The sequence below is a fragment of the Schistocerca serialis genome, chromosome 2 (assembly GCF_023864345.2).
Source record: "Schistocerca serialis cubense isolate TAMUIC-IGC-003099 chromosome 2, iqSchSeri2.2, whole genome shotgun sequence".
Lineage (NCBI taxonomy): Eukaryota > Metazoa > Arthropoda > Insecta > Orthoptera > Acrididae > Schistocerca > Schistocerca serialis.
In genome coordinates, this window is record NC_064639.1 from 858,861,801 (window position 1) to 859,150,158 (window position 288,358).

A 288,358-nucleotide genomic window follows, 5' to 3' on the forward strand; every position below is an offset into this window, starting at 1 on the left:
GAATACTCAGGGTGATGATGTCATTGCAGAAAACAAATATGGCTCTATGGGTCAGAGCGTCGATTGGTAGATCGCTCAGCTGGGTAGTTACGTTATAGAATTCAAAAAGAGAAACTGATACGTTTGAATCAGATATAGTGGGAAACAGTGATGCGCGGTGGCAGGAATAACAGGACTTCTGTCCAGATCTTAAATAGAGGCAATACAGGAATAGGTCTGACATGAATAAGAAAAATTAATTCAGGTAATCTGATGCAAACAGTATAGTGAACACATTATCGTAGCCAACATCTACTACAGTAGTGAACATTAATATGACTACCAACTTACATTTATATGACAACTAACTTCACAGATGATGAAGAGAGCCGGCCGGGGTGGCCGAGCGGTTCTAGGCGCTAGAGTCTGGAACCGCTCGACCTCTCTCTAAATTCTAGGGGACTAATGGTTCAAATGGTTCAAATGGCTCTGAGCACTATGGGACTTAACATCTGTGGTCATCAGTCCCCTAGAACTTAGAACTACTTAAACCTAACTAACCTAAGGACATCACACACATCCATGCCCGAGGCAGGACTCGAACCTGCGACCGTAGCAGTCGCGCGGCTCCGGATTGAGCGCCTAGAACTGCTAGACCACCGCGGTGGGGACTAATGACGTCAGATGTTAAGTCCCATAGTGCTCAGAGCTATTTGAGCCAGAGCTCTACAAGGCCATCCATATAAACCTGAACTACTTGAGTGGCTCATAATTCCCTTCCGAAAGATGATTTCAGTAGCTCTGAGAGACTCAAAAGTACTGCCCGTTGTTGGAAAGTTGACTGTTGTCTTGGCGCATGAGATCCTCATGTTCATTCGTAATCTCGTCGGTCGCGGTTTGTGAAGTCTGCGAGTGTGTAGTTCGGGCTGCTTGGCTGTAAACAGCAAATTAGTGCTTCGTTCGAATTCGTTAGCTGGCAGAGACATCCTGTACACACTTCGAAAGCGGATGTTTATTGTGAAAACATACTAGAAGGCAGACTCATTGATTACAACACAACGGGCATTTCGGAGAGAATTTAATGTGCGCGATTTTCCAACAAAGGCAACAATTTTATCGATTGAAAGGAAACTGAAGATAACTAGTGTACTAAACAGTGGCAGTGGTAAACATAGACCATCATTGAGTGAAGTGGTTATTTGATTATAATCGAAGATGCTTGAAGAACTCTTCAAGGAAATCGTTGCGTCGATTGAACCAGGAGACAGGCATTTCATATGCCACATGTCAGAGACTTGCGAAGAAATCGGCATTGCAATCGTACAGAGAGCACATTATGCAGGCGTTGTAAGAAACAGATTACAAGGAACGAACGTATTACTGTCGGTGGTTTCCTGTTCAACGTCCAGACATTCTGTACATAACATTGTTTACAAATGACTCGTGGATATATCTTCCATGTTACATCAATACGCGTAACAGCAGATACTGGGCTGATGTAAACCCCTGTAACATGCACGAACCACCACTGCACGATGAAAAGTTTGAAGTGCGGCGCGCCATGTCAGCTTCCAGGATTGTTGCCCCTATTTTCTTTAATATGACCGTAGGCACCATCGTTTATACAGGCATCTTCATTATATTTGTGGAGTAGCTGGATGACGTCGAACTAACAGAAAATTATTTCCAACGAGTTGAAGTGACGTATCACATGTCTACGCTTGCAAAAAACTTGGATCCAGTTTCCCTGGTACCAAATAGTCTCAAGAAAATGTCCCCCTCCCCCCATCGCCTGGCATAACTTTCTGACTGGATTTTTCTTGTGGGGGTATCTTAAAAGCCGAATGTACAAGAGTAGACCACCAACAGCTGCAGAGCTCCAAGTGATCAATTTTTGTCCAAAGCGCTGGGCGAGTCCAGAAGGGGAAGCCGACAGTGTTTGCCACCTTTCAGCCAGTCGGCGATGACAGAGTCGAGGGACAAGCCCTGCAATCTTTCTCAAACGGTTTTGCGGAAATTATTTGGTAAAAATGTCATTTTTGCGTTACTTATAGCTTCATGTGTCAGGTTCATGATGATGTTTCGTTGGTTATTGTGATATTTATATGGAAGTAAGACACTGCGAGAAATTCGAAAAACTTGACAATGAAAAATACGTACCACTACGATTTTCCGTTTGGTGCATATTACATAATATGATGCTGCATATGAAATTTAGCTAACATATCGAATTTTCCCTTATATTTGGGTTGAAGTCTCAACCTGCCATCAATCTCTAGAAAATTGATCTGACATAGCACACTCATATGGGATTGCGCCGCACCAGCTATAAAACCAGAGTGAAATATTCGTAACATTCCTCATACTTCATAAACGATTTGCGATATGGAAAAGAGATTTTTGGAAAATAATACCACGCAAAGAGGAGAGTATTTTGCCATATGTTTATTATGCAAAACTTCATTATTTACTGTGTTATTCCACTCATTACAGACTTTTTTGATGAAAGAATTTAATTTTTAAGGGCCGTCGATAGCTGGTGAAACGAGAAATGCTACGGGTTTGGGAACAGCACAATTGAAGACATTACACCTTTATTTTGTACTGAGAATGTGCTTTTACATAAGCTAATGACCATACTTTTCCTCAGTTCCCTACTTAATAAACCACTGTTTCAGAATTCTCTCACAATTGTGTCTGTGCAACTTGTTAGTGAGGTGACATTTTATAAACTCCATTGAGTTTTGGCAAAAGAAGCAAATTTTAACATAGCAACAAGAGATATATGTAGGTTTTACTCAGTGTTCGCGACTCATGATGTTTCTCTGAAAGTTACAAATGGTTAACAAACCAAGCGAAAATAAATCGCTGCATTTTCAGTAGAGTTCTTTTTAGATACTAACCAAGGCAGAAGTGACCGATATTTTTGAATGGTCACCATGCAAATGTGGGTGTCTAGAGGTTCCACTTAATATTTAAAAAAAAAAAAAAAAAAAAAAAAAACTGTAGGCTTCAGTGTAGATTGCCACTTCCCCTCCAGTGCTCGGCATTTCTCCTACAGCACCTGCCCTTAACAATCACCACTACCGCCCTCCCCACTCCTGCCCTACTGACTGCACATCTACCGTCCACAGTATTTTGCTCTATGGTCGTGCATTGATGCTGATGGAGAGCATTTCCAGCATTTGCCATGAGAACTTTGTATGTATGTCATCTCTCAACTGCGTATTATCATCTCCAGAAATTGCAAATGTATCCTATGATTGTTTCAAATGTTATGGCTCATTAAAGCAGTTCAGGTTTATTTGGATCACAATCTATATTTTCCAAAGCATTACATGTCCAGATATGAATGATGGACGAATAGAACCTCAAACTCACCGAGTTTGCATTGTGCCCACCGGTTGGTGTTACAAAGCAAGAAAAGAGTCTTTGAGTGCTGGAATATGAAAGATGTTTATGTCTTACAATAATGCAGTGTACATTCAAGAGAAATTATGGAAAAGAACCGCTGTGTAAACAGAGCACTGTCTGTTGCTATCGACAGTTTACGGAAACTGGTTGTCTCTGTAAATAAAAAATACTGGTCGACCAACTGTGCAGCGTCACAGAGGTGAAGCTGTATGGCCCGGTTTCATGACAGCTGATTCCCCCCTCTCCCACTAGAGCATCAGTGTTCATAGCTACTTAAACGGCAAACTTCCGCATAGCTGGATTGGGCTTAGTTAAATAGATGGCATTTTAATGATTTTGAATTTCCTTAAAAGGTCTCTTTTTACGAATATTTCTTCCGTTTATAATTTCTGTGAGGGAGGGGAGGACAGAACAACTTTTGGTACAATTACTCACTCAGATGAAATATCAACTGACAACACTTGGATAAAAAAACCACGAAAGAGTGTATGCACCAGAAGATTAAAGGCATTATACTGTGGTAAGACATATTTTAAAATGAAGATCATTTCCAGGGACAGATCTGAACTCTGGCCATAATTTATTGGCTGTGAACTCCCAATTAAAACTAAAGAAATTGGAGAAAAGTGCAAAATTGAGATGGGATCTAGATAGATTGCCAGAACCAGAAGTCATTGAGAGTTTGGAAGGGAACGTTAGGAAACAATTGGCTGAAATAGAGAAATTCCCATCCTCACCTTATCCTATCCTATTTTGTTAATATTTTGTATGGATATATTATTTCTGTATGTTTATGACATGTCTCATAATATTGTACTAAATGCTCCATGGATGGATGAATGAATAAATAAATATATAATTAAATAATACAAAGTGAATGAATAGGTTTGACAGATGAAAAACAAAAGGCAACAGAGGAACAACTACACAAGGACAAGGCCCAGAAGAAATCCCTGAACACCACACAAAATACTGGATTTATTTGTACAAAGGAAAATTATAAAAATGCAGTAAATGAAGCAGCAGTAGGGAATACAGATGACTGAACAATAATATTGACAGAAGGTGCAAAATGGTGAAGCAGAAATGGGTGCAGGAGAAATGTAAAGCTGTAGAAGCATCCATGGCTATGGAAAAAACATAATTATGCTCCCTACATCAAATTTAAAGACACCTCTGGAGAAAAGAGAAGCAACTGTATGAAAATTAAGAGCTCATATGACAGGTCAATACAAAGTAAAGATAGGAAGGCTGTAAGGTAGGAGCAATATATAGCATGAAACATGAAGCTAATATTATATTAAGGAGAGAGAAACTGAATGAAGATGAGGTGGATGCAGCAGAAATACAAAGCTGTAGAACCACCCATGGCTATTGGAAAAATACACTGGAGCACCAAAGAAATTGGTATAGGCATGCATATTCAAATACAGAGATATTTAAACAGGCAGAACACGGCACTGCAGTTGGCAACACCTATATAAAATGACAAGTGTCTGGTGCAGTTATTAGATCAGTTACTGCTGCTACAATGTCTCCTTTTCAAGATTTAAGTGAGTTTGAATGTGGTGTTATAGTTGGTGCATGAGTGATGGGATACATCTCTGAGCTAGTGATGAAGTTGGGTTTTCCCGTATGACCATTTCACGAGTGTACCATGAATACCAGGAATCCGGTAAAACATCAAATCTTATACAGCACTGCAGCCGGGAAAAGATCCTGCAAGTACAGGACCAACAATGACTGAAGAGAATCATTCATTGTGACAGAAGTGCAACCCTTCCACAAATTGCTGCAGATTTCAATGCTGGGTAATCAACATGTGTCAACGTGCAAACCATTCAATGAATTATCATGAAAATGGGCTTTTGGAGCTAAAGGCCCACTCATGTACCCTGCACAACACAAAGCTCTATGCCTCACCTGGGCCCATCAACACTGACATTGGACTACCAATGACTGGAAACGTGTTGCCTGGTTGGATGAGTCTCATTTCAAATTGTATCGAGTGGACGGATGTGTACAGATATGAAGACAACCTCATGAATCTGTGGACCCTGCATGTCCACAGGAGACTGTTCAAGCTGGTGGAGGCTCTTTAATGGTGTGGGGCTTGTGCAGTTGGAGTGATATAGGACCCCTGATCCATCTAGACATGGCTCTGACAGGTGATATGTATATTGTGGCCTATTTCTAATAAATGATCTGGTTGATGGCATTGACAGTGGCATTAGACTGTTTGCCAGTGATGCTGTAGTCTACAGGAAAGTAGTATCACACCAAAGTTGTGAACAAATCTATAAGGATTTGCAGAAAATAAATGTATGGTGTAATGACTGGCAGTTATCTCTCAATATTAGTTAGTGTAGCCTACTGCATATAACAAGGCGAAAATCCCCATTAATGTACCAGTACAAAATAAATGCCCAGTCTTTGGAAGCAGTAACATCCATCAAGTATCTGGGTGTGACTATTTGATATGATCTCATATGGAATGATAAGATTACACGTGTAACAGATAAGTCTGCAGTTCATTGGTATAATCCTGAAGCAATGTAGTCCTTCAACAAAGGAAATACCTTACAATATGTTAGTTCACCCAGTCTTAGAGTATTGTTCATCTGTATGGGACCCTACCAGTTGGGTGTGATTCAAGAGATTGAGAAGGTCCAAAGAAGAGCGGCAATATTCGTGACTGGTACATTTAGCCATCATGAGAGCATTACAAATCTCATAGAAAGTTTGAAGTGGGACACACATGCAGATAGACAGCGCGCTAAACGGAAGGAGCTAAATTCCAAAACTCGATCTTCACCGAGGATGTAGAGCATATATTATTACCACCGACTTTCAAGTCGTGCAGTGATCACCATTCAAAGATAAGGGAAATTAAAGCTCGTACTGAGGCATTCAGACAGTCGTTTTTCCCTCACACGATCCGCAAGTGGAACAGAGGGGGGGAAATATGACTTGGTGCCAATTGTACTCTCCGCCACATATCTCTTGGTGGCTAGCAGAGTATATATGTAGATGTAGATGTAATGTTATGCAATATGTACACTGTACAAACTTTAAGAGAAACCAGGTAGACATTAGGAAAGTGAAATAAGGCTCCAAGAGAAGAATTAACGATAGCAAAGGACTTCAGAAGACCAGTTGAATGAAACTGATAGTATGTTGAAATGGACTACAAGATGAATCTCAACAAAAGTAACTCAAGGGCAATGGAATATAATAAAATGAAATCAGATGACAATGGAGGCATTAGAATACATAATGAGACACTAAAACTAGTAGAGATATTTGGCATAAAAGTAACTGATGATTACAGAAAGAAAGTGGATACAAAATGAAGGAAGGCAACAGCAAGAAATGTAATTCTGAAAGAGAGAAATTTTTTAAAATTGAATAAAAATTTCAGTGTTAGGGAGTATTTTCTGAGGGTATTTATCTGAAAATTAGCCTTGTATGGAAGTTAAACATGGACAATAAATAGCTTAATGAGGAGCAGAATAGAAACTTTTGAAATGTAGTGCTACAGAAGAATGCTGAAAATCAGATGGGCATATCACAGGACTGAGAAGTAGGTACTCAACTGAAGTTGTGAGTCAAGAAATTTGTGTCACCACCTACCTACAAAATGGGATCAGGTGTTAGGTCACAATCTGAGGCATCAACAATCATCACTCTGGAGTTGTGTGCATATGTGTGACATGGAAGTGGGGAGGGGGGGGGGCAGGATGGGGAAGGTGCCTGAGTATAAAAATGTGGAGGGAGACCAAAGCTGGACTGTAATAAGCAGTTTCAAACAAAATAATGTTACAATAGTTCTGTAGAGATGAAGAAGCTCGCACAGGTTATAGTACCTTGGAGAGCTGCACCAAAGCAGTCTTTACACTGATGATTACAACATCATGAACTGACATAGTAATTAATGCACCATGAAATATACAGAGATATAGACTATATACAATAATATGTATGAGCTGTATGACGATTTTACAAGTGTGCTCACTTGGTTGCTGTCAGTATGAATGTTGATTACATCTTCTTACATGTAAATGATAGAAAATACTTTTGTACAATCAGTTGTTGGAGCTATTATGTAAAAGACTGCACTTGTATTTCACCTCGAGTCATGAGATACGTCTTTCATTTAAATCAACACTACAAGAATTCTATCGTGGTTACAACTAACAAAGAAGTCCTCTCCCAACCATTCCTCTTCATGAGTATTAAAAAAAGATAAACAATTGTATAACAGTTAAATAAATTTTGGCAAACACATATTCTTAAGACTCTCTGAGCCAATATCTATGTCTACATGACTGCTCTACAGTTCACAATTAAATGTCTGATAGAGCATCCATCAAACCACTTTCACACTATTTCAATACCGCTTCTCTCTCAAACAGTTTGCAAGAAAAACAAATACTTAAATCTTTTTACATGAGCTCTGATTTCTCTTATTTTATCGTTTCTCACTATGTACTTGGGTGTCAACAAAATATTCTCACATTCGCAGTAGGAAGTTGTAGATTGAAAATTCGTGAAAAGATCTCACTGCAATGAAAAACATATTTGTTTTAATGATTGCTAGATTGCTATCATAACTCACATGGCATGACAACACAAAATGAACAACCCTTCCTTGAACTTTTTCAAAGTCCTCCATCAATCCTATCTGGTAAGGATCCCATACTGCATAACAATACTTTAGCAGAGGATGGACAAGTGTAAGGTGGACACTCTTTAGTGGATGTGTTGCTTCTTTCAAGTGTTTTGGTTTACATTTCCCACATCATCATCTGTGTGACTTTTACAGTCTAACTTGATCGTAATAGTTGTCCTTAGGTACTTAGTTGAATTGGCACCCTTTTGTTTGACTTATCATGTAACTGAAATTTAATGGATTCCTTCTAGTACTCATGTAGATGACCTCAGACTTATCATTGTTTAGAATCAGTTGTCACTTTTTGGGTTACACAGATATTCTGTAAATCATTTTGCAATTGGTTTTGATATTCTGATGGCTTCATGAGACAGTACATGAGAGCATAATGTGCAAACAATTTAAGACGGCTGCTCAGATTATCTTGTAAATAGTTGATATAGATTAAGAATGGCAGAGGGCCTGTAACACTTCCCCAGGGAATGTCAGATATCACTTCTGTTTTACTCAAGACTTTGCATTAATTACTATGACCTGTGACTGACAGGAAAAAATGAATCCACTCACAAAACTGAGACAGCAGTCCATAGGCATGCAATTCAATTAAGCTGCTTGTGAGGAATGGTATCCAAAGCCTTCAGGAAATCTGGATATATAGAATCAATTTGAGATTCCCAATAAGTAGCACTCATTACTTCATGACAATAAAGAGCTGTGTTGCACAAGAAAGTTGTTTTCTGAGTTCATGCTGACTCTGCATCAGTAGATCATATTCTTAAAAGTAATTCATAATGTTTGAATGCAGTATATAGTCAAAAATTCTTCTGCAAATTGATGTCAGTGATATGGGTCTGAAATTCAGTAGATAACTCCTATTGCCTTTCTCAAGGATTAGTGTGACCTGCACATCTTTCTGATCTTTAGGTGCTGATCTTTAGTGAAGCAAGTGGTTTTATGGCACTGCTAACTATGGAGCTATTGTGTCAGAATACTCTGAAAGGAATGTAATTGGTATATAATTTCAACTGGAAGACTTCCATTTATTAAGCAATTGAGTTGTTTCACTACATCAAGGGTACCTACTTCTAAGTTACTCTTGTTGACAGCAGATGAAACTTATCAAATGTAATCACAATTTCTCTATTTGCTACTATTATTCTGCCTTGTTTTTTTCTCTAAGTCTTCCTTTCCCTCTGTCTTTTTCTCTTACACACATTTGGTAACTGGAACTAAGGTATTGTTAGCAAAACATGGAAACAAAAGATGAGTTGTATCAGTTTTATGTTTATTAAATATAAAACAGAATAAGTAAAGTTCAGTAAACTCTGGTGCACTTTTCAACACAAACTGACTGCAGTATCATATACTAATATTTAAAATACTGGAAACAACATATCACAGACAATTTGTACCTTGATTGAAATCACTATAAAATATATTTGCAAATATATAATAATATCATATTTTTATAAACTGCAGTTAGATTTTACATCTATTTTTAAAAGAAGTGGTTGAATGAATTTAAAAACAAGAAAAAATAATAAATTTATCTTCCTAATAATCATTATGCAACTTAAACATAAATAGCTGAAATCTGTACATCTGACAACTGCTGTATACTACTGGATGGAAGGCAGGTAAAGGAACATAAAATTTCAAAAACACAAATAACATGGCAGCTGCAACACCTTTAACATTGATTCAGAAACTTAAAAAGATAAATATCTTGTCTACTTAGTTTTACATGTGAATGATGTGTGGCTATTTGCCTACTCCTCTTGAAAATTCTTTTTTCTGGCTGTGTTCTTTGTTTTTATTTTGTACTGGACTCAGCTTTCAGCTGAGTCTGTTGGGTGAACAATATAGTTTTAAGCAAAGCAAGTCAATTGCAGATAAAATCCACATAGAAAAGTGACTTTGTAGCAATTAGGAACATTATTATTTGAAAAAATTGTAAAAGGATGACAAATACTTGTAAAAAAAACAGCAGCAGAGTGAAAATCTAGGTCTGGTAAAAACATATTGGTTATGCACAATGTTAAGAAAGGGAGAAATCAGGAAATCAGGTATCTTCCTACATAATGTTGGAAACTTATTCAGCAAATGAGGGAACTGGTAGGCTAAACCACAGTTGTAGAATCTTTACTCATCATAAATGTAACATGATCCATAAAAACATTAGTAAAATGCTAAGTTCTCATTGTATCTTTGACACTGCTGTGCAAGATTTGGATAATGGTAAAAATGAGAACAGAATGGAGCAGGTGAAATATAGAAATAGTATTAACAGTATACCTATAAAGAACTGTATATGACAAGAGTTTTCCTATGTGATTGAAATGACTGGGTTAAATTTGTTGTTGTGAAGATTAAGTAGGAAGTATATAATTAATGCTGATGATTACTGTTATGGATTTGGAAGTTCAATAGTCTGAATATAAGTGTCATTATTGAAACACACCTAAAGGAACTGTCAAGAAATATTTTCAATGTTTAACTTGCTAATGGAACTGTAGAAGGTTTGTAAAAATTAAGACATGAACATGTGGTGCAACCAACACTGAATTTTGGAGAAAGAAAGAATAGTTATAATACATATAACTACTGTGAGAGCCTATCACATATCTAGGACTGACACTGATTATGTAGTTGTGAACATGTGCTTCATGCTTCTTTCAAATATTGATACCAGGTGTACCAAAAATCCAAACTCCTGGTTTATCATTTTACTCATACTTTTGTATTAATACCTTCTGAAAGATAAATGTTAGAATCCATAGTGTAAAATATCTCAAATTGTCTATTAAATCAGAATGAATCCCCACTAGTTTTGGGCGTAGATCATCTGTACAAAAGTGGTGACAACTCGAGACCTGTGAAACATGCAAGTCACACTTAGAACATTTTTGTGATTAGGCAAGACTGTGGATCTTCAACCATCGAGCAACAACAACAACTACTACTACTACTACTGCAAACCATGTGGAGTTATCAAGAGCTAACAGCAGCAGTGCTAGCCATACTGAATGCAAAAGACAATTCTTCTGTGCTACCTGTGTTTACAGTTTTTCCAACCTTTAATGCATAAGGTGAAGAGTGGGACACTTACTACTGATGATTAATTTCAATTTTTGGGTTTGCCAAATTTTCAGCGTGGAAAGACAAAAGACCATATTCTTGTCAAGAAACACCAAGTTCTATCACCAAATGCCACTATCAAAGCTGCTGGAACTTGAGCTGCCTAGAATATTTTTGTTGTTACAAGAACATGCCTTGATGAAGAAATATATTATTGCAGCAAACTTAAAATTTTGGCATCTGCTGACCCACAAAGATCAAGTAGGAATTGCAATTTTGAATGTTTTCATGGACAAATCTATAATGGCTCTTTAATCAGGTACATTATAGTGTGTCTTAACCCCTACTTGGAAGTGAGGAACCATACAATAAGGAACCAAAATCCTTCTCTGATGGAAGTAATGTAAATAGCTCAAGCCTTTGAAACTGTCCATGCAGCCCAGAGCTTGTTTATGATGGAATAAGATGAAGTGGCAGTCAGCTCACCAGAACAGGTCATGTGGACATCATGCCACCAGGGCCCGTGCCTTCTCCATGGTCTGGATGACTGCATAAACAACATCACCAATGGAGATGGGGTATGTCACTTACAGCACTGTTGCTCATCTGTAAACACTGTTCTCTTCACCATGCATGCAGTGCAAGCACCATTGATGTGCAATATGTCACAGGTTTTGCAAAAATGGACACTTGCAAGAGATATGCTTTAGCAGTTGTGCCACAAATACATCTTGACCTGTGGAAGTGAACCAAGTGAACAATAAACCTACAGAAGTTTAGACTTCTCAGATTTCAGCTCGGGAACTGTACTTATATGAATTCATAAACAAACATCAGTGGAGTTACTTCTTGATACTGGTGCTTCTGTGTCATTGATAAGTCAAACCACTTACTTAAGTTTAGTATCACTGTCTTTGTAGGCTGGCAAGACAAACCTTTGAGCCTAGCAAGCCTTCTTGTTAGGACAACTTTAGCTTACTTAGAATCAAATCACTCATCCAGTAAATGTTCTTGTGGTAGTGGACTCCAAAGTGGACAATGTTTTAAGGGGAGACTCTTCCCATGCTTTTGGGTTTACGGTTCATGAAACAGTACATTCCACACAATCCAAAAGACCTTGCACCATCCTAAAGACTTTCTGTGATACATTCAAACGTCACTCTTAAGACGGTGGCTACTCTGTACTTGAATAAAGCTCACATAGTGACTCTTGCTCTAGAGGACACCCTCAAACAGAACTGGACAGATTCACTTGTGAATAAGTGTTAATGCACATATTCCATAGTTAATGGATCACTCCACTGGTAACAATATCTGCCAATGTTCTGCCTGGCAGGCCCATCAAGCTACTCCTCCTTTGCAGTTCTCTTCCTGTCCCAGTTCTGAGGAGCTGTGGGAGAGTACCTGCCTAGATTCTGCCAGCCCATTTTTGAGTTCCACATGGTTGGTTATGACTGATTCCTTGTTCCATTCCATTTTATCATCCACACATCCCAGGTCACTTCAGCCACTACTACCACGGCCTTGGAAAAAATTGTTGCCCTTAAAGGCACCTATGTACTTCATGATTTCATATAATAGGACAGTATTCTCCTTCCATGCCTTCAAATAGTTTTGTACCCATGCAAGGATTCACCACATTCATACAGAACTTTTTCATTCAACCTCCAACAGTCATGTGGAAACTATATCCACACTTTCAGGACCCTACTCCAGGTGGAAATGAAGCCCAACAATGCACCTAATGCCCTCTGTATTTTTCTGGCACCTTACAGGTCCCCCCCCCCCAATTTGAAAGCCACATTATGCCAGAGTGACTTCATGGCTGCCCTCACTGTGCCCTCTCAGACTGCTCTCACCTCTGCCAGTAAATGTCTTTTCTGAGGCTTCACTGTCCTAGTTGGGGATTTTGGTGATGTCCACAAGTTTTGATGGTGCCCATCTTCAGTCTGTGAGATGAGTTCTGCCCACCATGGGTTCTTGCAACACCATCAAAATCAGCTTCATCCCTACCTTCACGATCAGCCACCTCCTGCATCTCTGCCCCCCTCCTCCACGTCCCTGGTGGACCATTTGATGCTGAGGCAGTTCATGCAACTTCTGTCAAGCCTTCTTCTGTTCTAGCATTCTGCAGTGATGCCCATAATCTGTAATCTTTCCTGGTGGCAGCTCTACTGGGCCGCATGCCACATGCTTCTTCTCCCCAATAGTTGCTGCTGGGGGAGGGGCGTAGGAAGGGACGTATATTGGCACCACCTGATGTCACTGTAAAACGTGATTAGCTGACACAGCATTAGTGTTGATGGCTATGGTGCCACTACACTGGTGGCACTTGTCACCAGGAGCATCCTCTGACATCTCCTGTACGTAAGCCAGCCAAGGACCAGTCTGAGCCAGTTATGATTCTACTAGACATGTGTTGATAGAGTGGAAGTGCACACTGGACTTGGTTTATGAATGCTTATCTTTTAGACTCTATTATTAACAGATGGGACTCTGACACTGCACAAACTGGACTTTGGTTGGACTGTTTACTGAAAGACAACTTGTACTGTGCCTGGGAATGATTTGTAACATATCTTGAGTTGTCAAATAAACCAGACTGAGTTTCTGTTAGTTTTGAGTGCATAAAATGGATAGTAAATGACAAACATGAAATATGTAATACAAAACAAAAAATCTCATTGTTCAAATAAGATACCTAACAATACTTTTCCAGTTCCAAAATAAACTTGGATCTAAGCATTATATCCATCTGGAAGAATTTACATAAAAATATAGGATTGTGACTACAGAAGATTGATTAAAATGCTATTACATTCAGTGCCATGGCAGACCACAATGACTGGATGAATTTATGTAAAAATATAGACTTGTCACTATTGAAATCTGATTATAATGCTATTGCATTAGGTGCCATGGCAGATCGCAATAAAATAAAATGAGAAACAATATTGCAAGAGATTTTCTCAAGACGTTAAAATTACAGTTGTTATTTCATTTCATCTAAGTGTATGACATAACATTGTTCTTGAATGAATTTTAAACAAGTGATGCATAAATTATTTGCTCGCAACAGGATACTTATAATAGTTTCTTGTCTGAGAATTTGTCTGATCCTGTATTCAATAAAATGCTGCAACTGCCAGTTATAATACTGTTTATGTATAAAACTGTATACAGTGCATAATTATACTGAACTATTTAGAATAACTTATGACTTTTTAAAACAAAAGTCAAATATTAAAGACCATACCAGTGTATGGTAACACAACTAAACATGAAAAATTTCGACCAAGAACAAGTTAAAATCAGTTGCTTAATTGTTCACAATAAGTGCAACAGGTAAGGAAGAATGCAAATACAGAATATACTTGCAACGACAATCAAAAGTTGAAATGTTGCATCATTAATTTACTCTGTATGTTATAGTTAAACAGAGAGAATTTTTTTGAGTGTATGAACAAACATTTTACCAGATTCAAATGTTTTGTATTCATAACTTTTCCTGCATCTAATAAACATGGCTTGGTATGAAACTGAAGTAATCATCTCCATGGCCATGCCCTAGGAAAAAAAAGATCTTTACAAATTGAACTCATATTCTGCCCTGTCACATAGATGTATCTATAAATTTAATGTCAATTGAAAAACAAGGTCATATAATGGATACTGACTAGTAGAAAATTGTACCCAGAATCATTGTTGTGAAATATTGAAATGGTTTGGTCATTCACTACAAAACTAGTGTGAGTTAATATGAGTAGACCTGCTTCACTCCCTTTCAACTCTTCCTAACTCTCAGAGACTGTGCAAACACTTGGTCATCTCCTTGTCTGGCACACACTAAAGAAGCAAACTGTTGTAAGCTATAAAAATAATGTGTCTGATAAATTCTAGTGTGGTTTGCTAGAAGTTCTTGGCAGAGACATTGAATCTGTGTACTTTGGCCACATGCAGTCCAGTTGTAGTAGTTGGAAATATCTTCTTGTGGTTTCACTGAAATATATTGGTAGATGAAGTGACCATCAGAACAGTGGGGACCCAATTGAGAGATACATCCTCACAACATTCTCGTGCACATTTCAGGTTTCTCTGTGTGGCTTTACAGCTTCTGAAAGAGAAAAAAAAAATCTAGGAGATATAGGGTAAATGGGAGGATCAAGAAAGAAGCAATGACATGAAATTATATCAGTGCAAACCACTGAGAGATGCTAACCTGCCATTTAATGAGCAAGTAGGGACAATAAAAAAACAGAAGAAAATGTAATTTTCCAAAACAAATTTTGATTTAAAAAAAAATCATGAATGAACAACCTACAGATAAACTTAGTCAAACTGAAAATTTCCATTAATGTAAAGCAACCATATTTTTTTTGGTTCAGCAGCAAGTCAAAATTGTAAATGAAGCTAATTTTTTTTTTCAGAGTTGAAAACTCTAATATGAATCACATAGTAGAGAATATAGAAGTTATATCAGTATTATTAGAGTTATGTAATACAGTATTTTGAGAAATTATGACCATCAGTCACAGTATTTATTTATTTATTTTTATTTTGTCCTGTGACATCTTGTGTAGATATAGGTCAAGGCAAAATATAATGCAGAGATAAAAACTACAAATTTTACACATAAGAACAACACAGAAATTAACCATGATTTCGCATTCAGTTTAAGTAACATTTACTATATGTATAATTGAAACCCCATAAATGATTCCTACAGACAATACTGTTATACAATATATACATATGAACACATTTAAACATAAAGACAATACAGAAATTAATCCTGATTACACATTAAGTCTTAGTAACATTTACTACCTATGTAGTTGATATGCCACAAATGATTACTATAGACATGGTTAGACAATACGTATGTATGGGCACTATATATGAACATTATGTATGGCACTTTTCTGGTAGGCAGATTTTCTGAAGTGAGATATACGAATTTTTCCTGTTTCAAGATTATGTACAGAGCTGTTTTGTTTATAAGCATTGGAAATTGTTAAATATTCTCATATGAAGAATATTGCTTCATGTCTATACAAGCACAGAAGTTTGAGAATATTTGGCGTTTGGAGAAGAGAATGACATGAATCTTGTTTCTTTTTGTTGCAGACGTTTCTAACAGCTAGTTTTTGTGTTTTGAATATAGTTTGGCTACATAGTGAATTTCCCCAGAATATGATTCCATATCTGATTGCAGACTGGAAATGTGCACTGTATGCCTGCAGTACTGCTTCTCTCTTACAGCTTGAGCTTCAGTATCCCTAGCACAGGGCAAATAGATGACAGTTTATGTGTTAGATACTGAATATTTGTGTTCCATCTGAGATCATCCTGAAGATGTAGTACCAAAAATTTCAGTCGGTCAGTTTTAAGCTTTTGTTGTTTATTTTAAACTGGAGTTCATTCTGCTGCTTTTTGTGGTATACGTAAAAGTCTATGGCTATAATTTTTTCAGTGTTTATAACGAACTTATTTCTTTCAAACCTGTCTGAAAGTTACATCAGTGTCCTAACTGCGGATGACTGAAGGTCAGCCCTTCCCACTGGAGGTTCGAGTCCTCCCTCGGGCATGGGTGTGTGTGTTGTTCTTAGCATAAGTTAGTTTAAGGTAGTTTAAGTAGTGCCTAAGTCTAGGTACCAATGACTTCAGCAGTTTGGTCCCTTAGGAATACACACATATTTAAACATTTGAACTGAAGATCTTTTTTATCTGATCCTGTTATCAAAATGATCATGTCATCTGCAAACAGAATTTTCTTTTTGTCATGAACTCAGGTCATTTACAAACAGGAGGAAGAGAATTGGGCCTAATATGGACACTTTTAGCACACCATATTTGAGGAAAGTTTTCCCTGACAAGTGTGTTGTTGTTCTTATGATGTTTCCAGTTTGTGTGTCGTGTTTAAGAATAACTTTTTGTTGCCATTTTTTAAGATATGATTTGATCCATTCATTTGGAATACCTCTAATACCCTTATTTTCTATTTTGTGTAGTTGGGTAGCATGATCTATAACATCAAACACTTTAGATACGTCCAGAAATATTCCAGTAGCCATTTCCATTTGGTCCATGGCTTTCAGGATTGCATTTACATACTCACAGAAATCTGTGCCTATGGATCTGGAATCCCAGATTCCATGCTGACAGTTTCATAGTAATGAGTATTAGTTTGTAAATTCTTGTAGCCTATTGGAAAATAGCTTCTCAAAGATCTTTGAGAAGACACTAAGCTGTCCTACATGCCTATAATTGTTAATATTGCCTGTGACTACCTTTCTTCACAATGGTGTGACCTTAACAACCTTTAGAAGGTCAGAAAATCTACCAATTGAAAAGGAATGATTAATAATAAATTTCAGAGGATCAACAATATACTTCCCTATTTGTTTTACAATGCATTCTGGAACATCATCATTCCCAGATGAAAGTGTCATGAGTGACCTCATTGCCAGTATGAGTTCATCTTGTGTGACCTGTTTAAGAAACATGGATATTTTGGGAGGTCTTCCATTGTGAGAGCAATGTGTATTTATACTTCCAAAGTTTTTGTTGTATAAGGTCATTTTCTATATTCCTAAAATAGTCATTAAATTCATTAGCCACTGAGTTGGAATCAGATACTTTTCTACTTTCTATCTATAGGTTAATGCTTTTTGCAACTGGGTTTGTGCTTGTTTCAGCTGTGATAATGCGTATGTAATTAACTATAAATTACTCTCATATTTCTTGTTAATAAAACATTCTGTCAGCTTTAGAAGCCTGTATCATTCACTATCCGAACCAGACATTAAATGTACATTATTACTATGTGTGCATTTTAACTTAGACAGTCATGAAAGGGGATACGAGTAGCAGAGTAAGAAAGTTCCACCTCATACAAAGACTCCCATATAGAGAGGAAAAGTAAGGATGGATCAAACCTCACCTCTCTGACATAATGCAAGCATCACACCTGTGTTTTGTGCTTGATCAGGCAGAAGTCATGTCTGGAAGTTTATAAATGCTTAAATGTTTCATGTAAATGGATTAGTGATTGTAGAAACCACTTAAGCCTGAAATTTTTCATAAATGGACTTATCTGGGGTCAGGATATAGTGCAGAAATGAAGCTAATCTTTTGCCTTGTCTCAAAGATACAGACCCATAGAAAACTGTGATAACTGCTGTAACAACCTAAGTCAGTGACTCGACTGATTTCTACTCCATGCAGTATATGGCATAAAATGTGCAGCCATGGTTGCTATTAACAAAGAATGAGATTACAACAATGTGTTAACATTATTGTCAACTGTGAAAGACTGTGCTGTTTATTAGTAGTGTATAGAGATACTTCAAAATGAATTCTGGTAAAAACACAGTTGCTGGTGCATCAAATAAAATGAAACAAAACAGTGAAAAGCAGAGACAAAATTTTATTGGATCATCAAAAATGAAAGATCAAGTGTATGAAAACTGACACTTCCATCACGAGCACCAGATCTGTCTTTAAGCGTAGCATGTAATTATTTCTCCAAATTAATGGCTGATGAAAAGTAACACTTGATCACCATAATTAATTTGTGGTATGGAACTGAGTCTTGATCTGACATATGATCAACTAATTTGGAGGTTTTGTTACAGGGAATATCTTGCTCTAGAGTGAAAGCTTCATTCTGAAAACAAGTTGTCAATGACATTTAAGCTTTGACTTTCTATGCTTGTTGATATGTTATTCTAGGGTTTTATCTGAAGCCACACAACAGTAACTCTAAATTTATGTGGCCTGTTGGTCCAAAACTGGACAAAAGTGGATCTACATTAACGTTATCTGCACTGCTCTGTACACAAGTTAAGTTCAAGAAGTTCAGTAAATTCATGATATAGCCTGTTAAAAATGCATGCTTATGCTTGTTCCTCGAAGACTTGAAAAAAGGTTTATGCGTATCCATGGAGAAAGATGTTGAGAAGTGATACTTGGTGTTGAAAACAATCTCAGCTGATTTATTGGCTATGGATAGTGAAATCTAACTAACATGAAGACTCACATCACAATGCAGTGCAGTAAAAAAAAAAAAAAAAAAAAAAAAAAAAAAAAAAAAAAAAAAAAAAAAAATCAATATTTCTTATGAACTGTGATATAACAGTGATGGAGATTTGTATAATTTCTGTTTAAATGTGCAGAAGAGAAAAAATAATTAAATATGTGCTTAGTACTGATCCAATTTGTTCTGATATAGAAACTGCTGATGGTGCTCACATTCAGAAATATAACAACATACGATACAGAATGAGTGAGACAAATACTGGCATATAATTGTTGCATCCTCTGAAAGAATCAGAACTAACACAGAACAGTGTTAACACAATATATCAGAAAGGTTAGGCAAGCACTAGATCTGTTCATGACTTGTATTGCAGAAACAGACAAGAATATTCAAACTGAAACTGCTTAAGGTTCCATTGACACACATGACTGAAATAGCTTTTTCTGTAAACCATTGCTTATTGGATGAGATGTGGTACTGTTAGTTCTACCTACAGGCAACAGCTGATTTTAGACTATACAGCAATCTACTACATGTTTCACTGGACATTAGATTATACAGCAGTTTGCTACATTTTTGTTGGACATCTACAGAAATGTAACATTAATACTCCGATTGATTACAAAATATGCCTTCAATATTAATTTCCATCCTTCTTATAAATATTTTCATAAATATGTGGTGCCTTGTATACCTTATTTTAAAAGTGAATGATGTTTTCTTGATTTCATAACACCATTCACTGAACTTTTCAAAGTACTTCATGGAACATGTATTGTTTTCTCCATTTGAGGACTCAACAATCATTTCTCAAAAGTGTTATTAACATTGTCTTTTGACAGCACAAGAAAGCTAAAAAATTCCCCTCTGTAGATTTGCAAAAAGTCTGTGAATATGTGTTAAAAGTCTATTTAAGTTGTTACAGTAACAGTGAAAGTAGTTGAGAGGTAGTTATGAAATTTGCTAAAGGATTGTGAACAATGGTTCATTTGAAATTGCAGTGTCAGGCCTTGAGTGTATTTGTTTCAATTGTGTGGAAGTATACTGCTGCTCTATTTTCTGGAAACAATTACTTGGAAAAGAGCTTTGGTCAGTGTCATTTTCAGCAAGGGGAATAGGGCAACTGATCAACCTCCCTCCAACCCCCTCCCCCTCCCCCAACCCTGCCACCCACATCACAAAAAAATTTGATCTCTGTAAACCAGGCCCAGGGATGAATTTCTTAGCAGAACTCGTTTATGTGTTCATATTACTAACAATGTCAAATAATCTAACTAAGACATCAAGTCTGACTTCTGCACATATTCAGTGCAGTTATTAGATCAATATACATGAGGTCATTCTGATAGTAATGCCTCCTATTTTTTTTGTGGTAAGTTTGGATATCCACGCCAGATGTCATTGGTGCAGTGCTAATGTGTCAACCTTGCTCTTTCATTTGCAGGTGGTTCCGTTGTCCTGTGGCAGTTGGTCCCAGCACAGGAGTGTTCCAAAACTGAGTCTGATATGAACACACTTACAAAAAAGCAGTGTGTGACTGAATTCCTCACTGCTGAAGAAATTGCATTGATTGAAATCTACTGATGCTTTCTAAAGGTGTATGGAGACGAAACAATAGATGTGAGCAATGCAGGGTGATGGGTACAACATTTTCGAGGTGGTGAAAAGGGTGTGCGTAACAAGCCATGGCCTGGTTGACTCTGCACAGCTGTCATCCCTCACAATGAAGAGCATCTTGATCAACTAATCCATACTGATTGGCAGATAATAACCAGAGAATTGTGTGTAAAGCTGAATGTTGGCTGTAATGCCTTGGAAACAATGTTGGAAGTTCTTGGTTATCACAAAGAGATGGGTCCTACAGAAGCATACAGAAGAATGAAAAACTCATTTATTGGACCTGTTGGACCAATATGAAGCTGAAGGTGACAGTTTTCTGAATAGCATCATCACTGGAGGTGAGATGTGTCACCACTATGAGCTGAAATCCAAAAGGTAGTCCCTGGAATGGGAACACGCAAATTCTCTGTCAAAGAAGATATTGAAGACACAGCCATCTGCTGGTAAAGTAATGTGCACATAATGTGCACACTCTCCTGGTATAGTCAGGTTGTGATTCTTTTGGAGTCTGAAGAAATTGTCAGTTCCACGTGCCACAAGATGACACTGACTAAGCTGAAAGCCAGAACTGCCAGGGCAAGGCCAGAGAAGAAGACCAACTTTCACCTGTAACATGATAACACCAGGCCCTACACCAGTTCTATGACCACACAACTCACCGCAAAATTCGGCAGGACTGTCTTACCACATCCATCATACAGTCCCAATTTAGCGCCTTCAGACTCCCATCACCTTGGGCCTCAGAAAGATGGACTATGTGGTGAACATTTTCAAGACTCAGATGCTGTTGTCAAGGCTGCAAGAAAGTGATTAGCTTCAGCTGGTTCTGATTTTTACAAGCTTGGCATGGAGGCTCTGGTTCATTGTTCACAAAAGTACATAACAAATGGTTATGATTATGTGGAAAAAAGACAATCTGTAGCTGAAATATTGCTCTATTTAGTAGTTTCCATGAATAAAAAAAGGAGCCATTACTTTCAGAATGACCATCTTAAGTGCTGTAAAATGATTATTCCCTTTAATGATGTGTTGCCACAGTAGCTTAAGCATTGTCATATGCCTCTCAGTGTACTGCACATTTACATGATTTGTGACAAGTTATTACCTTTTAAATAAAAAATAAATTTAAGATTTTTTGACTTATTTCACATCCTTGGTGACCATTTCCTTTGAGACTCGTGGAAGATACATTGGCATATCTTCATTCTTTGTAAATATGTACTGCGTGCTGTTGTTTTGCGACATGTTCTACATCCTTGAGATCTCCTCACTGTGTATCAATTGGAAGAAAAAGTACATTTAATCTAATCTAGTCTAATTTGCACTTGCGCCATCACACAGACATGTATCAGTTCAATACCAGTTTGAAGAAAGCTAAAGCATGTTGTGGGTATTTGTTATGTTGGTAATCTGGCTACTCATTTCACCTTTGCTGTAACCATCTGTGAATGATAGACTATCTTTGTGTTGTTGTGACTTTTGTCATCTGTGTACACAGTGTAATTCTAATGTATAAATACAGTTATAATGAGTGATATAAGTACATCATGCTAGCAGTGGTTCATCAATTTCATCAGCATTTGGAATCTTTTTTCTGAACAGATCAATTATATGACTTAGTGCCTGGGTATTCATATTTCCAAAAATATCTTCAAATTTAAGGTTGATGAAACCATTATTCCAGTGGTAGACAAACTAAATGACAAGAATAGAGTGACTAGACACATGGAAGCTTGGGATGAAATTAATGCTAATGTGTGAAGATTATGGGATTGTGCCAGGGGTGCAAGTGTTGATGTGAATGCATAGAAAGATACAGATGTATGAATACTTTCCTTTTGCACATGGGTAAGTCTCTGTACAGTGCAAAACAAGACAAAGGCAAAGGAAGCTTGGGACACCCTGGAAAACCTGCTTGCTAGTTAGAATAAAACTGGGTGGCTGAAAAACAGGGATGCTCTGTTGGACACTACATTATCCAAATTTTAAAATGTTCAGAACTACATAACTCATATTCTGGATTTAGCTGAACAATTCCAGAGCAATGGAAAACCAGTTAATGGTGGATAAATTTCACTCATTATGCTGAAAGGTTTTCCAAAAGTTTGTCTGCCTTACCAGATGGGTAATGGATGAAAATTTTGCATCTGAAAAAATTAAAGCATACATGCCAAATACAAGTGTGGAGGAATACCTCAACTTGGAAAAAGATGGTGGTAATAATACTTTATTCACTAAGCAGTTCAATAAATCATAGGTGTGTTTTTTCCAAAGACAAGCAAGATAAAATAAAATGTTTCAGTTTCCAGAAGTATGGTCACTCCAAGTCTAAATGTCCCCAGAGGCAAGAACCATCAAAAAAGGGTTTCAAGGGAGCAGACATGTCACTGTATTGTTCACATGGTGTGTTGGATTTCAACCAAAATAAATAAATCATTTACTCCAGATTATAATCACACATGACTTTAAGATAGGGATGGCTTCAAGATTTTGTACCAGAATTGCAGACACAAATTTGTGAAGTGTGCTGATAGTGTTGAGTTCGTAAGTGAAGGAAAGAGAATTTTATTGTCAGTTGACCTGGTACATCTTCAATCAGAAATGTTATTGTTGTTCAAGGCTTGACCACTAATCTGTTAATTGTTTCTGCTTTGGCTAAGAGAGGTATGAATGTTGTTTAACAAAGACAAATGTAAGATGTTAGAAAATGGTGAGCTACTTTGTTCTGTATTTGAATCAAATGCTGCACCTTTGTTGATTGAGCATTCTCTAGCTGTTAGTAAAATTTAGAATGTAGAATGCATAGAGTTGGTTGTGTAAAGCTGACATTGGACTTAAATCATGTTTACAGAGTGGAGGTATGAAGTTAGAGTGTTGTGATTTTCAACCTGTTGATAAGTGTAAAGCATTTGAGCTTGATAATACGTCTAAATTTCTATTTCCTAAGGGTGGAGGACAATGTGCATCTGAGGTACTTGACTTGGGGTGCATGTGGATTTATTTGGTTCCATGGAGCAAATATCATGCAGTATGATTAAGTACTCATATTTACTAGTGGATGATTATTACAGAAGGACATTCTGGTATTTTATCAAGGGTAAAGATGAAGATTTTAATTTTTGTGTGAGTTTAAAACTTGGGTAGAAAATGGGGTTGACACAAACACCAAAGCTATTAGATAAGACAATGACACTGAATCTGTAAACTCTTAAGTTTTATTAATTTCTCAGGGAGAAAGATTGAGTATCAGATAATGAATGTGTAATGTCTCTTGCAGCGGTCTCTATGCGATATTTTCAGAAATTTTATAAATTATATAACTCAGTACATATCTCGAAATATCTCTTCTTATCTTACCGATTATCAATGCAAACTAGTTTCAATCCCAATTATTCCTTGGAGCGTCCATTTACTCCATGGAATAGCTTCTCTGCTATCTATGTTTTCTCTTATGAAAAGAATGAAAGAGATCTTGCCGATTAGTCGTGAAAGAAGGAGGATGTGTATGAATGTATTGTTGAGCTAGTTGCCATCTTGATGAGATTCTGTATGAGAAGGAATTTAATACATGAACTAAACTAAAGTAAGTGTGTTCGCGTATTATTTAATTGATTATTATTGACAGTGTCTGCTTACTACGCTGTGTTGCACGGGATCAGTGGGGAACGTCTGATTTACACTGGATGAACCTGCCGTTTTGTATGCTCAAGATATCCAGTTACTTCAAATAAATAAGCTAACACAGTCTTACCAGCGGATCTTCGGTCTTCCCCATGTGATCACCAAAAGTTAATAATTATTACAAATGTTTCCAGGAGATCGACTGACAATTTTCGTCGCACCGAGACTTCGAAATTGCTTCACTGCCTTATGGAATTTAAGTTAACATCAATTTAATCAGGATAGAACAGTATTGAACTGTGTGAATGTGATAAGCCTGCTTTGTGAATGAAAATTCCCTTAACATATGAATGTTTTTACTATCCTGATCAGTGAAGCTAATTCAGGCCAGTGTGAGAGAGGTTTTTAAAAATTTAGATTCCACAAAAAAAAAAAAAAAAAAAAAAAAAAAAAAAAAAAAAAAAAAAAATGGTCTTTTGAGAGGACTAAAAGATCAATTGTTGAGATGACATAATGCATGTTATTTGATTCTGGTGTAACCAAGTAGCATCAGGCAAAGTCAAGCAATACAGCTGTTTACATAAAGAACCTCATCACTTAATTAAAAGACTCCACAGGAAGTATGGAAAGGTGAACTATCTTCTTCAAATCATTTAAAAATGTGTACTTATTGATCCATTCTCCATATACCAGATCAAAATAGAGTGAAGTTGGGTGTCACTTCTACATCTACAGTACATCATCTACATTTATACGCTGCAAACTACAGTGAAGAACATGGCAAAGGGTAAGTTCTATTGTACAGTTATTTGGGATGTGGAAAGAATAATTTTTTGAATGCTTCTGTGTGTGATCTGTATTTGAATCAAATGTCGTACCTTTGTCAATTGAGCATTCTCTAGCTGTTAGTAAAATAGTGGATAGTGTCGGATAGTAGATAGTGTCGGATAGTAGATAGTGTCGGAAGTTCCATGCAGCTTTTCGCGGATGATGCTGTAGTATACAGAGAAGTTGCAGCATTAGAAAATTGCAGCAAAATGCAGGAAGATGTGCAGCAGATAGGCACTTGGTGCAGGGATTGGCAACTGACCCTTAACATAGACAAATGTAATGTATTGCAAATACATAGAAAGAAGGATCCTTTATTGTATGATTATATGATAGCGGAACAAACACTGGTAGCAGTTACTTCTGTAAAATATCTGGGAGTATGCGTGCGGAACGATTTGAAGTGGAATGATCATATAAAATTAATTGTTGGTAAGGTGGGTGCCAGGTTGAGATTCATTGGGAGAATCCTTAGAAAATATAGTCCATTAACAACACTTGAGTATTGCTCATCAGTGTGGGATCCGTACCTGGTCAGGTTGACAGAGGAGATAGAGAAGATCCAAAGAAGAGCAGCACGTTTCGTCACAGGGTTATTTGGTAAGTGTGATAGCGTTACGGAGATGTTTAGCAAACTCAAGTGGCAGACTCTGCAAGAGAGGGACTCTACATCGAGGTGTAGCTTGCTGTCCAGGTTTCAAGAGGGTGCGTTTCTGGATGAGGTATCAAATATATTGCTTCCCACTACTAATAGCTCCCGAGGAGATCACGAATGTAAAGTTAGAGAGATTCAAGCTCACACAGAGGCTTTCTGACAGTCATTCTTCCCGCGAACTATATGCGACTGGAACAGGAAAGGGAGGTAATGACAGTGGCATGTAAAGTGCCCTCCACCACACACCGTTGGGTGGCTTGCAGAGTATAAATGTTGATGTGGATGCAGATGTAGAATTATTCTAATCTTTTCCTCAAAATCTCTATGTGAGTGATACATGGGTAGTAGTATACTCCTAGAGTCATCATTTACAACCAGTTCTTGAAATTTAGTTAGTAGATTTTCCCATATTAGTTTATGCCTATCTTCAAGAGTTTGTCAGTTCCGTTTCTTCAGCATCTTGATAACACTCTTCCATGGGCCATACAAACTTGTGACCATTCATTCTGCCCTTCTCTGTTCAAAATGTGTGTGAATTCCTAAGGGACCAAACTGCTTGGGTCATCAGTCCCTAGACTTACACACTACTTAAAGTAACTTATGCTAAGAACAACACACACACATCCATGCCCAAGGGAGGACATGAACGTCTGGCGGGAGGGCCGCGCAGTCCGTGACATGGTGCCTCAAACTGCATGGCCACAGCTCGCGGCCCCTTCTCTGTAGTTGTTCAATATACCCTGTTAGACATGTCTGGTATAGGTCCCAAAGAGTTGAGCAGTATTCTAGAATGTATTGCACACTTGATTTGTAAGTGATTTCCTTTGTAGAATGATTGCAGTTGCCTAGTATTCTACCACTAAACCAAAGTCTACCACCTGTTCTCCCAGCAACTGAGCCTATGTGGTCATTCCATTCCATATCCCTACAAAGTGTTGCACCACAGTATTTCTACGAAATAGTTGATTCCAACTGTGACTCATTGACTATTGTCATATGATACAAAATCTTATCAACATATGACTGAAAATATTTTAGCTCACTTTGGACTGTACTTCATTGTAAGTTTCAGTGAAATGACAAAAGGTTTCAGACTAATTTATCCACAGAAACATGAGAAAATTATGAAAGACAAGACTAATGTTTTTCTGGAGAATCAGTGCAGAACTGACAATACCAAGGCACCAGCTGTAAGCTCAGATTATTGTGTGTTTTAGACAAGTAAACAGCATGATGAATAGGAAAAGGCAGAGGAAGTAGTGGAAACCAGCAGTGCTGGAGTGGCAGTGCTGGTACCAATCAAGATCATGACTACATCCCAGATGCTCAGTCGGTGGTACAGGTAGAGGAGACTGAGATACTCTGATGAACCATGGTGCTCCTGAAGGTTACCAGTCAGTCAGAAGACCGGCCTGTGTACCCAAACCTAAGGAGTAACCAGATTTTGTCACCTATTTGGTAAGTGACTTTTCCACTTTGGGAAAAGGTCCTGTGAACCTGGATGAGGCCATGTCAGTGAATGATCAAGAAGACTGGGCAAGGGCCATAAAAGAGTAGATAAGGTGTTTCAGGAATGCTAGGGTTTGGGAATTTGGTGGATCCATCAAAGAGTAAAAGTATGATACATAACAAGTGGATATTTAAATTGAAAAGGAATTGTTGCTAGGGGGATTTACTCAAAAGTTGGAAGAAATTATGATGAAACCTTTTCACCAGATATAAGACATAGAGTTCTTAGAACTCTAATTAGCTGTAAATCTTGATCTTAAGGTTAATAAGGGTTATATTAAAACTTATTTTCTCTAAGAGGACATTCTCATGAAGCAGCCAGAAGGTTTTATATCAAAAGTTAGTGAAGGTAGTGTCTATAAACTATGTAAGACCGTTTATAATTTAAAACAGTCAGCTATACATCGAAATAAAAGAGCAAAATGTGTACTTTTAGATCTGGGTTACGTTTCAAATGCTGATAAAGATTGCTCTTCATTAAATGTTAAGGTAAATGTCTTGGAATTGTTGTTTTTTATGTTGATGGTTTCAATGTCTTTTATAATAACAGTGTGGTGGAGGAGGAGGAGTCATATCAGGGATTATTTGAACATTTTGAAGTTATTGACTGAGGAGAAGTCAAGTCCCACCTAGGCATATGTACAACTAGCAGCTGGGAGGAAGGTAATGTGAAACCTGATGAAAGCGGTTGTATTACAGATGTGATGAAGTGCTTTGATCTGTTTGATATTACTTTGGTAGGAACACCAATGGAGGCTGGATTAAAGCTTTGGGTGTGCAGGGTGATAACGTTCAAGTGCTATATCAGGAACTTGGGGAACATTTGCTGTATATCAATACTAATAAGAGACCTGACATATCTTATACAGCAAGTTTTTTAAGCCAACACAATTGTTAGTTTGCTAGTGTGCATTGGAGAGCTGCAGAACAATCCTTTACTATCTCAAGGGTTCTGTGAGCTTTGGGGCTATGTTTAAAAAAAGGGGATTTTAAAGAGCTCCATATAACTGGTTTTGTTGATTAAAATTTTGTAAATGAGTTAAGTACTGGATTGTAACAATATGAGAGTGTTTTTCTGTTGGAGAAAAATATAATTCATTGGGAAAGAAGAAACTGAAGGATGTTGCCCTATCACTATTGAAGCTGGATATGCAGATTTAAATCCTGCAGAAAAAAGATGCAGTGTATTTTAGAGGACTGACAGGAGAATTGTTAAGTAATAATCATTAACATCTGTCATCATGTTCAAGGCAGCCACAGTTCTATTAGAACATCATAGAATCCTGTGCTGCATTCTAGACTGAAACATATTTGTGCTAGAAGACATTTTATTAGACAATGTGTGAAAAGAAGTGAGATTGTTGTAAATACTTAGAGTCAAAGAAAATGCCTGCTAATTTATTAACTACATCACTTGCTAAGGAACAACACATTAACTTATTCATAAGTTGAAATTGTCACTAGTTAGTGGTAGTGTTGTTATGTTGGTAATCTGACACTTCATTTTTGCTGCAATTGACTACAAAGTGGTGGACTATCTTCATGTAGTTGCTAGTATCATTGTGTGTGTGTATACAATACAATGCTGATGTGTGAATAGAAGTTTTATGAATGATGTAACTGTTATTTAATGCTGATTCCACAATTGTTGTTCAATAAATGAAAAGCCACTCCAGTTGCTTTTTTAGAACTTTATTCGGTTCATTTAACTGGATTCAGCCTTTACATTAGACCATTATCAACTGTATCTGAAACTGTCAAATGATATGATGGATATACAGATATTTTTTATGTAACAGAAAATGAGAGGCAAGCTTATGTATGTACAGTACAAGTACAGAAATATACAACTTCTACATCTACATCTGTGTGATTACTTTGCTATTCACAATCAAGTGCCTGGCAGAGCATTCAATGAACCACCTTCAAGCTGTCTCTCTACTGTTCCACTCTTGAATGGCATATAAGAAAAACAAGCACTTAAATTTTTCTGTGCACGCCCTGATTTCTCTTACTTTATTGTGATGATCATTTCTCCCTACGTAGATGGGTGCCAACAGAATGTTTTTGCAATCGAAGGAGAAAACTGGTAATTGAAATTTCATGAGAAGATCCCGTTGCAACAAAAAATTCCTTTGTTTTAATGATTGCCACTTCAATTCATTTATCATATCTGTGGCACTATCTCTCCTATTTTGCGATAATACAAAACTTTTTTGATGTCATCCATCAGTTCCACCTGACGTGGATCCCACGCTGCACAGCAATACTCCAGAATATGGTGGACAAGTGTGGTGTAAGCAGTCTCTTTAGTAGATCTGTTGCACCTTCTAAGTTTTCTGCCAATGAATTGCAGTCTTTGATTTGCTCTACTCACAATGTTATCTATGTGATCATTCTAATTTAGGTTATTTGTAATTGTAATCCCTAAGTATTGAGCCTTCAGATTTGTGTGACTTAACCCGTAATCAAAATTTAGCGGATTTCTTTTAGTACTCATGTGAATAACTTCACAATTTTCTTTATTCAGGGTCAATTGCCATTTTTAGCGCCATACAGATGTCTTATCTAAATCATTTTGCAATTCGTTTTGGTCATCTGATGACTTTACAAGATGGTAAATGACAGCATCATCTGCAAATAATCTAAGAGGGCTACTCAGATTGTCTCCTATGTCATTAATATTGATCAGGAACAATAGAGGGCCTATAACACTTCTTTGGGGAACGTCAGATATTACTTCTGTTGTACTTGATGACTTTCCATCTATTACTATGAATTGTGACCTTTATGACAGGAAATCACAAATCCAGTTGCCCAACTAAGGCATATTCTATAGGCATGCACTTTTCTTAGAAGACTCTTGTGAGGAATGGGGTCAAAAGCCTTCAGGAAATCTAAAAATATGGAATCAGTTTGACATCCCCCGTTGATAGCACTCATTACTTCATGAGTATAAAGAGCTAGCTGTGTTTCATATCTTAAGTTATGCGTTAGAGCAGCAAGGTCAAATGATAATAACAGTAGGATTCAAGTGCATATAAAAAAAGTTTTGTGACCAATAATGACATAAGAAAAATGGGCATGTTGTAATTATCAAAACTGTAAATGAGGAGTTTGATGAACTATGGGTGTAAGTCCAAAAAGTGCATTTCCGGTTAAAGTTAGTTGAAGATTTGCATGTTTATATCTTATTGAAAAACAGTTATATTTCAATGATGTAATAATTCTGTCTTAGACCATACTTTTAACATACAGAATCATTCCTTACAACTGAAGATATTTCTTCCATTTATGATACATTATCCAAAATATGGTGAATGGTTTACGCCCTTTTTCTGTCAAAACATGATACCTCTACAAAAATCATGAAAATTGAGTTGAAAATTGCTTTTATTATTTTATTATCCAGTTAAACTGTATGTTAACAAAAAATATATGTTCGTGGCCACTATAGTTCATGTTCCTGTTCAAGATCAGTAGCTTATTCACTGTTTACTCTGTCTAGAAATTCTTTATACCAGCCTTTTACTGTATCAAGAAGGTAGCGCAACAGGTCTTGAATGTCCTTCAGTTTTGCTGCTGCTACAGTTGGTCTCTCTATTACTGACAAAAATTAAATATCTTCAGGGAATCTTGTTGCTTTCTTAATGAACTTAAAGGATATAAAGACCTTCCAATATGATTCTGAAGTGCCGATTGTGCCATCACTGCCAAAGTGCATTCTCACATATGACTGCAACTGGAAAGGAAATTTCCCCTGTGGCTTTGATGAGAAGAAGCCCATTAAACTTTTCTTCCAATCTTTAATAAGCTCACTTCCGTCAATGACTTAAAATGGCTCTGGTTTCTCTCTGCATTCTTTAAGGATTATGACACACTCTTCTTTTGAATGTAGAGTTTCCCTTTTCTTTAACTTTCTTCCATAAATGCCAAAATTCCAGTCACAATGACTATACGAATGGCCACGTACTGGGAAAATATGTGATATTCGTATTCTAAGTGTTTTTGCTAACCATGTGCAAAACATAATCGTAACAAAATTTTTGTTTTGCCCTCCTGCAGCATCAGAAAAAAATGTATTTTCCTAATATTCTTGAAGTTTTCAAGCTTCTTGAATATGAAGTCATGAAGGGATGAGCAAACAGAATTTGGATTCTTCTTACCTTTGAACTCCATAAAATAGTAAGATGCACTTGAACCATCATTATGGCAGTGTACATTAAAAATGTACATCCAGAGGAGTCGTTTATAAAACTATGCATTCACCACCAGTTTCGGCAATGGAAGCTTCTGTGCATAATCAAACTCTAAGCATACTGTCATCCAATTACAACATGCAATAAGCTGCCTTTTTTCTGCATAATAGGCCTCAACAGATCTTTTGTGCAACTCTAATTTATGTTCAAGCTCCTTGTTTTCTTCACATTTAAGCTTTGTAGTAGTTCCAGAACAAAAGTCACAAATGTCTGACCTTGGTTATCTGAATGTGAAGTTCAATGTTTTGAAGAACTTATAATATGCGTTATGCTTCATATGAGGGTGAGTCAAATGAAAACCTCAAATATTTTTTAAATATTATGTATTGTGAGGAAATGGTACAAAGCTGTATCACTTTTCAACATAACCTCCCCCACACTCAATGCAAATCCTCCAGCTCTTACAAAGTGCATAAATTCCTTTAGAAAATACTCTTTTGGTAGTCCGTGCGACCACTCATGCACTGCGTGGCATACCTCTTCATCAGAATGGAACTTCTTTTCTCCCATTGTGTCATTAAGTGGTCCAAACATATGGAAATCACTTGGTGCAAGTCTGGTGAGTATGGTGGATGAGGAAGACACTCAAAATGCAGGTCTGTGATTGTTGCAACTGTTGTACGGGCAGTGTGGGGCCTTGCATTGTCATGTTGCAAAAGGACACATTCTGACAGCAATCCACGTCACTTTTATCTGATTGCAGGACGTATATGATTTTTTAGGAGATCTGTGTATGACGCACTGGTGACAGTGGTCCCTCTAGGCATGTTCAAATGGTTCAAATGGCTCTGAGCACTATGGGACTTATCTTCTGAGGTCATTAGTCCCCTAGAACTTAGAACTAGTTAAACCTAACTAACCTAAGGACATCACACACATCCATGCCCGAGGCAGGATTCGAACCGGCGACCATAGCAGTCACGCAGTTCCAGACTGCAGCGCCTAGAAAAACTCGGCCACTCCGGCCGGCTAGGCATGTAATGGTCCAAAAAGATGCCTTTTTCATCCCAAAAGAGAGTCAGCATAACCTTCCCTGCTGATGGTTCTGTTCGAAACTTCTTTGGTTTTCTTGCTCACTCTCTTCATTTCCAGTTGGTGGAAGTGAACCCAGGTTTTGTCCCCAGTAACGATTCTTGCAAGGAAGCCATCACCATCTCATTCAAGTGCTAAAGAAGTTCTTCACAAGCATCAACATGTCATTCTCTCATTTCAGGAGTCAGCTGCTGTGGCACCCATCTTGCAGACACTTTTTTGAAACCGGAGCACATCATGCACAATGTGGTGTACTGACCCATGACCAATCTGTAAACATACTGCAATGTCATTCATTGTCACTTGGTGGTTTTCTTCCACTATGGCTTCAACAGCTGCAATGTTCTGTGGAGTCACAACTCGTTGTGCCTGACCTGGACAAGGAGCATCTTCCACTGAAGTCGCACCATTTGCAAACTTCCGACTCCATTCATAGACTGGCTGCTGTGACAAACATGCATCATCGTACTGAACCTTCATTTGTCGATGAATTTCAATGGGTTACACACCTTCACTATGCAAAAACCAAATAACAGAAAGCTGTTCTTCCCTGGTGCAAGTCGCAAGTGGGGCGGCCATCTTTATACTGATACTGCGATGGAATGTGTGCATCTGCACTATGCTGCCACCTACAGGCCATTCTGCATGCTGTTTGTAGCACGCTTACCAACTTACAGGATATCAGCATGAAATTTCGATTTGTTATTACAAATTTTAGGTTTTCATTTGACTCACCCTCATATTAACTTGACTGCCATATTTTGCCTGGTAGTACTCTTTAAAGAAGGTGAATAATATCCTGATATTCAAATTTGGGTTCTTAAAATACGAATTTCTTTATTTTTATACTGCATAATGTGAATTTGCATAAGGAATTGTTACAAAATGGTCCTTAATACACTCCCAAATCACCACCTATTTTATGGGGTCTGCTTTCGTGCTTACCTCTTCTGTCTTCAAAGCTATCACCTTGCAAAACCTTCTTCCATACAGTTCTTAAAGGCTTCTCACAAATGTTCAGCACATGAAGGAGCAAATTTCTGCAGAACGGGCAGTTTACAACCTTGGTCAGAAAATGAATACAGCCAAACAATTTCTCTGTTCTTAGTTTTGGGCATCTTCTTCATTTCTTTAACACCCTTTCTCTCCACACATCCTGAGAGGATTGCATCCTGTTGAGATTTATCTCCACAATGATAAAAGAGATTGATTCTTGGATCTCGTCTGTCACTATTGCACTACACTTTTTTGGACAACATTGATCTACAGGTTAAATTTTTTTGCACCTGTGACCATTCCTTTCTTGTTTCTATAACTTTCCCCACTGTTTCTTTTCTTATTTTTGTCTGTAAAGACATTTTCTAACTCATTACCACTCACTTCACTCATTATATTGCATAAGTTTAAGTGCAACATAGTTACGAATCAATACAATAACCTATACGCAGTAAACAAGGTGACAACTGCCTGTCATCCACTGCCTTCTTAAGATGATTGCTTAGCCTACACCAAAGATATCGAGCAGAAATTTTCATGGTGGGTAATTCAGAGATCGAGGTATTGATTTAGCACTTTAACGGAAAAAGGGCGTAACTCCAGTTATGCCCATAGTCCATCACACTCCAACTGTACAATCTGATACTTTAAAACTGTTGACATGGTTTATGGTATAGCTTAAAAAGAGTTATCTGATGTGTTTCAAAATTACATTAGACATAAAGAAAAAATCAACATGAAATGTAATTTTGAAATACAGCAGGTAACTCTTTTTAAGCTAAACTATGTTAACAATTTTAAAGTATTGGACTGTACCATTTTTATAATTATGACATGCCCATTTTTCTTATGGCTTCGTTGGGCATGAAACTTTTTAAAATCCGTTTTACTTATTCTATTCATATCATCTGATGCTGCTTCTCTACAGCATAATGTAAGTTGTATATTATTTCTGTACTTCACTATGCAGTGTATAAGCATTGTCTCTCATGTCCTGATACAAGAAAAAAATATCTGTGCGCCCATTATATGATGTATGACCATTTGGTAGTTTCAGATACACTAATATAAAGGCCTAATATAAAGGCTGAAACTGATCACTTGAAATTAATAAAGTTCTAAAAAAGCAATTGAGCCACATTTCATTAATTGTTATTTATCCATGCCATCTTATACACCAGCAATTTAATAATATTGATTTGAAGCAAGTGTTCTTAACACCATTTGTCATGGAACCTCAAAAGTATTTTGCAGTTCACTGCTCTTCTCCTTCTGACTGAAAATGCAAGACATCTCTCACTTGTAAAAACTTTCAGAAGTGTTATAGCTTCAATATTGATGTTTTCTCTTGTGTTACTATACAAAGTGAAAATTTAGTAAAATACAAATATTGGAAGTATTCACATCTATTGGAATGTCACTTGCCTGACAGCCAATTAACATGTACAAATCGTAAACTATTATTTTCTCCTTTACATACTTTGCCTTCAGGGACTCAGACCTAGTAAGTACGTGTCTGGCGACCACGGGGTCCCGAGCTGAGTCCTGGCATTGCTTCCACTTACTTATGCAAGGCTCCTCACTTTTATCTTTCCTATTTGGCCACCCTCGGCCAACTCTTGTTCTTTTCCGACCCTGATGCTATTAGGTTTTGAGGGCTATGGGTCTTCCATTTCCAACCTATACTTCTAATGAGCCGAATATCTCCCGGGATAAGGAGGTTACCTTCTATCAATTGCCAACAGCCTTCTAGGACGGCGGATGAGCGGCTAGAAGGAAGGGCACTCTCTTGCCCTTGGGGTGGGAAACTGCTCCTAAAGGCGGAGGAGCCACAAGGTGGCCAATGGCATAGAATGGAGAAGGCAACGGGAAACCACTCCATTAAAGACCCAGGCGGGTATCCCAAGTATCAACAGCTTATGATGGAAAGCTCTTTGGTTAAATCCTCCGGAGGTAAAATAGTCCCCCATTCGGATCTCCGGGCGGGGACAACTAAAGAGATACCAAAATCCAAAAGCTTTAATGTAAGAAGGATAGCAACATGGAACATCAACTCACTTCTTAAATGTGGTAAACTGGAAAACTTGAAAATGGAAATGAAATGAATGGATATTGATGTACTGGGAGTCTCAGAAATGAGATGGCCAAATGCTGGCGACTTTTGGTCAGGGGATTACAGAATCATACACACTGGAACAGCACAAGACAATCCCGGGATTGCAGGAGTGGGAATTATCCTCAATAAAGAGATGGGGTTAAGAGTAAAAGGATTTGTTCAACATAGTGAGAGGATAATTTATGTCCGATTGGAAACTAAACCAAGAGACACAATCATAATCCAAGTATACATGCCAACTACGAGGCACGAGGATGATGAAATTGACATGATGTATGACCACCTTGAAGAAGTAATTGGCAGAATTAAAGGAGCTGAAAACCTTGTCATCGTGGGAGATGTGAATGCCGTTGTTGGGGAAGGTAAAGAAGAGGATGTGGCAGGGAATTTTGGATTAGGATTAAGAAATGAAAGAGGGGATAAACTTGTAGAATTCTGCCACAGAAATAAACTTTGCATTACAAATACCTTCTTTAATCATCAACCAAGAAGAAGATAGACTTGGAAAATGCCTGGTGACATTAACAGATATCAAATTGACTTCATATTAGTGAAGAAAAGATTTAAAAACCAAGTTAAGGACAGCAGATCATATCCAGGCTGTGATGTGGAAAGTGACCACATACTCATTATGATGACAACTGAACTAAAATTCAAGAACATTAAAAAAAGAAGTACATGTAAATGGGATTTGACAAACCTGAAAAACGAAAATACACTGAAGCACTATCAACTAGAAACAGACAAGAAAACAAATACACAGGGCTGCAATGACATCCAAAGCAGCTGGGAAAAAAATAAAAACTGGTATTTTAGAAGCAGCAGAAGAAGTAATAGGAAAAGAAAGGACAGGGAAAAGGAAGGAATGGATCACTAATGACCTACTAAATATGATGGAAGAAAGAAGGAAATTAAAAAATTCTGTGAAGAAGGAAGACCAAGAGAAATACAAGAGTCTGAAAAACAGAATCAACAGAGAGGCAAAACAAGCAAGAGAAAAATACCTTGATGATCTCTGTATTTCAGTTGAGGACAACATGAGCAAGGGAAATATCGACAAGGCCTATAAATGTGTGAGACATTGCTTTGGAGACAGAAGAAACAAGTGTAGGGCTGTGATGGATGAAAATGGCAATATGTTGGATGACGATGATAAAGTTGCAAGAAGATGGAAACAATATATCGGTAAACTGTACAGCGGACCAGACCTGTCTGAAAACATCATGGGAGAAGAAACAGAAGTAGATGCACACAACATAGGTGAACCTATATTAAAGGAAGAGTTAGAACTAGCTCTGAAAAAATTGAAAAACAAAAAATCGCCTGGTACAGACAATATCCCAGCCGAACTTCTGAAATCTGGAGGGGCAAAACTGAATCAGGAGTTGTATAATCTTGTTTTCAATATGTACAAGCAGGGTAAAATTCCTACAGACTTTGAGAAAAACATTATGATCCCCATTCCAAATACGGCAAATGCTACAAGATGTGAAAATTATAGGACGCTCAGCCTAGTTACTCACACCTCTAAAATATTAACCTCAATTATCCTAAAATGCATAGAACAAAAAGTCAAAGCTACACTCTCCGAAGACCAGTTTGGATTCCGGAAAGATAGAGGAACCAGAGAAGCAATATTTGCTCTAAAATTAATAATAGAGGAACGACTAGATAAGAACCTGAAAATATACATAGCTTTCGTAGATGTAGAGAAAGCCTTTGATAATGTTAAATGGGATAAGATGTTTGAGGTACTCAAAAAAGTAGGAATAGACCATAAAGATAGAAAAATGATATGGAACCTGTACAAAAAAGAGACAGTAGTTATCCGTGGACAGACAAAACAAGAAGAGGTGCAGATACGGAAAGGTGTCCGACAAGGTTGCGCACTATCCCCTGTTATCTTTAACATATACATTGAAGAGGTGCTGAAAAAAGTAAGGGAAAATTCACAGACAGGTGATATAGCAATCCTGGCTGAAAGTGAAGAAGATCTTGTACTCCTACTGAATAGAATGGATAAAGTTATGGGTGAAGAATATAATATGAGAATTAATAAAGCAAAAACAAAAGTAATGGCATGTGACAAAGAAGATCAAGTGAAAGTCCAAGTTCAAGTAGGCAATGAACTACTTGAACAAGTTGATAAATTTACTTACCTGGGCAGTAATATTACCAGGGATGGAAGGAGCAAGGCAGAAGTGAGAAGTAGAATAGCTCAAGCAAAGGCTGCTTTTAACAAGAAGAAAAACATATTAACATCTAAGAGCATCAGCCTTGAAATCAGGAAAAGATTTTTGAAATCATATGTGTGGAGTGTGGCATGCTATGGGTGTGAAACATGGACTCTCAGGACAGAGGAAGACCAGAAGCTAAATTCTTTTGAAATGTGGTGCTATAGACGCATGCTCAAAATAAAATGGATCGACAAGGTCACAAACAAAGTGGTTCTGGAAAGAGCAGGTGAGAAGAGAAGCTTCTGGAGTTTCATTGTTAAAAGAAGAGTGCAATTTACAGGCCATCTATTAAGACATAAAGGACTCCTGAACACAATCATAGAGGGATATGTCAAGGGAAAAAGACCAAGAGGAAGACCACGACTGAGGTACATTGATCAAATCATGAAAGATGTGGGATGTAACACCAATAAAGAAATGAAGAGAAAAGCTGAAAGACGCACAGAATGGAGACAAGCTGCCATTGCAGCTGTTGCAAACCACTACAGAAGAAGAAGAAGATACTTAGTTTGTAATCAATGCCTTTTATAATGAGAGGGCATTAGTATATTTGGCAATTAATGCTTTCCGGTATTCCATAGCCTTGAGCTCCATTTTTTACAAAATTATGCTTTGTTTCCTCCACTCTTCCCTCCTTAATGAAATTAGTTGCTCCCTTATTCCCCTCCAGCTTGCAGACCTAAGCAGACTTGTGGACCTAATGAAATCAGAGAAAATCTCTGGGATTGAATTCACAATCCTGTGCATACAGTAAATGGTTTTACCAATTAGCTGTTTAATTACTTAAGCATATAGCTGGAGCCTTTTCTGAGTGGAATGTGAGAAAATGAGGTGTGATTAATAAGTTACACATCTTAAGGTTGTGTCGCCGTGCCCATTAACTCTCTAAGGTCTAAATTTACAGATCCAATAAAATTTGTAATCCAAGACCTTCCATAACATTTAAAAAGTTATGTAATCTTCATATTGATAGGCCTAACATAAATCATTTTTACTACAGCTGCAGTTGCCAATATTAACCAGTATGCCCACAATGAATAAATTTGTCAACACTAGTACCATTACCACTACTAATATAATTGCCACTGTAGACTATTTTCAGTACAATCTCAGTGTGGCATGACACATTTTGTAACTCTTACCTTTAATAACATCCTCAGGTGTTTCAGAGTAGAAAAAGAAAGATCTGAGGCCTTCATCCATAGCTATTAGAGTGTCTTTTGTTTGCTTATTCCACCTCCAGAGCAGAAATTTACTTCCAGTACTAGTCACATCTTTCATTAGTAGTTTCACCACCTATGTAACAAAGGTAATTAAAAGACATGTATATCAATGCTATTTTTTAAAGTAATAAGTGACTGGGTGTTGTGTGATGTCCTTAGGTTAGTTAGGTTTAAGTAGTTCTAAGTTCTAGGGGACTGATGGCTATAGCTGTTAAGTCCCATAGTGCTCAGAGCCAAAGTAATAAGTCTGATACTTAAGTCACAATACACTCTATGAAGGTTATGTGATACACATATCAGTTAGTGAGATTAACACTGAATTGTTGAAATTCTACAAAATTTAAAATAATTTGGTTTGAAATACTGTGTTAATATTTAGTTTATTTCAATTATATTAGTTAACAATTTTTCATCTAGCAATGATTTTATGACTATGTAAAATTCCTACCTGGCATTTGTAGCTGCCATTTTTCCATGTGACATGCTAAAATACAAGGATAAGTCAAAAGGTAAGGGCAACAAAATTTATTATGCTGACAACATTTTAAGTAACGTCATTTCTCTACAAAATCTCCCTCAACCTCTATGCACTTGGTGTCTCCCTTGACAAATTTCCTAATTCCATCCTGCAAGAAGCTGTTTGGCATCATGCATGTCCATTCTTGCACCGACATAATGGCTTTGTCATCTGAAAAAAACCTTGAATCCACAAAAGTGCTCCTTCATTAGACGAAAAAGATGAAAATTTCATTGAGCTACGTGAGACCTGTAGAAGGGATAAACTAGTAGCTCAAAACCAAGATTTTGAATCCACTGCATTATTTTCTCTCCTGTACAAGGGTGAGCATAATCCTGAAGGAAAATCACATCTTTTGAAAGCTTCCCTCTCCTCTCTATTTTTATTTGAGTTTCAGATCTTGCACTAGCAGACAGTAGATGACACTATTTCCAGTTAGACATTTTGGTGTGTGGGTGAATCACTGGTGGACCTTCCAATCTTAAAACACTGCCATCATCAACTTTTCTGTAGAAGCTTGATTTTTGAAAGTCGTAGCTCTAGATGAAGATAGATTTGCACATTGTGTTCATTCACATACTGTGTGGTTGATGGTGTTGGACCAACATCTCACCAACAGTTACTATGTGACTGAGAAAGTTTTTTGCTTCCTTTTCAAAAGATTTTAAATGTGATTTAAACATTTTCCAGATGTTCTTGTTTGTGTTTGCCTATCAGTTGATACAGTACCCAAGAAGTACAAACTTTGTGATAATATAGAGCTTCATGGATAATTACAAATGCTGAACCATCTCAAATGTTCATTTTATGCAGAATATCATCAACATAAATGATTTGCTCAGGTGTCTCAATGTTCCATTGGATTTTTGAAGTGGGTGGCCAATCTGAATGCTCTTCTTTTCAGACAGTAATATGTATAATTATAAAGTAATTTATGCACTTGTAAATTTTTCATTCACTATAACATCTCGCACCATATTGCAACTGCTTTCTGTGAACGATCTCCACAAATTTATTCTCTTGAGAGCACATACAATGATACTTTGTCCTCATTTTTCCCTTGGGACCCATGACAATGTGACATTTGTAATAACATACTCCAAAAATAGCTACTTTCTGAACCAACACAGCTAACACACAAGTACAACACTATGGTTAGGGTTGCCATTTTTGTGTCAGGCTTTCAACCTATGGAACAGAAAAATTGCTTTTACTTGTTGACATGCCCTCACGTATAAATTGCATTTTAAATAAGCTTCACTCATAACATATTATGTAATATATCTCTTAATAAAGCATTTTTTGCATAACCATTTGTTTTTTAAGAATGGATATAAGTAAATGTCCTTTTTGAAAAATTAAAAGTTGCATATATAATAAACTGATTTTTGTGATCCACCAAAAATTTGACTTAGGAATAAAGTGGTGAGAGAGAAGCTGTACTAAAAACACAACTTTCATAATTATACAGGTACATGTAATAATATACAGCATGAAGAAAAATTTGTGCACTCGGACTTTGTAGTGCGATTCCTCACGTACTGGCTATACAAAAATGTCTCTCACAAAATTTCATTTTGCTATATTTCATGCAGTAAATGGACATTAAAGATCAGCAATCTGGCAACACTGTAATCACATATACAGTAACTACCTCTGTCAAGATAAAGCAGTAGTGTTGTGCAGTTGGTGCAGTGGACAGTGTTTTGGGTTAGCATGCAGGAGGTTGAGGGTTTGATTCCTGGTCATGGATTATTTGTTTTATCTACTAAAAGTAGTTTGCATGGTATAGTATCTGGCATCTTAATCTTCACACAATGATTACAGTGGGTCTTCTACAAAACATTTGCAGTTATGTGTTATGAATGCAGAAATGGATATACAATCATTTTCATTAGTCAGCTTTTAAAGAAACGTTTTGCATGCCATGGATGTGAATTGTTTCGCACCATTGTGTCTGCTAGATTCCAGACTTTTCTTCTGTGTACTTTCCCCCAATGGTTCCATTGGTTAATATCAACTATTATTCTTGCCACGTTCAGGTCCATTACTGTCTGTTAGGGTCTTATGTCACCAGTAGGGTTAGCAATGTGCTTTGCAAAGTAATTTCATTGGGACCATTGTGGGAGGGTACACAGAAAACAGGTTTGGACTCTAGCAGTTGCAGTCATGTGAAACCGTTTGTGTCCATGACATGCAAGAGACTTCTTTAAAAGCTGACCAATGAAAATGATTGTACTTCCATTTCTATGTTCGTAGTATGTAACTGCAAATGTTTTGTAGAAGACCCACTGCAATCACTGTGTGATGATTAAACTGCCAGATACCATGCCACACAGGCAACTTTTAGCAAATAAAAACAAATATGCCTCGACCCAGAATTGAATGCTCGACTTCCTGCATGCCAACCCAAAACACTATCTACTGCACCAACTGCACAGCAATGCTCTATTTGCTGATTTGCTGAGAAAGGTAGCTTCCATACAGATGTTTACAGTGTTGCCAGATTGTCAATCTTCAACGTCCATTTACTGCCTGAAATATGTGCAAGACAAAATTTTGTTACAGACATTTTTGAATTACCAGTGTGTGAGGAATTGCACTGCGAAGTCTGAGTGTGCAAATTTTTCTTCACCCTATATTATTAATCACTTTTTACACAGAGGAATGGACTGCTGTTTAAGTAACTATAGAACAATTGTCTGTATGATCTTCATCCACAGCAGTGAGCTCTATGAAACAACTTGAATAGAGGAGCACATTAAGTGCTTATTTATAGACAAAGGAGACAGAAAGAGGGACACCCTAAATCAAATTCACAAATGTACTATCAGTAGTGTTACTCATCTGTGGATATAATGATATTTCAGAACTGAAGTAAAGAATTTGATAAATGATACACTTCATTATTTCATATAATAAGATTTCCTCCCACTCTACATGCAAATTACACATGAGAACAAGGACTGTTTACATTCTGCTCTGTAACTTGTCACTAATGTAATCTTGTTTATGTTATACCTTCATTACTGTCATTTTAAGAATATTTTTTGCTTTGATACATCATTAAAACATAATTCTTGAAATGTTGCCAACAGATTTCAGTTAGCTGGCATCTTTGAACGTCAGCCACATTATATTTTTTAGTATGCCCAGACTGTTAATACAGAGTGTTACAGAAATAAAGAGAGCAAGGTTATATAGAGGACATGCAAAAGACTATCCCTTTTGTTTTTCTTTTATTGATTTTGGGCCATGGGAGACTATACTAACAAATGTTTATAAATTAGAGGAGCCCTTCTTCAGAGTTCCAGTACTAAATTATATATTATACCTTAGCAACTGTGGCATCTATCCATTTCACTTTTGCACCATCAATTATGACAACAGCAGGTTGGGATTCTGAACACATCTGCACTACCTCCTCACGTATATACTCTGCACCCGGGAACATAAGATTCTGCTGTGGTGCCACTAGAAGTACATTCATGTCAAATACCTGTAAACAGTGGAAATTCTCTTCATCATATTACCAAAACTTTTCTATCACAACTTATAATCTGTATCTTACTCAGAAACTTAGCTCAGCATGTTTCGCCTTAAGAATAATATCCAAGGTATGTAGCAAAGAATGTATTAGAGTGGTGTACTTTAGTTATTTCCAATCAGTTGCAAGCTATGGCATAAGTTTTTGGGGAAAAACCAGGTCAAGACTAAATGACATTTTTATTATGCAAAAATGAGCTATTCGTATCATGTCACACAGCCCACCACAAACTCACTGTAGACCCTTATTCAAACAACTAAAGATACTTACAATACCATCAATATATATTTTTAAATGCCTGGAAATGATCAGTAAAAGTAACTGCGATCTCCAAACCAATTCAAGCTACCATGATCACAATACAAGGCATTGTAAAGACTTCCACTTTCCCTATGTAGCAAAAACTAGAAGTCAGAAACATGTTAGCCATTTAGGAATAAAGCTTTTAAATGCACTTCCATCTTAAGTTAAAGAATTGAAAGGCAAAAATAATTTCAAGCGTGAAGTAAAAATGCTACTACAGTGTAAATGAATACCTGTCTCAGAGTGTGGATTGAAACCTATACTTACTTTTTAAAAAAATTCAAACTAATTTAATTAAGTTTTCAACTTCATAATTATGGTACTTATGAAAAATCTGTTAAATATCTGTAATACGTTTTGTGTATAAGACGTAGTTCATGATCTATAATTGTTCATCATGAGCACGTACTTTTATTTTTGAGTAATAAGTTCTTGTACACTACTTAAGTACTATGTGCATGTTATTTGTTTGTATATGTTTGTCAATTTATTATGTGTATGTGTTATTATGTGTTACGTGTAATCAAATGACAAATCCTACATCACATGTGTGATCTATTGGATGCTAAATAAATAAATATGTTCAATACTTTTATGCAAAATCTTTAATTTTCATCATTAATTCATGATTTATTAAGAAGTAAATTCAGCACTAACAATAACAACAAAAAATACGAAAATAAAGACATAAATTTTACAAATAACAGAATACCTTCACTCTACAAATTAAATCTACATTTATTAGCAGGACAGAGCAAATGAAACTATTCTAATAATGTTTACATGAAAGGAAAATTCAGTTGTGAGAACTAATAAGTTATGAGACAGAATTTTGGACAGTTTCTAAATCAGGAGTACTGTCAATAGAGACATATGAAAATAAAAGGGTGCACTCTTTAACTTCAGACAGTGTCCTCACTACAGGTGGGCCTCTCCCATCCTGGAGTCTGAATGACCTGCCCATCCTTTTTAACCTTCCACAATATGTTCCTCTCCTCTCCCCAATGAAGGAAGTATTTGTCCCCTTTTACTTTTATATGTGTGTATCTTAGGTACTATACATGATGCCTCTTGAAATTAAGCACTGGCCAATAATTATGAGTCATAATTTAGTTAATAATGTTTAAACCAATTAATTTCTTATATCAAGCAAATGAGGTGGTTAGAGTTGGATTACTTGGTTTTACTGTAAAATCTGACACACTGATTTCAATCTGTGGAAAAGAAAAGGAAGAAGCCTAAGAATTTAGTCACATGGTCAAGAGAACAAAGGGGGAGGGTGAATAAACTGAAACAGTTATAGTACTAACAAAAGAAAGTTACAGATTAAAGTCATTAATATTAATTTGGTCCCTTATGAAAAATAAACTTTAACTTTGTGTATAGAACAAAATGATAATTGACATGTTGAGTAATTTTTAAGTTAATTAAGCTAAAAATGACAAATTCATAAAGGATTGAGGCAAATGATTGACAGGTTATGTGATATTCATGTGAGGCTGTATTAATGAGATATTTCCACAAAAGCAGCACAGAGAGATTAGTCAGTGGAAAACCACACAACTTGGTAAAGGATCTGCAAAAACATATTTCCTCACAACTCTTCCTCAGGTCACTACAACATGACCATAACCTGTCCTCTTCAGAACTCCAGGCTCTATATTCCCTAAAAGCTGATGATTCCATCATTATTCTCCCAGCAGACAAAGGATCTACCACTGTAGTACTTGACCAAAAGGAGTATGTTAGTGAAGGCCTATGTCAGCTGTCTGACAACACCTCTACATACAGCGTGTGACATCAAGATCCCATCCCTGTGATTCAAACTGACCTACAGTCCCTCCTTAAAACCTCAGGCCCCTCATGAGGACTAACACCTCAATTCATAGAACTTCTCACCCCACCCAAACCACGCACCCTCACCATTTACCTTCTTCCTAAGATTCACAAACCTAATCATCCTGGCCTTCCTATAGATGCTGGCTTCAAAGCACCCACTGAACATATATCTGCCTAAGTTGATCAACATCTGAAACCCTCAGTACAAAAACTCTCCTCCTACATCAAAGATACCTACCATTTCCTAGGTCGTCTGAAATCTGTGCCCATCCCACTCCCACCACACACCTTGCTTGTCACCATTGATGCTACCTCCCTATATACCAACATCCCCCAAGTTCATGGTCTGTCTGCTGCTGCATATTTCCTCAGTCAGTACCCACCTGTTTCAAAACCTATGACATCCTTCCCATTCCCATTAACCAACTTCATACTTACCAACAACTACTTCACCTTCGAGGGGCAGACAAACAAACAGATCAGGGGCATGACCATGGGAACCAGGATGGCTCCTTCCTATGCCAACATTATCATGGGTTGCTTGGAAGGAGCTTTCCTGGGATTCATAAGTCTTCAGCCCCTGGTTTAGTTTAGATACAATGATGACATCTTTACCATATGGACTCACGGTGAGGCTGACCTGCTAAAATTACTGGAATCTCTGAGTACCTTCTCCCAATTAAATTTTACATGGTCCTATTCTGAGTCCCATGCCACTTTCCTTGATGTTGATATTGTTCTCACTGAAGGTCAGCTACACGCTTCTGTCCACATTAAACCTACCAACAAACAACAGTACTTACATTTTGACAGTTGCTATCCTTTCCACGTCAAACATTCCCTCCCATACAGCCTTGATACATGAGGCAAATTTATATTACCCCACCAGCCTAGTTAAAAAGCAGATTTTCCAGGCCATCACATCCAATCCTGGTCAGCATTTGTCAGGAACCACCTGAAGATGGCAGCATGTATGTCTGCCGAAATATTGTGGTGAAATTATGATGCTACCCAGCCAGATACCATAGAACTGTTCAAATCCTGGTACTGCTGATCCCTCCACAAAGCAGCTTTGGAGCACACCATTGGTGACTCAGTATTATCCTGGTCAGGAATGTGTTAATCAGCTACTTCAACAGGGCCATGACTTCCTAAAATCATGCCCTGAAATGAGATCCATTCTGTCTGAAATTTTGAACACCACACCTAGAATAGCTTCCCCTTGCCATCCCAATCTCTGCAATGTTCTTTTCAGACCCTATGCTCCTTCTGCACCCATCTCCCTACTCTGTGGATCCTGCCCCTAGGTGTAACCCAGCTGCAAGACTTGCCCTAAACACTCTTCTACCACCACCTATAATAGCCCTGTAACTGGCAAAACATATTCTATCAAAGGGAGAGCCACATGCCAAACAACACATGTCATATATCAGCTATTATGTAAACACTGTTCAGCCTTCTACATTGGCATGACTGCCACAGAATTATCAATTAGGATGAAAGGGCATAGACAGAGGGTATATACTGGCAACACACAATATCCTGTTGCAGTGCATGCTCTACAACATGACATTCATGACCTTGGCACCTGTTTCACCACACGTGCCATTTGGATTCTTCCCCTGGACACCAGTTTCTCAGAACTCCGCAGGTGGGAACTAGTACTACAACATTTTCTTGGTTCTCATCACCCACCTGGCCTTAATTTACATTAAATTCGTCCAGCTCAGATTTGGTCTTTGCTTCATTCTCTTTTAGTTTTCTACATCTTTCATTGTCTTTCCCATCTATTTTTCACTGCCCCCCACCCACCCCCCACCCCCACCTCTGTTACACACAATGCACTTAGCTTCTTGCTCTTATTAACTCATGCATGATGTTTTAGTAGTAATCTCTGTCTTGCATATTATTCTGTCCTTCACCTTTAAGCTCTCAGGTTTTCAAATCTCATCCAATGCAGTCCACAACAATCAGTCTTTCCTTCTCATCCCGTAGAGTTAGTCTCCCCTGACCCACGGTTCTGGGTGACTTTCCCAAAATATACCCCTTTTCTTAGACCTCTCCAGTCCTTTTCCTTCACCCTTCTTCCTTCCTCTTCAACCCTTCTGCCTGAAGAAGGCGCCACTGGTTCTGAAAGCTTGCCAATCACAACAGTCTTTTACGTGTGTTTCTGCCACCACTTGATGAGTACATTTTTTTCCCTATCCAATTAAATAAAACATATGGTGTGTTACATTCAGTGTGTCCAACATTAAGTCATTGACTCTTCTCTGTTATAAAAGATTTTTCTGGATGATTAATGATTGTAAGAGAGATTTTGTTAGTAATGATAAATGGTTGCTAAATTTCATCACTGTGAAGTGTTGCATTATAGAACTTGAAGTAATGCATGTAGCAAAATCCAAGTATTATATTCTGCATGTGGGATTATACTAGAAGTATGGTACACTGGAGAGTAGTGTTAAGATGTAGGGAAGGTAAGTGGTGTAGTTAGTACATATTATCTTTGATTGTGATAAAGCCAGAAAAAGAAGAAGATACAAAACAGAACAAAATATAACAATTAATATAAATAAAGAGATGACATTAGAGAAAAAACCAGTAAAATGTGCAAATAAGAACATTAGCAAGTGACAGAGAAACATGGATGCAATAGTGAACTTTACGTACAGATAAAGGTTACAGATAATCTAATAGTACCACCTGACTGTCACTACATAAATTTACGGGCAAATTTAAGTATCCAACAATATAAAGGCACAATGATAGCATGTCTGAATGTCTGGAGATTATCTTATGTTGTTTGTAATAAGAGGGTGTACTACACAGATAATTACACAATACATCAGTGTCAAGGACAAACTTGCATACCAGCTCGATTTCTAAGTTTTTACCAAAGAACAGCCTTTGAACTTCTTTGGATTGATCAGCAATACAAAAAGGATTTAAGAATAGAAGTGCAGAAATTGTGAATGGAGTTCCAGTGTGATCATCCATGGTGAACAGCAATAATATTTGACCCATTTTGCTGTTATTCTGTGATCATATTAATGGTTTGTCTACAGTGTGTGTCTTACTCAACTTTTCTCCTTGTTAAATATCAGTATTCTCATGATAGTATTAAGCTAGCAAAAGGAGATAAACAGTACCTGTTTAACATAAATGAGGAGTCAATAGCTTTTATTCATTAAAATAACAGCTTTCCTGTCAATTTAATACGTTACATTTAGCAATGAGTTACCTGTTCTGCTGTGAGTTCTTAATGAGCTACTGGCATACTTATGAAGTAACAAAATGGAAATCTGTACAACTTTTAAAGAAAATTAAAACATTTCTTCTAACCTATTGCTCCTAGAAAAAATCTAATTATATAGATTCAAGAACTGAAAACCCCTGTTAGCAAGATAGCAATTAACAGTGTTACTTATAAATATACAATTTTCGTTAGAACAAAATCAAACAATGGAAAACCCAGGGTGGACAATATTACAAAAGGATAGATTGTTACTCACAATACAGAGAAGATATGAGTCACAGACTGTCACAACAAGAAGACTACTAAACATGTGAGTTTTTAGCCAAAAGGCCTTCTTCTAAAGTGAACAACAGGCACATACAGCCACAACTCACACATACATGATCACTGTCTCTGGCCACTGATGCCAGCCTCTGTGGCCAGAGAGTGGTCATGTGCATGTGAGCTGTGCTGTGTGTGTGTTTTGTGTACTTTAGAAGAAGGCCTTTGGGCTGAAAGCTCATTTGTTTAGCAGTCTTTTTTTGTGCCTTTCTGTGACTCAACACCTCCTCTGTATAGTAAGTAGCAATATATCCTTTTTATAACACCGCTGCTTTCCCTTAAGACTCAATTATAAATTTTATCCTTAGACACTTATCACTGTTTTCATGAAAATGTGACAAATGCAATTATAGTTAGACACCAGGTACTTAGCGTATCTCAGGGAGCAGCAATGGTTTGTAAGTATTGGTTTACATATTAATGCCACAATGAAACTGAAATTAGCAATAAGAAGACACTGCTTCATCAAATGGCTGTTCTAGGTTTATGCATGATGAACTGAACAAAAGTACAAAAGTAGAAGTGTTGAAGAGTGGTAGTGGCTTTGAGACACTGCTGAGAGATGCAGTCCTTATATTTAAGATTGACTTGTTGCAACTCTACTGAGTCTATTGCATCTATTTCTATTACTTTATTTTTGCACCCTACCCTCCCCCTCCCTTGCCTGCATGAGGCTACCTCCTCCTCCCCTCCCCCCTCCCCCCAAAATGCACAAGCTGAACATATACTTACAGGACGTTCCTTAATGATAATTTTTGGTCTGGCTGCATCATATAGAATGAAAATGAGATTCACACCAACTCCAATGACCATACCCAGCTCAAGACCAATGAAGAGGCAAGCCAAGACTGTGATGAAGTAAGGAATCAAGTCAATTCCTGTAACCAAAACAATTAACATTATCTTAAAGATTTTAAATCAATCCATTATAGTTTATGCTTAATAAAAGTAATGGTATCTGTTATTCAACACTTGCCAGAAAGGGTCTGTAAATTAACATTATGAGTGCATAAAAAATGAAGACATAGTCTTAAAAAGGGAAAAAGGATTAGTTGGATGAGGATGGTGAGAAATATTGGTCAGTGCCTCTTCAACGAAACATTCCTCCCATTCATTTAAAATAACTTATGAAACCCACAGAAACCTTGACCGGGATCGTAAGACAGGGATTCAAACTTCACCTTCCTTAAATCTTATGTATTCACCATAGTGCCTGTGATTTAGGTAGCAAAGATTTCATTTTGCAGTCTGAAATTCTGCACTAGGAGGAAGAAATGTAGTAAATGAAGGGCTGGAACTGCGGTCATGGCTGTGCTGCTGTCTGTTCAGTCAGCTGATGCATTTTGTATGACCATACAACAAGATAAATGTTGTAAGGAGCATGTCAACAGGTATCCAAAAAGTGTTCGTGAGATTTGTTGACAGACAGAATATTGTGTTATGTGGAGTGAGGAGAGACTTGGATTTAAATAGTGATTATGACAAGATATTATTGTTGTATCTTTTAATTTTATAGTTTATGAGTATCTAAAGATTGTACCAGGATAGTTATTAGTGTTTTTGTTAATTAATCTCTTCCTTAGAACACAGATTTGCATAGATTACCATTTTGATGTTCAGCAATAGGTGAAATGTAAAATGTGTGTGCGGCTAGGGCCTCCCTTCAGGTAGGCTGGTTACCTGGAGCAATTCTTTTCAGTTAATGTCAGACCAGCATGTCAACTTCAGTGAAGATGAAATGATCATGAAGATAACACAACACCCAGTCCCCAAGTGGAGAAAATCTCCAACATGGCCTCGAATCAAACCCAGGCCTCATGCATGGCATTCTACCACACTGACCACTCAGGTATGGAAACTGACTGGTAATGGGTTAAACACATAGAAAAGTTTGCCTACAGTGAAAAACCTTTATACATAGAGACTAATTTCAGTTTATGACTAGTTAAGGAACATGAGCTAAGGAGCCAAATTATGTTTATGTTCATAACAGAGTTATCCATGAGACCAAACAACAAATATACCATTGCAAAAATTTGGTAACCTGATACACAAGTAAGTTAATTCACATTGTTTATTGGAACATTAGCACTTGTTGGAATGCTCTTCATTTCTTTGACTGGCACTTGTACTATTTGCAAGTCTGTAAAGCTATTATAGGTTATTATGAAATGAAATTTAACTTTATAAACAATGCAGGTATGGTAAAGTGAAGTATGCAACAATGGACTGGAATTTTATGAGACTGGTATTGACACAGAAATAAATGTGCACTATAATTACAAGTATAATATGCCACATAGAGGGATAATTAGAGATTTCAAATAAAACTTTAGTGTCATTAAACCTAAATCTTCTTTCTCTCTATGTTTGTGTTAAAGTTATGATTGAACTTTGTAAGCCAAAGGCTACAGACCTGAGGAAAGCAAGAGTAGAATTCACACAGCAGGGGTTTTCAAGCAACTGCTCATCTCAATGAAAAACTTCATACATGCTTTGAAGTAGACAGAAGATAGACTTTTCATATTTTAGCAGTTGTATTCAGTCTAGAGAGAGCTTTTGCAGGGCACAAGTCTTTTGAAATGTACTATACATCATCTGGAACTGTATGCTGTCTTTCAATAGCAGGCACCATAAAGCAAAGGTGCATAAGAGAATTGGTCAGTTTATTCTCACCTTGATTATGAAAGTCAAGAAAAAATTGAAGAAAACTTGTCTGCTATGAAAATGAGTATGTTAGTAGGCCTGTATGACTTCTATCATAGCAAGCTGGAACAGCCTCACCTGTAATGATTGTGCCCCTGATGATTAATAATTTTCCTTTGCAGTAATTATATTAATCATCATACTGTTAGGTGCACTGTACATATGTGACATATACGTAAATACTTGAAAAACTGAAATGCTCTTTGCTACACCTAAATTCCTTAGTCAGTAATTTACTTTTGTTGCATTGAGTCCAACAGTATAATTAGTTTTCACGCATGGCATGTTAATCATAAAATTATGGTAACTGAACTTCTTACTATCATACAACTTTGACAACATCATTTGAGCTAATATGTACCTCTTAAAGTGATCAAACCATTCATTATAAAACCTGGTATCCTATTTTCATGGTAACATATTTTATTTCACATGAAACTAATTATCTAAGAGAAGTAATTAGCACTGAAAATTCCAGACAGTCATAACTGCTATTGCTGATTTTATCTTTGGGCTTGTTAGGTTCTCAACTTCAACACTTACTTATGTTGCTCCTTTTTTGTGGGTCATATGACACACCTTACTAATTGAGTGACAAATTAAGATTTTGAATAATTTATCATCATACAAAATATTTTTTTAAATATTGCATGGGTACCCTTGATCTGTGTATTCTTAGTGAATAGGTATAAAGTGATTCCAAAAACTTTTCTAAAATCCTAGATCACTGTATTTTTGTAAACTAAAACTTTGTAAGTACTTATAGTCCATCCCGAATAGCAATATTTTATCTAGTCATTCATTAAATAAATGTATTATTTCTGAAATAACAATTTGTTCATGCCCATTTTATAATTAGTTGGACGTCACTCAAAGCAACTCAAACTGTATCCAGTCTCAGTTGAGTTAACAAACACATAACACGTACACTCCCAGTCTTGCTCATGCTTCAGCTATGTGCAGGAATGATGTGCATTCATGCTGCAAAAGATCACTAACATCGATGTCTAGTATTTTCAAATGACCTCTGTAACTCAGATTAATTGATATTTTGACTGTACTGTGCACAATTGGTAGGAGGTGTAAACTATCGTTGTCATGATGTAATGAAACTGGTCAATACAACTCTTTTTTAATCAATAATTGGAGAACCCGGTACACTACAATTTACAACATGATCCAAAGTGATCAAAATTGCAGATTGTATATATTCTAGAATTTTGATGTAAATGTATATTGATGAAACATAATGCTGACATTAAATTAATTATGTTATGAGAAACATAATAATCTTCATATTTCTAACGCACTTCACAGTTTTGTTTATTTGTGCTTTTGACAATATTTAGACTTTCTATTACAATCATACTTACTGTTTTCCATAATTGTTCAAAAAGATAAAATCAATAGAAAATTGTATTTCTTTTTGCTTTTATGAGATATTAGTCAAATTGTAGTTCTTTGGTCAAGGATATTGATTATACTGATCACATAAACACACCCTTGTACTGAAAATATAATATAATTAAATAAATAAAAAGTCTACTCACCAAGTGGCAGCACGAGAACACACATATGAAGGTATTAAAGTTTGTAAGCTTTGAAAGGCAGTGACTCCTTCTTCTGACAGAAGTGTTGAAGGAGAAGGAAGAGGGATGAAGGAAAAGGACTGGTAAGGTTTAGGAAAAGGGGTAGAGCTCTGAAAGGTCTCCCAGAACACTAGGTCAGGGGAGACTTACTGGACAGGATGAGGAGGAAAGTCTTTCCTTCTCATCTCGCCCTGTAAGTGTCCCCTGACTCACAGTTCTAGGTGACTTTTCCAAACTCTACCCCTTTTCCTAAACGTGACCATTCCTTTTTCTTCACCCCTCATCCTTCTCCTTCTGCCAGAAGGAGCCACTGGCTCCAAAAGCTTGCAAACTTTAATACCTTTATATGTGTCTTCTCCTGCTGCTGCTTGGTGAGTAGATTTTTTTTATCTATCCAATTACATTATATTATCATAAGTGGATTATTTACATTGGTATATCATTGTTATGAAATGGATATATCTGCGTTCTTGATTTATTGGAGTAATTCCAAAAAGTCTCATAAATTCATAGGGGAGAGGGAGACAGTTCTGATGTAGTTGTGAAAGCAGTTCTTGTTGTGAGATGTAACAGTTGGAAGTTAGAAATTCTTGTCAATGAACATAGTAATTTGTGGAAATTTCAAAATATGGAGTAAAATCATTTTGGAAAAAAAAAAGAAAAGAAAAATATGTTCCTCCTTCATGGTATTATTGATTCGATGTATGGATAAACAGAACCCAGACACTTCTCTGCAGTTTTAGCATGACTATATCATTAACCTATGATGACTGTGCCAAGAGAAAGAAGAGCTTACAACCAGCATGAGAAATAAGTTTAGAGCAAAATATTTTTTAGTGATTCTCGCACTTAATACTATATGCTATTAACAGCTAAAGTCTTATAATCTCCAATACACACTAAGTTTTTGTGTAAAAATTGGTTTAATTAACAACATTTTAACTAAATTTTTGTAGTTTTTGTGATTCTAAGGAGATGTCAGAATGCAAATGAGATATTGTTGAAAATTGTGACCCTTAATTGATGAGTGAACTAAGTGAGCAACTGAACTGTACTTTCATCCAATAGATTCCTACAAGACAGTACTAGCTGTGGACAATGACTTTTGAATAATATGGTCATTATTTTGTGTCACACATAATTACTTTGTTCAGTGACTTGTTAGGACTACAATTATTGGACAGCATTTCCTTACTGTGTGTTTTAATAGCTTTGCAATTCATATGAATATTTCTGACACTGTAGCTTTTAGTTTATTTGTGAGTGCTGACCGGATAGTAAATGCTGGTAATTTCATGAAGAATAAAAACTAGTCATCACCCACACAATATAATTTTGACGCTAATGAAATGTGTCAAAAAGTGCAACCTAAATTGTGGTGTTGGTTATCTTTTGCTGGGACAAACATCGTCAAATATTCAATAGACTTTCAACTTCAAGACAACAAATGAGCGTGTTACTGAGCAAGTGATGGAGGCTACACAAAATCAGGTTGGAGCTTTACAGACTCAACGAAGGTTAATTTGTGTGTTCCAGAGAGAATCAAGAAATAAAATTATTGATTAGTGAAATAAAGAAGGAATAAGAAAGACAACAATGATAATTAGACTAAAACTATGGAAAAGTTGCAAGTCAGTGGCAGATCTGATGGATGGAAGAATCCATGTCTTTCATTTTCTTCTTTGTAAAGTTATGTTAAGAAATTAATTGTTGATATATAGACAAATAAAAAGAAAAGTATTTTTATTTTTAATTGTGTTTACTGTTAAATACTTTTTCATTATTTCCTGAGCAAAAATTAATATAAAGAGAATCTGAAGTTGAGACATAGCAAGTTGAAATCCAGTCCGTCTACTATGTTGCTCTCGAAGATAACTTTTATCTTTTTTATTTTTATTTTTATTTTTATGAAGTGAGACAGGAATATGTGTACAGGAATATGTAAAATTGTTGTTTATGCAAAATCTCATTTAAATGTATAGCCCTGTTGTTTGCATTTATATTTCTTACAATGATGCACTTGGTCTTACTGGAAATCTGAGTAATTACAAGTGAAAACTAATTAAAACTACAACAACATCATGTACTGGAGAAAACATTCTGAGCAAATAAGGTGTAGAGGAGATATTGTTACCAACTGTTCAAAAACAGGCAATCCCAACTTTCCGAGAATATTTTTAGAATTATCTGAAATTAAGTAACTCAAGAGATAAATGACACCAAAAGTCTGGACGCCCAAATTTCAATCACTTATTTTGCTTTAATGACTGCAAGATCCTGAACTTTCACAGTTTAATTTTATTGCTTCACTTTTTTCTAGATCAGACAGCAGCACTCACTACTTAATTCAGTCAATACTTCAAATTTCAAATAATTAAGCATAATAAAGTATTTATTTTGAGAATGATGCCATACTCATAAATTATGGATGTCAAAAACTGTGTAATAATAATGTTTCATGTACTATAGTGAATTACAAACCTGGAACATTTTACATAAATCAAACAGAAGTAAAATCTTAGAGTCTATGACAAATAGCAGAATCTAAAGTAAGAGAATTTCAAAGCATTATGTAGTTCCAGAATTAACATCAAGTTCTTAGAGCTGTCTCCATAGAGCCATCCCTACTCCAAAGACTGCAATAGTAGCTTGCAAGCATTCAGATAACATAGCAGTATTGGTATGAAAAAAAGTCCACTTCTGACCAGTACACTGCTACTGTCTGTATGTTGGATCACATTAGACTTATACACGGGCAACATGTATACATGTTGGTTTTGTATTAACAGTTCGTAACTGGCAAACACAGAAAGAACACCAGTATGTTGGTTTGTGTGAAAGTCTGCGCATAGCTAACCTGTTGCTAACAATTTTCTGTCAATTAAAGTGAAATTTTGAATCTTGATATAACTTGATAAGTTTGTCTGTAGAAAATGTGAAACTGTGTAACATCTTAGGGTTTCAAAATCTCAGGTGAAATAGTAAAGTAACTTAAAAGAACTAATTATCTACAAACATTAGTTATGTGACAGTATTATAAGTTCAAACAATGGAAAATTCAGGACTGAATGTAACAATTTTATGGAAAGGATGGTTGCTACTGACCATATGGCAGAGTCACTGATAGGCACAACAAAAAGACTGTTGGAAAGTGAGCTTCCAGCTAACAAGGCCTCTGTCAAAAACAGACAACACGAACACTCATCCACCCACCCACCCACCTACCCAGCCAGCCAGCCAGCCACCCACCCACCCACCCACTGTCACTCTCTCTCTCTCTCTCTCTCTCCCCTGCAATCGCAACTCTCACACATATGACCACAGTCTCTGATAACTGGAGAACGACTGTGAGTAACAATGCATGATGGGAGAGGGAGAGTAGGGCAGCTAGGTGCAGTTGGAAGCTTACATGAGCGGGGTGGGGGGGGGGGGGGTGCAGGAGAGAGGGGGATAGTGGAAAAGGAGAGATATAAAAAGACTGGGTGCATTTGTGGAATATAGGGTTGTGTAGCGCTGGAATGGGAACAAGGAAGGGGCTAGATGGGTAAGGAAAATGAGCAATGAATGCTTAGGCCAGGAGGGTTACAGGAATGTAGGATATATTACAGAGAGAGTTACCACTTGCATAATTCAGAAAAGCTGGTGTTAGTGGGAAGGACTGAGATGGCACAGGCTGTGAAACAGTCATTGAAATGGAGAACATCATGTTGACCCATGTGCTCAGCAACAGGGTGGTCCAGTTGTTTCTTCACCAAAAGTTTGTCGGTGGCCATTTCTGGAGACAGGCAGTTTGTTGGTTGTCATACCTGTGTAGGAATAGAAAAGCAACTGAAATCACTCAACAGAGGAAAGTCTACTGGACCTGATGGGATACCAATTCGATTTTACACAGAGTACATGAAAGAACTTGCCCCCCTTCTAGCAGACATGTACTGCAAGTCTCTAGAGGAATGGAAGGTTCCAAATGATTGGAAAAGAGCACAGGTAGTTCCAGTTTGCAAGAAGGGTCGTCGAGCTGATGTGCAAAACTATAGGCCTATATCTCTGGCATCAATATGTTGTAGAGTTTTAGAACATGTTTTTTGCTCATGTATCATGTCACTTCTGGAAACCCAGAATTTACTCTGCAGGAATCAACATGGACTCCGGAAACAGTGATCGTGTGAGACCCAACTCGCTTTATTTGTTCATGAGACCCAAAAAATATTAGATACAGGCTCCCAGGTAGATGCCATTTTCCTTGACTTCCGGAAGGCAGTCGATACAGTTTTGCACTGTTGCCTGATAAACAAAGTAAGAGCCTACGGAATATCAGACCAGCTGTGTGGCTGGATTGAAGAGTTTTTAGCAAACAGAACAGAGCATGTTGTTCTCAATCGAGAGACATCTACAGACGTTAAAGTAACCTCTGGCATGCCACAGGAGAGCGTTATGGGACCATTGCTTTTCACAATATATATAAATGACCTAGTAGATAGTGTCAGAAGTTCTATGCGGCTTTTCGTGGATGATGCTGTAGTATACAGAGAAGTTGCAACATTAGAAAATTGCAGCAAAATGCAGGAAGATCTGCAGCAGATAGACACTTGGTACAGGGAGTGGCAACTGACCCTTAACATTGACAAATGTTGTGTATTGCGAATACATAGAAAGAAGGATCCTTTATAGTATGATTGTATGATAGAGGAACAAACACTGGTAGCAGTTACTTCTGTAAAATATCTGGGAGTATGCATACGGAAAGATTTGAAGTGGAATGATCATATAAAATTAATTGTTGTAAGGTAGGTGCCAGGATGAGATTCATTGCGAGAGTTCTTAGAAAAGGTAGTCCATCAACAATACTTGAGTATTGCTCATCAGTGTGGGATCCGTACCTGGTTGGGTTGACAGAGGAGATAGAGAAGATCCAAAGAAGAGCAGTGTGTTTTGTCACAGGGTTATTTGGTAAGCATGATAGCGTTATGGAGATGTTTAGCAAACTCAAGTGGCAGACTCTGCAAGAGAGGCGCTCTGCATCGCGATGTAGCTTGATGTCCAGGTTTCAAGAGGGTGCGTTTCTGTATGAGGTATCAAATATATTGCTTCCCCATACTAATACCTCCCGAGCAGATCACGAATGTAAAATTAGAGAGATTCAAGCCCGAACAGAGGCTTTCTGGCAGTCATTCTTCCCGCAAACCATACGCGACTGGAATAGGAAAGGGAGGTAATGACAGTGGCACGTTAAGTGCTCTCTGCCACACACCGTTGGGTGGCTTGCTGAGTATAAATGTAGATGTAGATGTAAATGATGGCAGATTAGCTTGTATATCACATGACTGGTTTCACAGATAGCCCTGCCTTTGATGAGATAGATGATGTTTGTGACCGGACTGGAATAGGTGGATGTATGGGACAGGTTCTTGCACCTAGGTCTATTTCAGGGATATGAGCCATAAGGGAAGTGGTTGGAAGCAGGGGTTGTGTAGGGATGGATGAGAATATTGTGTAGGTTTGATGGGCAGTGGAATACCACAGTGAGTGGGGCTGAATGGATAGTGGATAGGACATTTCTCATTTCAGGGCACAATTAGACGTAGGGTCTCAACTACCTCTCATGGTATTTTCAACAAAGGCCTTTTTGGCCAAAAGTGTACTTTCTGACAGTATTTTTGTTGTACCTATCTGTGGCTCAGCGTCGCTGCTACCACTATAAGTTGAGTGTTTTAAATTCTGGTGACAATATTTCAAGTTGCTTTGTGTGTGCTGTTAAAGTCATGTTTCTGCCCTTAGAGGTATTATGCCTCTGTGATCTTTATCCCAAACTGTGACATTGCTCAACAATTTGGTGATTCACCTTCCTTATGCGCTATAAAAGGAGGAGAAGCACTTGCATTCACCTGTAAAAACTGTGAATTGTGAAACTTGAATTATCCACCAACTAGGATATATTGAAAATATATTTGGATGAACCACCTCTCAATCCCATTTTGTGTCCAGTTCATATCTCTTGGATCTATCCCACATAGCATCACTTATCAGGAAATCGTTTCAGTTGGACTAGGTATCAGACTTTAAGATTCTTTAAAACTGAGGTGAAACTGTGAACTACAATAAGTGGAACATCCCCAAGTTCATTAATAAATATCTTCTAGTGTACTAAATATCTCAAAATGAAGATTTTAGTCAAGCTCCTAAGGCGTATATCCAGCTTTACATCAGCAGCCCAAATGTTGATAATTAAAATGGCAATGTCACCATTCTCTTAGTTAAAAAATCATGCAAAACTAAGTATATGGATGGAAAATCCAGGATGGAATATAATGTGTGATTATTTTATGTCTGTTTTGCATTGTGCTGCACAGCCATTAATTCTTTAAGGTGTATGTAAATCATTATGTCAACTGCTATTAAGAAAATGCTTTAATTTTCACTCTGCTGGTATTCATTCAACATAATCAGCATGGAGTGGGGTGTTTTAGTATATACCAAAATATTTTATGCAATAAGCTTGATTTGGCTTTTTGTTACTGTGTTGACAAAGGTATTTACACTTGGTGGCTTGCAACATGAGGTTAGGTGTAGAGCTATGAGCTATGTAACTGTTTGATGTGTGTTAAAGCACTCCACCAAGTCCCAGGCACTCGTCACCTGATGACATTGGTCTGGTAGTAAGGCATTCCCTTAATAGCTAGTGAGAAGGTGATTTACATTATTCCTTATAGAACATAATATGTGTATAAAGACAGATCACAATTCAGCAAATAGAAGAGGCTGTTGAGTAATGATTCATTCTTATTCTCAGCAAATGAACTGTTGAATGATATCCTTAGTCACCTATCTCATTACACAGGATTAAACATTTTCCCTACAGTAAAGTGGGTCTACTTTACATCTTCATGGGTAGCTTTGCACCAACCACATTCAATCTTGTCTAGCACCTATTACAATAAACATTTAGCTGAACAAAAAATATGGCTAGTTTAATGGTAAATTTAGCATATGGAATACCCTAATTAAATGTGTAGACTGAATGTTAAATTAAGTTCTGTTCTCCTATAAACATAAAACATGTAATTTATGGCAGACATTCAGATGGAGTTGCCAGAAATGATATTAACTAAATAGAAAAAGTCATTAGAAAATTTGTAATTATTTAGTTTAGTGACAAGGAGTAGTAATAACTGCATAATCAACCAATGAAGGGAAAAAATGATTCACATCTTTCATGAAATACTTATTTAATTTTCAGGTTACCAAACCATGCTTAAAAGTGTTTAAAAATTGCAGATGACTTACTTCTAGTTCTCCACAACAACGGGATGACAGACACATCAACCATGAAGAACATAGCTGCCAAAATAATGGCTGACAATGTCGCTTTTGGAAGAAAGAAGAATGTTGAGGTCAGAAATGCTAGAGCCAACAGCACCAGTGCACCTGTAACCAACAGTCCCATAAGTAATTACTTGAACAGTTTGAGCCAAATAAATATTTGTTATGAATATAACAGTATAATAAAAAGCATAGTTGCTACTCACCACATAGCGGACGAGCTGAGTTGCAGAAAGGCACAACAAAAAGACTGCCAGGAAGTTAGCTTTCGGCCAACAAGGCCTTTGTCAAAAATAGACAATATACAAACACACACACACACACACACACACACACACACACACACACACACATGCAAATGCATCTCTCACACACATGACCACAGCCTCCAGCAACTGGAGCCAGCCAGCTGCCAAGAAATGTGATTATGTGTGTGTGAGTTGCATTTATGTGGGTGTGTGCATGTATGCAATCTTGTTGGCCGAAAGCTAACATCCTGACAATCTTTTTGTTGTGTCTTTCTGTGACTCAGCATCTCTGCTATATGGTGAGTAACAACTATCCTTTTCTTTATATTAAACAATGGAAAATCCAGGATGGAATGTAACAGTATTAGAAAGGCACAACAAAAAGATTCAGACAATTACAGCTTTCAGCCATTAAGACCTTTGTCAGCAATGGACACACATACACACAGACACTCACACAAACCTAACCCGCACACATGTCTGCAGCCTCAGACAACTGAAACCACACTGTGAGCAGCAGCACCAGTGCATGATGGGAGTGGCAACTGGGTGGGGATAAGGAGGAGGCTGGGGCGTTGAGGGGGAGGGATAGTATGGTGGGGGTGGCAGACAGTGAAGTGCTGCAGTTTAGACGGAGGGCAGCAGTGAAGGTGAGGAGGGGGGGAGGGGGGGGGGGGGGTAAATAGTGGAAATGAGATAAATATAAAGAAATTGAAAGACTGGGTGTGGCAGTGAAATGATGGCTGTGTGGTGCTGGAATGGGAACAGGGAGGGGGCTGGATGGGTGAGGACAGTGACTAACAAAGGTTGAGGCCAGGAGGGTCATGAGAACATAGGATGTATTGTAGGGAAAGTTGTCACCTGCACAATTCAGAAAAGCTGGTTTTGGTGGGAAGGATCCATATGGCACAGGTTGTGAAGCAGTCATTGAGATCATGTTTAGCAGTGTGTTCAGCAACAGGGTGGTCCTCTTGTTCCTTGGCCACAGTTTGTCAGTGGCCATTCATGCAGACAGACAGCTTGTTAGTTTTCATGCCTACGTATAGAATGCAGCACAGTGGTTGCATCTTAGCTTGTAAATCACAAGACTGGTTTCAAAGGTAGCCCTGCCTTTGATAGGATAAGTGATGTTAGTGACTGGACTGGAGTAGGTGGTGGTAGGAGGATGTATGGTACAGGTCTTGCATCTAGGTCTATTACAAGGGTATGAGCCATGAGGTAAGGGATTGGGAGCAGGGGTTGTGGAGGGATGGACGAGTACATTGTGTAGGTTCGGTGGATGGCAGAATGCCACCCTAGGAGGGGTGGGAAGGATAGTGGGTGGCTTCCTCTTTCATTTCTTACTCCCAATCCATATTCATCTACTACGTTTCCTTCTCTTCCTTTTCCTACTATCGAATTCCAGTCACCCATGACTATTAAATTTTCGTCTCCCTTCACTATCTGAATAACTTATTTAATGTCATCATACATTTCATCAATCTCTTCATCATTTGCAGGGCTAGTTGTCATATAAACTTCTGCTACTGTAGTAGGCATGGGCTTTGTGTCTATCTTGGCCACAATAATGTGTTCACTATGCTGTTTGCAGTAGCTTACCCACACTCTTATCTTTTTATTCATTATTAAACCTGCTCCAGCATTTCCTCTATATGATTTTGTATTTATAACCCTGTATTCACCCTGACCAGAAGTCTTGTTCCTCCTGCCATCAAACTTCACTAATTCCCACGATAGCACAGCAAGGTCATTTTGGTTAGTGTTACAAGGCCAGATCAGTCAATCATCCAGACTGTTGCCCCTGCAACTACTGAAAAGGCTGCTACCCCTCTTCAGGAACCACATGTTTGTCTGGCCTCTCAACAGATATTCCTCTGTTGTGGTTGTACCTATGGTATGGCTATCTGTATCGCTGAGGAACGCAAGCCTCCCCACCAGTGGCAAGGTCCATGGTTCATGGGAGATTAAGATATATACTCTGTGCAAAATTTTACCAGGCAGCTTCCTCATTCATGCCTTATTGCTGGTCCATATTCACCTACTACTTTTCCTTCTCTTCCTTTTCCTACTATCAAACTCTAATCCCACCTGACTATTAAACTTCTGTCTCCCTTATCTATCTGAATAATTTCTTTATCACATCATACATTTCTTCAGTCTCTACATCATCTGCGGAGATAGTTGGCATATGAACTTGTTCTACTGTGGTAGGCAAGGGCTTCATGTCTATCTTGGTTACACTAATGCATTCACCATCCTGTTTGTAGTAGCTTATCTGTGTTCCTGCTTTTTTTTATTCATTGTTAAACTTAGTCCTGCATTACCCACATTTGATTTTGTATTTATAGCACTGTATTCACTGGACCAGAAGTATTATTCCTCCTGCCACTGAACTTCATTAATTCCCACCATATCTAACACTAACCTATCCATTTCCCTTTTTAAATTTTCTAACCTACCTACCCGATTAAGGGATCTGACATTCCATGCTCCGATCCACAGAATGCCAGTTTTGTTTCTCCTAACAATCATATCTTCCTGAGTAATTCCCACCTGGAGATCGAAATTGTAGACCATTTTACCTTCAGAATATTTTACCCAATAGGCTGCCATCATTATTTAACCATACAGTAAAGCTGTATGCCTTGGGAAAAATTATGGCTGTAGTTCCCCCTTGCTTTCAACCATTCACAGTACCAGCACAGCAATGCTGTTTTGGTTGATGTTGCAAGACCAGTTCAAACAGTCATCCAGACTGTTACCCCTGCAACTACTGAAAAGGCTGCAGCTCCTCTTCAGAAACCACATATTTGTCTGGCCTTTCAGCAGATCCCCTTTGTTATGGTTGCACCTACAATGCAGCTATCTGTATCGCTGAGACATGCAAGCCTTCGTGCCAATGGCAAGATCCATGGTTCATGGAGGGCATATTATTATACAACCCACATATTGTCCATATAGTGTATCACTACAAATATAATTTTTAAAGTATTAATTAAAATTGTGCTTACATGATTAAAAGGTTAGGACAATGTGACTATTCAGTTGTATTTCAATCTTATTAACCAAAAATTACTGCAACAATAAGTATATGAATTGCTATATGATTTGAGTAATTGGTCATACCTGTAAAGAGGCCACCCATTGTTGTTTTTACTCCAGATGAATGGTTAACAGCTGTTCTTGTGAAAGATCCAGTGATTGGCATTCCATAAAATAATGAGCCAGCAATGTTACATACTCCCAGGGCAAGCATTTCTTGTGTAGCATCAATAGGTTTCCCACCAGCTGCAACAATGAGCAAGAAAAATAAATACAAACCCCGTGTTACAAGACTTCAAAATGAAATATTATTAAATTCCAAGGTAAAATACAATTTTAAATGTACTTACATAGAATTACATTTAATTAAAAATAGATGGAAAATAAATCTAGATACCAAACGAAAAAGCACAGGTACAAACAGAAAGATATGTATATAATAACTTTCAGATCCAGCAATTTTGTCCTCTGGAGAAAAAGTAACTGAGGGTTGGAAGTACCACTTTTGCTTGCCAACTTCATTAACTTTGTCTTCGCTTAGATGTTTTCTCATTATTGTTTTTATCTTCCCTGAATTTTTTGCATGGTAACATATCATTTATGATTTTTCATTCAGTTGGTTGTTAACCTATCTCAGAACTGTTACAACTTGTAATGTCTCATGTTTTCATTTTCCATTTGTTTCTGCCCTCCAGTCTTTTACTACCTCATAAGATACCCTCAATTTGTCAGATGAACTGGTTAGAGATTTTGTGGTGTTTTGTTGGGGCTCTGCCTGATGTTACATAGTGAATGTATGTGCACTGTAGTTTTTTTTTATTGAGAGCTCTTTCCTTATAGAAGTTTTAGAAACTATAAAATCAAATATGTCAGAGAAATGTAATTGCTCTATAATTTTAATATGCACATTTTAAACTGATCAAGAGTGTGATTAAAGCTTATCCTTGATGGTTTGTCCTATTAGGTATTTGTGGCCTCATTTCTTGTTTCAATAAAATTTGCAATTTCATGTTGTTAATAAATGTGACAGAAAATGAATGCATGCAGTTTTTAATTATCTAATTGTGCACCATGAAACAGTAGGGGAAAGAGAGTAAGATCAAAAGACAAAGAGTGGGGAAAATCTGAGGTAGAATTACAGTGATGAAAGCTGAAATTACTTTTCATCTGTACCAGCATATTTAAATAATTTAAATATAATATCACTCAGATACAAATTAATTTAAATATAATATCACGTAGGAAATAACTTACCAAATGCTTTAGCAATTGCCACACTTTCCAGTATAGCAATCAGAGGCAATGTGATGATATTTGTGCCAAGAGCAGATACCATTTCTGGGAAGCTATATGTTTCATTTTGATATGTTGTACTGAATGGTGGTGGAGAGAATGGTGGGAGGCCACTTTGTATTTCACCTAAAATTGAATTAATTTCATAGTTACCTCATGTAATACACTGGATGAGTTTCACTAGTTACATGTAAAATAAAGTAAGGCATGAAGTATGGTACATGTATGAGATTTACGACTGCTTCCTATTTATGCAAAATTCGTGTGATTGATTTTCAATTTTGCTGATATACACTGCAATTTTTTGAAAGAAACATTCAGTTGCCTTACTTAGCAGAAGAAGCATTTAGATGTTCATATATATTTCAAATGTTAGCATTTTCCTATTTTATTTGTGCGTGCGTGCATGCGTGTGTGTGTGTGTGTGTGTGTGTGTGTGTGTGTGTGTGTGTGTGAGAGAGAGAGAGAGAGAGAGAGAGAGAGAGAGAGAGAGAGAGAGAGAGAGATAGAGAGAGAGAGAGTTCAAATAAAGTAAAACAAACCTGTTAAAGAAAAAGGAGCATTGCCATCTGTGTACATGAGATATGCCAAAAGAGTCCCGACAATACAGGCAATGGCATTTCGACTCAGGGCCAGAAACCAAAATACTTTGCTGAGTGCTTTCCTTGCTTTAGAACTCCCAGAAAGATCTCTTCCTTTGTCAATATCATTCAGTTTCTAAAATGGTAAAAAAAGATGATAAGTTTATTTATGTTTTTAAGTTACATGGTGAGTGAACACAGTATATTCAAGTTTATACCTGTAAAAATAACAATCCGATAATGGTACAGACTCCTAGAACAACATCCCACAGTTGAACATACGTAATTCTTTCCACTAAGTTTGACCATGATTCAAGAAAATCGTTAGAAGTGCCTCCAATTCCCAACAGACCTTTCAGCTGGGAAAATGCAATAGTAATAGCAGCTGCTGATGTAAACGCTGTTGTCACTGGCATTGATATAAAATCCACAAGAAAACCTGTTGATGAGATAGTTGGAAGTTTAAATATTAGTGCTCACATTACAGCCACAATATAAATTTAATACTTAACTTATTGAAGTCTTAAAATCACACACACACACACACACACACACACACACACACACACACACACACACACAAATGGTGACCCAAAAGTCCATTAACATTTGAAAATGTACTAATTCATGGAATAATGTAGGTAGAGAGGTAAAAATTGACACACATGCCTGAAATGACGCGGTGTTTTATTGAAACGAAAAACAAGTGTAAAAACTGACCAGCAGATGCCACTGGGCAGCAGCATGTCAGTGACACCACAGGGTGTGAGGTATGCCATGAAGTTTCAGAATTGCATCATCCTTAGCCTGGCTGATTAACACAAATTTTATGCAGGATAGCACTCCATCCCATAGGGGTATGTATGTGAAATATCTCTTGCACACTTTGTTTGGTGAGGATCACATGCTGATCCACCACTTCCATCATGATTGGCCTCCCAGGTTCACAGTCGTCTACCCAGGTGATTATTGCTTGTGAGGTTAACCATGTGGTCGCAAGTCTACCATGATCATCTCACCTCTTCAGAGATGCTAAAAGACAACATACAATGGCAACTTCTCACCACACCTACTGATATGTGGTGGGTCTACAGTGCTATTCACCACACTGTCCCTCAACTACAGTTATTGTTGATGAATTACAGCTGACTTGTTAAGTATTTGTTATAAAGACCACTGTTTTTGCTAAAAATCAAGTTATGCTAATTATCAATTTTGAATTTGATGAAAAACCATCTGTTGGTCATTTTTTGCAACTTTTTTTGCAGTTTCAATAAAATCCCATGTCATTTCAGTTATATGTGTCAATTTTTACCTCGCTACCAACATTTTGTACAGAAACCAGATGGCAGTTATAAGAGTCGAGGGGCATGAAAGGGAAGCAGTGGTTGGGAAAGGAGTGAGACAGGGTTGTAGTCTCTCCCTGATGTTATTCAATCTGTGTATTGAGCAAGCAGTAAAGGAAACAAAAGAAAAATTTGGAGGGATGAAGTAGTGAAGGCAGCAGAGGATCAAGTAGATAAAAAGACGAGGGCTAATAGAAATCCTTGGGTAACAGAAGAAATATTGAATTTAATTGATGAAAGGAGAAAATATAAAAATACAGTAAATGAAGCAGGCAAAAAGGAATACAAACGTCTCAAAAATGAGATCGACAGGAAGTGCAAAATGGCTAAGCAGGGATGGCTAGAGGACAAATGTAAGGATGTAGAGGCTTGTCTCACTAGGGGTAAGATAGATATTGCCTATAGGAAAATTAAAGAGACCTTTGGAGAGAAGAGAACCACTTGTATGAATATCAAGAGCTCAGATGGCAACCCAGTTCTAAGCAAAGAAGGGAAGGCAGAAAGGTGGAAGGAGTATATAGAGGGTTTATACAAGGGCGATGTACTTGAAGACAATATTATGGAAATGGAAGAGGATGTAGATGAAGATGAAATGGGAGATAAGATAATGCGTGAAGAGTTTGACAGAGCACTGAAAGACCTGAGTCGAAACAAGGCCCCAGGAGTAGACAACATTCCATTAGAACTACTGATGGCCTTGGGAGAGCCAGTCATGACAAAACTCTACCATCTGGTGAGCAAGATGTATGAGGCAGGCGAAATACCCACAGACTTCAAGAAGAATATAATAATTCCAATCCCAAAGAAAGAAGGTGTTGACAGATGTGAAAATTACCGAACTATCAGTTTAATAAGACACAGCTGCAAAATACTAACACGAATTCTTTACAGACGAATGGAAAAACTGGTAGAAGCGGACCTCGGGGAAGATCAGTTTGGATTCCATAGAAATGTTGGAACACATGAGGCAATACTAACCTTACGACTTATCTTAGAAGAAAGATTAAAAAAAGGCAAACCTACGTTTCTAGCATTTGTAGACTTAGAGAAAGCTATTGACAACGTTAACTGGAATACTCTCTTTCAAATTCTGAAGTTGACAGGGGTAAAATACAGGGAGCGAAAGACTATTTACAATTTGTACAGAAACCAGATGGCAGTTATAAGAATCGAGGGGCATGAAAGGGAAGCAGTGGTTGGGAAAGAAGTGAGACAGGGTTGTAGTCTCTCCCCGATGTTATTCAATCTGTATATTGAGCAAGCAGTAAAGGAAACAAAAGAAAAATTCGGAGTGGGTATTAAAATTCATGGAGAAGAAGTAAAAGCTTTGAGGTTCACTGATGACATTGTAATTCTGTCAGAGACAGCAAAGGACTTGGAAGAGCAGTTGAACGGAATGGACAGTGTCTTGAAAGGAGGATATAAGACAAACATCAACAAAAGCAAAACGAGGATAATGGAATGTAGTCAAATTAATTCGGGTGATGCTGAGGGGATTAGATTAGGAAATGAGACACTTAAAGTAGTAAAGGAGTTTTGCTATTTAGGGAGTAAAATAACTGATGATGGTCGAAGTAGAGAGGATATAAAATGTACACTGGCAATGGCAAGGAAATCGTTTCTGAAGAAGAGTAATTTGTTAACATTGAGTATAGATTTAAGTGTCAGGAAGGCATTTCTGAAAGTATTTGTATGGAGCGTAGCCATGTATGGAAGTGAAACATGGACGATAACCAGTTTGGGCAAGAAGAGAATAGAAGCTTTTGAAATGTGGTGCTACAGAAGCATGCTGAAGATAAGGTGGGTAGATCACGTAACTAATGAGGAGGTATTGAATAGGATTGGGGAGAAGAGAAGTTTGTGGCACAACTTTACTAGAAGAAGGGATCGGTTGGTAGGACATGTTTTGAGGCATCAAGGGATCACAAATTTAGCATTGGAGGGCAGCGTGGAGGGTAAAAATCGTAGAGGGAGATCAAGAGATGAATACACTAAGCAGATTCAGAAGGATGTAGGTTGCAGTAGGTACTGGGAGATGAAAAAGCTTTCACAGGATAGAGTAGCATGGAGAGCTGCATCAGACCAGTCTCAGTACTGAAGACCACAACAACAACAACCAACATTTTCACATGAAGTATTGGATTTTGAAATGTTAATGGTGTTTTGGGTCACCATATATACTGAATAATTTATGTATGGAGGAGTTTAAAATACCTTGTGATGAAATTGACTAAATTTACAAAAGATGGCATGATTCAGTAATAATAAACTGACTTTGCTAATATGACACTCTTTGGCATATATATTTTATATGTCAGTGAGAAGGGGAACCATAGGGCTTATTGATGTTTAAAAATGTTTACATGTAATCAGTGTCATCTTATAATATATACAGGGTGTTACAAAAAGGTACGGCCAAACTTTCAGGAAACATTCCTCACACACAAATAAAGAAAAGATGTTATGTGAACATGTATCCGGAAACGCTTAATTTCCATGTTGGAGCTCATTTTAGTTTCGTCAGTATGTACTGTACTTCTTCGATTCACTGCCAGTTGGCCCAATTGAAGGAAGATAATGTTGACTTCGGTGCTTGTGTTGACATGCGACTCATTGCTCTAAAGTACTAGCATCAATCACATCAGTACGTAGCATCAACAGGTTAGTGTTCATAACGAACGTGGTTTTGCAGTCAGTGCAATGTTTACAAATGCAGAGTTGGCAGATGCGAAGCAATTGATCGGCATCTTAGGGAGCACGGACCATTCCAGCCTATGACTCGTGACTGGGGAAGACCTAGAACGACGAGGACACCTGCAATGGACGAGGCAATTCTTCGTGCAGTTGATGATAACCCTAATGTCAGCGTCAGAGAAGTTGCTGCTGTACAAGGTAACGTTGACCATGTCACTGTATGGAGAGTGCTACGGGAGAACCAGTTGTTTCCGTACCATCTACAGTGTGTGCAGGCACTATCAGCAGCTGATTGGCCTCCATGGGTACACATCTGCAAATGGTTCATCAAACAATGTGTCAATCCTCATTTCAGTGCAAATGTTCTCTTTATGGATGAGGCTTCATTCCAATGTGATCAAATTGTAAATTTTCACAATCAACATGTGTGGGCTGACGAGAATCCACATGCAATTGTGCAATCACGTCATCAACACAGATTTTCTGTGAACGTTTGGGCAGCATTGTTGGTGATGTCTTGATTGGGCCCCATGTTCTTCCACCTATGCTCGATGGAGCACGTTATCATGATTTCATATGGGATACTCTACCTGTGCTGCTAGAACATGTGCTTTTACAAGTACGACACTACATGTGGTTTATGCACGATGGAGCTCCTGCACATTTCAGTCGAAGTGTTCATACGCTTCTCAACAGCAGATCCAGTGACCGATGGATTGGTAGAGGTGGACCAATTCCATGGCCTCCACGCTCTCCTGACCTCAACCCTCTTGACTTTCATTTATGGGGGCATTTGAAAGCTTTTGTCTACACAACCCCGGTACCAAATGTAGAGACTCTTTGTGCTCGTATTGTGGACGGCTGTGATACAATACGCCATTCTCCAGGGCTGCATCAGTGCATCAGGGATTCCATGTGATGGAGGGTGGATGCATGTATCCTCGTTAATGGAGGACATTTTGAACATTTCCTGTAACAAAGTGTTTGAAGTCACACTGGTACGTTCTGTTGCTGTGTGTTTCCATTCCATGATTAATGTGATTTGAAGAGAAGTAATAAAATGAGCGCTAACATGGAAAGTAAGCATTTCCAGACACATGTCCACATAACATATTTTCTTTCGTTGTGTGTGAGGAATGTTTCCTGAAAGTTTGGCCATACCTTTTTGTAACACCCTGTATTAACATGTAGAAATTATATTAAGTGCTTAAACAGGCCCTTAGTTCAGCAACCCTAGTATAAAAACTTAAGACAGTTATTCCATTCTGTTTGCATCATTGTCTTTTTAGATTAAATGATGATGTACAATATAATAATTTATTATTCTACATAATTCAGAATACTGTATCCTGCCATTTATATTACATGACTTTAAAATGGATACATCACATTAAATGATACTGTGTGCCATTCCTGTCTATCATTGAGTACAATTTGGTACTAAAATTCCAAGTCATGTATGAAATTACCTGAAACTCTTGAACCCAAATAATGGAAAGTTCAGGATGGAATAACAACAGTATTATGAAAGGGATAGGTTACTACTCACCACATAGAGGAGACGTTGTGTTGCCAACAGTCACAACAAGAAGACTGTGTGTGTGTGTGTGTGTGTGTGTGTGTGTGTGTGTGTGTGTGTGTGTGTGTGTTTGCGTGTGTTCACTCTTTTTGACTGAGAGCATAAATGTAGAGCAGTCTTTTTGTTGTGCCTGTTTTTGATTCAGCATATCCTCCATGTGGTGAACAGCAGTCTACCCTTTTCATGAAATTCTTGTATTGTACAATATCCTTTATGTTGTACCCATTTCACTGCCATGCCCTTGAATCTACTCATAGGCCCCAATTCAACACTTTTGGGGAGTTTATTACAGAGAGTAGAAGCAATATGTTTGTAAGTGAACTTTTGCCAGCTTTGGAAATGGACATATTAATCAAATGTCCATTTCTTATGTTATGGTGCTGTACTAATATTCTGTAAGGAGTACAGTATTTACTGAGCCTTTACTTTATATGCTCTTGCTAATTTAAATATATAAACTCAGGACAGTCATAATATTAAGCTCTTTGAAATGCCGTATAAATTATTTTCATTGGGAATTTCCAGAACTGCATCTGATAGGGCTTTTCTTTCATTTAAAGATAGTAAAATTACCTTCTAATAGAGTACCTTTAATCAGATAGGAATGGAAGAAGGCTTAATAAGCATACATAGGCTATGTTTTACTGAAGCAGCCTCTCAGATAATGCAGTAGGTGGAATACATTTGAGAGCCTAGTCATTGTGAATACCTGAGTTAAGTATTTGAACAGTGTAGTATTCATAAAAGATTTACTGTATTGTTTGGTAATACGGAAATTAATTATGATATCTACAGTTTTATTTTTATTTAACTTTAGGAATTTCGTCTGAAACCATGCAAACTCATGCAGCCTTCACTGGTAGTACAATCTCTTGTAGCTCATTTTGATAAGAATTTTGAGTAACCAATGTTGTGTTATCAGTGTATAGTAGCCCATTGCTTCACAAGGAAGGATTAAAGGTAGATTATTTATATAGTCAATGAACATATATGGACAAAGAACTGAGACCTTAGGCACAGCCTTTGCAACTGCTGAAAATGAGATTTTTTAAATTGTCTTCACACTCTTGCAGTTGTTGTTACTTAAGCAGGATTCCAAAACACAAAGACCATTCTCTCCTTTTTGGTAGTACTGAAGCTGTTAGAATTTTGTTAGTGTCTGTACCAAATCTGTTCTTGATTCCAATTGTGTGCCATATTAAATGGAAAAATAAGCTTTATAATGATTCATTTGAGAAGTGTATATTTATGTAGTCATTGATTCCCATGCCAGTGAAGGCCTCATAAGTTTACACTTGAGATTTAATAATAGTATGACTGACTTTTCTCTCTGTAGAATTTAAATACTTTTAAATGCTTTTAAACTAAAGGAGTTCACTCACCAAATACCAGAAGTGTTGAGTTGTTGATAGGCACACACAAAAGAAAGGAAAGTTGTTAGCTCATCGGAGGATAAGTCTGAAAGATAGCAAGTTTTTCTCTTTTGTGTGTGCTTATTGAGTATTCAGCAGTTTTGCCTTTTGGAGAGTGATATCCACTCATCCAAAAGTATTTACATTCTTCAACAATTTTCATACAATATTTACTTTTTGCTTTATTTATTTTTTTCAATGTCTGACAGTACTCATTTGCAGAGCAGGCCCATAGCTTCCTGAATTTTAAAAGAAGCTTAGAAATCTGATGAATTCTTTAATTTTTTACTTTTCATTGAATTTGTATGGGATTTGAGTAACATATTTCTTATGTATGTATACTGCTTCACAGTCTTTTAGTATTTTGCAAACTGAAGTATGCACTCCAGTTTATAATTTATGATCCAGATTCAGATTCTTTATTATCCACTGACTACATGTAGTGGAATGGGCTTAACACTGATATACAATAAGCAATCACTCTGTTAATTAGACTATTTTTCACATTGCATGTACAAATAAGTTATCTTATGGTAAACTGTCGTATAGAACTGTAATACTAATCCTAAAACTCAGTTTCTACATTACCAGTATCCAGGAATTCTCTTAAACTGTAAACTGGATTGTTTATTAACCCTTTATACAACTTTTAAAATTATTGAAAGCTTTACCTTTTAACAATTTACCACATAAATGTTGCTGTAATACAAATATTAATCTGCCAATACAGTACCTGCTCTTTCTTCTTAGAAAAAAATCTACTCTTTATTTTTGTACAATATTTGCTCTGTATATTGTGACTCAGTGATCATTAAATGTGGAAATAATGAAATTAATGCAAATTTAATATTATATTTTGTTATACATTGACTTGTCCTACATGAGAATGTACTATTTGTGTACTGTAAGATTACCAGGACCAATAAAACGCTACTCTGCTCTACTTTATTTATTGCAGAATGAGGCAATTTTGCCTGTTTCTGTCAACCTATGTCTAGGAATGTCAATATTCATCATATTTCTGGTGTATGACAGTGTATGTTCTCTCTGGTGCCGAACTTTGCTATGTTGTTTTTTGCAAATATCAAGGATGCATGGATATAAAGATTTATCACTGTCATTATTTTGGTCTTAGTGAATAAAGGGTGGCAGTGTTCCTCTGGACCAACCTTACATATTATTCTTAGCACCTTTTTTTGAATCAGTAATACATCGCTAATGTGATGTGGGTACCCTGTAACAACAGCCCATATCCTAATGTCCAAAGTAAGCTATCCTAAGATATTCATGTGTCACTAGATCAGATAATTCCTGTATGAGATAGGAAACCCTTGACATCTTTCTGATGGAGTGATTAATGTGGGGTTGTCAGTTTAGTTTGGAATCAATATGTATTCCAAGCAGTTTTACAGATTTTACTTCTATGCTTTTAGTTAGTCCCAGCAGCAGGTATTGAGTTTTCTCTGGATTTCACAGTAGTTTATTAGATGTGAACCAGTTTAGTGTTAAGGAGTGTGTTCCAAGATTTCTGGCATAGCCTTATACTATTTGATCAAAAGTATCTGGACACCTGGCTGAAAACAACTTACAAGTTCATGGCGCCCTCCATCGGTAATGCTGGAATTCATAACAGTGTTGGCTCACCCTTAGTTTTTGAGGACAGCTTTCACTCTTGCAGGCATATGTCCGGTCAGGTGGTGGAAGGTTTCTTGTGGAATGGCAGCCCATTCTTCATGGAGTGTTGCACCATGGACAGTTATCGATGTCAGATGATGAGGCCTGGTACAAAGTCGGTGTTCCAAAATATCCCAAAGGTGTTCTATAGCATTCAGATCAAGACACTGTGCAGGCCAGTCCATTACAGGGATGTTATTGTTGTGTAACCATTCCACCACACACTGTGTGTTATGAACCAATGCTCGATCGTGTTGAAGAATGCCATCCCCAAATTGCTTTCAATAGTGGGAAGCAAGAAGGTGATTAAAACATCAATGTAGGCCTGTGCTGTGATAGTGCCATGCAAAACAACAAGGGGTGCAAGACCCCTCCATGAAAACCATGACCACACCACAACACCACTGCCTCCGAGTTTTACTGTTGGCACTACACACGCTGGCAGATGACATTCACCGGGCATTCACCATACCCACACCCTGCCATCAGATTGCCACATTATGTACTGTGATTTGTCACTCAACACAACATTTTTCCACTGGTCAATCGTCCAATGTTTACGCTTCTTACATCAAGCGAGGTGTCGTTTGGCATTTACTGGCGTGATGTGTAGCTTATGAGCAGCCGTTCAATCATAAAATCCAAGTTTTCTCACTGCCCACCTAACTGTCATAGTACTTGCAGTGGATCCTGATGCAGTTTCGAATTCCTGTGTAATAGTCTGGATAGATGTCTGCCTATTGCACATTACAACCCTCTTGAACTGCCTGTCACTCAATAGACGAGGTCTGCCTGACTGCTTTTGTGCTGCACGTGTCCCTTCACATTTCCACTTAACTATCATATCAGAAACAGTGGACATAGGAATGCTTAGGTGTGTGGAAATCCCACGTACAGACTTATGACACAAGTGACACCCAATCACCTGACCATGTTCAAAGTCCATGAGTTCTGCAAAGCACCCCATCTGCTCTCTCATGATGTCTAATGACTACTGAGGTCATGGAGTATCTGGCAGTAGGTGGCAGCACAATCCACCTATATGAAAAACGTATGTTTCTGTGAGTGGCCGGATACTTTTGATCACATAGTGTATCTCAAACTGTGGCAATTAATGTTGTGTCATCTGAATAGCAGATAACTGATTGAAGCCCAATAAAATGTGGCAAATTTAAGATCTGAAAATGCTATATTCTATTTTCTCTGTGAGGTACTGGATCAATTAAACAAAAGGTTTCATATGCTAGACATATTTTTTGATTTAACTAAGGCATTTGATTGTGTTGATCACAAAATATTGCTCCAGAAGTTGGAATACAGGTAGTTGCTCACAACTGGTTCACCTCTTACTTTATCAACGGACACAAAAGGTCATTATTCACAGTGTTGAGAAATGGCTGTGATGTAAGGTCTGAGTGGGGTACAATCAAATGGGTCTGCCCCAGGGATCAGTGTTGGGGCCACTTCTGTTCCGTATTTGTATAAATGATTTGACCTCTAGTATTAAGGGTAATTCTAAAATATTTCCTCAGGAACTTGTTAAGGTTTCCATTTGAAATTTATGTCAAATACTGAGGTCTACAATCCCACATCAGCGTTAAAAATTTAACTTCTAAGTCACTGAAAGTAAAAGTTAAGGCTTTCTGTTAAGTTTCTTTTTTCTCAGGAGTCAGTAGATCTATCAAGTTGAAATTTATGTCATATGCTAAGGTCAACAGTTCCCTGATGATAAGATTTAATCTTCTAAGTCACTGAAGTCAAAAGATAAAGCCACTTATGTCACATATTTTGATACAAACTCGCTCATCAAAACTGATAGATGAGTTATCTATATACATAATTAAGTTTGTGCGGAACCCCCAGAGCATGAGTCCAGTTATTTTATTTACATAATCTCACCTGTATCTCATTCTTTTGCAGTGTACTTAGCTTCTGTACTACCTTTATGATGTTGGGACATCTATGAAACTACTGGCATATCATGTCGTTTGTATTTTTCCTCTCAAAAAGAAGGAAAAACAAGAACACTAAGATTTATGTCTTGTTAACAAAGAGGTCATTAGTGACATAAACAAGCTCAGTTTGGGTGGGAAAGGAAATCAGCCATAGTCTTTCAAATCAATGGCCCCAGTGTTAACATTAACTCATTCAAGGAAATCATGGAAAAACTTAATCTGGATGGCCAGATGAGAATTTGAACCACCATCCTTCTTAATATGAGTCCGTTGTGTTATCACTGCACCACTGTGCTGGATTACTCAAAACTATCAATTGGCTGACATTATAAATATACCTATTTTGTATAGTTCACCTTAATGTGTCAAGATTTTCAGTTATCACGAAGATCTATCAGGGACAGTCAAAAAATAAAGTATATTTGCTCGGCAGTCTGCACAGTTGTTTTACACTCATTCATTCACAGCATATAATCAGATTTAACAAACTGCTGTGCCAAAACCAGTCGATATGGGGATGAGCAAAGCCATTTTGTAGTTCTAGTAACCATGATGTGAAATGGAATATTTATCTTTTGTAGACAGTACATATGAGACCCAGCAAGACTCACTGTAGTTAATAGTACAGGTTGCATAGAGGCAAATGGAACTTGCAAGTGGTATTTAATACTTCAAGGTTGCTGAACAGATGCTAACAATGCTAAGAGTAGCCCAGTCTACTCTCCTTTATCATTGATGTACAGAAAGAAAAGTTTTGCAACATTCACCTCTTTCCAGAGATAGAGATAATTCTTCATTTATCATGAGGACTTCCAGCTATCATGAACTGATGAATTACCTGCTTGTACAGTGTGTTGAGGAATGATAAAACCTACCATAGTAATATTACTGCTGTTCCAAGATTTATTTCCATGGTTAAATGGGTTCTGTCTTTTACTAATTCAACTAAAACGAGTTTCTCATGTGGAAGTGAAACACACATTAATGCAGCACCTATGGTGCCTTGTTTGTCATTTTAGGTATGGGTAATTGGTGGTGCATAGGCATTAAAACATAATAAATATAATAATGTGGTTATAAATGAAGCTAAAATTATTATACATGATATTAAACTAAGATTCAAATGTATAACAATTGACAAAGAGACAATTAGGAGAATGGGGAAATACTGAGAATCTGAAGATCGTGTTCAGTACAAAATACCCAGGATTTTTATTACATGTGCTTGATTCAAGAGGTGTTAGTTGGAAACAGTGTAATTAAAAAAGTTAGGGAGCATTGTGTGGATTGTGTGTGTTCAGTTTTTGCAATATTGTGAAATATATATTTATCTTGTAACACACATTTTACAATCATGTAATTGTATTATAAAGGAGATACATCAGTTTTTGTCTTAAGAGGTACATAGTTAATACTCTAATACTATTTTCATAAGCACAATTTTATGTTGAACAAAGTAATATAGGTAAACTGTTCTTCTTGTGATATGTGAGTAACTAGTGACTAAATTTACCTGACATTATTTTGTAACCTCAGTATTACATACAGCACTATAATATCAAATAGTCACAGTGTTCAAATGATCTACTCATCATTTAGAAATTCCTCCATTGAGTGGTAGTATTTTTCTAACAGTTGATCATGTAGTTTTCTTCTCAATAAACTTGTCACCATATTCAGTACATCTTTACCCTTGAGTTTACTGTAGATTTTCAGCCCTGTATACTGAGGTGTCTGTCTGTTGGTAGGGTTGTAATTGGTGTTTTGTAAGCATGAAATTTTCTTTGTGTCTAGTGTCGTCCATACATTTGAAATGGTTTTCTTCAGTTAGCTATGAATTACTGCCTAAAAAGGTGATAATCCCAAAAATACACACTGCAAAGACAGATAATATTTTTAATTTCGTGAATAATGGATGACAGAATGTTCTCAGAGGGGCAGCACACATTTTTCTAATGATTATTTTCTCAAGTAACAGGATTAGAGGCATTTGGCTTGAATTTACCCCCAAAAATTAAACTCTGCCTAATTCTGGATTCAAAGTAACTGCTCTACACAACTTTCTTGCAGTTTATGTCTGTTACCCCTGATAACACGTCCATTGCAAAACTAAGGCTCCTTATCAAATGTTGTCTAATTCCCAAATAAACCATGTGGATTTGTGTCTGTTTTTACCTAAGCAATTATCTTTCATTTTGTTGTTATTTAACACTGACAAATAGGAAGACAAACAATCTTTTATGTTAAAACGTGTGGTTTAAAAATTCTAGATTGAGATCACAAAAATATCTTTATTAATAACTAGTTTCAGGTTACTGATGAGCCACCTTAAGATCAACATAAAATTATTATTTTGTTCAATGTGTATAATTCACCAAGCACTACCAATCATCTTAATCCGCTGAACTGAATCACTCTTATTACACTGAAGGACAAGTTCTCTTACAGCCATAGTACAGCTACTCTTCCCCATTCCTCTAGCTAATGTTGGGAGTGACATGTCTTGTTTACATCCTCATATGGTCTATGTAACTGTTACTACTGTCAGTTGCTTTGCATTTGCGCACAACACTGATCTATATCTGATAAATGGCCAATGTTAGAAAAGTTTTTATAGCCAATGACAACCTTTCACTTCAGTGTGTACATGTCCCATACTATCCCTCAATTTAATTAGCACAATTTACCTCATTAAGGTAATGTATGATCCATAGAACATGGGGTGATGCCCTGTTGTGCAAATGCCATAGTTGTCCTCTTTCTGCAAGAGTGACATTCTCCAATAGTATTGGTAATTCTTCGTGCATAAATCTGTGATGTGCAGCACATGTTAATCTCTTTTGTAAAGTGTTTGGCCCTCTGAGTCTATCACTGACAATTCCTGCCCATTCACTGGTAGTGAAGTGGTCCTGACCCCTCACCTCTATGATTGCTCATTAATTTACTTCTCAGCAAATGTGCATATTGTCATAATTTACTATTACATGTCCTTTGAATCCTGCCTCATCTGTTAATGTTAACCTACTTTATTTTGTCGTTGATAGTCCTCAGTGCACCGCCTGGGCATAGTGCACATTCAGATGATCCTCTGGTGATGTTAGCCACTGTCAAACCTGCCAGCCAACACAGCTGTTTGGGCTCCTCGTATATCAATCAATGGGTACAATATTGTATGCCCACATGGGGGAGCAGGAGGAGGAGGAGGAGGAGGAGGAGAAGGAGGATGGGGAGTTTAAAGTTTAATGTCTTATTGACAATGTGGTCATTAGAGACAGAACACAAGCTCAGATAAGGAAAAGATGGGAAAGGAAATTGGCCTTGCCATTTCAAAAGAACCATCCTGGCATTTGCTGGGAGTGATTTAGGGAAATCATGGGAAACCTAAATCAGTTTGGTCAGACGTGTTTCAATCAGCATGCTGCCGAATGCGAATCTTGTGTGATAATCACTGTGCGACCTCAGTTAGTGCCCCCCCTCCCCTTCCCCCCTGCAATCCCCAAGTGCGCAGCTGACAACGCAAAAATAATCATTGGTACATAGCTGGTGATGTGCAACATATTCACCCGTTTGCAGTGGATCGGTCAAGTCGTCCTGGATGCAGCTGTTTTTATGACAATCAATGTGCTTTTTATAGTGGAAGCTCTGTCTAAACATTCCTGGTAGTTGTGCTTTTCGATTTCGCCACTTGTGATTAAGTGAAACACACGGCTACTGGACGTTTTTTCTTCATGAAAACACAATACATTCACTCCCAACAAACCAGCTAAGGCCATATACGCTCTCCCTCATAACCCATCACACGTAAGTCTTTCCACTAGTTCCCGAGGGAATTAGGCTGCAGGTTTCATTCTAATATGACTCGCTGATCTTAGACACCTAGTATCTATTAGTTTAACTCCACATGCAGGAGTTTTATTAACTACCACATGAAATATACAAATAATCATAGTTCAATTAAATTAAAACTTACCCAAATGCAATATACCAAATGCAGATACGATGCAGCCAGTGAGAAAAGAAAGCAGTATTGCAAAATCCACTCCTTTTCCAGCAAGTGCGTCTTGAGTCATTAGCGACAAGATGGCTGTAGGCCCAATTGTAATGTCTTTACAACTTCCCAGAAATATATAAACGAAAGCTCCCATAAATCCAGCATATAATCCATACTGTAAAAAGAATTACAAGATTTTAGTTAAACTGTAATGGCCAATGAGGTTAGGAGGAGCTGGTTTATAAACAAAATTAGGAAAATAACGGGAAGCAATGTTAATAAAACGGTCTAATAGAATGGCGTTTTTCTATTTATTGGCCATTTTTACACAGGGCAGCATTCCATTACGAGTTCTATATATTTTCTTCATAACACACATAAACTTGGCTGTATAACTAGTTTCATTGAAATAAACAGTAAAACAATTAACTTGTATGGCCATACCATCTACAGTTGTTTTCATGCCATCGAGCTTGTAACAGCTGTTTCAGGCTTGCCATCTACATTCAGTACATTTTGGACCGAAATATTAGCTGTACACGTTTTAACCATTGCTGAGGTGGCTGTGAGGTACAAGGAACAATCTATTGACAGGATATTAGAACGAGTAGTCCACTCATATCTTTTGTTGGACTGTAGGCAATCATATATTAAAACAATGGTGCGTGAACGTCGACTGACAAGCTTTGGCTGTAAGGGTGGAGTTGCAGGAAGAACTTAACGGTGACGAGGCAAAACATTATGATAACTAGTTTTATAGCGCGTTGGTGCACCTTTGGATCGCAATACAGCAGCGATTCTGCATTTCATGGACTCTACAAATGCCATGCTAGGTTTCCGGAGGTATGTGGAATCAGATGTCTACGTAAGGTCACTCAGTGCCCATAAATTCCAGACCAGTGGCTTCTGTGCATGTCCGAAGGAACAGGCACCGCGGCAACTACAGCCATTGTGAAATCGGTACATGAAATGTAATTGCAGCTGCGAATATGGACAACCATCAGCTGTATAACGGAATGGCAACAATGAAAATCTGTGCCGGACTGGGATTCGAACCCTGAGAAGCGGGAAATCCAGTCTTGAGTCCTGGTCCGGCACGAATTTCATTGTGGTTTCATTTTAAAGCTGATGGTTGTCCACATGCACAACTGTGAATACGTTTCATGTAGTAACTGCCATGGTGCTCAGACCACTGTAGAAATATCCCGGCCTCGTGACACGGACTTCTAGAAGGTACTATCGCCGTCGGGGAAGACAGTAAGCAACAGTGCATACATGTGGACAACAATAATGTTTATCTACATCTACTCATACTCCACAGGCCACCTAATGATGTGTGGCGGAGGGTACTTCTGCTACCACTAACTGATGCCCCATTTCCTGATCCACTCGCGAATGGTGTGTGGGAAGAATGATTGTCGGTAAGTCTCTGTATTGGCTCTAATTCCTCTAATTTTCTCGTCGTGGTCATTACACAAGATGTATGTGGGAGGAGGTAGTATGTTATCCGCCTCTTTCTGGAAAGTGCTCTCTCGAAATTTGAAAAGTAAACCTCACCATAGTGCAGAAGGCCTCTCTTGTAACGTCTGCCACTGGAGTTTGTTGGGCACCGCTTTAAGAGACTCGTGCGGACTAAGCGATATTGTGACGAAATGCGCCGCTCTTCATTGGATCTTCTCTGCCTGTCCTACCAGTCCTACCTGGTAAGGATCCCAGACTGATGAACATTACTTAAGATTCTGTCGAACAAGCGCCTTGTAAGCCACTTCCTTTGTGGATGGGTCACATTGCCTTAAGATTCTTCCTATGACTCGCACTATGGCATCTGTTTTTCTTACAATTTGTTCTGTATGGCCATTTCTCACTGCAATCGCAACTGACGTTGTCGTTGGGTCAACGTAAGAACACATAGAGGTTTGCTGTGGCGGAGCCCCATGCTCGACAATTTGCCCTGAATGGAGTGCTCCGTGTGTCCCCCTTGCTGCCTGTTCTCCCACCTATCCTGTACAGAGTGGGCAAGCCGCCGACATTCACGTTTTTGTGATGAGGCGTGGACGTTCAACATCTTTTCACCCATTAGCGATTTCGTTGTCCTTCAACTTCACACAGATATATCTGCATAGATGATCTTTTGGATAGGGTGGATAGCAATGTGCGGCTGTTTGCTGATGATGCTGTGGTGTGCTGGAAGGTGTCGTCGTTTAGTGACTGTAGGAGGATACAAGATGACTTGGACAGGATTTGTGATTTATGTAAAGAATGGCCGCTAACTCTAAATATAGATAAACGTAAATTAATGCAGATGAATAGGAAAAAGAATCCTGTAATGTTTGAATACTCCATTAGTAGTGTAGCGCTTGACACAGTCACGTCGATTAAATACTTGGGCGTAACATTGCAGAGCGATATGAAGTGGGACAAGCATGTAATGGCAGTTGTGGGGAAGGCGGATAGTCGTCTTCGGTACATTGGTAGAATTTTGGGAAGATGTGGTTCATCTGTAAAGGAGACCGCTTATAAAACACTAATACGACCTATTCTTGAGTACTGCTCGAGCGTTTGGGATCCCTATCAGGTCGGATTGAGGGAGGACATACAAGCAATTCAGAGCCGGGTTGTTAAATTTGTTACTGGTAGGTTTGATCATCACGCGAGTGTTACGGAAATGCTTCAGGAACTCGGGTGGGAGTCTCTAGAGGAAAGGAGGCGTTCTTTTTGTGAATCGCTACTGAGGAAACTTAGAGAACCAGCATTTGAGGCTGACTGCAGTACGGTTTTACTGCCGCCAACTTATATTTCGCGGAAAGATCACAAAGAGAAAATAAGAGAGATTAGGGCTCGTACAGAGGCATATAGGCAGTAATTTTTCCCTCGTTCTGTTTGGGAGTGGAACAAGGAGAGAAGATGCTAGTTGTGGTACGAGGTACCCTCCGCCACGAACCGTATGGTGGATTGCGGACTATGTCTGTAGATGTAGATGCTCACGACTGCAGCACGCTAACAGCAGACCATTTTCGTAATTTCCGGGATGCTCGTTACCAGGTGCTGGACCATATGATGTTGTTCTTTGTAAAAGTCTTATATGTCGGCGTATTTCCTTATTTGGGATCCCATCGTCGCTAGCATGATTCCCCATTCTTTTTTCTATTTATTGTTATTTAATCCCCCTCGTCACAAATGGTCGGGGGCTGCGTTGTCAGAAATAGAGTATACCACTCTTCAACCAAGGACATATTAAAAATATTTCAAGAATGATAAAAAAAACATTAGGACTGTTTTTCTATTTCAAATTAAAAATAAAAGACAGGCAGCTAAGAGAAGAAAATATATACATTTTAAAAACACTACGCATATGAGAAAAAAACGTTGTACCACTGCGTTTTCACTTAAAATCTCTGAAAGACCTACAGTGGATGAGAAGTATTTCGGGAGAAAGGAGTATGTCCCACAGGGCAGAGAAGTGTCGATGGAAAAGGAAGGATCAGTTATCTGAGACAACTATGGAGATGAAGGTAGGAGTTGGGGTGGTTGGTTCAAATGGCTCTGAGCACTGTGCGACTTAACTTCTGAGGTCATCAGTCGCCTAGAACTTAGAACTAATTAAACCTAACTAACCTAAGGACATCACACACATCCATGCCCGAGGCAGGATTCGAACCTGCGACCGTAGAGGACGCTCGGTTCCAGACTGCAGCGCCCAGAACCGCAAGGCCACTCTGGCCGGTGAGTTGGGGTGGGTAATAGGAATACAGAAGATGGGAAAGACAGAAGATGAGGAGGAGTTTGGTTTGTAGTTAGGGTAGTGGTAACAAGAGGAAAGGGATGGAGATGCATGGAAAGGGAAGAGGAGAGAGGAGCTCTGATGTGGAGTGGGGTAGTTGGGAAAGAGTTAAAGCTGGTAGGGCCGGCCGGAGTGGCCGTGCGGTTCTAGGCGCTACAGTCTGGAACCGCGAGACCGCTACGGTCGCAGGTTCGAATCCTGCCTCGGGCATGGATGTGTGTGATGTCCTTAGGTTAGTTAGGTTTAAGTAGTTCTAAGTTCTAGGGGACTGATGACCTCAGATGTTAAGTCCCATAGTGCTCAGAGCCATTTGAACCATTTTTTGAAAGCTGGTAGGAGGGATGAAGGTTGTGGTGGAGCCCATTGTCTCAGAGAGGGAGTTGGTTGAAGTTGCGTTGGGATAGGTTATACAGTGTGTGCAAGTGTAGGGACGGTATGATGCGTATGTAAAGGTGCGGCAGCATATTAGTGTTGGTGATCAGAGGAGGGACAATGGCGTTATTGGAATCTAGTTTGCGGTTAGTAGAGGAGATGTGGAGGTGTTTGATGTGGGTGAGGAGAGGTGGGAATCTGATGAAATGTTGGAGGATTCATGCGGGGGAAGGTAAATGGATGCAGAAAGTGAGACGGAGTGTGTAACGTTCAAGGGTTTGGAGGGACTTATAGATTTTTTTTTTTTTTTTTTTTTTTTTTTTTTTTTTTTTTTTTTTTTTTTTTTTTTTTTTGCGGATATCCGTGCAATATTTGCGTAGCAGAGGATGGGTCGGATCACGGATCAGGGTATTGTAAGTTTGTAAGTGTGGAGAATATTGGAGAGGTGTACTCCCTAATTCACCTGTTAGTAGTTTGGTTCCCCATTCATCTCCGCTCCGCTTATACTGAATACTCTTCTTGTATCGTAAAGTTACAGTAATGCCACCCGCCGTCTCTTGATGGGCATTGATCATAATGTTTTGGCTCTTCAGGTGTAGGATGAATGGGAAAAGAAAGAATATTATGATGTTTTTACAAGGGGACAAGTCGTATACGTAGATAGGTTTGCTGAAATCAGTCGTAGGAGTCACCAAAAGAGGAGGATTGACAAACGTGGTCATAAGAGGTCAACTGTAACATTACAGGCTCTAAGCCCTGTCTAAGGTGAAAGCTTGGAATGTGGTTGGCGGTTGCAACGTGTAGTGCTGCAGCGGAGAGAAGAGAGGCCTACTCAGGTATCTGTGAGCAAGAAAAAATGTGTGGCCATCGGGATGAGCGGCGAATTGGCCGCACATTTTCGAAAAACTTTTACCATCATTCAGCGGAATATTTCATTTGGGCATTCGTAATTGGACCAGAACATTTACAGTACCGTAGCGCGAGATTCTAATACCTAGGTCGATGTTGCTGCCGCCAGCAATTTACGACTAACAAGGGAATCGCGCCTACTCGTTATCAGCGATTTCGTCCTAATTTATGGTATGTGCAAGGATTGACTGGGAATGAAAGTGCCAAAATTGTAAACTCCAGATGGCCAAGCGTTTAGAAAAGAACAAAAACAAAAAAGCATTTTTGGTGCCGATCGGGGAGACACCAGCCATTTATGTAAGTGTACATCCTAGGCAACCGTTAGTGCCGCGGAATGCATACAGAAAGGTAAACCATAGGTCGGGAGGTCTAGTACCTATGCGGAATCCTTTTTTATTTAAAATTTTTCAGCAACTTACACTGTAAATAAAGCGAAATAAAACCCAATATATTGTATTTATTAATATTTTCATAGAAGGCATAAAAGGGAAAGGCAAAGGAAGATTTCGGATTGCAAATAAACTTCCACCAAGGGATAGCAAGGTCTACACGAGAATTTCGTACATAAAATAACATTCCTGTATTATTTTACCGTAGATTTTTATACGAAAAGTTCAAATGGCTCTGAGCACTATGCGACTTAACTTCTGAGGTCATCAGTCGCCTAGAACTTAGAACTAATTAAACCTAACTAACCTAAGGACATCACACACATCTATGCCAGAGTCAGGATTCGAACCTGCGACCGTAGCGGTCGCTCGGCTCCAGACTGTAGCGCACAGAACCGCACGGCCACTCCGGCCGGCAGATTTTTATACGTGCTGAGGTAATATTCGTAGTAACAACAGAGGAAATAGAAAGTGTCTCGGTATCTTGCATACGTTATAAACGTCGCATTTTTACAATTACACGGTTGTTTTAAACTTCATGTAGGAAATAAACCTGGTTTACACTCAACGCACAGTTTGGCAGCAAACTGCGCATAACAAATCATTTCGTCAAATACTGGCGAGGATAGCTGGCGATGTACACTGTAATGTATTTTGATGCAGTCTTCCCGCTATGAGATTTCTTTCTCTCTCTCGATGGGCCGATTTTACCTCGATGGGGAACATACTATTCGCCTGTATACAGCGAGAGCTGCTCGAACGTCAAAATTAAACTAAAGCAATGGGAAGTCCTGTACGACTCAATTACAATCTCTTTTGGGAAGTTTGCGGAGATCTCGTGATCGCTGTCAGTACAATGCTTTCTTGGAAATCTACTTGCAATCTCAAATTTTCCTTTGCCTTTCTTTCTCATGCCTTTTATGGGAATATTAATAAGTATAATGCACTGAAAATTATTTCGGAATATTTGCAGTATAAGTAATGTAAAAATTGAAAATTACAAGAAATAAAAAATATTTCTGCATAGCGAATCAACCCCCGACCTTCAAATTACCGTTCTCCACTCTTACCGCTGCGCCAGCCGCTGCTTGGAAACCACGTTGACATAAACGGCCCAAGCCTCGCCCGACGCGCGCCAGAAACATTTTTTTGAAACTCCGTACCATCTTGAGTTCCCACTTCTGACACTCGTTTATGGCCAAGCCCTGCATACGTCACAAATCTGGACAAAATCGACGATGACGATTAGGCGCTGTCCCCTTGTAAGTTGGAGTGTTGCTTTCACTTCGAAGCTTTGCATTCCCGTGCTTTATTTGATAATTGTGCCCGGCTGTAGCTGTTTCATCTATGTTGTATTAAGGATTGTGGAAGATAGCTAATGATACTGTGGAACATTATGTGAGGATTCGTGCTAACCCCTCTACTGGAGGATTCTCTCACAACTGAAGTTTGGAATACTATTTGTCAGCTTTGATCGTATAAACAACAGCAGAGTTAGCTGCAGAGAATTTCCATCGGAAGAATTTCTTAAATAAGTAAATAGGGAAATAATGACTGTACAACATGGACAAAACACACACTGAAAAGAAGCCACAGCGAACTGTTTAGTCTGTTACTTGATAGAATAATGATAATAATAATAATTGTTGTAGACGTCGACTTAAATACCCGGCTTTCTAAATCCCATTACTGGGAACACTCTACGTAGTCGATAAATCAGGAAAACAGAACCTCACTTCTCTCAGGCGCCTTCGGCAACAACAGTGACCTCTTTTGCACCTGTTTGTATGACTAAGTAATGATTCGGAATACGAGAGAGCGATGTTGTGGGTCTTAGCACTCTGGTCGTCTGCAGCTGAGCTTTCTGCTGACGTAATGTGACATTAATGATTGATGACGCATGGCTCTTCTGTCTGTCTAATTTAAATTCGATGGCGAGAACAGATTAATAATTCCCGGACAGTCCAGGCGAGCATAAAATCGCAGTTTCGGCATATGAATTCAGAGCATTTCGATATTAGGCTGCTGCTTCAGCTTTAGTTAGTTAGATGATTACCAGGAAACCCCCGATTCTTTAAAGAATCAATCTTCCATGCATAAAATGGCTTCAAAAGTCTTATTACTTTACAAATAAGTGATGTGTTAAATATTTGACGTTAATCACGTAAGGGAGAAAAAGTTTAGAAATGGTTTGAAATTCTGCTTAAAGTTTGTTGGAAGTATTATGAAATACTTGATGATTATACTCTGTGTAATTTGCGTTCCATTTTAAACAAAAGCACGCTTTTCACGCACTCAATGTTTATGACGTAGTATCTCCTGAACTATGTGTCGTACTATTATGTAATATTGTAGTTACACTGAGTGTAGATTATATGTGGATACTGTCTGTAAAGTGTGTTGCGAATAACGTCGGTAGTAAAGAATTGATGAATTAAAACGTCATATCACACGATGGAGTTTTACTGCACGAACAGGAAAATTCAGTTAGCGATACATTTTTTTCTTTCATAATTTTGGGCCGTGTGTCAGGGACGAATATTGTAGAAAAGATGTAAAGTCTGTTGGAAGTCGCTAAGTGCTCTTATTCTCAAATGACGGATGAATAAAGCCCTGGTATTTGCTCGTCGTCAGTGACGCTGCCTCAGTACAAGCACACAGTTCCTAACTGTTATACTTGTATTATTGTGCTAAAGTTTTAACATGTGATTATACCTCTTAATGAGAAGTATAATACAGCATTTTAAATTCTTAAATTCGATCAATAATTACACGAAATATTGAAACTAAAATTTTTGTTGCCTCTGGGAGCTGTCAGATAGGCAACTTGCAACAGAAACTGCATCCTGGGTTCCGAGATAGTCGCTTAGTAGTATAAAGACTAGCCGAGTACCCAGCGTTGCCAGGGTATGTATTTATTCCAATCTTCTCCTTCTCCCTCTCTCTGTCCATCTCCTCCTCAATCTTCTCTATCCATCTCCCCCTCCCCCTTTTTTTCCATCTGCTCCTCACTCCTCTGTCCATCTGCTCCTTCCCTCTTTGTCCATCTGCCCCTCTGTCCATGTGCTGCCTCCCCCTCTGTCCATCTGCTCCCTCCCCCTCTGTCCATCTGCACCCTCCCCCTCTGTCCATCTGCTCCCTCCCCCTCTGTCCATCTGCTCCCTCCCCCTCTGTCCATCTGCTCCCTCCCCCTGTGTCCATCTGCTCCCTCCCCCTCTGTCCATCTGCTCCCCCCCTCTGTCCATCTGCTCCCCCCCTCTGTCCATCTGCTCCTTCCCCCTCTCTCCATCTGCTCCCTCCCCCTCTGTCCATCTGCTCCCTCTCCGTCTGTCCATCTGCTCCCTCCCCCTATGTCCATCTGCTCCCTCCCCCTCTGTCCATCTGCTCCCTCCCCCTCTGTCCATCTGCTCCCTCTGTCCATCTGCTCCCTCCCCCTCTGTCCATCTGCTCCTTCCCCATCTGTCCATCTGCTCCCTCCCCCTGTGTCCATCTGCTCCCTCCCCATCTGTCCATCTGCTCCCTCTCCCTCTGTCCATCTGCTCCCTCCCTCTTTGTCCATCTGCTCCCTGCCCCTCTGTCCATCTGCTCCATCCCCTCTGTCCATCTGCTCCCTCCCCCTCTGTCATCTGCTCCCCCCCTCTGTCCATGTGCTCCCTCCCCCTCTGTCCATCTGCTCCTTCCCCCTCTGTCCATCTGCTCCCTCCCCCTGTGTCCATCTGCTCCCTCCCCATCTGTCCATCTGCTCCCTCTCCCTCTGTCCATCTGCTCCCTCCCTCTTTGTCCATCTGCTCCCTGCCCCTCTGTCCATCTGCTCCATCCCCTCTGTCCATCTGCTCCCTCCCCCTCTGATCATCTGCTCCCTCCCCCTCTGTCCATCGCCTCCTACCCTCTTCTCTCTCCACGTTATCACCCCTACTCCAATACAAGGTTTTTGGTTGTTATTTCCACAGCATTTCTTTCCAGATAATGAATAGTGTGAGTACCAAGTTTGGATGAATTCGATCCAGAGATTTAGGGGGAGCGGTTTACCAGTGGCTTTGCCCTGTACGAAAATATAACTTATAGCTAACATATACACTCCTGGAAATGGAAAAAAGAACACATTGACACCGGTGTGTCAGACCCACCATACTTGCTCCGGACACTGCGAGAGGGCTGTACAAGCAATGATCACACGCACGGCACAGCGGACACACCAGGAACCGCGGTGTTGGCCGTCGAATGGCGCTAGCTGCGCAGCATTTGTGCACCGCCGCAGTCAGTGTCAGCCAGTTTGCCGTGGCATACGGAGCTCCATCGCAGTCTTTAACACTGGTAGCATGCCGCGTCAGCGTGGACGTGAACCATATGTGCAGTTGACGGACTTTGAGCGCGGGCGTATAGTGGGCATGCGGGAGGCCGGGTGGACATACCACCGAATTGCTCAACACGTGGGGCGTGAGGTCTCCACAGTACATCGATGTTGTCGCCAGTGGTCGGCGGAAGGTGCACGTGCCCGTCGACCTGGGACCGGACCGCAGCGACGCACGGATGCACGCCAAGACCGTAGGATCCTACGCAGTGCCGTAGGGGACCGCACCGCCACTTCCCAGTAAATTAGGGACACTGTTGCTCCTGGGGTATCGGCGAGGACCATTCGCAACCGTCTCCATGAAGCTGGGCTACGGTCCCGCACACCGTTAGGCCGTCTTCCGCTCACGCCCCAACATCGTGCAGCCCGCCTCCAGTGGTGTCGCGACAGGCGCGAATGGAGGGACGAATGGAGACGTGTCGTCTTCAGCGATGAGAGTCGCTTCTGCCTTGGTGCCAATGATGGTCGTATGCGTGTTTGGCGCCGTGCAGGTGAGCGCCCCAATCAGGACTGCATACGACCGAGGCACACAGGGCCAACACCCGGCATCATGGTGTGGGGAGCGATCTCCTACACTGGCCGTACACCACTGGTGATCGTCGAGGGGACACTGAATAGTGCACGGTACATCCAAACCGTCATCGAACCCATCGTTCTACCATTCCTAGACCGGCAAGGGAACTTGCTGTTCCAACAGGACAATGCACGTCCGCATGTATCCCGTGCCACCCAACGTGCTCTAGAAGGTGTAAGTCAACTACCATGGCCAGCAAGATCTCCGGATCTGTCCCCCATTGAGCATGTTTGGGACTGGATGAAGCGTCGTCTCACGCGGTCTGCACGTCCAGCACGAACGCTGGTCCAACTGAGGCGCCAGGTGGAAATGGCATGGCAAGCCGTTCCACAGGACTACATCCAGCATCTCTACGATCGTCTCCATGGGAGAATAGCAGCCTGCATTGCTGCGAAAGGTGGATATACACTGTACTAGTGCCGACATTGTGCATGCTCTGTTGCCCGTGTCTATGTGCCTGTGGTTCTGTCAGTGTGATCATGTGATGTATCTGACCCCAGGAATGTGTCAATAAAGTTTCCCCTTCCTGGGACAATGAATTCACGGTGTTCTTATTTCAATTTCCAGGAGTGTATTTAACATATTTCAAACGTCTTTGTACAAATAATTCTCCTGTATCTCAACGAATTTCCCTCTGCAATTTTGTTTTTACGCAGCTCAGTATCTATGACATCATATCTCCTGAATTAGATGACGTATAATGATACTCTAATGTCATTTTGCAGGTACACTCAGCGGCATATACTGTTGCGGAAAGACTTATCAGTAAAGAAGTAATAAATTTAAACGTCACGCATAACGCTGCAGTTTGTCATGTATCTCAGTGTTTATGTCGTAATATCCTTTGAATTTTGTGTTGCACAATGATATAATTTTGAAAGTACATTCAGTGGTGTGTGAACACTGTCTGCAAAATGTGTCGCGAATACGGTCGGTAGTAAAGAAGTAATAAATTAAAACGTCATTCCTGATGCAGTAGTTTTACTGCGTGAACAATAAGCGATAAACTCTTTTCTCCTTTCACCATTTTGTGGGGGGGGGGGGGGGGGGGGGGGGGGGCTGTAAGCGAGAAAAATTTTCATAAAGGTTTGAAGTTATGTGTGAAGTTTGTTGCTAGACACTTAATGCTGCTTCTTCTCAAAGGGGGAGGAATAAAGTTTGGTCATTCACGGGTCGTGGGCTACACTTTCTTTGCACCTCACTCCTACCACTTTGATAGGTAGGTGGTTCTTAACCCCCAACTCAGAGATTCTTTCCAGACAGTAGTAAGTGCTACGTGTACCGAGTTTGGTTGAAACCAGTTCACTGGTTTAGGAGTGCACAGATCAGCTGCACCATATAGGCAAATAATATGAAACGAGTCGTATACAGCCTATTTCACAACAATTTTTGTAGATAATTATATGTTGTCTACTTACAGATTACTTTACACAAGAATGAAACACATTTTGATAACAAAAGTAGTTATACTACTTTGATACGAAAGGAAAGAGTCTGCTCGCCTTACTGAGGAACTATTTGTCATGGCGTATTAACGTAAACATTTCTCGGCCGTGAAATGTGCTTTTGCGCTGTGATACGTTTCGTCACAATCGATCTATTATACTTCGTGACGGTTGATGAACAATTTACTGGAAATATTTTCTTGCGCTCTGACGGATAAGTCTTGATCGAGCCTGATACAAGAGAAATGAGTGTGACGCTGCAAATTAGACAACTTATGAAAGAACGTTCAGTTTGTATTTGTTCCTTCCATTGTCCAAGACTTATGTTCATCGTTGACACAGAGTACAGGTTCCCGTCAGATCTACATCTACATCTACATTTATACTCCGCAAGCCACCGAACGGTGTGTGGCGGAGGGCACTTTACGTGCCACTGTCATTACCTCCCTTTCCTGTTCCAGTCGTGTATGGTTCGCGGGAAGAACGACTGTCTGAAAGCCTCCGTGCGCGCTCTAATCTCTCTAATTTTACATTCGTGATCTCCTCGGGAGGTATAAGTAGGGGGAAGCAATATATTCGATAGCTCATCCAGAAACGCACCCTCTCGAAACCTGGACAGCAATCTACACCGCGATGCAGAGCGCCTCTCTTGCAGAGTCTGCCACTTGAGTTTGTTAAACAACTCCGTAACGCTATGACGGTTACCAAATAACCCTGTGACGAAACGCGCCGCTCTTCTTTGGATCTTCTCTATCTCCTCCGTCAACCCGGTCTGGTACGGATCCCACACTGATGAACAATGCTCAAGTATAGGTCGAACGAGTGTTTTGTAAGCCACCTCCTTTGTTGATGGACTACATTTTCTAAGCACTCTCCCAATGAATCTCAACCTGGTACCCGCCTTACCAACAATTAATTTTATATGATCATTCCACTTCAAATCGTTCCGCACGCATACTCCCAGATATTTTACAGAAGTAACTGCTACCAGTGTTTGTTCCGCTATCATATAATCGTACAATAAAGGATCCTTCTTTCTATGTATTCGCAATACATTACATTTGTCTATGTTAAAGGTCAGTTGCCACTCCATGCACCAAGTGCCTATCCGCTGCAGATCTTCCTGCATTTCGCTACAATTTTCTAATGCTGCAACTTCTCTGTATACTACAGCATCATCCGCGAAAAGCCGCATAGAACTTCCGACACTATCTACTAGGTCATTTATATATATTGTGAAAAGCAATGGTCCCATAACACTATCCTGTGGCACGCCAGAGGTTACTTTAACGTCTGTAGACGTCTCTCCATTGATAACAACATGCTGTGTTCTGTTTGCTAAAAACTCTTCAATCCAGCCACACAGCTGGTCTGATATTCCGTAGGCTCTTACTTTGTTTATCAGGCGACAGTGCGGAACTGTATCGAACGCCTTCCGGAAGTCAAGAAAAATAGCATCTACCTGGGAGCCTGTATCTAATATTTTTTGGGTCTCATGAACAAATAAAGCGAGTTGGGTCTCACACGATCGCTGTTTCCGGAATCCATGTTGATTCCTACATAGTAGATTCTGGGTTTCCAAAAACGACATGATACTCGAGCAAAAAACATGTTCTAAAATTCGACAACAGATCGACGTCAGAGACATAGGTCTATAGTTTTGCGCATCTTCTCGACGACCCTTCTTGAAGACTGGGACTACCTGTGCTCTTTTCCAATCATTTGGAACCTTCCGTTCCTCTAGAGACTTGCGGTACACGGCTGTTAGAAGGGGTGCAAGTTCTTTCGCGTACTCTATGTAGAATCGAACTGGTATCCCGTCAGGTCCAGTGGACTTTCCTCTGTTGAGCTGTTGAGTGATTCCAGTTGCTTTTCTATTCCTTGGACACTTATTTCGATGTGAGCCGTTTTTTCGTTTGTGCGAGGATTTAGAGAAGGAACTGCAGTGCGGTCTTCCTCAGTGAAACAGCTTTGGAAAAAGGTGTTTAGTATTTCAGCTTTACGCGTGTCATCCTCTGTTTCAATGCCATCATCATCCCGGAGTTAAGCGCTGTCGGGCTGGGCTAGCGCTCGTATGGGTGACCATCCGGTCTGCCGAGTGCTATTGGCAAGCGGGGTGTACTCAGCCCTTGTGAGGTGAACCGAGGAGCTACTTCATTAAGAAGAAGCGGTCTCGTAAACTGACGTAAGGCCGGGAGAGTGGTGTGCTGACCGCATGCCCCTCCATATCCATATCCAGTGACGCTTGTGGGCTGAGGATGACACGACGGCCGGGCGGTACCGTCGGGCCTTCCAAGGCCTGTTCGGACGGAGTTTAGTTTAGTTTAGAGTTTATATAGAGACTCTGCAGTTTTTGTCTTCTGATGGAGTGGGAGAACGTGTCTGCCCTTGACTGCTCGTCCACTAACAATGATTTTATAGATTTTTTGTATATAAAACGACTCATAGCGTAAGAACACTCTTCGAAATCGAGAAACAGACCTGTATTAAGAAGCCATTGAAATAGTTCCTCACTAATGCGAACAGCTTCTATCTTTTGTGACGTCGTAATATATGGTTTAAGTTAATAAATAAAATTTTAATCGTTACGGAGTAGAAAATTACGTTTGCTTAATATCCGGCATTTTAATATTAGTGGGTGAGTGATGAAAATTTTTGAAGCAACATAGGTCCACTCCAATGAAGAGTAATGAGATTCAATTTTCTCTTTAAGGTAGAAATGAATTTATTAACATTATTACTTTTTCTGAAGCGCAGTTAATTATTTGTAACAGATACTCGTATATTGAAAGAAAAAATATTTCAAAGTAGAACATTATATGCCTTATCCCGGAAGCAGTCGTCTAGAACACTACAATTTGTGAACATCATAAATTATTCTTATTATACCTTATCGCCCGTCGTTATTCATTGTTATTTTGATGTAGTGCCGCTGTTTTTGCGGGGATAGCCTTTGAATAGTGGACCCCTGAAATAAGTTACATAAGCTTGCTGTTAAAGTAGACATTGACCAATAGAACCAAACATTTTCAGACATTTGGCGAGACCATGGGGATTAGAGCAAGACTGCCTAATCACGCCAATACGTAATTCTTTACATTACTAGGCACATAACTGACAATCTTTTCACTTTACGTTTCATGATATGAGGTCGGGAATGTGATGCATATGTGTGGGTATCTCTCGGAAGGAGGTGGGAGAACGGCAGAGGATGGTGAGGAGTGGTTCACTTCGTTTTAAAATTAAATAAATAAATAAAGCAACGGATAGCTATTTGTCGTTGTACAGTGTAGTCTTACCAACTCGCAGGTGACTACAATTGAATCCATGGAATCCTGTGTTTGAATCGTAAAAGAATAAATCAGCAGTCGACCCTAAACTCAGGAAATATTTCTCATAGGAAAATGATGTGCATATTCAATGAATGGCACTTATACAAGGAAGAAGACGTTTTCTGGTGAAGTATCTCTCAGTTGTTTCTTTTACCATCAGTAACTGAGACAAAATCCCGAACTGGAAAGCGAGGAGAAACTGAAATGCTATCAAACTCTCATTGGTAACGTCCTTAACATCAAACTAGCAGATTTCTTCCGACTGAAATCGAAAATTCTCGCTTATTTTGATACACAACTGTCCACTTATCGCCATTAAAACTGTTAACACAATGGAGGTCGCCTACAACAAACTCACTTGGCACAAAGTGTACCAAATGCCTGGATGTGCAAATGACTAATATTTCAGCGCTACTGCACAAAGTAGTATTATGTCACTTGCATTCTGTATACGAGGAAAGATTAAGCAGCAGTTTTATCATTCAGAAATCACGTTTGAGTGTTGTTTTCTTGTGAGAAGATCGTGCTATGTCTCGTACAAGAAGCTGAAACGTCTACCAGGACAGTTTTCTGAGCGAACATTGCCATCCCTCTCGGCCACTAGTCGTGTGACGAGGTTGCAGTATCGCACAGCCACATCGCACACCTCGAGTCACAAAATGGGCTTGTTTTGTGACGGTACTCTCACATATTACTAAGAAATATTGTTTCATTTTATGTCACTATCTCGCCATTATTTTGTGTGTACTATACTTGAGTGCTTGGGAGAAAAGCTTTTGAGATTTTTTCCGCTAGGACATTGCGCTGCGATGTGGTCTCAAAATCCTGTTGTAGACAGGATCTCATTAGGATAGGCATGTCTGCCTAGGGAGACAGGCAGTTTTCATGCATATGAAACTGTGTCCTGCTTTGTGCTAGTATGGACACAGCTCGTACCTTGTCCTAGCTGTGGGCAGAGGGTGCCATGTCATCCTGTCCGTAGAGTATATTCGTGGATGGCGTTTTTGCCTTTTCTGCATGGATATCAAAGGCCGAGATGCTACAGTACTGACCAACTGGTGTGAGAACGATGGTTGTTTTTGCTCCTAAATATTAGTTACCCATTTTAACTGAATCGCCCCACCACCATGCTTGGTGCAAACGGTCCGATCAATAGAGGAAACACTATTCCAAAATGATACCAATCATGTTAAAGTGTATTTTGTACGTCAAGATTGGGAAGTTTTTGCTGCAGTTCCCATTTTTTCGTGAAATAAGCGATATTCTCGTCTGTCACATTGGCAACAGCACTGAGTCGTCTCTTCCACGTAGAGTTTGTTGAAACTAGAGTCGAAGGTAGTGAATTTAGATACTGGGCATTCGTCTCTGGGTCGTCGTTGAGAGGGGGTCATCTTTGGCATCCGTTTGTGATGACTGATGCACGCTAACTGATTTGGAAAAATTTAAGTGTCGCATCTTGTGGTATCTACATTCTAAGCAGCTCATTACCTGCTTACTTTTCCACGCAGCTTGTGCTGCTTAATTTGTGGCAAATTGTTGTACTGTCAACTTTGATTTCGTGCTCTACGCAGAGCCGCAGATCTTGATGAGCTTCCTCAGTACAGTCTCCCTCCCCACCGTCTTAGAGCGTTTTGTGTTTTCATTTAAATGTTAGGGAAAAATCATCTCTGTTCATTTTACTATGGTTCACGTCAATCATTAGAGAAAATAAGTCACTGTTAACCTCAGTCCTGACTTAGATTTGAAGATCCTTAGCTGGCCTATGACTTTCCAGCGTATATTGTCCTTATTCGTCTACTAATTGTATATCAGATAAATGAATATTAAAAAAAAACAGAAAATTATTTGAAATTGTTTTCAGTGAAATTCTTATGGTATATTTTGATTCATAATCAATTGCAAGCGCTAGGTTTTGGAAAAGTGAGCCGTTATCCATGATTTTCCGCGAAATTATTGCCAACGCTCGAAGTCTTCAGCAACGTTAACGATGTTTCTTTCCCGAGTGAGGTTCATACCAACCTGCCTTGACGGGATGCTGGTGGTGTTCGGAATACGTGAATGTTTACACGACCGATATCACCCAAAGAAATGCACCAAGTCTTCCTGAAGAACAAACATATGAATAAAATATAAGATTTAGTATAAGAACTGAGAAGAGAATGAAAAATCAACAACCAGACACACACACATCATATCATAAATATATCACTTATTGGAAATCCATTTAGAATTTTACAGTTAATATAACGCCTTGTGTCCCCTGATTTGATAACACACATTCATGTAGTAACCATCTACGGACAAGGGTTGATAAAAAAGTAAATAAAATAAAATGAAGAAAACAATAACCTGGTTTCGAACTCGGGGCGAAAAATTAGGAACCCACTATGCTAATCACTGAGCAATCATTTTGTCTGAGGATATCGCTCGCTAAAAGCCACGTAATGGACATCGAAAGTACCTCGAAAACTTTGACTGTCATTTTTCAGAAAGGGTCGAGTATCTATGGATAAGCCCAGACACGTGTTCGCGTATTTTGACTCCTCTTCCACCTACGGAAGTTCCTGGCAAATCGACTGGTGGCACTTGCCGTGTTCGCCTGGTCAGTCGGGATTGATGCGACTCACGCCGCGCCGCACACATCAAGTCCGCTAAACAGAGGAAAGGTTACTAAAGCCTTTGTCGGCGCTCGATTCAAACCGTCCCTCTCATCTTCTGTGATATGCTAGGATTATCACCCTCCCATGTAATACATGCTCTCTAGGATGAGAACGTTGGCAGCTCGTTGTCTTGTGGTTAGCATTGTTGACTCTCGATCACGGAGCCTCGCTTCCAGTTCCCGGCTTGGTCGCCGATTTGTGTGTGTGTGTGTGTGTGTGTGTGTGTGTATGTCTGTGCGTTATCCTCATCATAATTTCATCATCATCGTAGCGCAAGCCGCCGAAGTGGTGCCAAATAAGAGGACTTGCACCAGGTGGTCAAACTAGAGACTGACAATGAGAATCGATTTATCAAAACATGTATATCTCTTCAAAATGACAGCAATGTGTGACTTCAGTAATTATATTATCGAAATGTCGATTAATCGGTATTTAATAACTAAAGCTAAAAGCGATTATTTATTGTCTGTCTTTTCTTGACTCATAGGCGCTATAGTTCTCATCAGCAGACTTCTTCCCCATTCCAGCTATTACCACTCTTCGCAATCTGACAGTAAATATTTTGCAATGAGCTTAGTTAACTTCCATATTGAGTGCTAAAAATAACCAGAGTTGGGAATGAGTGTATCTATATTGCATATTCATGAAAGCTTGTTACTTCTGTGTTTCATATCTGCCATTGCAAATGAGAGATATGAGGTGCAAAATTGACACATTTAGTGACAGCACTGTATGATAATGGCGAAGACCGTTACTCATTGCTCCAAACTATGAGGCAGAATGTGCACTTCTCTTACACCCTGATTGCCTGGCTCAAGAAAAGATGGACGCACTGTAAAAGTATCGTACACTCGGCACAAATACCGCACACATTACTGCACTGGTATTTAATGGAAAATGGACTCTGTTGGCTGAAATGCTTAGTCGTCGTTTCACACCCACTTTGTCAGAAATTGCTCAAAAATATGTAACATGCCAAGCCTGTTCTGTTTTGTCCGAAACTGTTGCTTCCTTAGTAAGCTTGGTCGTGCTAGATAACAGAAGCAGACTGACAGCGGAACATACGAAATAAAGAGTTCTGTTAATGTCTGTCGGTGACGGTTATTGGTTTCATTAATTATTTTTTTTGTAAATAAGTGATTTTATAGCATGTTGTATGGCTTTTATTGGTTAATGTTGGATATAATAAAGTACACGTCAATTTTTAAATGTTTTTAATGAGAGTGAAATTTTTCTCTCTGCAGCGAAGTGTGCGCTGATATGAAACTGTGTGCCGGAGTGAGACTCGAACTCTGGCCATAAGTGCTCGACCATCTGAGCCACGCAGTTTTCATCCCTCCAGTGCACCTCTCCTACCTTCCAGGCTTCACAGCTTTCCTGCAGACCTTGCAGAACTAGCACACCTGGAAGAAACGATATTGCGGAGACATGGCTTAGCCACAGCCTGGGGGATGTTTCCAGAATGAAAATTTCACTCTGCAGCGGAGTGTACCCTGATATGAAACTTACTGGCAAATTAAAACTACGTACCGTACCGGAAATCGAACTTGGGAACTTTGCATTTCGCGGACAAGTGGTCTACTATCTGTGCTACCCAAGCACGACTCACGACTCGTCCTCACAGCTTTCATTCCCAGTACATCGTTTCCCCGAACGGTCTAAGGCGCTACTATCATGGACTGTGCGGCTGGTCCCGGAGGAGGTTCGAGTCCTCCCTCGTGCATGGGTGTATATATTTGTCCTTAGGATAATTTAAATGGCTCTGAGCACTATGGGACTCAACATCTTAGGTCATAAGTCCCCTAGAACTTAGAACTACTTAAACCTAACTAACCTAAGGACATCACACACACCCATGCCCGAGGCAGGATTCGAACCTGCGACCGTAGCAGTCCCGCGGTTCCGAACTGCAGCGCCAGAACCGCTAGACCACCGCGGCCGGCTAGGATAATTTAGGTTAAGTAGTGTGTAAGCTTAGGGACTGATGATCTTAGCAGTTAAGTCCCATAAGATTTCACACACATTTGAACCTCGTTTCCTGCCTTGGAAGGTAGGAGACGAGGTAACGGCGGAAATTAAGCTGTGAGGACGTGTCGTGAGTGGTGCTCAGATAGCTCAGATGGTACAGCACTCGACCGTAAAAGGCAAAGGTCCCGAGTTCCAGTCTCGGTCAGGCACTCAGTTTTATTTTTAATCATTTCTATAACTTCTATTAACTATTTTTGACTACTTGCTTCGGCAGTACATGTAGTAAAATAGGAACGATAGAGAGAAGATTAGTTGCCGGCACGGTAGCTCAGCGCCTTCGGTCAGAGGGTTAGCTCCTCTGTAATAAAAAACTGAGAGAACGAATCAACGACGAACCTGAACGGTTGTCATCGGACATACGCCCCGAACGAATTCAACGAACAATATAGAACAAAATGAGATAAAAAAAGATGGTAGAGCACTCGACCGTGAAAGGCAAAGGTCCCGAGTTCCAGTCTCGGTCCGGCACTCAGTTTAAATTTTTTAATCATTTCTGTAACTTCGATTAATTTTTTTAAACTCCTGTAAATACTGAAAATGTCGGCTGATACATCGAATTATCGATATTTTTGAATCGATTATATCGACGCCTTTTATAAACGTGGACAGAATATAAATTGATATTTTTAAAAGTTTGCCCATCTCTAGGCCGAACTCCCCAGAATGGAACTGCCGGTAAATACTGCAATAGGTTCAAATGGCTCTGAGCACTATGGGACTTAATTTCTGAAATCATCAGTCCCCTAGAATTTAGAACTACTTAAACCTGACTAACCTAAGGACATCACACACATCCATACCCGAGGCAGGATTCGAACCTGCGACCGTAGCGGTCACGCGGTTCCAGACTGAAGCGCCTAGAACCGCACGGCCACAACGGCCGGCACTGCAATAGGCGCATTTCATTGTAGGACGAGCACGGCTGGAGGCAGCTCACCTGTGGAGGCAGGCCGGCGACCACGGCGTACGCGATGCCCTGGGGAATGGCGGTGAGGCCGACGGTGATGCCGGCCACCGCGTCTTGCAGCAGGGTGGACAAGGTGTAGGTGGGCAGCCACTGCAGGATGGGCAGCCGCTTGCGGGCCGTTGCCACGCTGCACGCCTCCGAGGCGGACTTCTTCAGGTACCGCAGCACGGCCGAGCAGCTGATCGCGCGCTCTTCCGCTGCCGTAACGTCTGTGTCATGTTCTGGAAGGAGGAAACAAACGTCTTCCAGCATCTTCCCATACTCGCGGAATAAATAATAACACGAGCAACTAAATATGTGTACCCTCGCTGTCAGTGGCAACGAGGGAGTAATTTTGGTAAGTGGGAGACCCCATGTGCTCTGCAACTTCCGGATGATCTCGCTTCACTAACCCAGATACTCTTGATCCAGCGTTCTTTGTGTAGTACATCCCTGCCAGAAACAAGGCGCTCTTCTTATCTGTCTGGAGATAAGGAACAGACTTATCCCATCGACGATTTGCAGCCGTCGCTGTCATCGCAAGTTTACAAGCTTTGAGCAAACGCTGGAAGTTTACTAAGCAGATTCTCCATCTTGAAGTGTAATATTCTTGCTTATGTTGTGTGTGTTATTTACTGTCCTGATATGTAGAACCAGATGTAATACCTGGGTGTATTTTGTAACCGGCCAGGGTGGCCGAGCGGTTCTAGGCGCTACAGTCTGGAACCGCGCGACCGCTGCGGTCGCAGGTTCGAATCCTGCCTCGGGCATGGATGTGTGTGATGTCCTTAGGTTAGTTAGGTTTAAGTAGTTCTAAGTTCTAGGGGACTGATGACCTCAGAAGTTAAGTCCCATAGTGCTCAGAGCCATTTGAACCATTTGTATTTTGTATTCCCTGAATTGGTTTACAAAACATACTGTCATGCAAAGCCAACTGTAATATTCTTATACTATACTGTTAATAATAAGCAATGTAACAAACAGAAATACAGTTACCTATCCGGGCAGCAAAACCACTAAAACAAGTGTATTAACCGTGTGTGTTAACCTAAGGAATAAGCATCAGACTTTAACTCGTTTCTTCAAATACGTCTTTAGTTCAAAGGTATGGCAAATAACAGTAGTTAGACTACTATTCTGCATCGATAACAATATATGTGGTTGGTGGTACACTATTATTCGCCAGTCTAATTAGGCACACGTAATGAAGCTGAGTAGGACAGCAGAAGAGATTGCAACTCCCTACTTACATAACAGACTTCACTTCAGATTTAGATAAAAGATGGTTCAGCAATACAAGAAAAGTTTAGCCACTCGAAACAAAACTACAGTACCCAATTGCTTAAGCAAACAGACTGATTTAATGAAAGCAAAAGTAAATTTGGACAGGGGAGGTTTCTACATCGACATATTTGGTACTCAACATTTTATTGATTCACTATAAGCTGTTTAACCTTACTATTTATCACCATTAATCATCAACTTAGTATTTTCTTTCATTAATACGTAACGTGACAGCAGCAAACAATTTATCAAATGTGGTCTCTGAATCTGGCACAACTTTACGTAAACATTTTAACACAGAAAATAATAGCAATGTTAATTAAGAAATTCTCAGTTATTCTTTCCATCAATTATTTCACTGATTAATCACTGATTTGCCAACAATATATTAAAGATTTCACAGTCTTGGCTGAATACAGGTCACTCGGAACTTTCATTTACCAGGTTAGGATCCTGCTTGGTTTATGAGCGGGATAAATTACCAGGTGGACACAATTGTTAATTTGGATAATGGTTATTATTCTTAAAGCACATTTCAACTTCGTGGCACACACTATAATACATAGCTAAAATGTCGTACCCTGTAAGCTGTGATCAGCGACGGTGGCAATAACTGCATTAATATCAGAACGGCCAAGAGCAATTATCCATGTCGGACTTATTTCCTCTTCATAGCGATGATCCATCTTATAATCAATAACCCGTTTTTCTCCGCATACCAGGCCATGATAAACTGAAGTTTCCAACCGAGGCAAGATGCAACAATATGGCGCACTCCACACTGTACGTGCTGCCTCTAAGATCACTGGCCACCGACTGACTTTGTTCGCGCCCGCCAATGCGCTCCCACCTTTTACTACGCTTTCACAGCTTTCCGTTCCTGACGGAACTACTCCATCTTTTATATTACACATATCTCATACAGCCCTAAGTGAGTGCCAGTAACTATTACATACATAATTACATTATAGCACCTTTTTACATTTAATAATTATAACAAATATATATCTTTACAATATTTAAAAGTAAATAATACACCCTTTTTCTTAATATGTACATTCATTTTAATCTTATCAAAGAGTTTCAGTATCGATTTCGCTTTAAACAAGATGTCTCTACTTCTGCTTTAACAGTTTCAATAAAATATTTACAATTTTTTTTTGAAAATATGAACAATAATGTCACAGAAGTACAAAATGAGCATTTAAGACTATGACGTTAATATAGTGGTGTACACAACACATTACAGTCTACGACAGAGTTTTCTAAATCTGTGTCTCTTCCGCTTTATACGTCTGACGTCGTATATAATTTGTGACCTTCCATGAATTTTGTCTTCCTCCGCAGTTACTTTTACCCCTTTCACTGACCGTCTTCCCCTTTTTCCTCCACAAGGCTTTAACTACTACGTTATTTGTTTCCATCGCAGGATTGTTCGTACATTTATTTCTTCGTATAATTTATCTGATACCTCTACATTTCATTCTTCTTCTGTAGACTAAAACTTTAATATCTGCAATAATATTCCCCGATACGCGCCTTTCTCATTCAGGCAAGACTGTACTATTGGTTCACAACATTTCAGGAACACCCGAATGCGAAATATGTAGTTATATATATACTAAGATGGTATTTGTTCTTTCGGACGTGTCCGAAAGATCAGATACGATCTTAGTATATATATAGTTAAGGCACACCGGCCACTTGACCATCTTCTTCTCCTGTGCGAATGCACAAACAGTGCCCGAACTCTTACGTGAATCGGCAACGCGCCGCGAGTAATGAGTATAATGGGCGGGGGGCACTACGAATGTAGTGCGGGACAATACGTTGAGAATGCGGGTTTCGCGGGAGGCGTGCCAGAGATAAATCCCTGCAGTCGCACTATCCTCTGAGTCCTCGGTGGCTCAGATGGCAGCCAGCACGGTAGCTTAGCGTGTTCGAAAAAAAAAAAATGGATAGAGCGTCTGCCATGTAAGCAGGAGATCCCGGGTTCGAGTCCCGGTCGGCGCACACATTTTCATCTGTCCCCGTTGACGTATTTCAACGCCTGTAAGCAGCTAAGGGTGTTCATTTCATTGTAAATATGTAGTTAATTGCTTTATCGTGGATCATAACGAAGTTGTCGTGATAATCGAAGTTTAAACAGTTATGTTGAAACGGTAGGATAAAAGATATTTAGGCATTCTGGCACCCTGAAACTGTACCTGTATTAACCCTGACTACCTAAGATTACAGATGTATTTAGGTTACTCTTAGCTGTCGTTACGATGCTTTCACTACTCTACGCTATCAGTGAACATACTAGGTCTGTTTAACGAGTTACTTATATTTTCGACACCTTAGCATTGTTTTTGTTAGATGAGCCCCATCAGGGGGTTGGACAAAAATTTCGAAAGACAGCGAGAAACGCATGCCTGAACGTAAATGCAGATTGTGCTGTTGCATTTGACCACGAATGGCACCCGTGCAATGACCTCAAAATATTGCACGTGTCCGTCGAAGTCAGAACAGTACCCTGCGTAGCTGTGAGTGCATTGTGTCGGAGCTCAGTGCATTCAGACGCGGGGAACTTAACAATTGAAGAAAACGTCACAAGCCAAGATGGATAAAAAAGCATTTTATCGGATGGCTGGTTTCAAAAGAGCTATACTGTCACCATCGGTTATTACGCTTTAAAATATTTACAGCATGTTGTCCATCACAAAGCGTAAGGTCCGATGAGGACAGCATATCTCTTTTGAAGCTGGTCATCCAATAAAATGCTTTTTTAGCGATCATTGCTTGTAAAGTTGTCTTCAGTTATCATAGATTGTAGATCACCCTCAGACTGACCACGTCATAAGTATACAGGGTGGTCCATTGATAGTGACCAGGCCAAAGATCTCAAGAAATAAGCATCAAACGAAAAAACTACAAAGAACGAAACTCTTCTAGCTTGAAGGGGGAAACCAGATGGCGCTATGGTTAGCCCGCTAGATGGCGCTGCCATAGGTCAAACGGACATCAACTGCGTTTTTTTAAATAGGAACCCCCATTTTTTATTACATATTCGTGTAGCACGCACAGAAATATGAGTGTTTTTAATTGGACCACTTTTTTCGTTTTGGCGCTGTGATAGTCACAAACGTGTAAGTACGTGATATCACGTAAAATTCCGCCAGTGCGGACAGTATTTCCTTCGTGATACATTACCCGTGTTAAAATGGACGGTTTACCAATTGCGGAAAAGGTCGATATCGTGTTGATGTGTGGCTATTGCGATCAAAATGCCCAACGGGCGTGTGCTATGTATGCTGCTCGGTATCCTGGAAGACATCATGCAAGTATCCGGACCGTTCGCCGGATACTTATGTTATTTAAGGAAACAGGAAGTGTTCAGCCACATGTGAAACGTCATCCACGACATACGACAAATGATGATGCCCAATTAGGTGTTTTAGCTGCTGTCGCTGCTAGTCCGCACACCAGTAGCAGACAAATTGCGCGAGAATCGGGAATCTCAAAAACGTCGGTGTTGAGAATGCTACATCAACATCGATTGCACCCGTACCATATTTCTATGCACCAGAAATTGCATGGCGACGACTTTGAATGTCGTGTAAAGTTCTGCCACTGGGCTTAAGAGAAATTACGGGACGATGACAGATTTTTTGCACGCGTTCTACTTAGCGACGAAGCGTCATTCACCAACAGCGGTTACGTAAACCGGCATAATATGCACTATTGGGCAACGGAAAATCCACGATGGCTACGACAAGTGGAACATCAGCGACCTTGGCGGGTTAATGTATGGTGCGGCATTATGGGAGGAAGGATAATTGGCCCCCATTTTATCGATGGCAATGCAACTGGTGCAATGTAAGCTGATTTCCTACGCAATGTTCTACCGATGTTACTACAAGATGTTTCACTGCAGGGCAGAATGGCGATGTACTTCCAACATGATGGATGTCCGGCACATAGCTCGCGTGCGGTTGAAGCAGTATTGAATAGCATATTTCATGACAGGTGAATTGGTCGTCGACGCACCATACTATGGCCCGCACGATCACCGGACCTGACGTCCCCGGATTTCTTTCTGTGGGGAAAGTTGAAGGATATTTGCCATCGTGATCCACCGACAACTCCAGACATGTGTCAGCGCATTGTCAATGCATGTGCGAACATTACGGAAGGCGAACTACTCGCTGTTGACAGGAATGTCGTTACACATATTGCCAAATGCATTAAGGTTGACGGACATCATTTTGAGCATTTATTGCATTAATGTGGTATTTACAGGTAATCACGCTGTAACAGCATGCGTTCTCAGAAATGATAGCTTCACAAAGGTACATATATCACATTGGAACAACCGGAATAAAATGTTCAAACGTACCTACGTTCTGTATTTTAATTTAAAAAAACCTCCCTGTTACCAACTGTTCGTCTAAAATTGTGAGCCGTATGTTTGTAACTATTACAGCGCCATCTGCGACAAAGCGAAAAAAGTGGTCCATCTAAAACATTCATATTTCTTTACGTACTACACGAATATGTAATAAAAATGGGGGTTCCTATTTAAAAAACGCAGTTGATATCCGTTTGACCTATGGCAGCGCTGTCACAGCGTGATCTAGCGGGCCAACCATAGCGCCTTCTGATTTCCCCCTTTAAGGTGGACAAGTTCCGTTCTTTGTAGTTTTATCGTTTGATGCTTATTTCGTGAGATATTTGGCCCGGCCACGATCAATGGACCAACCTGTATAACGTCGGGAAGTTGCTGGAGCTTCCGTAACTAAGGTAGCCGCAGCGTTTGGTGTTTCGAAGTGCTATACCGCGTACAGGGAAATCAAAGAAACATCACCCGCTAAGTCACAACGCGGACGAAAGTGTATGTTGAGTGATCGTGATCGTCACTGAAAGGAACTGTGTCAAAAAGAAAAGGTGTATAGCTGCAAAAGTCGCTACAGAACTTGTGAAACCTGTCAGCACCCGAAGAGAATGGGAGTTTCAGAAGCAGGAACTGCAGGGCGAGCTGAAATTCCAAAACCCCTCATCAGTGACGCAGATGCCCTTAACAGCAAAATATGGTGCCGAAACCATAAAATATGGACTATGGAACAATGGAAGAAAGTTATTTGGTCGTATGAGTTCTGTTTCATACTGTTATGGCCCAGCTAACGTCCCAAGGGTGAAACATGGCGGGGATTCGGGGCAGTCCAGGAGCCCCATGGTTACTCTGCAAGGGTTATGTGACCATTTCGGCTGATCAGGTCCATCCATTAATTGTTTCCCAATCGTGCTGCTGTGCTCCAAAACGACGGGGCTCCTCTTCACACAACCCGCATCATCCAGGACTCGGTTTGTGAGCACGAGGATGAATTTTCGCATCTCTACTGGCACCACAGTCATCATAACTCAGTATTATTGAGCCTTTGTGGTCTACCTTGGACAGAAGGGTACGTGATCTCCATCCACCTTCATCATCGTTACTTGGACTTGCCACTATTGTGGAGGAAGAACGGCATACGGTTCCCTAGAAAACGAAACAGGACCTGTATTTATCCATTCCGAGACGACTCTGTTTTAAGTACCAACGGTTTTCCTACTACATATTATGTATGAAAATGTGTTTCCATATTTTTGTCCACCCCGTGTATAAGTGGAGCAGAGACAAATGGGGACTCATTTCAGGAACAATTGGGCAGCAAATGAGGAGTTCAGCTAATGTAAATGACTTCTGCAAAGGGCTGATTGTAATAAGCTGGCGCCTGGGAGCGAGAATCTCGGAAATGACGAAACTGGTCGGCTAATCGCATGCTACTTGTGGTGTCACCGCCAGACACCACACTTGCTAGGTGGTAGCCTTTAAATCGGCCGCGGTCCATTAGTATACGCCGGACCCGCGTGTCGCCACTGTCAGTGATTGCAGACCGAGCGCCACCACATGGCAGGTCTAGAGACACTTACTAGCACTCGCCCCAGTTGTACAGCCGACTTTGCTAGCGATGCAACCCTGACAAATACGCTCTCATTTGCCGAGGCGATAGGTAGCATAGCCTTCAGCTACGTCATTTGCTACGACCTAGCAAGGCGCCATAGCATTTGATATTTATCTTGAAGCATGTACAGTCAAGAGAGATGTTCTCCTATTGTGGATTAAAGTTAAGTATTCCAAGAACTACGTTCTTTTCTTTATAGGATAATTACTTTACCTTGTTCCAGACCTCACGCCAATCTGCGTGAGCTTAACAGCGTGCATTTCGGCCTCCTCTAGCAACACGGTGTTGGCTCTTCTGCCAACACTTCACTACTAACTTCTGTAGACAGTGTATCCACGAGCAGCGACAAGGTGGGCGTCTGCGCCTAATCACAGAACTTAGAGGCAGCAGGATTACCCGATCTCTGCAGTAGGATAAGCGGCAGTATGAGGCAGATCCAGCGGTACAGAACAATGCTGCTGCAGGCACAAATTTTTCGGAGCACATTGTTGAAGAGGGGGTTCCGCATCAGACGACCCCTATGTGTTCCTAGTTGATACAGAGACGCGATCAATTCCGGTTGCAGTAGCTACGGGATCATCGAGATTAGACCGTGTATCAATGGAAACGTGTCATCTGTTCGAACAATTCACGCTCTTTGTAACATCAAATTGATGGTCGTGTGTAGATACGATTCCATCCAGGCGCGCTGCTGCTTGAAGCACGCAGCGCGCAACGGACGTCACAAATTCACAGTGACACTCTTCTGTTTTGGAAAGGGAGCCACGAAAATGTGTAGCGCATGACTTTAGTACCTGATACCTGGAGTTTATTGGGTAAGAAAAGGTAAATTTCAGTATAAAACCCGTAACTCCCTGTCTGAATAATATGCAGGTCAGTTTACTGTTTTAGAAACATACACTCCTGGAAATTGAAATAAGAACACCGTGAATTCATTGTCCCAGGAAGGGGAAACTTTATTGACACATTCCTGGGGTCAGATACATCACATGATCACACTGACAGAACCACAGGCACATAGACACAGGCAACAGAGCATGCACAATGTCGGCACTAGTACAGTGTATATCCACCTTTCGCAGCAATGCAGGCTGCTATTCTCCCATGGAGACGATCGTAGAGATGCTGGATGTAGTCCTGTGGAACGGCTTGCCATGCCATTTCCACCTGGCGCCTCAGTTGGACCAGCGTTCGTGCTGGACGTGCAGACCGCGTGAGACGACGCTTCATCCAGTCCCAAACATGCTCAATGGGGGACAGATCCGGAGATCTTGCTGGCCAGGGTAGTTGACTTACACCTTCTAAAGCACGTTGGGTGGCACGGGATACATGCGGACGTGCATTGTCCTGTTGGAACAGCAAGTTCCCTTGCCGGTCTAGGAATGGTAGAACGATGGGTTCGATGACGGTTTGGATGTACCGTGCACTATTCAGTGTCCCCTCGACGATCACCAGTGGTGTACGGCCAGTGTAGGAGATCGCTCCCCACACCATGATGCCGGGTGTTGGCCCTGTGTGCCTCGGTCGTATGCAGTCCTGATTGGGGCGTTCACCTGCACGGCGCCAAACACGCATACGACCATCATTGGCACCAAGGCAGAAGCGACTCTCATCGCTGAAGACGACACGTCTCCATTCGTCCCTCCATTCACGCCTGTCGCGACACCACTGGAGGCGGGCTGCACGATGTTGGGGCGTGAGCGGAAGACGGCCTAACGGTGCGCGGGACCGTAGCCCAGCTTCATGGAGACGGTTGCGAATGGTCCTCGCCGATACCCCAGGAGCAACAGTGTCTATAATTTGCTGGGAAGTAGCGGTGCGGTCCCCTACGGCACTGCGTAGGATCCTACGGTCTTGGCGCGCATCCGTGCGTCGCTGCGGTCCGGTCCCAGGTCGACGGGCACGTGCACCTTCCGCCGACCACTGGCGACAACATCGATGTACTGTGGAGACCTCACGCCCCACGTGTTGAGCAATTCGGCGGTACGTCCACCCGGCCTCCCGCATGCCCACTATACGCCCTCGCTCAAAGTCCGTCAACTGCACATACGGTTCACGTCCACGCTGTCGCGGCATGCTACCAGTGTTAAAGACTGCGATGAAGCTCCGTATGCTACGGCAAACTGGCTGACACTGACGGCGGCGGTGCACAAATGCTGCGCAGCTAGCGCCATTCGACGGCCAACACCGCGGTTCCTGGTGTGTCCACTGTGCCGTGCGTGTGATCATTGCTTGTACAGCCCTCTCGCAGTGTCCGGAGCAAGTATGGTGGGTCTGACACACCGGTGTCAATGTGTTCTTTTTTCCATTTCCAGGAGTGTAGTATATGTTTTGAAGGACAGCTGAGTGACAACCGACCATGCAGTTTTATTCTTCGCGCTTGAAACTAATGATAACGAATCTACTGAAAACACTAGCGAACAGTGCTGCGAGATCGATAGCACGCGCTCGGCGAGTTGAGCACTTTCTTTGCCAGTTCGAGGGTTTTTGGTGGTAGCAACGAAGGAGTGGAGCGAGCGTCAACGAGGTGCTCGAAGCTAACAGGTGTTGTTAGTGGTGTCCGGTGAAGCGATCGTGCAATTGGCAAGGAGCAATTGGCCAGTATTTTTGGAGCTAGGATTTTCTAGTGCGAGCATCGTGAGCCGGCGTTTACCGTACAGGACGGTGCGGTTGCTGAAATGACGTTCTTGGCAAGGCTGCACCTGAACTAAAAGAGTTATTCGGAAAGTAAGGAACGATCTGTCGCGAAATGGAAAATACAGTGAAAATCTCATGAAGCTTTGCACAGATGCATTGGGCACTGTGTCTAGTACAGTATAAAAATCTTTGATTCTTGGTTACTCCCGTATTTATACCCGCTTTAACTATGATGCCTTTTAGAGCTGGGACAAAAGCTTCAGTTTTGTTTTCCTTTACACTGTTTGAGAGTGTTTGCCGCACTTGTTGCAGCGGTCATCGTACTCTCGCTTGCATTGTTGTCGCCGGGCGCTGGTGCTCGAGGTCTATACCTGGGGCCGGTTGTGCCGCCAGTGGGTTTGTGCCCTGACCTGACATCGGGCTGCTCAGTCGTAATTAATTAATATTTAATGTGTTTGACCTTTCGTAATCCATTTAAAAATGTGAAGCATGACTGAATTGTTTAAAATCTGGTATTTGGAGTTTAATAATTTTTCTTAAAGCTGATCTTTACTTTTTTCCCACTTTTTAAACAGAAAAAATACATTGATGGTTGTTTCTTGTTACTGTTTTGGAAAATAATTTCTTGTCGGTTAATAAATTTTGGAGGAGATACTTAACGACAAATGGTGTTCCCCAGCCCTACCTCCAGGACCTGACTGTCTGTGTTTTCTACCTAGGTACACGCCCATGATGCATGTGACACCTTGCAACGTGTTTGAATGTGAGTAAATAAGGAGGAATGGACGAGAAGTAGACTGTGAGCTGCACAATGATGCGATTGGCTCTGGTGATAATACTCGGAAACTGTGCTGCTGTTTTGCCCCAGGTCGTGTGTTCTCCCAGATGGCCCTTCACCACAAGTGAGTAGTGCCACTTCCCTGTTTTAAATCGTTAAAGGGCATGATCAGCGGAATCAGGAATTCCTGAAGCTGCGTTAAATGGCCGTCGCGTATCTGAAGAGAGCAGCTGGGAAAACATAATTGGCTCATGGGCCTGTTGTAAATGAAACGCGCTGACTCTAAGATAACGATCTCCGATGCAGCGATATCGCAGCGGCGTTTTCAGGGGCCATTTGAGTTTTCTTGCCATGCCCTGGCATGGTCGAGTCGAGTAGAGAGCAATCCACGTGCTCCTGAGGTCTGTTAGGGCTTCTTTCCTGCGCTTAGTCTTTGGGAGCGGCTTCCGCCGTTACTGCTGAGTAGTGTGTTTTCCATGGATATAGCCTGGTTAACTTTTATTACTCCTTCTAATAAGGTAATGTACTCTAGAGTAGTATTTCACCTTGGTACTGATACTAAGATCTAAGATTTGAGATGGTAGGTCAACTGCAAAAGCTATTCACATATTCACTCAGTATAAAAACATTAAATGTCCCGTGGTGCAAGTCGCTATTTTCTGAAACATAATAAGTCGTGTAAACCGTAACTTCTTTTCTTAGAAGATATGACCTTTTATAGTATCAAATTAAGTAAGAAGCTGCTCTAGCCACGAACCTTAGGTAGAGAACTTTTTAAAGAGGTAGATCTTTATTTGCCACTTTATTGTACACTTATTCGGTCTTGAAATTTCCTTTAAATAATACGCCACAGCTCAGAAGAAGATTGATGTCCATAATCGGTACTCTTGAAATATCATGCGCTACATAATACGATCCAAAACGCTTCGCATAAAAACGGGATTTTTCGGGCCCCATACCTCGGGTTCTGCTTGCGATAGAAAGGTAGGGTTATGTGTTTTGAATAGCCTACGGGTTGACGACAATTTATATACCATGCAGGAGGATTATCTTGCTATAACTATCCTACAGCACCGGGTCAAAGTCTGAATATTGCACAATTCCTGCAGCTTAGGCAAAAGAATCAAATCGGTTGGTCCTTTTTGCATTAGTTGTGGTCTACAGTGCGCCGTAAGAGGCTTATGGAGGCAGAATTTAGTTCATGGGCGCCTCTGCAATAATCCGAAAAACATGGTTTCTGAGTTGCAAAACCGAGCCGTGGATTCAAAGACGGCGATGCACAGTATATTGTTGAATTTTTCACAGTATCCCGATTTCGAACAACCTTGAAATTTTCTTTATATATTTAACCATTTTCGAGGTACAGAGATTCAAAGTAACACTGTTTAAACAGGTAAAATCCGGTGTGAGGCGGAAAGTAGTTAATGAAGTGACGTAGCACGAAATACTATAAAGAGTCTCCTTTATCATCAGAAGCTTTCTGGGAACCCCACATTGTAGTAATACTGAAGAACATGCAAAATTTTGTGTACCTAAAAAAAAAAAAAACAATCTGAGGTGTAAAATTAGTTTTATGTTATTTCAGTTTCACATAAGTAAACTATCAAACGTGTACTGACATATAAAGCTCTTTTCTTATGAGTGACATGTCCTACTGTAGCAGGGGAAAGAAGGGAAGTGGCGGAAAAATGCTCCTATCGGAACGCGAAAAAGGCGAATACGTTTTTGTTTGAAAAGGTTCTATCTCAAACGTGGGTACCGGCTGCCTCATTACACTTTCCTCAGCACCTTTTAAAAATTTTCCCAAAAATTTGGATTGTGAACATATTCGCGCTTTTTTATGCTGAGAGAGAAGGATACAGTGACAGTGGAAAAGAGACGGTGATGTACTAAATACTGGAAGATAGTAGACAGTGCTTGTGGTATAGAAAGAGAGAAGGAGACAATGGCACTGTGAGAGAAAGAGAGGGACACATTTGCGTGGAACATAGCTGACAGTGACGCTATAGTGCTAGGAAAAGAGTGAAGGAGAGAGTGGCAGTGGGAGAAGAATAAAGAAAAGGAAGAAGTGGAAGTGGGCGGGGTCAGATACAGTGAGAGACAGAATCTGTGACTATGACAACGACGAAGAGAGAGATAGTGACAGTGAGAAGAGACAGCAGCAGTGGGAAGAAATGTATGAGATAGTAGCAGTACGGGAGAGGAAGAGGAAGACAGTGATGGTGAGAGGAGACAGTAGTAGTGGGACAGAACGAAGGAGACTGTGGTTATGAGACATGGGCCATTGAGAGAGAGACACAAGGAGATACTGACAATGACTTGGGCCGAATGAGTGAGTGAGAATAGGCAGATGGGAGTGGACGAGTATAAAAGAGGGACTTTTAGCGATGGACTAGTGGGTGTGAGCGAGTTACGGTTAGAGAGCTTGTAGGAGTGAGAGGTGAGTTGCGTGTTAGTAAGAGTGCGGGTATGATCGCAGGTCAAAATGTTAGTGAAAACTTTTAAAGGAGCTGAGGAACATAGAATGAGGGAGCTGGTACCCCACTTCTCAGTAGCCGGCCGCGGTGGTCTCGCGGTTCTAGGCGCGCAGTCCGGAACCGCGCGACTGCTACGGTCGCAGGTTCGAATCCTGCCTCGGGCATGGATGTGTGTGATGTCCTTAGGTTAGTTAGGTTTAAGTAGTTCTAAGTTCTAGGGGACTGATGACCACAGCTGTTAAGTCCCATAGTGCTCAGAGCCATTTGAACCATTTGACAAAAGTCACCCTTTTAAAACAAGAGCATATTCGACTTGTTTGTGCTCTGATAGGAGCATTTGTCCTTTGGTAATTAAAAGAAGAAAAAATGGCCAATTCCGTTCTTAAAATAATTGATAACTTAATTCATGATCTGAAATACTTGATACATAGAAAATCTAAATTTGAAATAAACGTAAAAAGTCTATTCTACCAATTCCTTCCATTACTCATAAGAACCCTTTTAGAAACTTGCGGCTTATATGGAGCCAAGTAAATGAATGCATAACTATTTCCATCTGTTATTGAATACGAAGTGTGTGTGAAGTCCTAAGGGACCAAACTGCTGACGTCGTCGGTCCCTAGTGTTACGCACTACTGAGACTAATTTAAACTAACGTATGCTAAGAACAACACAGATAGACATGCTCGAGGGAGGACTCGAACCTCCTTCGGAAAGGGCCGCGCAATTCGTGACACGGGGCCTCTAACCGCGTGGCCACTCCGCGCGGCTCTGTTATTGAACTAAATATTTTTGCTATCATATATGAGCAATAAATTTTCAGAGAGCAGTAGTACTTATACTGCTTACTTTAAAAACTGCTGCATCAAGAAGGATATCAAATAACAAAAACGTGCTGGGTAGATTACATCATTAAATTTGATGGCGATCTGAGATGAAACACGATGCGAACTTTAGTACAAAGAACTCTCACCTCACTGGACACTGCCAGCCGCTATGGCAGAGTGGTTCTAGGCGCTTCAGTCCAGAATCGCGCTGCTGCTACGGTCGCAGGTTCGAATCCTGCCTCGGGCATGGATGTGTGTGATGTCCTTAAGTTAGTTCGGTTTAAGAAGTTCTAAGTCTAGGGGACTGATTACCTCAGATGTTAAGTCCTATAGTTCTCAGAGCCATTTGAACCATTTTTAAGTCCCATAGTACTTAGAGCCATTTGAACCATCACTGGACACTGAGGTAACTGAGCAAGGATGAAAGATGCAGACACTCCATTCCATGTAGTCATCATGGCTGGTGAGAGATGGCGCACCAGTCTCTAGGCAGCCAATGACCAGTTGTTTTCAGCGGGTGAGAGAAATAGAGAACGTGCCAGGTAGGTCAGAGCGGCATCAGCAACCTGAGATCTTGAGCTATCTTCTACATCTACATCATAGTCCGCAAGCAGCTTAACGATATGTGACAGAGGGTACTAATTGATCCCTCCTTCCCTGTTCCACTACCGAGCGAAGAGTGGGAAGAATTGTTGTCGGTAAACCTTTGTATTGGCTCTAATTTCTCGAATTTCTTCCTCTTCGTCATTACGTGAGTTGTATGTGGAAGTAAGTCATATATTCTCCTACTCTCCCCGGAAAGTATTTTTTCGAAATTTTGATAGTAAATCTCCCCATGATGCACAATGCCCCCCTTGTGACGTCTGCCACTGAAGTTTGTTGAGTATCTCTTTAAAGCTCTCACGCGGTCTAAAGAAACTTGTGACGAAACGCTCGTCTCTTCTTTGGATCTTCTCTGTCTCTCCTGTCAGTCCTACCTGGTAAGGATCCCAGATTGATGAAAAGGTACTCAAGAATCGGTCGAACAAGCGCCTGCTAAGCCACTACCTTCGCGAATGAATTATATTTGCGTTATATTCTTCGTATGAAGTTCAGTGTGGAGCCTCCTTTTCGTACTATTTTTTTTATGTCGTCATTCCACTGATTTCGATCTGGATAGTTACTCCTAGATATTTTACGGTACATATTATTTCCAGCAGTTTTTCATCAATAGTGAAGTTGTGCAGTGGTGGCTATCTTTTCCTGTGTAAGGGCAGTACGTTACTTTTATTTTCGTTCAGTGTCAACTGCACCATTGATGAGTCCTCTGCAGGTCATTCTGCATTTCGATACGGTCTTGTGGCATTGCTACTTTGTTATTAACCACTGCATCATCTGCGAACAGTCTTAAATTAGCATCCAACACTTTCTACTAGATCATTTATGTACCTTGTAAACATTAACGGTCCTAGCACACTTCCTAGGTGTACTTCGACAATTATCTTTACACCTGTCAATGTTGTTCCGTTAAGAGCGACGTGTCAAGTTCTGTCTGCAAGGAAGTATTGCATCCAGTCGCAGATATGGTCCGATGCACGGCAAGCTTGAATTTTTTGTTGTTGTCACTAAACGGCAGTGCGGGACGGTGTCAAATGCCTTCCTGAAGTCAAGGAACACTGCATGCTCCTAAGCGCCGTTGTCAACAGGCATCGTCACGCAGATCTATGAAACAGAGCACAGCTGCCAACCATAACAGATCAAGAATGTAACGGTTGCTGATCAAATTATCGACTACGAGAACCAGATGTGATTGTGAGGTGCACCCAGTGGCAATCCATTCTTTCACCGTTGATGCTGAGGCCTTACGAGGATGACCAAAACTGTCTGGGTACGTTCGTCGTCCCAGGAGCCTTCACATAAGCATACGTTCATAGTGATGCTGTATGCACAACTGGAACTTCTCTGAGAAGACAGTGTGGTGGCACACCTGTGCCCAGCGCTTTGTAGGGCGCACCTCTCTCTGCTGCAAGGGAAGGTGCGACAATCGTTGCTGTGGCGACAGTCCGTGAAACTTTAGACGTCACTGCACTGTCCTTGTGTATGCTTGTCTCACTGTAAACCAGGGCTGGACAAACGTGCTAATGCGGGAGCGGGAGCCCGTGTGCGCCGGCTGTGGTGGCCGAACGGTTCTAGGCGCTTCAGTCTGGAACCGCGCGACCGCTACGGTCGCAGGTTCGAATCCTGCATAGGCCATGGATGTGTGTGACGTACTTGGCTTAGTTAAGTTTAAATAGTTGTAAATTCTAGGGGACTGATGACCTCAAATGTTAAGTCCCATAGTGCTCAGAGCCATTTGAACCATTTTCAGCCCGTGTGCGCCCACACTGCTTGCTCGCGGGCGCTATCAGCCCTCCACCAGCAGTTCCCCCTCCACAACTGTGCTAACATGACTCGTTCGTTACGGGCGAGTGTGCAGTAAGACGTACCTGCTCCGAACTTAACACTTCTCAGTAAGATTAAGTTAATAGATTTTTAATAAAAAAGCATTTGTCCTTTGCTGATTACTTTCGGTTATTGTACTTGGGACTGGGAAATTAAGTTTATGAGACTGATAGTTAATAATTCTCATTATTTACTTTATCTCTGAACCCCCCCTCCCCCGACCCCCGGTTCTCCAGTGAACAGAAAGACACAGTTTAAAAGTATGCGACGAATCGTACTGCTTGTACCTGATGCCAATCTATGCAGTGTATTACTTTGCGGCTCTGCTGTGCTCAATAAGCCATTACGAAATGAAAAGGTTATTCTTTATTCGGTTCTTTGCCGCTGTATTGTGTCTCATTCGCCGAGCGGTTCTGGGCTACAAAAAGTGGGCGTTTACGTTCTATCCAATGACATATGCGGTTGGATAGAAAGTTTTCTAGCAGACAGCGAGCAGTATGTCGCCCTGAACGGGGTAGCTTCAACAGAAACAAGAGTAACTTCAGGTGTGCCGCAGGGCAGCGTAGTAGGTCCTCTGCTTTTTACGATTTACATAAACAATGTGGTTGATGATATTGACAGCGGCCTTAGGCTGTTTGCCGATGATGCTGTAGTCTATAGGAAAGCAGTATTACACGACAGTTGTGAACAAATCAATGAGGATTTGCAGAAAATAGATGCGTGGTGTAATGATGGCAGTTATCTCTCAATATTAGTAAGTGTAACGTACTGCGTATAACAAGGCGAAAATCCCCATTAATGTATGAGTACAAAACAAATGATCAGTCTTTGGAAGCGGTAACGTCCGTCAAGTATCTGGGTGAGACTATTCGAAATGATCTCAAATGGAATGATCAGATTACACAAGTAACCGGTAAGGCGAACTCTAGATTGCGGTTTATTGGTATAATCCTGAAGCGATGCAGACCTTCAACAAAGGAAATAGCTTACAATACGTTAGTTCGTCCAGTATTATAGTATTGTTTGTCTGTATGGGACCCTTACCAGTTGGGTCTGAGTCAAGAGATTGAGAAGGTCCAAAGAAGAGTGGCCAGATTCGTGACTGGTACATTTAGCCATCGCGAGAGCGTTACAAATCTCATAGAAAGTTTGAAGTGGAACACACTTGCAGATAGACGACGCGCTAAACAGAAAGGGCTGCTCACTAAATTCCGAAATCCAATCTTCACTGAGGATGTAAAGCATATGTTATTACCACCAACTTTCAAATCGCGAAATGATCACCATTCAAAGATATGGGAAATAAGAGCTCGTACTGTGGCGTTCAGACAGTCGTTTTTCCTTCGCGCGAACAAGGGGGGGGGGGGGGGGGGGGAATATGACTTTGGCGCGAATTGTGCCCTCCGCCACACACCGCTTGGTGCGTAGAAGAGTATATATGCAGATGTAGATGTGGATGTAGATGTAGGCGCTTCAGTCCGGAACCACGCTGCTGCTACGGTCGCAGGTTCGAATCCTGCCTCGGGCATGGATGTGTGTGACGTCCTTAGGTTAGTTAGGATTAAGTAGTTCTAAGTTCTAGGGGACTGATGACCTCAGATGTTAACTCCCATAGTGCTTAGAACACTTTGTGCCTCAGTCGAACTACAGACGGTCAGTGACTTTCCTATCGTCTGCAGGTACCGTCTGAACGTGTACCTGCCTTTAGTTTTTTTTCGAACTAAGGGAGAACGGCACATTCGAGTTCAGAGGAAAGTGGAACATGAACTGGGCGCACAGAAAAGATATACTACAAACAGAATTTCACTCACTGAAAAACTTTGGAAAACATCACTACTATTTTAGAAGCTAATAACCGACGTGCAAAGTGTTATGGACAAGCTGGTGCATAAAAACCTGTACATTAGCGTAAATTCATCTGATTTGCTTCACAACAGAATTATTATAAGCTAACCGTTCTTGATTTTTCATTCGATGTCGCATTTATGTAACACAAGGGAGGCTAACGTCCTCAAATATGAACACATGTTGTATTTGCATCGTCCTACTATAATACGAGGGTGAGTCAGATGAAAACCTTAGATTTGTAATAACAAATCGAAATTTCGCGCCGTTATCCTGTAATTTGGTAAGCGTGCTACAAACAACGTGCAGAATGGCCTGTAGGTGGCAGCATAGTGCAGATTCACACATACCGTCGCAGTATCAGTATAAAGATGGCTGCCCCACTTGCGACTTGCACCAGGAAACAACAGCTTTCTGTTATTCGGTTTTTGCGTAGTGAAGGTGTGAAACCCACTGAAATTCATCGACGAATGAAGGTTCAGCACGGTGATGCATGTTTGTCCCAGAAGCAAGTCTATGAATGAAGTAGGAAGTTCGCAAATGGTGTGACTTCAGGGGAAGATGCTCCTCGTCCAGGTCAGGCACAACGAGTTGTGACTGCACAGAACATTGCAGCAGTTGAAGTCATAGTGAAGGAAAACCGCCGAGTGACACTGAATGACATTGCAGCATGTTTACAGATTAGTCATGGGTCAGCACACCACATTGTCCATGATGTGCTCCAGTTTCACAAAGTGTCTGCAAGTGCCACGGCAGCTGACTCCTGAAATGAGAGAACGACGTGTTGATGCTTGTGAAGAACTTCTTCTGCGCTTTGAACGAGAAAGTGATGGCTTCCTTGCCAGAATCGTTGCTGGGGACGAAACCTGGGCTCATTTGCACAAATCGGAGACGAAGAGAGCGAGCAAGGAATGGCGCCATTCCTCATCACCAAAACCAAAGAAGTTTCGAACAAAACCATCAGCAGGGAAGGTTATGCTGACTCTCTTTTGGCGCGAAAAAGGCGTCATTTTGTAGCATTAAATGCGCAGAGGGACCACTGTTACCAGTGCATCATACACAGCTCTCCTAAAAAACCATCTGCGGGCTGCAGTCAAATCAAAGCGACGTGGATTGCTGTCAGCAGGTGTCCTTATGCAACATGACAACGCAAGGCCCCACACTGCCCGTACAACAGTTGCAACAATCACAGACCTGCATTTTGAGTGTCTTCCTCACCCACCATACTCACCAGACCTTGCCCCAGTGATTTTCATATGTTTGGACCACTCAAAGACGCAATAGGAGGAAAGAAGATCAGTTCTGATGAAGAGGTACGCCACGCAATGCATGAGTGGTTGCGCGGACTACCAAAAGAATTTTTTTCGAAAGGAATTTATGCACTTTGTAAGCGCTGGAGGACTTGCATTGAACGTGGGGGAGATTATGTTGAAAAGTGATAGAGCTTTGCCCCACTTCTGCACAATAAATAATATTTTTTAAAAATATTTAAGGATTTCATTTGACTCACCCTCGTAATTACGACAATGAAAAAAATAATCTTCTTTTAACAATCTAACGTGATTACAATTTCGAGCATCAGCTGTCGATCGTGTGTTGTCGACAGTGACTAACTGTAAGGGAATGTACGCTGCTCGCGTATGGTTCCCGCACGGTGATACAAACGCCCACGGTGCCCGTGGACAGTTTCGCGGGCAGCTCATGTGCTTAATCTAGCTGTAAACAACACCATCTCTTCGTTGAAAGTAAGTTGGCCATCGGGATTTAGTTTGGAGCGGGACTCATCACTGGTACAACTAGTGAGAAATAAAGTGACAAGAGAAAACCTATGCAATATTATTACCATTGACGGAAAAGAATGGATTCTCATTGACTATCTCATCGGCGAAACGATCTACTCGAAACGCGCTGGCGACAGAATACCTGCTACTCGCAGCTGGTGGCCACTCGGCCCGCACTCGTCCTCTGGCCGGTTGCCGCCGCGGTTGGCGGCCGAGTAAGCTCCATCCATGGTCAGTGCCTCGCCGGACGCACGCACACCGGGAAGGCACTGTTGCCTAGAATAGCCGCGGCTCTAATTTGCGTGCTGGAGCTCGTTAACGCGCGTCAACCTGACAGCCAGGCAATCACGGCGGCGTCGCCGCGGCGGCCGTGTTACCGGCGCGTCGCGTCGCGTCGCGGCGCCCACGCGCCACTGACTGGGCCGAGGCTGGTAGAGTGGTGATGGGACTGCCGCAGGGTCAGGCGACGAGCTGAGCGCTGCTTCCAGTCACGCGGATAAGGGTATCGCCGAGAACTGCAGTACCATTCCCACCTGCTCTGGAAGGACGAGGCCAGAATAGCTCGACCTGACACCGACACTCTGTGTTCACTTGCGTGAAGGTTATTAGCTTGGTGTGTAAGTTCGTAGCGTTCTTGCTTTTCAGGTTGGTATTCCGGGGTCATTTATCGATGTCATTTTGTATTTGTAGTTCACTGTTGCTATTTGAGTTTACATACTGTCTTATTGTTATTAGGAGATAGTGACTGGAAGAAAATGGAGAAATCGGAACCTTCCCGACATATTCTTCTGTTTGAGTTCCATAGAGTGCTGACACCAGCGGAGGCCGCCAGAAACATTTGCGCCGCGTATGGGGATAAAAGACGAGGGCTGGTAGAAATCCTTGGGTAACTGAAGAAATATTGAATTTAATTGATGAAAGGAGAAAATATAAAAATGCAGTAAATGAAGTAGGCAGAAAGGAATACAAACTTCTCAAAAATGAGATCGACAGGAAGTGCAAAATGGCTAAGCAGGGTTGGCTAGAGGACAAATGTAAGGATGTAGAACGTTATCTCACCAGGGGTAAGATAGATACTGCCTACAGGAAAATTAAAGAGACCATTGGAGAAAGGAGAACCACTTGTATGAATATCAAGAGCTCAGATAGAAACCCAGTTCGAAGCAAATAAGGGAAAGTATATAGGTGGAAGGAGTATGTAGAGGATCTATACAAGGGCGATGTACTTGAGGACAATATTATGGAAGTGGAAGAGGATGTAGATGAAGATGAAATGGTAGATATATTACTGCGTGAAGAGTTTGACAGAGCACTAAAAGACCTAATTCGAAACAAAGTTCAAATGGTTCAAATACCTCTGAGCACTACGGGACTTAACTTCTGAGGTCATCAGTCCCCTAGAACTTAGAACTACTTAAACCTAACTAACCTAAGGGCATCACACACATCCAAGCCCGAGGCAGGATTCGAACCTGCGACCGTACCGGTCGCGCGGTTCCAAACTGTAGCGCTTAGAACCGCTCGGCTACCCCGGCCGGCACGAAACAAGGCCCCGGGAGTAGACAGAATTCCATTAGAATTACTGACAGCCTTGGTAGAGCCAGCCCTGACAAAACTCTACCATCCGGTGAGCAGGATGTATGATACAGGCGAAATACCCTCAGACTTCAAGAAGAATATAATAACATCTTGGGTTGTCGGGTGTTCTGCCGGGTATCAGCGTCGTACTTGCACGATATTTCGGCCACGTAGCTCGTAACCTTCATCAGGTGCGACCTGAGACTGCTCCTCGAGTTTTTTTATTTTTTTTTACTTTTTTTTTATTTTTTTTTTTACTCTTTTCATTCCCACACCTGAGTGGTGGTGGGCGGGCCACTGGAGAGCTCCTGGCTCTATTTGGCCTTAGCTTATGGTAATTCTGTTTGGACACTATTTATTTTATTGGCTTGGGGTATGATGGGGGGCTTGTTTCTCCCAGTTGGGAATTTATTTGCAGGAACTTTTGGGGACAACTCCGGTATTCACCTTACAGCCTAAGGAAAACCTGCAAAACCCGGCTGGAGCTGCTGGTTGTATTGCAACCTTCTGCCTTGATTTGTTTCTATCTCCGCTTCGATTGTTTGATGTACTCGAACTCCCTCGAGCACGTAGGTCGTCTTTGTGGCACGGCCGGAGTTGTTCTGGGGCCACGATCTTGGGCGTCACCTAGAATTCGTCTTATTCCGAGATCTTCTACCTCTGGAGAGGGAGATCTCGGAATGAGAGGTTTGCTGATCGATGTCTCGATCCTGTGCAGCTTCCATGGAGACCTAGTGGGCTCCATGGCTGCCACTTCGGTTTGCGTGCCGATGGACTCCGCATCCGCCGTCTCGGTTTGGGCGCCTCGATGGCGCTTGTACCGTTTGGACGACGTCTGGGTGCCCTCATCGACACGCACGCTGGTTTCTGTGTGGATGGATGGGGCGCCGTCGGTGTGGACCTGGTCCAGTATTTATGCCTGTGGCCTTCCCCCTCCACCAACGGCTGCAGGCGCTTCCTCTGTGGTCCGCGCCCATTCCCTGCGACCTGCTGAAGCGTTGCTGCTCCGTTTTCCGTCCGCTGCGGTTCTAGGTGTTCCCTCTGCGGTCCGCGCCCACCAAACCCGCTCCTGGGGGTTTCATCTACGGTCTGGGGTACCAAGCGTTCCCCCTGCGGTCCGCGCCCGCTCACCACGACCTGTTGGAGCGTTGCCGCTCCGTTTTTCGCCGCTGCGGCTCTGGATGTTCCCTCTGCGGTCCGCGCCCACCAGTCCCACTTCTGGGTGTTCCATCTTCGGTCTGGTGCGCCTGGCAGTCCGTCAGGGGCTCGTTTTCCATCTCCTTGTCTCTGGTTCATGAGACACTTAAAGTAGTAAATGAGTTTTGCTGTTTGGGGAGCAAAATAACTGATGTTGCTCGAAGTAGAGACGATATAAAATGTAGACTGGCAAAGGCAAGGAAAGCGTTTCTGAAGAAGAGAAATTTGTTAACATCAAGTATAAATTTAAGTGTCAGGAAGTCGTTTTCGACAGTATTTGTATGGAGTGTAGCTATGCATGGAAGTGCAATATGGACGATAAATAGTTTGGACCAGAAGAGAATAGAAGCCTTCGAAATGTGGTGCTACAGAAGAATGCTGTAGATTAGATGGGTAGATCACATAACTAATGAGGAGGTACTCGCTCTGAGCACTATGGGACTTAACATCTCTGGTCATCAGTCCCCTAGAACTTAGAACTACTTAAACCTAACTAACCTAAGGACATCACACACATCCATGCCCGAGGCAGGATTCGAACCTGCGACCGTAGCAGTCGCGCGGTTCCGGACTGAGCGCCTGAACCGCTAGACCACCGCGGCCGGCGTGAGGAGGTACTGAACAGAATTAGGGAGAAGAGAAATTTGTGGCACAAATTGACTAGAAGAAGGGATCGGTCGGTAGGACATGTTCTGAGGCATCAAGGGTTCACCAACTTACTATTGGAGGGCAGTGTGGAGGGTAAAAATCGTAGAGGGAAACCAAGAGATGAATACACTAAGCAGATTCAGAAGGATGTAGGTTGCAGTGGGTACTGGGAGATGAAGAAGCTTGCAGAGGATGGAGTAGCATGGAGAGCTGCCTCAAACCAGTCTCTGGATTGAAGACCACAGCAACAACAATGGGGATAACTCCACTGGAGAGAGCATGTCAAGAAAATTGTTTCCTTGTTTAAGGAAGATCGTTTTGACATTAGTGACTCCACATTAAGGAAGACCTTCGAGGTTTGATGAAGATTGCTTAAACGCATTAATACACAATGATCCTCGTCATTGTACTCGAGAAGTGGTAAATGTGACGATCTGTGGTCTTTCCCCGTTGTTCGACATTTGCATGCAATGCGAATGCTCAAAAATTGGTTGTATGGGTACCGCACGCTCTAAGTCATCATCATCATCATCATCATTTAAGACTGATTATGCCTTTCAGCGTTCAGTCTGGAGCATAGACCCCTTATAAAATTCCTCCATGATCTCCTATTCAGTGCTAACATTGGTGCCACTTCTGATGTTAAACCTATTAATTCAAAATCATTCTTAACCGAATCCAGGTACCTTCTCTTTGGTCTGCCCCGACTCCTCCTACCCTCTACTGCTGAACCCATGAGTCTCTTGGGTAACCTTGCTTCTCCCATGCGTGTAACATGACCCCACCATCTAAGCCTGTTCTCCCTGACTGCTACGTCTATAGAGTTCATTCCCAGTTTTTCTTTGATTTCCTCATTGTGGACACCCTTCTGCCATTGTTCCCATCTACTAGTACCTGCAATCATCCTAGCTACTTTCATATCCGTAACCTCAGCCTTGTTGATAAGGTAACCTGAATCCACCCAGCTTTCGCTCCCATACAACAAAGTTGGTCGAAAGATTGAACGGTGCACAGATAACTTAGTCTTGGTACTGACTTCCTTCTTGCAGAAGAGAGTAGATCGTAGCTGAGCGCTCACTGCATTAGCTTTCTACACCTCGCTTCCAGTTCTTTCACTATGTTGCCATCCTGTGAGAATATGCATCCTAAGTACTTGAAACCGTCCACCTGTTCTAAATTTGTTCCTCCTATTTGGCACTCAATCCGTTTATATTTCTTTCCCACTGACATTACTTTCGTTTTGGAGATGCTAATCTTCATACCATAGTTCTTACATTTCTGATCTAGCTCTAAAATATTACTTTGCAAACTTTCAATCGAATCTGCCACCACAACTAAGTCATCCGCATATGCAAGACTGCTTATTTTGTGTTCACATATCTTAATCTCACCCAGCCAGTCTATTGTTTTCAACATATGATCCATAAATAATATGAACAACAGTGGAGACAGGTTGCAGCCTTGTCTTACTCCTGAAACTACTCTGAACCATGAACTCAATTTACCGTCAACTCTAACTGCTGCCTGACTATCCATGTAAAGACCTTTAATTGCTTGCAAAAGTTTGCCTCCTATTCCATAATCTCGTAGAACAGACAATAACTTCCTCCTAGGAACCCGGTCATATGCCTTTTCTAGATCTATAAAGCATGGGTACAATTCCCCGTTCCACTCATAACACTTCTCCATTATTTGCCGTAAGCTAAAGATCTGGTCCTGACAACCTCTAAGAGGCCTAAACCCACACTGATTTTCATCCAATTGGTCCTCAACTAATACTCGCACTTTCCTTTCAACAATACCTGAGAAGATTTTACCCACAACGCTGATTAAAGAGATACCTCTGTAGTTGTTACAATCTTTTCTGTTTCTATGTTTAAAGATTGGTGTGATTACTGCTTTTGTCCAGTCTGATGGAACCTATCCCGACTCCCAGGCCAATTCAATTATCCTGTGTAGCCATTTAAGACCTGACACTCCACTGTATTTGATGAGTTCCGACTTAACTTCATCCACCCCAGCTGCTTTATTGCACTGCAATCTATTGACCATTTTCTCCATTTCCTCAGATGTGATCCTATTTCCATCATCATTCCTATCCCATTCTACTTCGAAATCTGAAACATTACTGATCGTATTTTCACCTACATTGAGCAACTCTTCAAAATATTCCCTCCATCTGCCCAAGGCATCCACAGGATTCACCAGCAGTTTTCCTGACCTGTCCAAAATACTTGTCATTTCCTTCTTACCTCCCTTTCGAAGACTGCTAATTACACTCCAGAATAGTTTTCCAGCAGTTTGACCCATAGTCTCCAACCTGTTTCCAAAGTCTTCCCAAGATTTCTTCTTGGATTCTGCAATTATCTGTTTGGCTTTGTTTCTTTCTTCAACGTAACTTTCTCTGTCTACCTGAGTTCTAGTATGTAGCCATTTTTGATACGCCTTCTTTTTCCTTTTACAGGCTGCCTTGACTGTGTCATTCCACCAAGCTGTTTGCTTCATCCTACTTTTACACACTACTGTTCCAAGACATTCTTTAGCCACTTCTCGTACTGTGTCCCTGTACCTTGTCCATTCCTTTTCCAATGACTGTAATTGACTACATTTAACTAACTGGTACCTTTCTGAGATCGCTGTTATGTACTTGTGCCTGATTTCCTTATCCTGAAGTTTCTCCACTCTTATCCTCCTACATATGGACCCGACCTCCTGCACTTTCGGCCTCACAATCCCAATTTCACTGCAGATTAAATAATGATCAGTGTCATCAAAGAATCCACTGAATACACGCGTGTCCCTCACAGCCTCTAAGTCAAAATCACAAAAATCAGCTGGTGCCAAACGCACATTCTGCCTGCTTGTCATCAATTGGATCGTGAACAACACTGACCATTCCTATCCTACATCGTTACTGATGTCGAGAAATGGTGTCTTCACGCTAACATAAGGAAAAGAAACGAATAGTTGAGCCCCAGCAAAGCAGCAACTCCCTTCACAAAGACTTGTGCTCATCTATAAAAGGTAAAGTTATGCCTCTGGTGGAACAGATAGGGTGTGGTGTACTACGAATTACTTCAACGAGCTGTAGCCATCACCGTTCACATTTCTTGTCAACAACGGGCGCTGATAACCTCGTTGTTGTGCGCCCTAAAACACTAATCATCATCATCATTATCTTGTCAACAATTGAGACATCTTGCAGACGCAGTCTAAGAACAACGACCAGGAAGACTGTGTGAAGTGATGTTACCTCACGATAACGGCGGCATGCATTCTGACAGACTGGTTCAAATGGTTCAAATGGTCGAAAATGGCTCTGAGCACTACGGGACTTAACATCTGAGGTCATCAGTCCGCTAGAACTTAGAACTACTTAAAGCTAGCTAACCTATGGACATCACACACATCCATGTCCGAGGCAGGATTCGAACATGCGACCGTAGCAGTCGCGCGGTTCCGAACCGAAGCGCCTAGAACCGCTCGCCCACCGCGGCCGGCTCTGCCAGACTGACATAAAACATCTGAGGTCATCAGTCCGCTAGAACTTAGAACTACTTAAAGCTAGCTAACCTATGGACATCACACACATCCATGTCCGAGGCAGGATTCGAACATGCGACCGTAGCAGCCGCGCGGTTCCGAACCGAAGCGCCTAGAACCGCTCGGCCACCGCGGCCGGCTCTGCCAGACTGACATAAAACATAATGCAGGATTTGGGTTGGGAGGTCACTCCGCATCCACCTCATCCACCTCACAACTTTTCTGCTCTCAATCGAAAAACCTTGAAACGACTTTTTTTCCGGATGAAAATGCGCTCTGAACATGGTTCGACGATTTCTTCGCCTGAAAATCACATGATTTCTACAGTCACGAATCGAATAGTTACCCAAGCGTTGGCAAATTGTAGCAAATAGTGAAGGAGAATATGTTATTGATAACTAAATTCCCTGTTATTGTATTTCTTGCGTTTATTAAACTTATGAAAAAAAAACCGCTACGAAGTTATGTATCAACCCAATATTTTGCACTTATTTCGCGACTGAGTTCGATTTAAGATGTAAGCCAACATCGATACTCCACAAGCTACCGTACTGCGTATCATGGAGGGTACGGAATGTACCAGTTCTGTTTTCTTCTCGTTCATTCCACGGACGGCTCGGACTTACTCTAAAACAGGCAGAATCTGCTGTAAATCTACAAATAACGTTTCTGTGAAACCAAAAGCGTGTAATATTTCTGTACAGACAGCGAAGACGATTTTAAATAAAAGCAAAAATCGACTGTACTGCAGTACGAAAAATGCTATCTTTTGTGACTGGGAACGTACAATTTATATTCCTGCTGTGGAACATGATCCCATGAGCAAAAAACTGATGATTTCGTTTGTTGTTGTTTCGGTATTTCCTCTTGATGAATCCATACTCTTTCACAAGAAAACTGGAGATGTTTTACTATCACCAGTGTTCGTTTAAGATAAAGAGTGATAAGCTATGTACTCCAGTATGGAAGACGTAAGACGTTACACTCTGAACATCTTTGGTTAATGTTGTCAAATAACATTTTCACATTGGTGGAAAGGTGAGTATTAGGTTTTTTTTTTTTTTTTTTGGTTGATGTTTTCTTTCAGGACCGTCAACACTCATCTTCTTCTTAGGAGGTATGTACTCAGAAGGTTTCGTTTTGAACGCCAACAGTCAAATAAAATTATACCGGCAGCGTTTATTTTTCCACAACGACAGCCGAATAAAAAGCAGGCGGCAGTGTAGTCAAGGGCAGCGTGGCTGTAAGAACCGCGTCCGTTTCTTTCTTCCGGGGAACTCTCATTCCACCTATTCTATTTTCGTTTCTTTGATTTATTCCTATTGTACCTCTGACCACAGTACATCCAGAAGCGATCGCCATTGTTCTGTGTTCACTGCAAGGTCTCCTACTGTGACCCACACTCTATCAGATCAAGATCTTATTATCTTAACCGCTCTTCCTCGGAGAATCCAGATAAATCCCAGGTTCTTTCCACAATTAGGCATCACCATTTCATTCTGATAGACATTAGATTTCTTCTTAGTGTATGGATTAAACGCTTACAAGTCGTTACCTTTATTTCCTCGTTGACACGACTGTCCCGTGACATAGGGCGAGGTGGTAAATGTTTAAGATATTGGATCCACAGTTGACAGGAAAAGGATCCAAATCTCCATGCAATCATCGTAATGTCAGGGTACCATAGTTTTTGTAAATTACTCCTGATGATGTCTGGCATGATTTCTTCGTGGGCAACAGTTTCCTTCCGGGTCCTTGCCACTCTGAACTGGGGCTAACGACATAGAGGTTACTCCATACTCTTTCATTTTTAGTACTCTTTTCTCTGACCTTTCTGACATGTAGTGAGTCATAGGTCTGGAGAAGAGCTATGGCCAACGTAATTCTTATAAAGTGGAATATTGGTTCATTTCCACAAATAATGAGAAAGAAGTATCGTTATCAAATGTAAGCGAACACAAACATATTCAATTATAAAAAGATAACGGCAATAGATATGATACTTTTGTTGTCCTTGAGGTCTGAGATAATTAGCTTACTGGAGTTAAGGGTCAATACGTACACACTATTATCACGTCATTGATATTCATCCTAGTCCGAAATTATGAAGAGCATGACGAACAATGCTGCACTGTAATAACGTCTGCATAACGTCGCAGGTGAAATTTGCGCTAGAAAACTGGTTTCAGCTACAAAAGTAACCGGCTAGTCAAAGGGCAGCAACATATCAGTGTATATGTGCAGATAATCAAATTGTGAACAATATTTCCATTTTCGTATAATTGATGTTATTAGCATTCAACAAATAGGAAAGGACATGCTGTTAAACTTTTATGGCCGTATCAGTCAAGCAGAAATACATTTCTACAGTGCAGCCAATTTAGTGCTGCAGCGGTTAGCCTGCTAGAATCACACATTTTGGAGGAAGAGTTCAAATCCTCGCCTGGCTACTCTGGTTTAGATTTTCAGTTGTTTCCCGAAATCGATTAAAGCGAATTCCGGTACAGACATTTCAGATGGAAACTGCCTATTTTCTTCACCACTCTTGTCCTATACGAGGTAATGTTCCATCTCTTATGGTCTCGTCACCTATAGCCAGTTAAACTTTTGCGTTCTATCCTTTTGCTATAATGAACAGAGACGTTAGCGTGCATTTCAGTCACAAAATACCACCGCCATTTGTGCCTTCAGTGAAGTCAAGCGCGACTTCACTGGGGGGGAGGGGGGGCAGGGTTGAGGTCTGTTGCATTTTCTGACGAAAGCTGGTTCTGCCTCCGTTCCAGTGATGGCCGCGTGTTGGGTAGGAAGAGGCCAGTTGAGGGCATGTAATTAACCTGTCTGCGTGCTAAACACACAGGACCTACACCTGGAGTAAAGGTCTGCAGCGCGATTTTGTATGATAGCAGGGTCACTCTCCTGATTATCCCCCGCACTCTCACTGCAGATTCGTACGTCAACTGGTGATTCGACATGCTGTGCTACCATTCATGAAAAGCATTCCAGGGGTGTTTTCCAACAGGATAAAGCTCGTCACGTATCGCTGTTGTAACCAGACGTGCTCTACAGGGTATCGATATTTTGCCTTGGTCTCCTCCATCACCATCTCTGTCTCTAATCGAGCAGATACTGGATATCATCAAACAACAATTGCAGCGTCATCCACAAACAGCTTTAACCGTTTCTGTATTGAGTGACCAAGTGCGACCGGCATGGAACTCCATCCGACAAACTGATGTCCCGCAGCTGTACAGCACAACGCATGCACATTTGCATGCTTGCATTCAGCGTTTTGGCGGTTACTCCGGTTGTTAATGTATGAGTAATTCACATTTGCAGTAGCTTATCTCGAGCTTCATTAACCTGTGATCTTGAAATGTTAATCACTTAAATATGTTACCAAGACAAATGTCTTTTCGCAATTTCATTACTCTACATTACTACGCACATACGAAAATATTTGAAGATTGTTTCTCTGACGCATTACAAAGATCTAAAAACAGTTTCAAATTATCGCGGTATTTCTCAAACGGCTTGTTGTATTTTAGGTAATATCATTCGATCACGGTATTATCTCAAGAGATAACCACTGACGTAGAATCTATCAACGATCTTGTCAACATTTCGCGCCAGGTTTCTCACGATAGTATCCGCACAAAACGAAAGAAGTATGTGCTCGGCGCTTTTAACTTATCGCATCGATCGGTGCACGAAACGTTTTTTACACTAGTTTATCGCCGGCCACTCAGTGTAAATACCGTGTAGGCGCGCCTCCATGGCTGAAAGCGACAAAGTATGATATTGTACTGAAACCATGCTGAGTTGTGCTGGAGGTGGAAGACATCAGCCGGCCGCGGTGGTCTCGCGGTTCTAGGCGCGCAGTCCGGAACCGTGCGACTGCTACGGTCGCAGGTTCGAATCCTGCCTCGGGCATGGATGTGTGTGATGTCCTTAGGTTAGTTAGGTTTAAGTAGTTCTAAGTTCTAGGGGACTGATGACCAAAGCTGTTAAGTCCCATAGTGCTCAGAGCCATTTGAACCATTTGTGGAAGATATCTTTAATCACTAGCTTTTGGTCGACAAGTAGAGAAGAGAAGATAGCGTGTACACTACGATCATAACACTGTAAACTAACGTAACTGAATAACATTCAAGTTTCTGTGTAATGTTTCACGGATGGTGATTGCGTTTTGGGATGCGGATGTCACTCTCGGCGACTTCATAAGTGTTATTCAGGATGATTAGACTGTTTATTGGGACCTGTGTCCATTGATTCGGATTCTGTGGTAACAGACTACTAATACACTGACGACTTCATGCACTCGAGCTATTAAAGTGTAATCTCTCTTCTCACTGAGCGCACATCAGAATTATATAAGCTATAAAGTAGTAGGCGTATGGGTAAGTGAATACATTTAAAAAATAAGAGACACAAAATTAAAAGGTAATAATATTAAATCCGTCATTAGCTTCGCACATTGTATGAGTACAGGGAACATTTCACAATCATTAAACTCATTGAAAAACTTGCGTTATCGATCAATAACAAATTACGACGGACAGTAAGTGACAACGTAGAAGAATAAAACCGTAGCTGCGTTGTATGAAGTTACATGTTCTTCTCGATAAACATGGAAAACTGAACAGAAAAGAAAAACTATGTATGCTGGAATACACTTCGCCTCTAAAAATTTTGTTAAAAAAGGATCAAAAGGCTTGGTCAAAACAATTCAACGTTGTCTTCCTTTAAAGGGGTAGACTGTTGCATGTTGCGAACTCACAAACAAAATCAATCCCATCTTTCCGAAGTCATCCGATACCTCTTTTTCAGTTTGGATCGTAGTTAACGACTTTCTGGGGAATGACCTTCATTCTCAAGAGGTGTCTCCCATTTTTACGATAATTTTCAATTTTTTCATTAATTTCTTGGAATATTTAAGTCTGTTCTAATGTATTCATTTCTAATCATGTGTCTTCTTGTGTAGCCCTTCGTCCACCTCAGAAACCTCATCTCCGCTGTTTGAATATCATTTTTAAAAATCCAACTTTTCCTTGCATGGGAAAATAGAGGAAGCGCCATGAGTTTATAGATTTTCATGGTGGTCTCGTTTTGTGCTTTACAGCCCGAAGTTAAACTAATAGTACCACAGATAGACTGGAATCTGTGCATTCTATTTTCAAGGAATCAAAATCAAAGCCGGCCGCGGTGGTCTAGTGGTTCTAGGCGCGCAGTCCGGAACCGCGGGACTGCTACGGTCGCAGGTTCGAATCCTGCCTCGGGCATGGATGTGTGTGATGCCCTTAGGTTAGTTAGGTTTAAGTAGTTCTAAGTTCTAGGGGATTGATGACCACAGAAGTTAAGTCCCATAGTGCTCAGAGCCATTTGAACCATTTTTCAAAATCAAAATTTATATCACCGAATTACCTAAACAAAATTTTGATCTGACTACATATTCTCCTCTGGTTATTATTTCCATTTTATTACTAGAATCCATTAAACTGTATTTCTTGGATATTTTGTTCAACTGGATTACTGGTGTCTGGAGATCATCTTCATTCTTTCAAGCAATAGCGACATCATTTTCAAACAGAAGCACATTAAGGTACTCATAATACTCTACCTCAATTATTTTATTTGTTTTACTATTCCACTTACAAAGAACAAAGTCTAATGAACATCAGAAAGAGTAGTCAATAGACCACGCCCTTGCCTTACAACAAAAAATGGTTCAAATGTCTCTAAGCACTATAGTACTTACAATCTGAGGTCATCAGTCCCCTAGACTTAGAACTAATTAAATCTAACTTGCATAAGGACATCACACACATCCATGCCCGAGGCAGGATTCGAACCTGCGACCGTAGCAGCAGCGCGGTTCTGGACTGAAGCGCCTAGAAGCTCCTGCTCACAGCGGCCGGTTGTCTTACGACATGGTTAGTCCTATCCGTTCTAATTGATTCCTACCTGCTGTTATTACACGGCGTATATTATTACAGACTTTTCACTACCTTTTTTAGGTGCTGATGATATCCACATTCAGAAGGTCGAAAGCCTTCGCACTGTCGATAGTAACCATATGTGTTTCTGCATTAAATTCTCCGAGAAAGTTAGTGCAACTGTGGTGACCTGCGGAAATAAACTACAAACTGTGTACTTTAAATTCCTCAGAAGCTCTACTGAGCCAGTTACACTTGAAGTAAGGGTATCCGCGCTTATTTATTTAAATATGTCGAAAGCAATGATGTTTTTTCTGCCACAATATGTCAAAGGAGAGTTCTTAGTGACTTTGAATGGGACACGAAAGCATAAGGCTACAAGGTGGGGCACTCTCGCTGGCGTTTCACAAGAGTTTTGTATGCCTAGGAGGACCACCCTGTGAAGTTACCGCGAAATAACGTCTGTTCCCCCCTTCCCTATATCTATAACAGACATGGTCTATGACGCACGCTTCTGATTTGGAGATATGGGGTTCAGGACTCAGCGGGCAAGGTGAGGAGAAACAATGTAGTCAGGCGAGGCACAGCACAGACGGCTTACACAGCGTTCGCGGCGCCTTGTGTATTGTTCCCGCTTCAGCTCTCGGGCACTACACAGCCCCAGATAGGAACATTCTGATCTTACTGATAAGAGGAAGAATCGACACTTTTACTTTGATACCTATGATTGTGGTATCGGTAACAACTGTTCAATGGATTTACAGAATCGAAATACACTGATGACGAAATGCAGTATGACCACCTGCTTAATTGTTTGTTGATCCACCTTTGCAACGTAATACAGCAGCGATTCTGTGCGGCACGGATTCGATGGTTTTCTGAAGGAATGTGGAATCAGATGTCTACTCAAACGTCACGCAATTCCCGTAAATTACTAACCGGCGGTTTATGGGCGTGGATCCTGCGTCCGATGGCGTCCCAGATGCTTCTAATAGTTTCAGATCAGACGGATTTAGCGGCCGACAGACAGACTTCACTACCAAGCCTCTCCGGCCACAGTAGGACGATTATGGCCTTGTGACATCGGCAGTTAAGCCACTGGAAGGTGCCATCGCCGTCAGAGAAGACTTCAAGCAACGATGGGTACTTGGGGGGCGCAATAGCTTTCACCTTGTCCACAACTGCCGCGGTACTGCGATTACTACCGCAGATCCCATGGATGCCTAGGTCTATGTCGCCCGTAGCATAATCCTGATCCCACCGGTCTGCATTGGTGACGCAGTGCGTTTCAAGCAGTCGGTCACCTGAATGACGGTGTATGTAGTCACGATCATCGACCTAGTGTAACAAGAAACGCCATTGATTCGACCAGACGATACGTTTATATCGATCCACGATGATCGAGTGCCGACTATAATCGTAACTGAAAGACATCGTTCGGGAAACATGGGAGCACATAGGAGTTGTCTGTTGGAGAATTCCAAGTTCAACAGTGTGCGCTGACGGTGTGCTCTGAAACACGTGTACCTGTGCCAGCATTGTACTGTGTCGTCAGATCTGCCACAGATCACCACCTACGAGGGGCGTTTGAAAAGTCCGTGCAAAAGTAAAAACTTCTTACGTGTTTGGGGTAAACCTATTTTATTTTTAGACATAGTCTCCTTTCAGAGTTACACACTTCGTCCAACGCTGTTCTAATTTGTTGATTCCTTCCGAATAATAGGAATTGTCCAAGTCGGCAAAATAGCTATTAGTTGCTGCAATCACCTCCTAATTTGAATAAAATCTTTGTCCTGCCAGCCTTTTCTTCAAATTGGGTAACAAATAGTAGTCCGAGGGAGCCAAGTCTGGAGAATAGGGGGGATGTGAAACGAGTTGGAATCCCATTTCCATTAATTTTGCGACCACAACTGCTGAGGTGTGTGCTGGTGCATTGTCGTGTTGGAAAATGACTTTTTGCCGTCCAATTGCCCGCGTTTTTCGTGCAGCTCGGTTTCAAACAGTCCAATAACCACTAATAATATGCACCTGTAATAGTTTTACCCTTTTCCAGATAATCGATGAGGATTATCCCTTGCGAATCCCAAAAGACAGTCGCTATAACCTTTCCAGCCGAAGGAATGGTCCTCGCCTTTTTTGGTGCAGATTCTCCCTTGGTAACCCAAGAGGTAAGTGCTGAAGCGCCTAGAACCGCTCGGCCACCGCGGAAAATGACATGTTTCAGTAATTAAATGAAAAGTCTTTTACTAAATCTTCACTCTGCGTATATAAACTGAAGTTTTATGCATGCTTCTTTTTCTAGGACCGGGCTAGTCTGAGAAACTACTGTTGAGATTTTGATACAGTCTTGGAATTCCCGGGACCAGTACGTTGGCGTATCGATATCGATAACGGACAAAAATCGTTGAGTTTCTGGATTCCAAAATGGATGAACACTCTATATGCATAATTAAATTTGTGCGAAAAACCCTCGATCGTACTCGCGCCTGGCCAATTGCTTTTGAGCGATTATAGCGCCTGTACTTCACGAGACATTGTCAATATGCTGTAAGAGAGTCGTTCATGCCGATAACACCGTCACCAGCAAGATGTGTATGCCTCTTTCCGCTTACCAGTTACGTTAAAAATACCCATTATATGTTTAAATATCCATTATATGTTATATGTTGGAGGCGCCATCGGTAGCTATGTAGAGTCTGCAGAAGCACCTCTAATGCTGCACGATCGTTACTGTCGCTATAGTGTTGCAGGTACTCTTCAATTACATTATTACTCTCCCTCCCGTCTTCCCCCTCACCTTCCATCTAAAACACGTGAAAATTTTTAGCTCTGTGTGCTACGTGAATCTTGAGACGCTTTCGTGAACAGCAGCAGTGGTTGTTTCCCACGGACGATTGAGCGACAAGTGCTAAGAATGGGCTGGCGGAGCTATATCTGTTTAAATAGTTTGTTGACTCGCATTGTTCAACAACTTACCTTGGAGATACACGGTGTGTTTCTCACGAACACACACACACACACACACACACACACACACACACACACTTGCGTCACAAGTGCAGGCACACAAAGAAATGAGACACGTGGAAATCGTACACTCAAGAAGAAGCGTAAAGGCGCCGGACGTAGCTACTGACCGTACAGCGCAGCCTTGCTCTCCCAGTCGGCGGCTGTCGGCGGTGCGCCGTTCACCTCCCCCCACGCGGGCATCGTCTCTGGCGCGGCCGGCAGCCGAGTAAGCGGGTGGCTATCGCGGAACCTCGCCTCGTATCGCTGATAACGCCGAGCGATGCTCTCCGGACGTAAATGAGCTTATCAGCCACTCATTTTCTGCCCCTGTCAGCTTAGGCCGACTCGAGTGCACCATACATTCCCGAGATCACGTAAATTAACGACACGCACCGTGATGCGTGGTGGCGAACGGGCTCGCAATCAGATGCGGAAGGGAAAGTCGGATTATCCAGTTTTTCAAACTATATGCCCTTGAAACAATGGACGTCCGACAGTTAGCAGATAATTATTATTTTGAGCATGCGGCGATTTACAGGTAGTTAAAATTGTCGAAAGATCGTAGTCCGACACAGAAGTGTTAATTTATTACAAGCCTAGTTTCAGTCATTAACAAATGGTTCAAATGGCTCTGAGCACTATGGGACTTAACATCTGAGGTCATCAGTCCCCTAGAACTTAGAACTACTTAAACCTAACTAACCTAAGGACATCACACACATCCATGCCCTAGGGAGGATTCGAACCTGCGACCGTAGCGGTCGCGCGGTTCCAGACTGAAGCGCCTAGAACCGGTCGGCCACACCGGCCGGCTCAGTCATTAACAGACCATCTTCAAGCGTGCACTTAAAACGAAAAACCAAAACAAAGCACAATGAGTCGTTACAACAAAAAATCGTAAATATTGTGCTCAACATTTATAACCTGTTGAGAACTTGCATTGTGAAATTGTAATGAGGTGTGAGACAACTGATAATCAGTATTAGCCATCATGGAACAAACCAAAGTCTTCATTTAACTGCAAATGAAGAGTATTTCAATTTTCCTGAATATTTTATGCAGTGTTACAGTCTGCTTTGACCATAGGTCGTACGTGAAATATTTAAGACACTTAAACATTATGTTGATACAATGATGTCTCCTCGCTGTCGCTTACTCCTTTCATGTATCTATATGACGACGTAAGATACCATGATGCTTTGTCAGCTGTTTACTAAAGGTTGTTATTTCGTTGCGAAGATGGTGTGTTCATTCTTATTGAACATTTATTTCACGCAAGGCTGTAATCTATTACGATTTAGGTCATATGCAAAATAGTTTATGTCTTCGTGTTTTCCACTTACTCTTCTTTATTTTGTTATTGAGTCAATGCTATTAAGGTACCATCGACTGAGTGGTGCCGAAAACTGGCCCTGTGCTCCTTACGTTCTATTTTGACCTACGCCAGTCCCGCAGTCCGTGCTCGCTCATCTGCGTAATATTTACGTCTGTATGCGTACAAACAATCACTTAATTAATCCCGAAACTAATTAATAACGGATCTACACTATGTGGTCAAAACATACGTTTTACATATTAGGTGCATTGTGCTGCCACCTACTGCCAGGTACTCCATATCAGCGACCTCAGTAGTCATTAGACATCTTGAGAGAGCAGAATGGGGAACTCCAAGGAACTCAAGGCCTGCGAAGGTGGTCAGGTGATTGGGTGTCACTTGTTTCATACGTCTGTATGCGAGATTTCCACACTCATAAACATCCCTAGGCCCACTGTTTCCTATGTGATAGTGAAGTGGAAACGTGAAGGGACACGTACAGCACTAAAGCGAACAGGACGACCTCGTCTGTTGACTGACAGAGACCGCCGACAGTTGAAGATAGTCGTAATGTGTAATAGGCAGATATCTATCCAGACCATCACACAGGAATTCCACACTGCATCTGGACGCACTGCAAGTGCTATGACAGTTAGGCGGGAGGTGAGAAAACTTGGATTTCATGCTCGAGCGGCTACTCATAAGCCACACATCACGCCAGTAAATCCCAAACGTCGCCTCGCTTGGTGTAAGGAGCTTAAACATTGGACGGTTGAACAGTGGGAAAACGTTGTGTGGAGTGACGAATCACGGTACACAATGTGGCGATCCGATGCCAGGGTGTGGGTATGGCGAATGCCCGGTGAACATCTGCCAGCGTGTGTAGTGCCAACAGTAAAATTCGGAGGCGGTGGTTTTACGGTGTGGTCGTGTTTTTCATGGAGGGGGCTTGAACCATTTGTTGTTTTGCGTGGCACTATCACAGTACAGGCCTACATTGATGTTTTAAGCAAATAGCCTTCACAGAGTCCTGACCTGAATCCTACAGAACACCTCTGGTATATTTTGGAACGCCGACTTCGTGCCAGCCCTCACCGACCGACGTCGATACCTCTCCTCAGTGCAGCACTCCGTGAAGAATGGGCTGCCATTCTCCAAGAAACCTTCCAACACCTGATTGAGTGGAAGCTATCATCAAGGCTAAGGTTGGGCCAGCAGCGTACTGAATTTCAGCATTATCGATGGAGGGCGCCACGAACTTGTAAGTCGTTTTCATCCAGGTGTCCGGATACTTTTGATCACATAGTGTACTTCTGATGCGCAGAGGATGATGAGATTAAGAATTCGATGGGTATGTAGGAGATGTGGAAAACAGTGGTACGAACAGTGCAGTACTCTCTGTAATTTGATTAATTTAACTCGCACAAGGTCAAGCTTCATTTTAATACGGATTTACTCAAATCTCTTATTAATTTTGTATTTCTTGTGGGTTTTTAGAGTGACTGAATGGCAAGGCGGTTATGAACTATGGGGCTTTGATTAGTAATCATTTTGAAATTTATTGATCATTCGTTAAGATCAAAACGGAAATCAGTTCCATGCATCACTGATGAACGTACCTGGATTTAATATAGTCTGCTATAAAGGATCCCTTACGAACAAGATGTATGTAAAATATCGAAATACAAAGCGTAAAACAATCAGATACAGTGCGCTATATGGAGATCAGAGGATCAAATAGGAACGAGAAGGGGTTCATATTCGAATGAAGGATCTCACCCATTCTAATATAAATGGCTAAATTCTGGCCAAACCATAAGTGCGCTGGAGAATGTCGGGGTGGTAAGTTTTGGTGGACTAGTGGAGTCTACGACCAACACGTTTAAATGTGCAAAAATATGTAAATCATTAACTGGGAGGAACTTTCCATAAATACAGGACGTTAGGGGCATAATTGCAGATATTGTGGTCAGTGGTACCTAAAGAAGTAGCCACATCAATGTATTTGTTGTTTTTCTCTGTGTGTAAAAGTCTTCATGCAAACACATCACATAATTTACTACCTGCTGTTTTCTGCACTGTCGTAACTGCAACTGTAACTGGAGTACGCCTGTAAGTACAGCCCAACCGCTTTGCGTCCATGTGATCACACTTCAACACCTGACGTGTTGCCCTGGGTAAATTAAACATTAATGGCTGCTCTTGCGCTTGTACTTGGAGGTATTAACCAACCTAAAACAGAATACTGCTAATAGCTACAATTTTTAGTCTGCAAATCAAATACGTTCAAATCTTGGATAAATTCAGGAACCGCGAAATAATCCAGAATTACGCATGAATATTGGTACTCATTACACTCAGGAGAATTAGATCTAACATTTTAACACAGCCATGGATTGATAATGTCGGATTTAGAACTACGTGGTTTGCTGATAGCCAGGATACGTCTAGTATTCATAAAGGAACTCGCATTAAAAATAAGAAAAAAACGACATATTTCGATATGAAAATAGCAAGAACACAAAAACACATCGCAAGCAACATCCTCCATATCACACTGTCAGAAACACTTCGAAGTTTCAAGTTCAACAAGGACAAAGTTTCCTAATTTTGCAGTGATTTTGCACAATGCTCTGAACCGATAATACAGAAGGGCCCAAATATTCCTCTACCTTTTTCCATGACCAAGCTGACCTGCTTCCAGTTTTTTTCGTATATCCTGGCATCACTTGACACACTCTGATAAATGGCTAAATTTGAAGTGATGGGGTCGCGTTGTTTAGCTCAATACACAAAATAGCATCCCCTTTCTCATCATCGCCAATCCAGGTATTCGGTTGATTATACCAGTACATCTCTCATCTCAGCCTTACTTCTACACCCACGCTGTAGCATCTCCCAACTCAACGAAACTTAATCAAATCCGTATCCTAGTTCCTGAAATCCATCCAGATATCTGCCCCACGTAATGAAATTTAACAGACTCTTTCTTCCCCTCGCATGTCAGGTCCCCTATCTACCCCACTGTAATGCTTAGCCAGGATCGATAACCGGCTATCCTATCCACGCCACATGAACCCTTCAAATACCGCTCTTACTACCAACAAAGCTCTTCCACACCACATGAACCCTTCAAATACTACTCTTACCACCAACAAAGCCCATCCACGCCACATGAACCCTTCAAACACTGCTATTACCACCAACACAGCCTATCCACGCCACCTCTAGTTCATGTCCCAAAAGTAAAGCTGTCATCGATCCTAAGGTTGGTTTGAATACTACAGTGCTTTATCATGAGTATTTCCTCTGGAGTTGACGTGCTGTAGCCTTCCTCCAAGCAGAGATTCAGCTCAACGAACCAGTTATAGGCGATGCTACAGTGTAACGATAAATTTGAACAATGACACAACGTGACATTTCTAGAATACCCTGCACTGAGAAAATTTGGGTCCATGACTAAGGTTACAGTCAGCGACAAGATCATTAGAGACGGATCGCGAGCCTTCATTTTAAAGTTTAGCGTTAAGGAGTTGTAACGCCGGTAATGCATATCCTCCTATTTCCATCTATTGTACTATAATTTTTTTCCTTGTTTTGTTACCTCAAGATATGACATTTCTATCTCTTTATATATTGTAATTGTTTCACTGTCTGTATATATATATATATTTATGCATTTATGTTGGTTTGTTTTGTGAATATTATTTGTATTTATACGCTGGGTCTGGCCTAGGGAAAACTGTGCTATCGAACGAATACATCGATAGGTCATGTGGAGAACCAAAGTGTTTAGGATCTTTGGTAGTCTTAACTCTGCCGGGTGGAGCGCGGTGAGGGCAGAGCAGAGAGAGTCTGGCTGGGGTGGTGCAGTGGAGCAGGTGTGTTGTGTGAAGCTCCCGCGAGTTGCCGCGCTTTCGGGGCTTGGCAGCATGTAATTGCGCTCGACTTGCGATAGTAGTTTCTGACATGGTGTCGCGGACGGGAAGCATTAGCTGGCGCACATCAAGAGCCCGTTTCGTCTGGTGACCGTGTCGAGAAGAAGGCGCGCCCACATCCAGCTTCTGCAACAGCGACGGCCGACAATGAGTGACTGTCGCCACCTCCTCGATCGACGGCTTCAAACCTTCAATCAACCAACAAGGAAGACTGGAAGCACGTAAAGTTTTAGAACTGTATGGCAGACCTCAGCTTTTCAAACTTTTAAAATTGTTGCATCACAAAATTACAGCAACTTAGCATGAACGTTTGTTGCTCATTGCCCCAATTGCATTGCCAAGCAGGGTCCCTTCCTTTTCCGAAATGAGCCCGAGTGTCGTTGAAATTCAAACGCGAGCATCATTCTATTTTACTGCTTTAATTTCAAAGTTCAGTTAAGGTATTCATAGCTGGCTACAATATTTAGATTGCACAAGCACAAATTAAGAGTGCGTGTTTTGTTACCGTATTTTAGTTACCTGTGACTGCAGCTTTCCGGTTTTATTAATTCTTTTGCTAAATTAAGTCAGAGTGTAGCGAAATTTATTACTTCTGACAAACTTTCAGTTTTCACACTACACGTGTCAACCTTCAGTTGCCACGCTTCTAGTGCTAATTATATGTGTAATAACCTTTCTTTTTCAGTTACTATAGTAATTGTCCTTAGGACTGGCGACAGTAATTTCCCCCAAATCTCAAATATCTAATTACCGCTAGTTAATTGTTAACGTAACGGCCGCACATTTACTTTCTTCATTAACTTTACCCCTTTTCAAAATTAATTTCCACCAGTTTCATTTGCATTTTTCCTTTCATTTAGATGTAACCCTTTCCCCCCTCTTTACCGACAGATTAACTTCGGTGACGATTGCTTTTCCCAAATTTCCATTAGGTACACGCGGTTTAATTTTTCACTGTCATTAAGGTCGATAAGTGAGGGGGAGGTTACAGAGTTACTGTAGAATAGGTTGCACTGATAACTTGTATTCAGTTTCTTCCCCGGAACCAGAATCAAACTTTCATCGTGAAGAAGGCCACAGTACATCGCTTTAGCGACGTAACTCACGGTGTAGACTTGTTGATTTATTAATGTTAGAAATTCCGAACAGGCTATTGAACCATTACAGTGTTGTAGTACGTACACGTAGTGCTGCTATATTCCACTGGAGCACTATTTAAGGAAAGGTAACTGCTGACTGTAAGTGTAGCAACTATGCTTCCGCTAAATGACGGCAGAGTGAAGCGTGGTTTTTCTGAACCTTCATCTTCGTATTATCTCACATTGGTGAAAATGATTTTCGAGCTTATGCTTAGGTGAATAGTGGAGTCTCCACACAGTATGCTTATGAACATGTTTCATAGTGATTACAAACAGAAGCGCATACACTTTTCCTCGCGGAACTGTGCTTGAGGCCAACTCAGTGAATTATTATATATACTGTGTAGTAAGCAAGCTCTCATTTGCACACCAGACTCAGTACAGATAAAATCAAATGGTATTTCATACAGAGTTTCAGATTTATTCATTGCAGGGACTGAATCAACACTTTTTTTGCGTTGACACTACAGATGGGATTGACCTTTATGATGACTTAAAATGTTATCAACTGAATACTGATTTATTCAACGGTAAGTTAGCATTAAGTGATTAAGCATCAGTATCGGACGTAGTCTTTCTGCATGTTACTGGTCACCCATGAAAACTTCTGTGATTTCGTAAGCTAGCTCATTGCCTTGTTTAATTCAAACCATGTGAACAAGTAAAGAGCATTAAACAAGCTGTTTCCACTACACACCTACCTGCTCTGTGAACAGCAGAATTCGATTTGCTAATAGCCCGTGTGATGTCATTGAGAACGAGATACCAGCAACAACATCCCAGAGCCACACAACTGTTACTTAGAAATAAGTCGTGAAAATATAGAAACATCTCACCTTGCTGTAAACTTCAAGAGTCTCCTATTTCACACCAGTTAAAAACATTTGTCAGGTAAACTTGATTTTAGCAACTGCTTACCGTAGGGAAGAAGATGTCGCACTCTGGAATACTAATGTTTTCCAGAGCAATCACACAACATCCGCTTGTGGTTCTACTGCACGGGGATTGCCTCGAACGTAATCTTCTCTAGCCTGACCTTTGTTGCCTGGGTCGTCGTGATTGCCCCCTTTGTTTTCTTCTCTTTATTGGGAAAAGGAAGGACAACTGACATGAACTGAACTTTCACCGAATACTCGAGAATGTACACAAAAGCAACGATAGTAGCTCTGCAAAGGCTTTTTATTTCATAAGTTTCTATATATCGATACTTTTTCGAAATATTATAGATTATGGATGAATCCACTTAAAATAAATATCTAACTGTCGGCAGTTTCTGAAAATTCAGTAACGCAAGAAATTGTCGTTTGGAGATTAGTGGAAGTATTCATGCAGCTTTAATCCATAAATTGTTGTATTATATTCACAATGTCAGTGAAGGGAAAGGCAGAAATGCTGAAGTTAAGAATTGTATTTGTTCAGTTTTACTTGCAGCGTGCTTCATTACAGTTTGATTGTTTGTGATTACTTACATTCTCTGTAGATTGCTTTACGACAAACGCTAAGATGTGGCACAAATCATTTGAAGGAAAACCTTAATCTGTGATTGAAAACATTATTGATGCCCTATCAGATATTTTTGTTTATTTCCAGTTGTTTAACAAACAGATTTCCGCTTACGTACTGTAATCGCTTCTGAACAAAATTTAGGCTAGATTGAGAGGACTATAAATTACTTTTTAGTCTACTTTCGAGCTTCAGTAGTATTCTCAGCATTAGAAAATTTACTGTTAGGCATTTGTTAGTATTTCCAAGTACATAAATAAAATTGCTGCAACATGTAGCTGTCTTAATAACTCAAGTACGTGTAAGTACTATCTTTTACTTGTGTAATGAACGCTTTTTTCACCTAAGAAAAATTAACCCAGAATATTATTGAATGAAAAGGAGCAAAATTTGTCAATTAATTGATTTTAATGTTCTCAAAGTTGGTAGTAACCCATATGGAAATGAAACCTGACTCTTACAGCTTTAGCCGGCCGCGGTGGTCTCGCGGTTCTAGGCGCGCAGTCCGGAACCGCGCGACTGCTACGATCGCAGGTTCGAATCCTGCCTCGGGCATGGACGTGTGTGATGTCCTTAGGTTAGTTAGGTTTAAGTAGTTCTAAGTTCTCGGGGACTGATGACCACAGCTGTTAAGTCCCATAGTGCTCAGAGCCATTTGAACCATTTTTTGAATCTTACAGCTTTAGTAGTTTTGTCGTGATATAAAATGGACAGCTCACTAAATAAGGCGTTTTTACACTGTTTCTGCTTTCTGTTACTGTATTGCATTTATTGGAGACTTTTTTCTATTCTTGCCATTTGCAAAGTTTCAGCAGAGCTTATTCGTTCGGAACAAGTTTCACAAAATATTTTTTTGCGTTAATAAGAGCTTCTGCTCGTACTTAAAGCCTGTATGGCACCATCTGAAGAATGTACAAGTAATTGAAGAGACTGAACATGTACTGTAGTTAATGTCATCTGATATTCAGAAAATAAGATGTAAAGCACTTAAGGAGGCGTAAAATCTAAGATACCGTTTGGCTACTCAGTGTTGAGCGGCTCGAGAGCACCACTTAAGTGAGCTGAAAGGATGAAAAACTAAGGGCTACGATTCATCACGAATGTAGTGAATCAGTGCAGTATTTCATAAAGCAGATCGTGAAAAATATTCTCTAGGTGCCCAGTTCCGGGCGTTGGATGAAAATGTGCAAAATTCGTCAATTAATTAATTTTAATGTTCTCAAAGTTGGTAGTTACCCATATGGAGATAAGACCTGCATCTTACGGCGTTAGAAATTTTGTGGTGATATAATATGGACGGCCCACTAAATAAGAACGTTACACACCGTTATCTGCTTTCTGTTACTTTAGTGAGTTTATCGGAGACTTTTTTTCTATTCTTGACATTTGCAAAGTTTCAGCAGCAGATTCTTAGATATGCCTGAGACAAGGAGTCCATGTTACTTCTGCACAGTTCAGCAAGAGCTGTACAGCCAGTACAAGAGCTATTTCTTTTCTTTAGAGAATTCTATTGGGAAAAAGTAATGTTCTCGGAAGGAACAAATCAGATATAATAGAGCTGCACCGACACACTTAGTTTCTGGGCTACATTTATAAATAGACAACGAAAGCAGCCGAATTATGCTTGGACAGACACGATGCACCAGACACGCTACTGGTGCCTGAATCATATTTCTTCAGAAATGAATGTAAGTGCAACGGCTTTGAGGACAGAAATATCGACAAACAGTTTTTAGCCTAATATAATGCGGGAAAGCCAGAATAATGTTGCTGTGAGAAATGGATGCAGTGTAGGAAGAATGACTTCCTCACGCAGTTGTTTGAGCTGTTATTTGCCCGAATTTAACTGCGTGGTTGCTACGTTGGAGGATGGGTGGCAGCGGGTGGTGTGCAGCGGTGAAAAGTATTCGTATTTAATGCCCTGAAAGACGGTTCTTGACGTTTCCAAAGCAGGTGTTCGCGATATATCTGGTTTCAACATTAGTGTTACAGTCGTTCGCCGGACCACAAGCCTGTGACAACTTTTAACGCTGCCCTTTGTATGCCGTCTATCTGATATGGGTACCACACAATCGTGAAGCATTCACGAATGGGCCGAGAAAGCTTTCTGTGTGCACTTTCTCTTGTAGGCCAACCACACTTTCTCAGCTTTTTACCAATGAATCGATGTCTGTCATTTATTTTATCTACATCTGAGAATGTGATACATTTAATATCTCTTTACATTGTTACTCCAAAATATTTGTGTGACATGACGGACTTTAGAAAATGCAATTCATTAATCTTGGATTTCGTGAAGTGTATACATTTCTTTTCTCTACGTAAGAGCTCGTTGGTAGCGTTTGCACAAGGCTGATATTTTGCCGACGTGTAAACGTATATTGCTGTAATTTATAACCGATATTATTTCCTTATAGGTAACTGCATCATTTGCGAAAAGCCTGGGAGTGCATGCAATACTAGTCGCTGAACCTTGAACTTGCAGGTAATATTGTAGAAATGAAAGAGGACGTAGATGAGCCTGAGACGGGAGATACGAAACTGCGAGAAGCATTTTACAGAGCACTGAAGAACCTGAATCGAAACAAGACCCCGGGAGTCTACGACATTGCCGTCAGAGTTACTGATAGCCTTGGGAAAGCCAGCCATGACAGAACTCTTCCATCTGGTGTGCAAGAAGAGTGTAGTAACGCCAGTTCTAAAGAAAGTAGTGGCTTATATGTGTGAAAATTATCGAGCTATCAGTTTAATAAGTCGTGGTTGCAAAATACCAACACTAATCCCTTAGCGAAGGTTGGAAACACTGGTAGAAGCCTACCTTGGAGAAGATCAGTTTCGATTTCAGAGAAATGTGGGAATACGTGCGGCAGTAGTGACCCTACGGCTTATCTTAGAAGACAGATAAAGGGAAGGCAAACCTGCGCTTTTCGCATTTGTAGACTTAGAGAAAGTTTTTGACAATGTTGTTTGAAATACTGTCTTTGACATTCTGAATGAAGGTAGTGGAGGAGTATAATCCAGGGAGCGAAAGGCTGTTTACAGCTTGTACAGAAACCAGATAGCAGATATGAGAGTCAAAGGGCATGAAAGGGAGGAAATGGTTGAGAAGGGAATGAAATAGGGTTTAAACCAATCCCCGATCATAAGCAACTCTATACTGAGTGAGCAGTAAAGGAAAAAAAAATTGTAGTAGGAGAGCGAGAAGAAATAAAAAGTACGAGATTTGCTGATGACATTGTGATTCTGCCAGAGACAGCAAAAGATCTGGATGAGCAGTTGAACAGAATGGGCAGTATCTTGAAATTAGGACATAAGATGAACATCAAGAAAAGCAAAACGAGGATAATGGAATAAGTCGAATTAAATCTGGTGATAATGAGAGAATTAAATTAGGAAATGGGCCACTAAAAGTACTACATGAGGTTGCTATTTGATCAGTAAAATAACTGATCACGGTCGAAGTAGAGAGGACATAAAATAAAGACTGGCAGTGGAAAGAAAAGTGTTTCTCAAGAAGAGAAATTTGTCAACATCAAATGTTGATTTACGCGTCACGAAGTGTAGCCCTAGATGCAAATAAAACGTGGACGATAAACAGTTCAGACTCGAAGAGAGTAAAATCTTTTGAAAAGTGGTGCTACAGAAGAACGCTGAAAATTAGATGGGTAGATTACATGAATAACGACGAGCTACTGAACAGTACTGGAGAGAAAAGAAATTTGTAGCAGAGCCGGACTAGAGGGGATCGATTTACAGAACACATTCTGAGACGTCAAGGGATGACCAATTTGATAATGAAGCGAAGTGTAGGGGATATAAATCGTAGAAGGGGACCAAGAGATGAATACAGTAAAGGCACATTCAGAAGAATGCAACTAGCAGCACTTATTCAGAGATGACGAGGCTTGCACGGGACAGGGTAGCATGGAGAGCTGCATCAAACCAGTCTTCGGACTGAGGAGAACAACAACAAATCGTACGATCCTGCTACACTCGTCTGGAGGAAACCAATTATTGTTGCATTTTATGTGGAGGCTAAAAGTGCAGACGCCGAGTCATTTCGGTATCTTCTGTCTGTGGCACTGAGGATAGTGTATGCGACGAGTGCGAGTGGATCTAGTTTCACATGAGCGATGTTTTCAGAATACATTCTGATCTCCACCGAAGTTGTGCAGTTCTTCTTTAAGTCGTTATGTTTGAACTCAGAAGATGCTCCAGGATGATGCTATAAACAGTTGTGGTTTGTTCAAGACAATATCTGTCTATCAATTCTATTTTATTATTTGTAAATGGGCGTGACTCTACTCCTTTTCAGTAGTGGGAACAAATCTCTCCTCAGGGGATGACAAGTTAAATACTTCACTATGCTTACTGTTCATGATCCAAAGAAAGAGACTGACAAAGTGATGGGGTGGTAGAGGTTGAATTTCCATAAACGTTAGAGATCGCTGGAGACAAAGTTTCAGCTCCATTGGACAAATATCAGAATAGGTCCAGATTTGCCCTTTTTGAGCCAACAATTGCAGTCATTACCTGAAGAAAAACCACTTAAGATTAAATTTGGAAGCCAGATAGTGTGTATGAGCTCTGATCCTCCGGTACATGTCTGCACTGCACCCCTCGTTCTACAGGTTGAAAGGTATTCAGGGGAAATACCGATTCACTGTCGATGATAGTAGTGCATGTAATGGTCCGCACCTGGAGCAACGAGACAGGTTAGCGTATTTTCTTAGCATGTTCAAGATGTCCTTCACTAGACAAGCCGAAACTGATTCATGCAAATGAAATGAAGACTGCGCAGTTGGAAGCTAAGAACGTAAAGTAACCTTTTCAGTAAAACGATTTGAAGGATAACTTTAAGTAACAATAGAATAAAACTGCGGAGTACGTATTTCGTGAAACTTTTACAAGCATTGGCGACTCAATTGCTGAGCTATAAACATGGCATAAAGTTGAGGGAAACCAAACTAAGGATTTTCTTTTTTTGAGCCAGCCACGAATTTCTCTCATGTGACAACCTTCTCATCTCTGAGTAGCAATTGCAACCTACGTTCCCAGTTGTGTGTTAAATGTAAATGAATTTTCTTTCTCAATTGAAGTTCTATGTTTGATACTAGTAGTCTTCTCTTGGCCAGGAATACACAAAGGATATGAATCGGAAACGTTCTACATCTACATGTACATCCATACTCCGCTATCCACCATACGGTGCGTGGCGGAGGATACCTCGTACCACAACTAGCATCTTCTCTCCCTGTTCCACTCCCAAAAGTTATTTACCAGACCACTCCTACATCGAAGGAGGCGATGCTATTTACCCTCATTACTTTTTCTAATGGTAGCGTATAGAAATCGTTGTGTACAAACTGATGTGCAGAAGTGGCAGTGTTGTTAATCGAAGGTTCTCTTTCATTGAGATAAATGTAATGGAGGAGAAGAGAGGAAGATCAACGATTAACGTTCGTCGACGACAAGATCATTAGAGACGGAGCACAAGCTAGACTGCGACAGCGCTGGCAAAAGAAATCTGCAATCTGCTTCACAAGCGAACCTTCTCAGCATTTGCCTTAATCGATGTAGGGTAACACGTGGAACGCCCGATTACCGATTTGAACTCCGTACCGCCGAGTGCGAATCCAGGCTAACGTAAGCATTCACGGCTGGAAATGTCACAGTCATTACAATATTCCAGGCTGCTATGTCGTGGTCGCATGAATTTCCTGTTAAAACTCAACGTTAAACTCCTATGTGCTGAGGACATCTTCAAGGTGGGTTGTACGTGCGTACTGCTAAAAGAACGGTCGGAAAAATTTACAAGAAGAAGATGAAAGAAATCGGTCAAAGGTTTTGTGAAATGATTTACCTACAAGTAAGAAATAAAGTAGAGCCTCCTCTGCTGTGTATGATTTCGAGCGTTATTCAAAGACGCCTGAAATGTTCCTATGATCTATTTATTTTCTTATTTTTAGTTAAATCATTTCGCATCACATTTGTCCGATTTTCTTTCGAATCTTTTATTTTTAAATTTTGTTCAGAAATCATGATCTCCTTCACCACTCATTTGCTTTCCTAGCGTCTTCTATTCTCGAAATGTTCTGAATGTAGTACTGGTTTTGAAGAAAACCATTTTGACTTTTGAACTTTGTAAGCGTAAAATAGCTACGTCTCGTAAAGATGAAACTATGAAATCTCATCTGTCTTCCTAGTGTGTGTTGATCTCAAAATGCACTAAATTTAATACCTGATTCGAAGGAATCTATTTTGAAAATCATATATCACTCCAGTGGCACATTTTGTACTCAAAATTACATTTAAATATCACACCAATGCAGCTTTTTTATGAGAAAAATAGCTATGCTTTCAAGAGACGAACTTTGACATTACATTAGCAACAGCTGTTCTTGAAATACAGCTTGGTTGTAATTAAATGTTAGCCACTTGAGAGAGCCCCATGAGAAACGAATGATCGTAGGACAAAAACCTTTGTGGCAACGTTTATAAGGACATGCGTAAGAGAAATAACGAATAAACCGTGGAAAGAAACACATATTAATTTCTGTATGGGAGGTCAACATTTGTTAATTGCTTACCATGTTTATGTTCCAGGTTACAAACGTTGCTCAGTGCAACGACCATCTGTATTCGTGATTGTGTGGAACTGCACTAGAGATTGCTCGACTGTTGCCCGAAAAATCTCAGGTGGTATTTGGCTGCACCCCTCACTACACTCACCTTCAACGCCCAGTGTGTGATAGTGTCCCGTTGATAAACCCTGTCAGGTAACCTAACAATGAGAAATCACACAGATTCAAATCTGATGATCTTGGTGGCCAAACCGCCAGGTAATTCGTAGATCCCAACCATGTTCTTCAACTCGGTGCGCAAGGAGGACCTCTCCGTAGGCTTTAAGGCATCGACACGCGCGCAGAGCAGCAGCGCTATTGCCGTTGCTTTCATAAACCAGCTATATGAGTGAAGCCCTGCTCACCTTGTCGAGGCCCGTGTTGACTGCCTGCAACTGTAGTTCTCACTGATGCTTGCGTTTCAACCGTACGTCGCTGAGCCAGTACTGGCACCTAAAGGGCATTCTCAACACTACGACTAGAAACAATGCAAATCCTACATCGCACAGACTGAACGTGTCTCCCGTAAAGTTTAGTACCCATACAGGAAATAGTTTTCCGTCTTCATTGGCACAAGTAGGGAAAATTTGATTTTAACCACCCTGTATTGAAATTTTCCAAGTTATTCTTAATTACCTTGATTACTTTCAAGCAAATAAATGTTTTCAAATATCTTACGGGAATGCAGCCGGATGACGTCGTCGACATCCGCCAATATCTCGACAGGCCATCGCACTGTCATTTCCAAGGTAAAGGAGAGTAGAATTCCACGTAGAATTTAAACAAAAACTTCCATCTCTATTTACAAGGTTACTTGCTAGCTGGAAGAGCTCTCTCTCTTTTCAAATAGCTGGAAAGAGTTAATGGTATTTCACCCGTTGTTAAGTAGTTTTCTCTATCAGTAACTTCTGGCGACTGTCATCTTTGGTCGGTGTGGTGACGCTAGTGTTTACAGAGTGTGTGTGTGTGTGTGTGTGTGTGTGTGTGTGTCATTTTTACGAAATTGGCCTGCAAACCGAGGTTTCAAATTCCCTAGCACAGCGGTTTCCTGCTGCAGTTTTGCCTTGAAAATGACAGGGTGAGCCGGCCGGAGTGGCCGAGCGGTTCTAGGCGCTTCAGTCTGGAACTGCGCCATCGCTACGGTCGCAGGTTCGAATCCTGCCTCGGGCTTGGATGTGTGTGATGTCCTTAGGTTTAAGTAGTTGTAAGTTCTGGGGGACTGATGACCACAGCTGTTAAGTCCCATAGTGCTCAGAGCCATTTTTTTTTTTTTTGACAAGGTGATCTCCTAACGCCGAGACAAACTCGAATCTTAATTTTATTTTATTAGAACACATGGGCGACTGTAGAAGAGGAGAAAGAGAGAGATGAGCTCTTATGTAACATGTTTTTCAGTCGGGAAACCACCGGATTTGGTTTGATAAGATTCAGTTGCTGCCAGCGGATCTTATTAAAGGCTGTTCAGAGGGGCCATAGAGGTTTTAAATAATTTTAGACGGAAAGAGGAGGATGATGACATCCAGATTCTGTTGCTGAAGATGCGCACCAGTCTTCCAACACTGTGTGGTAGCAATAACGGACGACAGCAACTGACAAAGGCCAATTGGGCTTGAGTATTCAAAACATGTGATGTCACGACTCATCACGGTAGCACGTGGAAACGGAATTTCAGTTCAGTCGGTAGCGAGATAGTGTGAGCGTCGGACCTTCGGAAAAACTGCAACCTGCCTTGAAGATTTGCTCCATAGACGGAAACGAAACGTTGGGTTTCAACAAGTGATTCATTTGACCACGGCATAACAGTTCGGAAAATTCTACTAAGTGTGCCATTTCCGACCGTGAATTTTTACATTAGACTGTATTCGCATTCCTAGGCCCAGAGTCAAAATCTCGCATCCAGCTTTCCTTGTATTTCGCCGCTTCCTCAAGTATTTTCATTACTCCTGTTAAAATATTGTGATTTATGTTTCGTGGAAAAAAGAGGGTAGTTAAATTATTAATATGCAGACGGCATTTTTCATTCGCTTAGAGCTTAATTGTTCATGCCTCAATGTGGTGCAACATGTGTAGGTTTTATAATTATGTAAACTCTGATTATAAACGCTCTAATTTATTCTTTTTCTTTCAGAACAAATGTAGTCACAGTGGGTGATTTAAAACTCTGTAAGTTCCACGAAATCTTGTTTATAAAGCGTTTGGAACTAACTAACAGAAATATCTACTTAACCTGAAGTGAATCGCTATTTTACTGAGCAAACAACTATATGTTTACGTTTACTAACCCTTAAAGCTCTTATTATGTTTTATTAATTTATTTTTTATTATTAAAAGAAGGAAATGGTGAATCATTGAAATGAGGTGATTATTAAAAACGATAGACTATTTCGTTGCGTTCCAGGAGACATTTAATTCCTGCCAGCCGCTGTGGTTCCAGGCTCTACAGTCTGGAACCGCGAGACCGCTACGGTCGCAGGTTCGAATCCTGCCTCGGGCATGGATGTGTGTGATGTCCTTAGGTTAGTTAGGTTTAAGTAGTTCTAAGTCCTAGGGGACTTACGACCTCAGAAGTTGAGTCCCATAGTGCTCAGAGCCATTTGAACCATTTGAACCAGCCGCTGTGACCGAGCGGTTCTAGGCGCTTCAGAGTGGAACCGCGCTGCTTCTACGGTCGCAGGTTCGAATCCTGCCTCGGGCATGGATGTGTGTGATGTCCTTCAGTTAGTTAGGTTAAGCAGCTCTAGGTCTAGGAGACTGATGACCTCAGATGGTAAGTCCCATAGTGCTTAGAGCCATTTGAACCATTTTCAGTAGAGCATCACAGCTGTACACTTACGCCATTTGATCAAAAGTATTAGTTACCTGATTAAAGTACTGGCAAACCCCCCTATGTAGTGCGGAAAAGACCACTAGATGTCACGAAAGGCGGACCCGCCAGTATAAAAGGAAGCGGGGACTACTTTGTTGTCAGTAGGGAACCAGTGACAGCAGAAAGGGTCAGTCAGGAAAGCAAAGTTACTTCGAACGTGGACTAGTCACTGGATGTTACGTAACAGATCCACCAGGGTCATTTCAATCCTCCTAGTTCAGCCGAAGTCGACTGTTGGTGATGTGACTGTGAAGCGGAAACGCAAAGGAACAACAATAGCTAAACGAAGACCAAGGAGACCTCATGTTCTGGCGGACAGCATTGCGGTGAGTGAAATGAGCGGAAGAATCACTCGAGTTCTCCAACGTGCTACCAGCAGTCCAGATGCCATATTAAAGTGCATAGCAGGTTGAAAAGAATATGATGCAATGGTCTATGATCTCTCATAAGTCAGTACTAAGCGACACTTGAGAGGCTGTAAAGAGCAACGTCACTAGACAAAAGACCGCTGGAAACGAGTGATTTAGAGTGACGAATCACGCTACACCCTGTGACAATCCGACGGATGGGTTTGCGTTTGGCGAATGCCTAGGGAACGTTACATGCCATTCTGTGTAGTGCCAACAGTGAAGTGTGCAGGAGTCGGTGTCAACGATAAAGAGAGTGTGGCCTCGTAATTAAGTTGAAGTCCCCTTGTTGTGTTACGAAAATGTTAAATGCAAAAGAATATGAATGTATTTTACAACATGGTTTACTGGGTTTACTGCGTACAGCAGAGGAACAGTTCGGATACGATGATTTTTTTTTATCAGCATGATAATGCACCCTTTCATAAAGCAGCGTCTGTGAGGCAATCGTTTACGGACAATAACATTCCTGAAACTGACTGAACTGCTCAAAGTCCCGAACTGAACCCAATGGAACGCATTCGCCCTTGTGATGGGTTAGAAGATTATTTCGCTTCCGACCTAAGCGTCAAACAACATTATATTCTCTGTATCTGCAGCAAGCTGGGATTGGAATAGATTCGCAACGGTTATTGTAATTACCTTCTCTGATTCAATACGCTATGCATTTCCTTTCAGTTGTAGTTCTCTGAGTTCTCCTTCAACCCTTGTTGGTAAAATGGGCTGCCATTCCTCCACAGACATTCATACATCTCGTTGAATGTATTTCCAGCAGAGTCCGAGCTATCTTAAAGGCAAAGGGTGGAGACACCTCATATTAATGTCCACTAATAACTGTCCTCATACTTTTGGCCATCAGCGATTTGATGACGCCATAACTGCTCTTGTAATTTTATTCTCACAATAGATTGTTTCCTATCTCCCATCTCAGTTTGAAGTTTCCTTTATAAAAAGCAAAAGTAGTTCAGTAAGTGATGTATTTCCTTTCAATTTTGATTCTCTGAGGGCGCCTTCATCCTTTGATGGCATCGAAAACATGAAGTCGATCGAAGAGGTACCCTCCTGGCGCGCGTCTCAAATGTCTTCCCTGTTTGCTATTACTTTATGAAATGGAGTAGGGTCGACAGCCTTGTAGTCACTCGTGATATAAGTGTTTAACAATGCTTTCTCCTAATACTTTGCACCTGACGTCGTCTCTAACAAAACCTGCCATGTCTCTCCGTTGAATCGATTTTTATGTCCGCCAACGAATTTCAGCTTTCAGGTGAAGTACTGTGAAGTAATCGACGATTGCCCAGGAGTGTCTGGTACCACCAAATACTTATTAGAAATTTTAAAAGAGCGTTTCATTTATATTTAAAGGCAGTAACTGTGCCCCACTGTTCGTATTCAGTGTATGCAAGAGAACGAGTCAAAACTGTGTCGCAATTGACTTAGAGCGTTGCGGAAAACATGGGACTTTTGAATTCTGCCTTTCGCAAAACCTTAGTCGATGTTGTTTGCTACAGCGTTCCTCCAAAATAGGGATATAGTGTGAGTCCTGTGATTACACAACTTATGATGAAAAACGCAGTCGTAAAGAAATATTCGTAACCTAGTGAGGTATTGCAGATCTGCATTGGCACAACACGCCGATTACAAGTACAGAAGAGTAATACGAATTGTGGGCTAAATCAGAAACCAGTGCTGTGTGAAACTACCATTATAGCGTATGTTCGGCAAGAGAACAAATCAGACGCCAGGCAGGATTTATGTGAGTCTCTGAAGAATAATACGAGAGACAGCTTCTACCAGAACCAAATGTATAAATGTGTTAACTATCCGACCAACGCTCCTAATGAATAAATGAATAACACGTTCCCAAATAACCAACAGGTTAAATGAGCTTTATCACTTCGTCACTGAACAATGTACACGCGAAATGCAGAAAAGATGCATTCAACATTCTTTGGAAGTAATGAATAAACATTTTTTTGGTATTAGAATAAAGCTTCTGGTACAAAGGTCACGTACCTCTTCAGATTTTATAACGTTCCGTTACGCTAGGCATTCGTATAGTATGATGCTTAACAAAATACTCTGTGAGATGACTTTCATACTTTCAGTGCCTTATACGTTGTCTGTAGTCTAATCCTTGTGGATTACACGTAAGCTGGGCACATAAGAAAAGGCAGTTCTTTGTCAGTCATCAGCCACTTCCTCTACCGACGAATACACTGTTGTTCGAGGGATAGCAGTCTCGTCCGTGAATCAGTATGTGGATACAGATCACAATAGAGGAGAAAAACGACGTTAATTACTGGAATCACGTTGCTTGGTCTACTGGTGTACCTACACCACTTTCACTTGTCTGCGGACCAGACCTTCGCCATGTCACAGGGACTTAGTGTCTTTGTCTGCCATAATATATTCGCAAAGAAGGTCTCTCCACCACACTCATCTGATTCCCGACTTAGTTCCTGAGACATATAGGACTTTTAATATTTTCGCGGAAACTTTGTTGTGTATCAGTTAATCGTTGCGCAAGATTGCTGGTCAGACACGATATAGCCTGCTATGGCTCATTAACGCTGTCGACCTGAACGTGGTGGTGAATTTCAGTGCATGGGTGAGGCTATGCCAAGTTGCAGCGACCGTCTTTCGCTATTCAACTAAAAACAATCAATTTCCGAAGTCGTGTTACTTCATTTTATAAATTCGTTTTAGACGTGCTTGGTTCCAGATTATCATAAGAAACGCAAAAAAATTACTGTAGTGTGTTCACTAGACAGTGCCTTGTCACAGAGTCCTCTCTTGTGCTCTCTCTCTCTCTCTTCTGAAGGTGTTCGTTTGGACTTACGTCCGTCAGAGAAACTACACAATATTTCCAGAACCCCGAAAATGGCTACGAGCCACATATTCATTTACGCTAATAACAGCACAAAGGATTAATCTTAATTCAACACTTACCTTCTTCTTGTTGAGAACTATGTCGTATTTCTGGAAACTTCCTCCAGAGCAGACAATTTTTGCGCCATTTTATGTTTATGTCTGTGAAGAAATCCATGATAGTTTCTGTAACAACTTGCTACATGATATATCGATGTTATGCAAATGCAGTTAACGGATTTCTTTCCTTAATTGCAAGTTCTTTGGAATCTGATAGAGTCAAAAGTGCTGCTAACAGAAACGCCAGTCGCAACTCTAAGAAGGTATTCAGTCATAACGATTAAAATGCAAATACTCAACATGGGAGTTTCTAACTGCTTAGTATAGTAACAGACCTAAATCTCATATCTCTGTAATGTACCTGATTCATTCTCTTTCCGGGATGTGACCGTAAGAGAATGCATCAAACTTGGTTTCAGAAATTTTCTCTCGTGTCACAACGACAATTACAAAAGATAACAGGGTACCGAGCTCGGTATGAGATTTTCCAACTGGGTCACACTGTTTCCATTCGCCACACTATCTCGTCACAGTAGTCTGTGTTCAGTGGAGCACTGATGCTGGTGAAAAGTGAGGTGTTTACTCTGTAACAGTTAACGGTGTTTACGATATACTGCTGCCAAATTAACATAATAGTATCACCTAACGTCTACAGACAATATTCTAAGACATTGAATGGTAAGATACTGTATTACAGCATCAGACAGAAATACTGTAATTAGATGATTTGCTGTCGCGACATTCACATCTGGCAAGACATCTGCAAATCAATTCTTAAGCAGAATTTAGTCGAATTGTTCAAAGAGATATACGTTTCACACAGTTCCAGCACAAGAATCTGAAATCTTGGAAAATAATCTGCTTTCGTATCTATATGATTACCGTCGCTTTAAAGAAAAAGGATTAGCGTGGCCAACCAATCGACGTCTTAGAACATGTTAAGCTATATTACCTGATACCCTCATTAGACTTTATCTTGACAAGTGCTCTTAATTTCATAACTGATAGAAATTACGGGATAGTGATCGCTCGTGGGAACTCACCGATAGCTACTGTCCGTCATTTGAACTGCCCGTCGACGCCTATTGCCCGAATGCTCTCGAGTGCTGCATTATCAACCCTTTGGCCAACTGGTTTTAACACTATCGTTAAGTTTCAAAGTATATACTCAGTTCATTTTTCCTTAGTTGTGGAAGGCTGTTCCTCGTAAAAATCATCAGTACTGCTGTTTGACATACGGCTGTGTTGATTCTAAAGTACAGGGCGTTTCAGAACGAATGCATGGGTTTTAAACACTGTTATTATTACATCCGACTTACAGTTAGAAATGATACACAAAATGAAGAGCAACTCAGTTTTTCTTACAAGTGCTCAATGTGAGAACAATTCGTCACATATCGAGTCGATCAGTGTGTCTGAAGTACTTGTTTCAACAATGCTGTTTCTAAAACGGCATAGATCAGGTGACAGCGGAGGCACACGTAGAGATCCCTTATGAATCCCCGGAGGTGAAAGTTCATGGCGTCAGAATGTGCGTGAACGTGGAGGTGATCGGTTACAACATCGTTTAACCATTTGCGCACTGTGTTATGTTAGTAAGCCGGCGCACTATCTTGATGCCAAATAAAGCAGCTTCTTTCGGTTTAGGTAACAGCCATAGTTCTAGCCCATCCAGATAAGAAACACCAGTTACAGTTGCTTCAGCGAAAAATAAAAAATGGTTCAAATGGCTCTGAGCACTATGGGATTTAACATCTGAGGTCATCAGTCCCCTAGACTTAGAACTACTTAAACCTAACTAACCTAAGGACATCACACACATCCATGCCCGAGGCAGGATTCGAACCTGCGACCGCAGCAGCAGCGCGGTTCCAGACTGAAGCGCCTAGAACCGCTAGGCCACAGCGGCCGGCATGAAAAAGAAAAGCCCATAAACTTTCCGCGGGGATATTGCACAAAAAACATTCAGTTTGGATGTGTCTCGTTGCAACTGTGCCATCTAGTGGGGATTTGCTGACCCCGCAGATACGCATACTAGATGTGTTCACATTTCCACTTGCGTGAAATGTCGGTTCATCACTGAAGATGACACGAGCCAGAAAAATCTTCATCGTCGTCCAGCAACATTTCGTTTGAAAAGTTGGCACGTAAGCGTAGTCTGTAGACTTTAGAACTTGGAACAACTGCAGTTGATAAGGACTTAGTTGTAAGCGTCTCCTTACGTGTCTACATACAGACATCACTGTAACTGCTAATTCATAACTGCTAATTCACAACTAGCCTTCCGAACTGATTCCTTCGGACTATGCGTGAAAGACTCTCACTCGTTCAACACGTTCTTTAGTCACTCTTCGTCGCTCCATTCTCCTCCCATTGCAGAGAGGTATAAAAACAAAACTGTTTGAGTTGCTCTTTTATTCGATGCATTACTTATAATTGTAAGTTGAGTGTAATAAATGCTACAAAGCCGTCGCAATGGCGTCCCACTTGATGATGTGTACTCCACTACATAGTACCAAAGTTGTCGAACCGACAGAGATACACATTTGGCAAAGCCAAAATCCCTCTGTAAAGATACCGTGTCGTTCTTTGTGGCACTAATGCTGAAGAAGGATCAAAATTCGACAGATGTGACTGAAACAAAATTCTGAACCAGGAATTAATGAAAACTAACTAGAAAACTTATATAAAAGCATAGATATTACACACTCTCCGCCACGCACTGTACGCTGACTTGCAGCCTATGCAATGATGAGCAGAAATATTATGACCACCGGCTTAGTAGCTGCTTTGTCCGATTTTGGAACGAAATACATCAATAATTCTGCATATCAGGGATCCGAGAATTGTTGGTAGGTTTGTGGGGGTATGTAGCACTAGATGTTTACGCACAGGTCATGTAATTCGCATAAATAACGGGCCATTTCCGTACGCGATAATGACCCAGATGGGTTCCAGAGGATTTGCATCAGGCGAATTTGGTCGCCGAGACATCAGCGTGATGTCACTATAATGCTCCTCAGGCAACTGTAGCACCGTCCTGGCTCCGAGAAAGGGGCAATTATACTGCTGAAAGTTGAAATCGCCATCGGGGAAGAATCAAGCATGAAGGGACGCAGGTGGCTCGCAGCTGACAGTGTGTCTTCGATTACTACCGTACGTCCTACGCAATCGCAAGAGAATGTCTCCCACAGCATAATACTGCTCTACCAGCCCGCGTCCGTAGCGCGCTCTATGTTCCGAGCCGCTGTTCACCTCGATGATGGCGTTTGTCGAGACGACCATCGACCTAGTGCAGCAAAAATGTGATTCCCTCGAAGATGTGACACGCTTCCATTCATCAGCGGTCGAATCCCGATGGCCTCATGCCCACCGCAACCGTAACTGACAATGTCGATCGATCAACATGTGAACACGTAGTGGTGGTCTGCTGTGGAGCTCCGTATTCAACAATTTACAATCAACGGTGTGCTGCGAAACACTTGTGCGTGCACCAGCATGGTGCTTTTTCGGCAAAAATGCCACAGATCACTAGCTATCCAACTTTACAGAGCGGACAAGACTCCGAACCTCACGGTCTGTGAAGAGTCGTTGACGTCCAACCATTTAGTGCCTAGTGGTAGTTTCACTGTCCATCTACCTCTTTCTATAGATACTCACGACAGTAGCACGTGAATATTCGACCAGCTTCGCCACTGTCGACACATCGTTCAGGACTCTGCGTGATAATAATCTGCCCTTTGTCAAAGTCGCTCATCTCAACCAATTTTCCCACTTGTAGCCCACATCTTTGCTAAGATGATCCCCCGAGTCTGTTCCGCTTACATACTTTTGTTGCCGCGCCACGTGCCCGCTACTCCACCAGGCAGCAGCCAACGGGGTGGTGGGCAGTGGTCATAATGTTTTGGATTATCTGTGTAAATTAGGTAGATGTATACATTAAAGGTTGAATTGATATGTTCATGGTAAGTTTGAAACGTCCCCTTAGAACAATTATACATGACTGTCCTTAAACTGATACACAATATTTTTTAGCGCAACGCAATCTGACTTTCAGAAATCCCTACAAAAGAATGGCCCTGAATAACATTAACCCATGCATTTCACAAATCGCTTACCTCACAAAAATCTTGGTTACTCGAACTACTGCAATACAGCGAGCGCCACTACTGCCAGCTAAATAAAAGATTCAAACTACAGAAGGCACTAACTACTGATAGGCATAGTTAGCAAATGAAAGATTTTAATAGAGAACAAACAATGTATTTACCTTAATAGTCATAATATATATATAGCAGTTCATGACAAATTACAAAACTCCGCCATCTCTCTCCCCACATCCACCACTGCTGGCGACTCACCTCCAACTGCGCAACGCTACGCGCTGTTCACATCCAGCTGCCGCTGCCCAACACTACAATGGCAGACAACAATGCAAACTAGCCACAGACTGCACACAGCACACCCAGTGATTTTCATACAGAGCGCTATGTAACGTTGCCAATAAGAAAACATAAACAGCCTAGTTACAAGTTACGAAAACCGTACTTATGAAGATATAATTCAACCGTTTTGTTTCTATGCCATACTTCAGAATGCGTGTGTATGCGTGCGACAGAGAGACAGAGAGAAAGCATTAGTGGTTAGCGATTTATCGACGGTGTCACTGGAGATGGAAGACAAGTTTGCAATGGGGTATGGTGGATAACCCGACCTGTCCATTTTCAAAGAAGCGATCCCTGCATTCATCTTACTCCACTTTGAGAAACCATGGACAGCGATACTTCCGAGGCCTACACTAGCAGGCCTACACTCTAAGACAAAAAACAAAACGCACCGCGAAGGAATTATCCGAATGAGACGGAAATCGCACAAGTAATTACAATTTCAGAAAGACTGGATGAGTTATTCAAGAGAAAGAGCTTCACAAATGACGGGCCGTAAAAGGTGGGCGACAGTGAGGTTGGTAGCCCACCACTGTCCGGGGCGTCTTCAGACACGTCTTCAGCCTGGGATCTCATTAACGGGGGCAGAACTGTCCAATGAGGAGTCACGATCTGAACTGAGCTCTGACGACTGGCGAAGACATATGTGGAGACGAACCGATCACTGGTGGGCTACTGTCGTCCACCATATACGTCCTGACAACCAGGAGTGATGGTCTGGGGTGTCATTTCTTTTCATAGCAGGATCCCTTTGGTTTCCATCCTCGACATCCTTACAGCACAGCGGTACGTGTACGATATTCTAGGCCCCGTTTTGTTGCCCTTCTTGACAAGCTATCCTGGGCTTACATTTCAACAAGATAATGCCCTTCCGCAAACGGCGAGAGCTTTTTCTGCTTGTTTCGTGCTTGCCAAACCCTATCTTGGCCAGAAAGATCTCCAGCCAGCTCTTTGAGGATCTAACGCGCCAGTTGGACAGAAGTTTGCACGATATTCAACAGGAGGACATCCAGCAACTCCGTCAATCAATGCCAAGCCAAATTACTGCTTGCATAGAGGCCAGAGGTAGACCAAAGCAGAACTGCCTTCCTCCACTTGTGAAACTCTTTCTCTTGAGTAAAAGATCCAATTTTTTGATATTATCATTTGTTTGTCTGCACATATACATCAGACCTACCACTTTGCGTATTTCGTGTAATTCGTTCGTGGTGCAGTCTTTTTTTTTTGTCTTAAAAGAAGTGTGTATTGCAGCCACTGTGCCATTTCGCTCGATGTGAGAGAAAAATGAAGAAGAAAAATCTCCACTCTTTCTCTTGAGTAAAAGATCCAATTTTTTGATATTATCATTTGTTTGTCTGCACATATACATCAGACCTACCACTTTGCGTATTTCGTGTAATTCGTTCGTGGTGCAGTCTTTTTTTTTTGTCTTAAAAGAAGTGTGTATTGCAGCCACTGTGCCATTTCGCTCGATGTGAGAGAAAAATGAAGAAGAAAAATCTCCACTCTATCTCGGTCGATGCTGAAGCTCATCACAGCTGTTTATCTGTTTAGGTGTGTTTTAGACATTGGTTTCGATACATCTTAAAAAACTGCCCATCGAATATTCGACACATTCAGCGATAGCGAAGATATCTGACATTAAGGAATGCAGGAAGTGATGTTTACAGAGACAAGACATGATCGATGACGGAATAATTTATCAGCTACAGAGAACAAATGTGCCCATTGAATCACTTCCCATCAGTCATATTTTTTTCTTTTCTTTCAGCCTCGGTAAAACGCGTCTTCTAGTGCCATTTTCAGTTCATTGCGTACAAATTCATGATGTTCCTGTTGTTCATAATGATTTTTTTAGATCTTGGTTTCGATACATGTTTAAAAACTGCCCATCGAATATTCGAGACATTCAGCGATAGCGAAGATATCTGACATTCAGGAAAGCAGTAACTAGTGTTTACAGAGACAAGACATGATCGATGACGGAATAATACGTAATCAGCTACAGAGAACAATGTGCCCACTTGATCACTTCCCAACAATCATATTTTTCTTTTCTTTTAGCCTTGGTAAAACGTGTCTTCTAGTGCCGTGCTCAATTCATTGTGTACATATTCGTGATGTTCCTGTTGTTCATATTATTTTTCGTCAAGTACTGCTTGTACTACACGTTCCTGACAAGAAAGCCCCGAAACTGATTTTATTCCTGGTGTACAAAAAACGTCAGCGCAGTATCAACGGTGGAAGTTCGAACTGACAGCTGTAAGCAACAGATGCGCATTCGACCAGTCACTAGTCAGTAGGCAGTGTTAAGTAGTGGACTTTCTGCATTAGCGAGTCAACGATGTTGCGTCACAAATCGCAATGGAGCAACGGCCAGAAACTCGATTTGACGTTCTACTCGCTAAAACGGCTATGGAGGCATCTGAGTCCGTGCAAAAGGCTTATGGCGATAGCGTTTTAAGTCACGCTCGGCTGTTTAATTCACTCGAACGTTTTAAAAGACAGGTGTCGTTCGAGGACAATGAGAGGTCAGTGTGTCCGACATAAAGTTCGCCCGGCAGGAACACTGAGAAAATTCTTGATCTTTTGAAAACTGACCGTCATCTGTCACGCAGAGCTATCGCTGAAGAAGTGAACATTTCTAAAGGAAGTGTTCAAGACATTCTTCTGCGTACTTTGAAGGAGAGAAAAGTATGTGCTAAGATTGTGGACGCTGCGGTGCTCTCACTGAAATGAAAAACGCGAACAATTTTTTTCTGTATAAAATCATCATGGGTGACGACGCGGTGTTATCATCACGAACGTACACAAAACGCCAAATTAAAAAAGGGTAGTGTCTGATGGTTCGCCAAGTCCGAAGAAGGTGCGATTATCAAATTCGAAAGTGAAGACAATGCTGATTGGCTGTTTTGATATTCACAGCATTACTCATAGGCAAATTGTCCCTACCAGCACCACTGGAAATTCTCAGAATTATCTGGGTGTCGTGGATCAGTTGTGCAAGAGGATTCAGAGGATTCGTCCGCAACAGTAGAACTGGAGGGTCTTTTTTTCCAGCTCAGACGGCTGCAGTTGTAGTGCAGTTCCTAGCGAAAAGAAGTGTTAGTTCTCAGCCACCATCGATATTCACACATTTCGCGCTTTGTGACTTTTTTCAGTCCCAAAAATTAAAAAATCGTATGAATGGCCAACGTTTTGACTACATACTCGACATTCAAGTCAACGTGACGCTTGAGTTGAACAACATTCCAAATGGTTCAAATGGCTCTAAAAACTGTGGGACTTAACATCTGAGGTCATCAGTCCCATAGACTTAGAACTACTTAAACCTAACTAACCTAAGGACATCACATACATCCATGCCCGAGGCAGGATTGGAACCTGACACCGTAGCAGCAGCGTGGTTCCGGATTGAAGCGCCTAGAACCGCTCTGCCACAGCGGCCGGCCAACAACATTCCACATAACGAGTACTGTCTCAGTTACACATTCCTGTGTGAACATGCTGCGCATTGGACTTAAGTGGGGGGATACGATGTAGAAACCTGAAGCATTAAAACCATCATCTTAACTTTTGTCCATCTTTTAGTGATCCAGTCTCGGAAGATTTGATCTTAATATCCCATAGATGGAGAGGTCCTTAGAGATGGCGTACTTCCTCACCTGAAGAGGAATGGGGAAATATGGCCAGTGGCCATGGCTGTTGGCATCAAGCGATTTAGAAAAACAGAAAATCTAAACCGAGGCGACTGCCTGGGGATTTGTATGATGACCCAACATCGCTGCCATACGTTTGTGCACGAAGTTGGTTTGAGGCACGGCACGGTACTACTGAATACTTCGATAGCAGCACGTGGGTTAGACAAGAGACAAATTAAGACATGTCGCAGGGCAACCTCAGCAAGACAGTAAGGAAATGTTTGGAACTTTAAACTCTTCGGAGGGCCACACCGAACGACAGAATGATGTTTCAAGCTAAATTATGAAAATACTATCTGCGATTTCCTCACGACGAGTAGAACCGTAAAATACCATACCATAAGTGAACTGCCAATTAAGGTGATTCATAAGCGTCCGACTGAAAAGCTCCCCAGTCAACCTCTTCCTTACTACAAACACTTAACAGTACCTCAAAAGTTCACTCGTGGACACTACCAGAGTGTCAATTACTCGTTATAACTGTAGATAACAGAGTTTAACACGCAGGGGCCGACTTAGGTTTCTTAATAAGAGAAGCAATGATTCGATCCTTCACTTGATTCCACCTTCGATTCAAAACAGTCATTTAACTTAAAGCAGCTAAATAGATGAAAATGCCGATATCAACGCTTTCCTCTCAGGCTGCGCTATGACTGGAGACTGCAGTACCGAAGCAAAGCTTACACCACTCTCAAGTCTGATATACGTGCCACCAACGTGCATCTTTTTAGAATTCTTATGTTCATCTCATACACCTAACTTGCCGTAATTCTTCGTCAGAGCCCAAGAACGGAACCATGAAATCACTTTGAGCCCTTGAATGACCACAGGATGATCGCTATTAGGACAACACCGGCCCTCCACACTAGGATCTTCGAGCCCACGGCGTTCCGCCCCCAGCCGACTGCTTCTGCTGGGCCCACCGACCAAGCGGCCTTGCCCTCCGACACCGACATCGCTCCTCTCGCACAGTCCAGAGCTAACTCCCAGCAACCCCGCTTCTTCCTCGTTCTGTCCGCCTCCCGGTGCGTGGGAAGCCAGCTCGCCAAAGATATGCGGCGACCAGAGACTCCAATCCGAGCTCAATATTGACATCTCGGCGATTACTGAGATGGCAGGTCGTTTCAACAAACAAAACAGTTTAAACAGCGAGACGTACCGGCTCAATACCATGACTTTTGTCACCTCACTGTATTTAATACTGAAATGAAAAAGAATTTGAAGTGAGCGGGACATCTCAGCAGGTGAGTGGATAGTAGGTAGACTGAGAAAGCTCTTTGTTGTTTTCTAAGCGTCAAAAAAGTGACAGTGCTGAAGACCTAAGGTGGGTGAATGACACTGAAAGAAAAATTACCAGAGCCGCATGATTGCGTGTAAATGAAGACCGTAATTCATGGGAGCTCTGAAAGATATCTTTATTTAGCAGTGGATGTCAAGTGGCAGATAACGATGAGAATGTTGTAACCTGGGCTGAAGATGTTGCTAAGAGACCGAGGACTTAAACATTTCTATTTAGGACGGTCGATGAAACTAAAACATTTTCGGTGTCTGGTAATATGCAAATAAATATTTCAGTATCTATTTAAAACCTTAACGTTTAGCTACATAGATGTTGAATCAATTATGTTTAAAGAGAGATGCAACGAAGTAATTATTCAGCTACATTTCAGGACTCTGGAAAGAGAATTGTGTTGATATAACTCATGATGACGCTTAAATTTGAACATTCACAGAAACAGCACTGAAATATGCTGTACGTAAATACCAAAACACTGATACGATTCTCACTGCGAGGCGTTTCCGTGGGATAGTAACACAAATTATATTGTGCTGACAGACTTGGCCATTGACCGTCCTCCCAATTTGCGAAAGGTTGCATAACAAAGATTGATAAGTGTTACGTTACCATATTTCTCATTTCGAATGATGCCAGTTGCTACCGATGTAAGTACTTCGGTTACATTTAAAAAGCGTAATTGCTTCGACTTGTCGGCTGATAAAAAATTAAGCGTTCAACTAACTACACTCATGCTCATAAATTAAGGATAATTGCAGAATGTGGTGCCACACAACGTGGCACTACACAAAACTGACGTTAATATGATAGGCACATAGGGAACACACACGACACGGATCTATAAGTCCACGGTATTGGTGATAAGTTGAGAAAACCGCGCCCGCATCTCGTGGTCGTGCGGTAGCGTTCTCGCTTCCCACGCCCGGGTTCCCGGGTTCGATTCCCGGCGGGGTCAGGGATTTTCTCTGCCTCGTGATGGCTGGGTGTTGTGTGCTGTCTTTAGGTTAGTTAGGTTTAAGTAGTTCTAAGTTCTAGGGGACTTATGACCACAGCAGTTGAGTCCCATAGTGCTCAGAGCCATTTGAACCATTTTTTTGAGAAAACCGTCCCGAAACACATGTGCTACAAAACGCCACTGATTCCTGCGCATGTACCCCGACATCAGAACGAGATACAATCACCATGCACACGTACACAGGCCGCACAACGGGTTGGCATGCTCTGGATCAGGTGGTCGAGCAGCTGCTGGGGTATAACCTCCTATTCTTGCGCCAGTAACTGTAGGAGCTCCTGAAGTGTGATAGGGGTTTGAAGACGTGCAGCGGTACGTCGACCGAGAGCATCCCAGACGTGCTCGATGGGGTTTAGATCTGGAGAACACGCAGGTCACTCCATTCGCCTGATATCTTCAATTCGCTCCTCCACGATGGCAGCTCGGTGGGTCCGTGCGTTATCATCCGCAAGGAGAAAGGTGGGACCCTCTGCACCCTGAAAAGGTGGACATATTGGTGCAAAATGACGTCCCGATACACCTGACCTGTTACAGTTCCTCTGTCAAAGACATGCAGGGGTGTACGTGCACCAATCATAATCCCATCCCACACCACCAAACGTCCATACAGGTCCCTTACAATGACATTAAGGGGTTCGTATCTGGTTCCTGGTTCACGCCAGATGAAAACCCGGCGAGAATCACTCTTCAGACTGTACCTGGACTCGTCCGTGAACGTAACCTGGGTTCACTGTTCCAATGACCATGTACTGTGTTCTTGACACCAGGCTTTACGGGCTCCCCTGTGACCAGGAGTCAGTGGTATGCACCTTGCAGGTCTCCGGGCGAATGAACCGTGTCTGTTCAGTCGCCTATAGACTGTGTGACTGGAGACAACTGTTCCAGTGGCTGCGGTAAGTTGCCGAGCAAGGCTACCTGTAGTACTCCGTGGCCGTCTGCGGGCACTGATGGAGAGATATCGGTCTTCTTGTGGTGTTGTACACTGTAGACGTTGCTTACTGTAGCGCCTGGACACGTTTCCTATCTGCTGGTATCGTTGCCATAATCTTGAGATCACACTGTAGCACAGCTACGACCTGCTGTGTTTGATCAGCCTCCAGTCTCATAGTATTCTACCCCTCATAACGCCATTAATATGTGTTCTTTGAGCCATTTTCAACACACAGTCACCATTAGCACATCTGAAAACGTTTGCACACTTACTCGCTGCACCGTACTCTGACATGCACCAACACACCTCTGCGTATGTGCACCGCTGCCAGCACCACCGTGAGACGGCCGCAGGTCAAATGCACCGCATGATCATAGCTCGAGGTGATTTAAACCCGCCAACTGCCCACCATATCGTTGTTGCACCATGTATCAGCATTGTCCTTTATTTATGAGCATGAGTGTAGAAAAGCAGTTTTCCTTTTGATTACTTACAGTTAGGGAAATTATGTGCATGAAAACTGACTTGGCAACCTTGAATATGTTGTCAGTAGTTACTTAGAAACAAACCAAACCATAGTGCATAAAATGACAGAAAACAATATGATGGAACGTAAGTTAAAAACTACTGAAACTAGGAGAGCAAAATCCATGGTTTATACTTGGCAACAATATTTTAGTACTGTGATCTGATGTTGCTAGTGGTGGAATTGAAGGATATTTACTCGTACTAACGCTTCGGTTTTGCAGTTCTGAGGAAATGAGAAGTACATATTGTACTTTCAACGGTCAATGTTGCATTCATTAGTATCTTCTTCTAACATGGACACGAGGTCTAGAGGTAAAACCGGGTGGGCAGTGGCCAGCATCTTTGACTCATAGTTTAAACACCCTGTGTCCCGGGTTCGAATCTAGCCACTGCTTACATTTGGAACAAAAATCTCCAAAAATAGTGACCGTAGACTTCCAGTATAATGAGTCACCCTCGTTCTGCCAGCGGCCAGCGGGGAAGACAGAGGTTTAGGACACCCTCATAACCCTGGAGTTGGAACCCGCTTCTAAGAGTTGGAAGGATCAGATGCAGAAGGCAAAGGAAACCATTGGGTTGATGGCACGTAAGGTATATCCGCAGGACAAGTGGCCTCTAATTGAAAAAAAAAAAAAATGTTACGATGGTGTCTCCATTGGCAAAAGATCGCAGATTAGAGACTTCTGGGACTTCATGGAGGTGGTCGCCTTAATTATTTTCTGTAAAGCTTTTATGCCTGGGTTTTAATGAATTATTTTTTAACGTTATAGTACGACCAGTTACTGCGGGAACTTAGCCCTCTGGCAGAGTGCGCGTCCAGAACTGGTGACAGAGGTCGGCTTCCGGTTATATGGGTTATCAAGTCTGTTGCGAACCCCTTTGGTGTCTCTTTGGCACGATGCGCTCTTTTAATGTAAGCCTTTCGGCAACTATTAGTGATTCTTGTTTGATTAAAGCAGTGCTGGCCACCGGCCGCTGTGGCCGAGCGGTTCTAGGCGCTTCAGTCCGGAACCACGCGGCTGCTACGGTTGCAGGTTCGAATCCTGCCTCGGGCATGGATGTGTGTGATGTCCTTAGGTAAGTTAGGTTTAAGTAGTTCTAACTCTTGGGGATTGATGACCACATATGTTAAGTCCCATAGTGCTTAGAGCCATTTGAACCATTTGAACCAGCGCTGGCCTGAGCAAGTAAAATTTTGGTTTCTTTTGGGGAATGATGTTTTTCCTTTAGCCTGGCAACTTCCGCTCCCAGCTCCTCGCTCCCTTCCTTTAAAGCACACCATTGTATGGTAGTGAATCATGAATAGTCGTAAAATCAGAACAGAAGGGAATCGAAGCGTTTGAGATGTGGCGACACAAAAGAATGTTGAAAATTAGGCAGCCTGCTAAGGTAAGGAATGAGGAGGTTCTCCTCAGAATCGGCGAAGAAAGGAACATAAGGAAAACTCTAATCAGAAGGAGAAACAGGATATGATTGTTGAAGTATTCCGTTAAGTTTCGGGATTGCAACCGGATAACGTCGACATCTTGCCACTATATTTCAGCTGACAACCTTTCAATCATCTACAGATGAGTGTTTTAAGCTGGAGATTGCTAGTTGACATCGCTAAATTTATACCAAAAGTCTGAGCGGAGAGGCATGGGCAAAGGCAGCCTCTACATGAGCGACCTCTGTCGAGTTTCGCGCCCTCTTCGAATATTGGTCCACATACGGCGCAGGCTTATCCTTAGAGTGATAAATACATGCGCGCTCTATGTCGGAAAGATACGTTGAACATGATCGCCACACTGGCCTTTTGAAGCCCAGTAAGTCAGTGATGGTCAAGCGCTATATCTCCACAGGATATTCCATGGATTTTACAGCCACGATAATCTTGGCCTGGACGAGATCCTTCTGGGATTCAGTTATTAAGGAATTGGTGGAAATACGTTTGGCGGAACTGATATGCCCACCTGTCCACCTTCTCCAATATGCTGATGACATCGCCTTCCTGGCTCTTTATCCTACCCTTCAACGGTACCAAGGCATGCTCCAAACCCACCTTGACCAATTCACAACTTGGTGTAACCAGTGGTCACTTCGTCTCAACCCCTCCAAAACCCAGGCAATCATCATATGCTGCACCTCTCATTCCTTCCGTCTCCATGATTTCTACCTCACCCTCTATGGTCATCCCATCCAGCTTACCCCCACCCTGAGATACCTTGGCCTCACCCTCGACTGTCACCTCACCTGGACTCCTCACCTCCTGACCATCCAGCAGAAAGCCCATTCCCACCTCCCCCTCCAGAAACTCTTGTCTGGCTGGACATGGGGATTTCATCCACCATCCTCCACACCTACAAATCCCTCGTCCATCCTATCCTCTGTTACGCCAGCATTGCCTGGATCTTTGCACCCACCCTCTTTTACAAGGCCCTCAAAATCCTCGAACACCATGCACTTCACCTTGCCTTCCATATCTGCCTTCCTTCTCCCACACGGCTCCTGGATGACCTCACTCCTTTCCCCCATCTCGTCCTTTTCCTCCGACATCTCTGCATCCTTCCACTGTCCACAGGCTTGATCCCCCCCCCACCCCCTGGTTTCCTCATTCCTCTCCACCCCCCACCTTTTGCTGCCCCTCTATTGCTGTATCCCTCCCTCTCTCCACACCTTTCATCTCCTTCATCAGGGCAATTTCCAGCACCTCCCCCTCCTGGATGTCGAACTTCGCCATATCTACCCTTCCTCCCAACTGTAACCTGGCCTTGTTCCCTCCCCTCCCCAGGGCCCCCTTTTCCTCTCCCCTCCTTCTCCCAGATTGGATTTTCCTCCTTTCTCCCCCTGAGTCCCTGCACCCCCTCCTGAACTGTGTCCCTCCCACGTCCTTCCCTCCCCAGCCCTCTTCGACGCACCTCCGCCTGTCTCCCCCCTCTACACCCCTCCCTCCCTTCTTCCCTTCTCCTTCACCTCCATGCCCCTGGCAGATCTGGTGTTTTGCTTATCATCATCAGTGTGCTATGTCAGTGTTGTGTTTGGTGGTGTTCTCCTGTGCATCAAGATCTGTGATTTCAATTGTGTGCTGGACTTGTACATAGTGTTGCTGTCAATGATCGTTATGTGCTACGCCGTCCATCGATACTTTTATGCTACAGCCATACTTCGCCTTGTGTTCTTTTAAGTGTTCTAGTGTGAGGGTTTTTGTGCACAATAGTTTCTTAAGTTTTTTATCTCCATTTTACAGTCGCCCCATTTTGTCTGTTCTCTTCCAGTATTTTCCCCCTTTTTTATATATTTCGTCTGCCAAATTTTCTCCTTTGTAATTTTAAGTGTCTTTTGTTGTACCATTATTGTCTTTTGGCTGAAGGGCAGCGCATATGGTGCTGCCAGTTGGGGAACTGAAACACAATAAAGGAAAAACAAAGTTTGGCGGAAGATCTTATTAATCATCAAGGTTTTCAACTGGAGAAGGCTTGGGGCCAGGTGATTTCTTTAATTTCTTCACAAAGAAAACATTTAATGACTAATGAGATGTATAGAGACAGTAATTTTATTAATTTTGACATCCGAATATTAAAGCTGCGAGCACGCATTACGACAGAGAGGACATATGTGGTATCACTGTTATGCATGCACTTTCGCGTCATGGATGGAGCAATTTTCGAAGAGTACGCAAAACTCGACAAAGGTCGCTCATGTAGCGGCTGCCTTTGAGCTTGCGTCACCGCGGCAATTTTTGATATAAAGTCTCCACCGCAAAACGCTCAGCTGAAGATGGCTGAACGGTTATCAGCCGAAATATTGCCGGAAGAAGGCAGTGTCATCCGGTTGCAATCCCGAAACGTCATGGAATGAGGGACAGGGTGATAGGATATGTATTAGGACATCAGGGAATCGTGTCTATGGTACTAGAGGGATCTGTAGAGGGTAAAAAATGTAGGGGAAGACGGAGATTGGAGTACATTTAACAAATAATTAAGGACATACGGTGCTAGATCTGCTACCCCATGAGATAGAGGGGCTGGCACAGGAAAGGGATTCGTGGCGGGCTGCATCAAACTATTCAGGAGACTGACGAAAAAAAAGCTAGTGTTCTTAGTAATGTAACATAACTCCGCGATCAAGTCCAGCTGCAATGTGATACTGGCTGACCGTTGCGTTTATCCTGGGTTCAGGGAATCATTCGACGGCAGTAATGAGCTCCTCAGATGCCCACACCAGATTTAATATTCCAATTCTTCCACGAGATATAAATAATTATGGGTACCTGGTCTTTCTTATAGTAGCATATGTGCTAATTGCGGATATTGGGGTAGGAAACACTCTTTCCTTATAAAAATACATTAGCAACAGTTATTCTTGCTTGAAGAAATCACGGACGGGAATTAATTGCGGATGCTAGAAACCGATTGTTGCAAAATATGCTCTGGTGAGGTTATTTCTTGTATAGCGTACGACTGGGTTATCGGTATGAGTTCGGCGGAAGTTCTGGATTGCTTCAGCGTTACGAGTGCTCCAAATACAAGCCCAGGTGACGGCGTGGCTTTGCGGACTCCACTATTGTATCGATTCCCACAGAAGTCGTCTCGAAAAAGTTCAGCCTCGAGTTCGACACGGGCAGTCGAAGGCCTCTCACCGGCCTTCACCGTGAAGCGGTGTCGCTCCAGCACGGGAAGCGGCCTGGAACGACCACGGACAAAGCTTTTTATTCGACATCCCGAAATGGACCTGCTCAGTTTAACAGGATGCTGCTTCCAGGTTTGAGGTGAAAGTAGCACAAGGATAATTTGTAGAAGTATAATATACACACACGCAACGGCCTTGTCGCAGTGGTTAACATCGGTTCCCGTCAAAGTTAAGCGCTGCCGGGCTTGGATAGCACTTTGATGGGTGACCGTCCGGGTCTTCCGAGTGCTGTTTGGAAGCAGGGTGCACTCAGCCCTTGTGAGGCCAACTGAGGAACTACTTGGCTGAGAAGCAGCGGCTCCGGTCTCGTAAAATTACAATGACTGGGAGAGCGGTGTGCTGACCCATATGCCCCTCCATATTTGCATCCAGTGACACTTTTCGGCTGAAGATGACGTGGCAGTCGGTCGCTACCTCTGGACCTTCCGAGGCCTGTTCGGAGAGAGAATATATACACATACAATATCTTAGACGCTGATAACGTTCACAGCCTTCCAGGATGAACAGCTGACGCACTTGCTTTATGAGAGTGAGCGCAGGACATAGGTTTGAAACGTAACCCATCTTAAACAATCTTAATCGCTCACAAAAGACAAACTCCTCACTTCAGAGAATCTCTTCCGCTTTTAATCCTAAACTGTACAGAGATAACTTTTTCTTGTTCTGGAAAGAACTTGGGGATAATTCTGGATCGTCTGCAAGTACTGACGGAAAAGCAACTGAGAAAATCAAACCAAGCGACTGTGAAGCGACGTTTGACCATGGCTTCATCTCCACATGAAGAAGAAGAGGAAGTTGCATGTATAAACTTTACTACGGATGAGGAAGAGGACGGCCGGCCGTAGTGGCCGTGAGGTTAAAGGCGCTGCAGTCTGGAACCGCAGGACCGCTACGGTCGCAGGTTCGAATCCTGCCTCGGGCATGGATGTTTGTGATGTCCTTAGGTTAGTTAGGTTTAACTAGTTCTAAGTTCTAGGGGACTAATGACCTTAGCAGTTGAGTCCCATAGTGCTCAGAGCCATTTGAGGAAGAGGACGCAGCTTGTATTTACTGTTGTGATTTATTCAGGCGATCAAATGAAAGGGAAGTATGGCTGAACTGGATGAGCTGTACAAAACAGAACACGGCTCATTCTGCTGGACTTCTAAGCGTGCAAAAAAGTTGGTGTGCTAGCTGTCAATAATATAATGACAACCTAACTATCTGAAATGAAAATATTATCCATAAATTGAATACTACTTCCGTTTTAAATGTGAATTGTAAGATTCTTAGTTCCTGGAAATAATTTGCCATAAATTTTGGTATATTTTACGAATGGACGTTTTTAATTTGTTAGGATTACAGTTATAAAACTTAATTAAGGCCTAATATAACTACCTTTATTTTATAATTTACGCTTGTTCTGACAATTTAATTGTAAAAATGAAGGAATTACTCTTCTAAGAGAAAAGGTGTGCCCATTTGTCCCACCTGGTAGCCCAAAATGACACGCTGACAAAATTTTTGAAAATGTAAATTCATAGAGGAACTAATAATTTCATATTGAATTCTTTAGGGATATTCTTCTCTTGAAATCTCAGTCCAATGTAAAATCGTATTTATACAATTTCAATCGGCATTAATGAGCTGTGAAAGACAATTTTACTTTTAGTATGTTGGTATGGGCCCCTTTCTCCTAAGGAGGTGTCAGCGTCACTTAATTCACTACAGAAATATATAAAAAAATTAGTTTTGAGCTTAAAAAGAAGACGGTAGAGTCACTGACGCTCAAAATACTTGATTATGGTTATGCTATTCTCCTAGAAATTTTGTTAGAAAGCTGGCGATGAAAGCTTGTGTGCGATACATTTGTGACACTCTGTTTCGACCACATCATTCCTGCCTACAATTATCATGGCTACCTGCCGATAAACATAGAGGTTATCATCATGCCCTGTGTTTGCTGTATCGTCTTCTCAATCTTTGCACTTCCCCTAATATATATCCAATTCACCACTATCTGAACGGCACTGCAGACTTACTCAACGTCAAGAAAGTTAAAACTTCTCCTGTGTAACTACAAAACACATCCATATTCTCAAAATAATTTTCTTTATTTAGAATCCGACTTCTGAACAGTTTCAGAAAAGTTAAATTTCTTTTTAACTTCAAAAGACAGATAGTGGTCCATCTTCTATCCCAATAGAAATCTTCCCACTTATTTATCTGCAGCTCATTCTCGTCAATGTCCTTCCCCCACCACTTTTCCTTCGACCCTTGTCGGAAGAGTACTCAACTGAAAGTCTGTTCTTTCTTAACAACCATTGTTCAATCTTCTCCTCTTTCATTATCCCTTCCGTTACTTGCGATACTAAAAACGGCTTCAAATGTGCTAAAATTATCAATGTAATTGTTATTCTTAATGCCCTTTATTTGATTATTATTTTATTTCGTTCTAGGGCAACTGAGGATCACATAAAATATTTATTTCTCTTTTCTTCGCCCATCTCAAAATTCTTTCATTTTCTCAGAATAAGCTCTTCTCCTATAATCTGACCATTTGACTCCAGATGCTTTTCTGTTTGTTTTGTTGAGTGAAGTCTTCTGTCGAATTTGCGTTTGTTATTACTCTTCCATTCCTTTTTTTGTTTTGACACACTATCCATTTTCTATGTCAATTTCCTGTTTTAGAAGGACATGTAGATCTTCTTCGTTACTCTTCCACCGTTCTCTTTAGATGTCAGTAGAGTGTAACATGTCATTTTCTGATCTCATCTGTTAATTGGGGGAGAATGAACATACTTCCTTATTTGGTCTCAAAACCGAATTTCCAACTTTGTTCAGGACTGGACCAAACAATTTTCTCTAGAGTTTACTTTCAGCCTTTTCTAAAACTTCTAAAATAATTTTGTCTCGCGATAAAAATAGTGTTTTCGGTTGGTTTTACAGCTGTATTATAATATTTAAATCAAATCCACGGAAAACATTTTTTATTGTGCAGATTTATCACTTTCGAATATTTTCCTTTCGTTTTTCTGTTATGATTTTATTTATTTTTTTCACTTGTCATTTTTATATTTTCACTAGATAGTTGAAGTTTTCTGTCTTACTGACGAGTTACATTTTTGGCCATATATTCTAGCTTTTCAAACAATATCTGTGTATCTGACTTTCCATATGTCTCATTCAGAGGTTCTAGTGTTTTCTTTCGATCCTCTAAAGTTGTATGTATTATTACGAGATCGTCTGCAATGGGCAAACAGTTTATCGTTCCTTTCGATATACTCAGATATATGTAGTTATTATCTTTTTGTTTTCCTTCCTCTATTTTACATTTTGTGAGTTTTTCCAGCACACAGTTGAAGAATAGTGATGACAAACCGTCTCCTTGTCGGACTCCTTATACAATTTGGAAGTGACAGAAGTTGTTCGAAAATATTTAATTGTAGATAGGCCTACTGTGTTTGTTTAGTTGTTTACCGAGTTTTCTAATTTACTGCAAATTCCTCCAAAATATTGAGGAAGGAGTCTCTGTCTATCGAATCATAATCATTTTTATAATCAACAAGTACTAGCCGTGTTTTAATCTGATATTTTCGTACACCGGTACATAATTATTTGTTTACGGTTTAGAATTTGCTCTTGATATGATCTGTTACTCATAAAAGCAGCTTGTTACTCTCCAGTTTGTTTATCTAATTGGGAATTCAATATTCCCAGAAGTGCTTTCGATAAGATCTGGTATTCTAAGAGTACTAATGAAATTCCTCTGTAATTAATGATGTTTGTTTTGTCCAGTTTTTTTGGAATGGGTGAATTAACGTAACCTTCCAGTTTGAGCGTCTTTCATAATTATGATACTTAGATCTCCACTATCTTTTGGAAATTCTGCTGTGAGACCATTTTACCTGGGGCTTTGTTGTGTTTAAATTGTTTGACGTAACTTTTAATCATATCGAAACTTGGTAGTTTTGAATTTTTATTTGGAATATTATCATGGGTTTCCAGTTATTTGGTCTGTTTCTCACAAATAAATAGCTTCTTAAAATTTCCTGCCAGTAGCTTACACTTCTCTTCAGTGTTAAGTGCGAGTTTTCCACTTTATTTCCTGAAACGTAGCAGTTGAGGAATGTAATCATACATTATTATTATTATTAATGCCAAAGGTTATTATTCATTATTATTATTTGTTTTGACAGTTTCAAATGGTTCAAATGGCTCTGAGCACTATGGGACTTAACATCTATGGTCATCAGTCCCCTAGAACTTAGAACTACTTAAACCTAACTAACCTAAGGACAGCACACAACACCCAGCCATCACGAGGCAGAGAAAATCCCTGACCCCTCCGGGAATCGAACCCGGGAACCCGGGCGTGGGAAGCGAGAACGCTACCGCACGACCACGAGATGCGGGCTTTTGACAGTTTAACAGTTCTCATAATAATTTCTCAGACGAGCGCAACTGAAAAAGTATTGCACAAAAAGACTGAGAACGATTTGTAATAATTTTTGATTCATGTTCCGTCGGGTGCCACATAAGAAGAGTGCGTTAAAGTAATAATCTGACTGGGCTAAATAAACAACAAATATTAAATAAAGTAAATTGATATACACACATCCGTGTCAACATAAATTGTGCGTCGAAATCTGTAGAAGGGAGAAAATGATACATAAAATTATAAAATGGAATACGAATGATGTTCTGTCGCCCTTCAAAGGAGCGACAGGAAAGAATCTGATAATTGCACGAACATAACCTCATTGATTTTCAGTTGTGAGATATCGGTTAAAACAAGAAACACAACATCATGCTCGATGAAAGCCAAAACAAGTTTGCATATCGACGCTTTTTTACTTTAATTTACACGAAAACAATAGGATTACATACTAAAAACATATGTAGCCTTCACAGACCTCTCCAACGCCTTTCATACAATTCTATGTAACAATCTGTGGAACATACTACAACAAAGAGCAATACAAGGTAGTCCAGGTGAAGTGTTAAACGTATTTTCAGGAACAACGTTATTTTAATATCGATGACAAGATTGTGTGTCCTACAGATCCTCTGTTTTAGATATGTCATCGTTGACAAGTCTGGAATGGCAGAACAGGTGCATCAGTCGACGACATGACTGGGAATAGTATTATCAATTAAATGCGTGCTATATATCTTAGAGATCTGGTCGGGCACGCAGATGTAACCTGTTACTTATACTCACACAGAACTTTTATGTGATTAACAGCTCACAGTTGTAGTCCTTAAGTCACTGAAGAACGCTTGACAGGGCTTTCATCTGGTCATCGTGAGAAGTGATGAATGAATACACAGCATTGTGCAACGGAACCTTGCTCTTAGCTCTAAAGGAATTACCAGAAGACCAAAACACACCAGTCACCGAGTCGCTCTTGATAATGAACGAAGCAGACGAAATGAATTAAAATTTGTGCTGCGGCCGGGACTCGAACCCGAGTCTTCTTGCTTGCTGCAGCACAAATTTTAATTCATTTCGTCTGCTTCGATCATTATCGCAGATAATAAAAAGAGACTTAAATGTCCCAGGGAAACATTTAATTATAAGAGTCGCTCTTAGTTTATTTTCACGAATCTTCAAATGAAGCATTCTACGTGACAGAGACAATAGAGTGGATTCACAGTTGATACTGAAGACCTATTCTCAGATTTTTTAGGTCCTTTGTTTCACTCACCATCTTCGTAAGCTTGTCACGTTAATTTAAGAGGGCACTTACAATACAAACTGCGGAATATAGCTTTTTTAATATTCCTTCCAACTATAAAAGCGACTAGAAAATGTACAGAGGTTTATCACTGTAGTCGGATACAACCAGATTGCTTTCCTTCTGTTTATGCCTGTCATCAAACATACAAAAGGTGCAGTCCCATTCACTACAGGAAGTGGAACCTTCTCTTGGTCGTTCTGTATGTGCACCTCGTTAGCGACAGTACTCGTATTTTCCTGCAGATAAGACGTTCATTAGCGAATTATCTGAGAGTCCGCTGACACTGACTCATACGTGGTTGATATTCACCGAGACCATAAGCCATCATATGATGCGCATGCTTTACATTTGTGCCGTTTGCGCACAAGTCGCCCAGGGAAGCATGCCGGGTCGTATCCGTCAAGAATTCTTCTAGCTTGTCCCACATATGTGGAGTTACTACGTACGGTGGTCCACTAATCGGCAGTGGAGTGCAGAGTGGAAAAGCTCTGCGAACTCGGTGAAAGCATTCGTGCCTACATCTCTGAGATACTGTTCAAAATGGTTCAAATGGCTCTGAGCACTATGGGACTCAACTGCTGAGGTCATTAGTCCCCTAGAACTTAGAACTAGTTAAACCTAACTAACCTAAGGACATCACAAACATCCATGCCCGAGGCAGGATTCGAACCTGCGACCGTAGCGGTCTTGCGGTTTGAGACTGCAGCGCCTTTAACCGCACGGCCACTTCGGCCGGCTGAGATACTGTAGCTGAAGACAACGGGAATCTATCATAAAAGTAATGTCTATTGAACGACTCGGTAAAAATTTAAAGGAACACGAAATTTCCCGTCCTGTTCCAACTATGTTGGAAGTGTGTATTATCTTGTTACGACCTGTCGGTGAAAAGCGATTGCCATATGTATCTCTGCAGCTGTAACGTAAGTCGATCCTCCTTGTCCGTCTGGACAAACTAAACACCTGATGTGCCTGTGGCGCATCGCATATAATTCACATAGTTGAAATGTAAGATGTTCAAATGTGTATGAAATTTTGTGGGACTTAACTGCTAAGGTCATCAGTCCCTAAGCTTACACACTACTTAACCTAAATTATCCTAAGGACAAACACACACACCCATGCCCGAGGGAGGAGTCGAACCTCCGCCGGGAAAATGTAAGATGGAATAACAATTGTGATCATCTGCAATTGAATGCTGGACAGCTGTCGCATGCAAACGTCTTTCTCGTTCAATGGAATTTCACGCGCAAATTAAGGACCCTCACGAAGCTTTAAGTTGCTGCTGGTTTCTCTAACTTTCTTTGAAACTTTCTTTCAGGAGGTTGACTCAGTCCGCAAGTCGTGCGTAGGGGATTTAATAGATAGAGCAATTTTCGCCAATGGGTGAGTCCAAGTTAGATTTCCAGAACGTCCCACATCTTTAACTTCTCACAGTTGATAAATGCAGCGTCTTTTCTCTCAAAACTGAAACTGTTTAATCTTTGCATATCACTTATTTAGAAGTGATTTTACTAACAGATATTTAGCAAACAAGATATTTCACATACAGAACATCTGACACCGGGAATGTGTAATTTGTAAATACACTACTGGCCATTAAAATTGCTACACCATGAAGATGACGTGCTACAGACGCGAAATTTAGCCGACAGGAAGAAGATGCTGTGATATGCAAATGATTAGCTTTTCAGAGCATTCACACAAGGTTGGCGCCGGTGGCGACACCTACAACTGATGACATGTGGAAGGTTTCTAACCGATTTCTCATACACAAACAGCAGTTGACCGGCGTTGCTGGTAAAACGTTGTTGTGATGCCTCGTGTAAGGAGGAGAAATGCGTACCATCACGTTTCCGACTTTGATAAAGCTCGGATTGTAGCCGATCGCGATTGTGGTTTATCGTATCGCGACATTGCTGCTCGCGTTGGTCGAGATCCAATGACTGTTAGCAGAATATGGAATCGGTGGGTTCAGAGGGTAATACGGAACGCCGTGCTGGATCCCAACGGCCTCGTACCACTAGCAGTCGAGATGACAGGCATCTTATCCACATGGCTGTAAAGGATCGTGCAGCCACGTCTCGATCCCTGAGTCAACAGATGGGGACGTTTGCAAGACAACAACCATCTGCACGAACAGTTCGACGACGTTTGCAGCAGCACGGACTATCAGCTCGGAGACCATGGCTGTGGTTACCCTTGACGCTGCATCACAGACAGGAGCGCCTGCGATGGTTCAAAATGGCTCTCAGCACTATGGGACTCAACATCTGAGGTCATCAGTCCCCTAGAACTTAGAACTACTTAAACCTAACTAACCTAAGGACATCACACACATCCATGCCCAAGGCAGGAATCGAAACTGCGACGTAGCGGTCGCACGGTTCCAGAATGAAGCGCCTAGAACCACTCGGCCACACCGGCCGGTTCTGCGATGGTGTACTCAACGACGATCCTGGGTGCACGAATGGCAAAACGTCATTTTTCGGATGAATCCAGGTTCTGTTTACAGCATCATGAAGGTCGCATCTGTGTTTGGCGACATCGCGGTGAACGCACATTGGAAGCGTGTATTCGTCATCGCCATACTGGCGTATCACCCGGCGTGACGGTACGGGGTGCCATTGGTTACACGTCTCGGTCACCTCTTGTTCGAATTGACGGCACTTTGAACAGTGGACATTACATTTCAGATGTGTTACGACCAGTGGCTCTACCCTTCATTCGATCCCTGCGAAACCGTACATTTCAGAAGGATAATGCACGACCGCATGGTGTAGGTCCTGGTCGGGGCTTTCTGGATACAGAAAATGTTCGACTGCTGCCCTGGCCAGCACATTCTCCAGATCTCTCACCAACTGAAAACGTTTGGTCAATGGTGGCCGAGCAACTGGCTCGTCACAATACGCCAGTCACTACTCTTGATGAACTGTGGTATCGTGTTGAAGCTGCATGGGCAGCTGTACCTGTACACGCCATCCAAGCTCTGTTTAACTCAATGCCCTGGCGTATCAAGGCCATTATTACGGCCAGAGGTGGTTGTTCTGGGTACTGATTTCTCAGGATCTATGCACCCAAATTGCGTGAAAATGTAATCACTTGTCAGTTCTAGTATAATATATTTGTCCAATGAATACCCGTTTATCATCTGCATTTCTTCTTGGTGTAGCAATTTTAATGGCCAGTAGTGTATAATTATATGCTGCAACCACGCAGACAAGAAACGACTGTTATGCGCAGTACAGTATTTTACTAATTCGTTTGTCAGATTCAGGCAGAAGAAAGAGCGGGAACTACGAGTGATTCACTGCCCCGCGCTCCATAAGTGTGTGATGGGGAATGATAGTCGCTTGCCTGCTAATCAACACAGACATGTGATGTGAACCCGTGTGTTACAGACAACTTGTTAGGATACAGTGCGCATTTTGGGGGTCTCATTTAAACGGTTTTGGTTTCACAGAGTTAATAACGATACAGTTATGCGTTAAAGTCATTGCTGAAGCAACGTTTACTTTCATGCAAATCAGTATATTTAAAAATATATACATATATTATCACAAGTATGCTGATTAAGGTAAAAAAAAAGGTAACACGGTTTGAACTCCGTAATTTACTAGGAAGGATCTTACTTAACGTGCCTGTAAGGGGGGGGGGGGGGGGCACCACTTTACCGTAGAGTCTGAATTACAGTTCGGTTTGGGGTTTCCATATGTTTATATAGAAACTCCAGTCAGAGCTACCGTCTGAGGAACAGATAACAGAGTGTTAAAAATTACTTGCACTGTTCAGTCACAGAGAATACTGTTTGGAGGTAATAAAACTAGTGAACACAAAATTGGACAGGGGAGGGAAAGGGAACTACGCTATCACCTCTCTTGTGCTAGTCATCGATGACTGTCAATTCTAAAAAAAGTAGAGTCAAGAGATCAATTGCTATTTAAATTTATAATCTCGTTGTCATTAACGATTGGAGAGAAACTTGTCCCATAAATGGTGTGCCATTGATTCACAGTTCGGTTCGGAACCCAATCGCCCTATTTAAGCCCTGAGAATGATGGTGGTGGTAGTGTCCCTTCTCTGGTATTTCTTTTTACTGGATGGAAACCTTTGCATGTTCCATACCTTCTGTCGCGCAGAGAGGAATGTCTTGGAGCTAAGTCGACTTGTCATCGTACTTGACAGCCGGTGAGTTACACAGCGTCACGACAACACGACAAACAAATAAACATCTGCAGATAGCGAAAGAGTATTTCACAACAACGACCGGTGTAGGAGACTTAATGTTTTAGACCCCACATAGAGGTCCTACTGGTGTAGATGTTCGAACAACCTCAAGAAACTGTTACTTTTTTTTCAACACGACGCATTTGCTACATTATTTCAGAGATCAGAGCAACAAAAAAGAGAAGGCGTCCCCAGAATCATTAGGATAAAAATTGGGAAGCCACTAACGACTGTTGAGTCTTACTCTTTGTAAACAGTAATGGTCTTACACTTTTAGAATCCGGAGGACATAAAAACGACAGTTTACGAGACATCACTGCCAAGTACGTGCTTGGCTATAAAGGAAGTAAGTAACAATTCTGGTTCCAAAGAAAGTACGCGTAGATGCTGACAGGCGTGAATATTACGAAATCATCAGTTTGATAAGTCACGATTCCAAATTACTGACTAGAATTATTCGCAGAAGAACGGAAAGGCTGATGGAAGCTGACCTCGGCGAAGATTAGTTTGGTTTCCGGAATAATGTAGGTCCATGCGAAGCAATACTAAACCTACGAGTTGTCTTAGAAGATAGAAAAAAGTAAGACAAGCCTATCCTTATAGCATTTCTGGATTTAGAAAGGTCTGGGCAATGTTGAATGGATATACTCTTTTAAATTCTGAAGTAGCAGGGATGAAAATACAGGTACCTAAACTTTACTTACAATTTTCATAGAAGCGAGACTGCAGTGAAAGAAGCGTACTGCAGTGTATTCAAATTAAATCAGGTGATGCCGGGAGAAATATGTTAGGAAACGAGACGCTTAAAATAGTAGATGTATTTTGCTATTTGGGCAACAAAATAACGGACGATGAGCGTAGTTAAGAGGATGTAAAATCCAGATTGGCAACAGTGAGACAACTTTTTAAAAAAAGGAAATTTGTTAACATCGAATGTAGATTTGAAGGTTTCGAAGTCTTTCCGTGTACTGTACAGCAGTGAAAAGTGGGCGAAAAAAAAAGGTTAGACAAAAATGTGGTGCTACAGAAGAATGCTGAAGATTAGAGGGGTAGATCGGATAACTAGTGCACAGGCACTGAAACGAATTAAAGGGAAAAGAAAGTTACTGATAGGACCCATCCTAAGGCATCAAAGAATCGTCGATTTGTTAACTGAGGGAAGTGTGGGAGTTAAAAATTGTAGACGGAGGTCAAAGACTGACTACTGTAATCAGGATCAAATGTATATAGGTTACAGGAGTTATCAGGAGGTTAAGAGGCTTGCACAGGATGGAGTGAAGAACTGCATCAAACAAATCTTCGGACTGAAGACAACAAAAACAAGGAAAGATACAAAACTGTATTTTAATCTTGAGGATGCCAACTTACGGTGTTCCTTAGGTGACTGTCGACATTATGGCCTACAGGTTTGGACTCTGCTGCGTTTCAGAGCAGAGACAAGTGTAACATCATGGAGCCTTCACATAGTGATTATGTTTGCGCTGGTGTCTCCAGTTTCAAGACCACCATTACGGAAGTTTGGAGGTGGAAAAAAGTAAACCACCTTTACAAGTGTACGTTTGCCACGAGTTCTGAATGACGTAGATTTATTTTTTAAGAAAATGATGACTGTTAGGTCTTGATATCCCGTCGTCCATAAGATTAAGACAGGGAAAAGGTTAGGATACAGCAAGGATGATAAAGGCATCGGTAGAAACCAATCTATCAGTCACCCTAAGTGATTCAGGGAATTAATGGGACATCTAAGCCATGATGGCTCGACGGGAATTTCAGCACCACTGCTTCTCCTGAATGCGAGTCCAGTGTGTTAACCATAGCTCCATTGGTATTTTTTAGTGAAATCATGTTGCAATAATAAATGAAGACCTCTCTCACAAACTAATTTTGACCCAAGTTGATTAATTGCTGCAGTAATAGGTTGATCTGATTCTCTCCTGTCGCTAGGCCTATCAACTCCACTCTTCTCTTAGGGGGGACAAGAAGATCTAACTAACTTAGCGTAGGAATTGCTTCGCCTGAATCGACTGCGAGTGAGCTATTAAAAAAATCTAGTGAAAGATACAGTCGTGTGCATTGTTTCATATTGTGCTGAAGAAAATAGACGTGAACTATTGAAATTGGTGCTCTTTCTATTAGATAGGAAATTGCTCTCTTCCTTTTCGCTCGGGATTCGGAGTGGTTACAGTTATTCTGAAAGATGATTACAGTTATTCTGAAAGTTCACTTGTCGGCATCACTCACTAATGTCCTATTGATTCACTTGACAACGCTTAACTGAGTTTTCATTCACTACTTTATACAGAACCAAAGCCCTTTAAGGTACGATACTGGAACACAACATCATGTTGGAGTTTCTAATTTCAATAAGTAAACAACAAGTTGGAATAAGACATGTTTGCGTTCGATAAAAATGTAGTGGAAACGTTTTGGTGTAAGACAATTGGACGATGGAAGCCTACACTTACAATAAACTTATTGAACACCATACATTTACGAAACATTGAATAAGAGAGTAGCACTGCGATAGGCAAGTGGAAATTTCATGCGAAATGTAGTTTGTTTTAAATATTTTGAGGCTTAAGGTTACTCAGAGAAGTAATTATCAGAGCCCATATCGGTTTACGTAGTTTATATTACATTATACACGTCTCTGCACGTGAAATACCAGAAGAAGTCAAACCAGTGCAGTGCTGATGAGGTTTTTTGTGACAATAGTATGATGCATATCTGTAATGGGACTCTCGACAATCTTGCATATTTATCAGCAAGGAAACTGAAACAAGAGACACAACAAGTTTTTTTGTAAGGTCGCATGCACTGTACAGTGAGAGGTCAAACACCGGTGTGTCGTTGCTGTATTCATGACCATTTACATAGTTGTCTGTTACGCCATTGTATGTTTCTTACGCTAAACGTCTGGATGGACTCCACTGTTAGGCTTATGATGCATTATAAAAACTATTTTGAATTAATATGGCACCACTTAAATCTTATCAGATCTTACCCCTGAGAACGCCTGTTTCTTTCTTTGTAGGGAGCATCCCTTATAAATCGGGAGAAAATTACCTACGTAAGCTTGGGCGAGCGTCTTAAATAGTGAGGAAATATAGTCGCCTTAATTAAGGAAACCTTATCGTTTCTAGCAGCTCTTCATAATCTTCCCTTAAGAAGTAAACGTGAGAGTTGTACTATGAAAATGTCTTTCTCGATCTTCATTACTTGATATCAAATTAGTAGGGCAGATTGTTGTTCCTAAAGGATAGTGTACCTAGGAACATATGATGTTTTATGTCGGTACTTCAATTCTATGACTGATTTTAGAATAACATCAAGAGGAATGCCTTATAGTAATGATGGAATACTGACACAGGATTACTGGTCGAGGGTAAAAAACAACATAACGTGACTACCAGCTGTAATTTCATAACACTGATTACGCCCCTGGGCGTTCCGGAGAAAATAAACGTTATGAAGATAATGTAATGGTGGAACGAGTTAATAATAATGAGCCAGATGCAGGTGGATAGGGTTGACAGTGAACCTAAGCAGGCAAGGACAGATACCTACTTGTGGGCAGGGACTCGAGGACGTCCTCTGGGTGCGCAGACTGTGGCGGCGCGCTATTGCCCTGCTGTGGCGGCATTCTGTAGCTGTTGGTGTGTCTGTGGCTGCTGCACGGGACACTGTGAGGTGGGCGTCCGCCGCCGCAGCTGTTATATGGCAGGCAGGCCAACGATGACGCCGGCGCCGCGCCGCTAGATGGCAGATCGGTGCCACAGTCCGTGGGGCGCCGAGTACGCCGGAACGCCGGACGCGTCCCGCTGCGCACACTCTGCCCCTGACATCAGCTACGGTAATCCTTTGAGATACTACTGTTTTCCTCCCAGCGGCGTCCGGTACTATCGAAAAGCTTCTGCCGCCAACAAATGCCGCAGGTTCTCGTGCCTGAAATTAAGCAAGGATTGCATCGATTAGCCTCTATTTAGGGAAGGCGAATGGCCGACTTCGGTTAATAAACTCCCAATAGGGAGGCTGCTAGGAAAGTGTGGTTCATCTGTAAAGAGCCCGCATGTAGGACATTAGTGGGACGTTCTTTCCGTGGAAGAACCGATGTTTGAAGCTGACTGCAGAACGATTCTACCGCCGCCAACCTCATTTCGCGTAGGGATCACGAAGATAAAATATGAGTATCCTCCGCCACACACCGTACGGTGGCTTGTGGAGTATGTATGTAGATGTAGATAATTAATATCAGGATAACAGCCGCCACAGATATCATCGCACGCAATCGTCAGCGACGTAGGGACAGTAGGTAGTGTCACGTCCCCTCTCCGCCGCGTGCTGGTGTTGTCGACGCCGTGGAGCTGTTACTGCTACAGCTCGGTCGGTGGAGTCGAGACGCGATGCGCGATGATGGATGTCTCCGTCGGTTAACGAGAGACAAGATCTGAAAAAGCTCTTAATAAATCGTTCCTCGCTTAATAATTAAAGTTTGACTGAGAGTCCGCACAGTTTCTTTATTAATGTGAACTGCGCACTCAGATTGTCTCTTATGGTCTGAAGTTGAGTTATTACGTGCCCGGTTAACACTTTAGTGCAGTAATTGATGAATCTTCCCTCATGCGCATCGCCCACATCACCAAAAGCGAGGAAAAAGTTCAATTGCAGATCGTGTTGGTCGTTGTTTGTTCGTTGCTAAGTACAATTGTTCGCTCTGTATGACGTGAGATCCACAGATACTCTTTGACAATGTCTTAATTATCTTGCGTCGTAATATTATGTATGTCCAAACCTTCCTTGTCACAACTAACAGTCCACCAACTTACTTCCAAGTTAAATAGTCACTGTTCATTAACTTTTGATGGGCAATTACAAGATATTCATAGAATGATGAAGGCAAAACGTTGAATTTCCACTTTTGATGATCAATTTGAATGTTCCTTTTCGCTAAATACTTTATAAACATCACGCCACACGCACACGCGGTTAATTAGCACTTTTCAGTTCTATTAGTTTCAAGTATCGTGACAGTTACGACAGCTTTAACCCTCGGCGTAATTGTATCTTCTTCATGTATTCGTGTCAATGTCTCCTACTCGAGACTAAACGTGTATTATAGTCTTTTGAAATTTGGTCCATTCCTTTCTATAAGTTCACTTATATGAATGATGAGTCTCTAGTCTGAATATCAGTTCACAAAATCCGTGCGTCCACGTCACGCAACAACGACTCTTGAAAGTGAAACAATCTCGTCGCACTCCGTTCGCTCAACTATGGCAAGAGCTGCTCTCGTATGACTTGATAGCAGATAGCTAGCAAGCGACTTACTTTTTCCGTGAATGCGTATTGTAGACGTATTGAATTTCTTCGTTGCTTTTACAACTCTCTTCCACATAAAAGTTATCTCTGACCGCCATTTCTTTGTACTTAACTTTCACGGTGTTAATTTTCAATTATTACTTAGATGTTTGGCAAATAACTAAAGATGACCTTTCTTTCTTCTTCCTTTCTACCAAAAGACACTCTGTAATGCTTAATGTTGGTGTTTATCAAGACTTTCTGTTATTATATCGTCGGCAAAGTTGTCGCACCTGTGAGGATAACTTTTCCCTACTTTACATCATGATGGTCTTACCTAACTGGGTTTAGGGGTTCATTAAGGTGTTACAGTAGCTAAGAAGAACGCCTATGCGTAGTGGCAAAACGGTCGTTCGTGTTTCCCGTGGTGTCTGATATAACTCAACAAGCATCGGAAGGCCCAACGGTACTGGCCGACCGCCGTGTCATCCTCGGCCGATAGGCGTCACAGGATGCGGATGTGGAGGGGCATGTGGACACCACACAGCTCTCCTGGCTATTGTCAGTTTTATGTGCAAGCATGGTGTCTGTTCTTTGAGGGGAATTTGAAAGAACAACACCATGCATTCATGTAACTGATTCGCCTCGGTGTGCAATGAATCCACCATTGTCAGTGCAGATGCACAATTAGTCCAGTGAAACTGTCAGAAAAAAAGCCTGTACCTTGCAAAAGGTGGGGTAGAAGATTTTATTTTTTTAACTCGTTCATATTGTTGGAAAGGTTAGAAAACCAAGTTTCGCCAACAAAATTTCTCTTGGGAAAACTTTCTGCAGACAAAAAACTTCGAAAATTTCGGACTTTTTTCAGTTTTTTCAAAATATCTCAGTTTCGTTTGCTCCTATCGCTTTGACGTCTATTTTCTTTATTAAAGAGCACAAAATTCTCTACAAATTTGATTCTTACCATTTTTTTCTACTCCCAGTATCTAAGGCGCAAAAGCGCGTCAAACAATACCAATTTTTCAAATTTCGAGCAAAGTGGCAAATTACATAATTTTTGAACACTGTTATTTCAGTTTCTGTTTGTGTAGTATAAACATATTACTCATCATGTTATTCATTGGAATTTACCATCTCACTCTGCTGCAGGGCCAGGACAAACAGCGTCATATTCTGTAATTACGAACACATTCACGTCGGATTGCATGAAGTTTATTTGTGTTACAATATGTAATACGATTGCATGCAGGTGCCGTACATTTTCTACAGTTGACTGACGTTAATGATCAGTTATAAGAAAAAATATATAGGAATTGTTCTTTAGCGGACAAAAGCATATTTATTCTTTGGCGGGCGGAAGGCGATTATCTCTGGTGATTGTTAACAGCGCGCTGACAGCTATTAGCACACAACAATAAGGGTCCTACAGTTTGGAGTCGCTTCCATTCAGTATATATTGTGGTGCTGAAAATGAGTATGTCTGACATGAATTTGTGTTTCATTTGCGAAAAAACTGTGGTGAGTGGAGGACGCAATGTGAAAAAGAAAGGACTGAGCACACTTATCGATTGTAGTGCTAAACGCAGGGAGTCTGCTCACATCCGTTTTTTCAAAACGCTCAGTGAAGTGATGGTGCATGAAGCATGCTACAAGAAGTACATTAATGAGAGAATGATAGCAGCTAGCCTTCGACATCCTCAGGAACCAACAGGCGTGCTACGTCGGTCGCAGGAAAAAGGTCAGTTCAATTTCAAAGAGAAATTCTTCTTATGCGCAAAAGGGAATTCTGATGACTTTTTAACCAAGCAGTTAAGATTGCCATATGCCAAACGAAATTTTGTTTACAAAGTAATGAAATTGGAAGTGCAATCGACAGTATTAGAACAGAATAAACGACGTGGTGATGAATTTGGTCAACAAGTGATAGAGCGGATTCAAAATGTAAATTATTTGGTTGCTGCAGATGGGTGGTACCACAGATTTTGCTACAGAAAGTTCTTTCACCGTGTTTCAGCTACTGGACAGAAACGAGGTTACCGACCTGCAACACAAGTAGATGAAGGCATGGAGGCTATATTTGCTTACCTGGAAACCAATACGGAAGAATGTCAGTTTTCTATGGACGATCTGTTAGAGCAAATACCCACATCACCTCGTCCTGATATTCGAACTGTCAACGTTCGCCTTTTCCAGAAATATGGTGACGATGTGTTGATAGCTGAAACAGCTTCAAAGCCAGCAGTCGTATGATTCAAGAATGTTTGGCACCAACTATTCAGTGAAAATTGGTACACCAAAAGAAATTCATGTCCTCAGCAAGAAAGACTACGAATCGTCAAAGCAGCTGCAAATATCATATTAGACGATATAAGATCAGTAGTGTGCGATGTAAAACAGTACCCTCCTTCTGATAATTTTTTATGTGATGTAGAGTCTGTCATACCAGAATCTGTAAGTTTGCTCTTTGAAACTATAATTTTGAAGCACAAGTGGTCTTCCAGAGCCGGCCGGAGTGGCCGAGTGGGTCTATGCGCTTCAGTCTGGAACCACGAGACCGCTACGGTCGCAGGTTCGAATCCTGCCTCAGGCATGGGTGTGTGTGATGTTCTTAGGTTAGTTAGGTTTAAGTAGTTTTAAGTTCTAGTGGACTGATGACCTCAGATGTTAAGCTCCATAGTGCTCAGAGCCATTTGAACCATTTGGGGGAAAATATGTGTTTCTCTTGCTCATGCACTCATAAGTGCTGCGAGGCCACGTTCATTTATTTCATCACTCTTGGCTGCTACTAGTTCATACTTGTACCGGAAGTTTGGCTCAAAACATCTCATCCAGGTTTTGTCTTCCCTTGGATTTGCAGCATCTTGTATGGAAGCTGCCCTATTGGAAGTGTCTTCAACCCTTCAGCTTGACAACGAAAGACAACGAAGTGACGCATTTTGCCAATTTGTGTTTGATAATGCAGATTTCAATGTAAACACCCTAGATGGAACTGGTACTTTTCATGCAATGGGACGTATAATGTGTGTTACTACTCATGATGCATTGCTTCCTCAGAAAAATATTAAAAAGTTGAATCATCGTCCCTCAGCTCAACTTTTTAGTGAAGCCGGAAAAAATGACATACAGACATTCCGCAGAACGCAAGTTGGAGGGCTGAAGGCTATAAAAATTGAAGATTTGGACATAATTGCTCCTGCAAAAGATGAGATCGTCATCTCAACAGCGGAAATTACGTGTTTATATTGTAAATGGTCTCAGAATGCAGTTGTTTCAGGATGGAATGGTTACATGGAACGCTTGATGCCAGGCAAAGAATATGAACGTTCTAAAATAAAGTGTCTTCCAATTCTTAATTCATCACCAACCAATTATGACACCATATATACTGCTCTGAAGATAGCTAGAGAGGCATGTAAAATGCATAATCAGACTAGATACTTTGTCACGTCTGATCAGCATCTGTATGGGAAGGCAAGGGATATTGTGGAGATTGACCTTCCTGAATTTCATAATGTGGAGGTCCGACTTGGAGGTTTTCATTTCCTTATGTCGTTCTTGGGATGTATCTGTATGATCATGGGTGGAAGTGGATTAAAGGACTTATTTGGTGTAATATTCGCTGAAAACAGCGTCGAAAAGATTTTGTCAGGACATGCATATTCCAGGGCTGTGCAAGCGCATTTATTGTGTCACCTTGCTTTGGCCTGACAAGTGTGGGATCACATTGAACTAACAGAAGATGAACGTGGGACATTGAATGACTTGTCTTCTCCTTGCGGTGAGTCAGAAGTGTCAGTTGGCCAGGATACCAGTGTTCTCAGGGAACAAGTCATAGAAAAATTTGTAACTGCCCTGAAAACGATTGAAAGTAAGGGACCCACAGCAAAATTATGGGTTCAGTACTACAAGATGGTCACTATCATGAAACAATTTATTGAAGCGCGTCGATCAGGCAGTTGGAAACTTCATCTTGAAAGCGTGCGAAAAATGCTTCCCTACTTCGATTCAGCTGGACATTTTATGTTCGCTAAAAGTGGCCATCTCTACTTACAGGATATGGTGAGACTCGAGGAAAAAATGGATTTATCAGAATATAAGTTCACAATGAAAGGACATATTACAATCCGGCGATCAGAGAAGTATTGGTCAGGGTTTCCTTTTGACATGACTATAGAACAAACATTGATGAGAACCATGAAGAGTTCTGGAGGATTTACTTCTGGCCGAGGAATTGCGGATAGTGTATTAACCAGATGGACATTGGGTATGATTCACATGCAGAACATTTGTGAAGAAATTGAGTCGTATTGCGAAGTGAGCGCAGTAACATCAGAACAGCATGTAGATGCAAGAAGTTATCGCATCGAACGAGATGGCGTAGACTTGCGTAAGCTGCGTGATTGGTTTTCACTGCACCCTCCCTTCCCTGAAAGTGATTTTATAATGTCTATCAGCAGCGGTGTTGTCGGAACGGAGGATGTTAATTGTCATATGTGTCACGAAGAGGGGGAAAAAGGCATGAAACGAATAGTTGCTGACAATTTCCACGATGTAAAGTTCCGTAGAAAAGATAAAGTTGTGACTCTCCTTTCTGCGTTCAATTCTGTAAAAGCTGGGAGCGCTAAAATTACTCCTGTTGATCCTTTAACTCTTTTCCAAAGGATTTGTTTAATGAAACAAAGTGAAGAAGAGTTAAAAGCCTTTCTGAAATATGAACTTGCTCCTTACCCAATGTCCCTATTCTCAGAAAAAGGCATGCGAAAAGGAACAAAATCTTCATTCTACAATGCCTTCGTTCCAGTGGAAGATGTGAAGTCAGGTGGACCGAGTAAATTTTTTGTCATTGATGGATGGTATTTTATCCACAAAGTGACTTGGACTCGAAATGTTTGCTTCAAGTCAATAGCCCAAAGCTATGTTTCTTACCTGCAAAGTCATTTTGGATCTCAATTTGCTATTGTATTGGATTTGGATGGGTATCCATGTGAGGGAGACAAATGTAGCACAAAGAGTGCTGAGAGGATTCGTAGGTCCAAAAATCATTCTTCGGTTGACGTTGCGGTTGAATCACAGATAGTGAACCAAGTCCCTCAGGACCAGTTCTTGTGCAACGAACGAAACAAGATCTTAAAAAGGAATTTCTGGAGTGTAGCATTGAAGTGCACCAGGCACAAGAAGATGATGACGTTATGATTGTAACATCTGCCATTTCAAGAACCAAAGATTTTGGAAGTGTTGTCATTGTAGGAGAAGATGTTGACCTGCTTGTGCTCATGACCGGTTTGGGGCAAGGCATTTAAAACTTATTTTTCTTAAAGCCAGGAAGAAGAAATGCAGAAGACAAGTAGTTTTCCACTGCATCTTACAAGTTTGACAGTAAATATATTCTGTTCACTCACGCCTTTAGCGGATGTAATACAACATCCGCTTTTTTTGGTCAAGGAAAAATTACGTGCTGCAATATTGTTGCGAAAAATGAACACCTAACCTCAGCGCTTTGCACGTTCAATAAACCACATGCTACTCGTGAAGAAATAATAACAGCAGGAGAACAGGTTACTATTGCATTGTATAGTGGAGGTGTCAGCAGTTCCCACACACTAGACCATTTGCGGTGCCAGCTATTCGCCGAGTCTGCCAAAAAAAGCAAACTGAGTCTTGCACGGTTGCCACCTACACACGATGCTGCACAATATCATTCGTTGCGGACTTACAACAAGTCCAAAGTTGGATGGGAAACTGGAAACCTCCTGAGAAATGGGGCTGGAATCACAGTGACCACGGTGCAATACCCGTTATAATGATCCAAGATCCAGCACCTGAAGCACTTCTTCACATTGTTTCATGCTCATGAAAGCTGAACTGTGGCGGAGCGTGCTCCTGCAGAAAATCGGGTTTGAAATGTTCTTCAATTTGCAATAAATGTATTGGGGTCAACTGTGAAAACGTGCCAAAATTTTTATACGAAGACAGTGAAGAAGATGTTATGGAGGATGTTGAGGAAACCGCTGACGAAATCAGCGAACTTGCTGAGGCTGACTCGCTGTTTAAAGAAGAGGTCAATCTGGGATCAACTCTAGGTACAGACCCTGAATCCGTAACTCAAGGTATTTCTGGTGACACTGAGGAGCCTGGCCCATCAAAACGTCGGAAGTGATGCTCATATCTGTCTCAAGTGCGCTAAAGTGCGATGTCACAAGTATTACACACCCAGAACTGCGAACATTTTTTAGTAACTGACAATGCATTTTAATTGTAATAAAGCTACTTATTTTTAATGTCAACTGTGTGGCTTTTATACACAAGAGTAATTACCTACCTAATTTGGTTGCCTATTGCAGCTAATAATAGTTCAGTTTCCTGAGACAATTTATTTTGTGTGCGTGCGTGTGTGTGTGTGTGTGTGTGTGTGTGTGTGTGTGTGTGTGTGTGTGTGTGTCTATGTCTCTTAATGATATATTTTTATATTTATAGTTTTACAAATACCAGGGCTGAGATGGCCCATAGTGAACTTCAGGTAGTGATGTAAGAATCACAATAGTTGGGTGCCCAGCAGTCCTCATGTAGCACACAGAGAAATTGAATAGCTCAAAGTGAGGTGGTAAATTCCAACATATAACATGATGTACGAATGTATTTGTACTACACAAACAGAAACTGAAAAAATAGTGTTCAAAAATAAGGTATCTTGCCACTATGCTCAAAGTTTGAAAGATTGGTATTTTGTGAGGCGCTGTAGCGCCTTAGATATTGGGAGTAGAAAAAAATGGCAAGAATCAAATTTGTAGAGGGTTTTGTGCTCTTTAAAAAAGAAAATAGACATTAAAGCGATAGGAGCAAAAAAACTGAGATATTTCGAAAAAACTGAAAAATGGCCGAAATTTTCCAAGTTTTTTGGCTGCAGAAAGTCTCCCCAAGCGAAATTTTGTTGGCAAAACTCAGTTTTCTAATCTTTCCAACCATATGAACGAGTTGAAAAAATAAACTCTTCTACCCCACCTATTGCAAGGTGTATCTGCTATTTGACTGGACTAAATTACATTCGACCTGTTGCGGGAACCTCAAAACAGCGAACATCGAGGACATGGACGGGGACTGAGCATAGGTAGCGTTAGGTGGGAGCGCGTGTCGACCGAAGGACGTACCGAGCTATTTCGCGCAATTGCGGTACGCACTGTGTTCAGATGGCGTAGTGGTTAATGCAACTTCCTGGTAAACAGGAGATCCTGGGTTCGAATTCCGGCCAGGCACACGTTTTTAGTCGTCGCAGCTGATTCCGCCTCAAGTCCCAATTTTGCTCACATCAATAGTTCCCTCCCTTTCTTTTCCTTTCCTTTCGTTTCTCCCTCCACCACCTTCAGATTATGTAAGTTGTCAGTTTTCGTGACCAGAATCGCTACTCCCCGTTCAAATAGCTCCTCAGTTGGCCTCACGTCACTTGCCAACAGCGCTGGGCACACCCGGACGGGCCGCGTGGGATTAGCCGAGCGGTCTCAGGCGCTGCAGTCATGGTCTGTATGACTGGTTCCAGCGGAGGTTCGAGTTCTCCCTCGGGCATGGGTGTGTGTGTTTGTCCTTAGGATAATTTAGGTTAAGTAGCGTGTAAGCTTAGGGACTGATGACCTTAGCAGTTAAGTCCCATAAGATTTCACACACATTTGAACACCCGGACGGTCACCCATCCACGTTCTCGCCAAGCACCACAGCTTTTAACTTCGATAATCTGACGGGAACCGGTGTTACCACTGCAGCAAAGGCCATTCACCCACTCTGATATTGGTAGTCCACAAATAATGCCTTGCTACTAGACTTTATCAGGCTTCTTGTGTTTCTTTATTTGCTGGTTTCACAGTTTATTTTACTTTTTGTTTACAGCACCAGAGCCCAAATGAAAAGTTTAGTGAAATGAGCATACAAACCTCACACTTGTGTTTAAGAGCAAGAAACTGCAGAGAAAATCCTATCGTTTGCGATGCTTTAACTCAACAAAACGAAACGTGCATCTGTGGTGCAGACACAATACCAGTATTGATAAAACAGCTTATAAAATTTAAAATTTGTATACCTGCTGTGGAAACTATCCAAGTCATTGAGAGTTATTTAAGAGCGCAAAGTATTCTCAGTAATGATGGAATAGAAGAATCTGTTGTTGTTGCACACTGCACTTAAATACAATCTTTTCTCCTCAGATAATAAACTAGATCAACAAGAAGAGGGGCTAGATATTGACAGTTCCCTAGCTGGGTGTACGGTCGATATCTTTATTAACACATCGAAAAATAAATTTGTTAATCATTTCCCTAATATTGACACAAACATCATGTCCTGAAAACGATACATTGCTGATATCTTTCTTATATACTAAGGGCCTCCTGCTGATATAGATATTCCACACACTCAGGAAACTTTAAATAGCCTGTATAATAACATCAGTTTCACCTATGAATTAAAAGATGATGCCGGCAGTATTGATTACTCAGATTTGTCCATCAAGATCAAAGACAATAACACCTTTGTTGGTATATTCAGGAAACCTACTAGTATTAAAGATAGCATTGTTCACAGTACCTCTTATCATCCAAAAAGTCATAAATTTAGCTATTTCAATTTTGTGACTGACAGAATTATTTTGATTCCACTCTCTACTGATGCCGTTCAGAGAAAGTTCCATAATCTGAATATGTGGCAGACAACAGTCGTTTTCATCCCAATTCAATACAAAGGTTATTTAAACAAGTAACACGTGAATGTAAACATGTTACTTCTCTGCACGTTCCTTTCATTGGCAATATTTGTTACCAAATCACCAACATGTTAAAAATATGGTATTACAGCAGCCTCTTGTACTAAGAATAAAGGCAGTCAATTACTTGTTCACAATGAGCAACCAGTCAGTAATGAATTGAATAAATTTGGCAGTTATCAAATGAACTGTGAAAGCTGTCTAGCCAGGTATGTCGGCCAAATCGGAAGAGCATTTAAAACTGGATTCCGTTAACGCCTTCCCAATAAAAGAAGGAGAAAATCCACATAAATCAACTTTTGCTCAGCATCTCATATATAAAAAAATAGAGCTCCAACTGTTGATAGTTTACACATTTTGCACTTTTTAGATAAGGGAGTCAAAATGAACTTCCTATAAGAAATAGAAATATACAAACAATCCAAGCTACAGGAATTCCATTTACTGATGGAAAAACATCTTTGAAAACAAGACTTTTTTAGATTGTGTATATATACTCCCAAGAGCGTCAAAATTTAATATTTCAAATTTGTAACGATTACTAAACAGTAAAACCGGTTGTAGCTGCAACCCAGTTCAACCTGTCTGTAACTGCTTTATATGTAAAACATTAATGCAGACACCAATTGCATTAATATTACTATTTCTCTTAGCTATTTGCATACTTCCCCCAACTCCACACACACTCCCCAACTCCCTCCCCCCCCCTCCCACTCCTCCGGTCCTCCCATTCTCAGCTCGGTATGGTCTGCTGATGCAGTTTTGCTCATATAGTTTAGCTGTTCTCTTTCTTCTCACACCCCTCCCCATCCACCCTTTCGGTTTATTTCAGAGATTTCCTTACCTTTCCCCCTCCCGATTCCCCCAAATTGCTCCTCCCCCACAATATCTATGAATTAGTCTTCTATGTTTGCAGTGCTTTTTAATCTTTCTCTGATGTACAATTAATTTTCTTCCTAAGGTGCAGGTAATAATTTACAAGAACGTATTAACTTTAATGAGTACAAAGTTATTATGCAGTAGGCCAAAATTAGTGCTATAATCATTTGACTATAGCTGTTATCAGTAGGTTATACTGAATATTTTGCAGTTGCTATATTACCTTCAATAGTTTGCTGAAAATCGTTATAATCAGGTAGCAACTAATTCTGTTGATAGCTACACGTTATTAGTCATAAGAATCTACCTCTTATAAGCCAATTTTTTCACTTTTTCCTATTCATCACTTTTCCCTCTTCTCTCCCTCCAAACCCCACCATCCCAACAGTTCCTCCCTCCCCCCTCCCAGTTCATCATCTTATCAAATCCCCCCCCCCTCACCCTCCCATCCTAGTTGACCAACCGCCCTCAACCCACACTGCACCATGTCATATGTTTTGCTCACTCAGTTTCACCTAGTTGAATAGTGCTTTTTCTTTCCTCTTTTCTGTTTATTTAAAACCTTTCTACATCCTCGCTCCGCATTCTCCGTGTCACCACACTTGTTTTCCACAACTGGTTCCTGTAACTGCAGTACTTCGTTATTAGTTCTTAATATATTGTTACTTCCTCTCTCACAAAAATGTAGTTATATTAACATATAACTCTTCATAGGTAGAATGTAATTACTTAGTAATCAATAGCTGGTGACACAAACACTCCATTACAGTTATAATCGGTAGGCTACACTCTGTAAGTTACAATTAGTATGTTGTTTTCAATAGGTTGCAGGAAGCTGGTATAATCACATAGCAACTAATTATCACGATTCCTAAACCTTATCAGTTGCAATAATGTAGCTGTTACAAGCCAATTGTGTCCCTATTTATCACATCTCCCTCCCACGCCCAGCATTCCACCCCACCAACCCATTCTGACCATGGTTACCACCTTACCACACCTCTCCCTCCATCACAACCGTCACCCTCCTCCTGTAGATTTAAAACCAGTCCGCTTCATTTGCTCTCCTCCAATCCCCCCCAGACTGCCCCCCCCCTCAATTCACCCTACTGCACCCTCCCCCCCACGTCTTCCTTATTATTGATCTATTACGACTGCAGTGCTATAGAGTTAGGCTCTGGTATATAATTGGAATCCTTAGGTATAGACGGTAATTGTACGAACCTATTAATTTTCATAAGTAGAACATTGTCATTTGGTAGGTTACAGTCATTACTACAACTACTTGTTTGCTGTTATATTCTGTAAGTTATAGTCAGTATGTTGCAATCAGTACCCTATTTTCAATAATACACAGTAAGTTGCTATACTCAGTTGGTCACTAATTTACTATTTAGAACCAGTAAATCGTTAGTAGTATTTAACACACTGTAGCTTGGCCATGCACTGTTGTTTTTAGTTGCTGTTAGTTGCCTACATACAGTCAAATTTAAACAGCTGTTCACAGGTACAACTAGTCAATCTTTCGCTTAACAGTACATAACTTCCATGTAGTAAATTTTTGATTGCTTTTACACAGCTTTTTAGTAATTCTTCATTACCAGGTAGTTAACCATTTATTATTGCAGATAATTCAACCTAAACGTGTCGATTCATTTTTACTATGGGTGGCTTGCTGTATATAAATACGACCTATAGGCATAGTTTCAGATGCTCTCCTGATAGTTACATGTTATGTTTACAGTTAATACATGCGGTTTCAGTCATTCATTGTCAGGTAGTCAAAATTATTGTGCTTATTTCATACAGTTAATGTGAATGTGATTGTCGCTAGTTATACAGGGTGAGTCATTAACTATTGCCACCTAGAATAACTCCGAAAGTATGATACAAGTTGAAAAGTTCGTGGAACAAATGTTGCATGGGACCACAGGGGGCCACAATATGACGTTGGTGTTTTGTTACTAGGCGGGGTCGCGTCAGAGATATAAAGGTTAACTTTGTTTCTTTAAATGGGATGCTATAGTTTGGTACCTATTTTCTGATAGTGGCTATCGAGACGAATCCAATGATGTGTAACAGTAAGGTCTTTGAAGGTCAAAAAGGTGGCATGAACATCCAGTTACAGAAGGTGTCCGGGTTCCAGGGTTCGATTCCCGGCGGGGTCAGGGATTTTCTCTGCCTCGTGATGACTGGGTGTTGTGTGATGTCCTTAGGTTAGTTAGGTTTAAGTAGTTCTAAGTTCTAGGGGAATGATGACCATAGATGTTAAGTCCCATAGTGCTCAGAGCCATGAACCATTTTTTTTGAACAGAAGGTGTTCGAAGTGATGACCATTGGTATCAATGCAGTGCAGCAATCTTCTTATCATGGATTGAGTGATATTCCTTATCACATCGGCACTTATCGAAGAACATGCTCTGACAATTCTCTCTTGTATATCGTGCAAATATTAAATATTCGCCGAATACGGCGTATCCACCTAACGTGCCATTGACATGTAAACATCGTTCGACGGTTTCGCAATACAACACTAATAGGATCGGTAAGACTTGCATCGTCGAGTCAAGTAATGTGAATGATGTATTCCTTCGAAGAACAAGTCGATATCCTCCCAATTTCCGGAGAATGCCAACGAAATTCAGTGAGAGCTAGAGACTTGTACGCTGAAAGATATCCTCAAAGTTCTCACCCTACACGTCGTACATTTAAATATCTGAATGATAACTTGAGAACAACTGAATCTTACTCATCGGAACCATATCCGGCAAAGGAAAGTTACTAACAAGGAACCGGAAACTCTTGCCACTGTGGTTCGAGATCCTTATGTTAATTCGCGACAAGAATCTGGCATGAGCCAGAGTAGTGTTGTTCTTGTTTTGCATCACCATAAATATCATCCTTACCATATCAGTCTACACCAAGAATTAACTGGTACCGAATGTATGCGTCGCATTAAATTCTGCCGATGGGCTCAACTTGAAGAGTCAGAGGAATGACACAATTATTATCGTGATTTTATTTACTGACGAAGCTACATTCACGAACCATGGAAATGTTAATTTGCATAACATGCATTTTTGGACAACTGAAAATCCGTGTTGGCTGCGGCAAGTTGCACACCAAAAATCGTGGTCGGTGAATGTATGGTGTGGGATTCTGGAGGACAAAATTATAGGCACCTATTTCATCGAAGGACATCTTGATGGTAAGAAGTATACCATATTCCTGCAAGAAACATTATGTCTGTTATTGGAAGACACACGTGTAGGAACAAGGAACAGAATCTGGTATCACCACGATGGGTGTCAGGCACATACCTCGCTGACGGCTAGAAATGAGTTCCAGAGACAATTCCCATATCGTTGGATTGGACGCGGAGGAGATGTGTCGTGGCCGGCTCGTTCGCCGGACGTGACGCCTCTGGATTTTTTTCTTGTGGAGGTTCACAAAAGAAACTGTTTATAAAGACATTTCAACTACACCTGAAGATGTGAGAGAGAGAATTGTCAGACCGTATGCTTCGATAAGTGCCGATGTGATAAGGAATACCACTCAATTCATGATAAGAAAACTGCAGCATGCATTGATACCAATGGTCATCACTTCGAACACCTTCTGTAAAGGGACGTTCATGCCACTTTTGTGACCTTCGCTGACCTTCAAAGAGCTTACTGTTACACATAATTGGATTAGTCTCGATAGCCGCTATCAGAAAATAAGTACCAAACTACAGCATCCCATTTAAAAAATAATAAAAAAAACAAAGTTGACCTTCATATCTCTGAAGCGACCCCACCTAAAACAAAAAACAAAAAAAACAAAAAAAACCAATGTCTTCTCATACTTTCGGAGTTATTCTAGGCGGCAATAATTAGTGACTCACAGTGTATTTTCTTCACGAAGCGTATTTATAACTCTGTATACAGTTCTGAACTAGTTATTGCACAACAGTATACACCGATGGCGACGTTTCCTTTCTCCTATAGTTGTTTTTGACGCTTAGTTTTAGCTACTGACTGGGAATCGTTTCTCCGTTTACTCCAGTTACTGGGTCTCGCCCCTTGGTGTATCTCGTGCTCTGTTTGCGCGGTCGAATTTCCTGTTAGCACGCTAATTACATCTCTACATCGGTTCATCGATGTGCTCTAAAATTTACGGTACCATACAACTGGTATAAATGCCGTTAGTTACAATTCTTTCACAAATTATACGTGCGACCTGCATATATTACAGTACTTGTCGTTTCACTATAATAGAAGTAAACAATTGTATCCACGCTTCCTGTCCTCCATAGTCAATTTCTGCCATATTAGTCACTGATTGAGAATTCTCTCCCCACTTACTCCAGTTACAGTTTTCAGCCTCATTATGCGCTTCGTACTTTGTTTCTGATGACAATTTCCCCGCTAGCGCTATACTGACGTCACAGCGGCAGTTTTTAAATTAGTTCTCATATTTACGATCCACAGCACCACTTGTCATTGATATTAATTTATTTCATTTATAGGCAAGCTTTTTTTTATCATACACACATCAAAAAAAGTTTTGCATCACCTCGGTTCCGGGAGTTCTCGAACCTGTACAGAAAATTGGAAAAGAGATCAACATAAACATCATTTCCGCCATTTTTATTGCTCATGAAAACCACACATTGCATGTTGTACCACCATAGAGCGAGACCCTCATAGGTGGTGGTCCAGATTGCCGTACACGCCGGTACCTCTAACACCCAGTAGCACGTCCTCTTGCATTGACGCATGCCTGTATTCGGCGTGGCATACTATCCATAAGTTCATCAAGTCACTGTTGATCCAGATTTTCCCATTTCTCAACGGCGATTCGGCGTAGATCCCTCAGAGTGGTTGGTGGGCCACGTCATCCATAAACAGCCCTTTTCAATCTATCCCAGGCATGTTCCAACATATGTTCAAATGTGTGTGAAACCTTACGGGACTTAACTGCTAAGGTGATTAGTACCTAAGCTTACACACTACTTAACCTAAATTATCCTAAGGACAAACAAACACACGCATGCTCGAGGGAGGACTCGAACCTCCGCCGAGACCAGCATCACAGTCCATGACTGCAGCGCCCTAGACCGCTCAACTAATACCGCGCGGCCATCCAGGCAAGTTCGATAGGGTTTATCTCCGGAGAACATGCTGGCCATTCTAGTCGAGCGATGTCGTTATCCTGAAGGAAGCCATTCACAACATGTACACGAATAGTCGTCCATGAAGACGAATGCCTCGCCAATATGCTGCCGATATGGTTGCACTTTCGGTCGGGGGATGCATTCACGTATCGTACAGCCATTACGGTGCCTTCCATGACAAGCACCGACGTAAGCCGGCCCCACATAATGCCACACCAAAACAGCAGGGAAGCTCTATCTTGGTGCACTCGCTGGACTGTGTGTCTAAGGCGTTCAGCCTCACCGGGTTGCCTCCAAACACGTCTCCGACGATTGTCTGGTTGAAGGGATATGCGACACTCGTCGGTGAAGAGAACATGTTGCCAATCCTTAGCGGTCGATTCGGCCTGTTGTTGGGCCTATCTGTGCTGATTAGCTGATTAACTCCAGTTCTAGCATGATATCTGCAGTTATTGTTTGTCCTCCTTATATAATTTTTGTACAGGTACTATAAACCAGATGTAAGCATTTACGAGCTCTTTTTGTATTAATGGATTCATTATCGTATTACGTATTGTTCTTGTATTTTTTAAGAACCACAACAATATGCTGCATGCATCTTATTTTCGACACTCGAATATAATGCAATAATTATTAGCATGTACCATTTTTTATCTTCAAGTTTTTAAAATTTTTTAACATTTCCTTTTGAAATTTTAAATTTCTTATCCAGCTTTTAATTATTTGCAGTATATTTTTCTGCGCAGCCTTTCGAAGAGGGGCACAAGGTGCCTGAAACTGGTAAAAATGAAAAATATTCTTTTGTGCTATTGGTTACTGATTATTTCAATAAATGTTAATAAATTGTTGATCCTAAGGCTACAGATGCCATCTATACAGAAACTGAAATCAGAACGATATTAATATAATGGGGAATTGGCAACAACATGTCACGAGAGGTAGATCCGCCAGTGTCAGAGGAGGTGGGGAGTGATGTGTTGTCAGTAGAGAAGCCCCATGACTTCGAACCAGTCGTTGTATATCACCAGAGAAACAGATCCATCTGGAATATTACAACCCTTCTAAATATGCCCAAGACGACTGTTGGTGATGTGATTATGAAATTTAACCGTGAAGGAAGAACGACAGCTAAAACAAGACCTGGCAGGCCTCATGTACTGATGGACAGTATCCAACCGTCGAACACTGGGGGGTGTGGCTGCACAAAAATCTCATCAAATTAGAGGAATCAATCACTCGTGACTTCCCAAGTGCTACCAGCAATCCTGATAGAACAGTGAGTGTACGCAGGAAATTAAAAACAGTGAGGTGCAATAGGCGAGCAGCTCCGCACAAGCCTCTGGATACCAGATGAATGGAAACGAGTAATTTTTTGTGATGAATCACGCTGTATGCTGTGTCAAAGCGATGGAGTGGTTTACGTTTGACGGATGTCTGGAGAACATTACCAAGTATCATGTATAATGGTAACAGTGAAATACAGAGGAGATGGTACTACGGTACAGGGATGTTTTTCGCGATTAGGACGTGGTGCCATTACTCATCTCAAATGGGGAAAGCTATGAACGTATCTTACAGCATTTGTGCTCCGCACAGTAGAGGAACAGTTAGGATACGATGACTGTTTGTATCAGCATGACTATGCACCTTTTCATAATGGAGCGTCTGTGAGACAGTTGTTTGGCAATATAATATTCCTCAAATAGACTGGCGCACACAGAGTTCCGACCTCAACTCAAAGTGGAACTTCTTTATTTAACTGTGTGAATCTGTACTTAAACTGCTGAATGACCGAGAAGATGAAACTTCTACGTTATTTGATTCTGAAACAGCTGAGTAAAACTGAACGTATTGAGCCTACTTTTTCTTATCATGTCAACACTGACCCACAATATACTGCAATACAGCGAGCGTCAATACTGCCAGCTAAATAAAAGATTCTAACTACTAAAGCCACTAACTACTAATAGGCATGTGGTTAGCAAAGGAAAGATTTTGTTGCAAACCAAATAATGTATTTTTTACCTTAATAATGTGACATCCAGTTCAAACACGAATATAAATCGTCATTGACATCCAGTACAAAGATATATAATCACGGATAATTTTGCCGGCCGAGTTGGCCGAGCGGTTCTAGGCGCTACAGTCTGGCACCGCGCGACCGCTACCGTCGCAGGTTCGAATCCTGCCTCGGGCAAGGGTGTGTGTGATGTCCTTAGGTTAGTTAAGATTAAGTAATTCTAAGTTCTAGGGGACTGATGACCTTAGAAGTTATATCCCATAGTCCTCAGAGCCATTTGAACTATTTGAGCCATGAATAATTTTCAATCTCCAAGTCGGATACTTCTAAATCGTTAGCCTTCGCCAACACTCCAGACCTCTAGCCTCCATCAATGCTAACTTCTCACATTTAATATCCATCACCGCTGGCTGTTCACCTCCAACTGCCCAACAGTACTTCCATCACTGCTGGCGACTAACTTCCAACTGGCCAACACTACTGGCGATTAACTTCCAACCAGCCACAGAGTCTCTTACGAAGAAAGCGCAGTCAGAGATCCAATGTAAAGCGCTACACAGCGCTGCCAACACAGAAGCAGCCCACTTACAAAAGAAATACCTATGGTACTCGTTGGAATGCGTATTTCTCTCCGTACCGCAGCGTCCAACATGGTTATCTTGTTAGGTTTCGCCTCCTGAGGCAGAACGGGCTGCCATTCCTCCACAGATCCTTACACATCTCACGGAAAGTTCTCCAGCAGAGTTCAAGCCATCAAAATGGTGAAACGTGGGCGCACTCAGTATTAATATCCACTGCTCGGATACTTTTGTACTGATAGTGTAATTACGTAGCTATAACCTCTTCAAGTCGGTCTCATTTCACGAAAATGTTTTTGGGACGGCACGTACCATTCCTTCTACAGTACCTCACACATCTTCCTTTCACACGCATTCTTTTCGGCTGCGTACGGTACACTGCACGTAAAAGGAAATTCGAAGATTTTGCTATTGCTTTCAAATACACTAGGGTTTCAAATATTTATCTATGATGTTTTGTTCCAAAATTAAATTTCCAGATTCTCAAAAAGGTTTTGGGGAGATTTCCTTTGGTTGTAAGGCAAATGCCGAAATTAGAAATCGCTTCTCAAATACATTGTCAGAAATGGAAAGTGTTACGCCAGGAAGCATCAGTGCGTTATTTGCCAAACAATTCGGAGATGATCATCGCATAACTGATATTAAATTGTTCAACTGTCATTTTATTCAGATCTTTTGTGCATCATCGTCGTCTGTACGAGTTGTGGTTCCAAAAATCACGAATAAACTCGTTTATCTGTTGAGGAGTGCAAGGAAACAACTGCCGATTGCCGTATCGGGGAATTGGGTGCCTTGTCTGAAATACGAGAGGCATTCAATAAGTAATGCAACACAACTATTTTCTGAAAGCCGGTTGTCTATATGCAGGATTCCAATAATTCACCAAATTTTTGGCTAAAAACCCTTGTTTCAACTTAATATTCGTTCAAAGCGACGGCCTTTATGTCCGCATGGTGCCACTGTACTGGTCGACGCGAAGTCAACGCCTTCCTGAATCAATAACGTCCCCATCATACACGTACTCCTCCCTGTGGAGTGCACCCTTCATTGGGCCAAACAGATGGACGTCGTAAGGTGCGACATCCGAGCTGTAGTGTGGATGAACAGTCCAGGGGAGTTTTGTCAGCTTCTCTCGGGTGCACGGACTTGTGTCAGGTCTTGCGTTATCAACGAGAAGGAGAGTCTCGTTTGCATTTTTGTGGCTACGAACACGGTGAAGTAGATTCTTCAACTTCCTGAGGGTGGCACAATATACTTCCGAGCTGACTGTTGCACCATGAGGGAGGACATCAAGCAGAATAATCCATTCAAAGAAGAACGTCGTCATGACCTTACCGTCTGACGGTGCGGCTTCGTTTTCGAAGGAGGGATGGTGTGACACCACTCCACGGATTGCCGTTTTATTTCGAATTCCGAGTGACGAATCCATGTTTCATCGCCTGTGACAATGTTCGACAAAATTGTCACGATCAGCCTCGTAACGCGCAAGCAATTCCGCACAGACGGTCCTTCGCTGCTGTTTATGGTCTTCCGCCAGGCCCCAGGAAAACCAACCGACAAACAACTTTGAGGACCCCAACTTACGGATGAGTGTGTTAGCACTGCCAACAGAGACGGCCGGTCGAGTACCGAGGTGTCTGATGATGATCCGTCGATCACCTCGAATGAGCGCCTCCGCACGGTCCGACGTTGCAGGACTCACAGCTGGCTGCGTCCGGCTGGCGTGTGGGAGACTGGACAAGTTTGGGCGCCTTTGTTGCTACGATGACAGACGTCTCGCCCAAGGACTCGCCGTGCTTGCTCTCCGCAGACATTCTGCAAGAGCCTGTGAATCTCCGATGCTCTTGTTTTCCAGCAAAAGAAACACAATGACAAAATGGTTCAAATGGCTCTGAGCACTATGGGACTTAACTGCTGTGGTCATCAGTCCCCTAGAACTTAGAACTACTTAAACCTAACTAACCTAAGGACATCACACACATCCATGCCCGAGGCAGGATTCGAACCTGCGACCGTAGCGGTCACGCGGCTCCAGACAGTAGCTCCTAGAACCGCTCGGCCACTCCGGCCGGCAAAACACAATGACAGTTCTCTAGAACACACCTCAGTTACAAATGCCATTTTGGAGGCTACGTTTAGCTCCGCTACATATGTGTTGCAAGGTAAGAGTTAGTGGCCTAAATGAACATTTTAATAGAAGATTAACAACAGTTTTCAATTTGTGAAATTTCAAGTAATTTCAACAGATGCATTTTTTTGACAGGATGCATTTAAATTACCTAACAGTTAGTCATTTTGAGTATACTTGTGAACTGTTCTTTTATGCAAGCTAATTTACAGAAAGTCAGATGCATTATGGATTAATTAAAATCATATTCATGAACGGTATTGTGCCTAAATAAGTTCTTATTCAAAACTAGTGAACGTATGCCATTTCTAGATCCGTATCGGTAAGCGGAACTTAGAAATAAGACAGTTTTCAGATTATTGACGAGAAATTCAGTTAAACACAGTTTCAGTATACAACTAATAATAATAGAGATAACTTTCACACCCAGGCAGTGCCTCCAGTCAGGATCCTTCCCACAATTGTCGCAGGGTATTTGCTTTAAGACGTTTCGCGCCGCACTCGCCAACGACCATCTGTCTGAATTAGCTTAAGAAGTGATTCGTCCGTAAAAGCCACCTGTCGCCACTTAGTGGACGTCCAGTCGTGGTATTTGCATCCAGATTTCAGCCTACGTTGCCGATGAGCAGCAGTCAATACAAGTGTATGAACCTGGCACCTGCTGCGGTGGCCCATACGCAGCACGTTCGCAGAACGACCGTTGACGGGACACCTTTGGTGGCCCCTTGGCTCATCTGGGCTGTCAGCTGCTCAACAGTTGCACGCCAGCTTCCCCCCCCCCCCCCCTCCCTCCCCCTGTACACATATCTGCAGCCGTCGTTGACCCCAGTCACCTATGCCCCGTTGTGTGCCAAGTTGCCGCGGTGCCAGTTTTGGACAACGCCATTTTGCCATTCGCAGTATACTTCAACAACGACGGCACGCGAACAGTTTACAAATCTGAGCGTTTCGAAAATTCTTCCACCGTTAGCCCGAAAGTCGTCAGATAAATCGCTCTATGTCCGCATGCACCAACGAGCGCACAGTTTTCCGACGCGCTTTATGTACCCTCCAGTGCTAGCGAGTGGTTATTGCACCTTGACGTCGAACGTAGGCAGTGATCACTGCAATGTGATTTGACTGTGCAGTTCACAGCGTTCTCTCAAGGTATTCATCGTGTAACACTTTCATTTTCCGTCAGTGTATTACTAGTTGGGACTCCACATGCTCAGCTACCAGCTCACGTGTTGTTTGGTTGATAAGTTCGTGACTCTGTTATGGATCAAAACTGCCCGTTCTGCTCTTAGGAATACAGAATGAAAAGCATAAAAGAATACTTATATAATTCTGCAAAGTACGATCCATTTCAGAACAGTCAGTATTTGTTAACCTGGATTTCATGTTCATGTCTTCCAGTGAAATTACGTTCTCTTGTATTCACGTGGCATCTTCCGATCTTTGCATTCCGCACGGTGAAAATTCATTCCGGAAAAAATCCCCTATGCTGTGACTAACAAGGGAATGGTCAGATTTGTCATGCCGAAACATGTATTGCTTTTTTTAGCACTGTTATTTAACTGTGCAAAAGGTCCGTATGCAAAATTGTAGCTGCTGACATGAACTGGAAGCCACCTAAAAAAAATCACGAACATGGCTGTTTGTCCTGCTTGGCGCTTGCAGTGACGGCTGGCCACCCCTGGAAATGGCGAGTCGCGAGCGTTGTGCGCATGGTCGGGAAGTGCGGCCGTCTTATCGCGGCGTTCACTAAAGAGGAATATCGCTGCACGGTTTTGGTGGAAAGGGGAAACGAATATTCGTTTCTGTGGCATGCACGTCCTTTTAATTTCTGGTACGTATTTCGAAACATACCGTCCTGAAACTAGTTAGAGTTGTGAAAGGTGTTCTGTACATGCTCATCTATACTCCGCAAGCCACTTTACGGTGAACATTCAATCTCCCCTCACAGGTGATGGTGAACCCTGTAAATGTTTTGCTGCTTGCCATGGAGATATACCACAGACGCCAAATGAAGAAATCAACAGAAAACACGTGTGAAGACTATGTGTTGTGCGACATGGTTGTTAAACTTCTAGACGAGCTTGTAAATGGCGCAGACATGAGGCTAGAAACAACTGAAACACTCGATATTGCAGACTGTGAATCTACAGACGGCGAAGACACCGACGAAAGTTGCACTCATGAAGACTCTTCGAGTGATAGTGCCACGTACCATCAATTATCTCCGAAAGTAACACCAGCAACTACAATTACCTTATCAGACAAAGAAAAAGCGGTGACGTACTGATTGAACGAAAGTGGTAAGAAACGCCTACGTGTCAGTACTGTTCAAAATAAGTATCGCTTTGTCCGTTCTGAACGTGAATTGTATAGATGGCGCTTCAGTCTGGAACCGCGTGACCGCTACGGTCGCAGGTTCGAATCCTGCCTCGGGCATGGATGTGTGTGATGTCCTTAGGTTAGTTAGGTTTAATTAGTTCTAAGTTCTAGGCGACTGATGACCTCAGACGTTGAGTCGCATAGTGCTCAGAGCCATTTGAACCATTTTTTTGTATAGATGGAAAAAGGAAGTCGCTGGACGACGTAAGAGTCGACTCGAAATTGCGACGGAGATAAATGCACGACTTTTTGAGCTTTTTACCGATGCCAGACAACAGTCATTTAGTGTCAGCGATACAACTTTGCGTGATTGGGCGTTAGAGATTGCCAACGCGATAGGCGCTAAAGAATTTACAGCTTCTCAAAGCTGAATTAGTCGCTTCAAAAGATCACATAAAATTGTGGCAAGAAAAATAACAAAATTTGTATCGAGAAACAGGTCGGAAAATGAAGTGACACAAATCGAAATGATAGAAGCTTTTCTTACGAATGCAAAAAATAAGATCGCTAGTTTTAGTGAATCGTACGTGTACAATGCAGATCAGTCAGGTTTTCAAAAAGAAATGCGTACGTAAAGAACACTGCCATTCAAAGGGGAAAAACATATTGAGGCGATTGCGCAGTCCACGACTGCACTCACCCATTCGTACACTATAATACCCATAATTAGTCTGGATGATTCATTGCTGCCTAAACTAAATGTGTGTCTTCAAGAAGCAACTGGACGTTTTGGACCACATGTCAAAAGAACGATGTTTTACGCAAACAATCTTGCGGTAGACGCATCGAAGTCTGGAAAAATGGGAAATGAAAACGTTACACTTTTCATGCCTCATGCTTTTCTTCCGTTCTGCGGGAACAAATCTCTTCTCCTAGATTCGTGGTCAGGTCATAAACGGTCTGATTCATTAAAGCTGTATTTAGAGCGCACCCTGACAAAGAAGTAGAGATACTTCAGATTCCACCCGGTAAGACGAACGTAATCCAACCTTTAGACAGAGAATTTTTCCGTCGGTGGAAGGTATTTTTACAGAAAACTAACAGAGAAATTATTGTGTGCAATCACTGCAATTTCCTGTCTATCACCGTGACAATATTATCAAACTGCAATCAGTAGTACATTATCAATTTTCCTCCCCACGGTTTCAGAAGTTGATTAAATATGCGTGGCACTCCTCGAAATATACTGATCCTAAGCCTGATTCATTCCTAACACCAGCCCAGTTTTGTCTATGGACATCTAACAACGTCTGTGATTCGTAGGGCTGTCATATGTCGTCTTTGCTTGTATGTTCTTGGTGCACAAAAACCCTATGTTTTGAACATTGTATCAATATTTCGCATTTTTGCGGTAACTACAAGAAATAAAATTTGGACGTGTTCTAAACCGTATATTTATTTGCGTCTGTTTCATTGCTGTTTGGAAAGAATGTTGTAGATAACATATCAGCCATATTTGTCAACGAATGTTTAATTATCATACGATCGCTTTCACTGGGGGAATCAGCTCTCTCACCGCTGTGGCAAGAGAGCGGCGCCTAGCTGACCCCACCTTGTCCCTAGATGGCGTTGGTATAACGTAGCGAGAGAGGTCAGTGTTGTACAAGAGGCAGTTATAAGCGCGGAAACCATGCGACAATAATGTCTTACTTCATAAAATTGTTTACAGACTTCCAGGTCATGTCAGCAGCTAAAATTCTGCATACAGACTTCTTGCAATGTTAACTCACAGTGGTAAAAAAAGCAACACAGGTTTCGACATGACAAGTCTGACCATTGCCTTGTAAGCCATCTCTGCGCTACATCCTTTCTTCCAGGAGTTAGGTTAGGTTAGGTTAGTGGTGTTTAACGTCCCGTCGACAACGAGGTCATTAGAGACGGAGCGCAAGCTCGGGTTACGGAAGGATGGGGAAGGAAATCAGCCGTGCCCTTTCAAATGAACCATCCCGGCATTTGCCTGAAACGATTTAGGGAAATCACGGAAAACCTGAAGCAGGATGGCCGGAGACGGGATTGAACCGTCGTTCTCCCGAATGCGAGTCCAGTGTGCTGACCACTGCGCCACCTCGCTCGGTTTTCCAGGAGTGCTAGTCCCGAAAGCTATCAAGAACTTCTGAGGAATATGGAAAGTAGGAGATGAGTTTCTGTGGGAAGTAAAATGTGAGGGCGAGTACTGTGTCGTGCTTGGATAGCACAGTTAGTACAGAATTTTCCGCGAAAGGCGAAGGTCTCTGTCCGGCGTACAGTATCAGCCTGCCAGGAAGCTACAGAGATTAAAACTACTACGTTTCACCTGCTGTTTCAAAAAGTTCAAGATATTTTCCGTGGGATTAAGATATAATAATTCAGCCATCTGTGGTGTCGTACGTTATCGATACCAAGCCAGGCAGTCCAAATCGGGAGGTTGGCAGTGATCCATGTGAGTCTTCCGCCGATCTGCGGCCGGCTCCAAGACTGTCTTTGCAGCACGTGCGGTTGGGTCCACCACGGAGCCGACTTACGAGAAACCGAACTGAAGTGATGCCAATGTTCGTGGAGTTCTCTCGGTGCATTCAAACCGTTAATAGTTAGTCTCTGTTGTTACTGTATGCGACGTACCTGCCGGTCTCACGGAATTGTTTTGAACTATATTTGGACTTGCTGAACTCAATTTAAGTAAACCTGAGTTACGTACGTATTACGAGCGCTTCTCATTGTTTCTGCTCTCTGTCCCAGCACCCACCTACGTATTCCTCGGCATCCATCTCTGGGCCCAACCGACACCAGCAAAAGGTGCTGTAGTGTGTCTGAGTGTTTGTGAAAGCCGGAACGTATGGGTACCGCCCTGTGGACAACACTGTAGTCATCGCGGAAGATGTAGTGCGCACAGCACACACACCATGAAGATGTGCGACAAAAGGCAAATCCAGTTCATGGTGAATGTTGCGATAACATCCTGATTTGCATTCAAAGTAACCATAAGGACTCGGCCGAGGTAGTGGTTCGAAAAATGCTCCAAAAGCAACACAGCACCAGCTCCGGCTTGAACTAATGCCGCCACACAGTGCGTTGTAAACGTCTCATTGGGTCGTCGGAGCAGCCGACGGATTGCATTTTGTGGAAAGAAGCAAAATCGCCTCTCTACGATGACGCATCATGCTGCGTTGATTCCAGACTAGTGACTGACTGGTCAAGCTCATGGTCTGCTTCCAGCTGACTGCTTTTTGGTCATGACGTCCTGGTAACGCCATGAATTTGCGTTGCGAATGATGTAGGCGACCTGTTATTAAATGCTGTCTGTGACTGTGTTACTAACGATTGTAATCTGTGATGTGTGTTATCAGTGCTGTTTACTGCAAATATCTCTTGATGTACGCGGGAGTAGTCAGGATGGACTCTCAGAGCTCGGCTTAATTAATAGAGAAACAACTAACGATTATATTCTTATTTATTTTTTCTCACAAACATTTGAATGTTTCTGCATTTGGCACGGTTTCCGAGAGAAAGTTTACGAAAGAACTTTACACCACAACTTAAACCGTTGAATGAAACTATTAGTGATTATAATAACTACGTAGGCTTTACAGGCCGGTGTCGTGATGGCTAAAATTACTATCTTTGAACTACCGGCCTAAACTTCATACTAGTTACTAACCACCTTCCACACGGAGCACGTCCGTATCTCACCACTGACGTCTAGTATCAGCCACAAGCAGTTGACGTCAACAAGTGTATGGGCCTGAAGATAACGTTGCTACAACGTTGAAACTAGTTGCCAAAATAAAATAGACCCCTTTAATACTGCTGGAGGAATTTCTTCATTTTTAATATAAATTTTAATATAAAATTCGTCTGGATGTTGTACCATCTCACTGCGTAAAATACCGTACTTAAATTATAAATTGCAGAACCAATGTTTTGGCCGTCTTGTACTGAGGAAGGCCGTTGTAATTCGGTCGAAACGTTGGTTTTACTATTTATAATCAAAGTATTTTACAAAATGACACGGTGCTGCAACCAAAATAATTTTAATCATGAGTGATAATAATGTCATTTCTAATAATTATTTGGCTGTTTTTGTAATGTGGCACTTATTTGAGGGCGAGGTTAGGCAGGAACCAAGTACATAACAGAAATGTTCGTGAGTGAAACGAGTAGGGATGTTATTTACAATTTTGATGTTTAGTGATATTCAGCTGTTCTTTTCTTTCGACTGTGGCGTCGCGGAGGCGCTGCTTATATTGGCTCAGCACTATGGGACTTAACATCTGAGGTCATCAGCCCCCTAGACTTAGAACTACTTAAACCTAACTAACCTAAGGACATCACACACATCCACGCTCGAGGCAGGGTTCGAACCTGCGACCGTAGCAGCAGCGCGGTTCCGGACTGTAGAGCCTAGAGCCGCTCGGCCACAACGGCCGCCTGCGCCTGCTTATATTAAATGGATTGTTCCTGTAGGGGTCGTGTTGTTGTTTCCGGTGGCTCACTCTTGTGGTGCATGACTGTTTTTGTGATGCGATTTGTAGTAATAGTTCAGTTGAATCGGATCGTTTTTATGATGTGGTTTGTAGTAATAGCTCAGCTGAATCGGATCAAGTCTGTGGTATTTATTGCTTAGCTATTTCTTTTCCGTTTTCCAACTGTTATTTTTAGTTTGTAATGCGATTCCAATTTTTAAAATATATTTTCTATCAGTTAAGTGTGGAGATATTTGAGCGTGTTATTTTTTCACTAAGCAGTTGTTTTGTGGGGGGTATCTGTTATTCTTGTCGTCGTTTAACCTTTATAGATCAAACGAAATATTCGAGTGAAATTGTGCAATTTTTGAATTTTTGGTCTGTCTGCTCTGGAGAAATATTCGTGTATGTCACATTTCGATTATCTTTTTTTTTTAATTTGTTTCTACCCAAAACTACTAATACCCACGGTTGTCCTGTTAATTTCGTTTCATTAGCTGATAGAAATTCTTAGTGTGTTTTTTTATTTTGTTTTAGATCGGACCGTTCTATCTTGTGGTCGCCATTGTGAAGGATGTAATCGATCTGTTATTAAATGTTACCTATGGTTGTCTTAGTAACCCTTGTAAACTACGCTTTTTACTTGAAATATAGCGTCAAGGGTGAAAGTAGACGGGTGGAAGCGGTCCGCGCTGTATTGCCCGCTTCACTGCCATGGTGCAGTTGAGGGTCACATGCAGTACACTACCAGTTCTACACCACTTACAGCTCTCCAGTGACCAGTATGCTCTTTCAAGCGATTGCCTAATTTTTTTCCGGTAGTCTAATAATATTTCTTTGTGTTACGAGCGTCCGTTCTTTTTGAGCCGTGGCGTTTCCGATATGTAATCAAAAGCGCGATTCAGCCTCTTTGCCTATAGCTAAGCAACGGTCTGCTTAGCGTTCCGCCGGCAGGCGCGCGCCCTCTGTCTGCCGCGGGTTAGCTTGGCTTCCGTCGTTGTCGACCGATAACAGGAGTACGGCTATCCATTGGCAGCCTTTGTTGGTTATATGGGACATAGAGGCTGCTAGCAACTGCCGGAACTGAACAGTACTTAAAGCGAATGTCGTCATTGCCAGTCTGTCAATTTACATGCTTCAGGAACACGGCGCTCGAATCTGGTGGTATTACGTCTATTGTTTAGCATCTACAGAAACTGTAGGCAAAATGGATTGGCTGATGCATATGGACTTGCTTGGAGGGCACCGTAATATGTAGTCTGTACGAGAAGCTTGTTCGAGTTATCCGCTGCGTCGTGGAGGTTCTTAAATTGTGCTTTCTATACGACAGTTGACCGCAGTGTTGCTCAGAGACGTTTACCGGAAGTAACATTAGTGAATTTTATTTTGCTTTGTGCTGTTTTTTGTCTGTTGCCTTTGTGCTCTGTAGATAATTCATGGGTATTACGAATTATGTCTGAAATGTGTACTCACCAAAAAGGACACTTCAATTTTCCTGTTTTAAATGATGCCGTGTAGGTATTCTGCTTCCAGTTATATTGAATTTAGAAAGGAAATGTACATTGCTGAGCTTTTCTGTCTGATTACATTATAATGTTCCTGTTTATTAGATTCGGGCCCGATTTGTTATTTACGAGTATTATTTGGGCTGCCTTGGGTACTCAGATGAAGTATATTACTGATAGTAGAAGTCAGCTGGGCGTCGTTTTTCAAATTTATTTGTACACCTTTTATTGTTGTCCATTTGTTTTGTAGTGATCTTTAATAGTGGCTCATTGCCTGCTCTGTGCTGACAACGTCTAAATGTCCATTTATTTTAGTTTATTGGCCTGCAACAACTGATAGTGGAAATGTTTTTCTCTCTGTTTTAGTTAATACTGTGCTTGTTAATCTCTGATGAAGGGAAACTGCCACAGTGAGGTGAAGTTTGCTACCTTAAATTAATTTGTTTAGTTCATAATACTATAACCGTAGTATTCATTTGTTTGCATTTGGTGGATCTTAATAGTTTGGTATCTTCAGCTAAACTCTTCAGTTTCTAATTCTGAAAGTGTACCGTTCATTTGTTTGAACTTTCCCAGAACTACCAAAGATGTGCTAAAGAAATACGTAAATATTTGCAATACCATATTTAAATAAGTAAATTGTCGTCTCTGGTTCAAATATACGTGTTTTTTTCTTTGGAACTTGGCATTTTACAGCTGCCAGCCCCGCCCTAACTGCAGCATTTAACTTTATTACAATTAAAGCTCGCTTTTCAATTTGTTGTATGGCCACTGCATGTTCCCTGCTGCGTACGTGTTGCTGTCGGTATCTGGGACGTGTTCAACGCCAGCTAGCGCCGCAGTTTGCCACTTTAAAAAAATGCCATTATTCCATCATTTTTCAGAAAGTGCATGCATCCCGTTTCCTCCTCATTCAAATGAAACACAGTTCGTGTTCTGCGTGACAAGTCATTTCCTCAGAAGTAGAACTGACACAACAAGGTTCAAACCAACAAATATAATCTATGTCACTAACAGCAAAACGTAGACATCAGCGGCCATTTCAAAGGTGTTTCATGGATTGTAAAGTCTGTGCTTTGGTCAATAACAACACGGCCCGCCGTATAATATTTCTATAATGTTCTTATCACGTGTTGCCGTTACACCGTTCGTTCCGAAAACTTGTTTCTTACAGCTCTCCACACTAGTCTATCCTGTACGAATCTGCTCATTTCGACATAGCTGCAGCGAACGGCTTCCATTTGGACCTGCTTACTTTCGCCTACTCTTGACCTCCACCATAAGTTTTAACCCTCATACTTAACTCCGTTACTGAACTCCGTTACTAAACTGACGATCTCTTCATGAATTTGTATGCGTCCCGTCATCTGATCCCTTCTTTTAGTCAAATTGTGCCATAAATTTTTACACTGAATTAATTCAGTACCTCGTTAGTTATCTTATCCAGACATCTGATCTTCAGCTTTCTCCTGTAGCACTACATTTCGAAAGCTTTTCACAGACGGAAAGAAATCCCAGCACGAAAAAATAATTAATGTGGAGAAATGAAATGTCGATAGTACATTTGTCTAGGAGGCTTATTTTAGTTCAAATGGCTCTGAGCACTATGGGACGTAACCTCTGAGGTCATCAGTCCCCTAGACTTAGAACTACTTAAACCTAACTAACGTAAGGACATCACACACATCCATGCCCGAGGCACGATTCGAACCTGCGCGGTTCCAGACTGAAACGCCTAGAACCGCTCGGCCACAGCGGCCGGCACTTATTTTATTTTAGTGATTAGCACTGCAAGATCAAAGGCTAATGTAAGCGTGACACAAGCCATTGCAAATGTGAAATGCTGGTACATTAATAACAGGTGTAGCCGCCAGAATGTTAAATACAAGCGTGCAAACGTGCATACATTGTGTTGTACAGGTGCCGGATGTCAGTTTCTGGGATTTAGTCCCATGACTGTTGCACTCTGTTGTTCAGTACAGGGACAGTTACCGCAGTTGGTGAATGACGCTGGAGTTGTCGTCCAATGATGACAGATACGGCGATCGAGCAGGCCAAAGAAACTTGTCGACACTCTGTAAAGCATGTTGGGTTACAACAACTATATGTGGGCGAGCTTTATCCTGTTGGAAAACACCCCCTGGAATGTTGTTCATGAGTGACAGCACAATAGGTCGAATCACCAGACTGACGTACAGATTTGCAGTCAGGGTGAGTAGGATAACCACGAGACTGCTGTAATACGAAAGGTCCAGTGTGTCTAGCAAGCAGAGTGGTTGGTTGCAGGCCCTTAACTGGCCTCCTTCGAACCAATACGCGGTCGCCTCTGCCACCAATACGGAACCAACTTTCATCAGAAAAAACTACATTCCTTCACCTTGCCCTCCAATAAATACTCCCTTGACATCACTGAAATAACAAATGCCGGCCCCTGTGGCCGAGCGGTTTTAGAAGCTTCCGTCCGGGACCGCGCTGCTGCTACGGTCGCAGGTGCGAATCCTGCCTCGGGCCTAGATGTATGTGATGTCCTTAGGTTAGTTAGGTTTCAGTAGTTCTAAGTCTAGGGGACTGATGACAGATGTTAAGTCCCATAGTGCTTAGAGCCATTTGAACCATTTTTTGAAATCACAAATGGCGGTGCCAACTACTGCTCCAATTGCTGCTGCAGATGCAGTACGATGCACCTGAGCCACAAGCAGTACACGATGGTCTTCCCTCTTGGTAGTGCCACGTGGCCGTTTGGAGCTCGGCCTTCTTGCGACAGTACACTCTCGTGACCACCGTTGCCAGCAGTCATGTACAGTGGCTACATTCCTGCCAAATCCTTTTGCAACATCCCAGGAGCAACATCCATCTTCTCGTAGCATTGTTTGACGACTTCATTCAAACGCAGTAAGGTGTTTATAAAGGCGTCTTTGTCGCCTTAGACTTTCTTGACTAACATAAAATCACCACGTCCAATCCCAAAGTAACTAACGCTCGAGGCCGTTACAACGACTGTTTAAAATAAAACCTGATTTCCATCCTCATAGTGGTGCTACCAGCAGCACTCGTATGCTACTGGCGCGAAATTTGAATACACGACATCTCTGAGATGTAGAAATACGCCCAGCAACTTTCGTTTATGTCACAGAACTCCCTCTTGGTGCTGCGATTTTTTTGCAGTTAGTGTATTCTATTTTTGTCTGATCTGTTAATCGTCAACATCACTTCCATACTAGGCTACGCTCCAATCACACAGTCTCAGAATAGCCTCCCATAACGTTTATATTTGTATCTGATGTTAACAAAATGTTATTTATCATAAATGCAGCTGCAATGTTGATACCTTTCAGGGGTTGGACAAAATATGGAAACACCAAAACAGCGATCACATTACCATTCCTAGTATGGTGTAGGAAAAACTTTGACTTTCAACAGAGCTTCCAGTCGTTTCTGAATGGATGGTTTTCAAGAGAATCTTAAACCATTCTTACTATAAAATAGCTGCAAGTTTAGGTAACGATGATGGAGGTGAATAGCGGCCAAACACCCTTCCTTCTGAAGTACACAAGAGCTTCCAGTCGTTTCCGAATTGGATTTTTTTTTTTTTTTTTTTTTTTTTTTTTAAATGGACTTGTAGTCCGGGGTGATATGTTACAATACAGCATCACCGGTCTATTCCGGTCTAACTGTGTTGGTGAGGCAGTAAATTTCCACAGGGCAGTGACTGCGTCACTGCAATTCACTTTGGGGGTGTGGCGGTGGGACTTGTAGTCCCGTACCACCCTCTGACGGTGATAGTGCTACATGTGTCAGGCAGAAAAATTGGATGGTTTTCAAGAGAATCTTAAACCATTCTTACTATAAAATAGCTGCAAGTTTAGGTAACGATGATGGAGGTGAATAGCGGCCAAACACCCTTCCTTCTAAAGTACACCACGAGGGTTCAATAACATTCAGATCTGCTTACTGTGGCGGCGAGGAGAAAAGCGACAATTCGACTTCGTGCTCGCAAAACTCGACTTCGTGCTCGCAAAACCAGTCCTGGACGAGGCGAGTTGTAAACAGGTGCCCGGCCGTCTTGCAACACACCTCGGGGAACAGCTATTGTACCATGGGACGCACCTGATCAGTCCAAATGGTCACATAATCCTCGGCACAAATGCAGCGTTGCAGCGTAACCATGGGGCCCATGGAATACAACGATATAGTTGCCCATATCATCATCGAACCACCTCTATGCTTCAATCTTGGCAGCAGGCAACCTGCGTCATAAGTTTGGGATGGCGTATGCCAGACGTAAACTCTGCCAGAAGTTGAAAACAGCGTGAAATAAGATTGATTTGACCAAACGACTTATTCTATTTGTCTATAATCCAGGTTTTACGGCTTTCCTGCTCCGGGAATTTGCATCGCTGATGACTAGTTTTGGAGTTCCAGCTCGTCCTGGAATCCACTGCTTACGGAGCTCCCTTCGTGTTGTTTTGGTGCTGACAGGACAGGGTTCGCGAGTGCGAGATTCAGTCCTACAGTGATTTTTGCAGCTGACACTCTCTTATTTTTCATCACAATACTCTTCAGTGACCGCCTGTCACGATCGCTCAACACACACTCTCGTTCTCGTTGGGACTTAGCGAATAACGTTTTTCCGTTTTTCCAGTTTTCGCTATAGGTCGTCGACACGGTGCCTCTTCAAACACCATGCAGACTGCTGTCCTTGGTTACGTAACTACTCCCCATACTAACGTCAACAACTTGGCCACGTGCGAATTCGCTTAGTTCCGTCATAATGTAGTCAGGGCTACACAGAACATTCTTCTGTCAACAACTGACACTTGCAACGTACCGAGTACATTGGATAGGTGCCGTGGTCAAATACAACAGCGCAATATGCGGTCTTGGTTAGCATCTGCGTTCAATCATACATTTGTCGTGGTGGTTCCATGTTGTTGTCCAACCTCTGTACATTTCATACTAGTTCTACTTCGGTCGTCGTCATTGATTTTGTTGCTCAAATTTCAAAACTCATCTACCGCTTTCAGTGACACATTTTCTAATCTCATTTTCTCAGTATCGTCTGATTCGACCACTTTCCACTTCCCTTCTTTTACTACTGTTGACATTCTTGTTATGGCCTCTTTTCAAGCCGCTAGCCATTCCGTTCAACTACTCATCCAAGTCACTTGCCGTCTCTGGCAGAATTACAATGTCATTGACAAGCTTACCATCACTATCGTAGGGTTTTAGAAGTCTTTCCAAAACCCCACCAACCACACTCTCCGCTCTGTTTCCTGCATCCATTTAACCTCTCCTATAAGCATCATATATCATTTAGTCAATAAATCTCTGACCTTCTCCTCTTGTAACCTTAATGCGTAAGATTCATCGCTCCCTTGTCATCTTCATCCTTAGCTCAAATTTTGTCAAACTTATACCTAGAAACTCATCACAACTTTTCTTAGTTATTAACACAACATAGACATTGACTTAAAAATTCTAAATTATGTTTATTTATCTGTTGTTGTTTTTGTTGTGGTCTTCAGTCCAGAGACTGGTTTGATGCAGCTCTTCATACTCCATCCTGTGCAAGCTGCTTCATCTCCAAGTGACTACTGCACCCTACATCCTTCTGAATCTGCTTGGTGTATTCATCTCTTGGTCTTCCGCTACGATTTTTACCCTCCACGCTGACCTCCAATTTATTTATTTTCGGTTGTAAAAAGTTGTTGGTACGGTCTGTGTTGTTGTTCAGAAATCATTTGGATGAAGGTGCTGGTTTTATAACGCAGTGCTATCATTATTGGGCAATGTGAATGAAATAAAAAAGATAGGCATTCACAGTTTGGTTCTACATTCATCTGTGTTCTGAAGCCGATGAATGTCATACAGCAGTTAAGACACTAGATTCTTATTCTGGACGGGTTTGGTTCGAATCCATGTTCGAATATCCTGATTTAAATGTCTCGTTGTTTCCTTGAAACATTTAAGGCAAATGCTCTCTTCATTAACAGCATAGCCAGTATGTGACTGTTCGATTCTGGCGCCAGCGGCCGCCACTTTGAATTCTCGCCGAGTGTTGCCTCGGGCAGAACCTTCCGGAGTGGGACAACGAAGACTTCTCGCTGCGACAGAGTCGGCTGACCAAGAGTGGCTGCAGTCCTTGCCTTGGTGGCCCGTTGGACTGGTCGGAGCACATGCTGGGTCAACCGGAGGTTCCAAGCCGTTTTTGGATCGAGTGAGCAAGAAGAATTTTATGAAGGGGCCCGCTGGAACTGCTGCATATCGCCATTTGCCGAATTGTGGACTCTGAGCGAAGGAAGATAAAAGGAAGATGTTGTTGGTCGAGGTGGCTATTTGCTGCTGTTAGCCTGTGTGGATTTGTGTGGACGTTACAGCTTGTAAAACTGCATTTGTTGACTTGGTTGTAGGGAGGTACGTTACTGGTGTGCATTGTGGTTATTGTATTGAGTCCACGTGGTTTTAGATGCACGTGCTTGTCCTGACTAGAACCATGTTTATTATATAAGGGACGTCCAAAAAGAAACGAGCTGAAGCATAATTACAGAAACCAGTACCTGTATGTTAGTATTGACCTTGGCTGTTGAGACACTGGTCCCACTGTGACACAAGGGGGTGAATGACTGTCTCATAAAATTTCCGAGGCTGCGATGTCAACCAGTTCCGCACGTACAGCTGAATGTCGTTGTCCGAGGTGAATCGTTTGCCCCTCAGAGCCTTTTTAAGGGGACCAAAAATTAATTCCGTCTGATTCACTTCCTGCAGCACGGGACAACAGTGAATGCCCAGCGTTACTCGCAAACCTTGACCACCCTTCGCCAAGCGATCAAATCAAACCGATCAGGAAATCTCACCCGTATGGTCATTCTGCTCCACGACAATGCAACGCCTCATACAGTCAACACAATCACTGCAGAAATTCAAATTGGAGGTTCTCGGCCACCCTCCATACAGCCCGGACCTCTCTCCCTGTGATTACGCCATTTTTGGTCCCATCAAAATGCTCTGAGGGGCAAACGATTCACCTCGGACGACGACGTCCAGTTGTACGTGCGAAACTGGTTAACATCACAGCGCCGGGAATTTTATGACACAGCCATTCACCGCCTTGTGTCGCAGTGGGACAAGTGTCTTAACAGACACGGTCAATACTTCTGACATACAGGTAGTAGTTTCTGTAATTATGCCTCCAGCTCGTTTCTTTTCGAACGCCCTTTATATTACGCTGAGTACCGTGTATCCTGTTATTCATTTGATTATTGTTGAAAAGGGTGTCGTTCACATTTTGGAAGGAGGGCTGCATATGGGTAATGTTAATGTTTTTTAGCTATCAATTAAAAGTCGTAATAGACTTGTCTGTTGTGCGCGGATTACCTATGATCATTTTAGTATTATTTATTCTGAAATGCAGACGGTGAACTCAGTGCGTAAATTTAAATTGTTCTTCTTAATTGCTGGTGAGACCTGTGCGATTTCCGTCTGCCATGTTAGTTAATGGGATTTTTTCCTTATGTAAAGGTTATCTGTGGGCGCTTCAAATTTGTTTATTCTAAATGCAGGAAGGTGAACCCAGTACATAATTTGAAAATTATTTGGTTGATTTCAAGTACACTTATGTCATGCTGATTCCTTGTTAATTGCTAGTCAGATTTGTGCGATTTCTGTCTGCCATCTTAGTTGATTGGATTTATTTTTTTATGTAAAGGTTATCTGTGGGCACTTTTAAAATTGTTTATTCTAAATTCAGGAAGGTGAACCCAGTACATAATTTGAAAGTTGTTTTGGTTGATTCCAAGTACGTTTATGTCTTGCTGGTTCATTAGCTGCTGGCTTAATATTAGTTGTTTCTTAAAGGTAAAAGGGGAATGAAAGCTTAAAATCAAATTTTCGGTGCTCATTGATATTAAAAGTTGTACTTAAAGAAACATTGTGTGATAAAATTGTTTTATCTATTCTCTTGTTAGGCTAACTGGGGGTTCGCCTCTTGAGTTTTCTGTTTAAATATTTTTGTGTAATAAAAGCATGAAACGTTTTTCATTGGAACGTCATTACGTATGCCTGTAAACCCCAACACCGCCGCTCCATTGCTACGTCACACAATTACTTACGTACTCCTTCATTCAGTCTCTAATGCTCTAACAGTTCAATAACTTTCACTTCCCTTTTTAGCACTCCATACAATTTTATGCCTTTAATCCTTCTTTTATTTCGTTAAAGTTCCTAAAATAAGTTTTGTAAATCTGTCTCTTCTTCCAGTAAGGGACCTCTTCCACCGTTCTTAAGTGCATTGTTTGCTAATTTTTTGCTTGTTTGTCCACCTAATTCTACATCTATATCTACTAACTACACATACATCTATGCTCCGAAAGGTACGTTACGGTGTGTACGGGGGTAATTTTGGTACATTTAGTTTTTTCCTCCGTTTCCTATTGCATTCAAAAAAAGCGCGTGAGAAGTATGACTGTCGGTGGAGCTTATATGAGTTCTTATTTCTCAGATTTTCTCGTTGCGATCATTTCGAGACATACGTAGGAGGACGTAATATGTTTCCCTCTTTCCTCCTAATTCTAAATTTTTCCTGATTTAAACTTCGAAGCCCTAATGTAAATCTGTGAAATCCAACGTACTGTACAAAATGGCATGTTCCACATCTCCTCCTAAACCATTGTATCACTTACTGTCAGGCAACAAGCACCTGGGGGGTAAGAACCAACTATCTATCATAGTTCAGCAGGTATGACGTCATAAACTGAGACACGTGAAAAACTGCCGCTTTGCCCATGACGTTTAAATACATTTCTTCTTTGCTACTAACTCTATTTGCAACATATTTCGCAGATAATGTCCACATATGTGACATACAAAAATATATCATTGTATGTCACACAGTTGAAACGATATGACGTCTTAAACACCGAGATTAGTGGAAAAAATGCCACATCTTGCATGAAGGGGGTCAACTGAAGAACCGTCGGCTTCGACCATTGGCGTCATAGTTTACTTATAGATATAAATGTCTTTCTTTTCGAGCCAAAGATAAAAAATCGGTTATCTTTTGCGGCGGGGCGTCGTCATTATAAGTCGAAATAAATGAATGCGTGGTGTCACCGCCAGACGCCACACTTGCTAGGTGGTAGCCTTTAAATCGGCCGCGGTCCGTTAGTGTACGTCGGACCCGCGTGTCGCCACTATCAGTGATTGCAGACCGAGCGCCGCCACACGGCAGGTCTAGTCTAGAGAGACTCCCTAGCACTCGCCCCAATTGTACAGCCGACTCTGCTAGCGATGGTTCACTGTCTACATACGCTCTCATTTGCAGAGACGACAGTTTAGCATAGCCTTCTGCTACGTCATTTGCTACGACCTAGCAAGGCGCCATATTCAGTTGCTATAATTACTATCATCAAGAATGTATTCTGAACAGATAATATTGTGAATCATGTACTGTCAAGAGCGACGTTCATCTTTAATGGATTAAAGTTAAGTATCAAACTAATTACGTCCGCTTTCTGAATTCTCATTCCTTGTCATGTTCCAGACCTCACGTCAGTATAGTTCTTCCCTCATCACGCCAGCCTGCGTGCGCTAAAACGCATTTCGGCCTCCACTCGTAACACGGTGTTGGCTCTTCTGCTAACACAAAAGAATGTATTTTTAAAAGACAGGGCTAGAGATTGTGTACGATTTTTGTCGCTTGTATTAATTTGAATCATTTGTTTGTTCCAGGTCATTCGGTACTTATTTTCATTCTTAGTGAGTTTGAGATATTTTGGGAGAACTGTTTTTCATTCTGGACAATTTTCACCTTTTGATTTTCGTTTGTAGGTATGGATTTATCTATTCCTATGAATGTGGAAGACTTGAAGCGGGATTCGTCAACTGCAGCACGGAAACAAATTTTACATTTGTCGGTTTTTAACGCGTTCGGTAGCACTAGAATTACTACGATATTTTTCAGTCGGTACTAGTTTATCGCAGGCGAAAAGACCAATATACGAAATATTTTTATCCCGTACTGAGCTATATAGGTCAACTGACGAATAGGATACTAGTTCTTCAGTTGACCTATATAGGTTAGCCGACGTGCAGGATACAAATCTTACGTATGTCGCTGTTTTCCGCCTGCGCTAGCACTGGTATCGTATTCTTATGTTGTCCTATATAGGTCAGCTGAAGTATGGGATATAAGTTTTACCTATGTCGGTGTTTTCACCTTCGCTAGTACTAGTATCAGCTGAAGAATAGGGTGCTAGTAGTAGCGGAGGCGAAAAAAGCATCTATAAAATTTGTATCCCGTTCTTCAGTTGATCTACATACAGTGCCTTTCATAAGTTTTGGGACATACAGAATAGTTTTGTATTTACTTTGAGAAATAACAGGTAAACAAACGTATTACATTTGTTATTTCAACAGACAGAATGATATTCACAGAGCAATAAATTGAACATTGTACTTCATTTAATGGCTCACAAAACACAAATAATTTCATATTTATGTGAAATAACATAGGTTTACCTTCGCAAAAGCTTTGGGACAAAGTGTAGAAACAAACCAAAAACTAGGACATAATGAGGAAATAGTATTTTGTACTTCTACCGCGACGTTGTAACACTTGTCAGCAGTTTATGCATACTTTGTACAAGCTTCTGTAAGTACGAAATGCTTAGATTTTCCCATTCTTCTTGCAGTCGTCTTCTGACGTCCTAGTTTGGACTGTGTGGGGACTTTTCGAATATTTCTTTCTAACGCTTCCCATAAATTCTCTATGGGGTTCATGTCCTGATTTCGTGGAAGGGGTTTGACAACTTTTGGACAGTTGTACAGGAGCCACAACCGTAAAATATAGGCGGTATGTTTGGGGTCGTTGTCCTCATAAAATTTGAAACAGTCTCCAATCTCCATACTTTCTGCGCTCTTCTTCAAATTGTTCCTTAGAATCTGCAGATATACCTCTTTATCCATTGTTTCGTCAATGAAGACCAGCTCACCCACTCCTGGCCCGGCATACAACCCCAAACCATAACACGGCCCCTACCATGTTCCACTGTAGCTTGCATATTTTTTTCTTCCAGCTCTTTGTTGGTTGCCGACAGACCGTAATTTGTCCATTCGGTCCTGATATGTTAAATTCTGATTCATCCGAACAAATTACTTGCTTCCACCACTCCATGTTCTTGTTTGTGTGTTCCCTGTGAATAGCAGCATCTTCTTCCTATTGGCAGGGGTGATGTAAGACTTAATTCTTGCAGTTCGCCGGTGGTAATTTTCTCGGTACAGTACTCGTCTGATTGTGCTAGGACTGGTCTTCTTCCCAAATTCTTCCTCAGCCTCAATGGCAATTCGAGTAGCTGTGATTCGTCGATCTTTCTTGAACTTTTGTTGTATTGCCCTCTCTTCTTTCCTCACACTTATCCTGTCTTCATATTTATATGGACGACCAATGTTCCCTACAGCATTTTTCTTCATATTCAGTAACGTTGCTATTTCTCGGCATGTTGTTCCCTTTTCGTGGTGGACTAATACTAATTGCCTCCGTTCAAAAGTGTTGTTTTTACCTCTACGTACCATTGTATACAAACATACTTGTATGTCCTTTGGCCGTGCGGTTCTGGCGCTGCAGTCTGGAACCGCGAGACCGTTACGGTTGCGGGTTCGAATCCTTCCTCGGCCATGGATGTGTGTGATGTCCTTAGGTTAGTTAGGTTTAAGTAGTTCTAAGTTCTAGGGGCTAATGACCTCAGAAGTTGAGTCCCATAGTGCTCAGAGCCATTTGAACCATTTTTTTTTGTATGTCCTTTGAGCTCTTGACAGGTAATGTCTGACATTTGCAGGAAGTAACGGATAACGTCTCCTGACATTTGTCCAAACACTTTAGAAGTGCAGAGTTGCCTATCTCTCGGAAGAATTGGTTCTTGTTTTGTTGTAAACAAACGTATGTGATTGCAATTTTTATTGCCCATAATTACATGGAAAACTTGCAGACGTACATCTTTATTTCCGTATTAATCATAATAAATTCTTTCATACCCAGGCTTACTGTGCACAACGTTTGTCCCAAAACGTATGAGGGGCACTGAAGGTCAACTAAAGAATAGGATGCTAGTGCTACCGAACGCGAAAAAGTCGACTTACATTAAATTTGTAGCCCGTACAGCAGTTAACCTATACTCATGAATGTCAACCGGGGTATTCCATGCTAACCCTGTTTTTCTTTTTCTTGCACTAATATCCCATTCTTCAATTGAAGTATACAGTACAGGTCAACTGAAGAATGGATACTAGGACTGAAAGAAGCGATATACTTAATATTATGTTCGAAATGTGTATGTACGTCATATATCAGGTGTAGAAGTATGAAACCGGGATTTCCCTACAGATGGTTCTAGCCGTCAGTGTAGAGCCCTTGAGACCACGTCTGCAGAGCCATCTACTTCCTCTAAGGGCTGACGACGAATGTGAAAACACAGTAACCCAAGTTCCATACATCCGTATGTGTTTCAAACCCGCAAACATGTCAAGTTTTGTGCCTACGAACTACGATTTGCGGACAGCATTGGTTTTCTGTTATCATTTGAAGAAACCTGCTGCAGAATCGCATCGAATGCTTGTCGAAGCTTTCGGCGAACGTGCTCTTGGGATAACATGGTGATTCGAGTGGCTCAAAAAACTCAGAAGTGGTGATTTTGACGTGAGAAACGGCGAGTTCGGGAAACTAGCGACAAAGTTTGAACGTAACGAATTGCAGGGCTTGTTGAAAGAAGATGATACTCAAACCCAACAGGAACTCGCGTAACAATTGAATGTCACGCAGAAAGCTGTTTCTCTTCGGTTGAAAGCTATGGGAAAGTTGCAGAAAGTGAGAAAATGGGTTCCAAATGAACTGAATGAAAGACAGCAAGCAAATCGAAAGACAACTGGTGAAATGCTGCTCGCCAGATACAAAAGAAAGTCGTTTTGAGAATCCAAAGCGTCGTAAAAATGGGTGAATCCAGGCAAACCATCGACGTCCACTGCAAGACCAAATCGGTTTGGAAAGAAGACAATGCTCTGTGTTTGGTGGGATCAAAAGAGTGTCATCTAGTATTGGCTGCTAAAACTTGGTAAATGACCAGTTTAAATCGAGCATTACGTGAAAAATGACCGGAATATGGAAAGAGGCAACACAAAGTCATATTGCTCCATGATAATGCCCCATCACACACAGGAAAACGGGTCAGGGAAACGATCGAGGCGCTCAGTTGGGAAATTCTAGGCCATGTGGTTTATTCTCGAAACTTGGCTCCGACCGATTATCGTCTCTTTGCATCGCTGGGACACGCTCTCGTTGAACAACGCTTCAATTCGTATGAAAATGTACGAAAATGGCTCGCTGACTGGTTCGCTTTAAAATAACTGTTTTTTGGCGTGGCGTTCTTAGCCTGCCGGAAAGGTGGGAGAAACGTATAACTAGCAATGGAGATTATTTTGAATAAAATATTGTTTATCACTTTCAAACAACAGAGATGTAATTACTACAACCAAATTCAGGTTTCATACTTTTACACCTGGTACGTCTACCATCTATCTTCTCTGTCCTGCATTCCTTTGTTTTTTGTTTCTCAACATTCGTCTTTGCTGTTAAGTATGTAGAATGCATCACCTCTGGTAACTTCTGATGTTATTGGTCAAAGCCGATGGGTTGTATCCCATTCGTCTGTAATCCCCACGAAGTTTTGTTACTACTAAGCCACTGCCACAGTAGTCAACTCAACGAAATTCCTGACACGCAGCAATGCCTTTGAGAGCTTTCAACTGCTATGCGCAAACGGCTGTAGGTAAGAGCAGTAGCCGTCTGTAGACCTAGGAAAAGGCGTTGCCATAGAGACGTTTACAAAATTGCGTTGTGGCCACGCGCAGCAGCTGCGCACAGAAACTGTGCGGTGTACAGTACTTACTGATTTTTACATTATGCGTATTTGTTTGTACGACTGTTTCATAATTTCGAAGGTGTTTTCACGAACACATGGAAATGAGAATTTTTCGTTATTACTCTACAACCAGTGTTTAGTTTTTAATAGCAAATTGGCAAAATGAATACTCAGTCAATGCAGGGTTGTCATCTTGTACGAAATAATTATAGTGTTATAAAGGCCAACATTGAGAAATGGTTTAGTTAAGTCTTGTCTCTTAGTAAAATTATTTTTCAGAGTAGAGCTTACCTCCGGACTAAGTGTATTTTTCTTTTGTTGTTGTCACGGTTTTGGCAATAAAATACTGCAAGTTGATGATTCAGTATATCTTGCAGTACTTGGTATATTATTCCTCTTTTGTCATTTCGTCAGTACAAGAATAACGAACGACTTTGAGAGAATTTGATTGCATGTAGGGCACATTTCGTAATGTCTACATCACTGTTGACTGTTTACTTGACTTTCTAACGTTACGTAAATCGACGTCACTGCTTACTGTTTTATTGCGTTCTGTTCAGCTTTACACAACAGCTATTGTGCCTGTTCCCATTCACTAGTCCCCACCAGTTACCGTTGTTATCTGCTCCACTGCACTCTTTTACCTTGTACTACTATGTTATTGTCAGACGTCTTTTGTAGTGTTGTTTCCTGCTGTTACCGACACGGGATGCCCGTCCCCCGGTAGCTGGGTGGTGAGCGCGACAGGATGTCAATCCTAAGGGCCCGGCTCGACGTTCGGCTGGGTCGGAGAATTTCTCCGATCCGGGACTGGGTGTTGTGTTGTCCTAGTCATCATCATTTCATCCCCATCGACGCCCCAAGTGGCCAAACAGGCGTCAAATCGAAAGACTTGCACCCGGTGAACGGTCTACCCGACGGGAGACCCTAGTCACACGTCATTTACATTTACCGACACGGGATTTCGTATTTCCTAATTTATAGTGAAACGGTGTATCTTCTGTCTTGAAATTATGGACGCGCCGGCTGCGATAGTGTGTGTGTGAGTTTATTTTTTACTTCTCTGACTGGTGGCATTTAGCCACTTATTGCAAGTGGAAACCTCGAGAAAATTTTATTAATTTTTTTAATTTTATTTATCTCCTTGATGATTCATCTTTCCCGTACTAAATCATCATAGGACTATTTTGGAATAAAACTGTAAGATAATTAGGGGCGAAATTTAATGCGAAGTGAAAAATTCAAGATTCTATATAGGAAAAAAGGGAAAAATAATAGAAACGTCGGAAATTTTACATTAATTTTTTTCCGAGCAGAGAATTAAAAACTAGCCAGAATGTAGACTGTGCTGGAAGTAATACACCTTCCCACGCCCGGGTTCCCGGGTTCGATTCCCGGCGGGGTCAGGGATTTTCTCTGCCTCGTGATGGCTGGGTGTTGTGTGCTGTCCTTAGGTTAGTTAGGTTTAAGTAGTTCTAGGGGACTGATGACCATAGATGTTAAGTCCCATAGTGCTCAGAGCCATTTTTGAAGTAATACACTGTCCAGTTATATTAATTTGACTACCTGTCAAAAACTTGAATAAGCAACTTTCACAGCACATACCGCTGCAAGACGTGCGGAAAGAGAGTCAATGAGGTTTTAGAAGGTACCAGCAGCAGCCATGTGGAGCCATGCGACTCCAATGCTGTGGCCAGCTGTGCCAGGTTTCTCTGTCGAGGATCCATAGCTCGAACAGCCCAATCGAGGTGGTCCCACTGATTTTCGACTGGGTTTTAATCCGGAGAGTTTGGTGGCCAGGCGTCACTGTAGACTTACCCTGGTGTTCTCCGAACCACAAACACACAGTGGGATCCGTGTGACACATTGCATTGTCATGCTGATAGGTGACATCGTGCAACGAAAAACAAACTGCATGTAGGGGTGGACGTGGTCCCTAAGGATAGAAGAATGCTTGTGTTGATCCATTGAGCCTTCCAAAATGACCAGATCATGCAGCGAATGCCACGAAAACTTTCCTCAGGCCTGGACCTTTCCGACGATTTGCTTTCATCTACATCTACATCCATACTCCGCAAGCCACCTGACGGTGTGTGGCGGAGGGTACCTTCAGTACCTCTGTCAGTTCTCATTTCTATTCCAGTCTCGTATTGTTCGTGGAAAGAAAGATTGTCGGTATGCCTCTGTGTGGGATCTAATCTCTCTGATTTCATCCTCGTGGTCTCTTCGCGAGATATACGTAGGAGGGAGCAATATACTGCTTGACTCCTCGGTGAAGGTACGTTCTCGAAACCCCAACAAAAGCCCGTACCGAGCTACTGAGCGTCTCTTGCAGAGTCTTCCACTGGAGTTTATCTATCATATCCGTAACTCTTTCGCGATTACTAAATGATCCTGTAACGAAGCGCGCTGCTCTCCGTTGGATCTTCTTTGTCTATTCTATCAGCCCTATCTGGTACGGATCCCACACCAGTGAGCAATATTCAGCAGTGGGCGAACAGGTCTACTGTAACCTACTTCCTTTGTTTTCCGACTGCATTTCCTTAGGATTCTTCCAATGAATCTCAGTCTGGTATCTGCTTTGCCGACGATTAATTTTATATGGTCATTCCATTTTAAATCACTCCTAATGCCTACTCCCAGATAGTTTATGGGATTAACTGCTTCCAGTTGCTGACCTGCTGTATTGTAGCTAAATATAAATGATCTTTCTTTCTATGTATTCGCAGCACATTACACTTGTCTACATTTAAATTCAGTTGCCATTCCCTGCACCATACGTCAATTCGTTACAAATCCTCCTGCATTTCAGTACTATTTTCCATTGTTACAACATCTCGATATACTACAGCATCATCTGCAAAAATCCTCAGTGAACTTCCGGTGTTATCCACAAGGTCATTTATGTATATTGTGAATAGCAATGGTTCTATGACACTCCCCTGCGGCACGCCGGAAATCACTCTTACTTCAGATGACGTCTCTCTATCGAGAGTGACATGATGCGTTCTGTTATCTAGGAACTCTTCAATCCAATCACACAATTGGTCTGATAGTCCATATGCTCTTACTTTATTCATTAAACGACTGTGAGAAACTGTATCAAACGCCTTGCGGAAGTCAAGAAACATGGCATCTACCTGGGAACCCGTGTCTATGGCGCTCTGAGTCACGTGGACGAATAGCGCGAGCTGGGTTCCACCCGATCGTCTTTCTCGAAACCCATGTTGATTCCTACAGAGTAGATTTCTAGTCTCCAGAAAAGTCATTATACTCTAACATAATTCGTGTCCCAAATTCTACAACCGATCTACGTTCCACGCCGCACACGTCAACGACCATCTGTCCGATGGAGCATGAAACGTGGCTCATCTAGCAGGCTGAGGTGGTCGAGCGGTTCTAGGCGCTACAGTTTGGAACCGCGCGACCGCTACGGTCGCAGGTTCGAATCCTGCCTCGGGCATGGATGTGTGTGATGTCCTTAGGTTAGTTGGGTTTAAGTAGTTCTAAGTCTAGGAGACTGATGACCTCAGATGTTAAGTCCTATAGTGCTTAGAGCCATTTCAACCGTATACCCTCCACTGCTAGGCTTCCACCTGCCTCCCATGAGTGGGTATTGCCCGTTGAAATCGAACTTAGGTGGTGGTCACGTTAATATGACTATATCTCTAACGTCCACCAGTTGTAGAATTTTGGAACACGTATTATGTTCGAGTATAATGACTTTTCTGGAGACTAGAAATAAACTCTGTAGGAATCACATGGGTTTCGAAAAAGACGATCGTGTGAAACCCAGCTCGCGCTATTCGTCCACGAGACTCAGAGGCCCATAGACACGGGTTCCCAGGTAGATGCCGTGTTTCTTGACTTCCGCAAGGCGTTCGATACAGTTCCCCACAGTCGTTCAATGAACAAAGTAAGAGCATATGGTCTATCAGACCAATTGTGTGATTGGATTGGAGAGTTCCTAGATAACAGAACGCAGTATATCATTCTCAATGGAGAGAAGTCTTCCGAAGTAAGAGTGATTTCAAGTGTGCCGCAGGGGAGTGTCGTAGGACCGTTGCTATTCACGATATACATAAATAACCTTGTGGATAACATAGGAAGTTCAATGAGGCTTTTTGCGGATGATGCTGTGGTATATCGAGAGGTTGTTACAATGGAAAATTGTACTGAAATGCAGGAGGATCTGCAGCGAATTGACGCATGGTGCAGGGAATGGCAATTGAATCTCAATGTAGACAAGTGTAATGTGCTGCGAATACATAGAAAGAAAGATCCTTTATCATTGAACTACAATAGAGCAGGTCAGCAACTGGAAGCAGTTAATTCCATAAATTATGTGGGAGTAGGCATTAGGAGTGATTTAAAATGGGATGACCATATAAAATTAATCGTCGGTAAAGCAGATGTCAGACTGAGATTCATTGGAAGAATCCTAAGGAAATGCAGTCCGAAAACAAAGGAAGTAGGTTACAGTAGACCTGTTCGCCCACTGCTGAATATTGCTCACCGGTGTGGGATCCGTACCAGATAGGGCTGATAGAATAGACAAAGAAGATCCAACGGAGAGCAGCGCGCTTCGTTACAGGATCATTTAGTAATCGCGAAAGCGTTACGGAGATGATAGATAAACTCCAGTGGAAGACTCTGCAAGAGAGACGCTCAGTAGCTCGGTACGGGCTTTTGTTGAAGTTTCGAGAACATACCTTCACCGAGGAGTCAAGCAGTATGTTGCTCCCTCCTACGTATATCTCGCGAAGAGACCATGAGGATAAAATCAGCCCACACAGAGGCATACCAACAATCTCTTTCCACGAACAATACGAGACTGGAATGGAAGGGAGATCCCTTTAGAGGTACTCAAAGTAATCTCCGTCATACACCGTCAGGTGGCTTGCGGAGTATGGTTGCAGATGAAGATAGATGTAGACCATGAATAAATTAACATATTACGCGTTCTAACGAGTAACTACTAACGAACTTTCAGGAAGTTTAAAACCAAGTGCCTGATCTCTGTTACTATAACATAAATCTTCACGTGCAGATCTGAACTGATACACCGCGAGAATACTTGAGCGAAATATCTGGGCAGTTGCAAGAGAAAATAAATCCGATATGTGGAACAGTAAGGCGTATGCGGAAGAGTGAAGGATCGATGCGACCTGTGTCATCTTGAGGAAGTGCGTTCGCCTGAAATATTGAAGAAAATCACAGAAAATGCAGATCGCGATGGTCAGATGCTGATTTGAACCCTAAAAAGTTGTGTGATTCTAGTGTGTGGACCACTCAGCCATCTCATTAGGTCCACGTCTACATTTCATGTAGCCGCTGGGCGAATACATCATGGATCACGTACTCAAATTCAGATTTTGAATTAATCATGGTATACGTGTTATTTCAGTAAGTTAGCATAACTCTTAAAACATCCTCCATCATCGGTAAATGAGGTATGAAATGTAATGAATATGCCTCGTGATGACTGGGTGTTGTGTGCTGTCCTTAGGTTAGTTAGGTTTAAGTAGTTCTAAGTTCTAGGGGACTGATGACCATAAATGTTAAGTCCCATAGTGCTCAGAGCCATTTGAACCATTTGAACTATGTAATGAATATACACTCCTGGAAATGGAAAACAGAACACATTGACACCGGTGTGTCAGACCCACCATACTTGCTCCGGACACTGCGAGAGGGCTGTACAAGCAATGATCACACGCACGGCACAGCGGACGCACCAGGAACCGCGGTGTCGGCCGTCGAATGGCGCTAGCTGCGCAGCATTTGTGCACCGCCGCCGTCAGTGTCAGCCAGTTTGCCGTGGCATACGGAGCTCCATCGCAGTCTTTAACACTGGTAGCATGCCGCGACAGCGTGGACGTGAACCGTATGTGCAGTTGACGGACTTTGAGCGAGGGCGTATAGTGGGCATGCGGGAGGCCGGGTGGACGTACCGCCGAATTGCTCAACACGTGGGGCGTGAGGTCTCCACAGTACATCGATGTTGTCGCCAGTGGTCGGCGGAAGGTGCACGTGCCCGTCGACCTGGGACCGGACCGCAGCGACGCACGGATGCACGCCAAGACCGTAGGATCCTACGCAGTGCCGTAGGGGTCCGCACCGCCAATTCCCAGCAAATTAGGGACACTGTTGCTCCTGGGGTATCGGCGAGGACCATTCGCAACCGTCTCCATGAAGCTGGGCTACGGTCCCGCACACCGTTAGGCCGTCTTCCGCTCACGCCCCAACATCGTGCAGCCCGCCTCCAGTGGTGTCGCGACAGGCGTGAATGGAGGGACGAATGGAGACGTGTCGTCTTCAGCGATGAGAGTCGCTTCTGCCTTGGTGCCAATGATGGTCGTATGCGTGTTTGGCGCCGTGCAGGTGAGCGCCACAATCAGGACTGCATACGACCGAGGCACACAGGGCCAACACCCGGCATCATGGTGTGGGGAGCGATCTCCTACACTGGCCGTACACCACTGGTGATCGTCGAGGGGACACTGAATAGTGCACGGTACATCCAAACCGTCATCGAACCCATCGTTCGACCATTCCTAGACCGGCAAGGGAACTTGCTGTTCCAACAGGACAATGCACGTCCGCATGTATCCCGTGACACCCGACGTGCTCTAGAAGGTGTAAGTCAACTACCCTGGCCAGCAAGATCTCCGGATCTGTCCCCCATTGAGCATGTTTGGGACTGGATGAAGCGTCGTCTCATGCGGTCTGCACGTCCAGCACGAACGCTGGTCCAACTGAGGCTCCAGGTGGAAATGGCATGGCAAGCCGTTCCACAGAACTACATCCAGCATCTCTACGATCGTCTCCATGGGAGAATAGCAGCCTCCATTGCTGCGAAAGGTGGATATACACTGTACTAGTGCCGACATTGTGCATGCTCTGTTGCCTGTGTCTATGTGCCTGTGGTTCTGTCAGTGTAATCATGTGATGTATCTGACCCCAGGAATGTGTCAATAAAGTTTCCCCTTCCTGGGACAATGAATTCACGGTGTTCTTATTTCAATTTCCAGGAGTGTATAAAGAGTAATTGGTGAAGATTATAGACAGTGGTATCACTGCCACAGCTAGAGGAGAATATGTTCTACTCATCTGGTAGGAGTTGTTTAGCGCTTGGAGTTGGAGGCGTTAATTATAAATCCAGTAACAAGACAACGAAGTCGGGAAATATTTCTTCATTTTTGTGATATTATTGCAGATGTGCTACACGTACTGGTGGGCACTTTTAATACCACTGAAAGTACAATGCGAGTAATATACTTAGACGATAATAGGAAACAGTTTCCACCGATAAATCTAGGAAGATCTTTGAACTGATGTGCAGACTTTGTAGGCGCTGTCACATTAATTGCATCAGCCGTGGAGACATGTAATCAATCATTCCTCTCACACATCGTCAATTAACCTGCTGAGGGCACGCGAGATTTCTCGTAAAGTGACGGTTATCTGCTGCAACGACCTTCAGTCCGTTACTCAGTGCGTATACAGATCCAGCCAGAGATAAAAGAAGAAACCAACAGAGGAGAGCTAGATTTTAGCCTTCCGTCGACATCGTAGTCATTAGAGACGGAGCACTGACTCAGGAATATGTCTTGTATTAAAAGAGACATCTTCGAATTCATGCGAAGGGACTAAGAAAACAAAGGCAAAAATTTGTGTAGCTGGGCGGTTACCAGAAGTCTGGACCTTTCAAAGATAACGGAAGTCTCAGCGAGCTGGGCAGCTGAAAATGTTGGTGTACTATGGTTTGTTTTAATTTCGAGTCCAACTTTGACATGTAAAAGTCAAAAGAAACGGGATAATGCTGTATACCGTTACATGTTTCGCTATCCTAAAAATTTGTGGGATTATTGCTGCAACTACCTCTGCTCTCAGAATGTGATTTTCACTTAGGAGCAGAGTGTGGGGTGATATGAAACTTCCTGGCAGATTAAAACTGTGTGACGGACCGAGACTCGAGCTCGGGACCTTTGCCTTTAGCGGGCAAGTGCCCAACCGACCAAGCTACCCAAGTACGCTTCACAGCCCGATTTTCACAGCTTTACTTCCACCAGTACCTCACTTCTATCTTCCAAACTGTCACCCCTCCCCTGCTCTCCCCCCATCCCCTCCCTCCCTCCAGAGGTCCCTTGGCGACCCCTGCTTGGAGGCACAGTATGGCCCATATCACTCAAACGCTCAGAGAGGTCAAAATGACCCATTTCGGTTTTGAAGAATGATTCAAGCAACATTTGGTGAAATTTATTTATTCGACACGTACTTTCATTATATTAAAAAACAGTGCATTTCGCCTAATTGGTTATCACTTTTTTCCAGTTTTACTTTTAACGCCCAGAAGGGTCATATTGACCCCTTTAGAAAAGAAGTACTATTTTGTTAATAGTTATGCCATACATTTACCTCATGCATTCTCAAGCCTCGGTTACTTTACTCTGTAGTGCAATAATTTATTTTCGTTCATGTCATTCCTGTATGAAATGACAACAATGGACTCGCTTCACCATTGTTCGTCATTTCCTTGTAAGAACCAGTCATTCAAATGTGATTGTGAGCTGAAGATTTAAATGCACCGGAAAGAGTATTTACGAGATGAAGAGATTCTCGCAGAGTTACAAAGGGTTGTGGAGTGTGATTCAAATGGTGGCGAACTTTTTTTCTGATGATCCAGAGGAAGAGTTTTTGCTGCAGATATTGAGAGAAGGTGAATCATCTAATACTAATAATTCTGATTCTGCAGGTACAGATAATGGAAGTTTACAGTCTAGTAAGTATATTATTGTTATCGCTGTTAATTTATAATCGTCATATTATTATCTACATATAATGTTACTGAACTTAATTTAGATTTTATGGTGGCTTTCTTACATTTGTTCTATTATTCGTGCTCTATAGATCGAAAAGAATCATGTAGCAGAAGAGGAGATAATCCTGTTCCTCCGGGTGTAGAACAAGTGACTGCTTCTTCATCGTCTGATGAAAGACATAAAGAAGTTCCTCCTGAGGGAATAGTCTGGATAGAAGCAGTGCCGAATTCACAAGTGGGAGTCTTCCGAATCAAAATATTTTGAGAGACTCTCCTGGACCTACACGACATGCAAAAAGAAATGTAAGTGATGAGCTTGTATAAAGTACTTAGCACTTGTTCATAGACAATTATATGATCAAGCATATCTTGAAATGTACTATAACAGAGGCACACAGAGTGCTAGGAATGACAGCAGGTCAATGACCACGGAAGAACTAGAAGCATTTATTGCAATTTATTTATGCTCCTGGTGTGAATGGTTGCCGAAGTACAGACCTTCACAGATTACGGTCAGATTCCTGGTGCCCACCATTTTATGTGGAAATCATGAGAAGAAATAGATTCTGTGAGATTGAAATTCCTGAGGTTAGACGAGACGTCTACACGCTTCGTGCGATTACAGAATGATAATTTTGCATTTCTGCTGTCAGAAACAAATCCATAGAAAACCATATAAGGTGTTACAAAACTGGAAGTGACATAACAATAGACGAGCAGCTTTTCCAAAGTAAAACTAGGTGCCAGTTCACACAATTCATGGCTTCAAAGCCTGACAAGTATGAGCAAAAATACTTGCTAGCTGTAGATCTTGAAAGCAATAGTATACTCAATGGTTGCCCTGTACTGATGTGTCTTATGAAACCATTTCTGGGCAAAGGCAGAAACATCACTACAATTGGTTCAAATGGCTCTGAGCACTATGGGACTCAACTACTTAGGTCATAAGTCCCCTAGAACTTAGAACTACTTAAACCTAACTAACCTAAGGACATCACACACACCCATGCCCGAAGCAGGATTCGAACCTGCGACCGTAGCAGTCCTGCGGTTCCGGACTGCAGCGCCAGAACCGCTAGACCACCGTGGCCGGCATCATCACTACAATTACTTCACTTCACTCAAGCTAGCAACAAAATTGAAAGAAAACTCAATCTCCATTGTAGGAACAGTAAATAAAGCAAGAAGAGAAATACCACATGCTCTGAAGTCCTTGAAGAGTCCTCTGTATTTCGCAAAAGTTTTAAACCATGATGATATTTCCTTGGCAGTCTATCAAGGAATGAAAGCAAAAAAAAAAAAAAAAAAAAAATGTACCAGTGGGCCTAATATCTTCCCTTCATCCTAGTGTTACCATAAATGAGAAAAAACTCCACAAACTGTATACTATTACAAAAAAACAAAATTTGGGGTTGACTTAGTAGACAAAATGGTGAGGTAGTATTCAGTCAAGGCTTCTTCAAGAAGATGGCCAGTGCACTCCTACAATATTCTTGACGTAGCAAGAATAAATGCATATGTAGTATTGAGGGCTGTTACCGAGAAAAAGGTCATAAAAGACATTTTATTCAGCAGCTTGCAGATGAACTACACTCTGGGAAAATGAAGACGAAATGGCACAGAAGCACCGTAAATGTCAAGTTCTCAAATTCTGCAAATGTAATAAAACTATTTCCAAGTGCAGTGTTTGTAAGAAGATGGTTTGTGGAAAATGTACAATGGAAACTGAATACGAATGAGTGATTTGCGCAAAACAAGGAAGTAGCTGAGGTTTCTGTACATATGAAAAGTTCAATTTTTTATGAATTTAGAACAAAGAAAAGCATGTCAGATACTTACACTTGTTTCGATGTTACCAGGTGTAGTAAAATTTGTATATACGTCAATAAATAATATAATTTGTGTCTGTTCCTTTTATTCACAACCCTGTATCTAAAATTTATATAAGTCCTGCAAACATTAAAATATAATACATGCTTAAAATTTCGAAATAATAGTTCAGAAAACTTTTTTTTAAATGGTAGGTGTCAAAATGACCCGTCTGGGCATTCGAGGTGGCGGGAAAAGTCTGGGCGTCCGAGTGCTATACCCTTTCCACCATTTCATTCCCATCATTCTTTTTCATTTCTCGATTTTAATGCCTTGTCTTGACTGGTCTTTTAACGACTTGCCTGTGCTGTCTTCTTTCTAGGCTTTTATCTCTGTTTTTTATTGTGTTATTCACACTTAGCCTTCCCAGGATTTGCCTTTCGTTTCCTTCCTTTGACGACCACTTCTGGTTGGCCACTTAACGGATAAAGGGACTTATGACTTTGCAGTTTAATCCCTTACACTCCAAACCAACCAACCAGACTGGTGGAAGAACTAATTGTTTACTTTTCATTGACTGCACATCAATTTTTTAAGCCGTTCACTATATCCCCAATGTCAGAAGTATGTCTGCCTAAATCTGTGAGAGCCTTTTGATAGCTTGTAGAATTCTTCAGCATTGTCGATGGCCTGTTTTCTTCCTTGCGATAGAATGCAGGATTGTTGTCGCAGCCGGTCATAGCATGAAAAGCAGGTAAGGATTTTGCTTGAGCGATTCTGTTGTTTCATACAGACGTGAAACAATATAACGGCTGGAATTACCAATGCCAACATCCACCGAAATCTTTACGGAACTTTTTACAAGCTCCATATTCCCAAGCATTATAATTTATTCAGTGTTGAATACTGAGTAAATATTCACCCTCGTTAACTAATTTGACAAACGTGATAAAAATCCTAGTATCTGATCTCTCGTGTTCTTGACAGGTTAGATCTTCATTAACTGTTTAACAGTACCATAATCAACGCAGTATTCATAACAGATGTCATGATTAATATGGATAGTTTTGCTCACGTTAATCTACGCCTTGTCCTGTAGTGACCAACTAATAATTAATAATTTGACAACAGCTTCTTTAAATTTTATATTTATCAATTATTTGGCGAAATACGAAGGTCTGACTTGATGGGTTCGTGAGATATGAATCGGAGGACAAGATCAAAACAAGTAAATAGCAGTGATCAGCATGGGAGCGTAACAAGCGGCTGAAAGTTCTTTCCGTTTTTGGAAATGAAGGTGACATCTGAAATGTCTCTCTTGTCAACCTTTTCATCTCATAGTAGCACTTATAACCGACGTCCTCGATTGTTTGCTGGATGTATTCCGATATGGCTTCCTCTACAGTTTTTACTCTCTACAGCTCCCTCTAGTACCATGGAAAGTATTCCCTGATGTCGTAATAAATGTATTATCATTCTGTTTCTTCTTCTTGCCAATATTTTCTATATATACCTTTCCTCACCGACCCTGCGTAGAACCTCCTCATCCCTTACCTTATGAGTCCACCTAATTTTGAACATTTTTCTGTAGCACTGTAAATTGCTTCGGCGCTTCTGTTACGATTTTAACACAGACCATGCTTCGCTACCATACAATTCTGTGCTCCAACGTACAGTCTAAGAAATTTATTCCTTAAATTCGATACTAACAGACTTCTCTCTGTCAGGAATGCCCCTTTTGCCAGTGCTACTCCGCTTTCTACGTCCTCCTTGCTCCGTCCATCATGGATTATTTTGCTGCACAGGTAGCAGAGCTCCTTAACTTCGTTTACTTCGTGATAACCAATTCTGATGTTAATTCTCGTTGTTCTCAGTTTTGCTGCTTTTCATAACTTTCGTCTTTCTTCGATTTACTCTGTCAGTATTCCGTACTGATTAAACTGTTGATTCCATTCAACAAACACTGTAATTCGTCTTCATTTTCACTCAGGATAGCAGTATCAGCGAATCTTATCATCAATATCCTTTCACCCTGAATTTTAATGCCACATTAAATTTCTGTTGTTGTCTCTCCGATTTATACATTGACAATTAGCGGCGAAAGACAACATCCCTTCTTTCAACCCTTTTTAATCCGAGCACTTCGTTCTTGGTCTTCCAGTGTTATTGTTCTCTCTTGATTCTTATCCATTTGTACCCGTCTTCGCATTTGGTAGTGGAATTCAAGTTGCAGTCCTAATGTTAACGCCCTTGCTTTTAATTTCACAGAAGGCTATTTTGACCTTCCTGTATACTGAGTCAGTCCTTTGGACAATGATTTCCTTTTCGATTTCTTCATATTTTCATACAGCTTTCCCACCTTAGCTTGCCTGAACTATCTGTTTATTTCATTCCTATTCTTGTACTTTATTATTTCGTCGACCAACTGAAGTATTTCTTATGTTACCCTGGTTTCTTCGCAGTTACCTGGTTTGTACCTATGTTCTTCTTTCCAAATGCTGTGATATCCCTTTTCAGACGTGTCCATTTCTCTTAAAGTGAACTGCCTACTGAACTATTCATTATCGCAGTATCTGTAGCCTCAAACACCTTCAAGCGTATATCTTCATACTTTCGTATTTCCGTATCCGACTCTTTTGCGCACTGATTTTTCCTGACTAGTCTCTTAAACTTCAGCCTACTCTTCATCATTACTAAATTGTGACTTGAATCGCTGTCTGCACCTGGGTACGCCTTAAATCCAATATCTGATTTCAGAATCTGTCTGACCCTTGATGTAATCTAGCTGAATTCTTCCCGCATTTCCCGGCCTTTTGCAAGCATACTTCCTCCTCTTGTGATTCGCTATTACTAGCTGAAATTTACTGTAGAATGCAGTTGACCTTTCTCCTGTTTCATTTGTTCTGCCATGCGCATATTTTCTCGTAACTCTTTCTTCTACTCCTTCCCCTGCGACGGCCGGTGTGGCCGTGCGTTTCTAGGCCCTTCAGTCTGGAACCACGTGACCGCTGTGGTCGCAGGTTCGATCCTGCCTCGGGCATGGATGTGTGTGATGTCCTTAGGTTAGTTAGGTTTAAGTAGTTCTGAGTTTTAGGGGACTGATGACCTCAGATGTTAAGTCCCATAGTGCTCAGAGCCATTTGAACCATTTGAACCTTCCCCTGCAACCACGTTCATATTCACCATGACTATTAGATTTTCATCTCCCTTAACGTACTGAATTATCCGTTCAGCATTCTCATATACTTTCTCTGTCTCTTCGTCTTCATTGTGCGACGTCAGCGTGTATACCTGAACTATCGTTGTCGGCGTTGGTATGCTGTCGATTCTGATGACAACAGATCAATCATTGATCTGTTCACAGTAATTCACTCTCTGCCCTGCTTTCCTAATCGTAACGAGTCCTACTTTCATTATATCATTTTCTACTGCTGCTGAAACAACCCTATACTCATCTGACCAGAAATCCTTGTATTCTTTCAATCTCACTTCACTGGCCCCCCATTATGTCTAGATTCAGCGGTAGCATTTCCTTTCCAGATTTTCTACCTTCCCCACCACGTTCTTATCTCTCACGCTCCGACTCATAAAACATTATCCTTTCATGGGATATTCAGTCTTTTTCTCATGGTCAGATCCCCCTTGGCATTCCCATTCCCGAGATCCGAATCGGGATTAAATGCAGGCTGCATGTCCTGTGGATATACATTATGCGGCCTTAAAGCAGTGATTTCCATTGCTTTCTGCATCCTCATGCCGTTGATTATTGCTGATTCTTCCGTCTTTTAGAGGCAGATTCCCATCCCAGGGGCCAGAGAGTGCCCTGAACTTCTGTCCGTTCCTCCTCTCTCTAAGCCGGTCGCTGTGGTCGAGCTGTTCTAGGTGCTTGAGTCCGGAACCACGCGGCTGCTACGGTCGCTGGTTGTAACCCTGCCTCGGGCATGGATGTGTGTGATGTCCTTAGGTTAGTTAGGTTTAAGTAGTGCTAAGTCTAGGGGGCTGATGACCTCAGATGTTAAGTCCCATAGTGCTTAGAGCCACAAGGTCTTTGTCAGAATGTTGATGACTTGCTGATGATTTATATTCAAAATTTAAACAGTGGTGGTGCCTTTTGATTGCTAGTCAAAGAGGCTACCCCTAGAGGGTTACCTACTCTGATGAGTTTATACGGTTTTGGCCGTAGAACAGTGAGACATAGTTTTTGTTTTGGGCTCTGGTACTAGTAGGAAAACGTGAGTCTTTGCTGGAGGCATCATTCTGGAGAGGAGCATTCGTTTGTACTTCATCTGCTTGCGACTTTAGAGCGATTCTGCTTTTTTTCTTTTTTTGCCTTTAGCAAAACTGGTTAAAAGCTTTGTTGCATGCAGTTGCAGTTATCGTTGGACGACATGAAGTGGCGTCTAGTTCCAGAAGTAAGTTACGTACACATTAATACACTGCCGCGAAGAAAAATTTGTATGCCTGTTTAGAGGTTTCCAATTCATTCAAGATTTATTGCTGCAACTGTGCATGTGGAGTACGTGAAATGATTACATTAACATATCAGTAGCACAGGCGGTTCTGAGGTACCAGGTATCGACCCAGGCCGAACCACCCATGTTAGTACATAGAGCAGCCTCCACAGGCGGCAATACAGGCGCTGACTCTGGCGTCCAGTCATCGTACAGAAGGCAAGTACTGACCTGGGACATATTATGCCACGCCTGCTCGACCTGTTGACGTAGTTCCGTTAACGTTATTGGTCGACGAGTAGCACGAGTCGCTTCTCGCCCCGTCATAACTCTGGACTGGAGACAAGTCCGTATATCGTGGTGGTGGCCAAGGGAGTTGCTGCACATCTTGCAGAAAGCATTAACGTGTGGGAACACCACATCACCTTCCTGTTGCAAGAACGGCTACAGAATCGGTCTACCAACATCCTGCACCAACCTAATGCTTGTTAGCGTCCCCTCCAGAAGCGCCAAAAGTGAACGAGAGTTTTATCTTATCGCACCCTAGACCATGAGGCCTGGCGCGGGGCTAGGTTGTTTTGGACGAATGGAGTCCACGAGACAGAGCTCAGCCGGTCTACGCCGTACGTGCAAACGATCATCACTTGACTGCAGGCAGAATCTGCTTTCATCGCTGAAGATCATGGCACGCCATGTCAAGTGATCCTCTGACGGCACCAGTCGATACTCTGTTGTGAGTGGAAGACGGGCTACATGTGTGTGCACCCCTAGTCCCACTGCTAGTAACAGCTAGGTAACAGTTGATGTTGACAAGTCTGGGCTCACAAGCTTTTATCTGTGCCGTGGCAGCTGTAAGATCTGCTTCTGCTGCCCTTACAATAGAACGAACCTCGGGGGAGGGGAAGGGGGGGGGGAGGGGAGGGGGGGGGGAATCAGTGTAGCGTGATCGTCCAGAACCTCTACTGTGGGTGTGAGGAAATTCACACAAACATTGATACCATCATCGTTGCACTACTGACACAGAACGTCCAATTTGTTTGACAACTCTCCGAAAGGACTATCGCGACACTCGGAAGGCCACTATTTGACTTCTTTCAAACTCACTCAGTTGGGTGTAAGAAGCTCGATTGCTTTACCGTGGCACGGTTGCCTGCTTGCGTCACACGTTTGCATCGCACTGAGCTTTCTGGCTGTGAGCATTCTCTATTAAAAGGTGCACAGACGGCGCTGTTGTTGCCGTGCCACTACGCTATCTGTTGACGGACGACCCTGAAACCATTATCAGTACATCTACTATCCCACAGGTGTCATAAGCTGTCATTGGTTCAAAACTGACATTGTCTTTCTAGGCGTACTAAATGTTTTTCAGGCACTGTTTCATGAAAAGACAATAATGTTTGAGAAACCCAAAAAATGCTACAAAGATACGTAAAATCTATTCAGATTTCCTCACTTGCGTCCAGAAGTTAAAAAAGTTGGTCCATGCAGTATGAAGGGAATACTGGACTCTATCGAAATATTGTGTCAGTTGCAGCGATCAAAAGACTGCTGTGTCTTTCGTCCAGGAGCTGATATACAGCTGCTGAAAGATGACTCTGTACCGGGTATACTTAGTTTTTTCCTGTCCGTATGCAAGTGAAAATCAATCAGAGAATGTAACTTATTCAGAATACGGTAACAGTTTCTGAGATAAAACCATTTATTTAAATAACAACAAGGACACATATCGCTGTTAATCGCTCTTTATGTGGTAGCCTGTAAATATTACTGAGAAAATTTTTAATTTTGTTTTAGGAAATGAATGATATCCAGATAATGAATACTTTACGTGAACGCGTTGTGAGCCATGCCAAATGTGTTGCAAGTGTGCGGGATTCCACGAGTAGTCTGGTTTTGCGCCTGATTGATCTGACCGATACAATTACGGCGACAGATTACTCATCAGGAGCCAGTGATGATTAAATTATGCAACTGAATTTAATAAAATGTGATCTGTTACGGGGTTCTGAGTCGAGAGAGTCTCACTGAACTTCTTACTGCTCGTACCTAGGGACATGTGATTCAGGGATACAAAGGGAAAATAATTGAGTAATATTTTATATTTATAATTTATTCCACAGCTGACACTTTAAATATCGAAGGGATTAAACACTCATTGCTAACAATCAAAATTACGTAGTACATAGATAGTTAAACTAATGACACAAACTAGTTGTCAGCAAGGTTCTGAGATGGAGAGGGGCGGCAATTTGGTTACGACGATTCGCTATTATTGTTATCAAACGGCGAACTTATATGACAGGTATGCAGCGATTGCAAGGCATCTTAATGGGACAGAGTGAGATATAGAGGCTTCACCGCTTCCATACAAGTTAACAAGTTATCGCCCCTACCCGTCCCTGTCATGCTGGTTCTGCAATGTATTCTACTCGATGTAACGGTCAGTTTTGAATGCTATTATGTCTTTATTTAAAAAAAAATACAACTTAACTCTTTTGGACCACTACGATCATCAGAATCTGTCAATACACAGAACAAGTGAGATGTAATATTCCTACAATAATAGCAAGAAAACATTGTGTAAAAACAGAACGAAGGCATAGCACATTTAAAAAGTCTATGAACTGTACACTAAGGTGACAATAGTTATAGGATACCTCCTAATATCGTATCGGACCTTCTTTTTCCCGGCGTTAGTGCAGCAGTTTGGAGTAGCATAGACTCAGCAAGTCGTTGGAAGCCCCCTGCAGAAATACTGAGCCATGCTGCCTCTGTAGCCGTCCGCAAGTGTTGCCGGTGCAGGATTTTGTGCACAGACAGACGATTATGTCCCATAAATGTTCGATGGGATTCATGGTGGGCGATCTGGGTGGCCAGATCATTCGCTCCAATTGCCGAGAATGTTCTTCAAACCAACTGCAAACAATTGTGGGTCGGTGACATGGCACATTGTCATCCATAAAAATTCCACCTTGTTTGGGAAAATGAAGTCCATGATTCGCTACAAATGGTCTCCAAATAGCTTAACCTAACTATTCCTAATCAATAATCGGTTCACTTGGAGCGGGGGACTCAATCCATTGCCACACTTGAAACCTACCATCAGCTCTTACCAACTGAAATCTGGCCTCATCTGACCAGGCCCGGTTTTCCAGTCGTCTAGGGTCCAACCAATATAGTCACGACTTCAGGAGAGGCGCTGTAGGTGATTTCTTGCTGTTAGCAAAGGCAGTCACGTCCGTCGTCTGTTGCCATAGCTCACGGATGCCAAATTTCGCCGCATTGTCGTAACGGAAACGTTCATTGTTCGTCCCACATTGATATATGCGGTAATTTCGTGCAGTGTTGCTTGTCTGTTAGCACTGACAACTCTACGCAAACGCTGCTACTCCTGGTTGTTAAGCGAAGGCCGTCGAGCAGTCTCGGCACACTCTTGATACTGTGGACCTGGGAATTTTGAATTCCCTAACGATTTCCAAAACAGAATCTTCCATGCGTCTAACTCCAACTTCCATTCCACATTCAAAGTCTGTTAATTACTGTCGTCTGGGAATGATCACGTTAGACATCTTTTCATACAAAACACTTGAGTAAAAATCACAGCTTCGCCAGTGCACTGCCCTTTTATACCGTGTGTACGTGATATGGTACTACGGCAATCTGCGTATGTGCGTCTCGCCATCCAATCACTTTTATCCCCTCAGTGTATGACATCTCATTTGTTCAGTTTATCTGAGGGATTCTGATGATGGCTGTGACCGAAACGTGTTAAGCTGTACTTCCTTTTTTTAAACAAAACGATGCAATAGCGATCAAGACAGACAGTTACACTGACTAGCGATAATGAATGAGGACTCCTACATGGATTTTATGTCATTCACCGATAAAAAATTGTATTCTTACTGTCACCAATCACAATCAGCCTCTAACTGTAGCGGACTGGCTCAAGAAAGCCCTCTCTCCGGTAGTTGGGTGTCTGCTCTTCTGAGTTCATCCATTTCCGAGTCCCAGGGTCCAAAATTGTGACGCCACATGTATCTTGTTCTGGACTCCAAACAGAATGTATGCAAATTTCCCGACCCACCTGCTGAAACTCGAGTGTCTGCGACTGTCTGATTCTGCTCTCAAGGTCCGAATCTTCATCGATATGCAAAAGCGCACTTCATTGTGCCTGGCTATAGTTGTTGCGTGCCTAAAATTTCTGTCAATCGCCTAATTTGGCGTCAATACTGGCCATTGGTGTAATTTTGTATTGCCTTCCATCCTCCATCCTGCAGCGCTATAAAAGCTCCCCCTACGATCGACTTCTTTATCGACCATCTGTCTTAACAAAAGAAACTAAGGTCCTATGTCACACGCCGCACACCAATTATAGACCATCCTTTTCCCCGCCGGCGGGATATCGCTATTGTGGGAAACAAAAAGAAAAAAAAACCTTCTCTCTCCACATCCGCTGGTCGATACACCAGCCATGCAATAAAATCAGTCAGTGGTGTTTTGTCACGTTTTCTTTTAAACCACTCAGTCACATACCAACGAGACAGCCAATCGCAAAGCCCCACTGAGAGGTTGCTGACCCATCTGACTGTGTGTGGGCACACTGCTACTGTGTGGTAGACCCCACCTTCATCCAGTTACATGGGAACTTGCGCCATGCCAAAACAGAAGGGAAAAGGATGGATTGTGGGGTGGCAGGTCACGACTGGCAGGCAGCAGTACACTATTGAAGCAGATGCATCCTGATCGTGCTCCCAACCACTATAAAATCGTAAACCACAAAGGAAAATGTGTCAGAGCAGACCTGCTCAACAGGGGGCGGTGAGGGGGTAGAGGCAGGGGGGGGGGGGGGGCGTTGGCTGACCGGTCGGCCTGCGAGTGGGTGGTTTAAAGATGTTATCTGCTGTTGTGCTGTTGGAGCCTATGCTGTTGCACATCCAGAGTAACATTTCTCTTAAATCCATCACACCACTGGGAACGTTTTTCTCTATAACCTCAGGATGCCTCATACAGCCCATAGGTTACACTAGGGGAGCAGTGGGCGCTGTGTTTCTATCACCAAAAATGTGTCCCATGTACTGTCCTCGGCTCTGGTGATCGGTGGCATGGCGACAGAATGGAGATTGCCTGGCTGCCTGCACAAAGCCCTATTCTTGTGCTTTCTCTTTGGCTGTGGGTTCACTGTACAGCTTCTTAAACGACACTGCCTACTGCATCCCAAAGGAATGGCCCCCGTGTCACACCTTCAGTCTCTTTAATGCCTGCCCATCCTTGGCACCACATTGTCCGCCTATACATAACTTTACACTACATGCAAGAAATGCTATCGCAGTAGAGAAGCACAGAGAGTTAGTACTGCCACTGCAGCCTCTGTCATATTGCTCCTTACAATTCTAAGTGCAATTAGTGTGTTTAATTGTCATTAACATACTAATGTGTTCCATCACCACTTACATGTATGAGATGTGGCTAAATGAACAGCTTAGGGACTTCCTATGTGTTTAGATTGTAATATCTCACAAAATTGTGGCTGACTGGAGAAAAGAGAGAAGACTGCTGGTGAAATTTAAGTGGTGTGAAGAAATATGGAAACCATGATAGAACTGATTTCAGTATTGAAGAAAAACGCTCTGTAAATGAACATCTTGAAAGTGTGCTTCAGGAACACTCTAGTGGTTCTTCTTCATATTTTATTGTTACTTAATTGAAAAGCAGTGCTGCTATAGTAAATTGACTAAGCATTTGGCCCTCACTCGGCATTTTTATTGTTCCTGGGCATACAGATTTGTACACTTGATGTTTCTTTTCCCATACCACAGTATTCCTTGTGGTTGGGTATATTCTGCAAATTGTGAACCTGGCTGTCTAAAAGTGGTTTTCAGTTATCTAAAACAGAAAAACGTTGGATAATCTTGGATGGTCACCGAATATTGAAAACTTTGCCTCTTAATTCAAGTATCCTGATAAAGAGAGGAATTTTCGTGCTGAAACTCACTTGTGAAACTTTATCTGAAAAGAAAGTTATTAATTGTGAAGCTGTACATGTGAAGTGCGACTTCATTTTGAAGTTGCATTATCTGCATGCCTATGAGTCTTTCAAATCCACCAGTTAACTTTCTGTTTCACATGTGAATTTCAATAATAAGAAAGTGAATGTCTCCTTCACAGTTAAACACGCCCCAGTGTTGTTGATGCTACTGAATTTCAAGACGCCTCTCCCACTGTATTTTTCATAAGAATATTGATAAACTGTTTGATGCATACAACTCTGGGACTGTGCATGCCAGGCGCTTCAAACAACCATTGGGAACTGAAGACGCAAACTCTTGGAAAGAATTTATTTGTTATGCAGTAAACTTCCTTCCAACATTAAAGATTGATTCTACATGTGCATTAGTACATCGATGGAAAACATTTGTGTTGATATTTTTAATATGCATATATGCTGTCTGCATTGAGACAGTCAACATTTAAAGTATTTACTGACATAAAACTCTCTCATTATCATATAGAACGCTTATTTTTATTGCTTCAGATCTAAGTTTGGTTGGAAGAACAACCCAAAAAACTTGCAGTTTCTGTCTACTCTAAGAACAGTGTTGCTCAAGAACAATATTATTGCAGGTTACAAGGGATCGATGATACAGAGCATGTAAGCTCTTTCTGTGATAGTGAATTTATTTGCCATAAGAGTTCATTAGTTTGCGTTCAATGGATGATTTGTATGTTTAATCATAAAAATTTGAAAGAAGTCATTTTACATTCACATTACACATTGATATTTAAGCATAGCTACCTGCTGACTATTTACAGTTTTTTTGATACAGTTGTGAGCCAGTAATTCCTGCTCATCGTCTTTTACAAATTGCATGAATAGAAATTGTTGTATGGAATAGAAGGACTTGTAAAGGAGAAATTTTTTCAGTTTGTTTTCAGTTTTTGTGACATCATTACACTCCGTTTTTTGCACTAAAGACGACCTTAATGTGAAGCAGTGGAAGGCATTTTTTCTTTTGGTATTGTGCTTATATATATCATTGTTTCTGTTGACCTACAGAGGATTATTTACAGCAATATTAATGAAGGAATGAATATACCTGAAGTAGTATTCAAAATGCCTAAATCGTTAAGCAAATGTTTACAAGAAGATCGTGGGCGAGCACTACACATTATTCTTATAGCACGATTTTTGGGTAGTGAACATTTCTTTCTTACATATGAGTTACCTCAGAACATATTCCATATTGAATGAAATACACAAAATATGTCAACTTACTGATTTACCTCTCTCCAAGATTTGCAGTGGTTCGAAATGCAAATGTAGATGAAGTACGTTCTTTTAGAAGCTGCAAACTGTGTTTTTTTTTTCAGTTTTAATTCTCATCATCATGGGCACCTAAAATTTTGAAGTTTTCATAGTAGCTACTATTTCCTTGCTATGGTTTATACTTATCATTGGTATGGTGCCTAATGATGTGCAAAACTGAATACGTTGTGTCTTTTTGAAATTAAAAGTGACAGCATTCGTAGAAAACCACTCAATAATGCTTTTAAGGTTCAAATGGCTCTGAGCACTATGGGACTTAACATCTGTGGACATCACTCCCCTAGAACTTAGAACTACTTAAACCTAACTAACCTAAGGACATCACACACATCCATGCCTGAGGCGACCTCAGCGGTCCCGCGATTCCAGACTGAAGCGCCTAGAACCGCACGGCCACACCGGCCGGGCATGCTTTTAAGAACGTTATTTACAGTTTCTTCTGTTCCTGTATATACAAGGTCTCTCACATGTATAAGAAACAATATTCCCTGAGATTGAGCCGATAAATGATCTCTCCCCAGTCAGGAGACCATTCCCTGCTTACACTGGTTGAATCATTAAGTATAACTTTCTGGATTGTTCTGGTTAGATATGACATTATCCATTGACTGTAACATCTCTTCCATAGAAAAACAAGGGAAGTGATGAGCGTATTTATGATTGTGACGATATTAGTTACTTCAAGGCTCTCAGTAAATACCAGGAGAATATTACGTATTGTATAACAGAACATGTCTTGCAGAAGATTCTTCTGATGTTAAGATGTTCAGAGTACTGTGAACATATTACTGTACCCTACAAAACTACTGCAAGGTGACTATGGCAAATCCAGTTGCCTTTAGTGCCGAGATTAACGGAGGTGGTTTCGTACACTCATCTGAAGCAGAGTTTAAATCTGTACAGCACACAGAAAAATCCTTCTGTTCTGCTCTGGTAACATTAACCTTGAACTCAAAGCATTATTATCACTGGCTTAGTAATTCTGTGTGCTGTTTCTTTGGTGAGCCAAGCCAATATACTAATATTAGGCAAAGCACATACACCAGTCTCTGCAGCTAATTGTGAAAACATGCGTGAATCACACACAGTTTGTATGGCGTATTGACGCTTTGTGTCTTCTCGTTAGATTCAAATACCACAAAGAAAGCAAGACAAAGACATTTATTCTGATACGCGGCAAAAGTTAAACAAGTTAATTTGATTTGCCAATGGGTGACATGTTACAAATATCTAGTGAATGAAAGAAAATAATACATACATAATAAAGTGTAATATTTACGCCACTAATTTGACTAAATCCTTTCATTCCTAAAATTTTGCAGACTGTCAACATAACTTAATCTATTAAGTATTTGAAGTCCTTTTCTTCTGTCTGCAGATAGTTTAATATTTGGAATGAAGAACAAAGCAGTGGTTATGCAGTTTCGCTGCCTAATGAGGGGTTCAGAACTTTTGTTTTGTTACGTTTATTTCTATATGGTTGTGGACTCATTTTCAGACTTTGTCTTCAATTGATTATTGTCTATTGTCTACGAGTTTGCTTCCCGTCCATCGAGATGACTGTGTTAAGAACAATTATCAGTTCAATGTTTTGCTTGTCTTGTGTCACTATATCGTCCCGTCATTCACCAAATGAAATGCGAAAAGTGAAAACTAAAAATTTCTTCTACAGGAATAGGATTTCTGAGAAGTATAATTTGGGAATATCTTTAGCACTGACACGAAAATTACAAACGTAAACATAGCAGAATAATTGTGAAATTCATCTTACAGAGAAGAATTAGCAGATACAAAGCAATATTAACGGTGAACTGCAAACTAAGCCCAAACAACTCGCCCCTACTAATACGGTGGCTAAGACTCGTATAACCTGAGCTTACTGTCCGCCATGTTTTCCTCGAGGTATAGGACGCTCATACTTGTTTACGTATGAGTCACGGTGCTAGTGGAGATCTCGAATTACATCTATAGAAGAATTCGTCGTAAATGTGGGTAGCTTCTGAGCTGTGAACTGTACTAACCATTGCAGAAATGGTTTTCGCGTGTTTTGATATCATACGAAGAAAAATATGGTCCATTAATTGCCGCAGACGCAACTCGGAACGAGATCCTGGTACTCAGTTGTATATTAAGAGTATTCGTTAATAAAAGTAATTATAAACACGAAACGATTTGTATACAATTGCGTTTCTTCACCAAGTCGATAACAGTACTGAAGCAGTTGGTCTCAAAATTTTTGATTCCTTAGATATTTTCGCAGTTGGCTAAGTGAGGAGAAACATTTATTGTGATGTATTTATATCTCGTTATCATAAACATACATACAAAACTGGGTAATACTTACCCGATTTTTATATAGGTGCGGTAGGACAAGTGATGATTAAGATATTTTTATAGCGAATAGGTCATTGTGAGGGAGCCTGCACAACTAAAGGGATAAAATTTTGAGCGCAACTCGACAAACAACAAATGAAACTATGAATAAAAATTCGTTTCGCTGGAACATGAAACTCTATCTTTTAACCCTCTGTGCGATAAAAATACCGCTCTTCTTTAAGTACCTGCTTATTAAAAAATAAACACCACTTTTCAAGTGCCAATATATGGACAAGAACTAAGTCACAGTTTGTTACTCCATAGCACTCCTGTCTGAAGACACTGCTACTGAGTTCTTAACTCATCACTGTTGTATGCTCGTCGCCTCTGTAGTGTTCTCGTCGCCACTGTAGAGTCTTGTACCGTAAGGAAGCAAGGGACCGGTTGTTTTTATGGGTGGCCTGTAACCTCTTTCTACAACACGAATGCACACGTGGATTAATACGGTTCTTTATTTACATGAACTGGATACTTAACGTGAGTAGAGTCCATGTGCTGTGGTACAAGCTCGTCAGTAATAGTCCTCTTGCAGGCAATATTGATAATCTTACTGTTACAAACTTTAGTATCACTGCTAGTCCCGCTATGGCCACTAATCTGGTCGCTATGTAGTGTATGTAGTACCTGTGATGTGAACTGAGCCCGCTCTGCAAATGTATCGACAGGCGCAAAACTCTATGAGTGAGTCAGTGAGGCCAGGCGTTGGGGGCGTCTTGCTTGTGGGTGTGTATCTGGCCTCTCTTGTGACAGGCAGGCTTGATAGAGCGCCTACTAATCCATCTTCGCTTCGTCTTTGCCGATCCGTGTGCTGGCGAAAGCTTTCGCCAACATAATTACGTTAAATACTTACCACCTACTACACAAGTTCCGAGCCGTGTAATATTACAACTTTTATGTTGTGTGAAAAGGGTATTATAAATATACCTGTACACATTGATTACTATTTGGTACACTTTATTCGTGCAATATCAAATATTTTATAAGAAATACTGTAGAAAATTGTGGGAATAGGTTAACTACCCACACAGAGAGTATTGCCGAATACTCAGAGTTGGTTAAAATATGAGAGACGATTCAGACAATTGTATAGGAGCTGTAATGGCAGCTGTGACATCACGTGTCAGGCAGTGCCTCACCACACAAGACAGTAGTTCGGTGGCCCAACTTCCACTATGATCAAGCAGGTCTAAATGACACTGGGAATTCCAAAAGAAGTAGAAGTTCTGGTACTTGAACATCAGCTTATCTTAAGCAAGGCGATAGTGAAAAGGTGAAAACCAGCCATGGATCAGTTTTCGACAGCTTGCACGACGATTCCAACATACGTGACAATATTCGCTGACCTCAGGGTTCTGCGACTGCTCACACCAATTCAAGAAACCCACAGAATTGAGGCAGCAGCGGAAATGTTGCATTTGTGACTGGACAATCCAGATCATGACTCTGAAACAAAGGATCAGGGTAAGCAATGGAGACATGGTGACTCACCACTGTCCCCCATCAGAAGTTCGAGGTTCGAGTCCTCCCTCGGTTCGAGTCCTTAGCGTAAGTTAGCTTAAGTACTGTGTAAGCTTAGGGACCGATGACCTCAGTAGTTTGGTCCCATACGATCTTACCACAAATTTCCGAAAAAACTCACCAGTGCCGAAAATGGGCAAAGCTCCCAACCGTCACTGGGCAGGGCAATGCTGAGTGTTTTTGGTACTGCATGTAGTGCCAACATATTATGATAGTAAGGGACAAAACGTCACGGGAGCATACTGTTGAAATCTCTCGACGAAGTTATGGGCGTCTGTCGAGACGAGGCAACGAGAGAAGCTGAGCACGGGTGTGTTTCTAATCTAGTGCTTCAGGTTTTCTGCAAAGGATACAGTCACACATGCTGCTTCTTTCGGATATCAAATTTTTACACCCCCCCCCCCCCTCCCGCCCGCTCGCGCCTTGTCCTCCAATATTCTCCTTGCATGGTACCCAATGACTTGCTCCTCTTTCGTCGGATCGAGACGCCTTTCCGTGGAACGAGTTTCCAGAATGACGAAGTGATTTTCGGGACGTGATTTTTGGCGATTCTTACAGTCAAAATGCGTTCTACAACTTAAGTCTCCTCCAAGTCATGAAATTTGTTGCAATGAAAGATGAATACGCAGAGAAGGACTAACAGCAGATTTCATGGATCAGCTTTATTGTTCCGAAGTGCTAATTAAAACTTTGTGACCAACCATCGTATTGTTGAGGGTGTCCCTAATAGGCCTTGTAAAACTCAAACAGTAAATTGTTCTTAAAGTGGTCTTCATTATTATGTGTTTATAATACATTACCACGCTTGGTACCGTTGACATAACCTTGCACGTTCAATTTCACTGCTTCAGTTACGTAACACGTTTGTTCCTAAACACGCAGTCTTCTTGACTTGATATCACAGCGCCTACAATAACTGTAATGAAGCAGACTATTACTCTCAGCATTGAGTATTTGTCCGGACAGCTAAGTAGAGGCAGGTAAGTGAAAATGAAAGACCTTCCATGAAATCAGCGGTTGCATATTATGAAATCTGCTCGTCGGTGCAAAGGCTTCAGAGACTGAGTGTTCTATGTACTCTGAGGGGAGGAGCGTCTCTGCCGGTGATGGCATTTACGGCTCGAAGGAAGACGCCATCACTGAAAGTTAACAGCGGACGAAAATTGAGTGAAACAGGTGAATGCTGATGAAATTTATCAAGAACTAAAACAACCAGAAATTCGAATAAGCAAGCGACCTACACAAACTGAACTGCAATCAGGAAAATCCAAATCCCTGATAATCATAAAATAAGCGGTAAAATACCGTAAATACCAACAACAAACACCAACGGAGATTGGAAGAGAGTAATTTGGTTCAACGAGTCATACAATTTATTTTCAGTTGCCTGGAAAAAGGAGTTGGTTGGTTCAAATGGCTCTGAGCACTATGGGACTCAACTGCTGAGGTCATTAGTCCCCTAGAACTTAGAACTAGTTAAACCGAACTAACCTAAGGACATCACAAACATCCATGCCCGAGGCAGGATTCGAACCTGCGACCGTAGCGGTCTTGCGGTTCCAGACTGCAGCGCCTTTAACCGCACGGCCACTTCGGCCGGCGGCAAAAGGAGTCTTCATGAACGTGCTCGCTGCAGTTTCTTAGCTGAGCTGAAGATTTTCTTCGCTAGTGGGCTGGGTGTTTGTGTTGTCTTTATCATTTCATCTCATCTTCATCATCGATGCACAAGTCACAGAAGTTCAAAATGGTTCAAATGGCTCTGAGCACTATGGGACTTAGTTTCTGAGGTCTTCAGTCCCCTAGAACTTAGAAATACTTAAACCTAACTAAGCTAAGGACATCATACGCATCAATGCCCGAGGCAGGATTCGAACCTGCGACCGTAGCGGTCGCGCGGTTCCAAACTGTAGCGCCTAGAACCGCTCGGTCACCCCGACCGGCGTCGCCGAAGTGGCGTGAAACAGAAACACTTGCACCAGACTGCCAAACAACCGGAGACGGGTCTCCCCGCCTATAACGCCATACCACCATTTAAACTTCTCATGAATTCCCCTCTCACCGGTCGAGGAAAAAAGAATGATCAGATATTCTATGGATATTTTCGGTGAATATGTAAAACTTATGATGCATGTGTACGCGGAAAATCTGTACAGAACGCCCTCGAGGAAAGTTCTGCATGAAGTTTCGTTCTATACTGTCTGTACAGTGTATACAGCTATAATCATAGACCGATGAACCTACGAGCAGATTGTCTTAGGAAACCATATTATTGTCTTGTATAGTCTTCCCTTGCTACAATATATTCCTGTATTCACACACAGCGGCGCGGGGTAGCCGTGCCTTCTCAGGTGCGTTGCCACGGTTCGCGCGTCTCCTCCCGTCAGAGGTTCGAGTTTTTCCTTGGCACGTGTGTGAGTGTGTTGTCCTTAGCGTGAGTTAGTTTAGTTACATTAAGTAGTGTGTAAGCCTATGGACCGATGACCTCCGCAGTTTGGTCCCATGGGAACTTAGCACAAATTTCCAAATTTTTATTCACACTCAGAACTGCTTAAAGAAGTGTCTCATGTCATCTGAGGAAACAGTCTTCCATGATAAATTCTCATGTTGTTGCTTATGACCAAGTGAGTGACAGTTCCAACTATCTTTATGAACAGGGTAGTCTAATGTCTTGGATACCACGATGGATAGTGCTGTTGGAAGAGCATATCAAACAACATGAAGTGTATCCTACATTTATCAGTATTGCCATTGTATACTTTACCTACCCATACCATGATACTCAGGAGTAGGCATGGGAGTTGTTGGCAAATCATCGATGTTGAGTTTCGGTTTTATCATCGACTATTAAACATCTATGGCCGATGCTAATCGACACTAGAGTTATATGATGAATTTATAGAATGACGTAGACAGAAACATGCTAATACATCTAATGCCCTATTTATCATTCAATAATAAAGCAATAATTAACATCATGAATCCCACTAGCTTTTGCTTATCTACCACAACAGTAATATTTTTGAGAAAAGTTTCCCACTCAGGACATAGCATCGTTGACAGAGAGCTCGTCCTGCTTTTGAGTTTCAAGTAGTTCAGAGCAATTTTCTTAGTATTCCATGAAGTCTCTGGGTTACATCTGGATGACGTCGGCTTCTCGCCAGCTGACAACCATTCAGCTGTTTTCAGGTGAGTGTTTTACACCTGAGATAGAGCGTCAAAATGACATCATTGTACTGCACCTTGAAGGTGTGGCGGTGGGACTTGAAGTTCCATACCACCCTCCAACGGTTTGAGTTCAAGGTTACTGATCAGATGTGATATAAGTACAGAGATAGAGTGGTGGTTGCACCTAGGATTGCACAGATTGAGTGACTATATTAAAACAAACATTATTTGTGACCGTACCAGGGATATCGTTAGCCATGTTCCGAATCCAAGACCTTGAGGATGGTAAGAGAAACAGAGTGACGCTGTCACTGGCGGGAAGTTGGATTGACAATGTCGAATTGCATTCAGGTTCTGAGCTGTTTCACTGCTGACAGCCCTGATGATCTGTAGCAACTCTCGTATGTCATCCCGAAACGAAGCATCTGGCTCCACCTCTGAAGGGCTGTTTGACCCTGCTGTGGGCAGAGTTGGGTGTTGGGATAGGTTGAGAAAGTGCTTCAATGGAAACCTGTGACATGTCAACTAGTGAGCATAACGAGACTGCAGATAGACTTTGTATTTGGGGGGCATTAATAAAGCCCGCTTCATGTAAGAAGCGCTTCCGCGGATAGAGGAGGAGCAATAGGGAGGCGTGGAGGGGATGAGGTTTGCGCGTGGATGGCGGCAGAGAGAGTGGGAAATCGAAGTGTGTTGCCAAACTATGTTGTTGCGGACAACAATCACGTTCATCCGCCTTAGATACATCGTATTATATGTTCAAATCTATGAGGAAATAACACATTTTAAAAACGATTTCGCTCATTCGTCTACATGAGAGAAACCTTACTTTTGGGTCTAGACGTTGTGCCCACTGCTCGAAAGCAATTGTCTGTGTGACATCGGAAGGTGAGAACAGGTTTGTGAAGAAGCTTTGTGAAGACGTCAAGAACAATTTACTTCAAAACGACGATTGTCTAACGACAAGATCATCGAAAATAATTGTAATAATTGCTGTTTATTGCCATTTGGACTGTATTGTAAGTAAAAATGTAATACGTAGCAGAACAAACTTCAAACTCAAGTTCTCCACAAGGCAGTGGTGTACTCTTGTAATTATCTTCAGGGAGGATAGGTTGCCTCATCCACCATCGCCACCATTCCGAAGATCTCCTCTGCCGAAGGTGCTGTTAAGGTCTTCTCCTGTAACCAAGGGCATGGGTTACACGTTATACCCCATGAAGCTAGGCCCCTGCCTCGACTTAGCCATTATATTCCTTTCACAACTATTTCTACTCCACATAATTTTTTAAATGTGTATAATGCGAGTATGTGGGTGTATTTCATTCCAGTTCAGTGTAAATCACTATGTGCAAAAAAGAATTACTGGCAGCAAACACTAGTTTAAAAGACTACCGTAAAAATTGTCAGTAGGTTATTATATTTTTTGGGGTCAACAAGCATTATGTGTTTAAACTAACTCGTTCGACATTAGAGTGGGAGAACCCATATATGATCCATTGAACAAGCTAACAATTAACCATCTTTTGTATATAACTCGACTGAAAGCTGACCGATAACGTCTAAAACCACCGATATATCGACAGGTAACCCTCCTTTCATTTTAAAGCATTTTCCGATTAGTGCCATGAAAATGGCAGGGGTTTACGTGCCGAAATACAGGTGTTTGTGAAGAATTTATCCAGCCTCATTCTCGCGAGTAATACAACAGGCTGGGAAAAGCTTACAATCTCCTTGTGTTGAATATTATAGTCTGAATGCTTCACAGGGCACATATTCCTAATCAATAAAAGATAGGAAGTTCTCGTGTACAGTGTGTGCAATTGATATGTTGACAAAAATGTTTTTAAACCAAGAGTCTTTAAAACAAAGAAAGATCATCACTTTGCTTCAAACTATACATCGTAATATCATCTATTATCTGAGTTCATGTCAGATCTATTTTATTGTAAATTTAGGATGATACGTTCAAGACTTTTACCCATCTTCACCTCCGTGTGAAAGTCTTTTGAAACTTTTCAGCGTGATACACACAGTGTGCCGGTGTTGAAGGGGAATGCTGTCTATTGCATCAAGCACAAACCTTTCAGTGTCTGTTACCTTGAATGCTTTTTTTTACTACATAGCTTGTAACCTGTGTGCAAATTAATTCTGTCGGATTATACTCGAAGTAATATGTGGGTAAACGCAAAACGGTGTGACCACATTCACATGCAAGAAAGTCAAATTTGTACACTCTGTCACGTGTCTTTTATAAATTAACGAGTTGCAAGAGTTCAGCACGAGTCTGGCTTATATTTTCCGGAATATTTTTATTTTTGAGCCAGAGCACAAGATCGCGTTCCTGGTGCTCGTACTTGCTCATTTCTCTGTAACAGCTGAATGAGCACGGTAATTACAATGACGACTTCGAATTGCTTAGCGAATCATTTCTTGATAGCTACAGCGTTCATTTCCGAATGGTAGTCACTACTGTTTTTCTGACATCTAAATATAAGTTTACTCTCAGGAACCAGATCAGAAAAAGTGCTAGCTTGCAGAATAAGAATCCGAGAACCTTTTCCTGAGGGAACTTTAAAACCGCCAGTACCGTCACTCATTTTCCAGCAGGTATTGATGGAATGATCCAGAATCACCTATGTTTAATCAAAGTAAATACACTGTAGAACTTCCTCCTCCTCTTGTATCGTGTATCTTCGTGACGGACGTGCTTCGTGCTGTTTCTATGTCACTTCTTTCACTAAAACCCTCTTCTTAACATGTTTAACCAGTGTATTTTAATATTATTTACATTGACGAAGCGCTACCTTTGAAGCCAATTTGCTAAGGCATAATTGCAACATGTTTTTGTGATGTTGAGTATTCCCTTCTTATATACATTTCAAACACGGAGCGCTTTAAAACATCGGTGTCAAAATCATCTATTTGTGTCAGGTTCCTGGAAATTTCTATGATTTTCAGGCGACACGAAAACAAAATTTCCTGGGTTTTACACAGATCCGACACATTTGTTTACTATTCTCTGTACAGCTACGACACTTTTGTTTACTATCCTGTGTACAGTCCTCTTGCCGATAGGTGCTTCTGCAGTTCCTTCTTGATTCTTGAAAATGTCAAAAATATAAGTTTCGGTTTCAGATTCAAATTTGAAGATGTAAATGATGTACATAAACCTCCTCGACTGCTTGTGAAGCGTTTACATCTACATGATTACTCCGCAATGCACAATTAAGTGCCTCGAAGAGCGTTCATAGAACCATCTTCAAGCTATGTCTCTATCGTTCCCCTCTGGAATAAGGCGCAGGAAACATGAACGCTTTTATCTTTCCTAGTGAACTCTAATTTCTCTTTTTTTTTCGTAATGATGAACATTCATCCATAAGTAGATGGGTGCCAACAAAGTATTTTGACATTCTGAGGAGAAAGTTGGCGACTGAAATTTCATGAGAAAATCCTGCCACAACGAAAAACGACGCGTATCATATGCGTGGGAATCTCTCCACTATTTCGCGAAAATACAAAACGAGCTGCTGTTATTTGAACTTTTTCGATCAATTCTATATGCTGTGGATCCCACATATGATAGCAATACTCCAGAAGTAGGCGTAAAAGCATAGCGTAAGTAGTCTCTGCAGAGGACCTGTTGCATTTTCTGAATGTTCTTCCAATAAATCGCAGTCTTTGGTTTTCTTTCCACACAATGTTATCCATGTGACGGTTGCATTTTAAGTTATTCGTAATTGTAATCGCTAAGTGTTTAGTTGAATTTACAGCCTTTAGAAACGTGTGTTTTATCCTGTAAACCGAATTTAGCGGATTCCTTTTAGTAGTCATGCGGATGACTTCAGACTTTTCAAAGTCGTTTTCTAATTTGTTTTAATCTCTGATGACTTTATAAGACGGTAAATCACAGCATCATCTGCAAACTGTCTAAGACGGCTGCTCAGATTGTCTCTTAAATCTTTTACTCGATTTTCCGTAGATTACCTTTCTGTCAGGAAGTCACTAACTCAGTCGCACAATTAAGACGGTACTCCATACAAACACAACAAACAGTTGCTTGTGAGGAACTTCACGTTTATTGCCGTAGCCTGGCATTCATTTGCAAATCTCACTAAAACGTTTACAGATGCACATTCATAGCTATACTGCTACAAGAAAGTAACATGAAAAAGTGAAACTGCATTGGCGCAAAAAACGGCAACAGCACAGCACGTGGGAGATAGGTTCTCGCAGTCCAGTTTGTAACTCGTGGCTAGCCGCTCGGAAAGAGGCTCAATCTTATTGTCTACTAGCAGTTAATGGTGGGGGATGCACAGAACGGCTGAATATAGGGCCGCCTTCCAACATGACACGAGCTATAGTCATCACAGGAGGTGGAGGAGTAGGAGAAGATTGAGCTGCAGTGGCACAGGTGGTTGTAGAAGACGGAGTTGGAAGAGGCCCCTGTGTAGCAGATGTCAGATGCCTAGGCATCTGTGGTTTGATGGGCATCCAGTTTATCCCTCAAGACGGGAAAATTTGTGTGGTCCCGTGGTGGGGGAGATGGATGATTTGTCCTTGGCTTCCTGCTTGGAGGACAGGAAGACTTCATCACCTGGTATACAAGATAGCCCTTCCACGAGACCAGATGGTGGGGGATGTGAGAGGTACCAAAGAGTGGGCACAGGTGCATTTCTCTGAGGCAGGGCTCAAATGGTTCAAATGGCTCTGAGCACTATGGGACTTAACTTTTGAGGCCATCGGTCCCCTAGAACTTAGAGCTACTTAAACCTAACTAACCTAAGGACATCACACACATCCATGCCCGAGGCAGGAGTCGAACTTTCGACCGTAGATGTCGTGCGGTTCCAGACTGTAGCGCCTAGAACCGCTCGGCCACTCCGGCCGGCTCTGAGGCAGGGATTTTGCAGTTCTCTGACACATGTGGGCCAGTATACTTGACACACTGGAAAGGCAGTGAGCAGTAATTACTGGTGTGTCACAAACATTGACACCTATGGCAGATTGATGGGTCACTGCAGCCTTCATAGGATTTAATACGCACCTTTGTACACAGGAGATACCTGAGTTGGTGACTGCGTTCGATGTCTTCTCTCCTACTAAGGGAGACAACATGGGTTGGCATAGGGATTAACTTCCGTGTCTCAGAGTCTTTCTTGTTGTTGTGGTGGACCAAAGGGACCATGAACTTGAGGCAGTCATTCATTCCTTAAGTCTGTTTTTGTATCTTTGGAGGGAAGGTGTTTGATGACGATTTTTGTCGTTCTGTCACCAGAAACCTGGAGGGTATAGTAATTCATTGCCCTCGACTTCACGAATTCGGGGACTATGAGTTAGTCGTCCTTTGTGTCAAGCAGGTACTTTACATGGTCTTTGTGGTAAACTGGCTGCAGTTGGCCTGTCGTAAGGCGATGGAGTTCAGTGTTCAGTTCAATGTAATTCGTGGGGCTGTAAACCATGATAGGAGGGATCTTCTCCTTCTTAGGTGGTGGCGGTAGTGGATCCTGAGAAGTAGGGTCAGGAGAGGGAGCCCATTTCCTGATCCATGGCATCAACAGGTATGGTTTACCCTGGTAGGGAGGGAACCAAATCCAAATCACAGTTACTACAATTGGCACAAGTAGATGAGTATTTAAATTTTTGGCCATTATGGGGGGGGGGGGGGGAGGCCGACAGGTGAATCGTCCTGGGAATGCTCGACGGGCTGACAAGCTGGTGTACCAGAAAGAGCACTCGATGGTGCGTCCACATGGTGGTCGTTTATATCAGCGTTTAGTGCGGACAATGCATGACTGTCAGTGGGTGAGTGGTCTATCACCAGGCTGCCATGAGTACCATCGCATGACGAGGTGGAAGGGCAGTCCATCATGTGGGGCTTTGGACAGGGCTCTAGCGAATCGGTATCGCTGTCAGTGGCTATCAGTGACTTGTGGCGGGAGGCACAGTGTGCTCCGTCCTTAGCCTTTTGGATGGTGTCAGTAGCTTCTAGCAGCAACCTGGGATGAATTTCGATCAGCAGACATCTTATTGCTGTGGGAAGGTGCGGCAGAGGATTCGTGAGGCTGCGGATTTCTGCCCTTAGCCCTATTCATGTTTTGTCTCGGCCCAACTGACGTAGCCAGGGCCCCAGCTGACACAAACCCAACTCCTGTCGTCTATAAATCCTAGGGAGACCGGTTCACATGCGAATGAAAACAGTGGCTTAGAAGGCAAACGAAAAATCAACGTCGAATAAGACACTGTGACTAACAATGCTGAATGGAGATCGTGACCATATCGAAAGACGCTCACATACTTGCAAGTAGACACTGTCAGGGCCCCAACCTGACTGAGCTGGGAGATACCTAGTGTTATTTTCTTTATTGCAGTTTCGTTCCCGTATGGGCATGGGAGAGCTGGCAGCAGCACAGTCCACCGCTCTTCAGCCAATTGGCTTTACAAAAATACAGAAGGGTGATTACATAAAAAGGGGGGGATAAAAAGGGGGACATAAAATACAAAGTAAACAGAGGTGAGTTAAAATATACACTAAGATCCCCATCTTAGTGTATATTTTAACTCATGCACTGGGGGACAGTTAAAACGTCGACATAAAGTTAAAAGAACACAGCTGGAAAATCAATGAGCACTTAAGAACCACTGGAGGCAAACACAAGTTAAAAGTTGGCCACAGGATAAAAATCACACAGAACAAGACACTTAAAAAACCACTGGAAACGACGGAGCATTCATGTAGAACAAAAACAAAAACGCTGGTAGAGACCTGCCGACGGACTGGAGGCTGGAGAGGAGGGAAAAAGAGGGGAGGGAGGTGCGGTGGGGGGCTGGAGGGTGGGAGGAAGAGGAAAAAAAGGGGGCAGGAGGCGCAATGAGAGGCAGGAGACGGGCAGGGCGGAAGATGAAGAGGGAAGACAAGTAGGTGGGAGTGCAGAGACACTGAAGGGACGCACAGGAGAGAGAGGGCTAAAGCCACTCAGGAGCAGGGAGGGGGAGGAGAGGGAGCCCTAAGGAGAAGGCAGGAGGAAGGTGGATTTAGAGTTGGTAGAAGGGGCAGAAGTCAGGGTGAAGCTCATCATCTGGGAGTGGTAGTTGCTGGAAGTTGCATTGGGAAAGGAGGTGGAGGATTTGGAGATGGAGAGAGGGTGGAACACAACGGTAAAGGCACAGCAACGGGCTGGGGGTGGAGAGGAAGGGGGACACCAGGGGGGGGGATCGAGTCAGTGGACAATATAAAGGGTGCAGATGTGTTCAAGGTAAAGGAGAACGTGGAGGAAGGGGATGAGGTCGTAGAAGATGCACGTGGGGAACGGAAGGCAGATACGGAAGGCAAGGCAGAGTGCATGGTGTTCTAGGATTTGGAGGACGTTGTAGAACCTGGGAGGGGTGCAAACCCAAACAACGTTGGCATAACAAAGGATGGGGTGGATCAAGGATTTGTAGGTGTGAGGGATGGTTGAAGGATGCAGTCCCCATGTCTGGCCAGACAGGAGTTTCAGGAGGTGGAGTCTGTTGTGGGCTTTGTGTTGGATTGTAAAGAGATGGGGAGTTCAGCTGAGGTGGCGGTCGAGGTTGAGCCAGGGTATTTGAGGGTAGGAGTGAGTTGGATAGGACGGTCATAAATGGTTTGGTAGAAATCATGGAGAAAGAAGGAGTGGTTCGTGGGCCTATGATGATTGCCTGGGTCTTGGAGGGGTTGATAGGAAGGAACCAAGTGGTGAACTGGTCAAGGTGGGTTTGGGCGGTACGTTGGGACCGTTGAAGGGTATGATAAAGGGCTAGGAAGGCGGTGTCATCAGCAAATTAAAGGAGATGAACAGGTGGGGGAGGTTAGGGCATATCAGCAATGTACAGGAGATAGAGGAGAGGGGAAAGGACAGAGCCTTGGGGCACACCGGCGGAGAAATAGAAGGTACAGCAATTGGAATTGTGGATAGTGACATAGGAGGGACGGTGGGAGAGGAAGGAAGCAACGAGACATACGAAATTGATAGGGAGAGCATAGGTCTGGAGTTTGAAGAGGAGCCCGGGATGCCAGTCACGGTCGTAGGCATTCTGTAGGTCAAGGGAAACAAAGATAGCGGAGCGACGGGAGTTAAGTTGGAGGGAAAGAAGATTGATAAGGTTAAGGAGCTGGTCGTCGGCTGAGAGGGAAGGCCGGAAGCCGCACTGGGTAAGGGGAAGGAGGTGGTGCTGGTTAAGGTGGCGGTTGAATACGGCGGGAGGGGACGGTCTCGAAGACCTTACCGAACACGGCGGTGAAACATATGGGACGATAGGAAGAGGTATCAGAGGGGGTTTGTTGGGTTTGGAGATTCCTAGTTCACATCACTAACTTTGTAGCAAAAGTTGGCGCGGAGACGCAAGCGCAAAGGCAACCGCTACATGAGCGAACTCTGTCGAGTTTCGCGCCCACTTCGAATATTGCCCCATCTACGTCGTGCAGGCGTAACTTGGAAAAGGTGGTAAAGAAAGATGATGTACCTTGAATGTAGTGTACACATAATATTTTCTAGTCGACGTTCCAGTCAAATGAACCATTTTAGAATCGCGTGAAGGAATGCACACTAGAGTCCTCCACAAGCAATTTACGGTATTTTCTACGACTTTTGTTGTTGTGAGAGGTTAGGTTAGGTAAAGTTGTTTGGGGGAGGAGACCAAACAGCGAGGTCGTCGGTCTCATCGGATTAGGGAAGGATGGGGAAGGAAGTCGGCCGTGCCCTTTCAAAGGAACCATCCCGGCACTTGCCTGGAGTGATTTAGGGAAATCACGGAAGACATATATCAGGCTGGCCGGACGCGGGATTGAACCGTCGTCCTCCCGAATGCGAGTCCAGTGTGCTAACCACTGTGTCACCTCGCTCGGTCTGTTGTGAGACATTTAATAGCTTAACTATTTTACCTGTCTTGAAAATGAAAATTTGTGTCAAACCCAACTAGCTACTGCTTGAAAATGTATTTAACTTGTAACTAGTTTTAGATAATAATTCTACTTAATTTGATTTCACTTACCGATTATTTGTGTCTAGTAGAATAATAATATCACAGATGGACATGACAACATTTTACTGCTGGAACATTTTTAATTCAATGCAATATTTGTTTGTAGCTAAATGACATGCTGTACGTTGGATTTTTTTGTTTTGCATTTGGAAAAGCATACTTTCTTTAATCATCAATCTTCTGGCCGGTCTTATACACCCCTCCACGAATTACTGCCCTGGGCCACCCTTCTCATCTCAGAGCAGCACTGGCAACCTGCGTTCTCAATTATTTGCTGGATGTGTTCCAACTTCTGTTTTTCTCTACAGATTTTACCCTCTGCAGCTCCCTCTAATACCATGGAAGTTATTCCCTGATGCATTAACTGATGTTCTACCATCCTGCCCCTTCTTCTCCTCAGTATTTTCCATATATTCCTTTCCTCGTTAATTCTACAGGGAACCTCCTCACTCCTTATCTTATCAGTCCATCGAATCATCACCATTCTTCTTAACAACGTATCTCAAATGCTTAGAATCTCTTCTGCTGAGGTTTTCTCACAGTCCATGTTTCACTACTGTGCAATGCTGTGCTCCAAACGTTATTTTCAGAAATTTCTTCCTCAGATCAAGGGCTATGTATGATACTAGCAGATTTATCATGATCAGGAATGCCCTTTTCACCAGTGCTATTCTGCTTTTTATATCCTCCTTGCTCCGTCCGGCATGGGTTACTTTCCTACCTAGGTAGCAGAATTCCTTAACTTCATCTACTTCGTGACCATCAATCCTGATGTTAAGTTTCTCGCGGTTCTCATTGCTATTACTTCTCATTACTTTCGTTTTTCTTCTATTTACTGTCAATCCATGTTCTGCGCTCATGAGGCTATTCATCCTAGTCAACACATCCTGTAATTCTTCTTCACTTTCACTTACGATAGCAAAACGCGAACTTCGCTTTTTCTTACCTGGTTCTCAAAATCTACAGAGAACAGGAGCAATAGCGATAAATACCATAAAACCCAACGAAAGCTATTCAGGATTCATGTGACACCGAAGGTGTGAGAGAACTTCGGATGGCTCATCAGTCATCACAATAATGGCGGTTCGTTATGTCGTCTGACCACTGTACCATCCGCGCTGATTCTTGAGCAGTGCACTTGTTGGTCGAACAAATCTGGTGTTCATTATGGATCGGAAAAAGTCAACGGTTAAAAACCGATGTCGGTGTTTTAGTTCTAAATATCCGGTATTTTTCGGTATTTGCATGAACTGGTTTAAAACAGCTTTTTTATTTTTTACTAATAACTAGGTAAAAAAAACAGTTTTATCGATCTGACATAGCAGTGGTGTTAAAACGTTTGGTTTTTAAATTGAACTGATTTTAAAAACGAGCAATGTGTATTAGCGAAATTTCTGTTGCCTTGAAATAGTGGGTTATTACAGAAAATGGGAAAGCTATCATCGGTGTTTTAGTAGCAACGCTGATAGAAACGAGGAACAAAAACATAAGAATGGTTGCAGCAGTGCTATGACAGTGTACGTGTTGCCATGTGGCGTAGGCTGAAAGAGGATGCGTATAGCCTTTGTAAATGGATAACTTAACACGAGAAACAGAATTCTCAAATCTCAGTTATCATCCTTTAGCACTGACTATTCGTAATGCCCTAATAATGGTACGATCTTAGATTACAGCATAATTTTTAGCAGGTTTTCAAAAAAATAGAACACTCCTGATTTATTTGTGGTATTCAGCCCCTCCTTTTGAGAAAAGCAGGGAACATGGACGGACGAAGTTTTTTTTATTTACCTACTTTTTTCATACTTTGATTCAACATACCTTGAAATGTAAAATGCAAAAGTGTTACGGGGTCTTACTTTTTATCTTTGTTCTGCATTTAAGTTTATAACTTAAAATGGTAGCAATAAAAGAACGAAAATCGATTATTTTGGAAACCGGTTGTCTTGCGCGGTTTTAACAGTTAAGTTAAACTGGAGATGATAAAAACGATATAACCAAAACCGTCTGTTTCAGCGATAACCGTCCCCCTAATATTAACGCCAATTACAGTTACGCAATATGGAGAAGAAAGTCGGGTTGTAATGCGTGTACCATTTCGTAATCAGTACTTGTAGCGTTAATTGCTTGCAGGCGCTCTTAACAAGCGTTTTCGTGACAAACAAATAAGCTTAGCAATCGCAAGCACACACCTGAAGAGCGGCAGAAAAATACCACATAACCGGATTGCTATCGCACTTTGTTCAGTGTAGAGAGATACCGCTAAAGGGTGTCCCTCTCTCATCAAAATACGGTGATAGTAGTTTCTTATTGCTCTAATTTCGTAATGCTCAATGTGCGGGTGCAAGTGTTTTGCTTGTAAGCTCCTTAGGAAATTGGCTCGTCCCTAACCTACCCAAATTATCCATCCTGGAAAGGAGTCCTACAGTTTAAAGTGGAATCTTAACCACGCGTGGTTCCTAGCGACTGCTCACGTTGTTGAGAGGTGAAGCCCAGGTTAAAGACAGACTGAAAATTTCCATGGTCACACCAGGATTCGATTCAATGAGTCCTCGGTTTCGAGGCACGTGCTTTACCACTAATCCAGAAGGTCCATCATCATAATAGGGTAAATCGCCAAGAGTGGTAGCTGTCACCGTAAGATGAACTGATCTGATTATCGTATTGTTGTCTTGAGTGTTTTACGTATATACCTCAGTTGTAGCAAGTATCATTCTGAACTGATTGCATACTGGCTTGCTGTCCAACCATAGTACTGGTTCGGTGATCTGTCTTATTGATCTAAGGCAGAACTATCGAACCGTACGAACGAGGAACACCCATTCCTTAACATTAAAGTAATGGGGTACTGTGATGTGCCGAAATTGTTTTCTGAAAGTCGAGCTTGTTAACCAACATCTTTACAGTGAGGCATGCAGTTGGAAAAGAAATGAAATTGTTGAAAAAAATTAGGAAACGGGGCCTGAAATCTACCCCACGAGAGTTTGCTTTCACTAGGTCGGAGAATTCGAAATAAATCCAAGTTAAGCAAGGGGGAAGGGTTTCCCCCGTGCTTAACTTGAATATATTTCGAATTCTTTCTCGCTGAATAGCCCAAAGTGATTGGAAATAAGCGTGTGCAGTACTAGTTTATAAGAAAGGTATGAGAGCAGACGGGCTAAATCATAGACTAATATTCATTACCACCACTCTGTTGTCAGGTCCTCCAGACTGAACCTAAAGATGTGTGAAGTAAGAAGTTTATCTTGAAATATCATCGACGATTTGTGTAACATGAGTCATCCAAGTCGTGACTCTCACGTTTCACATGCGGTATCTCGGAATTCTAGAACGATTACGTTCTAGAATGATTACGTCCCTAAAAGAACTCCAATGGAGATGAGGAAAATATTTGCTAAATATTATGTCTGAAGTGCAGTGCTATACAACAGTGAATCATGGACAGTTAAAATGAAAGAAGAAAAATGTTTAGAAAGTTTTGAGATGAAGAACATAAAATAGATGGAGGATGCTCAGTGCAGGACATCCCGGAGAGCCTCCAGTTAAACCTATCGTAAGACAGATACACTAAAGAAGAGAAGAATGTGTCCAAAATGTAGTCAGTGCTCTATCATTTTGAATTCTCATATTCATTAAATATCTTGGCTTAGTATTGGTGTGAGTATGAACCGGGATGAACTGATAAAATCAGCTGGGAGGTATCTTGGTAATCTCATAACTGGCAAGTTCAGTCTCAATGAACAGTGTTACGGAGGCGTGGAAGGAACTTACTAATGAATCAGTATTAATAGTGTTATTTATTCCTCCGTAATCTTAATGTTGAGAAGAAAGAAGACTTTCTCCTCTGGAAACAATGGTTCGTGAAATGAAAGGACCAATAAAGTAAACTTGCTCTCAGTGCGAAGGCTTCTTCGAACACCGAAATGTGTTACTTGTAGTGGTCCTATTGCAGGTGGTATGTCGTTACATTTTTCTGACCTTATAACTGAATGTGAAAGGGAATGTACAGTTCAGTGTGGACTCTGAACTATGGGGTTTGAACATTTGTAGTATGAAAATTTCCCACTACAGAGTTATACGGAATAACGCTTTTAGAGACAAATTATACGTTGAGAGGACAAAATTCTTTGCATACCTCTTAATGTAGTGTCGGAAATCCTTTTGCACGCTTAGTGCAGAAACTAGACGTCACATGGACTCAACAAGTCGATGGAAGTCCCCTGTAGAAATATTGTGCCATGTTGCCTCTGTAGCCGTCCATAATTGCAGAAGTGTTGCCGATGCAGGACTTCGTGCACGAACTGACTTCTCGACTATGTCCCATAAATGTTCGATAGGATTCGTGTCGGACGATCTGGTGCCCAAATCATTCACTCGAACTGTCCAGAATGCTCTTCAAACACATAGTGAACAGCTGTGGCCCGATGACACGGCGCATTGTCATTCATAAAAAATCCGTCGTTGTTTGGGAACAAAGCTGCAAATAGTCTCTAAGCAGCCGAACATAACGATTTACTGTCAGTGATGGCTTCAGTTGGACCAGAGAACCCAGTATATTCCACGTGAACACAGCCCACACATTATGGAGCCACCACCAACCTCCACAGTGTCTTGATGACCTTGATGACAACCTGGGTCCATGGCTTCGTGGGATCTGCGACACACTCGAACCCCGCCATCATCTCTTATCAACTGAGATCGGGACTCTTCTCACCACGCCACAGTTTTCCAGTCGTACAGGGTCCAACCGACATGGTCACCAGCCTAGGAGAGACCCGTCAGGTAATGTGTTGTTGGCAAAGACCTTCGTGTCGGTTTTCTGCTGCCGTACCCCATTAACGCAAGATTTCACGCACTGTCATGAAGGATACGTTCGTCGTACGTCCCTCATTGATTTATGCGGTTATTTCACTCAGTGTTGCTTGTCTATTACTGCGCTGTCCGTGGAGAAAGGTAATGCCTGAAGTTTGGTATTCTCGGTACATTCTTGACACTATGGATCTCGGAACACTGAATTACCGTAACAATTCCGGAAATGAAATGCTCCATGGATCCAACTTCAACTACCATTCCCCGTTCAGAGTCTGTTAATTCACGTTGTGAGGCCATAATCACGCCGGCAGGAGTAGCCGAGCGGTTCTAGGCGCTACAGTCTGAAACCGCGCGACCGTGACGGTCGCAGGTTCGAATCCTGCCTCGGGCATTGATGTGTGTGATGTCCTCAGGTTAGTTAGGTTTAAGTAGTACTAAGTTCTAGGGGACTGATGACCTCAGAAGTTAAGTCCCATAGCGCTCAGAGCCATTTGAACCATTTGAACCCATACACACGAATCACCTGAGTACAAATGACAGCTCCGCCAATGTACTACCCTTTTATACCTTGTGTATGCGATACCACCGCCATCTGGATATGTGCATATCACTAGTCCATGACTTCCGTCACCTGACTAAAGTTCTATTGCTTCCACCATACACACATGTAGTGAACGGCGGTTAGTATGGGCGGGAGAAAAGTATGGGCCTCTATATCTACATCTACATCTACATTTATACTCCGCAAGCCACCCAACGGTGTGTGGCGGAGGGCACTTTACGTGCCACTGTCATTACCTCCCTTTTCTGTTCCAGTCGCGTATGGTGCGCGGGAAGAACGACTGTCTGAAAGCCTCCGTGCGCGCACGAATCTCTCTAACTGTACATTCGTGATATCTTCGGGGGGTATAAGTAGGGGGAAGCAATATATTCGATACCTCATCCAGAAACGCACTCTCTCGAAACCTGGCGAGCAAGCTACACCGCGATGCAGAGCGCCTCTCTTGCAGAGTCTGCCACTTGAGTTTGCTAAACATCTCTGTAACGCTATCACGGTTACCAAATAACCCTGTGACGAAACGCGCCGCTCTTCTTTGGATCTTCTCTATCTCCTCCGTCAACCCGATCTGGCACGGATCCCACACTGATGAACAATACTCAAGTATAGGTCGAACGAGTGTTTTGTAAGCCACCTCCTTTGTTGATGGACTACATTTTCTAAGGTCTCTCCCAATGAATCTCAACCTGGTACCCGCCTTACCAACAATTAATTTTATGTGATCATTCCACTTCAAATCGTTCCGCACGCATACTCCCAGATATTTTACAGACGTAACTGCTACCAGTGTTTGTTCCGCTATCATATAATCATACAATAAAGGATCCTTCTTTCTATGCGTTCGCAATACATTACATTTATCTATGTTAAGGGTCAGTTGCCACTCCCTGCACCAAGTGCCTATCCGCTGCAGATCTTCCTGCATTTCGCTACAATTTCTAATGCTACAACTTCTCTGTATACTACAGCATCATCCGCGAGAAGCCGCATGGAACTTCCGACACTATCTACTGGGTCATTTATATACATATATTGTGAAAAGCAATGGTCCCATAACACTCCCCTGTGGCACGCCAGAGGTTACCTTAACGTCTGTAGACGTCTCTCCATTGATAACAACATGCTGTGTTCTGTTTGCTAAAAACTCTTCAATCCAGCCACACAGCTGGTCTGATATTCCGTAGGCTCTTACTTTGTTTATCAGGCGACAGTGCGGAACTGTATCGAACGCCTTCCGGAAGTCAAGGAAAATAGCATCTACCTGGGAGCCTGTATCTAATATTTTCTGGGACTCATGAACAACTAAAGCGAGTTGGGTCTCACACGATCGCTGTTTCCGGAATCCATGTTGATTCCTACATAGTAGATTCTGGGTTTCCAAAAACGACATGATACTCGAGCAAAAAACATGTTCTAAAATTCTACAAGAGATCGACGTAAGAGATATAGGTCTATAGTTTTGCGCATCTGATCGACGACCCTTCTTGAAGACTGGGACTACCTGTGCTCTTTTCCAATCATTTGGAACCTTCCGTTCATCTAGAGACTTGCGGTACACGGCTGTTAGAAGGGGGCAAGTTCTTTCGCGCACTCTGTGTAGAATCGAATTGGTATCCCGTCAGGTCCAGTGGACTTTCCTCTGTTGAGTGATTCCAGTTGCTTTTCTATTCCTTGGACACTTATTTCGATGTCAGCCATTTTTTCGTTTGTGCGAGGATTTAGAGAAGGAACTGCAGTGCGGTCTTCCTTTGTGAAACAGCTTTGGAAAAAGGTGTTTAGTATTTCAGCTTTACGCGTGTCATCCTCTGTTTCAATTCCATCATCATCCTGGAGTGTCTGGATATGCTGTTTCGAGCCACTTACTGATTTAACGTAAGACCAGAACTTCCTAGGATTTTCTGTCAAGTCGGTACATAGAATTTTACTTTCGAATTCACTGAACGCTTCACGCATAGCCCTCCTTACGCTAACTTTGACATCGTTTAGCTTCTGTTTGTCTGAGAGGTTTTGGCTGCGTTTAAACTTAGAGTGAAGCTCTCTTTGCTTTCGCAGTAGTTTCCTAACTTTGTTGTTGAACCACGGTGCGATTTTTCCCGTGCCTCACAGTTTTACTCGGGACGTACCTGTCTAAAACGCATTTTACGATTGCCTTGAACTTTTTCCATAAACACTCAACATTGTCAGTGTCGGAACAGAGATTTTCGTTTTGATCTGTTAGGTAGTCTGAAATCTGCCTTCTATTACTCTTGCTAAACAGATAAACCTTCCTCCCTTTTTTTATATTCCTATTAACTTCCATATTCAGGGATGCTGCAACGGCCTTGTGATACCTCTTGGTGTTCCTCACTTTTTGTGCAGAACAGCAGATGCCTGCAGTGTTCGCAATAAAGCACAGACATGACTCTCCTATTTTCTAAAACTTGAGTTACGTACGTAGCTGTCGAATTTGTGTAACAAGTAATTTCATTTAAAGAAATAAATGGTGGCAGTACCGTTGCATTAGGAAGTCTCATTTATTTATTGGTGGTGACTAGTTTCGGACTTGCGTCCTTTTGCTAACAATCCTATGGGAAAAGAGTTACAGCAGATGGGGCAACGGTAATAGTACAGCACATATTTATATAAAATATGAATATGTATAATACATAACAGGGAAACATTGATAGAAAATATCTCAAAAGTGCTTGACCGATTTACTTCAAATTCTTACGCGATACTCTAATAACGTAGGCTATATGTTTTATTACGTATGTGTGTTTACAATATATAATGGGAAAAATAAGTTACTCTTGAGAAGTTCTTGAGCAGTTTATTTCAAACTTTTACGCAATAGCTAATAACACTATTCTACAAAGGAAAATTTTATAATATGGAAAGAAGAGTTTCTAAAGCAAATTTAATTGGGGAATTCAAAACTGAAACTAGGAATTCCACATAAGGTACAGCTGGAAGTTTGTGGTAGGGTCTTATGGTACCAAATTGCTGAGGTTATCGGTACCTGAGCTTATGCACTACTTGATCTAACTTAAACTAACTTACGCTAAGGACGACATACACACCCATGCCCGGGGGGGAGCTCGAACCTCTGACGGGGGGAGACGCGCGGACCGTGACAAGGCGCCCAAGACCGCGCGGCTACTCTGTTCGGCAAGGCACAATTTTTTTAGCTGTATGAAAATGTATACAAATTAATTCCCAGAAGTAATATTGTTTCTAGAGAAGGGTAAATTTACTAAAATTAATAGGCCGCATCAACTTCGTTTTTTAACTTAATTTAATTGGTACCCATCTGTGTAAAAGTATTGCCTTGTTAACCTAATTCTAGCCTTTTTGAGTGTTAATTTCACCATAAGAAACCACACATTTAACATTGCTGACATAAAGGTTCAGCGATTGTAATTTAATTGCGAACATACAGTTTAGCCACTTTTATATTTGTCTTTGCAATTATTATGGGCCCGCAGTTGGCATCACTGTTTCTGAACCTCTGCTACATTCTGTAATGTACAAGTAATTAAAGTTTTGGACATGGCTGCTTAGTCAGCGACCGTTTACAAAGTAAAATTAAAGCAATAACAGCCCTCACTCGCAATAAGAAGTCTTTTGACATAGGTTTCGGCACTACTATGAGTGCCTTCATCAGAAGAAAACACTAAAACTGGCATGTTACGTATAAAATAAATATCAAGCGATAAAGCTTTAGCCATAAATTTTTTGAAATAGTATACATAGAAGGCAAGCCACTACGGGCTGCTCATGTATGTGGAGCTATAGGTGGTTAGTGTGATGCTACCTGTAGCTCGAGTCAACAAAAGTGAATCATCTCCCCACTCATTTGTTAACTGAGATGATGGAAGGCTAAAACGTTGAATTCTACCTTTCGGAAATTACGTTGATTGACTGTTCCGTCAGGTGCTGGCAGAATATTTAGTACATTATGAATGAAACACACACAATTCTGGTGTAATATTACAGAATCTTTATTATTTGTTACACGAATCGTTTCCCCCTGTTACGGCAACATCACGTACTAAGACAAGTATGTTGTGCAGTGAACTTTTGTTGGATCAATGATTTTAAATTAGTGCATGTGCAGTGTGTTTCCATTTCCAGAGATGAAAAGTGATAATGTTAGAATTAGGAATAAAACAAGAGGGATTATTTCAGTGTAATTGCGATGTAATATTGTTTAACTAAGATAAAAAAATGGCTCTGAGCACTATGGGACTTAACTTCTGAGGTCATCAGCCCCCTAGAACTTAAAACTACTTAAACCTAACTAAGATAAGGACATCACACACATCCATGCCAAGGCAGGATTCGAACCTGCGACCGGAGCGGTCCTGCAGTTCTAGTCTGTGGCTCCTAGAACCGCTCGGCCACCCAGCCGGCAACTAAGATAAAAATGTGACACATTAACTAATGAACTATAGACAAATTAAAACAGCTGCGCGTAGAAGAAAATATTGAACAATAAACTGTGGTGACATATACCAAAGGTATGGCTGAACAAAACCATCTTGTCTTTAATAGATCCTAAATTACAAACAGATAAAATTTAATAGTGATATTAAGCTGTTGAGTGAAGAAGCTGTGACTCTAAAAAATAAATTTTTTATCATAACGAGACGAATTATAGAAACTGAAGCAAAGGAAATGGGGGGTGCGAATAAGAGAGAGCCTGGATGGGATTATGAGTGACATCTGCAGTTAGAATTGGCGAGTTAGGGAACTGGGAGTGATCTTTCAGTACTAAGCTTGGGCTGTGGGAAAAATGTTTATTAATTTCCATTATTTCAAGATAGTTTATCTTTCTTCCTTTATGTTTCATGATTCATCTTGTAACTAGGGCCTTCTTTAAGCAGGCAGTTTGAAAACGTAAATTCTCTATTTCTAAGTTGCAAACTTCTGTAGTGTTCATTCAGTTGGGAACATATTGCCCTCCCGGACTGACCTGTATAGAATTTGCCACAATTGCAAGTAATTTTATATATTCCACTCTTTTCCAAAGCTAGAGTGCTGTCTTGACCGCTGGGCAAAAAGTGTCCAACAGTGCTGTGCACATAAAATGGCGTTTTTAAGTTCTTGGATTTATGTTTCGTGATTACACCGAGTAAGACTTTTCCTAAGTACGGAATTGTACACCATTTATTGCATTCTTGAGGTGGTGGTTCAAGGACATGGTAAAGAAGAGAGTACACCTGTTGTTTCTGCTTTTTGTGCATCATGGAGTCCAATAAGGTAGGAGGATAGCCATTGTTTGATTTTGTTTACTTGATTGCATTTAATTCCGTTTGGAAGTTGTCTTCCCTCCTGGGGATGGATATTAGGCGATGTATCATAGAATGAGAGGCAGCATGTTTATGGGTCACTGGCTGTTGAGAATTGGCCCATATTACGATATATGTGTTGGTAGGTTCCCTGTAATCTTGAAATTATGAATATAGTCACTGATATCTGTGGTTAGAGCTAAGTAATTTAAGCAGTTACCTCAAACTCCATTGTGAATTTGTTGTTTTGAATTTAGCTCCTTGAGGAATTTTTGAAGCTGTCTGGTAGACCTGTCCATAAGCAAATTACATCAGCAACTTACCTAAACCAGTATCCAACCTTTGAAGAGAGTGGATTATTTTCTAAAAACTGTGTTTCAGGATTGTTAATGAAGATTTCAGCAAGGACTGTATTTAGGGGGGAGGGAGATATCATATCTAGACCATCCAACTTTTTGTATATCCCGTCACTGAAACGGAAATAATTTTGTGTTAGACAAGTTTCTGTAGATGACATTATATCATCTGTGACAAATGGGTGAACTCCTGATCTATCTAGTAAGTCTGTGTGAATGTTTAGGCACTCCTGAATAGATATATTAATCAATAAGTTGCTAACATCAAACGAAACCAGCTTGGCACTAGGGGGATTTGCATCTCTCTTTACTTGTTCACTACGTCAACTGAATTAAGGATACAATGACTAGGTTTCAATCTGGTTTTGATCTTGATTGGGTCATTTAGCTCTCTAGCTAATTTTTAACATGAAGCTGAGAATGTCGACACCACAAGATGGGTTGGGATATTATATTTATGGCGTTTAGGGTGCCCGTACAGTCAGGGAGGTATAGGATTCATGTTCGTAAGGAAATAGGCATCACAGTCTGATATACTTTTACACAGTTTGATAACAATTCTAATTTTATCATTACAGCGTTGTGTGTCGTCTTTCTGTATCAGTTGGAAGTTGGTGGCATTAAGAAAATCTTCAACTTTGTTAACATAATCACATTTGTTCATTAAGGAAACAGCATTTCCTTTGTCTGTTCGGATTGCTTTAACATTATTGTCAATAATTTTCTTCTTAAACTGTTTAATACTTGCTCTATAGCTGACAGGAGACTAGAAACGAGGTTAGATATTTCCAGTTCATCGGCTACGAGATGCTTAGTGGAGATGTCATCGCCTAAGCACATTCTAGGTGCGCTTTTATTATTTCCAGTTGTTTTTCGGAGACTTCTTGTGGTGGCGTAAATTTGAAGCCTTTTGCGAATACAGTGAGTTCTTCGTTGGTAGTTTTTATGTCCAAGAGATTATTTAAACGACCTACAAGCTTCAATTTTTCAATTGGTTTTGAAAGTTGTTTTCTACCACTGAATAGTTTATTCTACTCACGTGATCACGAATGCCTTACCATCATTTCATTTCTTCCTTGATCCATGTTCGTTTGTGCTAAATCTAATGCCTTTACAGAAGGAGAAGTCTTCGGTCTTAGTTTTAGAAACGCATGTCCTTTTGGATACACTGACTGTTGAATGAAATACGTTGACCAGCTTTTGCTTTTTGCGTTATTAACGTCTTGTAAATGACAGATAACCGTGCTGACACATTTAATTATACTGGTTGACTGATTCGTCGGTTCTTGGTAGATAATTTTATACATTATGAATGAAACACACACAACATTGGAGTAATATCCTACAATCTTTATTATTTGCTAAACGAACTGGCTTCCAGCTGTTACGCCTTCATCACGTACAAATAAAACTATTTGATGCAGTGAAATTTTGTTGGATCAAAGATTTTAAACTATTGCATGTACAGAGTGTCTCCATTTCCAGAGACGAAAAGTGTTAATGTTAGAATTAGGAATGAAACAACATAGATTATTGTGGTGTCACCGCCAGACACCACACTTGCTAGGTGGTAGCCTTTTAAATCGGCCGCGGTCCGCTAGTATACGACGGACCCGCGTGTCGCCACTGTCAGTAATTGCAGACCGAGCGCCACCACACGGCAGGTCTAGAGAGACTTACTAGCACTCGCCCCAGTTGTATAGCCGACGTTGCTAGGAAAGGTTCACTGAGAATTACGCTCTCATTTGCCGAGACGATAGTTAGCATAGCCTTCAACTAAGTCAATTGCTACGACCTAGCAAGGCGCCATTTATCCTTTGCTATGTATCTAATGACGCATGTACAGTAACAAGACCAATGTTCACCAAATGTGGATTAAAGTTAAGTATTCCAGCAGCTACGTACTTTTCTTTATAGCATTCATTACGTATCCTGTTTCAGACCTCACGCCAGCCTGCGTGAGTTTAAGCGCGTGCCTTTCGGTTACCCGTCATTGTGGATTGGCTGTCTTGCCAGTCCACAACAATTATTTCAGTGTAAATGAGATGTAAGATTATTTAACTAAGATAAAATAGGTGTCGCATTAACTAATGAACTATAGACAAATTACAACAGTTGTACGCAGAAGAAAATAATTGAACAATAAACCTTGGTGACACGTTACAAAGATGTGGCTGGACAAAATAATCTTGTCTTTGATAGGTCCTAAATTACAAACAGATAAAATAAAACAGTGATATTAAACAGGTGAGTGAACCAGCTGTGATCGTACAAAGCAATTTTTGTAACACAACAAGAGAAATTATAGTAACTGAAATAAAGGAAGTGAGAGCATTTGAGTAAGAGGAGCAATTTACAACACAGCTTGGACGGGATTGCGAGTGGTGTCTGCAGTTAGAAGTGGAGAGTAAGGGAACTGTGTCTAGTCATTCAGTACTAAGTTTGGGTTGACAGACGTATGTTTAATAATTTCCATTTCTTCAAGACAGTTCATCTTCCTTCCTTTCTGGATGAGATGTAATACTTCGTTTTACTTTGTAAATATGGCCTTCATTAAGCAGATAGTCTACAAAAATAGAGTCTCCTTTCCTAAGTTTTCAACTTCTGTGGTGGTCCTTCAAGCGCGTATACTTTGTCCTGGCAGAATTCACCACAATGGCAAGTGATTTTTATATATTCTGCTCCTTTTCAAAGCTGGAGTGCTGTCTTTACCATTCGGCAAAAAGTGTCCATCGGTGTTGTGCACATAAAATGATGTTTTTACGTTCCTGGATTTAAGTGTTCTCGCTACGTCGGGTGAGACTTTTCCTAAGTGTAGAATTGAGCACCATTTATTGGAATCTTGAGGTTGTGAATCAAGGATAGGGTAAAGAACAGAACATACCTGTTGCTTCCAGTTTTTTTTTGCATTATGGAGTCAACTAAGGTGGGAGGATAGCCATTGTTCAATGCTACTTGTTTGACTGCATTTAATTCCATTTGGATGTTGTCTTCACTCATGGGGAATGAGTGAAATGATTCTGAAGAAGATCTTAGTACGGTTACTCCTTATTACGGTAACAGAAACAGTCTTGTCTGTTATCAGGTTTTATAATCCATGTGACAACATTTAAGATGTAGTGGGACTCTCGGACGTTCTGCGACCATGAAACTTTCTTTGGCCAGTTCCCTATTCTCCCTCTGTCTTTCCGTCAATGAAGAACTGCATGAAGCTGTACCTCTCTCTTCGGATGATACACCCAATTCACACTGGTTTCTTGTGTCCGATGGTGGTTATGAACTCAAGAATTCTGCTTTTCCTGTGTCCGATGGTGGTTACGAATTCAAGACTTCTGCTGTCACAATAAAGTATCTTATCAATGCCACATAATACACTCATTGAATCTTAACATTCAGCGTTGCATCCGTGTTTGTCACTTACGCGGCCTGTTCGTAGATAAGGCTTTAACTGTCGAATATTATACTCCATGCAGCAGTACCAGTAACACAATGCACTGCACAATTTGCCAACGTGTACTAAGTTTAAGACTGAACATTAAAAATAAGAAAAGGAAATGCGGAAGTCAGTAAATAATGGCGCTCAAGTTGACGCCTCGACTTCCAGAATGCATTCTGCACAGTGCTGCACTGCCACTTAGTGCACAACATACGAGCTTGTGGAATTTCAGAACAGGTTTATGGTTGGTTCCAATGGTTCAAATGGCTCTGAGTACTATGGGACTCAACTTCTGAGGTCTTCAGTCCCCTAGAACTTGGAACTACTTAAACCTAACTAACCTAAGGACATCACACACATCCATGACCGAGGCAGGATTCGAACCTGCGACTGTAGCGGTCGCGCGGTTCCAGACTGTAGGGCCAAGAACCGCTCGGCCACTCCGGTCGGAAAAATGTGTGTGAAATCTTATGGGACTTAACTGCTAAGGTCATCAGTCCCTAAGCTTACACAATACTTAACCTAAATTATCCTAAGGACAAACACACACACACTCATGCCCGACGGAGGACTCGAACCTCCGCCGAGATCAGACGCAGAGTCCATGACTGCAGCACCTTAGACTGCTCGGCTAATCCCGCGCGGCCATTTATGGTTGGATTTGGGACTTAATAGCAGATAGGTTTGTTCTTTCTTGTTACTTTTTTGTGGTCATTAGTCTTCAAGTTTGATGGAGTTCTCGAAAATTGCTTTACCTGTGGCAGTCACTTCCTCTTCGAGTTTTAGACTCAAATTCCTCCATTATTTCGTGTATATACGGGGTGTTGAAAAAATCTTTCCACAGTGTCGTAAGACTGTATGCCGCGCGTGCCGTATAATTGTTCGCCTGCCTGGGTTACTTCCCTTCAAGTGGACTACCCCAACCTACCCCAACATTCCACTGTTTCGTTCATCTCAGCCAGCGTCAGTAGTATCGTTCGTTTGTGTCGTTACGTGTTAACGTGAACGTTTAAGTATAGTTCCTTTGTTCCTTTGTTACGTTTTTGTCACTGTGAAAATGCTAACCATTGAAGAACGTATGTTTTTAGTCGAACAGGTGTTCAAAGTTGGCGCTAAAAACGCAGTTTCAGTTCGTCAAACATTTAATTCAGTTTTCCCGAAGGCAACACTCCCACATCGCGATACTGTGTGAAATTTGATTAACAAATTTCGAGGTACGGGTTCAGTGACAGATGCACCGAGAAGTGTTCGTTCTAGCATTTTGTCTGAGGATAAAGTACTCGATATTTCCGATAAAATGTCCATGAGTCCAAACAAGTCAGTAAGAAAACTCGCCCAGGGAATCGATGTTAGTGTCGGAACGGCCCACAAACCTGTAAAGAAAAAAATTAGAACTTTGTCCATACAAAATGACAGTCGTGCAAGAACTGAAAAATACTGATCATGGCAAGAGACTCCATTATTATCAATGGTTCAAAAATTTCGTTCAACAAAATGGAAGGGATATTCTTTATGAAACGTTTTTCACTGATGAGGCGTGATTTCATTTATCCGGGTACATGAACTCCCAAAATTGTCGTATGTGGAGTACTGCAAATCCGTTGTGTATTCATGAGGAACCACTTCATTCTGTGAAAATAGGAGCTTGGATTGCCTTTTCTAGACGTCGGATTAAAGGGTCCGATATTTTTCAACGAAATAATAAACGCACAACGATACTGCAGTGATGTTCTGTACCCATTCATAGGAGAACTTGTGTTAAGTGAAACTCTGAAAGGTTATTTTCAACAGGATGGTGCAACGGCGCGTACAGCTCACGATTCAGTGTCACTGCTTGCTGATGTTTCTTGTGATCGCATGATTTCACAGGGACTTTGGCCTCCACGATCGCCTGACTTAACACCACCTGACTTTTTTTTGTGGGGTGCAGCGAAAGCCACTATCTATAAAAACCGTCCAAAATTAATCGATGAATTGAAAACTGCAATATCCACTTTCACTGCTTCTGTTACAGAAGAAATGTTACAGCTTGTGTTTGGAAACATGATTAGACGAATTGAATTGCGTATTCAGCAACAGAGGGGACACTATCAACATTTAATGTGAAAATTTGTAAGTAAAAATTAATATTCAATAAATTATTAACTTGTATTTCACTGAGTTTCATTTCGGTATATTCACCGCGGCATACGGCACGCGCGACTAACAATCATACGGCATTGCGGAAAGACTCTTTGAACGCCCCGTATAACCAGCAAACTATAACATACAGCACTTTATGGAAAGCCTAGGCAATATACATTGAGGTAACGTAAGTCACGGACTAGTGATATGCACATATGCAGATGGCGGTAGTGTCGCGTACACAAGTTACAAAAAGGCAGAGTATTGGCGGAGCTTTCATTTGTACCTGGGTGATTAATGTGAAAAAGTTTCCATCGTGAATACGGCCACACGACGGGAATTAACGCGGGATATTAGTTGGAGCTAGACACAGGGGACCTTCCATTTCGGAAGTCGTTAGGAAAGTCAATATTCCGAGATCGACAGTGTCAAGAGTGTGCCGAGAACACCAAATTTCAGGCATTTCATCTCACCACGGACAGCACAGTGGCTGCCGGCCTTTAACGACCGAGAGCAAGGGCGTTTGAGTAGAGTCGTCAGTGCTAACACACAAGCAACACTGCGTGAAACAACCGCAGAAATCGGTCTGTGATGTAAGACGAACATATCGGTTAGAACAGTGCGGTGAAATCTTGAGTTAATGGGCTATGGCTGCAGACAATCAATGCGAGTGACTCGCCAACAGCACGACATCACCTGCAGCTCCTATCCTGGGTTTGTGACCATATCAGATGGACCCTAGACGACTGGGAAACCATGGGCTAGTTAGATGAGACCCAGTTTCAATTAGTAAGAGATGATGGTCACTGTGATGCAGACCCCACGAAGACATGGACCCAAGTTGTCGACAAAGCACTGAGCAAGCTGGTGGTGGCTCTGTAATTGGATGGCCTGTGTACATGGAATGGACTGGGTTCTCTGGTCCAACTGAACCTATCAGGAAATGTTTTTCGGCTATTTGGAGACCATTTCCAGCCATGTTCCCAAACGACGATGTTATTTTTGTGAATGAAAATGCGCCGTGTCACCGGTCTACAGCTACTCGAAATTGGTTTGAAGAACATTTTGGACATTATTTGCCACCCAGATCGCCCGACATGAATCCCGCCGATCATTTATGGAACATAATGAGAGATTAATTCGTGAATAAAATCCTGCACCAGCAACACTGTCACAATGATGGACAGATATTGAGGCAGCATGGCTCAATATATTCTGCAAGGGACTTCCACCGACGTATTGAGACCATTACACGTCGAGATTCTGCACTATGCCGGGCACAAGAAGGCCCGACACGATACTGAAAGATATCTCACAACTTTTGTCACGTCACTGTATTGAATACCAGAAATCATTAGGCAGGGTATGAAATGTATCTTATTTAATATTTTGCCCAGGCATTTAATAGAATAGCAGTTACGTTTAAGACAATGTGCGAGAAAAAGATAATTTAAGTATTTCGATTGTTACTGGATCCACGTACATCATTGTCGTGACAGTTTAAGTCCAGTTCGACTGGAGTGTCAATTTCACTAAAGTGGAGGCCGCACGTGAAAGTTTAGAATCGGTTACTGTTTATTATATATTTATAGTAATTCCTAGTTCATGAACCACGGGCAACGTATGAGTGGCCAAGTAAGTGGTCCCGACAGTCGGGATACCGGTTACTTTGGAATAAGGCTGGGCATCTCGGACATATTCTGAGTCGTGGCCACCTTTGTGCTCATACGGCAAAGACTACCAAATCCACCGGTTAGTCCCTCAACCGTTAGGGGTAAAGCCCAATGGGACTCGGGGCAAGTAAGGCTAGCAACCTGCTTCCCTGGTACCTTA

General features: G+C 41.4%; 1 protein-coding gene across 1 annotated transcript; it reads right to left on the reverse strand.

Annotated features, from left to right (window-relative positions):
* Window positions 1-14,557: 14,557 nt before the first annotated feature.
* Window positions 14,558-188,143, reverse strand: LOC126455942 (sodium-independent sulfate anion transporter-like). Its single transcript, XM_050091700.1, has 12 exons — window positions 188,038-188,143; window positions 101,269-101,519; window positions 80,470-80,665; window positions 66,058-66,278; window positions 65,801-65,975; window positions 65,220-65,384; window positions 64,050-64,211; window positions 60,640-60,780; window positions 49,796-49,941; window positions 43,132-43,296; window positions 39,200-39,353; window positions 14,558-15,257 (listed from the first exon to the last, which is right to left on the reverse strand). Exons 1-12 carry the CDS (start codon window positions 188,111-188,113, stop codon window positions 15,229-15,231), a joined length of 1,881 nt encoding a protein of 626 aa, XP_049947657.1. The 5' UTR covers window positions 188,114-188,143; the 3' UTR covers window positions 14,558-15,228.
* Window positions 188,144-288,358: the final 100,215 nt, after the last annotated feature.

Excerpts from the sequence above, each read along its gene's own strand:
- LOC126455942 (XM_050091700.1), bottom strand. The coding sequence starts at position 188,113 with ATGCCGCCACAGCAGGGCAATAGCGCGCCGCCACAGTCTGCGCACCCA. Across the intron at positions 66,279-80,469 it reads ATTTGGTATATTGCATTTGG|GTTTTCTTGTGGATTTTATA; the intron begins GTAAGTTTTAAT and ends TCTCATCAACAG. Across the intron at positions 15,258-39,199 it reads ACCTGAGGATGTTATTAAAG|AAGCTGTAAAGCCACACAGA; the intron begins GTAAGAGTTACA and ends TTTCTCTTTCAG.